This window comes from Lepisma saccharinum, chromosome 25 (genome assembly GCF_977018435.1).
Source record: "Lepisma saccharinum chromosome 25, izLepSacc3.1, whole genome shotgun sequence".
Classification (NCBI taxonomy): Eukaryota; Metazoa; Arthropoda; class Insecta; order Zygentoma; family Lepismatidae; genus Lepisma; species Lepisma saccharinum.
The window spans coordinates 50,186,747-50,415,724 of NC_139253.1; the positions used below are offsets into that span (position 1 = coordinate 50,186,747).

The 228,978-nt window shown below is 38.5% G+C and overlaps 3 protein-coding genes and 1 non-coding gene across 7 annotated transcripts; 2 read left to right on the top strand and 2 right to left on the bottom strand.

Annotated features, from left to right (window-relative positions):
- Positions 1-13,659: 13,659 nt before the first annotated feature.
- On the top strand, positions 13,660-30,798 carry LOC145978813 (uncharacterized). The gene is made up of 4 exons (XM_083111633.1): positions 13,660-13,722; positions 25,205-25,276; positions 27,413-27,549; positions 30,139-30,798. Exons 1-4 carry the CDS (start codon positions 13,693-13,695, stop codon positions 30,416-30,418), a joined length of 519 nt encoding a protein of 172 aa, XP_082967759.1. The 5' UTR covers positions 13,660-13,692; the 3' UTR covers positions 30,419-30,798.
- A 16,575-nt stretch (positions 30,799-47,373) lies between these two features.
- Positions 47,374-169,987, bottom strand: FucT6 (alpha-(1,6)-fucosyltransferase 8). Of its 4 annotated transcripts, none has more exons than XM_083111638.1 (10): positions 169,927-169,987; positions 106,271-106,506; positions 95,132-95,250; positions 84,410-84,593; positions 79,279-79,444; positions 78,138-78,324; positions 70,778-71,015; positions 65,920-66,096; positions 63,458-63,608; positions 47,374-54,950 (listed from the first exon to the last, which is right to left on the bottom strand). In XM_083111638.1, exons 2-10 carry the CDS (start codon positions 106,495-106,497, stop codon positions 54,618-54,620), a joined length of 1,782 nt encoding a protein of 593 aa, XP_082967764.1. In that variant the 5' UTR covers positions 106,498-106,506; positions 169,927-169,987; the 3' UTR covers positions 47,374-54,617. The 4 variants fall into 4 exon arrangements, with proteins under 4 accessions (XP_082967764.1, XP_082967763.1, XP_082967762.1 ...); XM_083111637.1 differs by having other exon boundaries at positions 169,782-169,987; XM_083111636.1 differs by lacking the exon at positions 169,927-169,987 and adding an exon at positions 142,523-142,993 and having other exon boundaries at positions 106,283-106,506.
- Positions 169,988-171,930: 1,943 nt separating this feature from the next.
- Positions 171,931-172,455, top strand: LOC145978779 (uncharacterized). The gene has a single exon (XM_083111595.1). The coding sequence runs from the start codon at positions 171,931-171,933 to the stop codon at positions 172,453-172,455; it is 525 nt and encodes a 174-aa protein (XP_082967721.1).
- Positions 172,456-194,460: 22,005 nt separating this feature from the next.
- Positions 194,461-194,531, bottom strand: TRNAG-GCC (transfer RNA glycine (anticodon GCC)). Its single transcript has one exon. It is a non-coding gene; the product is annotated as a tRNA-Gly (tRNA).
- Between the last annotated feature and the right edge of the window lie 34,447 nt (positions 194,532-228,978).

Consider the following 228,978-nt stretch of genomic DNA (forward strand, 5'->3'; position numbering starts at 1 on the left):
TTGAAAGAACCAGAAGTTGAAAATACAATTCAGAAAAAAATATTTTGTGGGACACTGCAATTGATCCGTATTGCCCTGATAGCAGGGGTAAAACGGATCACTAACGGGGCAATATGGATCAGTTTAATTTTATGTATATAACATAAGATTAAAAACATAAAAAACATAAAAACAAGTACCGTATACTGTATTACAGTTTTGGGATCTGACATATACCGCACGCAAATTGTTTTCTTCCGACAGCATTTACGCAACGCTCATGATACCATTTACGACAGGACTGACATTGAATCCAATCTCCCATCTGTGCACATCTTGGATCATCATATGAAATCTTACAAAAACTACACGAATTGCTAGCAATCATGTCTACATTCGACATGACATTTGTTCGTACGCCCTGACTAGTCCTTTTTCTTTATTAAAGGGATGCGGTATGTTCTCTTTCTCTGCAAACTTGAAAACGGATCTTCGCACAGCTTTGGGTGTTGGCCCGAATCCTCTTCGAGCTAAATCACACAATCTCGAAGAAAGAGCCTGCTCAAACTCATCACTAAGCACTTGCTTTACACCAGGACGACCAACGTCATCTGATCCACCAGATGTTCTTCGTTGCAATGAAGTATATGGCACACCACAAAGTTCCGCAGCTTGTCGAATAGTCTTTTCTCCGGATGTCACCAAACGCACAGCTTCACACATTCCTACTAAAAAAAGGTAAAGTGCTCCCCTGTGCATAGCACCACGCCATGAAGGCGTATAGGGGGTGTGGGGGTAACGCCCCACACTTTCTTGATCCGGTCGTGAGTGGGGGTGATGTGATCAGCATCACGCCCCTGACCGCCTTTACCCCCAGGGATTCCCCCAGGTACCCATGTTATTCGACGCTGGGTGGGCGCCGGGGCCGCTTCCATCGTTAGAAAAGTTCCCGGAATTGAACCGGCCGGGGATCGAACCCGGGACATTCCTACTACAGACCACGAATTTCTGGTGGACTTCTTTTGATAATCGCGAACTATCTGGAAATTGAAAGCGTCGTGTTAGAAGAGATACTGTTAAGTAAAAGTACGTAAAACGTACTGAAAGTGGGAGATCCGTTTTGCCCCGTTTTGGCCGATCCGTAATGCCCTGATTTGCATATTCTCGACATATGTCCATTTAAATAATAACAAATAGGGTTAGTCATATCAAATACTGGCACATCGCAAAAACACACCCTACCTTATCACATGTTAAATTGTAGAGCACTTAGACCCCAAAATTCTACAATGCAACCTTACCAAACGTCGAACAAAACTTACAATGGGTACTTTTTCTGCACCGTCTCCGCCAACTTGCTTACAACAATCACTTGTCACATACGCGCGCCAACTGCCACAGCGAACAAAGACAGACAGCTAGTAAGCGGACAGATGGCAGCATGATCCGCTATATTTTTCAAGTTCGTGCCTGCAACAGTTTTCTTTGCAAGTCACGTGAACCTTACATTGATCCATAATGCCCTGTGATCCGTAATGCCCTGGTCTACCCTAATTCTGCGTAGAGGTGATAGTGATCAACTGAAAGAAACTGCAAATATTATGGTGTTAGACAAGGGTGCCCTCCCTGAGATTTCTGGAAAGAGTTAATGTAATTTGAATGGTGACATTGTAGCGATATTTTATAACAAGAAAAATATTGTTTTCTGTAACTTACAGTCCGTACGTTACAGCAACTATTATTATTATTACTACTACTATTATTATTATTATCATCATTATTGTTATTATTATTATTTTACAGTACCCTTCGGCACGTAAAAACATGGATCAGAGGTACCATGAAGGACAGTAGATTATGTGGTCTCTGATTGATATATGTGCATTGTGAAAAAGTACAAAAAGACAAAGAACTTTTCATCAACAAAGTGATAGATGTTTATTTAAAGGAAGCAAGGCGAATCCAGTTTCTATCTAAATAGTAGATTGGGAACTTGTATACAACGCCAAAGCATTTTTAATTCAATTTAAATTTGATGATTTGTAAAGTAGTAGTAGTAGTAGTAGTAGTAACTAATAATAATATTAATAATTAAAAAAAATTCTATGACTGCTCCCCCCTGAGAAAAAATCCTGCGTCGCCCTTGGTGTTAGATTTTCTAGAATATGCGAATGTTTAAATCTGTTGGAAGACAGAAGAGACCAGGTCTAGTTTGCATCAGACGTTAGGCAATTGTTCGGTCAAAATGCACAATCACATTCTACTAAGAAAATTATCACCACTACCACATTAAGCGCACTTAAAATAAACCTGCTCGTTGGATCATATGCTGATCAAACAAAGTATTGTGTGTAAGTTTAAAGGTCGTTCAGGGACATTTCCGAAATATAAGAAGCATGAATTTCGAAAGATTAAGTGCCAAACTGTATCGTGTGACAGGGTCTATACCTCATGGCGTAGTGGCAACGTTGTCACCTTGTTATCAAGTTGTCCCAGGTTGAAGGCATATAGTGGTTCGAATCGCTATTAGCCTATCTGTGCAGAAAGTGGACTTAAGAACAAAAATTCAAATTCAATATCGTGCAACAATAATTCGATCCTGTGGGAGATGGGAATTTATCTTACGGCTGCATAGTTTACACAATCATTCTGGCTAAACCATAAGGCTGCAGTCCCTCCCGAATATTTTAGAAAATCTAAATTTACAAATGAAAGCAAACTCGAGAAAATCAAAGTGGTAAATCCAAGGTAATTAAGAAATATTTAATATCGTATCTCGCAGTTATTCCACAATTCCACCCCCTTCTGGAAAGAAATTGCGTACTCTTGTGGAGTAAAATAGAATCCGGGAGAATTTCCAGACAGTCCGTGCTGTAGGAAGTTTCGAAATTTCATATTTGGAAAGTACACTGTTCACAATACTTAATATCAGTGGCGGGTCGTAGTCTGACGTTATGGGTGTGCACTTCAGACTCGTGTCCAGAAGAAGTGTTATCAACCTCCTCAAATACTCGCACCCGTTTTTGCGTGCATAATGATGCTAAATGTATTGGCAACCCAAGTTATGACCAACTTTTACTGAAAATGAGGCTATGAGAGAGTTTTATTTCATGAAAAATATTAATTTATATAAATTGGAAATACCTCGGTGAATTTTCCGTCGATCACGAGAAGAGTGAGTGATGTTATTGTGTATAGATAATTCCACATTCGATAACCTGACAAAATCACTATAAACATAGAAATACCGATACAATATTCAATATTATTGTCGATCTTCAAAATATTTAGTAAAAATTTTCTCCGCTCCGCTGATAATAGTGAACAAGAATAATAACATTTGCATACATCAAACAAGCAGAGCCAGGCAATTATCCGGGGCGCCGATCTCGTAGGGCCGCCAAACCGAGGATCCTCCTTGATTAGAGGCAAATTCTAACCGTGGCTATTTCTTTCTTTCATTGAATTATTTTATGCACTTTATGAACAGAAAAGCAAACAGAGACAGATGATCTACAATTTAAAGAGGGGTCCGAACCACTATGTGCCTCTACCGGCTGCGTGGCTATTTGTTTTAAAAAGAGTTGAATTCATTGTTGACAAGAATTAATTGAAGTTACTGCTGAATAACTTAATAAGTATATTGCAAAATCATGAAACAATTTAAGCTAAGATATTTTTTTTGTTGTTGTTTTGATGTCATTATGTAGGTCAAGGGGTCCCGGGTTCGATACCCGGTGGAGGCACATAGTGGTTCGGATTCCTCTATAAACTGTAGGTCCAATCCCAATTAGCCTTACTGTGCATAAAGCGGACTTAAAACACCAAATCAATTCAATTCATTATGTAGGTATTAATTAAACACATACATACAATAAACGTGTTCTTCAACAGTATTAAAGTATTTTTAAAATATGGATATGATTTTTCGTCATTAAAACCGTATATATATATAACATGGTTATGATTAATATTGGAGGAAGGTGGAAAGCAGGGGGCGCCAAATTTCCACCTCGCTCGGGTGGACATTTTATCTCGAGCCACTCCTGCAAACAAAGTAGCAGATCCAACGACCACATGCAGAAAATCAGTTGTAATCTGTCTAGCAGTTGTTTACTTCTAATGACCGACAGAAGCAAGCGAAATCAAGAGAATAATAAATATTTAATAAAATAACAGAACTTACTCAGTCCACTCCACACTGCTCTCTTGGTACTTCAAACTTTTCCTTTCTCTTCCGCCGTATCCGTATTATTACTGCAGTCGCTGCACGCTTTGTTGCTAATTTCCTTCCAAAAATTCAACAACGTTAAATATTACGTCTCTGCTTTCGCTGTGTACAGTTTTTCCTTTCATTATGAAAGCAAACACTTTCCACTGAAAGAGGAACGAGCTTTTGATAGTGCAACAATTTTGCAACGCACGAGCAGGTACAGCTGACTGATCCATGGTTCCCCTGCGCGGGTTGATAATTCGACTACAGCGCCACAAGGTCAGTTTATTTTGACCAAGCTGCACTAAGCAAAGACAATGCAAGACATTGTTTAAAGCACGCGTTTCGCTTTGCCCCCCCACCCCTTCCGTCCTCCCTTCTTTCTTGGCCTGTCATGCTCGGAACCCTCGGAACAGTGTGGGCGAAGATACCATAGAATTTTCCTTTTTCAAAAAAAAATCCCTCGATTTACGACGATGTGTGGGTTGCCTTTACTCCACTACACGATCTCGAATGGAACGGGATTGCAACACGCTGCAAACAGCGGCCAACGAGCACCAGGCGATTTGTGTTCCGAGCTACGTATCTCAGCGGCTGGCACTGGTAATGCGAAGCCGACGGGGCGATGGGCTTCGGAACGTTTGATGTTTTGAAGGAGATAGTGTCCAGTGAATAAGTATAATAAAAATTAATTACATTGCAAATTTATTTTGGTGTGCACGTGCGAATAGGCAGAAGCCGCTACTGCTTAATATTGCCTAATTCCGTGACGGAGTGGTTAGCATAGCACGCTACGACGCCAGGGGGTCCTGGCTTCGAATCCCGGCCTGGGCATAGGTGTTCTTCGTGAGTGATCCTTCATCATTTTCATCATATTAGTACTCATCCTCATCGTCGCGATTAGCCAAAAGTGACATAAAAGCAACACTAAATAACAAAAACAAAATCTAATCAAATACTTAATATTAAGTGCGATATAAAATACAACTAAACGTAACAAATAAATGTTTCGCAAAACATATAAATATCACGTCAAGAAAGGCAAAGAAACAACAAGAATATTGCACAGGCTTCACCAGCTGCTTTATGCGTAGGAGATCATCACATTGAACTCCGTTAATGAAAGACTCGGAAGTTTCAATGTACAATGTTCTTTTAACTACTAGCAATTCATTCAAACGGTCGATGAACGGAATAGGGAATAAGGAACGGACTTCTTTTTGTTTTGTAGTGCCTGATCCAGCTAGAGAGATAGGTCATGAACCGATATCGACTATCAAAACTATATTTTTATATATGTAACATAAAAAAGTAGCAAGCGACTGCAAAAACAACTATGACTCATTAACGCATCCTACTGCCATTCGTTTTGAAACTACTCTAGAGATCAAAGGACCATGAAAGTGGAATATCCAAAAATTGGCTCTACATAGTTCATTTGCCTCTATCATGGATGAATACAGTTAAAGCATTCAGTAGTTTAAATCTCATGTGTATATAAAAGATGTAGATGTAAACATGGTTAAGTGGAGGAAAAGGCTCAACAGCCATAAGTTCGCAATGAAAAAACAAGACGAGATAAATAAATAGCTAAATAAAAAAGAAATAGACCAATGTACTCTTGCTCAATACTTGAAATCCCAGCTGTGATGTTGTCAAGAAACGAATCTTTGAATAATGTATTAAGGGTTAGACACAGATAGATCAACAAACTTTACAGTCTTTATACCACTTTCAACTGTAGGTCCACTTCAAATTAGCCTCTCTGTGCATAAAGTGGACTTAAAACAAAAACTCAAACTTATAGTAAATTAGTTTATTTCATACTGCAAACGTACTTGATAATGGAACCTATATTACTATAAATGTAGTAAGATATTGTAGTGTATTCACTGAAATAAATAAACACGACCGTTAAGCTAAACCCAAAATTTCTTCCACGTAAAATATTTTTATTTTATTTTGTGAATGCATAACCGTGGGAATTCTACATTACTTTTTATTCGAACTTCCTTCTCGATTAGTAATCATTGACAGACAATAGCGTAAAAAATACGATTTCAATAAAATATGGAAAGCTATCGATTTTAATTAATATTCTTCACTGCGAGACTCGTAAAATAACAATAGATACAAATGAATATTTCTAGAAAATCTGTAGTTAATTTAGGCATTCTAGTGGAAACCATGATCCTGCCATGTGTGGTTGCATATGCTCGTATATACAGGTTTAAAATGCAGCTTTCGAAGGCTCGTAGCATACAAACAAGGCTTCAATGAACAAAACGATATTAAGAAAAATTGTTCGTCTTGTTGTACGCTATGTGAAAGTTTATGATGTGTCTGTATGTATGAGAGGAGGAGGAGGGGAGTTTGCAGGAGTATGCGTATGTTTTCAGCAAATATCTGAGATTTTTCTTTTATTTGGTTTATTTTACTTCGCTTGTCTGCCACTTTTGGCTAATCGCAAAGATGAGAATGAAATTGATGAAGGAACACTCACTGGAACACCCATGAGCAGGGCGGGAGTAGAACCCGGGACCCGTGGCGTCGAAATATCTGAGCTGTCAGTATTATCTGCACACGAAGTGTTTAAATTCTGATGGACGGTAAGAGAGGTTTATTATAGGTCGGGAATTAACTTGTAGCACTTGCGAAGAAACCATAGAACCCCTACCATAGGCGTAGCTAAGGTGTGTGCCGAGTGTGCCTAGGCACACCCTAATGGACAGATAATTCAATAAGAGAGAAAATAAGCGGCAGTTTGTAAGAAGTTGAAAATGTCATTACTTGGTACCAACGGGTGCATTATCGCTGATGAAACGAGTGTCTGTAGTTTTTCGATTTTTTTATGTCATTGGAGAAAGAAGATATTTACTGCATTCTACTCTGTACTACAGCGCTTTACTTCTATACCTGTCACAAGCTGCACGTGTGAGAGAGAGCTTTCTCCAAGCTTAAACAAGTTACAACTAAATTAAGAGCAACTCAGAAGCAGGATAGATTGGAAGTCCTGCTCTTGCTATTTGTGGAACAGGAAAAAGCTTAGTCTATTGATGTAAATGAAGTTATTGATGAGTTTAAGAACATTGTACCTTTTGACAGACGTCTCTTGTTATAGATAACGTGTATTTTGATGTATTTGTTTCTAACATTTATGAACATTTTCTGTGTGTGTAATTTCTATGCAAGTTGATATTTTTCTACTACATATATTCAGAAATTTTCAACACGGTCATTTAGTGAATTTATATTCCTTTACAAACATCAGTTCAGTTAAAAATCCAAGTGATTGTGTTGCAAAATATGCTATTAAAAAGGTACAAGACATCATTTTTTTTTCCTTTGTGCACACCCAAATATAAAGTTCTAGCTACGCCTATGACCCCTACATTTTGTATTTTTCTTATTTAGCGTCGCTTTTCTGCAATCGTGGCTAATTGTGGCGATGACGATGAGATTGACGAAAAGACAGTGACAATGTCCACGCCAGAACTCGAACATCAGACCGTCGATGACGAGATCATGAGTCCGTCCTTCAATTTCATTCGAATGAAACCATCAACTGACAATAAAAGGCTGAGAAATTGGAAATGTAACTTCCAAAGAGTAATCAAAAGACAGGCAGAGTTTTTATGTGATTGTCCTTTAAGCAAAAGAGTTATGTGTCAACGACGATAACGCTGACCTATCACAGCCTTTGCTGATCGATGAAATAAGAAACTGGGAATATTCACACGGACCACATCGCTCTCGGCTCTCAGGCACAGCGGAAGAAAGGTCATTGACAATTCATTTCAAGGGGAGAATCCTTGTCTCACTCTTTGAGAATCCAGCATCCGTGTTTCTGTGAGCACGAGTCATTTTCCTGTTTAAAAGGGTCACTGGGACTAATTTTTCACAAGGTATCTTACTGTGATTTTTCAAAAGTGAATTCATGGTTAAAGTTATTAAGTTTCTTCATATGGGCTGTTATGAATGTCAGTACTTAGTCTTCTTGATTTTTTTATATTTTGTTTGTTTATAAAATCACGTTGCAAATACACTTGTCTCCAAAACTTTAGCAAGGACACGGGTTGTACATTACAATAGTTTTTTCACCGCTCATAATCGTAGCGATTAGCCAAACGTGGCAGAAAACGACATAAGATATTTCGAAATACATATTAGTGGCGAATATTTTTGTTCTTTTGTTAGCAATTTTTAAGCTTGTGTGTGTGCGTGTGTTTGTGTGACTACAATATTCTATTTACGAATATTCTTGGTCCACTTTATATTTTAACACTTTTACATTTTATAATTACTACTCGTATTTTTTCCGCATTGTAAAAATTGTTCAGTGGAAGAAAACGCATATACCTTAACTTATTAAATTATATAAGAAATAATACAACAAAACTATTAGTCGGACATTATACAGCGTGATTCAAAAGGATAGACTCAATTTCGTACAGGTATATTTCCTGAACTATACATCACATGTGAATGATCTACATAGCATTTAAAAGAGAAGGTTCTGAAGTTTCAAATACCACCGCTAGATCGCACAGATCGTCTAGTGCACAGTCGTGAAGTAGGTTCAGTTGGGAGCAGAAAGGCTACTATGCAGCACAAGATTTTTGCGTTCGTGGGTGAGTTCTTTAAAACTAAGTCTGTGACTGCGTTCGAATTTCATTTCCTCTTCGTTTCGACATTGAATCTCCAACGAGGAAAAGCCTTTGTCGTTGTAATCACCAATTTGAACAAACAGCCTGTCCTGGCGCTTCGTTTCTGGCCTCCAAGATCCCCCGATCTCACACCCTATGACTTTTTCTTGTGGGGAATCGTAAAAGAAGCAGTTTTCTAATCTTAACCAACAACTTTGGACGACCAACTAACCGTATCAACCGTATCAGTGAAAAAAGACGGAATTCATTCTTCTTTGGGTTTGGAATGAATTTAGCCAGCGTCTAGACATTACACCTATGGCCGGAGCCGGAGGGAGTACATTGAACATTCATAAACTTTATTGTGAGTATAATCGAATGTAATTTGAAACTTTAGAACCTTCTCTTTCAAATGTTACGTAATTCATTCACGTACGATGTAGAGGAAATGTAGCCGTATGGAATTGACTCCATTTTTTTTAATCACTCTGTACTTCGAGTCAATCAAGGTTTGTTAAAAATTCACAATCACGATCCTTAGCCTGAAATCCAACTAATTCTTATTTATTTCTACTTGGCAATATTCCCAGCTTGTCCTTGTTTTTTTCTGCGAACAACATAATCACACTCGTCTGTTTGTACACAAAACAAAAGTACTTAAGACGAGCACAATTTGTAGCGATTCTCATAACTTTGCAGTCCATCGAGAGGACTGATCGTTTTTCAATTTGCATAATTTTATTATGTCATCGCACTCGAGCGTGCAATTATATGTTAATCAAAACTCGCATGACGCGTAATGACATAAAAGTTAATTTCACACTCCTCTGCCGCCTTAAGATATCATTGGGTTTAAAAGGTCGAATTGGCAAAGGCATATCTCCTCGCTCGTATACAGAAAGAAAATGCTCGTAAACACACTTCCTTGATAAGAAAAAAATAATTTATAGTCATCAAAATTTCTCGAATTCATCTCCAGTGAAGACGATAACCTGTATTGAAAAAGATCTGACACTAAGGGGCTCTACATGAAACTCGCCATACTCAAATTAATACGTGAGTACATTATTTTATTTTTTATTCAAGTCGTGCGAGTTGTAGTATTGGTGCAATATTCGTACAAATTTGCGACCTGCCAATATTTTGCACGGTATAATAAAACAATATTATTAATGACAACACAAATTAACAATAACACTAATCTAATATTTCTACTACTAATCATAATAATAATAATAATTTTAACAAAAGCCACTTTCAGATCAAATATTGCCATTAAGTGGGCTTAGTTGAAGATATTACCAAACATAATTTCGAAGTAGGCCTACTGAAGGAAAAATTTGGGAACTTCGTGCAAACTTACAGGGACCTCAAAGCGCAACCCCCACAAACGAATTCAATTTGTTACCAGGTGATTTTTTTTTAAAAAAGTCATAATAGTGATAAAGGAATTACATCCATTGGCTGCATTACTACAAGTAATTAGCTTTTAGCACACCTTACAGTCCATAACTATCACCTTGCCAACACAAGGAAATTGTAATTTTCTTGTGAACAACGAATCATAAAAGAGTTATGTTGATTCTGAGTGAATGGAAAAGCGATTATTATCAATTCATAATTTCACAATTTAGAAAGTATTTTTTTTTTATTACGGGAATTATGAAACAACAAGTTTCTTTAAAGGTCAGAGTTCTTATGGTGCAGCGCATGCTATCATTCTTTTGTTCCGTAGTTTCCTTGAAAAACCCGCTATTTAATTTCTCAGTGTTACTGTAAGACACAAACATTAACATTGCAGACAATTTTAGAAGCCCTATTGGAAACTAACATACTGATGATTATAGATAAAAAGCAGTCCATGTGTGTTTGTGATTGTATTTTAATTAATCATCTTATCACTATTCAGCCTCATCTTTGCGTTTAGTCAAGTGACAGAAAAGCCAAGTACAATTAAGCAAATCAATGCAGGGCCGTATCAAGGCTTGGGGAGGCCACTGGGCAAAATGTTTTGTGGAGGCCCCCCATTTTTTTATTATTTTTTACTAGGAGCTTTATTAGCTCAATATGTTAACCACCAATTTTCAGCAGTTGAAATGGTAGACGTGATTTCAGATTCAGTAGTCATTCACAATCGAACATATCGCAGATAGGTTTGCAGGGAGAATAGCGCAGTAAAATAAAGTTACAGGACGAAAATTGTAGCGCTATAGAAGCAGTGAAATTCTGCGTCTAAATGTCTACAGTATATTATGAAAAGTGAACACTGTAACTACAATATATGGTAAATACTAAGGGGGTTCAGACGGAAACAGAGAACTGAGTAGTAGACTTTACTTACGTACATAATTTATTATAAATGATATTATTTACAATTAAGAGTAAATATGTCACTACATATGCACGGTCCATCTACTGGACAACTACCGACAGGTTCATTTTGGAAATTGTAGTAACCACTTTCTTCAAGAACATTCCCAAAGGCATAACACTTATAGTAGACCCAGTTTTCTTGCCTTTTTCGCCGAAAATTCATCTACTATATCATCGAAGTTCAATTCATTAAGAAGTTCATGTTAAATGCTTAATAAACAAAGATTGGATAGGCGAACCTGTCCCATGGCAGCACGAAGCCTGTTTTTCACTAATTTCATTTTTAAGAAAGATCTTTCTCCGTTGCAGTTTGTTACAATTCAGACCAAATACATTCTAAAGAGAATTTCGACATTGGGAAATGTACTGCGGAACGGGTCCTTACATACAATATTTTAGAGGTATGAATATATTTCGTTTTTGACGATAACACGAAATGTGAAATAACACATTCTAATGATAATTTTGCATGTTTCTGAAAGGTGTGAGGTGTATTTTCCTACCCTGTTTGTCACGAAATGATGCGAAATGAACTGCAAAATGCGAAATGGACTCTTAAACACGAAACTTGCCGTTTATATACCGACGCTCTGAAGTCTGAAGTATCCTGAGAGTTTAGCAATTCACGGAAAATTGATTAATTCTGCTGTAACTATTTGAGAAGCAAAAATGGACCCCTTTGTACAGGAATAAAATTAATATTCTGGTAATGATTTAATGTGCTATTAGAAGGGATATGTTTGTTTTGTGTAATAGTGCAGTTTTTAAATCAAATTTGGGATTATATTCACATTTTTTAAAACCAAAATGTCATTTTATATGGAGCTTTTTCACCGCTATAACAGCGAAATTTCATTTTATTTGCCGCTTTTGAACCCGAAATTGACTGTTTTTGTACCGATATTTTGCTTTTTTATTTACCAAAAATATGTGCCTCTAATATTATACATAGACAGTTCCATTGGGATGTCTTCCTGATGTTTCACATTGCTACTGCTTAGAACTCACAGTTAACGAAAGAAAGTTATGTACTTCGTTGGATTATTTATTAGCTTAATCGTATCTGAGAATTGATTGTTGGAAAAAGTGTGCCTTTTTTCCGCTCCATGGCCAAATCAATCCATAGTATAAACTATACTGAGCTTCAGATATCTACAAACAGATCGACTGAGAGCTGTGCTACAATTGGATCCAAAAGAGTGTAGGCATATGACAATATTGAAGGTTTTTGATTTTCAAAATACAACTTCTTATGTAATTTTTCACAAGCATAGCTGGTTAAAAGTTTTTTGGTGGGCCCTTCACAGCTTCCTTTTGGTGGAGGCCCCGGGGCAAATGCCCCAGTTGCCCATAGCTTAATCCGGCCCTGCCTATATACAATAAAAATAATTTAATAAGTGTATTACATGATAAAACATACTAGTGCACTTCCCGCCAAATTGTGCCCCACAATAGTCCAAACTTGAGTCAATTATCCAATATGCTTCAGTTATACATTGTTTACTATCTGATCGACACTTCTACAGGTATCATTGAAGTAAAGAACTTGGCAGGAAGGACCAAGTTGTGTCTATATTACGAGGATGATCCAAAAAGTAAGGTAAGAAGAGCTCTCTTGGACAAACTTTATTCCACAGGCATACACATTATTTTTCAACTTAGTCACCATGTTCATCCAAACATTTGTTCCAACGGTACACCAAGGCATCAATGCCGGTATAGAAGAAATCTGCGTCAAGTCCCTGAAACCACGTCATGACGGATTGCTGAACTTGTGAATAGCTTGTGAATCACCTACCACCCAAGTGGTTCTTCAATGATCCAAAGAGATAGAAGTCACTGGGTGCCAGGTCGGGGATGTAGGGAGGATGGCCCAGTACCTCGCACCGGAAGCGCCGTAACAGTTCACGCGTGCTGTTGGTTGATTGTGGTCGGGCGTTACATTGGCACCTCAACCAGTTGACGATGAATTTCTGCTGGTGAGGTGCTCTTTAGACGCAAAACCCTGATCGCACTACGCACTTCCACACTTGTTCCCGTGAGCGCAGCCATCTTCCAACTGATATTGCGAGGGTCTGACGGAACATATGCGCCATCTAACGGCTGTGTGATAAAGCTGTGCTCTTCTGCTGCGAGCCTGGAGGGGAATTCGAAGAACAGGATGGATATGATACCCGTGAGAGCTCTTGTTACCTTACTTTTTTAATCACCTACGTATTATTATTATGATTATTATGTTGTGATTAACAATAGTGTGTTTCTTCCCTAGCCGTAGCAGCGTTATTGTTGGTGTCGACGTCATTGGCGGATGGCAGACGCAGGCGAAGAGTGATTGTTGACCGAGTGGGGAAACATCCCTTCCTGCAGCAAATGGCAGAACCCTGCAAGTTTCCTCCAATTACCTTAGACGATTACGATGAAGACAACAGTCTGAGAATTGTGGCTAGAAATGGCTTTATTAGAACCATTCAAACGACCCTGATGGAACTGACTTCCTTCGTAGAAAATATTGTAAGTAACTAACGTGTTTATAACTACTTTTGCACTTTTGTCATCTCAGTAAATCTTCATATAAAGATATGAACTGTGATTTTCAGTTTACCATTAAGTAACGTGTAGGTTAGGGCGAAATTAGTAGAGCAGTATGAACCGTACAGTCACGGGCACTTCTGGGCTGTAGCTATCCGACTGATTTTCACTGCGGGTCATGACAACCCAAAATGTCCGTGACTGCACAAAAGTGCATTTTGTGCTAAAAGAGCATTTATTTATGTATATGTTCTGGTTTGGTTGGGAGGCGACTGGTCAACCCGGAGATATATGCCCCCACTCTCCCTCTCTGGTGTCGCCACTGGAGTATAGGGGACGGTGAACTGTGTATTACCATAGAATAGTTAGAGCTATTCTAAGGTATTACTCAAAATAATATTTGTTGAGTATCAAGACATTCTTAAAATGTCTGATCAGTCATATATTAGGTTCCTTAGGTTTGTACACTGTTATTATTATTATTTATTAGTTCAGCACAGTATACATCTTCCAATTATGTTGAACATAATATACTATGCATATAAAAAAGAAAAGAAAATATAAAATGAGAATGAAAATCTATATACACAATACGTATTTACACTAATTTATGCACTTGTTGGTGTGAGTATTTTTCTTCTTCAGTGCACTAAATGAATCTGTGAATATGTCAAATTCTACAGTTTTTAATAGTTCGTTCACTGTGTCCTGCATTCGCACTGCAGGTGAAAACCAATGTACGTTGACTCTTGATCTCTATTCGGATTCTTTTATACTTCTGAATTTACCTACTTAAAGAATTGTTGGAAATTGATTATTTACCGTAACTATAATTGTGGAGAATATATGTAGTTTAAGTAAAAGAAAATTTATTAAAACACCCTTACTTTCTATTCGCTTAAGAATGAATGCTTACTATTTCTATCAAAGTAGTTTTGAGATTAGTGACCTAAAAAACTTAATAAACAAACAGGTGATTACATTTGCAAGTTAGAACGGAGAATGAAAATCTTTTAAGGTCTAAATCACCATCCCTGAGACCTTCTGTAAACAAACGGTCTCACCGATTCGATGTATCACTCCGCGTCAGCTGATCCATGACCACAATCATCTGCTGTTACACTCATAGTTCGCCGCACCTATTCATTTTATATAACAGCCTCTGAATGTGAGAACCCGTTCTCAAAACATCAGACGAATATGCAGCCGCATACATTGTTACTCTCCCGGTCATTCTCTCTTTCATAACCCTTAAAACTGCAGACACTGACACACCACTGCATTGGGATACCAACTTAACCACTTCATTTACTGGTTTCTCAGGATACTACTGACAGAACGTTACATAAATATTGAGTAGAATCTGTTTCTCACCCCTTTTCAAAGGCTGTCCTTGCTGGTGTTTTGAAAACAAGCTCGGAGTAAACGGAGACTTTCCCTCACGCATGGAACTCGGCATGTTATTTTTCTAAGGCTAAGTCAGGCAATATTACTAAGTTGCACTACTTCCTTGCTGTTCACATGATTATTTTTAGAAAATAACCAATGTTATAAAATATCATTATGTACACAAATCTCTAAGCTCATTGAAAGTTATATTACTACAAAATGTTCACACTTATCTTGCCTTGCCATGTCACCAAGTTATTTTACGAAGTGCACTATATTTGGCGGAACAAAAATCGTTATTAGGATGCTTGTCAAAGTTTCCAACCGCAATAAATTTACGAACTTTTTGTCTTGTTTTGATCATCATCAATATATTTATTGGACTTACAGCAATGCATATGGCTGTTTATGCCCATTATATATTTTATTTACATAAGATACAATTTACATAAAATGTACAAACAAATTTCAAATACACTCCTATCTATACCAAACCTTAGAAATATACATTACCATGTTATATCATTTTGTCTAAAAAATGCAAGTAAAATATATTCAAAGAAAGAAGCCAAATTTATGGGAAATGATTACTGGTGCAAAGAGTTAACCATAAAGGTGAAGCAATAAGTAAAAAAAAAAGAGCATTGGGTTTAAAGTGAGACGTCATTTGCGGCAGCGTATCCCATACTACAAATTTGCCATTGTTTTACCTTGCGTAATGAATCCTGTAACAACGCTGGATTTTCGTGTGGATTATTTTACTTCTATGAGTTTGCAATGCTTTCTGCATGCAGGTGGTTTTGTTTACAGAAGGTGTCAGGGTTTGTGATTTGAACTATAGTCACATGTAATGATACGATTTGTATTACATGAAAAGACAGAGAATAGAGTGGCTTCCTGAAGTATGGCTAACTACGTATATCACATCCACACATTCGCTCCGAACAGGAACAATGAATTTATAGATGCCAAGCTACGAGCATAAGCTGTGATCGGCCCGATCTAAAGCTCATCTCGTGTAGAAGAGAGAATCCGCCGATCTAGGCAAAGCACTCTCTGGTCCGCGGGATGTCCCGAAGTTGATGGTCCTTACAAGGACCGATAGAACCATAAACCTTGAACGTCCTTTGGAGGCACCCACCGACAGCACAAGGATTAAGGATTGAAATCCGTGTGGATCAAATTTCAAAGAATCAGTTATGTTGTTATAATTGTTCTTACCTCCCAAAAATAAATGCTTAGGAGATACCGACCCCAGAGAAGCAAACGAGATGCTCTCACGGACTGGGCAAAGACTACAGACCACTCTTCTCACGGAGGCATATTTTCACATAAGTTCCGGGTGTTGTTTCAGGTTCAAAATTCGATAACTTACTCTTTCTGGTCGTCAGTCGGAGTGCGTAAGCCCAACTAAAACACAAGCTCTGTGATAGAACTTCAGGTGTAATCCATTTCCGCTTATCCCTGCCACTTATGGGTTCGTTAAGGTTAGGAACAGACAAGGTTTGTGCTTCTGCTCACCATTCATCGTGGGGGGGTTCACATTTTAGCATTCTAGTTAAGTCTATGCAATACATGACGCAGCTGAGGTTTACTAGCTTGCTTGGTTTATCCTCGGGATTTTCCTTTTGAATTTCTTGTTTTTTCTCTTCTATTAGATTTACGATACCTGTCCAAATACTCTGCCAAAACAGAATCTCATTATATCCGATCCCATGTAGCAGTGTGGGGTCTCCCTGAAGGCGTAGTGATAACGTCGTCGCGGGTTCGATACGCGTTGGAAGCACATATTGGTTCAGATCCCACTTTAAACTGTAAGTGTCTCTATTAGGACTTGATTTGTGCATAAAGCAGACTTCAAATAAGAAAAACCTTCAAACTTCCATGTAGAAGTGTGACTAGTGTCCTAAAGGTCGTAGCAACCTGAAGCTCCTTATGAAATTGAGGAATGGGGGGGCTGCGGAAATATAAACGAACCAAACTGCCTCTACATTGGGATGAATACAAACGGTTATGAAATTTTACTCCCTCCATCATGAGGCAGGAGAAAGAAAAGCTTACTATTCGTTTCTTGTAACAACTTGACAAAAATACAAAAAGTTTGTGCAACAACCTAAACACAGTCGGCATAAGTAGCAAACTAAATACTCGCGAACTTCTACCTCACCTCAGTAACCCTTCTAAAAAAAAATCACCATTTCGCGAATGTTTATGATAATGCTTCCCGTGACACCGGGAAAGGAGTGCAAATATTTCTCTGACAACATTTTGAACAACGACGCGGAAGAATTTCAATGTCATCCAGTGTCTGAGTCTGAAGTAAAAAGGCCGTGCATAGCATCCGTTCAAATATAGCCGGAATAGATAACATTTCGGGCAAAATGCTTAAACTACCCCTCCCTTTCGTACTCCCTGCGTCATAAATTATTCACTAAAATCAGACCAATTCCCTAGTTCTTGGAAGGAAGCGCAAGTCCTCCCGCTACCCAAAAAAACAAACGATAACATCTTTGAATGATTTAGGCCATTATCAATACTTTCGAAGCTTATAGAAAAAATAGTATCAATACAATTTAAAGATTATATTGCAAAATATAAAATTTTACCTGATACACAGTCGGGTTTCTGTGCATCTCACAGCACTACTACGGCTTTATTGTCTGTCACGGACAATTATTTATTATTTATTTTATTATATGTGTGTAGAGTTAGATTATTTCCGTACATCTTTGGCTGTTATGCATTTGAAGCTTCGGAACGAGTCACAACTCTCGAAGCAGCCAATTAACCAAACGAGCCGCTGACGTCATCTCAACCCAGAACCTATCGTTAAGCCCCTTGCTCCGGTTCTACACGGCCATTAGGCTCGCTAGACAGACTCGCGTAGTCCGCTGGAGATGTTCCAAAAGTAATTCGACTCTATGTGTGAACCGGTTTGTGTGCTTCTATTTCTTTTTCATGTATTTTTTGTATTCTAAACCATTTTGTTTAATGTATTTCACATGTAATCCTATTTTGTAATACCTTGTCCTGAGTTAGGTAGTAGAGCAGTCCTAGGGTGAACCTCGCTCAGTAGAAAATTAAGAAACTGTTCTATTCTTTTCTATTCTAGTGTGTGTTTGCATGATTTCAGGGAGCCCTCTCGAAGCTTTGTATCCTTCCAGATTTTTCCCTTTGAGTGAAGTATAGAGAATTCACCGCGATGCCGTAGACATGATATTGGACTTCACTATGTGGCAGGCTTTCTTCTTCTTCCTCTTCGTCCACTTCTTTGGTGATTATACCTATCCTGTTACTCTTTCAAATGCGGCAATTCTTGCGTTACATTTAAACACGAATTTGTCAAACTATCTACTAAAATGTGGGCAGAGCAAGGGGGCACACACAGTCCTTCCGATGTCTAAAATCAACAATAAAGAATTAACGTAAGAGTTAACATAAAGGATGATCGGGAATTCTTAATTCGTCACCGTCGTATTGGTACCGAAGAAAAAAGCCCCAAGCTTCAATTGTAAGTATGTCATAAATATTTGTAAAGTTTCTCCATCTCATTATACTACTTATAAGGTAACTTGTCCGGTGTTAAAAGCAGTGGTAACTAAGGAAATGATTTGGCATGGTTTAGCACTCCCATATAATCTGCTACCTGCAATGCAATGTGCCTGAAGCTGATGGTTCTAATGTCATGTCTTTTACATAGAAATGAGTAATCTGCATCGCGATCCTTCCAGGAAAAGTGCAGAGAGGAGGAACAAACTCCCAATGGACTGAAGAAGAAAAATGCAAGGGTCTTTGAAAAGTTCGTGATGAAACATCACAAGAAGGAAAGCAAGATAACTTGTGGGCACTCTTCCTTGATTTTTTATAAAACATAAATGGCAATAATGAGAATGTATTGCGTGTGGTGCTGCGATAAGTATTTCCGTTGCTTACAAAATGTCTTTCTCCCTCAATAAATCTATTTTGCCCAATTTAATTATATGAACTGCAAATGCACTCAGTCAACCGATCAGAACTTGTTGATTGTTGATTTAAGTCCACTTTATGCACAGTAAGGCTAATCGGGACTGGACCTACAGTTTAAAGTGGGATCCGAACCAATGTGCCTCCACCGGGTATCGAACCCTTGATTACAAGGCGACGACGCTACCACTGCGCCATCGGGGAGGCCCTCCGATCAGAAATATTTATCAATTCAGTTCATTTTATTCTTCTGCTAATAGTATTTGTAGGTTAGGGTTGCGATCTGCTAGATGGGAGCCTGATGCTGAAAGATAATTAAGGATCTATCTATCTTACATCCCATTATTCAGGATCTTCCTCCTTACAATCAGCACATTTTCTCTCTGAAGGAAATGCCGATAGAATGGGCCACCAATAGCAGCAGGAAGCCAGCCCTATTTCACCATACCATTCTCTCTCATCTGCCGTGTCATTCAATTTGACTCGCAGTGAGGAAATCGGAAGACGATCTGATTGGTGAAGAGTTTCACAACATCACGAGGCAAACTACTTTCATGATTCAAAGTCGATCACGGTTTGCAGATCCGCAAAGATTTCCTAGAAACGCATCAGAAGTCATCATCCTACTTTCCTGCATCGAATTGGTTCACACCTTTCCTCTTTCTTTCTTTCAATCATGAACAGTTAATTCTCGCAGACAGTCTGGAACGTGATCCTCTTCTGCGACTCGCAGAATGGAAGAGAAAAAAAGAAAACCGCTCCAAGGACAGAGCATGCGTACGTTACCGCCTGGGGGATTAGACTGTTCTCTGACGGGCAAGTTAGGCGTAATGAGAGGGTTACCAGCCGACTACTCCTTGAGGCAGGCATTCTCCAATTTCATTGATCAGTTCGTTGAATCATTGACGAGCAGCAGGAAGCCAAGAGGATTTTTCATTGTTAAGTCTCGATGGAATGAATTGTATGTCGTTCACCTTACGAAATCCGAAAGATGGTGTTCCACGAATTCACTTGCCCGTCGCCTATTTTTTTTATCTTTGGATGAAGCAGTCTGGGAATTCAGGAAATTGCCTGTCAGAGAAAAATTGCTGGCCCCTAAAGTCAAGTTAACAGTAACGAAATTTCACTTTTTTTTTTAAAGCAGAGGTCCATTTAGGTCCTTGACAGTTCGAGGAAAACTCTAATACTGCACATGGCTACGTATCGTGCACTTTTCTATCAGATTATCAACATTCACGCAAGGAACATCTGAAGACACACAGGAAACTATTTCCTCTAGCTTTGGTTAATGTATAATTAAATGCATGTCATAGCAGCACTTGAGGGTAGATCAGGGTCGGCGCTAGCCCCCCCCCCCCCGGCCTTATGCAGAAACAGGAATATATTGATTTTCAATTTCCTAAGTAAAACATCAAACTATAAAAAAAATATTGAGACTTGTTATGCTATTTGAATGCTATTAAGCACTAAAGGATATCTCGCTCGACCACACATAAACTCTAACTAACTAACCAACTCTCTAGCCTTCTTAAACCCGAAGGTTCATGGCTGCAGCAACACAGGCCTTCCATCTTTCCCTATCTTGAGCAAGATCTATATACTCTTTTCCATCCCTACCGATTTCCCTTAGATCCATCTCAACGTTGTCCCTCCATCTTCGACTTGGCCTTCCTACAGGTCTCTTACCATCAGGTTTCCCAACAAGAATCCTGTAAACTCCTCTTTCCTCTCCCATTCGTGCCACATGGCCTGCCCACCTAAGTCTTCTTGATTTAATGATTCTAATAATGTCTGGACATGAATACAAATTATGTAGTTCTAAATTATGTAACCTTCTCCACTCACCTGTCTCCTCATCCCTTTTAGGTCCAAAGATTTTCCTAAGGATCTTATTTTCAAATACTCTCAATTTATGTTCCTCTTTCAATGTAAGGGACCAAGTTTCACATCCATATAATACTACAGGCAAAATTTTAACTTTTAGTTTCTTAGATATTAAACGAGAAGACAAAAGTTTATGAAGAGAGAAGTAACATGCATTTCCTGAATTAAGCCTACTTTTTATTTCCTCTTTAATATAATTTTCATTTGTTAATATTACTCCTAAGTATTTGAATTTGGAAACTCGTTCAAACGAGTTGTTATCAATAATTAGATTTTGATTATTACGTAACACTTGGTTTCGGCCTGTAAGCATACATGTATATTTAGTTTTCTCTTTGTTAACTTCCAAACCTATCTTTTTAGCAGTTTTGAAAAATATTTTAGCATTATTCTTAATTGTATTCACATCATCCCCCAGTAAGTCTACATCATCTGCATATGCTAACAACTGAGTCACACCATTTAATTTTAGTCCTTCTTTAGTTTCTTTTACCTTCCTAACAGCATATTCTAAGGCAAAATTAAAGAGCAATGGAGATAATGCATCTCCTTCTTTTAACCCATCATGAATTGTAAATTTGTCAGACATATTAATACCCACACGAATTTTACTTTCTGTTTCACTGGTGCATATTTTTATCATACTAACAAGCTTCTTAGGTATTTGAAACTCTACTAATATATATATATATATATATATATATATATATATATATATATATATATATATATATATATAAAAGGTAAAGTGTTCCCCTGTGCTTAGCACCACGCCATGAAGGCGTATAGGGTGTGTGGGGGCAACACCCCACACTTTCTTGATCCGGTCGTGAGTGGGGGTAATGTGATCAGCATCATGCCCCTGACCGCCTTTACCCCCCAGGGTTTCCCCCAGGTACCCATGTTATTCGACGCTGGGTGGGCGCCGGGGCCGCTTCCATCGTTAGAAAAGTTCCCGGATTTGAACCAGCTGAGGATCGAACCCGGGACCTTTAGCATGGTAGCCAGACGCGTTACCGACTGAGCCACCGCGGCCACTAATATATTATATAATTTATCTCTTTTGACCGAATCATATGCTTTTTGAAATCAATGAATAGCTGATGGACATTTTGATTATATTCCCACTTTTTTCAAGTGTCTGTCTGATGTGAAAAATTTGATCTGTAGTTGATCATAAACTCTAAAAAATGCAAACATTTTGTATTATTATTGTATTTTATGAAAACTCTCTCTCTCTCTCTCTCTCTCTCTCTCTCTTAAACGTATCTTAAATCTAACAAGTATTAGGAAAGAAATTAAGGCTTTATTTCATATGGTTACCGTTGTAGGTCTGTGATATGTGATTGGATTTTAAAAATAATTACATGCAATATTCCCGGATCTCCTGCGTGGGTGATCTAAGGTCTGAATTATTTCCTGAGTTGTCCCCACATAAAGCGCCTCTGGGGTTCACCCAGCCTCAAATTAATGGGTACCTGGGTCAACCCTGGAGGTTAAGGCGGCCGGAGAGTGGTGCTGATCACACACCTCCAAAATGGCCTACATCGGGAATGTGTGTGGCCCTACCCACACATCCCCTAAATGTGCCTTCATGACATGGTGCTATATGCAAGTGGAACTTTACCTTTACCTTTACACGTAATATTCTTTTTCGTATAATGCTATTTTGCGTAAAATGGAAACAAGCGTGTTTCAGACATGATTGACCGAAGATAGTATTTTTTATTAGCCTTAAAAAAAAGTTTTCTACACTTTTCAGACAAAAGATCAGATGGCATGTCTTTATGCTTACTAATATCGTAACATAAATTGAAAAATTCACTATGATGTTTAAACTGATCAAATCTTTCTCTTAGAGCTAAAATAATCGTCTAGGACCTGGTAATAAAAATCAACTTTCTACCGTTTTTGTGGATCTTCAACAGTTTCATCATACTCTGAAACTGCTTCTTCTTTCGATATCGGACCTGTACAGTGTTGCCTATCTTTGGATCGTCTATATCTAAATTCGATGCCAAATCTTTCTCATCAACTGGAGCTCAAAGGCCCCCCCCCCCCCCCGACGCCTCCGCGAGTGGAGGGAGGGAGCTGCCAAGTGGCGTAAATGAAATTTTTCATCATTCCTGCTTTTTTCAAAGCGCTGATATGTTTGCAAGAAATCATCTAACAGCATTGTAGATTAATGTTTTGAAGACATTTGCTCATTACATTACGTGGATAACAAGTGAGCAAAAGAATGTAGAGCCACACAACTGGTTTGCAATGCATTGAGCCTCATGTGCGAGCATTTGGACAGTTTTATTGTCGCCAATTATTAGAAGGAGCGCTTCATAGACCTCTCCCACTTGATGTCTGAACGGAGTTAAGACATCAATTTGCTTTCCCAATTTGTGGCACTTGGTTTTAAAGTGAGACTACTGATATGTTCCTTCCAAAACTATGGGTTGGCATATACTATTAACTTCCAAGTTATAATATAATATTATAACTTTCAAGTTTTCCATAGGCTTATTTTTTTCTTCTCTTCAAATTTTGCCGCTCTGGGCGGTGGCACGGTTCGCCCCCCCCCCCTCCCTTTCCGCCGGCCCTGTGGTAGATATTATTGCGCATTGACGGACAAGGGAAATCTTGGAAATTTAATAGCCGCATTTAATTCAAGTTTTCACAGCCTCTGGTCAGATTGGCTGCATTGGGATTTCTCACATTTTGGAGTCCTTTAACCTAAATCACCAACTGTTCTAAAAATCTCACAGACTTTGGCATTTTTTGACTGTTCCACACTTTCTGGATTTTTTTGGTGTTCGGGTTTTCTTGTGATTAACTTTGTAAATTCCACGAAACAGAAAAGAAACCTTCAATGCAGACACATTATCTAGAGATATATTTCGGGAAAAGTTTACGCATATTAACAATCTGCTAATGTAGGAAATATGTGTATCACATACATCCTTCCTTCTTCCATTTTCATTGTTAATTCATTCCTATCTTCTTTCCTTCCTTCCTAATAGCAACAAACTAATATAATATTATTCCACTTCAATATAAATATGTGGTCCAGCCTTTGAATTAGGTAAAGATGAATAAAAAATGCTCTGAGTACTTTATTGTCTGTGTATTGTGTATGCCATCGTCAATGGTCAAACATAATTAACATTATTGCATCTCTGGTGTTGTGTTGGAGAAGATAAGGAAAGGGCTGGCCCTAGGTGAGTGCAGGGTCTTGGACACACACTGTACGCAGGGCCTTAACCAAAGTTTTTCAGAGGTCAGATTTCTGTTCCTCAGTCTGAACTGAAGTGTTCTATATGTATTTACAATATAAACATTACTACAATTAATGTATATAAGTCTTATTATTACCCAAGAGCAATAAGTAGAATGAAGGGAGGCTAATAAAAGTTGTTGGGCCTCCCCGAGCGCAGTGGTAGCGTCGTCGCCTTATAATCAAGGGGTCCCGGGTTCGATACCCGGTAGAGGCACATAGTGCTTCAGAACCCACTTTAAACTGTAGGTCCAGTCCCGATTAGCCTTACTGTACATAAAGTGGGATTAAAACACCAAATCAATCAATCAATCATTGAAAGTTGTTATTTTCATTTCTGATGTCTCACTGGTGTGACATACATTATATTTAATTACAAAACTGAATCTATCATTTCACCTATCAAAGTGGTAATGTGTAATCATATTAAATAACATTCTATAGCATAATCATCTTTTGTTTACTTTTCATTCAATTTTGTAGCTGTAGAGAATTTATATTGTTCCATATAAACTAATATTTTCACTTCATGCTTTTATTCTATAATTAAATTAATAGTGCACATTATCTATTTTTGATTGAAGTATTGGAATATGATTTTTATGTAATTCTTTCTTTAGAATATGATTTCAGTATTTTTTTGATAATTTTAAATTTGTCAAAACAATCCATGAAGTCAGGAACAGTACACAAATAATTATTTTTATCTGGCATGAGGCCTCGGGTGAGTGCCAAGTTGCCCCTCCCTAGGGCCAGCTGTGGATATTGTCACATTTCAATTGCGGAAGTGCATGATAAATACGGAGAATAATTAGTAGTTACATAGTTTTATGAATTGTATGGAGGAACTCATAATTAAATATACTGTTGGGCAGAAAATCATCAACGTCAAGTCTTAAAGTCAGTGCTATAGATTGAAAATAATTGTTCAATAGTAAACATAATTTTGTTCTTTAATTGCAGGAACTGCCTGACTGCAACGGACTTCAACTGATTACAAAGCTTCCTGAGGTACCAAACCCCAATGAATTAAGTGTAAGTATAACCTGAGAATTGTCTAGTATAGTTACTGGTTTCAAAGTTTGTATCATGTGTATAAATGTTCCACAAGTATTCCAATTAAATATAAAACAAATATCATCTCTCTTATGTATTAACAACAAAGATTAGACAATATTACATAAGATAAAACCAAAACTTATACCATGGATGCCTCTTACACTAAGTTTATTAGAAGTATAGAAGTCTAACACTTTGTACCTTCTTGGTCACTATGTTTTCTTTACATTCAGATATTACTTTTTTAGAGGTGTTATGAGAGGAAGGTATGCCCAATTGGTTGGGATCATTGGCGTATGCAGGGACAAGCTGATGGGGCCCTTTCAGAAATTTGATAAAATCAAAATTTTTAAATGGAAACAGCAAAGAACTCAGAGGGGGGGAGGGCAAAGTGTTAAAGGCAAACTCCCCTAAAAATGACCCCCAATTACCATTCTTGCTTGAACAACTTTTAAAATGAAGGTTAAAAATGATAATTACAAAATATTTTGAAGTGTATCCTGTTCCTACCTGGAACGCAGCTAAGTGATATCCACTTTCAGGATTTCAGCCTCCTCCAAAAATAAAAATAAAAAGGTTTTGTGTACACCTGTGGTTGGGATGCTTAGAAGTGTTAGACCTTAGTTGCTTTCCAGTTGCATGATTGTTTTTGGCGAATGTGGCTAACAGTGTGAAACATTTCATATTTTTACAAAATATATCACTTGAGAAACATATTTTATAATTAACTAGCTGATTGCCAGGCGTTGCCCAGGTATTTATTTATCCCAATCTTCTATTAGACAGGAATATAATGAATTCTAACTATAGTGTAAAATGAACTTGGAGTTGAACGGCATTGGGAGTGTCACTATTCATCTGAATGGCCCCGACAACTATGGATTCCACACTAATATCGGTCGTTTTCGATTATTTTTACATGTCACCCCCTCCTACCTTCATCCCTAGGGGTGCAAGGGGTCTCTTACCCCCACATCATTTCTTTCGACATTTTTATATATTAGATATAATCATTCTATTATATGTAAAATCACATAAAAATTATCCACCCAGATAGCCTGTACTTCATAATGTTACACAGCAACAAATTATACAAATATTAGGAGAGTGTTTCCTGAAAATCTTTAATTTTATACCTATTTTAGAAAAAATATAAATATGCTGACCAAGGCAGTAATTTATTTTATTAAAAACATAAACTAAACGTAACGTTTCAACCTTCTAGCAAGGTCTTCATCAGACTCTGTATAAGACTTTTGTACTTGATACAGAGTCTGATGAAGACCTTGCTAGAAGGTTGAAACGTTACGTTTAGTTTATGTTTTTAATAAAATAAATTACTGCCTTGGTCAGCATATTTATATTTTTTCATAATCATGGAAACAAGGCTTCATGGTGTTACCTATTTTAGTAATATCAATAAAATGTTTGCACATCACACATGAAAGCACCTTACACAGCCTCCAACAATGTCCGATGTATTTGAGTTTAGAAAAAGAGAATTTTGAGTGAGTGAGTGAACAAGTTAGTTTATGCATATGTGTTATACACACACACACACACATATATAAATATATATTAGGGCTGAGCCGATACCACTTTGAGCTGATACTAATGGCGATACTCTTACTGATAGAAATACTTGAAAATTGCAATAATTAAAATTTGTTCAAAATACTGATTAATATTGGTGTGTAAATATTCTTATCCATTTATATGAATCAATGCACTAACAAATTTCCTTTAGAATATTAAAAAAATACATCAGAATATTAAAATAGATGTTATGTAATCAAAAAATACAGTCTTTCATGCAAAATTTGTCTAAAATAAAGAGCAAGTTTGAATTTTGCGTAATTTTCAGTCCAGGTTAATTAGATTCCGTGAAAAAGTCAAGTGGCATTTTTGGGGAGCTCGTGAAATGCCAAAATACCAGAAAAGTCTCAGCTGGCATCAGATGATGAATTCCAACCAATACTTTTTGATCCGATACCAATGGTATCAGACAATACCTAGACATCCGCATCGGTATCAGCTCAGCCCTAATACACACACATATATTATGTGTGAATTTGTGATTTCTAATTTTTATCTTTTTAAAAACCCTTTTAGGATAGCCAATTTAATAAGGAATTATACAAAGCTTTACTTCTCTCTACTGCATACATGAACTACATGATTCTGGATCAACAAAATGCAACAAAGCCATGTCTTCCTGGAGCTCTTTTTTATGCAGAACAAGTAGAACGGTAAGTATTTAATGTTCAGGTTTATGTTTGGAAATATAAACTAGTTCTGTCATACATTTGTACTCTTAATTAGTTATTTCTAAAAGTGCTAAAAATGTTAAATTAAAGCTTGTGTTATAAGTCCACTTGATGCACAAATACAATCTCAACTGGATCTAGATCCAGACCAGTTAAATTTACTCCTATTTGAAACTGAATTAGAAACTTTGTTAGAAAGACCCATTTCATAGGTTTCAAATACAGTACTTATGCTCATGATAAATATATGATTAATAAATATGATCTGGAATTTTATGTAGCCAAAACATGTAAAATATGTACGTACATACAATGGCGTGTACATAAGAGGGCAAGTGGGGGCAATTGCCCCTTCTAATACTCTCACTTAGAAATTTAGTGTAGAGAAATCTTATTACCTTTATTAAACAATACATAGTCCTGGCCTTGTGGTCTAAGGTGCTGTGCTTTGGAGTTTGACTGCGAGATGGCATGGGTTCGAGTCCACCTGGGTTCAGTCTCTGGGTTCTCGGCCTGTGTATAGGACCGGTGGCAACCCACCGTCGTGAGGAAATTGGAGAGCTATGAGTGAGTAGCGTAACCCGGTCTCGGAAATGTCCTATAATGGCTGGGGTTCGACGTGCTGACCCCACATTACCCCATTACTGGTTGAAGATCTCTACACCTCTAGGTAGGATTATGGGAGGGAGACTGGCAGACAGAAGATCAGCCTAGCTCCTTCAAGGGCTGTCTAACCACAGGTTATTATTATTATTTTAAACAATACATATTATTCTCTTTAAAAAATAAAGTATTTTCAAGCCAACAAAAGTTCTAAGCAACTGCAGCAGGTTTATTTCCTATGTAATTAGGCTCACTTCATTCTCCACCAAATTACTTGTTATTAAGACTCATGTATTTTATTCGTTAGCCTAGTTCTGTTACACCTATGTGGTCACAGAATAAATTGGTCACACATTGGAAATGAATTAATTATGTGAAGTTGTTTCGAATCTTCTGTACGAAATCATGTTTGTATGTAAATTAGTCTGAACCACAGAGAAGGAAAATAAAGAGGGAGAGGAACTGAGAACTTTCGAAGCATGGAAGCTGGAATTCTTCTAATAGAGTGATTTTCGCTGGTCTAGATCTGGACACACACAATATGCGCCCCTGTTTAGCACCCATCAATACAATAAAACAGTGAGATGGAATAAGATGTTTCTTTCTCCAACTAAACTATCATAAAGGCTCTTGCCCCACGTAATCAGAGGGTCTGTGCAAGCCTATGCATACATACATAGAATAAATCACTGGTATATGTAAAAATATATACAAGTATATTTTTCATAGTCTTCAATCATTTCATTCTAGTGATATATTTAGGTTCAAGTTGATTTCTATGAACTGCTGACCTGCAGTCACTGTTATCAGAGTCAGCAGGAATTGTGTGCATAATAATAGAGTAGCGAAGAACAAAGATCTAAATCTTCCATAGATTTCAGTTAAGTAGAAAAGAAGTAAGAAAAATCAAATAAATATGAAGTAACTCAACATATTGGAACAAAACTTGAACAGTATGTATGCACATTTTCACCTATCCTGTTTTAGTTTCTTTACATGATGATCATTTTTAAAAAAAGTAATTACATGCTCATAAATTCCTACTTATATATTATAATATACGGTATATCCTTCGTAATAGTTTCCATCTGGGTATAGCACATATTGCCAAATTCTGCCAATTTCCTCACGCCATCACTGGAATTATTTTTCCATCTATCACTGAGGGACCGCACCAAGGCCTGCACTATGTCATTGAAGCGACGTCCTCATAGAGGATTTTGTATCTTCTGAAACAAGTTATAGTTGCAAGAACGCATGTCGAGACTATAGGGAGGTGATTTAGAACTCCCAACCACACTGTCCAAGCAGGTCCTCCACTGAATTTGGAAAATGACACCTTGAATTGTAGTGTAGCACAATTGGGTGTCTAGCTAGAAGTATTGGTGGTTTCCAATCAAAAGTTGCACAAAGGTGATTCTCCAGAAAGTTACTGTAATACTCACTTTTCACGGTAACTCCCTTTGATACTGTGTAACAAAGGAAAATGACTTCATAGTCGTAGGCAATAAGAAGCATCACTTTAATGTTGCTGGGTGCTTGTTGGAACTTTCGCGGTCTTGGCAAATCAGTATGCCTAATCACTTAACACTGTTGTATATTGAAATGCCTTATTGCCACAAGCTTGCACAAGTTCTCTGTGACACTTAACAACATTTCCTTCACATGCAACTTGCGTTTGGATGAACACAATTTGTTCTTTTCATCATAACATTGTTTTAGAGCGCACTACTCAATGGCTAGTCAGCACAGTGCTGCCTCCACATGCCAATCGGTGGAACTACATGTCACGTGTAGAAATAGAAATAGAACCATTATCTAAATCAATGATTAATTTTTGCTACCAATGACGAACAGTGGACATATTGTTGGGTAATTCTTTTGTTTGGGAATAATTCTTGTATATTTATTATATTTAACGTAGAGCACACACTTTTTTACAACGCTTTTGAATTTATTTTCTTTCAGATTAGGTAGTAAGATGGATTATGTCTTGTGTATGGCAGTACAAATGATGCCTAAAGAAAACATGAAACCAATCTTGAGAGAGGTGTCTCGAATGAAGCTCTATCATCACAATGACTGCTCAGGTCGTTTGATGAGGGACTGTGTAGTCTTACACCACACTGTGAGGTTTTTCTCAGAAATTGAAAACTACTTTCTACTCAACAGTGCAACTCACAACAATGGAATATCTCCAGTGACAGATGAAGAAAAACGACGAAGACGATCTATACTTTATAAATAAATAGGAATTAACAAATTAAATTAATAATTTAAATGCTGAGTTGAATGAACAAGTTAACTCTTTTAAATATTAGTAAATCTGTTACTATGAGTGTATTGGCCTCTGTGGTTATTGCACCTATAATTCTTAATGTTTTGCTCTGTAAGATATGTATTAAAACACATTTTATGCTCAAGTTTCTGGAACATGTAATTAATAGAAACAACTCATATATTGTAAGTTAACATAGCGCGTGACAGCAAATTTCAACTGTCAGTGAAAATAAGCAACAATATTTATTAAGTTATGTTAGTTTATTTATGTTACAAGAGTGTTCTATTTGCTATTAAGTTATGTCAAATTGTAGATGTAGCCATAGGTGTAACTTGGGACCTAACTTTAGGGGGGCAAAGTGGTACTTGGGGTTTAACTTTGGGAGGGGGGCATAGCCGAAGTTGGGGCTTAATTTTTTTTTGGGGGGGGGGCAGAATCGAAAATTATTCTATCCCATAAAAATAGCATCTAGACAGGACTATTTTGCTAACTGTCACATTTGTGAAATCATAATAATTACTCATTACTTTGCTCCTCGAGTTCCAGGAGGTAAACAAAAGTGCCATTAACGTCTGAATTAAATAGATCTGAAAATTTTGAGGGGGCAAGTGTCCCCCTTGCCCCCACCAAGTTACGCCTATGGATGTAGCAATGCTCTGAAAACGAAGTCTCTATTGTCTTCAGAGTTTACCATTACAGTTGTAACTAGGATTTTGAAAATATGTGTTGAGGGGATAATTTACAACTTTGTAATTTATTTTTACACAAATGTACAGTGGTACATTTACACACTGAAGCGAGTACAAGTGTGTCATAATGCACTATCCTAACCTCTACACATCTGGTTCTGACTACCATCATTTGTCAATCGTTTTTTATCTACGCCTCAGATCAAATAACTTCCTTGAAAAGTATGAAACATAAACTGAGACAGTTAACATGATGTATTTTTTAATAGAAATGAATACGACTGAATCTGTAATTCAAGTCTTGCATATATTTCACTTGTATTTCTTCTACTGTACATGCACAGTAGACCTACTGAAATTGTTCAGTAGGAAACCATTGAGTTTCAGTATATTTCTGAGAGACACAGTAGAATTCAGGTGATAACAGTAGATTCTGTCTACTGAAAACAGTAGAAATTTCCTGCAGTTTCCAGTATTATTATAATACGTGGAGAAGGAAGTATTGACCTCAATTCACACTATCTGTAGTTCTGAAATTTAAGTAGCTTTCAGGGAATGACCACTAGCAAAATTACAAAAAAAAAAAAAAAATCAGTGTGGTTTTACAAAATCAGATTAGTAGTGTACATTGCAATTCTGTACTTTTAGTTTCATGTTGAGAAAAAAAAAGTAGACAAAAAATATTTTCATATTCTCTTCAACATTCAAAGTAAAACTTATAATGAAATAAGTTATGTGATCTGTCAAGACATTGACATTTTAACAAAAGCTTTGGTTAAATTTATTTCAAAGTTGACTAATCATTACTGAAACAAAATGCAACAATTATTCACCCTGAATGAACTCGCAATACTGTGACTAAACAGTATGATTAGTACTTGGCTATGAACAATCTCCTTTCAAATTTTATAGAATGATGACAAGTAGCCTTTACTGCATCAATATGCACTCTTGCTATATATATATATATATATATATATATATATATATATATATATATATATATATATATATATATATATATTATATATATATATATATATATATCATAGTGATTTCCTCTCTATAAACATATGAATTCATACTGTGAAAAGGACTTTCATTTGAAGGAGATAAAAAATTAATGCAACCTCTTATTATTATCAGACTGCACAGTAGAAGCATTTATTTAGAGAATGTTGCTCCATATTTGTTCCTAACATGCACTGCTTTCATCATACCTATGTCTCATGTATTATTTATTGAATTATTTATTGTTTTGTACTTGAATGCTGTATTTGCATTTTGTTTACTGAAGCATATGACTTGTTGCCGCCCAGTATTTTTTTTTAGATAATTTGTAAATGTCAAAAGAAACTCAAAATGGTGTCATCTAGTTAGTTTTTAAAACATGGTTAATTTTCTTACTAGCAGAAAGCTTGGTAGAATACGTAAATAATATGCTGAGATCTGAAAGTGGAGGAGAGGGGAATAAAAACACTTATACCATATCATTGATAATATTAACATGAGGAGTTAAATATTGTCATGTTGTGATGATACTACATACATTTTGTGTGTGTGTGCCAATCATTTATTATTTATACATGTGAGTATCCTTTTATTTTTGAGAACTTTTTATTATACACAATGTGTATTGTATGACAAGTCTTTAATGTTTAGTTCATTTTTTATTATTGTGATGTTTAAAATGTAAATCAGAAAGATTCTACAAAAAAACGTTTCAATCAGTGTATAACAATGAAAAGATAAATAGAAGATTCGATTTGATATCTTATTTTGTATCATTCCTAATCAACCATTAATTGTATTTACTTGTTTTACAAAGTTTGAGTAATTTATTCCAATGTAAGGTGTTATTTTGTCCTGCAACGTGGCCAGGACGCATGCAGGTTCGAGTCTCCTGGGAGAAGCGTAACAACGTTTCTCCTGAGATTTCGGCCTGTGTATGGGACCGGTGGCCACCCACCATTGTGAGGAAATTGGGGAGCTACGAATGAGTAGCATAACCTGGTCATGGAAACCTACAATGACTGGGGGTTCTTCGTGCTGACCACACATCACCCTGTAACTGGTTGGATGGTCTCCAACCTCGGCATGTGGGTTGAGGCTGGCAGTCAGTAGGTAGGCCCTGCCCTCCCAGGCTGTTGTGCCATGGGATATAAGGTGTTATTTTAGACACTATGAAGTGGACAGTGACTTTTAATTGGCAATGGGTAGTAAAGTGGCTGTGCCGGTAGACAGTGGTTGCACTTGGATTCCATGGTTTGGTTGCAGCCTGATAGGCTTATGAGCTCTGCATGGAATGCCAACTGCCATTTACAGTGGTGTAAAGCATGTCGCCATTGGCCAGTTGAATAATACAAGTGTGTCCTGTAGAGGTATGGTGTGGTCTTGGTCCATTGGTTTATGTTACTGAATGTATGAATGTGAAACCATTTTGCACAATTCCATGCTATCCATGGCCATGAGGGGTAGTCGAATGGGTCCTTCAACCCTTCCTCAAAATCAGCATCATTCATTTCAAGTTACAAAAAATAATAACAGAAATGAAGTTCATTTAGTTAGTATTCCAACAGAATAATCTAAGTAAAAACTGCATTAGATCAAAGATATTGAATAAAAAATACAGGAACCAAGTTGTATTTCCATATTCTACCATTTAATAAAAAATAAATAAAAAGTAAATGGTTCCACAGTTTTCAAAAATTCCAAAAATTACAGTTTTACACAAATCTTACTGTAAAATCTTCCCCTAACTTTTACAGCATTTTCTTGAATGAGGTATGCAAAAGTTAATAACAAAGTACAATGACTGAATTTCAGTACACTAACTGTCTGAAATGTAAAAACAACAGTTGTGCTGTATATTCACTCATCTGTTGGATCAAGTACTATAGTCTCCCCGTTTGTATAATAATAATAATAATAATAATAATTTGGAATAAAATTGGTTAATTTTTATTAGCTTAAAATATTTTTTATTGTATAATGACAATTATATTTTTAATTCTTATCTATTTTTTATTATTATTGTTGTTATTTCTACTATTTAAGTTGCCAGCCCCCATGGTTGAGTGGTTAGCACATCACACTATGATGCCAGGGGCAGAGGTGTTCACCCTCCAGAGGGCAACCTTCGTGAGGGCAGACTTCACCCTCACCCTCCGGAAGACTTGTGAGGGTGAGGGCGGTGGAGGGCGAGGGCAACTGCGATCTCGAAGGGTGAGGGCGGTGGAGGGCGACTGCGATCTCAGAGGGTGAGGGTAGGTTGACTCAAAATGAACACCTCTGGCCAGGGGTCCCGAGTTCAAATCCCAGCCTGGGCATGGATGTTTGTGTATCCATTCATCAATTTCATCATATCGTAATTCATCCCCATCTTCGCAAATTAACCAAAAGTGGCCCCAAAAGCGAAGTAAAATAAAGCAAATTAATAACAACAACAATACTATTTAAGATTTATCATTGGCCTGACCCCCATCCCCCCACATCCTGCAAAAATATCTGGCGATGTCCATGCCCATGACCCATTTTTGCTTTCAGCCATGGACAGAGTCTTTTGCTTTGGGGGGGGGGCATACTCTGGGGGAAGCATATGATGTACCTGAGGGTTGTTGAATATCCCCTAGCTTATAAGGGGTCCGGAGACCTTCCCCCGGAAATTAAAAAACAACAACTTAAACACACTGAGTTCTAGGCCTTTTAGATTTGAAAATGTTAAATTTCCTCGCTTAAGTAAACAAATATTAATTAGTATATTGGTTGTCAGTTTTGAAAGAAGCAAAACAGTACGATTATTGCATTTTGCATTTCATTATTTTTTTATTGATACAATACTTGTATTACTTTAAAAAAGTTACGGTACAATAGTAAGCTTCAGAATTTTTAGAAAAAATAAATTGAAAAGTTCTTTTGATGCCTCGGCAGTAACTGTTGACTCAACACAAAGTCATTTTACATTTTTCTTTTTTCAAACTGTACACATCAATGAAATCATCTAAGTCCCGCTATTGCGGCGCAATTACCGCACATGCCATCATGCCAAATGTCAAGATTTGCGGTATGGCTTCATAACAAAAATGTAGCAACTGAACTTAATCATGCGTTATTTTTTTAAGTTGGGGGGGGGGGCAGGCCCCCATTGGACCCTCCAGAACTCCACCTATGCTTTAAGCATGACAATGTTGCAGTTCATAAAGCAAAGGTCATAGCTCCACAGTCTGCGGAAATGGAGGAAGAACTGGCCCAAACTCTGACCTGATTCAATCGAACACCTGTGGGAAAAGTTGGATCGATGGTTCAGAGGGCCACACTTGCCAAGACACATCAAAGAAAAAGTACATCAAATATCAATTGCCATAATGATGGAGGAATGTATACAATACCCACAGGGTAGAGACTAAGATAGCAGGATTCTGAATCCAGATAAGCACACTAACAGGTGTGTGATCATTAATGAGCATATACATAGTGTATGTTTATCTCAAAATGAATGCACAGACGCCTATGCAGAATCATGTAGAGGTATTCCACGAAAAGTAGTCCTACTCTGTATTAATAACAAAATGAATTAATATGGAAATTATTATTTTTAATTGCATTAAGGTTTAGATGTTTGTGAATGTATACAGGGTACTCGGAAACCCCTTACAAACTCCTAGAGCTAGTAGAGGCAGAGGGCTGCATATCGGTCAGAATCGCTTACTAGGCCCGCCTGGCTGGTCGGGCAGGCGAGTAAAACTATATACCTGAGTTTTGACCCCTCAAGCATCGAAAGCACACGGGTAACTGGAAGGCCTTGCAAGACGAAGCTCGCTTATCTTCAGCGAACGCTCATTCCGGTTTTGCACCGTCTCCAGATACATGAGTCACGCAGTCACCGTTGCCAACTTTTACATTCTAAACTGTTCTAGGAGCACTTAAAATGTTCATCACTTTTATCAATTTGAAATTGCAGACATTTATTCCTTGCTAGAAAACATTTGTATCACTCATACCCAGTGGCGGCGATTGGGTTCCAAAACTAAGGGGCCAAGGTGCAAAAGTGGGGGGGGGGGGGCAAGGACAGTTTAATTTCCCTTGATACATGAGGTTAGAGTGGTGCAAAAGTTTCAAAAAGTCGGGTGGGGGAGAGGCTACTGCACTTTCTCGGCCCCACCCCTAATTGCCACCACTGCTGACACCTGTAAAGGAGTACGAACCAAGTTTTGTAAAAAGTGCCATCGTAAATATTTTGGACTTTGTGTTACTGGTGGTTGTTCTACATTACTTTTGCGGGGGGGGGGGGGGTGCTCCCCTATAGCGCAGTGGTAGTGTCGTCGCCTTGTAATCAAGGGGTGCACATGGTGGCACATGGTGGTTCGGATCCCACTTTAAACTGTAGGTCCAGTCCCGATTAGCCTTATTGTGCATAAATTGACCAAATAAATGAATCAATCAATCAAACAGATTTTCTCTCTGGTGTAATTTTGCCAATTCTGATATCTACAAATTTCTTGTGTACATTATTCTGTAATTTTATTTAAAGTGATTTCAATAAGTGCTTTTTTTAAAAATAGAATTCCCCAATTTAAATTTTGATTTAAATCAAACCACCTTGTTTAACAGAAAGCTGGCTTTTGGGCAGCGAATGATACTTTTACATTAGATCTTGTCCTTTATCGTTCAAGAGTGAGATTACCGAGTCCGGTAAATTTGGGCTGAATCATGCCATTCGACGCTACCTTCCAGAAGTTTTTCCTAAGTTTCAATTTTGAGAAAGTTCCTTTTTCGTGGCTGTTACTTGAAGAGTAGGAAAAAAAAACAGAAGGCGGTACAGGATACAGAGAACACTGGAAGCCAGTGTAGAGCTATCAGGAGAAGAAACTTTGCCAAAGCACTTGATTTCAGATTTAAGCACATTCCTGAAACGTAAAACTTTATCAGGATATTCTGAAGATAAATCATCTTCGTGCCCGTTACATAGGGCAATAGTTGCATCTGTAGGAAGGAAGGAAGAACTACTAATATTATCCATACCCTTCCTCAGTTTAAAACACCGGGAGCATTTAAATGCCCCATACTTTGCTCCGTGGCAGTTTGAGGTGCTTTATCATTAACATATTAAAATCGTGTAGGCTATGCAAGGTCACGAACAGAAGAAAAGCCAAGACAAAGCGCTTTCTATTCAAAAAAATAATAATTGGATAAAATTGTCCAAGCAATTTTTGCGTTAATGTTTCACATGAGAAATGAGAATTGTTTTGACTTTTTTGGGACTCCTTAGACTTAGAGCTCCCGCCCGCCTCTGATTTGACGTATTCATTCAATATAAAGCCAGATAAAAAAATGTTTTAATTTTATTGCCCAAAAAAATTAGCCTTTTCTATTTTTTCTATCTTTCAAACTTCCATTTATTACGTTTTTCGTATCAACCTCATAGGACGCGAGGCCCCTATATGCGCGAGGCCCAGGGTGGTCGCCCACTTCGCTCACCCCTTGCTACGCCAATGGTTATACAACCTCAAGGCACCTGCGCCTAGCAGAAATTCAAATATTTCCATGCGTAGTGAAATATAATGGCCGTTGGCAACACTGACAGTAGTGCTCGCCGTCTACCTGCAAGAACTACATTGAGTCTAGAAAAACCTGGCAGGCATCGATGCCTGTGCACAACTGTGACGTGAAGCTCGCTTGCGCGATTTCGAACACCTGGGCTTGACGTGCGTGTTGCATATTATTGTAGGCGCGCCTCCTCGCAGACGGGTTTTTTCCGGGTCTTGTGCAGGTCTCTAAGTAGAGGGAACTGAGTAGACAATATTTGGAATAGGAACCCATGTCCGGAAACATATCGTTTCTGTGCTACAACCATGACAATGTGTCGGATGTGCCTGTGTTGGTATGCAACCGGGTGGGCAGTGTCAAAAGATCACCTGATGGCACGTGACGTCTACCCTGCCTAGAGCCCCATTCACGTGCCTGTTTGTGAATAAGCCGAGGTGGTCCAACCATTTGGCCCACACAATCGCTGGATTTAACGCCATTGGACTATTTCTTACAAGACTTTTGTAGAGACAGAGGGGTCGCTGCACAAGAGATTGACGGCACCAGGTGTGATGGAACGAGTGCACCGGAACATGATTCGTCGGTACAATGTGTGCAATGACGTTGGTGGTCTTCACATCGAGCCATTGCTGTAGTTGAGCAGTGCCATATGCGACACATCCAATGCAGAAGACAGAAACAAATTGTTGCATTGCACTGTTGACACAAGTGTTATTGTGATCAATCAATAGTACATTTCTTTTTTGTTCCCTTGACATTGTTACCAAATACATTTGTTTGTATTATGTACTGAGTCACACGTCATTCAATTCTGTACCTTACGTAACACCTCATTTGACATGGTTGTAATAAATGATTACACTTTATCTCATCAGGTGATCTGACGTCATGTATTGGCTACCTGGTTGCATACCGACACAGGTACATCCGACACATTGTCATGGGTTCCTATTCCAAATATTGTCTACTCAGTCCCCTCTACTAGCCCTAGGAGTTTGTAAGGGGAATTTCCGAGTACCCTGTATAATTTACACATATCACCAACAAAAGTTACTAATATCTGCAGCCTATATGCTTCACAGACAAATGAAGTCAAAATATGCTACATTTTTAAAACGTCACACACGTAACGCACTTTTGTTAATGCTTTTCATGCATTCAGCTTATGCCATCATACTATGAAATTAGTTATGAATATTCTAATTCAATCTCATGCCTAAAACCTCAAATTTTGGGTGTAAAATGTCACACACGTAATGCTGGAATGCTCCTATGTGGAATGTAGCAGCTATACAAAATTTCAGCTGAAAAGCTTTATTTTCACAGCAGTTGTAGTTTAGCATTTGTCACTAGACTAGGCCTTCACTACCCTCCTGTACAGTGGTGGCTGGTGGTTTGTGTCTATAGGTGTGCGCCTCAGCCTCACGTCCACAAGAAGTATTGTCACCCCCAGCCATTTCTGCTAATTGTCTTGGCAATCCAAATTATGATGCACCTTTCAAAATTCAAATTCATAACTTCTCAAATTAGTTTCATTATTATGTCAAAGCGACTACCACATATTTTCCAATTTGTTTTTGAAGGTCTTGAAATAGGTTTGTGTGTCTTGTTCATTTTATGTTACTTTTCTGGTATTGAAATCATAAATCTTCTCTCAGTTTCATTTTTACGTCATTTGTTTGTTGAAATGTGTAAATAGCATTGCCTGCCTATCAATGTGGTCTGTAGAACTAGATAACTACGCATAGCAAAAACATGAGCGAACGACGATTTGTTGAAAGAGATGACAATATGCAAAAAACTTTTATAATGCAAATTCTGATTTCACGTTCCATTTTATGGACCATCGTGCCTTAGTGTTGAGGGGTGATATCTTGAACAACTAATTCGGATATTGAATTGACAAAATTACACCAGAGAGAAAATCTGTTTAATTGATTGATTCATTTATTTGGTCACTTTATGCACAATAAGGCTAATCGGGACTGGAACTACAGTTTAAAGTGGGATCCGAAACACTATGTACCTCCACCGGGTATCAAACCTGGGACCCCTTAATCACAAGCTGACGACACTACCACTGGGCCATAGAGGAGCACCGCCAAAAAATGTTTAATGTAGAACAACCACCAGTCACACAAAGTTCCAAAATATTCACGATGGCACTTTATGCCATACTTGGTTCGTACTCCTTTACAAGTGTCAGCAGTGTCGGCGATTAGGGGCGGGGCCGAGGGGGGGGGGGGCAGTTGCCCACGCTAACCTTATGTACCAAGGGAAATTAAACTGTCCTTGCCCCCTCCCTACTTTTGCACCTTGGACCCTTAGTTTTGAAACCCAATCGCCGCCACTGGGTATGAGTGATAGAAATGTTTTCTACCAAGGACTTAAATGTCTGCAATTTCAAATTGATAAACCTGATGAACATTTTAAGTGCTCTTAGACCAGTTTAGAATCTAAAAGTTGGCAACGGTGACGACTGCGTGATGACTCATGTATCTGGAGATGGTGCAAAACCGGGATGAGCGTTCGCTGAAGATAAGCGAGCTTGGTCTTGCAAGGCCTACCAGTTACCTGTGGGCTTTCGATGCTTGACAGGTCAAAACTCAGGTCTACAATTTTACTCGCCTGCTTGCCAGCCAGGTGGGCCTAGTAAGCGAATTTGCCCGATATGCAGCTCTCTGGCCACGAATGGGCTCTATGTTATTTGCAACCTGTTGATCCCACTCTCAAAAAAACAGACTGAAACAATAATCTCTCTTCGCTCTTTCTCCACCGTTGACTGGAAAACATCAAACTTCTGTTTCTTGAGCAGAATTTCTTAGTTGTTCTTTTACATTCTTCCTCCCTCGCAATTCCACGCAAAACTTGTCAGCAACTACATTATTTCCTTCTTTATACTAAGCAAAGGCAGCTCAGTGTTGCAACTCTGGTTTCGCTGTAAGCTGTTTCCCCCTTCCCTTGTACAAGGCAAGACACCAAATGTTTGCAGATTTTTATGCCATGCTCAGAATAGCATGAGGTGAGAGAGATATTATCGAAATTTCCCTTTCTAAGAAAAAATCCCTCAATTTGCAATGATGTGTGGGTTGCTCTCAACTACGTCACATGGCAAGGAATGGAAAGGGATTGGAACGCTACATGGCGAAGAGAGATGTCTATATGTACTAAATCTCAATTTTTTTCTGCGAAGCGAGTACAAATGCCCACTAATCCAAGCCATAAGAGCCTTTCTGCTTGCTCTACTCACCGCTGAAAACAGTGTCATGAGGTGGTTCACTCTGAAAGTTGCGAATGTGAACCTCATTCAGAAATCCTGAAGTAAGGAAGTAAATGGAAGGTGATATGGCCCAGAAATATATGATGTTTTGAAGAAATGGTGTTCAATCAATAAATATAATAAAAATTAATTGCATTACACATTTATTTGGGTGTGCACATGCAAGTGTGTGAATAGGCAGCAGTCGCTACTGCTCCTGAACTATGAATTATATTTGAAAAATTTCATGGCAAAATTGTGGCTCAATAAACGTTTCATAACAACTGTGAATTTATTCCAAATTGTATTCTAGAGAGAATTTTGAAGAAAACTGTACAGATGGTATAGCGTGCATAACAGAGCAAAAATCAGTTTTCTAACAGCCAGCTCTAACTTTAGAGCAGTGATCATGTTCACAAAATTTATGACTTTCTCCCCTTTGCCTTCTACCCTTCATAAATTGGGTATTATATTTCAAAGATTTTATTGTCTGTTTGTAATACAAATCATATTGTAACACCATTGCAAGTTTTGTTTCATAAGCACAGACAATATAACCTGCACAGATTATAAAAATGTCAAAAATGACCAAAATCAGGCAAATACACTGAAAGCAACTCCCGAGTTTGAGTATGCGTTTTTAAGTCCACATTATGCACAGATAGGCTAATCGGGACTGGACCTATAGTTTAAATTGGGATCCGAACCAATATGTGCCTTCAACGAAAGCAACTTCTGAAACTAAGAAGCATTGAATAAAATACAGACGTGGGAAGACTAACATTAGATAGCACTATTTGCAGTCAGAAATGACTCTGTGGCTGCCATAACCACTGTTATATACGTATGCATGGTTTACAAAAAACATTGTATAGTAGAGATTGTGTGTTCAGTACACAGATGCATTAATAACAGTAAGAAAACCAAAGAATTGTGGTAATTATTTCATGTATTAACAATTTCTGTGCTTAAAACTATTACAACTGTGCAAGATGCAAATTTTCTTACGCTTCCTCCCAAATAATTGTAATGACAGGCAGGGGCGCCGACTTGTCAAAATTATTGGGGAAGCTCTGATCACTGAAATAAATGAATGAATGAATCACTCTCTCCCTTTTTTAAGTTTTGGCCTCAGTGTTCGGAATCTCATAAAAGCCCATGAATTCCTCAAAAATATCAAATTTTTTATTCACATTTCGAATACAGAATATTAATTGTCCATGGATGGATATGTCACAAGCAAAATATTCCCGACTTTTAATATCTGCTACCACGGAGCGCAAAACAGATCTCCCTAATATATAAATGATCTCGTTCTGAATGTCATGTGAGAGCCATTTGTAGCCCGAACGTCCCATCCACTACCCTAGTTCATGCACAGTGTCTTTTGAAACTCTTTTTAGTAAAAATTTTAACAATACTCATAATTACATACTTAGTATAGTAATAACTAATAAGTCATGTGTTTTGCTGTCTCTGGTCATATCCTCCCCCAAGCCCCATGGAGTCGGCGCCTATGGTGACAGGTGAACCACATGCATATTATTACACGAGTCAAATTAAAACCTTAAAAGTCCAATAAAAATTGCAGGGCAGACTGTATACCGCTCAAATTTACATGAGGTATCAACTCTTACCTACAAAACAACTTCAAGGCAGCAACACTAATCATGTGAGCTTCAAAACGCCATTTTTGTTATTTTAGAGATGGCGCCTCCTATACACACTTGCACCAGTGAAGAGGAGTGGTTTTCTTGACCTCTGTCAGAGTAAAACTTAAAGAAATTTCTCGGTAAATGATAATTCAATATCTCTGTGAGTAGTATAATCATCCCGTTTCTGCGTCACAAATTGGGCCGCAATGTTGCCAACTCACCCCACGAAAATTTTACCATATGATATTTCACAGGCGAAGCTAACCTGCAACTAGTGAGCTGGCAACACTGATACGACCTAGTTTGCTTACATTGGGTGCGTTCCGAAAGTCATAACGAAACGAACGAATCAAACGAAAGTAACTGGACTCGTGAACCTGGTGAAACCAGTTATTTTACAGACTTATGGGATGCTGTAGACGAAAGCGCAGGCGCAGCATTTTGTTTATAAAAATTTTCCGCATGGCGTCCAGCGGAAGGGCTTTCCTTCTGACAGAAATAAACTCTACTGCGGATACTGTTACTCATTTTAATCACATTGTAAGAACAGTTGAGGCACACTCACCTTGTGCATGTTGCTTCATATCACTCTCTGTTAAAATTATAATACAATTCCCGAACTAGTGCATCATGCACCCGCGGTGTCTGCAGGCAGCAGACGATTCTCACTGAACAAACCAGCTTCCTGGCCCGTGCGTTTGGTGAATCTCGTTCTTGCACGAGACGCACGGAATGCGACTTTTGGGACAGCATAATCAACCTCACGAAACGCACGGATGCACTTATGGAACGGCCAGTTGCCATAACTGTGCTTAAAAAAAGTTATATATGCGATTATACAACCGGTTGTGTGTGTTAAATTGCTAGCAGCTTTGTAGGCAAGTTTTTTTTCTTCTTATTTCTCTTGCATGTGTGTGTGTGTGTGTTAATAATAATAATTGCGAGTGGTGTTAGTGAACACCAAGTGTTTTGATTAAACATCGAAATTACGCTAAACAAAATATGAGCATACATAACTACATAACGTGCGCTCGAAAAACCTTTTGTGGATTTTATAGCGTTCAACGACATTTTAGTGCAATTCTCATGGCAACTAAATTTCACACTTAGCCAGAAAAAGGAAGACTCCTCTTTTTTTATGATTTAACCTCAGTGATAGCCTTTTATGATGATTTTTTTTGTGCAATTTTCGCACCGCGATCTTACGTGATATAACTTAACCTCTTCACTGATCATTTTTTGTTTCTCGGTCTAAATTAACCTAAGTGTCGTTTACGAGTTACCGAATCCCCCTGGGCCAAATCTCGAAAACGGTGCAAAAGAGAGGTACCCCCCAAACCCCCACCACCTGTTGACAAAGAGGCTGGACTTGGAAAATTTTCGATTGATGAAAAAAAAAAAAAAAAAAATTGGTTCTATGATGACCTATACTAATTTTGGTATGGGAGGACACCGAGACTCGACCAAAACACTAAACCCGACCACTCTACGACTACATGTTCGGAAGCTACGAGTGATCAAAGTTTTGGGGGGCACTCCTTGCCCTTGAACTCAGGACCACCAAACTTGGCATACATACTCTACATCCCCAAAATCGACAAGGGTGTCAACGGGGGAGATTTTTCGATTTATTTTCGCGCTATCTAGAAAATTTTCTACAGAGGGGTCAACCATGATAACCTATGTTCATTTTGTTAGTAGCCGATGCTCTAGGATGATCCTATCGAAGAAAAAATCGGCAATTGGCCCACCCTGGACCACCAAACTTGACATACCTACTCTACATCACCAAAATCGACAAACGGTTAAACGGGGGAGATTTTGTGATTTATTTTCGTGCTATCTCTCACCGTTTTCGAGATATTAATAATTTTAGCTCTGGACTTGGAAAACTTTCGACAGAGCGGTCAAATATGGAACCATGATGTTCATTTTGTTAGGAGCCAATGCTCTACGATGATCCTATCGAAAAAAAAATTCGGCACCCTTGAACTTTTAGGACCATCAAACTTGGTACACGTACTCTACATCACCAAAATCGACAAGGTGCTCAATGGGGGAGATTTTTCGATTTATTTTCGCGCTATCTCTCACCGTTTTCGAGATATTCGCATTTTTTAACGCTGGACTTGGAAAATTTCATAGACGACCCATATCAATTTTTTTGGTATGAAAGGACAGAAACAATGCTCTACGATCATTCCTTGGACGATGAAAAAAAATGTATTTTTGGCAATTGACCCACCCTTGACCTTCAAACTTGGTACACGTACTCTACATCACCAAAATCGACAAGAGTGTTAACGGGGGAGATTTTTCGATGTATTTTTTCGCTCTCTCTCACCGTTTGAGATATTCGCAATTTTTAACGCTGGACTTGGAAAATTTTCAGAGCCTACGTAATTTTTGAATTTCCAGTCAGGGAGGACACGAACATGCCAATGCAGCCTTCGAAGTTACGAACGATCGGAAATTGGCCCACCCTTGACCTCCAAATTTCATACCCATCACCAAAATCGACAAGCAGGTCGACAGGGGAGATTTTTTGATTTATTTTTGCTCTCTCTCTCACCGTTTTCGAGATATTCGCAATTTTAGCTCTGGGCTTGTAAAATTTTCAGAGGTTGTGCGTGTGTTATGTTACCCTCACAAATTTTGATGCGTTAGAACTGTTCCGTCACCCTTTCGTTCTTCACATCTTGGACAAAGGACTTCTCGGCAACCAGGATGACGCTGCACACGGTGTCGTCGGGCAGTGCATTGTGAAATTCGCACACGATCTTGATGTTGGTACGATCGTTGACCACCACCTGTTTCCTCTTTGCTGGACGTGTATGGGAAAAAATAGAACCGATCGAAAAACAGCATATTCTTGGTTAATTAACATGGATGAATGGAATGTGTGATAACTAAAGTTTTTTCTAGTCTGATAGGGGGGAAAAAAGTTGATTTCGGCATCTGAAAAAAGAAAAAGAAAATTAGTGCGATCGCTCAACAACATTGGAAATGACCATCATTATTTATCCTCGTCGTTGCGATGTAAAGAGGAGAAGATTTTTCCATGTGAGTTTTCGTTATATTATTAGTTGGTTATATTATTGTCTCGTCCTTTAGATCTGTTAGGAGACACAAACTTCCAACTTCTTAGGATTTTATGTATTTATAATATAAGAATTTTAGTTTCTGCGATATTATACATATATTCTCTTATTCATTCTTCCCTTTTACATTAACTCTCTCTCTCTCATCTAGTTTCATATTCTAGCATTCTGTTTAATTGATTTATGGTATTCTTCGATGGAACAAATTGGTTTTAGCAATATTAGAAAATGTGATATATTTCTAGACGAGATTGCCTTAGTGACAACATATGCCTGTGAAACATGGGTCCTGAAAGATAGCTTAATACAAAAATTACTAATATTTGAAAGGAGAATATTAAGAAAAATATTTGGCCCCTCCATATTGAGCGATGGCTCTTGGAGAATAAAAATAAATGACGCGTTAGACCAGTTGATTAAGCATAAGAATATAATTTGATTAAAAAAAGACGAAAGATTAAGCTGGTTAGGGCATATCGAAAGATTGTCCAATGAGAGAACAATCAAAAAGATATATAAATGGAAGCCATTTGTCAAGAGGCCAGTAGGTAGACCTAAAGTTAGATGGGAAGATGATGTTAGAAACGTTATTAGAATAATGAAGATCTCAAATTGGAAGAAGGATGCCCAGGATAGAATTAAATGGAAGAAAATTGTTGAGCAGTCCAAATAAGAAGAAAATAATTGGTAATTTTACCGATAAACCGATATGCCTATATCAACTAATACCTAGGGGCATGCATATTTCGTTTTTGATGAAGAAACTAAATTTGAAAAAACACATTGTAGTGTTAATTTTTCATGTTTTTGAAAGGTGTGAGATGCATTTTGTGACCATGTTTTGTCACGAAATAATGCGAAATGAACTTCAAAAAGCGAAATTAACTCTTAAACACTAAATTTACCATTTATATACCGACGCGACACTTTCTGAAGTCTGAAGTATCCTGTGAGTTATGCCATTCTCGGAAAATTGATTAATTCTGCTGTTAATATTGGAGAAGCAAAAATGGACTCCTTTACACAGAAATAAACTTAATACTCTTATAACTACATAAATGTGCTATTAGAAGTGAAATGTTAATTCTGTGGAATAAGTGTAGTTTTTAAATCAAATTTAGGATTATATTCACAATTTTAAAACCAAAATGTATTTTTATATACCACTTTTCATCCAATTTTTCACCGCTATAACACCGATATTTCATTTTATTTACCGCTTTTGAACCCGAAATTGACTCAGTTGTTGTACCGAAATTTTGCTTTTTTATTTACCAAAAATATGTGCCTCTACTAATACCGATAGAGTACCGATTAATTGGCCCCATCCCTAGGAAATATTGATAGAACTGTCAATGTTTTTTGTTACAATGTATGGATTTTTACATCTACTTGAAGTGCTTCATTCAAACTGTTATGAGGACATGGCTGCAAAAGTACTACATAAAAGTGTCACTCATCTAGTAACAATATCACTTTTCATTTTTCTGGTACTTACATTTTTATACTGCTGGTAATTATCACACGACAAATCTAACACCTATATCACCATTGCCTACAATATTGATAAACTACACAGTAGTAATTGGGAGTATAGGGGATCTGGGAAAGGAAATAATTTTCTCCTTACTTCTTAAAGTAATATAAGGCATAAGAGTATTTTTTCTGCTTGAGAATCAGATTTATTTCAAAATTCTTTTTTTTTTTTAAACCACATTTTCTTATCATTCTTGATTATAAAACTTTTTCAGGAAGTATGAAATTCATTTAAAAAGCAGATTAATATTGAAATGCTAACGAATATACACAGGAATATTGACATGAGTTGCTGCAACTGATAAAATAATAAGAAAGGTATGCAGTTAAAAATTCAAACAGTTGCTCACTTTCAAATAATGCATGAAAACATTGTAAAATATTTTGTAGGTGGGCACTTTGTAGGTGTTGCTCCTTTTTTCGACAGGCAGCACGTGCAGTGAGCTTAGAACATTTTTAACATAAATTATATACATGTTCATGTTGTTTCTCCACTTGGAAAGAATTAATGCATGTACATCACATGAATAAACACATTATGAACACGAACATCAAAAATATGAAAATTACTAGCAATGCATCAACTAATTCATTGTGTTTATCACAAGACACTGTAACTGTAATGCAATACCCTCTCGATCACTGTCAAAACTGCAATTACAGTTTCTTTCTGCATGTAACATAAATTAAGGCACAGATTAAATTAATACATAAATGAAAAAAAAAGTACTCAGTAGGCCACAAAAGCTTAAAAAATACCTGAAATTTTTTTTCTGTTGTGGTAAAATGTTGTTCCATGTATATATTCAAAACTGGTACACATAATAAAGTTAACATGAAAATAATACTCTTTATTGTCACCTTTTGCCCACATATGCTACAGGAATAATTCAAACTGTACACATGCCATGTTAAGAAAAAAACTCAGTAAATCTGGTTACTAGTACAACTTGTCATGTTTCCTGTGCTTGCCGGTCATTTCTAGTAGAAACCACATGGTGTTGCCACTGTGGACAGAGTGAACTCCATGTTGGGGAAGGGCAGGATGAGGTATAGCAAGATGACACCACAGTAACCAGCACCACGCTTACAAAACAAGCTTCTTCAACAAGACACCAACAAAACACGTGGAGTTAGATTACAATGTGGTGCGTAAGTGCCTTTCATCTGGCTTCCATTCGTTCCTTGTTGACTAGCAGATGACTTTTCCATAGTTTCTCATTTGCACCAACTGTCCATCCATCGCCAGTGCGGGAAATGTGACAGGCTGTACCAAACATGGTATAACTGATACAAGCCACACTTTTTTCCCATGTAAATTGTTGTTAATGCTCATGTTCTTTCTGTAAGAAAGCTTTCCACTGAAGTGAAGAGCTACAAATGACAAGCATCAAGCGACATGCAACATGAGGGTTTCATGCAGAAATGATATACGACAAGCAACATGAGGCCCTTCCAGTTATTAAAAAAAAAAGGTATCACTAAACACGCATCACAAACAGACCAAATTGATACAATGCACAGTTTTGAGAAAACACCCCAGTCTAAGTAACACAAGCTACAGACATCACTTCAGTCAGAATGGCTGCATTTTTTTTCCTGTACGTTGCTCCTGCTAATGTTTTTGGCTTCTGTCTTGTCATATGTTACTTCTGTCTGAAAGCTCCCTTAGTGTATTAATATACAGTGAACCCCGTTTTTACATTTCCCCACATTTTAAGTATTTCCAGCTGGGTCCCCTAAAAAACGAAAAATCGAGGTTTCACTGTATGTTTTAAAATTACTGTCTACACTGCTTGCAGTTACATACTAAAATCAGTAGGGGTGTGTGGGATTCCGAAAAGTCGGGATCGGGAAAAAAAAATTCCCATCCTGATCCCAACTTCGGGAAATGACTTCCTGACTTATCGGGATCCTGAGCAGTCAGGAAATACTGAATGGTCATTTTAAAAAGTATTTAATTCTTGATGTTTTCTGCATTGTAAATGCCTGGAACTTATCGGAAATTGTTAGTGTTTGTACCAGGAATGCAAAAACAATCACTTAAGGTGAAAATGACCTGTACAATTCAAGATTTCCAGTCCCGAAAATTTCCTGACTTTGTCGGGACATTGCGAATTTTTCCCATCCCGAATGTCGAGATTTAAAAAATTTCCAGTCCCGATACAAAAAGTTGTGTCCCACAAACACCTAAAAATCAGTATGGTTAGTTATAAATCTGATTTTTAATAACAATCACTTTTGCGTAAACAACAATTATCTTTATACTAAAAGTTAGCATAATGAAGGAACTGTTACAATTAAGAGAGTGAGTAATAATTACTATCCCATTTCAGTGGAGAAGCAAAAATAAAATATTATACAAATTTTCCGTTTCACATGTTTAACCCATATAAATGTTAACCATCTATTCTTTCTATTCTGAAGATGTCAATCAAACTCTGGGTGAAATAAGAAGGCCCTATTTCAACAATGATGAGCCAAGGTGACACTTGGTTTACATTCAGTTGTGTAAATACGGAGAAACTAGTACTCACTTTTATCCGCGAAGCTTGCAAGTTCCAACGAGGATGGTGGCAGTGGCCACTGAAATTACTCGAAAAAGAAAAAACAGCTTCACGGATAAAAGTGAGTACTAGTTTCTCCGTATTTATATACTACCGCGTCTCTCTTTTCCCAATTATGAATTCAGTTGTGTGTTGTAAAGTTTTGTACCGATTAATTAACTTCTTTAGTTATCAAAAACACATTGAAATTCCTACAAAAATTACTCCCTATTCTCAGAAACAACATTGTATTATAGCAATTTTAGGGCATGTTTGAATGATTCCATGACATGGACAATTTCTCTTGATTATACAACAGTGACAAAACAACCCTATGAATAATAGTTTTTCTTGTATGTACGCATTGCTTGCATTGTAGAATTATTTTCCAGTAGTTTACGTTTTTTTTCCTGTAACATTGCCAACATCCATTATATAAAGAATTCTTTTTATTTAAAAAATTACTAACCATTGTTATAACTGTATCTTTAGTCAAAATGAAAATAAATGTCTGATGAAAGGAGTGTGTGTTCTCCTGAAACATCACAAAGAAAAACTGTTTTCTTATGCTTGTAATAACCATAAGCTACAGGAAAATAACCCTATGAAACCTGTTTTGATGACCTGAGAAGCAGCTGATGATTGTTTTTAAAAATGCATTCTACCCTTACTCCATTTGTAGGCCACATACATGATAAAACAAAGTATATTTTACACAAAGATTGAACTGATAATTCAGTACTATCATCTATTAATTACTTGTCTTTAAGATTGTCGATAATTTTTTGATTTGATATTTGCATAAATAATCTATAACTGAGTAAATAAATCTGGCATTTTGTTTTTTGTGACAATAGAGCTATTATTTGTGAACCTACTATTTGTAAAAAGTAAAGGTCTAAATATGTAATTTCTTTTTCTGAGATAAAATCCATTGCAATCACGATAACATACATTAGTTAAGAAGTGACAATCATCATGATTCTAAAATCTGTACAATAATAATATTGTATATTATTCATCTTCACAGAAACAACATTTTCGTGTCTAGCAACCAGGAAACAACATTGAAGCCAATATTTTAAAATCAATGCATGGCATTTTGAGCACGTGGTGAAGGACTGAAACCAATATATATAACTTTTCATTAGGCATAAAAAAAATTCTTAAGCTATTCTGTATACAATTATACTTTTTAACAATGAAACGGTTTCAAATTATATAAAGATTTACACTGTCCTATTTACACTTCTGGCCTGTTTTAATACATATTAATAAATAAAATACCATACAGTTTTCTTTTAGTTCTGATACATTTCATTTGCTTACGCTGCAACTAGCTTGTCACCTGATCCTGCAGCTTTCTTCGTACTCAGCTGATGATGACTGTTTGCGACAATCAAAATATTGTTCACAATCACATATACAACAGAACCAATATAAAACACTGCAAGTATTCATAAAACTTTGATTGTACTAAGCAGAGATTTAAATCAGCTGATTATTTCGGACGTTTTAAACTACTAAAAAAATATGACAGGGGTGAATGTGAATAACACTGTATAAGTACTTAAGGTTTATATTGAATTAATTTGGCACATAATGTATGTTACACATTATCGAAATATAATTAATTATGGCTAATTTAAACCTGCTTCCATTCTTATACTTGCTCATCTTGAAGAGAACTGTGAAAAATTACTCTCATTATCTCCTGCATACAAGAATATCAAGAGGGTAGACACACTAAATAGAAAATCTGATAACTCAGAGGTTATTATTAAAAGTCATCTTTTTGACATTTCAGAAAATCAAATAATTCAGCAAAATGTTTTGATATCAGCTAAACTAAAATAATAGGCACATGGGACACTTCCAGAATACGAGACTTCTATGTTAAAAGTTTTCATTGCTTTCATTACACACCTTAGTTTCGATCTAATGCTCCTACTACTGTATTACTTGTAACTACGCTTGAACTACCAGTTTCAACCAATATTATTTCTGATTCTCATCAATTCCGAAACCGATGCTTCAAAATTGTAAGATTTAAAAGTTATTCAAAATATTAATTGCTATTAATATGTAAGTATTCCAGTGCAATTATATGTATATGTATCAATTGATCAGTTTCAGTTTTAAAATATTAAAAAAAATATTTTGAAATATTAATATAGCAATAATTTAATCTCAAAATACATTTGTTTCACACAATACTGGTGTAAAATAAATGAAAATTTAAGATTTTGAAAATATGACAACAGTGTGCAAATTTAACATTTCTTCTTGTTCCCAGTCAAAGATTATTTTAGACTTCATTTTTTTCATTACAGGTACATGTTCTGTAGTGTAATATTATTTTGTCCATATAACTGAGGCCAGGATTTTTATGTAGCCAAAATATGTAGATCATTATGTAGAAAAATCAAATAAATATGTAAAAATAGGAAAGTACATGAGCGGCTCGGAACTAAAATTTGATAAACCACACACTGTTAAAAATTGAGTTAACATTGGATTCAGTTGTTGTACAATAGTGAATGGAAGTTCCTTCAGTAGCCGCTGATGGCCAGAAATACATTGGAACATCTGGATAACCCCACAAGCCACAATGTAATAGACAAACTTTCACTTGCATTCTTCTCGGTTTCATAATTTCGTGGGTCAAGTTTTAGTCCTGAGCCGCTCATATATTCTGCAGACTTAGATCACCCCCTTCATTTCCATGCTATTTTTCAAGGATCGAATGAATTGTCGGAAATGCCTTGAGGGCCTCACTTGAACTGCTGACCTGCAGGCAATATTCACAGAATCAGCAGGAATTATTTGAGAAATATGATATGGGAAGAAAAAATATGCATGGAGCCTTGATTTTTGTAGTCTGGTTTTCATGGCTAAAAAAGATTAAGTGAAAGTAAGGCAGCGGGATTGTCATAATCAGATAATTACCAAATTTATTAAGAGAAATCATATTTTTAGTGTTAGTCCCACAATGAAAACTGGAGAGATGGCAAAGACACTGGATTTTATATAAAAAATATGTACAGTGGAACCCCTATTTTACATTCCCTGTTTTTACACTTTTCCGCATTATATGCAATCTTCATGGTCCCAATATAGCAAAATGCTATAAAATTGTTGTCGATTTTACATTTGCCCGCAGTTTAAGTTCTTTTACCTTGGTCCCCTGAAAAACATAAAATCGAGGTTCCACTGTACTTAAGTGGAAAATATGTAATATACCTCAAAATATGTAAAAAATATGTAACATAAAATTCACATATATCATTCACAACATTGTAATTCATTGATATTTGTAATTTTGGCTTGGCTACACACAAAGAAAGAAAATGTGAAATTACACAAAAATCCGGTTCCTACATATACATACCACATTGAATTGTTTTCTGAATAGACTTGTAGCATGATACTGATCAAATCTGACTTCAAAATTAAAAGAAACCACAGGTGCTCAAATATTCAATTTTGCATATGTAGGAGCTCTATTCAAAACCAAATAGCAAATTTTACTGACATATTTTAAGAAACATTCGTTTTCATGGAAAATAAAGCAAACCTAGACTATTTTTAGAGAAATGTGGCTAAAAGCTGATAATACAGGAAATGTAAGGCTAGGGTGGGTGAAATCTAGATTCAAGTGATTGTGGTTAAGTAGACAATTTTAGATCTGTGAAAAACATTAAGCAATCTTAGTTTTCTTACAGAAATAATGCACTCTTGAGCACTGCTATATGATTCATATATGGCACAAGTCTGGAATACTGTAATACATCTATGAAAATACATGCAAAACAAAGAGAAAAAGTAAATTAGGCCAGCAACTTCCTTTCATTCGTTAGTAAGTATCCTGGTCTATTACAATAATACATTTCTTTCAAAGGCAATTTATGTAACAAAATGGCATTTAGAAATTAGTTCGCCACTACCTCTATCATCACTCATTTAATAGCCTCAAATACTACTTTTATCAACTAATGCATTTTATGCATTAACTATTTTAAGTTCTTCCTTATATTAACTTAGAACATATATGTTACCTGTAATATGTAAGCTATGTAAGTAGAATCTCATTCGATTGGGCATTATTGAATGCAGTAACATTAAATGCAATAATAAGACACACCTGATGCTGAACATTGATGCATTGCTAGTAAACACTCTTATGTTGCGGACTTAATGAGTCTCAAAATTCTGATCTCATTTCGATGAATTTTACACTAGGAAGGGAAATTCCTAATCTCTATTACTGCCAATTTCTAGGGAAATCTACTGCACACTTCGCATAAACATTTCCTGGTGCCAAATCTGTTTTATTAGGTAGCTACATATATTTGTGGCCTTGAAACTTATTTTGTAAGTTTTACATTCGTCTTTACAGTAGGAAGAATTAGCATCACATTGTATATATATTTCCATTTAAAGGGAAATATAAAATAAAGGAATGTAATTCGTTCATAATAATTAGGCAGGATAGAAAACTGTATCATTAAGTACACATGCACATATACATAACAGCAAAAATAACACTGTCAGTTTTGTAATCCAGCAAATTGTTTAAAAAAAGACATCAACCAATCATTCTTCAGTCAAGTTGCAATATTTATTCGCAACAACATTAAAAGAATGAAACCCGACACACATCCTAACACATTCAAACACACACACAATATGCACACACCACTGTACGTCTATTATTTTTAAATAAAAACATATGTACAACTTAAAAATTTGGCATCGCAAGTGTATGTACCTCAAAAGAGCACCAGTCTTCATTAAAGCTGCACTTTTCTTCTAACAATCCTTTCTACCAGTTTCACGTTTCTCTCGGTCGTTGTTGCACTTCTTGGTACACAGGGAAGTCTACAGCCTCCACTTTGTCCACTGCTTTAAATGACGGGTACAACCCTTCCCTTCCAGTTCTACGGTTTCGTCCTTTGGAAAAGCCATCCCAATGATTCCCCGCTATCCCCACAAAGTCGCCCTTTTCTAAATTGATTTCGTCTGCCTGCTTCGCACGATGGGGGAAGATAACAATTTGGTTGTGAGGATTCTGGCCACCATAGTAATAGATGTCATCAAGGGATCGAAATCTATCAGCCGCATCGGGATAGAGCTGTTGCATAATTTCATATGCTATCCTACAAACCTATAACAGAAAGATAAATAGGAGTTTATTTCAGTACCATTTCATACTTCTCATGGGTGGACACAATACTGGTTACTGTACATCTAACCATTATGTTACATCAAATTCAAATTTCACAGAAGCAGTGTTGCCACGTGGTTACCACAATTAGTTACTTCCACACCACTTTTCTGCAAAACTCATTTCCGCACATCATATCACGGCTGTGTAGATGCTTGTTTGAAAGATATGCATAGAGATTACATTTGAATTATATCAACGTGACTTTTTAACTGCACCATCTTTAGCTTGTACAATTGCAAAACTGTACAAATTTTCATGTAGGCATTTCTGGCTCTTTTCTTTTCTTGCATTTCACTTTTTGCCCAGCCTTTTATGATCTTGAGAATGAACTGATAAATAGATTACTTACAAAACAACTAAATATCCATGCATTGTGAAGGTTTAAACTCCTAGATTCCTGGCTTAGCAGCATACGGTGGAACACCAATTTTATGTTCCCTGGTTAAACATTTTCTCACATACATTTAATATTCATGGTCCCAATAGAGCAAAATGGTACAAAATTTTCTCAGATTTTGAATTTTCCCACATTTTAAGTTTTTTCAACTAGGTCCCCTGAAAAACGTAAAATTGAGGTTCCATTGTATTAGACCACATAACCCACTATTAAGGCTAAGCTGGTACCATTTTGAACCTATATCAATGATGATACTCATATCAATTACTACCAATACAGATTCTTACAGAAAAGGTTTCTCACAATATTTATGAATATTAATATACAGGGCAAGTCTATAACTTCTTAACAGGTTAATAGTTACTGGATAATAAATTACATAAATCAATTGTAATTTACTAAAATGCATATGCAAAGTCATCGTATTTTGAATGTTAGTGGTACCCTACTAGGAGAGTAAAGGAGGTTAAGTGACAACTTGTTTGAAAGTTTTCATAATCTCACACAACTTTGGTAGGAAACATATTTTGATTGGTTGAATGGTTTTCAAACAGCTACCCAAAAACAGTTTCATGGCATCACTGAATCTCCAAGCATGTATCCGGTTAATATTTTCAAAATGGAGAGCAAATAATAAAAATATTACATGTCATCACATGAAAATCATGAGTCAAAGGTGGCATTTTGAAAATTTGTGGTGACCACTCCTGGAAGGGTCTCCACAGGACTTCATGAAAGTTTTAAATGGGAAAGGGGTGACCTTTTTCTTATTCAATAAGTCTCCCAATTCCTAGAAAATTTATCTGGTTTGGATATGGACCACCATATTCGAACGGGCAACCGAAAATTACCTTTCTTGAAGAGATCAGATTACAAAGTTACAGACTCATCTTGTACAAGAATTCCATTATATTTTCCCGAGTATTATTTTAATGTTCAAAGAATTACATATGAAATTATCAGAATATTATAATAACTGTCATTTAATTATGAAATCCACTTTTGTCACACAGTGTTGGTGCATTTAAATTAAGATACAGTTTGCATAATTTGGCTCCACAAAAGCATCAGGTTTCCAGATTCTGGAAAAGTATTGGTACATTGGAATCAGCACAGCTACTTTGAACTGTTACTAGGCACCCAATGTAAGCTTGGCTCCGTGTCTTTGGATTTTTGCTGTCTTTGGATTTTTGCTGATCTTACTTTGAAGCAAATCAGTGTGGAAGAAAACTTGCTTACAAGTATTTCTATTGCTCATCAAACAGAAAATACTAATTTGTTCAGTGTCTGAAGGATCAAAGCAATTCAAGTGCCGTAAACTTTGCACACAAGTCTCATTATATGATTGTAGATATGTAACTTGGAAAGCTGAATGGTGACTTATTATGCAGGTAATATGTAATACACGAGAACTGGAAGCATAGCCAGGGAGAAGAGGTAAACGAGTTAGTCATCCCTATACCTGCAAATTATCATGAAAGTGCATGACACAGCAATAACAGTTAACTCAGTTTGAGTGGGGGAAGGGGTTAGTTTGGTACGTCTGTCCACTGTTGATGTATAATTCACGTACGAAGAGGACAGGCACACCACACCTAGATCTCCCTTACTACAGCAGTTGACAACAAGGAACTGCATACAATACCATGGATGAACAGGCAATAGCAGTGCAACTAGTGGCATATTGCAAAACTAAAAACAACAGAAAGTCACCAAGCAATACTAGTTTCTAAGAGAATAGTGGCAGTGGCAATCAAAATTAATCGAACTTCTTAAAACCAGTGAGTACTTCATTTCAGTATAATAATTAAACATATTAGAAAGATGTAACTGTTTCCGTTCCTTGTTTCATGCCTATGAAATCTCAGGAAGAAAACACAATGAGCATTTAGATTTATTTGCTTCCCAAAGTTCCTGCTTCTCAACGAGAAGTTTACCATTGTAAAGAACATCATCTGCTGTACTCTTGAAAATAAACAGTAAGCTGCTAAAGAAACTTTAGAATGTCTACAAGAATTTGGTTTAATCCATTGCAAGTGATCTCTATCATGTTATTGCCGGTCCCTGTGGCCGAGTGGTTAGCACATCACGCTGAGACACCAAGGGTCCCGGGTTCGAATCCCACTCGGGCTTGGTTGTTTGTGAACGTCCATTCATCAATTTCATCATTTCATCACTCATCACCATTTTCGCAAATTAGCCAAGAGGCACAAAATGTGAAGTAAAATAAACTAAATCAATCAATCTATCATGTTATTGAGACAATTTCCCGTATTAAAGCAAATCCTGGAGGTCCACTATGCCCCCACTAAAAAATGCTGACCCATCTTCAGAAACTTATTTTCATGCACCAAATTAAAAGTTTGTGATTATGGAATGTGTGGTGCAGATAATTATGGAGTGTCGAACACAATGGAAGTCTCCCCGATGTGTGTGAACTACTTGATGTAAGTCCGTTATTGTAGGAATTGTGAGTCATCCCTGCATATTATAGACAACTATATTTTAATAAAACATTTAAATACTGACCAAAGCAGAATTTATAGTATAAAAAATATATACACTAAAAAGGTAACGTTTCCACCCTCTAACAGGATCTTCTTCAGACAAATATTCACAGTAGATTGATGAAAGATACAAAACATCATCTTATATATACACACTCCCAGACAGGGTCCAAATACAAAACAACAGGAAGGCACCAGTCCTTATCTCAGAATATTTCCTGTAAGGAATTCCTGAGAGTGGAATCTCCTGACAGGTACTTGACACCACCTGACAGGTGATTGACAGGTACCTGATGAGAGCCTGTGCCTTATCAATTCCTCCACTAATGGACCTACACAGATTCCTTATCTCCTGGACTCCTTCCCTCCTCTCTTCTTTCTTCCTTATTCTTTCCTCTCATCCTTTTCACTCTTTCTAGCACTCCTTTCCATTCTTTGTTAATTCTCAGCCCCATTCCAGTTCATTATTTCTTCTTCTCCTTTTTTCTCTATATCCTTGGCCTCTATCCACTTTCTCACTATTCCTCTCTTCTCCCTCCCTATCCTCCTAGCCTTCTCCCATTCTATGTCGTGTCCCGTTTCTTTTGTGTGCTTGAATATAGCATTTTCTCCCTCTTTAATCTTACGTCATTCTCATGTTGCTGTAACCTGTCTTTCAGCCTCTTTTTTGTTTCCCCTATGTACACACTCTCACATTCCTTGCACTGAACCTCATATATTATCCCTTCCTCTTCATCCTCTCTGCTTTCTTCCTATTTCTTGTTCGCTATCCTTAAAATGCCGCGGCCTCCCTTTCTGTATGTTTTTATGCCCGCTTTTCTAAGCACTTTGCTTATCATCTCCGTGGCTTTCCCCATACTCCTTATACCAAACCACCTCTCTTTTTTCTTCTCTTCCCCCTCTCCTGTTTCTTTATCTTCTTTCTTCTTATGTTTACGTCAAGTCTGTCTTCCTTTTTGTACCCATTCTGTTCTAGCTGCTCCCATAGGCTCTCTATTTCTTCTTCTTTCGTGCACATTTTCTTGATTCTGTCTTCCATATTCTTTATAAAATTTATTTTTGTCCCCTCACTCGCATCACTTCTTCTGTGACAGAAGACTCCTGCTGCACACTTTTCCTGATGCCAAGTGATCTCAATCTTCTTTCCTCTCCCCCGTCCATAATTATATCTAGGAAACTTATCTTCTCTTCTTCTTCTATTTCAAGCTCCAGTAATATCCCTCACGCTTCATCTTCTATTTCTTTCACAAAAATGTCCAGCTGCCACCTTGTTCCCATTCATCTGCCGAAACAATTGTCCACATATCTGCAGAACAGAATTATCTTGTCCCCTCTTTTTTCGATCACCTTTTCCCACTTGCTCATTACCAATTCTGCTAACACTGGGCTTAAACTTGAGCCTATATTTAGGCCTTCCCACATTTTCATAATTTTATCCCCCACTTTGCAGTAGCCATTATCCCAAACAGTTTGCAGAGCTTTCATTACGCGTTCACAGTCCGAATCTCCTATTATTTCTTGTCCCATCTTCTTCCTAACAATTTCCACTATGTATCCCCTCTTGATGCTCGGGAACATGCTTTTTACATCTAAGCTAAACATTGTCGTCTTGTCCCCACTCACTTCCAGTCCTTTTATAAGTTCCACCACCTGCTCACTGTTCCTCACTGCTCTGCTTTCTTGTTCTTCCACTAACACTCCAATTATCTTCTTTAACTTCTTCTCCAAGGGTTCCAAAACACTGTTCCTGCAATCCATTATTGGTCTCAATTTTGTCTCCTCTTTGTGTATCTTGGGAAAGCCTTTCAAACTGGGTACTCTTCCTGCCTCCTTTATGCACTTTCTAAATCCTCTCCTCCCACGGTCCTTTATAATCTTCTCTCTAATATTTTGTTCCTCTTCTGATCCACAAATCTCCTCTTTTACATCTTCATACTTCCACTCGTACCATTCATTTTCCATAACTACAATGGCTCCTCCCTTATCTGTCTGCTCCACAACAATATCATGTCTTGCCTTGATTTTCTTTATGCCTTCTCTTTCTTTCTGACATAAATTATTTAATATTCTCTGCTTTTCCATTTCTTTCTTCAATATAGCTGCCGTCTTCCTTCTAATCTTGTCCCTTTCTGCCTCTTCTTTCATCTGGAGCACTGTTTCCTCGATGTCATATATAACTTCTTCATAGACCACATTTCTTTCCTTTACTTTGAAACCTCGGCCTAGTTTCAAAAAGGCTTCATCTTCTTACGATATTTCCACCTTCCCAATTACAACCACTCTTCTTCTTCTTCTGTCCTTCTCCTCTTCCCAGTCTCTTCTTTCCTCACTCCGTCCTAGTCTCTTTCCTTTCTTCTTCATCTTCTCTCTAAACTTTTCTTGCCAACTTCTCATTTCTTGGAATGTATATTCCCTAGTAAATATGGAGAGTGCATCTTCTATGGTTTCCTCTCTCATTGTCAGGTCCTCCTTCAATCTTTGTATCTCCTTTCTTCTCGCTCTTATTTCATTCCATATCAGTTCTTTTTCCATTTTCTGCACTAGTCTATTCCATCTCCTGGTGTGGCAAATTACTCCCTTCTTACTTATCTTCAATTTTAGAATTATAGTGTAAATCTTTGTCTGAAGAAGACCCTGTTAGAGTGTATTTTTTACACAATAAATTTTGTCTTGATCAGCATTTTGAGTGTTTTATAAAAACATGGAAACAAGGCTTGACAGTGTTACCACTAACTTAAGGCTTTAAATTGCTTTACAACTTTTATTTGCATCTCACTTGATTTTATTGATGGTACTACATTTAACCCCTTTACCGCGGCAGCCTTGAAGAGAAGTTCGACAAAAAAAAGATCGTCTACATATAAACGCCACCGCAAAATAAATTCATCATAAATAATAACTATATTTAGACTCTCCGCAAAATGAAGTTAATCAAAACAATCTATATATAGACTCTGCCGCAATTTACCATTATATATTAATTTTTGGATTCATAAATTATTTTTATTTTTATATTTTTAAAATGCACATATTTTTAATTTGTACTTTTAATTATTTTCATAGGATAAAATGTGTAATAGTTTTTTTTTGTTTATTGAAATTTTTGTTTATTTCTTCAATAACAAACAAAATACACGTAATTACAAAATTAATATTAGTGAATTTTTTATATTTTGATTACAATAATGCCACAAAAATTTTGTTGCTACCTAACTTACAATAAGAAAAACTAATAATTGCAATTGTGATCTACATTCAATATATGTCACTTTCAATAGTCCTTTTTTCTCAGGCTCATATTTACTTTGGTAAGTTCTCCACTGTATGATACTCTTTAAAACATGGTATGATGCACAATGGCAACTCGCATACGTCACAGCAATAGATACTTCTTCTAACTTTGTTTTGTAGTGTGCAATACACGCATCTTCTTTGAAGCTTCTTCTTGGGACTAGGTGCATCAACTGTAAGAATTTCGACTGGGAAATGTCTTCCTGTAAGCCTTGTGGGACATGTTCCTAAGTTGAGGGGGCCTGTTGGTTTTCTAATCCAGTACACATCTTTTCCATAAGCACTGATGAGCTTCTCAACGAGATCCATTTTGAAATCAAGAAATTTCTTTCCACCTCTATTGCGTCTGTAAATGATGTGGCTGTTGAGAAGAGTTATCTCAAGCAATCTGAAAAATATCTTCTTGGAGTATTTCTTAACTTCTTTTCTTGTAGGCGAGCAAGCAGATGTAATTTGGTCCATTAGATCTATTCCTCCCGTGTGACACCTTTTATACTGTACACATACTGTGGGTTTGCTAATGGGTTTTCCTGCAACCTGGACTTCTTCTTTCGTGTCATCATAAATTGTGCTCAGCATATGTACATATTTCTTGTCTCTCCACTTCATATGCATGAGCTTACTCTTGAACCTAACAATAGTTTCACCTTTTTTCAACACTTTGTCATTTACTTCCTTGCAAAGGTTCTTCCACGTGAAACGCACTGTTCCTATAGCATCTGTTTTGTTAGTGACAAGAATTTCATAAAGCTCAGGAGAGGCATAGAAATTGTCTATTCCAAGAGTGTATCCTTTATTCAATAATGGTTCAATAAGACTCAAAACTATCTTCGTTGGCTTGGTGAATCCTTTGCTAATTTCTTCAGATATTCCTGGAATATTACAGGGATAAGTCATTTTTTTACCCGTGTAAACTAGAAGATTAAAAACATAGCCAGTTTCTGCTTCTGCTAATATGTAACATTCGATGCCAAACCTGGCTCTCTTGAGAGGGATGTATCTTTTCCACCTGAGTCTTCCTTTCCACAAGAGCAATGATTCATCAATACTTATATTTTTAGATGGAATGTAATGGGATTTGAACTTTCCGAGAAGAAAGTCTAGCACATCTCGAAATTTTATGGTTGGCACATCTTGTTCTACTTTATCAGACAAGTGCAAATATTTCATAAGTAAGCTGAACCTGTCCCTACTAATGCACTTGGAGAAGAAAGGAGTGGATATCAGAGGATTGGTAGAGTGGTAAGATTCGATTGTCGGCTTTCCGACAATCCCTTGCAGAATAATGATAGCTAGGAAGACGTACATCTCACCAACACTTGTGTCCTTCCATAAAAGGTCTCTGCTTTTCCGTCTCATTGTACCTGATCTTCTTTTGTCATCTCCTACTTCACTAGCATATTTATTTGTTTCGCTCACAATATATTCCATCAGAACTTTATCAAAAAAAGACTGAAATATATCCAATGGACTTTGTGGATTCGAAAGCACTAACTTCACACCACTGTCACCTGTGAATGGGAAAGGGTCTCTGCTTACCATTGAAGATTCAGTCCATGTATCAGATGCAGTTTCATCTTCCAACTCACTGCCGCTAGTTTCACCATCTTCTTCTTCAATTCCTGTCCTATCGTTTTGAGCATCTTCATCACTTGAAACAATATCTTCACTGCAAGTACCTTCACTTTCAACATCAGAGATTTCATCCAGAAAATCATCATCTAAGTCATGCTCCAGTAGATGCTGAATATCAGTACGTCTGAGGTTTCTCCCCGCCATTGCAAAAATTCTGTGTGCAATACACAAAATTAATATGTACCATTGCACAATGCACACCACTAGCTAACGAAACTTCCTCTTGGGAAGCAGCTCTCGAACTAAAAGAAAAGCCACCTAACACAAAGCAGTATACGATAATCAATAGAGTCCATATAGTAACAATGGTAAACACACAATGCAAAGTAGTTTTTTTTCGGGACCAACAATGCATAAAAATGGACTGTTTGCTTGCAAACTTCTTGCACAGACCTGTAAAAGCATTAAAAAGAGGGGCCGATAAATATGACTTGCCGCAATACAACAGCCGTTAATTTTCAAACACCGTCTATATATAGTCGCGCCGCAAAATAGTCCCGTTTTTCGAGAGTCTATATATAGTTCCGCCGCGGTTAAGGGGTTAAGTCACCTGTCTTGGACAAATTAAAATTGTGTTCTAAAATCTGTGAATAAGAAAAATTAAAACAACTTACCTGGGAGGAGAACGTGCACACTAAGTAGTCTGACAATGACAGAAAATTAATGTCTATAATGATTCCTCTTAGTGACCCTTCAGAATATCTTCTTCCAATCCCTGCGGTCAGGGCTATCTGGGTATCACCCAAAATTTCATAATTTGGATATCTGTAAATCACAAATTATACAAATATTATCCATTTCAGTTAAGACATAAAGAAATACTGAAAACAGGTAGTAAAATTCTCGTGATATACAATTTTTAATATAAATATATTCTGGCATCTTGAAAACTGAATACTAACATAGTAACATGTTGATCTATCCGCTAAGACCTCCCTGGGGTGAGCCATAAGTAAGTGAAAGGACAACTGGCATAAAGTTCTGTTGATGTTGTGCTTGTACTGTTTTAATCAATGCTGAATTTTGAATTAACTACAATTCCAGCTTAAGCATGACTTCAGTTTAACCTTTTGAGTCCCAAGGCCATTTTCACATGTAAGCCTCTCGGTCCCGAGCCGATTTTGAGCAAAATGCAGAGTTTCAATTAAAAGAGTGTAGATCGGAGACTAATTGCCCTAGAGAGATGAGTGATATACCGTTGTACGTGGAATGAACCAGAGATTCAGACGATATACAATTTATGCACATTCGGCGTACATATGGAGGGGGAAAGGGGGAAATCCCCTGAAAATACTTTTTTTTTAAAAAATGGGGTTTCGCAGGCGGGAGTGAAAAGCATTGCTTTAGAACAACAAAGCCGGTGTTCCTTTCGACCCCCCGAAAAAAAGGATATGAAAAGTTCAAAATGCACATAGAAATTATCGCTGGCATGTAATAAACAGAAAAATATTTGCATGATTGTCGTATGACCAATGTAACTTGAGTTGTACCCCCAAAAGGAATGGTGGGTACGCCATTGATTCAAGCTTCAAAATGCAGCGGTATACCTTGAAATGACTTTAGCTCAGAGACTATTTGCCCTGGAGATATGAACTATATACCGTTGTACGCAGAATGAATCACAGATTCAGACAAGATATAATTTATGCACATTCGGTGTATATATGGAGGGGGAAAGGGGGGAAATCCCCTGAAAATACTTTTTTTTAAAAAAATGGGGTTTCGCCCCCCCCACCTGTCCCCCGAAAAAAGGATATGAAAAGTTCAAAATGCACATAGAAATTATCGCTGGCATGTAATAAACAGAAAAATATTTGCATCATTGTCGTATGACCAATGTAACTTGAGTTGTACCCCAAAAAGGAATGGTGGGCACGCCACTGATTCAAGCTTCAAAATGCAGCGGTACCTTGAAATTACTATAGCTCAAACTAAATGCCCTAGAGATATGAAAGATATACCGTTGTACGCAGAATGAATCACAGATTCAGACGATATATAATTTATGCACATTCAGCGTACGTATGGAGGGGGAAAGGGGGGAAATTCCCTCAAAAATACTTTTCTTTAAAAAAATGTCAAAAATTTGTGCAAATTTGGCGTATATATGGAGGGGGAAGGGAGAAAACCCCCAAAAATTATTTTAAAAAATTGTTGAAATGTTTGAAACTTATCTTTTCCCTTGAAAAGAGACTCAACAGAGAAGTCCCTTTTCCCGCCTTTTCACCTCCATTTTCATGAAGAAAAAAAAGGTGCAAGAAACATTTCTGTTAAATACATGTGTTAGGAACAATATATATAAAAAAAAAAATCGAAATTCTAGCCAAAAATAGAAAAGTTATAACGTATAAACTACGACCTGACACAGGGTATCTCGATCGAGATACTTGTGACCGTGAGGCTTACATTTGGGTATCTCGATCGAGATACTTGGGACTCAAAAGGTTAATACCATACAAAGAACATTTTCTATTTTTATTAATTTTTATTCAACAATGTACATCGTTCTTTCAAATAATTATTATTTATTCTTCCTTTTGACATAAATCCTGCTCAAGCCCTGAAGATGCAAAAGTGAATTTGTTTGAGTTTTTACAAGTAAGGTAAAGTTCCCCGTGCATATAGCATTGTGCCATGAAGGTGCATTTAGGGAATGTGGGGATAGGGCCCCACATGTTCTAGATCTCAGCCATTTTGGAGGTGATGTGATCAGCACCATGCTCCAGCTGCCATTACCCCCCCACGGTTGGCCCCAGGTACTCATTGATTTGAGGCTGGGTGAGTGCCAGAGCCACTGTATGTGGGGACAAGGATGGAAAAATTCCAACCTGAGATCACCCACTCTGGGAATCGAACCCGTGTCTCCTGCATGGCAGTCAAATGCCCTACCTACTAGACCACCGTGGTAGTTTTACAAGTTATTCCTTTAATTAAAATGCCATTTATTGGCGAAGGTTCTTTGTAGATACAAAGAAAAACAAAATAACACCAACAGAATAAAAAACTACAACCAAAAGGCAATGTTAGTTATCAGAGGGGAATAAGAGAAATATAATTCACAGTCTAAAATACATACTTGTCCCTGGCCTCTTTGATAACTTTTGGATCATCTGAAGCAAGATAAATCCTTCTCTTCTCCACAGGTTGTTTCAACTCCAGCTGGACATAATATTCCTCCACATACTTCATGTATTCATCTAAAGGATGGAATGCAGCTTCAGATCCCACTTTGTCCGTGCGTCGGATGTGAACCCTGCAATGGAATTTCTAAGGTAATCATGTCCAAAGCAAACCAACGTTACTATTTTTAAGTTTCATTTCATGGCATTCATTGCACACATGTGAAATGTAAACGATTCCATTATACTTACAATATTACTACCAATGAAGGAAAGTAAAGTATAGCATCTAAGAAATGTTAAATAAAAATGTATCCTAATGTGTACAAGTAATGGCATAGAACCACAAAATTAATTTCAAATTTCAATATTTTAATTTGAAAATTCATAGATTCCTTTATCTTCCGATCCAAATATGACAATCTCCATGACAGAGTGGGTAGAACAGCATGTCACAATGTCAGTGCTCCGGGATTTGCATCCCAGCCGGACAGGGTGTTCTTTGTAAATGTCCCTTCATCAATTTAATCACATCACCACTCATCGTTATGATTAGCCAAAAGTGGCAGGAAAGCAACCTTAAATAAACTAATTTAATCAATCAATCAAATCCAACTATGTTTCTGTGGAAGTCTGTCAGGTATAAAGTAATTAGCATTTCATTTGTGAATATATTATAGATTACGTAAAGCATATTTTTGGCACACACAGTATTTTACCTCAAATTTTCACCTTATAATATGGTTCTGTATTGGCTGGCATTCACTGAATGGTGCACATCTTGAAAACACAATTACTGGTTTCCATGGAGGAGTAATCAGTGTAATGCATGAAAAGCAAGAGGTCCCAGGTTCAAACCTTGGGTAAAGCATGGCTGTATCATTATGTCTGTCCCACCACCCATTTCATCAGGTCATTATTACCCAAGAGGTAGAAAAAAAATTAAAGAAAGATATAAAATTACAATATTTCTTTACTGTCTACCTTCTATTTTGAAACTTGCTTTCCTTCTGTTTTCAATGGAGTTATTTCAGTGAATCTTGTCCAGTCATCCAAACCCACATGACATAGTGAAAATTTATGGTACAAACAATATACATGCCAAAATGTGGTAAAATATTGAATGGCCTTATCTTTAATATTCAATTTATCTTTATGGATCCATGGTGCCCTCAATTTTGTATTAAGTGAATGCACAAGACAATCCCCTGTGATATACAGTGGCGTAAATAACACTTGCGCACCTCCTGTGGTACACAGGTGGGGGTTGCACAAGCTTTGTGGGTGCAGTATGAATAATAAATTAATAAAGAACGATAGTTCACGAAAGTTTTCCTTTCGGCGTTAAATAAAATACATTTTCAACCAAGCATATTGTATTTTTATACCTCTGCAACTAAAAACAGAAAATGTTAATCATAAGGAAATTAAAAAGTGAATAACCAGATTAGAAGAAAACCTTCACTAGCTGAATAGTTCAATTCATAGATTACATTCATCATTCATAGATGACGACAAGAAAATGTGCTGGCAACGTTTTCACCCATCCCCGCCCCTACATACTGCTAACGTTTCATCAAGGTTTGGTGAAACTGTGCTGCTGTTAAGTTTCCTATGTAGTTGTTGTAGTGGAATCCGCTACAAATTTCTGTGAGAAATATGAAGAAGATCTTGCACTACAGCTACACAAATTGTTTCATTTCAGAATGTAGTGTGAATTGAAATCAAAAGAAGAAACATGTTGAACACCAGCGAAGATGCAGAATTCCTCTTCATAAAAAACAAAATTCTGGCTAGCAACATTCCTGACGTGTGCACGGCTTAAATACTGAGTTTGACCCTACGTGTGACGTTTTCATCAGCTGAGAAGTAGTTTTCCAAATCAAACTTGATCAAACATTACTTGAGAAGCACAATGACAAGAGTGAGATTGAGTGGACTGATGCTGAGAACTGGCAATGGACATTAAACAATATCGTAATTTTTGTAGTAACAGTGCATTTTCATATAATTATAATACATCATTTTTTACAGTTTGTCTGTTGTCTTAACTTTTCGAACAAGTTTTCCCATTGAATCAAATTACATGTATGTATGTTCATATTTGTATGTACTACCTAATAATATAAATACAGGAGTGATTTTCCAGGTATTTGCACTAAAGCCAAGCGTGTTTTCTGTGGGAAATTTGAAACTCTGCATGTTTCTAAATGAAATTTTATATTTTCAGAACTAAAAACATTAGAAGTACAAATGATACCTCATTTTTTGTTCAGTATACTTTGGGCTATAATCCTGATGGGGGAAAAAAATTCCGTAATCAGTTAGAAGAAGAAGTAGTAAAAAAGGGAAAGTAACTATATTCTTACACGAAATTTGAAATTCATCGAACCCCCACAAAGGTTACGCCAGGACGTGAATCTCCAAAAGGTACCTGCATAATGCCTGGTATATTTGCCATTAATGTGGAAAAATTTAGGCACTTATTCCTAATACTTTCGGAGAAAAAAAATGCCACAGCTCGGTGCTGGTCACATGCCACAAGCTGGGGAACTGAACGAAAGTTCAAACTTAAATAATTTCAATTCGTACAACTCGCTTTTTTAGTGTTGTTTCTGTCTGTCATGCTATTTTTAGCCCCTTGCATCACGTACTTACTTAGCTTTTTTAGTATGTCATACCCTCCGCAGCAACTTATCTATGTAAATACGTGATGCAAGGGGCTAAATATAGCATGACCGACAGAAACAAAGCAAATCATTCGACAATACTTCCTTTGTAATCCTACAACTCACTTTTTTAGTCTGTCATACCCTCCGCAGCAACTTACCTAAGTAAATACGTCATGCAAGGGGCTAAAAATAGCATGACCGACAGAAACAAGGCAAATCATTCGACAATACTTCCTTTGTAATCCTACAGCGCAGTTTTGTGAAACAGTAAAGAGCAGCCTGCTGTTTACCAAACCCTTTGTTGGCAGCTGAAGGCTTCTGACTTTCCTTCCCTGCCCCCACCCGTGTTTTTGGCACCAGGAATGTTGGAAGGTCGTACTGTGTTTTGAAACACAAAAATTGAAAAAGAAGCTATGTTTCCAAAACAAATTAAAATAAATCACAATTTTTCGGATATCGCCTCCCCCCTCCCCCCAATAGTAACAATGAAATTAAAATTTACTAATTGTTAATTACATACCTCTAGACTCAAGCAGAACTCAAAACATGTATCTCCGATTATTATCCAAGTTAGAGTATGTTAAAAAAAAGTAACATACTATGAGGAAAAGCTGCTTGTGACACTGGTGTCACAAGTCGTCCTTAAGGGAAATACCTGCTGTGACACCCGTGTCACAGCCCATCCTTTAAGGGTTAATATTTTAGTAAAGAAAGCTTTCTTTTTTAAAAAAAATGAGTAGGGGCACACGACTGAAAGTTGCAGAGGGGGGGGGGGGGAGGCAGAGCATGTTTGTTACGCTACTGGTGATATAGCAGGGGTCCCAGGTCCCTTCATCACATCATCACTCATCCTCATCTTCACAATTAGCCAAAAGTGGCAGAAAAGCAAAGTCAAATAAACAAAATCAATCCTCTGTGATGTGCATTGCATTACAATAAGTAATTATAGTACAAATCACCAACCCTGAGACCTTCTGTAAACAAAACCACCTGCATGCAGAAAGCATTGCAAACTCATAGAAGTAAAATAATCCACACGAGAATCTAGCGTTGTTACAGGATTCATTACGTAAGGTAAAACAACGGCCAATTTGTAGTATGGGATACGCAGCCGCAAATGACATCTCACTTTAAACCCGATGCTCTTTCTTTTGGACTTATTGCTTCACCTTTATGGTTAACTCCTTGCACCAGTAATCACTTCCCATAAATTTGGCTTCTTTCTTGCATGCGAATTGAATATATTTTACTTGCATTTTCTTAGACAAAATGATATAACATGGTAATGTATATTTCTAAGGTTTGATATAGATAGGAGTGTATTTGAAATTTGTTTGTAATTTTATGTAAATTGTATCTTATGTAAATAAAATATATAATGGGCATAAACAGCCATATGCAATGCTGTAAGTCCAATAAATATATCGATGATGATGATCAAAACAAGACAAAGAAAGTTCGTAAATTTATTGAGGTTGGAAACTTTGACAAGCATCCTAATAACGATTTTTGTTCCGCCAAATTAGTGCACTTCGTAAAATAACTTGGTGACATGGCAAGGCAAGATAAGTGTGAACATTTTGTAGGAATATGCATTGTAACTTTCAATGAGCTTAGAGATTTGTGTACATAATGATATTTTATAACATTGGTTATTTTCTAAAAATAATCATGTGAACAGCAAGGAAATAGTGCCACTTTCAACATGGTGCGGGAAGGTCTCTGTGTTCAGTGATACATCGAATCGGTGAGACGGTTTGTTTACAGAAGGTCTCAGGGTTGGTGATTTACACTTTAATAAGATGAACTTGATGAAAGGACACTCTCAGAGTGCCCAAACTAGAACTCGGACCTGATGCTATCAGTGAAAAGATTGAGTGCATACCTCATAATTGTTATACCTGATAAAATACCACTGTAATGTTTAAATTTCATTTGTATCAGTGATGAAGGTGGTAATGTGGATAATTGCAAATATTTAACAGAAAAAAAAGGACATGCGTCATGTTCTACACCTTAAATCTTTCAACTTACATCTTCTAAACCTTACAACTGCTCTCCACAATGACAGAGTCTGCGTGTGATCCACTTTGATCACGAGACCAAACCAGGTTAAACAAAAGTGAACAATTAGAATGCTTACCCCACAATAGGCCTTTGGAAACCTAATTTTTCTGCTGTTGTTGCCAGCAGTTTTTGAAGTTCAGCTTGTGGCCTCAGGAGGTACTTGAGAAACTGCCCAACCCACCAAGCAGAAGGATTCCCATGTAGGCGCACAAGCTGCTCCGCAAGGTCTCGAGGAACTGCTAAAGGAAGGAATGGAGGCCTTGGAGACAGTGAATCGATTATTGGCAGCTTCACTACTTGGGTGCTGGGCTTTCCTGAAAGTAGATAAACTCTATGTTACTTTCAAGTTTACAATTTAACAAAATTTATCATTAAATTTTAAGCAAAGGAATTGACTGCTACGTTAAATTTTAACTATATGATTTTAATGCAATGGAAGTAGTAAATCAAATAAACACAAGACAGCTGTACTAGAAAATGTTTAGAATGGAAAAAATATTTTCTATAGTAGCTTAAATTAATGTTCACATTTCAACAGTTGTTTTTTTAACAAAATGCATGGAGAAATGTATTCAATAATCAAATTTCAAATTAAAATAGTAAGGAAATCCATAAACAATTTACATAGAATAAATTGGCAGTTGCATTAATGGATTAAAATCTACATAAAAAACTTCTACATGTTTTACTCACAAAATTGGAATAAGCAAAGAGTTTTGCATGAAATATGTGGACAACGATCTAAAGAATTTAAATGTTTGCAGATTTTCCATGTAGTCATATTTTTAGCAGCATTATTTAAATTGTACTTCTTTCCTTTCAGTGACTGAATCTTTTTAGGAAATGCAAAGCCCTGTGTGAACTGTATGGGAGATTTCAGACTGAAGCAACAAGCGACAGGCAACATATGTCGCTTAGGACACATGCTGCCAAACAAGATTAATGTTTCACTCCATAGCAGTACGGCAGGGTGCACATGCCTGAGTTCGATTGGCAGGGCCACCATTAGAGAACGTGAGGCCCTGTGCGAGGCATGAGGCCTTTGTGTTATATAATGTTAAAATATCGATAACATCAGTTTCTCGTAAAATTCTTCTCTAGCGCCAAGCTGGTTATTAGAATTGTGTTATTAAGCACGAGCACGCGTTCGCAATATCGCCGTTTAGCACTAATAAAATTTAAAATTTGTCAACCAGATTTTCTTAATGACTGCTGATTGAGACCTTGTTTTAGCGATACAAGCCCTACAAAAAAAAAAATATGTTATCCTGTGTGTTCGCAGCCATGTATTGTAAATTTACCCTTGTTGTTGATATGTATTTTTTCTGCCAGAAAACGCATCGGGTGCATATACTTAAACATATCCAAAATTACTGAAATCGTAAACAAAGTAGCTACTGTATAGTGTTCCAAATACAGTGGAACCTTGGTAACTCAACATCTCGAATTCCTTGATAAGTCGATTTTTTTGTAATCCCCTTGAATTGTCCATAACACTCAATACTAATTTTACCTCAACAACTCGAATAAAACCTTGATAAGACGAATTTTTGTACAGTTAATGGGATGCCGTTCGAGCTCAATAAGGTAGACTATGAAAAACTCTATGAGTCGAAGTTAAATTCTAATCACCTCTATAACTCGAAGTTTCAGTCGCACAGACTTCAACAAGTCGAAGTGTACGGTGCATACGTACAATGTCAGGTTATCAACAATCGTGTCGGGACTTGAACTCCCCCACCCTGCAGTGTATGTAACCATCACTGTTAATGTTCTTAGTGTGCATGCAGAGGTTCAGAAGAGTCAGTAAACTATAACCTCTATAACCCGAAGTCGGCGACTTTGGCCCTCAATAACTCGACCCTTGGTAAGTCGAAATCCTTGATACCTCGATTTTTTTTCTTTTCCCCTCAAGTTCAAGTTATCAAGGTTCCACTGTATTTGTATCAAAAATACTTAACATATACTGTTTGTTTACTTATAGAATGAAATATATGAAAATAATATTTTATGAAAACAATGCAAATTCACTACAGTGTTAAAATTCAATGAATAGTAAAGAAAACAATTATGTTATTGGATATGATTAAATATTGCTGCCTTTTTAGTTAAAGTAACAATATGATATTGAACATTCCCGGTTTTGCAATTAAATATGTACTAGGGGTACATGAGATTGATTGAGTGGATTTGTTGTTTTAAGTTCACTGTATGCCCAGATAGAGTAATCAGGACTGGACCTACAGTTTAAAGTGGGTTCCGAACCACTGTGCCATTTGCCTTCACCTGGTATCAAACCCGGGACCCCTTGATTATAAGGCAACACCATAGATCAGAACGAAAACAAATGAACATGTAATAGTGTTCACATTAAAATTTTGTAGGACACCTGTACTTTAGACTAAGAAACAAAACTTGAAAAAAATAAATTAATTATACTTCCCGCAAATATTTTATGCCCCAGGCCCCGTAATGCAAGATTATGCTCTGCCAAATACTTAAGAACATACAGTATTCGTTTGAAGACCTCACGCTAGTGCTGGTTTTCCTGTGAAATCAACAGTCCCTGTTGCTCATCAATAGTTATGTTTTTCTGCAGTCTAAATTCACATTCAGTCCAGTTTTTAAGGAATTGAATTTGACTTTCTGATATTTCATGGTTACGTAGTTGATACCTTAAATGCCTCAATCATCGCAGCCTTCATTTGCCAGCATGCCCCAACCCCTCTTCCCAAACAGCTTACAAAAAAAACAGAAAATCTTATCTTTCCTCTTAGAGTACACCAACCACTTTCTGTCGACCGTTTCCCCATTTTGCATAACACGCTTATAATATCCAGGTGCAAAGTATTGATTATTATTAATTGGGTAATCATAATCTTGAATGATTGAATCAAATTCGGAACTGTTTAAAACTGATGTCCACTCACCTGGATCTAAAAGCAGAGGCAGAAGATGAACATGAAACATACTCCTCCTTGCAATTAGTTCCTACATTTGGCACCTGGTCCACAGACGAGCTACATTTAAGGTCACCGCCGCCACTGGTACTATATTGCAAACACACTCCCTAACACCACCATCAACACTAAAACTAAAACACTTGACATCAAGTGTATCTACATTATTTCCTTCTATTGTGGCGAAATTTGAAATGGAAACTGTATTTATAGGCAGCAGGATATTCTCGAAGGCACTCTTCTGACTTTTTAAAAACACGTCCTTTTTCCTTTTTTCTTCTTCTTCTTCTTTTGGAATCCAGATTCAAATTTACGAAATTTGTCCCATTCCCTAAACATTCCCATAATGGCGATTCTACACACCTGACGCACTAATGTGTCGAACAAGAATGACTTGAAATTTGTTGACACATCGGCATGGTTGTAAAATCGGGCAAAATCTGGAAATGTTCCTTCTCTGGAAGGGTTTGAGAGGCAATAAAAATAAAGTACTCATATCTCCAGATATTTACTTCTATTTCATCTGTGGGGACCCAAGGTTCTTTGACCAGCACACCGCTTGCCTTGAGATGCCTATTTCTGAAGCCCCTTTTTTAAAATGGACGAAGTTCTAAAGTTTGACGTAAGAGGGAGGGAAGGCCGTGGAAGAAAACACAGTAGCTACACCCCTGACTAAAAAGTGAAATAACCTTGTGTAATTTTTTTTTGTATTCCTGTGTTCCTATGATTTATTTTTGTAGGATTCTAATTTCATATCTAAGTTTGAGACATAAATAAAGTCATCAAGTACAGTAAAATGCAATATTAAAAAACTGATATTGTTCTCCATGTTTCCTTCCGACAAGTAGTTTCGAAGAATTATTGGGAAGACAAATTTGACGTGACAAATTCTAAATTTGCCATTCATTTTTTTGCAAGTGTTATTTACAATCTGAAGTGCTTGGAATATCACCAAATAAAGGACAAAATATTGGCGCCAATCCTGTGTTGCAAATTGCTTGCCTAAAAAAATTGGGAAATTATTATACATGCAGAAAAACTAAAATGAAAACACAATGAAAATTAATTCTTGTAAATTGATGTTTGCTTAAATACTGCAGTCTCATTTCAGTGCATAAAAGTGACAGGTAAATTATTGATTGTGCCAGCAAAGGGACTGTTCTTAAACTATATTTATGTCTACTTTTCTTATTTTACATCACTTTTGTGCCTCTTTAGTAAAGTCTTAACGATGAGCATAAATGACGCTTATATAGAATTGAAGAAGGGACACTCTCAAAGGAACATCCAAGCCCACGTCAGGATTCGAGCGAGTGCATTTTTTGAGAATTAGATATTTGAATAGTTGAAATTTAAAAAAATGGGATGATATGAGTGAAGCAAAAGAACTGAACTTATCTTTAATCTCGAAATTCTTCACAGTAATGCTGCTACAAACAACTCCGTGGTGCAAGAGCCATCTTAGGGGCACAGCTGCCAATCAGCTTTTCTTTGGGTGACCTGTGGTGAGCACATTCCATCGCCGCCATTTTCTGTCTTTCGAGACTGGAGCCGGCTACTGCTTCAAGTAGCTCCTTAATTCTTCTCACGATGCTGGGTTAACACCGAAATTTTGAGAGTTTGTACTGGGAATCGAATCCGAGACTACTCACACCAAAATCTAGAGCGCTAACCAGTAGACTTCACAGGAGCCCTCTTCACAGTAATAGGTATGCTTAAATTTATTTCTTTAATATAAAATAACATTCTTCTAATTTCATCTAATCACCATTCATCATCATCACCACGATCCCGCCAGAAAACAGAGAAATGCATTTTTTATCCTTTGGGTGCCTATTTGTCTATTTGATTCAGAGGTTTTTGCTGACTACAAATTACTACCCATTATTCTCGAAAACAAAATCGTTACATGCTTTGCACTAATGGAGTATTTATTAGACACTCTGTAGATTGTTTCATCTTGCCGCTGCAATTGTAAACACGAGAGGTTGTAGTAAAGAGCCCAACGGACCTTCAAGGCTTTGCAGACTCTTGTTTTCGTCTTTTTGCAGATTGGCACACCCACAAATTTATTGGGTCTCAAGTTTCCAGACAAATAACCATTTTATGATGCCTGTCCTACGTCGAACATTAGGCAGGAAATCAGGTCAAGTTGGAGTCACAAATGGGTCGTTGATCCTTGCTGGCGAATTTTCACTGGTGGCTTGCCAAGGGGGACATAGTTGTCCGTTACCAGAAATACAACTTTGTTATGATGCAATTTTTCTTTTCACAACAATTATGTTTTTCTTCCTTCTATTCGAGTGCAATCGCGTTTGCACAAAATATGAGCAAATAACTGATTTGGAAGTGTGATGCCCTGTGCGGTGGCACACGTCGCACATCCCTAACGGCAGCCCTGTCGCTTGGTGAAATCCTCAAGTGACACATGTTGCCTGTCACTTGTCGCTTTTCTGTGAAATCTCCTTATCTATATTTTGAAATGTGCAAATATACACAACATTCATCTCTTGTAAAAATTCTACACTTAAAGTAATATGGTTATTAGTATTTTATCGTATATGCAAAGAAAGGGTTTCATCTTGAACCCTTCATTTCATGTGTATATTAATATCTTACAGAAACTTCTTAAGTCCCCTAATATGAATTGAAATCTTTGTTTATAAATTTAACATTGTGTAGAGAACACCAAGGCAAACAATTTCTCTTCAATTTCTTAATGATTTTTGAGTTTGTTTCCACACTAACAGCTCTCAAATAACATATCACATTTGTATGCACCCATGCCCTACATATTCATTGTTGACACAGCATGATGATGCCTTTTATGAGAATTGGATGATGCTAGCAAAGAAGGTGCCAGAATGAAGAACCCTCTTGCTTAATTTACACACTGTTGAACTGTATTTGAGGGCAGTAAAAAAAAATGAAAGCATTTCCATAATTTTTTTTTTCAAAATGCTTAATTTTTTTTGTCTTCTTTTTACCCTTTTAGAATCTTGATTCAAGATTCAAATTTACATACAACATATCGGAAACGTGAGTCCCTATACAGCGGCGTGCATCGCACACCCCTAATTACAGCCCAGACATAAAACAATTAAAATAGATTGTGACCCATTACATTTGCTTGGAGTTTATGAGATTGAATGTTGACGATGTGTAAAGCAGTACATAGAAGTGACCAAAATGTTTATTAGGAAGCAATTTAAGGATCATCTGGATGGTATTTAACAAGGTAGACCCCCAACATTAGTGAATACACTTAGACTGATGGGCACACAAAAATTTAAAATATTTAAATTTGAAAAGAGATAGCAGGAAAAAATCAACCTTGACACAGTTACTTTTAAGGAATTTAAATGCCAAACTGAAATGATGGTAGGGTAGTATTAAAGGTGTTGAATGTTTACATTATTAAAGTTAATATTTACACAACCATTCCTGGCTTTCATCCTACAAAAGAAGTGAAATATATGTATTTACTTCTTTACTCATTTGTTGTAAATGACATTGCATTTCATTCTCTATATAACTCTTGAAAGAGACACATGTGAAAATGTCTCGAACAGATTGAATAGCAAAAGATTTAGTCACCAAAAGGGGAAATAATAGTTTTAATTTGTTGAAACAACAAATAAACTGTGAGATCAAACGTGCTTTGGCAGAAAAATTGCACATTGAAACACGTGATAATTTTATTAAGGAAGTATATTTGATTACAGAATATTTAAAATATAAAAAATTTTAAAAGACAAAGAATGTTGCATAAACAGAGAAATTGAGAAAATCTAATACAGTATATGAACAACTGAGAAGTAAAACGTTGGGACTCAGAAAGTCAAAAAGCAGCATAGATTGCAAGATTTTGGTTGAACAGTGGAAGTGCAAAGATTCAAACATATTCATATCTTCACGAAACCCCTCTGCGCTATGTGTAATACATGGTAAGTGACATTTTGGTTATTTTTGAGTTACAAAGTAAAATGTGCCATTCTTCAATTTTACAGTGAAATTGCAAAGTCATTCAATTTGCATTGAACTCAGTGAAGCCCGCTGAAATCGGTAAACACAACACGAAAACAACTTATCTATATTATAGCTTCTAATAACCTTTTTTCTTAATGAACTCAGAAAGGACCAAAATGCCACTTACCATGTTTTACACCCGAGCCCTTCTATTGACAAACATATAACCTCTATTCCGCATTTTTTTTACAATAAATGTGTATATATGCAGCTTCTTTGCATTGCAATCATCTGATAACATACATTTATTATAAGGAGGTCAATGAATCATTTGGAATTTTATATTGAATTGGTATAATATCGGTTATCGGTATCGGCCAAAATTTTATATTGTCCCATCCGTATTTTATCTCACTAGCTGTAAATTCAGACAAAAATATCATGTACCACATGTAGAAGTTATGTTGTAAAACATGATTCACTAGAAAATGGAGACATGACACTTACCTGGCCACTGTCCACGTGAAATACCTGAGGGATCAGTACAACTGTTGCTCACTGGAAGGAACACTTCCTCCCACCCAGCTGCATGGTAACGCCAACCTTTGGACTGAAGAATTAATGTGCGTTCTGTCGCGTATGCAACAATGAAGCAATACACCGCATGATGAATTTGACAACCATAACCACAACCCTGTGAAAAGAATAATGCACCATTAACATTCCAGTCAATACCCGTACGTACTAGATATTTTTCAATACTTTGCTCACTTAAAGTACAGCAGAACCTTTGAGATTTACGATTTTACAATGCAGAAAACATGTTTCATTCCGAGGAACTGTGAAATCCAGGAATGTAAAACTGAAGATCCACTGTATTAATACAAAGTGGTAATGATGCACATCTTAGATATAAGTATAAATTTACATGTATAAATTCCCCTTCACATCTTCCATATCTATGGCTAAGTCGATACCGATGCTGATGTATCGGTAGGAAAGTATTGGCAAAAATTTATTTACCAATACCAGCCGATACTTTTCCGACATTTTGGTCTTTTATTGGCTTCACAAAAATAACGTGCGACACTTTCACAAAGTCTAATTATCTTGGAAATTATGCAAAATTTATTTTTATTTTGCATCAGTTTTGTGTGAAAAACTGAATTTTCTTATTCACTGATTGATTTGGTTTATTTTACTTCGCTTTTCTGCTACTTTGGCTAATTGCAAAGATGAGGATGAGTAATGAGATAATGAAATTGATGAAAGGACGCTCAAAAAACATCCACACTCATGTCAAGATTCGAATCTGGGACCTCTGGTGTCGTAGCATGCTGTACTAACAAGTCTGCCATGAACGTCAGCCTGGATTTTGTGATAACATAACATGAAATTTAATATTCTGATGTAATTATTAAATATTTTAAAGGAAAAACCTTGGTAAACTGATGCATATAATTAGGGTTGAATACTTACACATTAATAATAATTAATATTTTGAACAAAATATTAATTATTACAATTTTTAACGAACTATTAATTATTACAATTTTTAAGTGTTTGAAATCTGATGACGAGAGTTTTGGACAGTTATCCCTTAGAGTTTACTTATTTTCTGACAATGAAAAGTACGACAGGATCTTACCTTATTTAAATCACATACTAGTTTTCGAGCTGAGCCACAGTCTGGAGGGTTTTGCAAATAATGTAGCCTCCTTTGGACCAAATCACTTAATTCCCTGGATTCCCTTTCTCTCCATTCAGCATAGCCATCTACTTCAGCAAGCCTATCGGCATTGAGCAATAAAGACCTACAAAATAACATTTTAACATAAATTTTTGTAATTGCCCATGGTACCAAAGTGCTCACTTTATGAACTTTGATTTTGTCAAAATATAAAGAAAATGTATATTCAAGTATAACACAAAAGAAAACTGTTAAAGAAATCAAAGTTCATACCATTTTCAATAACTATTGTTTACAAGAACAAGAATTGCTTTAAATTGAAAATTCTAAATTTAGTTTTGAAACAAATGTCTAACAAAGATAGTATTATCTGATAGGTAATGAAAAAAAGTGATTCATGTGCTTCTAAAACTACTTACAAACAAACAAAAATTTATGCAATGGAATCAAAATGTTTCACACTTTTCAATATTTTTGGTAAATTTCAACATTTTACAACAATGAATAAATAAGAATAAACAATCTAAGAATGATATTTCGCTATTCTTGAAAACAGCTAATTTCTTTCTTCTCCACACTTTATTTTGTGATTACACATCAAAATCAAACATTACTGAAAATAAAAAATACTAACAAAAATGTCGGAATTGTGAATTCAATTACAGGATTTATACATAGAAATAAGAGTCCAGTAAAATTGATGGAAATTTTATCTTTCAACCATTACACTGATGCCTAAATCAGCTGATACCAATATACAGGGTAATTCAAAATGAATGGTACAACTTTACACAGTTATTATGAAATTACTGTTTATGATAGAAAATCAGACAAGGCATCGATATGAAGAAAAATTCTGGAAGTTTTATTCCCACTTATAGCCCAGTAAATAAAGGGTTTTGAGCTCAAATAATTTATATAAAGCTAAAAATTTCAGGATTTGTTTTTCCAGTTATTTGGAATAACTTATCGAAAGTCGCGGAGAATCGCATGTGTGCGTCATCCTCAAAATGGCGGACAAAGATGGCGGCCAGTCGATATGAGTACAGTTCGGAATTTTGGTCATAGTTCGGAAATGATAAGTCGTAGTTCACTTGTGTAAAATTATTTGAACTCTAAAATCACCTAATTTTAACTATAAGTGTAACAGTTTTGGATCCAATCACTTTTAAAGGATGCGTTTTTAAAAAGTCAGAAGAGTGACTTCGAAAAAATGTTACTATCTCTAAATACAGTTTGCTTCATATTCTGCAGCAACGGATAAACTGAAATAATGGCAAAATCCTGGGGTTTAGTGCTAGCGTTGTTGTTGGTGATTAGTAAATAACAGCCGTGAGTGCCAGTGGCATTGGTGATCTTAAATTTAACTCTTCTGTGAGCCAGGTGGCAATGTAGGAACAAATTGCGAGGAAGAGTGTATTTCATCTTCTGCACCACATGATAGATTAGTTCTGCTTTTGCTTCTAGACTCAGGTGAGTGAACGTCGGTTTTAAATACTAAATTTGCAGTACATGGCTACAAACACAAAGGATAGCGCAGGAACGAGGTCTCAATCAGCAAAAGTCATTAAGAAAAGTTGTTTACCTTGATGACACCTTCCTCTACAGGGTGTCAAATTTTAGATTTTGTTGGTTGTAAAAGGGGATACGACCAACATGTACGTGGGTATAATAGATAATAATTACATAATACTAATAACCATGTTTGTTTCTTACGAAAAACGGACGATGTCGATATTTTCAATTTTCATAATACAGGGGCCTTGCGGATATAGTTCGCACAGGGCCTCGTGTTCCCTAACGGCAGCCCTGTTCGCCCTATACCAGCAGTTGCAGACACATTTACAACCCATTGACGATATCACAAAATCTGAGATCCGCGATCTCATTCAACAATGTCTGAATGGAGAAAACAATATCCAAGATTTGCAGAAAAATGAAACTATTCGACATGTGACAAACAATATCGAGGAAAAATCAAAGGGGGTGACTTTTCTCGAACAGGGAAACTCTGGATACAGTACATTGAGCAGGTCAGAATCGTACTGCTGTTCATCCATGCAGATTGGACAGGAGACTGGAAACTTCACTTGCATGTTATTAAATCAATGCTTCCATATTATCACACAGCTGGCCATCATTTCTATGCAAAATGTGCCCATCACTATATTCAGCAGATGGAAGCTTTAGAGGCAACTATGAAACCAGAGGATTACAATAAATTAACAACCCAAGGATACTTCACAATTCGCAGAAAAGAGTCTTTCTGGAGCGGAGTTCCAACTGATCTGGTTATTAAACAATCTTTAATGAAATCCATAAAAATTTCTGGGGGGGGGGGGTTAACTCAAGGCTGTGGATTAACAGACTCTATGTTAGCGAGATGGATTGTGTCATTCCCAATCATTGTTAAGGTAACAGAAGTTCTAGAGGACTTTTGTGGGAAACAGTTCGTGTCATCTGAACAGCATGTCGAGCTAAGACCCTCCCGTTCATCTTGAGACGATAAGAGACTTGAAGAAATTCTCAGAATGGTTGTCTAGTTGCAGACAATAAAACAAATTGTGATCAAGCGAGGAGTGTTGGGGAAACATTAGGGGAAACATTAGTTCAGAGAATGATTGGAGGCTTCTATGGTTCAGTAAAATTTGAAAGAAAGAAGATAGTCATCCCTATCTCGGTCACCTACAGCACCATCAAAATCAAAGAAAAACAGATTGTTATAAACCCGTTGCAGCTCTTCGGCAGAATTGCAGCTGTAACTAAGCAAGATGAAAATCTTTGTATCTGAAGTATGAATTAGCTCCAATGCCACCTTCCCTGTATGACAACATCTCCATGCGCAAGAACGCCAAATCAATTATGGTAACTATTGTTGAGTGTCTCCTGCCTTGTGTTCAAACACCAGAAGATATTACGTATGTTGTGGATGGAGGATTCCTTCTTAACGCAATGGTGTGGACTAAAAATGACACTTACCAACAAATCTGCGTTAAGTATGTGAGTTATGTCAAGCAACATTTTTCACCTTGTAGTGCCGTTGTATTTGATGGATACAAATTACAATCAGACACAAAGAATGCTAAAAGACAGAGAAAAGCTTTTGGGAAAATGTCTGCAACGATCGCATTTGACTCTGCCATGGAAGCAACGACAGATCAAGCACAGTTCTTCAGAAACTCAGAGAACAAATCTAGACTTACTCTAATGATGAAAACATACTTCGAAGCAGCCAGGATAACCGTATACCAAGCAGAAGGAGATGCCGATACATTAATCTGTTCAACAGCAATAGAAGAAAGAACGAACGTCAAATTTGTAGCTGTTGTTGGATCAGATTCTGACCTTTTCACAATCTTAATTGCTAGAAGACTTCCTGAGCAGTCGCTCTTTCTGTTAAGGCCCCAGACAAGCAAAACTGACGGAAAATGCTACGATATCGCTAAAATTCAAGAAACTCTTGGGTCACTCAAAGACTGCTTCCTCTTCTTTCATGCTGCTACAAGCTGTGACACCACCTCGGCTATATTCAGAAGAGGAAAGTCGACAGCGTTCAAGATACTCCAAAAAGATAAAAAAGCTGTTTTCACATTTCAAATTCACCACTTTTTTCCCTACCAGCGCGGCAGCCGCTCAGCACTCACTTCGAGTGTATATCCAAGTCCAGGAGTGGAAACTGACGAAGCATGAAGCCAATCGAATGGGGTTGGTGTGTCAAAGAGGGTATGCTGAATCCAGTACCCACAGAGCTACCACCAGCTCCAGCCGATATACTAAACTTACTTGCCCGTAAGTGCAAAGTGACTGCAAGAAAGGATTGTGAACGAGCAACATGTGAGTGTAAGAGAGCTGATCTCAAGTGTTCAAAGTTCTGTGCATTCTGCCAAGGAAGTTCCTGTACAAACGGCCAACTGGAAGACAAATCTGATTTAGATTATCACAAACACCAGCCCTAGAAAACCCATATGTCAATCACAATGCCAGCATTCCATAAGGTAACTGGTGTACCCTTACAATTTCATCTAATCTGTTTCAAAATTAAATATCTGAGATAATTTTTATCCGATCTGAACGAGCTTTTCTTCAAATTGTAGGTAATGATTAGCCCATTAAAAACATTACAACCTTTATCGTTACTCTGCATAAATTGCCAGAGTAAGAGCCAAAATTCCTACATTTTTCAGATTTAAATGGATGTAAATTCTTTAAAAGTGATTGGATCCAATACTGTTACACTTAGAGTTAAAGTTAGGTGTTTTTAGAGTTCAATAAATTTTACACAAGTGAACTACCGCTTATCATTTCCGAACTATGACCAAAATTCCGAACTGTACCCATATCAACTGGCTGCCATCTTTGTCCGCCATTTTGAGGATGATGCACACATGCGATTCTCCGCGACTTTCAGTAAGTTATTCCAAACAACTTGAAAAACAAATCCTGAAATTTTTAGCTTTATATAAATTATTTGAGCTCGACCTTATTTATAGCCCTTTATTTACTGGATTATTAGCGGGCTTATTCTGCTTAGCCGATGCTCCACCAGGATCGCCAGTGTCGCAAAATGGCTAATAACCAGTAGAAGACATTTCCGCATGCGTTTTGGTAGTAATGCATATGTTTCACCCTACCGAAAGATTTGCCAAAGTTACAACTGTGAATTGTTAGTGCCTTTGAAACCATTGACAATGACTTGCTGTCTCATGCATAGCAAGTACTTGATTATCGTTTGGGCCTTTTCCATGTTACACGTGATTCCAATGTTGAATCTTTATAATATGAGTCACGTGAGTAAAACTTCCACAGTTCTTCTTTATATTGATGCCTTGTCTGATTTTCTATCATAAATAGTAACGTCATAATAACTGTGTAAAGTTGTACCATTCATTTTGAATTACCCTGTATTACAAATCAAAGTGTCCTATCCCTAATGCAAACAAAACATAAACATGCACATAGAAATGTAAATGTCCATATTCTCTTATCAGTAATCTACAGGAAACAGAATACATTTTTAAAAGATAGATTTCTAGTTGATATTTTATATCTTCTCTCGAAACGTTCATTAAAAAACAGAGAAGTATTTTACCTCTTGTGTTCCAGTCCCTCCTCTAAAAGGCGAGATATCTTGTTCGCTATGTTTGGTGAATGTGATTTTGTTTGTTCATGTAATTTTTTTAGTTCCGTGCTGAGGAAATACCACATTTCTTTTACACCACTTATTATTCTCCTGCGAGTTAATTCATACTCTTTACTAGGCTCCCCTTTTGGTTCTGAAATTAGAAAAATGCACAAAGCCTACATTAAATTCTGATAAAAGAACACCTACTTTTATAATGGACCTTTACCAATGCACAATATGCAATCCACAATAAATGCTAAACTAAAGATAAAAAAAAATGTTTTGTAATTCTATTATTATATTCTTACATGGTATGCACTTAGCCAATTCACTGCTGTTTTGATTTAAACGCCCGTAAGGGTTGGGTGGAATTTATAAATTTATCTTTCAAATGGTCTTGCATCTAAATTTCAACCCAGTATTCCCTTCTCGCCTTTAAATCGTAACAGGTTCCCCTGATTAGAGAAAAGCAACAAGCCAAAAGCAATAACCTCCTTCGTCGGCCGTTACTCTCTGAAGCATTCAAAGAATGCTAAGTCAGTATCAAATCTATCTTCCTGGTTGATTGAAAGTAAGTTGCTGATCAACGGGTATTGGGGAGCAATAACCAGGTGGTGGAAGAAAGGATAAGTTAGAGTGTAACGGGCGACTTGGGGTCTTTTGCTTTGGAACGAGGAACGAGAAAGATCGGGGAGCTTGAGCGAGTCTGCATAGAGCACTTCTAGGAGGTAATAGACAGGTAATATCCTTCTCTAACCATGTTGATCTAAACTGGAAGACATAAAATCCAAGTTCTTAGTGTTGTGCCATTTCAAGTGTGAAAGTAACCTCTCGCCTATTACCATCAAGTTATCTGCCAAAGGGCGAGTGCTCACCAGTGAGGATGAATGATTAAGCGAGCTACATCACCCCCAAGCATAATGGTTAGGATTCTGGTAAGATCCCAACGAGCAACAGTTCGTTACGTGGATGGAGGTGCTGGAATTTTCATTAATTTCAATTTGAAATAAATGAAAATTAAGAATCTAGTACCAGGATTTCAGCCTTACATTTTTTTATTTACGCTTAATCAGGATAAGAAAGGATGAAACTCATGATGAAAATGTTAAAATCATTAACTGTTTACGTACGCATTTTAAATAGAGAATTCATAAGGCAGCACGCGTTTTTTTTTTTTAATGCTAAAGGTCAGGGTAAATTATTTTTGTTATGATAAATGTTAGAGTTCCAATTGGAGGATGAATTAGCCACCCGCAAAATGTAAAGATGCGGAGGAAAAGAAGGTAGGATGTTGTCCTCGGTAGCCACGGGCGAGCAGGGAATAGCCCTGCGCCCCAGTTCCATCGCGGTTATCCACGTCGGGCTGGCGAAGTGGGTTCAGGGGCGTCCGTCATTCCGCGTGGTGGAAGGTTTGATGGCGGATTTTAGGGAAGCCCATTCCATCAAAAATGTGGCCGGTCCAGGGACGTCCGTAGACGTTTTTTTTTATTATTATCATCAATTCGCTCCTGGTAGCGCGGTTTTGCTCGCGAACCCGGTACCCTGGCTATGAAAGATCAATTTTCACCCTTTCCAGGATTTAACTTAATTTTGAACAATGACATTAGAAATTAGACAGTGATTCTGTTATACTTTTATGTATTTGATTAATTAAAATTTTAATTAAAAGAGGGATAATAAGATTATTCCTAAAGAGGAAAATAATTTTAGTCTTGAATCCGACTCATTTCCACTATGTATTCACTGAGTACAGCAACGAGTATGCTAAGTCAAATTTTGTTGTTGTTGTTTATTAATTAAAGTTCTTAAAAGTTTCAATTTAAATTTTGTTTAAAACTGACTGTAACTTGTAAATGATTTAGAATGCATGAGCTATAGCTGTTAAGATTATAGCAACGAGGATATTAAATTTTAATAAATATTGTTTTGGGAACGAACAAGGTCCTATGGTCGACTCATTTGCACTCAAAATGACTGAAGTCTCCTAGCACCTCAAGAAGGGAGCTTAGATTAAGGAGACAGTCGAGGAATTCACGAGTCAATCACATTGCCTTATATTACCCTAATTAAGCAATAAATTATTTATTATCAAATACATGTTAACATGTGAAGAGATGAAACGCCAATTATGTTTCTAGGAAAGTGTAGCAATTATGTCCGCTACTGCGCTAAGCAAATGTAGTAAGAGTGGCGCTACCAATCGTATAGAATATAAACCGCTTGATTAATTAAAAGTTCTAGTTTAGGAATAACAGGTGTTTTAGTGGCATTCATGCAGGTGTAAACAATACGAATTTTTGATTTTGGGTGACGACCCAAAAATCGAAAAGTTAACATTTTGCTATTGGCAAAACGATGAAGTTTAAACCACTATTGGTTTTAGTTATAATTTTATATTTATGCTTAAAACACCTCAGTTAGGCAAAGCCAACTTAATAGGATAGCTAGAAAAATTAAGAGAGCAGTATACACGGCGCGGACGTTTCTCACATGTTAACAGAAATTATTTTTTTGTAGATTATTTATATTTTTTTTCTCCTCAGCTATTGTATTCATAGCTTAATATCCCTGTTTAGTTTTTTTATAGCTTTAAATTTTAAATATTTAAACTTCATGTGTTACATTTTAAACCTTAAAATATAAACATCGCAATTATATTTCAAGTTACGGCATTCACTAATATTAAACAGGTCCTACACGACTCAAATGTGCATAAAAAAAAGTTTTTTTTAAAGGCATTAGTTTATTAATTTATTTAAATGTTATAATATGTGATAATATTTTTTAAGTGGTATAATTTATACTAGTTTAGTCATCACATCACTAAAATTATAGTTTTTTTTAATAGAAGAAGGCAAACCTTCATACTAGCAAAGTTTTGTATTTAGCGCAAAGTTATTGAGAATATTTATTTTTATGTGAATATGTATACATAGATAAGATTTTATTGCACCCAAATAAGTATTTTCCTTTGGATATTGGATCCGGACCAATTCTTGGAAATCCATTTTGCTATCCCAGAATGTTTATGGTTAAACCAGTAAAGGTTTTAGTTTTAAGCTTTGCTACAATAATATGCTAAGCATATTTAAGAATGAATAGAGAGAATGATTACGTTCTCCAATTTTAGTGATGTTAGTATTCAAATGCATTTAAATATCGCATAAGTAATAATTATTATTTTAGTTTAGGTAGTCAAGAGTGAATTAGAGTTATTGTTCATCACCTTGTACTTAAGTACAGTTTGACTGATCTTTTAAGCAATTATAAATAAAGATAACATTTGAGATTAAATTAGATAATTTTGTAGTAATTTTAAAATATGATAAGTCCATAAATAGTGCTTAAAAATAAGGGATAAATAAATTATATTAGTTAAATAAATTCAGCAGATAAATTGTGCCTTGTAAAAATTTATTACTGAACCCCGATTGTATTTCCATGGAAAGTTTATTAGCTTGTATTTTCGCTTGCATTTTTCCGAGTTGTTGTTTTGCGCAAGCACGGGGAAGCATTCAAGAATTGCAACCGCTCTTTGTATGCCTGTTACCCCCCCCCCACCACACACACACACACACACCTTTTGCCACGCTTGCATTTCAAGGTCCTTGCCATTCAATCAGCCCAGCCTAGCTTACTAAATCTTGTCCGCAGTAATTTATAGTAATGTCAACATGTACGCGACGCTTCAGCAAATCCTAGCGCTCCATTTTCTTCTTCCTTTCCCTCCTCAAGTAGTATTTTTTTTTTTTTTTTTTTTTTTTTCGCTGCCAGCTTCGAAGCGGCAGAAAGTTTCTGCTCGTAATACGAAACGCAACCTTGCAAGAATTTCGAATACATGTAGTCAACACATTCCTTCTCCGCGCTGAAGCTCTTCCGAGTACTTTCAGTACTTAGCATTGGGAAAGTCAACGAAAACTTTAGACTATGCATATTTTTCTGAGCCAGTGACGTTCATTCATTAAATTTTCAAGGGACAAGTTTTATTTAAGGATATAGCCGTTAGATATTTTATTTAACGATAGAATTTATTATTAACAACGTTAGGGATATTTTAGCCTAAATAGATAAAATTTTGCCATAAACGTTGCATTTATGCACTTAGGTTAATTACAATAATTAGATTTATTTTAAGTATTTTTTTAAAACAACTTGCAAGACAGAGTAATCAATACGTATTATCACATGTATTTTGGACCAGCAGTGATACCCGTCACAAATAGGCACCGTGACTAATTGTTACGATGTTTTAAAGATCACAAATTAGCACCTTTAGGCATGTCACTAAATACTTTCACCTTTAAGGTATACTCATTTCTCTATTGACAACAAGATATTTCTCACAGCACAAGGGAAAACAATGTAATAGTTTCGATAAATTTTAACAAATATTTAATTGGTTTCTTTATGAATTCTCACATAAATGTGACAAAACTGATTTATTATAAGTTATCCATATATTTTATTATTCTAATACTTCTTAGTCCATTTTTTAATTTGCATTTTCATAGTAATTTATAAATGTTCACACAAGGTATGGCACAGCATTGGAAATTTGTTATTTGTGTTAATAAGTCTAGATCAACTCCCCTTTCCCGTTTACGAAATTATATTTTATCCTTTACCTAAGTCTGTCTATTCATCACACCAGTCAAAAGCTATCAACAGGAGAAGGATTTTCCCAGCGAATCTATTGGGGAATCAACATGCAGCAGTTTGGTCAATCACCAGCGAGGAGAATGGGATTCGAACCCGAATCCGCACGCATCCCGATGGTTTATCTCCCCAGGAAAACAGCATGCAACAACCATGTGAGCCAGCACTTTAACTCCAGTTCCCTTTCCCCAACTTCATCAACGGAAGATTCCCGCAATTCCTTCCCTTTTGTACACGATGAAAGTCGCCGGAGTTACCAAGTTCCAGCAACAAAATTCTCCACAATTCTCCACACGAAGAAAATCCCCACAACGGACTAAGTTTTACAGTCCCTTTCCCCAATCACTGTTCCAGTATAAGACGAAAAGAAGAATAAGAAGAAAAGAAGAATAAGAAAATGAAAACAGAAGAAAGAAGAAAGCAGAAGAGTGTGTTCCAGAAAGTGCGTTGACCTGTCGCAATTAAGGTCACATTACGCCATCAAACAGTGCAATTTACACGTCTCAGATTACCTTACGTGTAATGTATTAAATATTTACAAGCCTATGTAGATATTCAATTCAAAAGCCACAGAAGAGGAAACTAATCGGCGATGAACCTTAGTTCCACAAACTTCATACCCATTGTTCCAGAATTTCAATACATGACCCCTCCTAAAATGGTCATGTCGCAACGCTTCTAGAAGTGCATCGATGTGATATAGTCACCAAATCACATCCAATTATACACGTTTTCATGCAAGACAGTTTTGAAAGGTAAATTTCCAGTATGTGAAACCTTCCTTCAATGATTAGTGCATAGGAGTGTACTAAGTGAGAAAACATCAGGAATTGTTCACTTCTCAACAATGTATATTAACAGTGCATTTGATCCAGTTTAAGTGAACGTGCAGCACGACAACATTTATATTTTGAAAGTGCTTACCAGTTTCATTGACCATTTTCTCTTCTTCTTCCTTAGTTTTAGAAAGAAAATGTTGCAACGGAAATCAGTGTGTGCAAAATGTTCTAACATAGATTGTGTTTCACTGGAATTATCATCCACAAGAGTATGTGTGTGAGTTTATAAAGGAATACTGGAAAAGAAAACATCGCAGTACAGTGTATCAATTTCCTAAGGGAAATCCCAAACTGAACCAACGGCAATTTTTCACCCACAAGAGTACGTGTGTGTTTCCTGGATACAATTAAAATCATACTTACTTCTGTACTTCCAGTTAGTGCCTCAGCGATCCTAGGAACCTTTGTGATCAACGAACTATAGTGACACAACACTTTCTGCGAACACGTGTGTTTTATAAAACTACTGTGTGAGCTCCAGTGTGGATTGCATTCATAACATTGTGTCAATGTTATGAAATACAGTTCCATCACAACACGTAATTGTGTAAACAGGCCGCTCGCCTCCGGCGTGCCATCCCCAAACACATGCGACATCGAAATTCTTGGGGACAGTCACGTGACTAGTGGCCATCTTTGTGTACCTAGCCACGCCCTCGAACTATGTCCATCCTTGTGTCATCAAGTGATAGCCACGGCCGCGATTACAAAATAGACGTTGGGCTCCGCCCTCCAGTGATTATGACACAGACAGACTGATTACGTGCGGAAAGCATTGCTTACGCTAACCAAAACATTTTTTTTTCTCTCTTCGGAAAACACGTGTGTTTGTTTTGCTTACCTTGTTTTCACGGCCAAGTACATAAACAGTTAAGACTTATCACATTACTTATGGCCTGTTACCGCATCTGCACTTGATATAATCATACAATTTTAATTTCGTTAATTTTTGGGTTTTGGCAGGGAAAATATGGTTTATTTTATTTTGTTTTATTTCCTTCTCTACGTTTTAATAAAAAAACTCCAACTTCTAAGGATAGATCAACATGGGTATTTCGAATATAAATTTCAATTTGGGAAATTTATTCCCAAGGGAGGTACCGTAACAGGTTCCCCTGATTAGAGAAAAGCAGCAAGCCAAAAGCAATAACCACCTTCGTCGGCCGTTACTCTCTGAAGCATTCAAAGAATGCTAAGTCAGTATCAAATCTATCTTCCTGGTTGATTGAAAGTAAGTTGCTGATCAACGGGTATTGGGGAGCAATAACCAGGTGGTGGAAGAAAGGATAAGTTAGAGTGTAACGGGCGACTTGGGGTCTTTTGCTTTGGAACGAGGAACGAGAAAGATCGGGGAGCTTGAGCGAGTCTGCATAGAGCACTTCTAGGAGGTAATAAACAGGTAATATCCTTCTCTAACCATGTTGATCTAAACTGGAAGACATAAAATCCAAGTTCTTAGTGTTGTGCCATTTCAAGTGTGAAAGTAACCTCTCGCCTATTACCATCAAGTTATCTGCCAAAGGGCGAGTGTTCACCAGTGAGGATGAATGATTAAGCGAGCTACATCACCCCTAAGTATAATGGTTAGGATTCTGGTAAGATCCCAACGAGCAACAGTTTGTTACGAAATAATAGAATCACACAAAATAATGTGTTCCTTTGTGAGAATCTTCACATTCCTATGTTCACGAATTTTTAAATCAAATGTGAGTCATTGTGCTCAAAGTGAGTGAAAATTCAGAAGAAAATGTGCCTCTTTCCTCTCAGCTCTCTCCAGAATGTAAATTCTATCGAAAATGGAAACTGTACCTGCTCTATATATGCTGACCAAGGCAGCCTATATTTAAAATAAAATTTTAAAAACTTAACAACGTGATGTTTCAACCCTCTACTAGGGGCCTTAATCTTCTGATATATCTATAATTATCTTACAATTTAGTGCTATACTGAACCATTTTGTTATAATTTTTATGGACATAGGCAAATAATCTCCATTCCATACTTTTTTAAAAGTAAATGTCTAAATACACAGCTTCTTTGCATTGCAAAAACTTGGTTCAACTCGTTACATGCAGTTTTTAAGGAGGCCAACAAACCATTTGGAATTTTATATCAGATCTGTAGGATATCGTTTATTGATATCTGTAAATTTTATTTTGGTGCTTTATCGGTATCGGCCAAAAATTTATATGAAATATGATATCAGTACAATATAAAATTTACAGATATCGATAGACAATATTCTACTGATCTGATATAAAATTCCAAATGGTCCATTAACTTCCTTAAAAACTGCATGTTACGAGATGACCCAAGTTTCTGCAATGCGTATTTAGATATTTACTTTTAAAAAAGTACGGAATGGAGATTATTTGTTTATGTCCTTATAAATTATAACAAAATGGTGAAATATTGCACTAAATTGTAAGATAGATATATCGGATCGGTAAAATTATCCGTAATTGGACCGAAGAAGCGATATCCCTACATCGAGCAATATCAATAGAGTATCAATTACTCTGTCCGATCCCTTTTCTTTTTTTACTGAAATATACATTGCCTTGGCCAGCATATGCAGTGTTTTTTTCTGTCATTAAAATGAGGATTAATAATGTAACAACTGCACCTGCTTCACGAGTGATTACATTTAATTTGTTTACCTCAGTTCTCTTTATGCATTTAAGTTAATCAAGTAATATACTTTCTGTACGTTTGGCAGACAATCAATTACCTACATATACACTTGCAGGATTCACCCAATATTACATCTCTGATGGTTCAGCAATGCAATATATAGGGGCCTCCACGATGGCGCAGTGGTAGCGTCGTCGCCTTGTAGTCAAGGGGTCCCGGGTTCGATACCCGGTGGAGGCACAAGTGGTTCGGATCCCACTTTAAACTGTAGGTCCAGTCCCGATTAGCCTTACTGTGCATAAAGTGGACTTAAAACAGCAACTCTAACTCTAACTCTAAGCAATGCAATATAAGAACAGCAAAATCTTTGCAAATTTGTGCAACCATCATAGATATTTCGATGGCATTGTGGCTGAGTGGCATTTTTATGCAACAGCACATGGTAAGGGAGTGTGTGATCGTGTTGGAGGGACAGTAAAGAGGCTGGCAGCCAAAGCTAGTCTCCAGAATCCTCTTTCAAACCAAATCATGACACCACTCCAGCTATTTGAGTGGGGAACGGAGAACATTCCATCAATAACTTTCTTTTATGTGACAAATTAGAAATATTTGGAAGAAGAGAGACTTTTACAGACACGGTTTGCTGAAGCTGTAGCTGTAACAGGGACTCAGATGTTTCATAAATCCATACAGAAAAGTGGAGACTAAAGTGTTTTCTGCATCTGAAGAAACTTTGGTACATTTTGTTACAAGTTAATGCAGATGTTGAAAATGCACCCTTTGAACACATTACAGGTTTTGTAGTGTGTGCATATGATGCCAGTTGGTGGGTCGAATGTGTACTTTCGAAAGATGATGTAGAATATGAAGTTCAGTTGTCTTTCTTGCATCCTTGTGGTCCAGCACAGTCATTTAGTTATCCAAGGTGACCAGATGTTCTTAAAATTCAAGACACACAGTCCTTTGCAAAGCACAGCCTGTGACAGCCACAGGTAGAACATACCAGCTGAAGTAAGTATTTAAAGTTTCAGCAGTGAGAGGTTTTTGGGCAAAATTGTCAATTTTCAAAATTCTATAACTCAAAAACCAACAACATGAAAAATAAAAAAAAATATTTTCTATATTTCAGATGATAAGAAACGTGTATACCAAAAATTAGTCACATCCATGACACCAAATTCCAAAATTTATTTTTTCTTGGTTGATTTGACATGGAATTACCATTTATCCAACACCCCAATAGTAGCAAAAAACATGGACGATAGTTGAGATTTGATAGCAAGAATACCTGTATATCAATAATTAATGCACCTTTATATACAATATTTACGACAGCATTTGGATTTCTGTTATTTAGCACCACTTCTCTGCCACTTTTGGCTAATCACGACAATGAGGATGAATGAGAATCTGATGAAATTGATGAATGGACATCCATAAAGGTGTCTGCCCAGGCTGAGATTCGAACCTGGGACACCTGGCATCATCATAGCATGCTGTGCTAACCACTCTGCCACAGAGGTCGACATTTACTCACAATAGTGTAAACAACTATGATGAAGATGAGCTTGTGAATTATTAATTTAAACTGTTTCAAGATGGATTTATCTGAAAAATGCATTTTTAATACTTAATATCCAGTGACAATAAATTCTGTATCATTCCCAGAATTCAACGAATTCCCAGTTAGTAGAAACACTGGTTTACTGAAGCATATTTTTCCCACATAAAAAGTAAAATTAAGCATATTCTGTAATGCTAGTTGAAGGGGAAAAATTAAACCATGTTTGATCTAACCTGTTGACCTTTAAGTGCTAGTTAGCGTCGTCACCTTGTAATCAAGGGATCTCGGGTTTGATGCATGGTGGAGGCACATAGTGGTTCGGATCCCACTTTAAACTGTAGGTCCAGTCCCAATTAGCCTTATTGTGCATAAAGTGGACTTAAAATACACAAACTCAATGAATCTAACTCAATCTTTAAGTGCTAGCAATGACTTGCTGTTCCTGTACCTATCAGACAAGAGGAAGAAGTCATGACAGTAAAGAGCCAATGGAAATTAAAGTAGTAGGGTTTATGCACATGATGTTACCACATTGAACTTTAATCCTTTTGTTTTGGGTCTTTTTTTGAAAAAGCTACATTTACAAAAGTTAGTGTGGTGTGGTGGTTGTAGGTAGTGTGCAGTACATTCAAGCATTACAATGTATTTGGTAGCCTGGTTTTCAGCACAACATGGTGCTGGGTTGCTCTGTGGCACCAACACCCCACAGTTTTGGAAGGCCAGTGTGCAGCAAGTGTGAGAAGGACAACACTTTGATTTGCAGTTAAAACATCAAAAATTCCTTCAAAACTATCAACCTGAAGAGAAAGAACCAGGTGTGTAGCATCACCTGCCACATTTAATGAAATACTACACAGCACAGAAAGCTACAAGTGGAACACAGGATTTTAGGCTCTTATAATTATCATCTAGAAAATTGGATTGGCCAATTTATTATACTGAAGTTAACAGTGCTGTTAATATTGCAATTCATAGAAGATAAAAAAACATACAAACCTATTACTGGTTCTCCATTATCTATATTTACTGTCTGTAACAATTTTTCTGCCTTAGTCAACTTATCTTGAAGATCCTGAAGTATGGAGTCCTTGTCGCCTTCATTAAGATCCGGATTTCTGCAATGAAAATTATAAAATCATGGTTTAATTACACTCAATTATTTTAATTTTAAATATACATTATAAATTACTTACATTTCAAAAGTGAAAAGGTTATGAAAATTAGAGATACTATTCATTCCATTCAAGTTTAACAGGTATAGTCCGGCTGATATACGCAGATATTTGCTGAATTGTGCATTTTTGTGATAAAAGCATGAAAATTGGTCGATAAGTTAGTTATATCATATCAAACATTTTGAAGATTGGAGGCACTGAAAGTACCCCATAAGAGGGGGCATTTTCAAAATGGCTGTCATAGGAATCCTCAATAGATCTTATGGGTTATATTTTGATACTATTAGGGATGTGCCGAAGCCGATTACAGATGTATGAAAATCGGAAGAATTGACACATCAGCATCGGCAAAAATCCGATATTTAAACCGGTACAGATTATACTAGAGTTTTACCTTCTAATAAGTTTTATATTTTAGTTTTGTAAGATTTATTGTAAATTAGTTTAAGGTTCATCATTATTGTAGAGTTTTTGTAATAATATTATTGCAAACTCCCATTCAGAGGATCAACCTAACTCAAAATCGGAAAAAAAAACAGTACATTGCTGAACCAGGATCTGCTGTTGTATTGGAAATTCAAAAGTGAGTATTCAAACCTGAAGCAAGTGCTGAGAAAATACTTGGGCATACCTGCTGCATCAGTAATCAGTGATTGAGTGTTCAGTGTTGCTGAACAGATTTGCGATAAGAGAAGAAGTAGGTTACTTCCTGAAGTGCTTCCAAAACTCGTGTTTCTGAAGTTGAATCTGGCAGCAGTAAATTGCCAACATTAAGAACAGGAATTAATTTTGCATTTCAAAGAACTGCTTGTGTACTAATGTTAAATCTCTTGAGAATCCATGTTCTTAAAGGTTCACATAACCACCATTTTAGATGCAAATGTACATTTGCATCTCTTGAGAATATATATGTATATACAGCGGCGGCTCAAAGGTGAGAGCCGCCGTGCCATGGCACTACCCTCGGAAGAAAAGCATACCCTGGCAAAGTATTGTTAAAATAATACATTTATAATTTACAGACAAGGAGATTCAAATCTCGCAATCAGTCAAGCTGACAACCGCCTCAACCTCTTCACCGCATCGCCAGCTGTTTCTACCCTCGCGAGTCGCGAGGCAACGAACGGTCCGTGCGCTCCAAGAGCTGGCCTACAAGGCGCTGTAGGTGGTCTAACGAAGTTGACACATGTGCGGAGGGTTGAAGCTGAAAACAAGGTGGTGGGGGGAAAGGGGGGGTAGCCTTTCTGGTCATAACACCCAGCCTTTGGGCCCGATTTTGCGTGGCACGAAGGAGGGAACTTTCGCAGTGTTGCTCTTCAGAGAGATGTCGCTAAATCTGACTGATTTGTAGGACCCGCTGGGGAAGTAATTCGTGAGGAAAGTAATATCTACTTTTCTGCCTATTTTGGAAAAAAATCCAACTGGACGTCGAAAATATACTACATATCTGTTGTAAAGAAAAAATAAGTCGAAATATCAAACGAAATTCGCATCACCATAGAATCTTTCACTTTTATATTTTTAATAAAAACACGCAGGAAACTTAGTATATGAACTTTACTTGGTGATAGAATTCAATTTTTTACATTGGATTTTGCAATTTTTAGATCCACATTTTATTCAGCAGATGCTACTGGAGTTTTAGCGCTAAATATATTGTAGTTGTTAGTAACACTGGTTGTTGATGTGCCTTGCTGGAGTGGAGGAATTGGAAACAAAGCAAAGCGTTATTTCCGTGTTCGACTTTGCAGCTCTAATTGTTGTTCTTTTAGTGGAGTGGAAGGTGTCCGATAGTGTACAAACGGTAGGGTAGTGAGTGAAGATGAATCGGATTAGTGCGTTATTACATACCTCATTTTCCACGTTACCATATGAGGATAAATTAAAAGTTAAGCATCTTGGTCGGCCCACGCCCGATTTAAACATCACTTGTACACAAAAGAGTGGTAAAGGCGAGAGGCGTCGAAAGTTCAATAGTGGCATATATTTTCAGAACAAGTGGTTATGTGGTTGTGAAGATAAAATGGCCTTGTTCTGTTTTCCGTGTGTACTCTTCGGCAGGGAATTCCACTGGACGAAAGGGGGTCTTACAGATATTGTGCATGTGTGGGAGAAAATGAAAGCTCATGAAAAATCAACAGAACACATGAACAATGTAGTGAGTTTATCCATGTTGGGGAAAGTTAATATTGAAGCTCAACTGAGTTCGTATTACAGAAAATCCATTGCGAAGCACAATGAACATGTGGACAGAAACAGGTATGTGTTGAATTTGATAATAAATTGTATTCGTTTCTGTGGGGCTCTTGAATTGGCTTTGAGGGGTCATGATGAGAGAGAGCAATCAGAAAATAAAGGCATTTTTCGGGAGTTAATTCACTTCAGTTCCGAATTAGATAAAGATTTCAAAGATCACCTTGATAGAGCTCAGTATAGTTCCTAGGCTGCTAAATACACTTCGAAAACAATACAGAACGAACTGCTTCAGTGCATGCTGGAAGTGTATCATAAAGAAGTTCGTGAAGAGATTAATGGTGCAGATTACATAGCGATTATTGCTGACGAAACCACCGATGTGTCTAACCAATATCAATTTGTTATTGTACTGCGTTACATAGTTGGAGGAAAGCCTGTCGAAAGATTTTGGAAATTCATGAATCCAGGTGGACACGATGCAAATGCTATTTCGAAATGCATCCTTCAAGAACTTGAGTCAATTATAAGAAATAATTCACCTTTATTGATCGTACAAAGTTACGACGAAGCATCGGTAATGAGTGGGCGCATCAATGGAGTGCAAAAGCAAATAAAAGATAAGTATCCCTTTGCAAATTACATCCATTGCTATGCACACCAAATGAATTTAGTGATGTCAAAGGCAGCTTCCATCAATAGGGACATGCAAATCTTTTTCGCTAATCTGTCTTCGATTTGTTCCTTTTTCTCCAGTTCTTCGCAGAGAACGGAATTCTGGACGAGATCGTTCACAGGAGGTTGCCTCGGGCATCTCAGACGCGATGGAACTTTCATTCTCGCAGAGTGAACACGGTGCACGAGTACAGAGAAGACCTCATTACCGTCATGGACACAATTCAGAACCGCAATGACATAACTCTGCAAGCCACCCTCGCCCAAGTCTCATCCTACAAGCTTCTGCTGCGTGAAGCGAACTTCGTGTTTTGGTTGACTTTCTTCCATCGCATAATGCCGCACGTAGAAATAGTCTTCAGCCAACTGCAAAGGAGGAACGTCGATTCATAAAAGCTCGCCAGTGTTTACAAAACTCGAAACATGCATACAGGCAGTGCGGCAGCAGATTGATAATGTAATTGATTCTGTTAAACTGGAAACTGGCAGTGAAGAAAGTGAACCCAAAAGACAGAGGACAGTACATTCTAACAACAAGAGAAGAGAAGCACTGGAAGTATGCGATACCATTTTGTCCGAAATGAAAATAAGATTTCAGTTCATGACACACCTTGCGGCGGCAAATTTGTTCGATTTGAACACCATTTAAAACACTTCCCCGATGGGCACCTAAAAGAATTGACCAAAGCGTACCCGTTCTTAGAAGACAAAAGACTAAAAAGTGAACTCCAAGTATGCTACTCCGGACCAGAATTGACAGCGGTGTCTGGCGCTGTTCCGTTCCTTTCTCTCATCATGAACGAAGAATTATGTGATACATTTCAAGAAACCACTAAAGTGCTCAAATTACTAATAGCAATGCCAATGTCATCGTCAGAAGCAGAAAGGTGCTTTTCAATGATGAAGAGAATAAAAACATTTCTACGCAACACAATGAAAGAAGAAAGACTCACGTCGTTGGGCATGCTCTCTTGCGAGAAAAGTTTTGTGAACAATGTAGACAATTTTAACAAGAAAGTGATAGATTTATTCGCAAACAAAAAGGAACGCAGGATGGACTTCATCTATCGCTCTTGCTGACTGTCTCGCGAGGAATGCAGGCCTTTTCCTCTCTGGATCTCGGTGAGTAAAGCATTTCAGATTGTGACTATTGTTTAGAAAATTGATATTTTGTCTGCATGTAAATTCTATTAAACAAAATTCCATTTAAAATTACTATTTCACTAGATTCCTGTCATTGATATGCTAACGGAGATTCTTTCGATTTCTCAATCACGTTGGCACTACCCATCATAGTAGGCACGGGCCGCCACTGGATACATATGATATGCAATAGAAATGTACATACCAAATTTATTTTTGTCATGCTGAAAATAACATCCCATTTCTGTTTAATAATCTTATGTATTGGAATCGGTTAAATATCGGCATCGGTATCGGTTCCAAAAATTATCGGTGAGTACATAGGCATCGGTAAATTTTCAGCTTCGTCACATCCCTATTCTGTTTCCAGCTTTAAAACGAAGTAGGTGTGGCCAATAACTTACCGAAATTTGTATTAATGCGCACGGTGACCACTTTCTATTCGCCAGCACTTGCCCCTCCCTCCCAGCGCACGTGTTAGCTTCAGTGTCAGTATTTTCCACAACGTTTCGAAACTAGAGTGACTTATAAAATGTGTAAATATTAGTTTTTAAAATGAACACTATTGTAAATACGAGAGATGAAGAAAATATAATAAAAGAGAGGTAAACACTTACGATGTCAGTTCTTGTCAGTGGTAATATACCATGTAAGAAGAATTCACACAGCTGGCCGTTGTACCGGAGTGGTTATCACTGCACGCTACGACGGCAGGAGTCCTGAGTTTGAATCTTGGCCTGGGCATGGATGTTCTTTGTGAGTGTTATTTCATCAATTTTACCATATCATCACTCATCCTCATCCTCGCGATAAGCCAAGTGTGGCAGAAATGTGAAGTAAAATAAACCAAATGAACCATGCAATAATTTAACCAGCGTAGACAAACTCATATCCATGAAAAAAAGAAACATCCACTTTCCTGCTGACGGCAGCAAGTACTAAATCGGCTAAAATGTGCCATCCGCGTTTTTGTTCGGCTGATTTTCCTTGCGGACCGCATAAATGCTTGTTTTTAAGACACCTGTTCAGAAGTTAATGATTCAACACAATACTCTGGATTCACCGCAATTTTGGTATCGCCACTTGTTGAAGGTTTCAAATGTAGATGTTTTGTAACACTTGCTGTTGAAGCCACATCAACATTCCATGATACTTACAACCTATAAACACTATGCAAAATCTCGAGATAGAGAACCACCACACGGCAACGGAGAGGAGGGCAGGTTTTGCAGGGTCGAGGGGAGGAAAGCTATAAATAGCCGTGTGCTTGAGGGTTTCGGAAGATTCTTGACCACGAGAAGTAGTGTCTCCAACTATGTTATTTTTTCCCTTATGAATTAGATACAAGAAATGTAAAGGTCTTATTACGTACACGGGTATTGGAACATTAATAGAACTTTGTAGTTGCGAAGTTGGCTATATAGCAATTAGATACGATAACACCTTTGGAATATTACTGAATTGTAACGATGTTTCTATAAAGGTCGGGTAGCAACACTGAATGACACAGTTTGCCCATCTGTAACTCGTGTCCCCGCCCTCTACGAATTCCTTCTTGGAAGCACTTGCCAGTGTATGCATCTGGCATTTCTCTTTTACAAGCTGGGGGAATTCAGGTTCCTGAAATCTGAGCATGTTTTACGTGGGAAGTAAAGGAAAGGAAGCGTAGGTGGATCATTTAATAAATGCTAAAGTAACATTCTGTACGATTTTAAGCATCACTGGTTGTATTTGCACCAAGCACTTCGGCTTTTCTCAAAGATTTCCCTACAATCTTTTGCAGTGTGTTGATTTTACCATTCTAGATAAAACGCATGAAGTTCAAAGTAGTGTGTGCGTGTTTGTGGTATATACATCAACACGTGTGTAATCTAGAGATTCCCATGTCAGTCACTGTCAGTCTAAATCATGTTTTCTGATTCTGTCTAGTCCGGTGTTTCAAGATTATAGACTTGACTTAATATTGCGAATTTGCAACACTGCACAACACAGAGTGACGGACAAGTAGCGGGAATTTCGTTAATTTGAATGAGTGAATGTCACCGTAGGTGCTTTACTAAAGAATGGTTATGAATTCATAAGCAAGGATAAGGCTAGTATATGCTTTGAACAGCATACAATGCTGTATTACTCTAGTTTCAAGACGGCATTGAATGAACTATCTATCAGGGTGCAAAAGGTCTGCGGAGGGACTACTGCCAGAATCCACCAATAGGGCTGCACTGGCTTTCTCTAGAACACGTGCTTTTGTTTACATCCACTTCGTAGTGGAAAAAAATGGACTTTAGATACTATCATCATTTTTTTATATTGTCATCACAGAAAATAGTGCAGGAGTCTATAAAAGTAATTATTATATTATACAAAGATGCCTGATAACAGGTAAATACTGATTGCCTAAATTACAGGGGCGATTCTTGAACTTTGATACCCTATGATTTTCCTGCATCATATGACAGTTATATCTGCATGGTTGAAAGTTTAACAATAAATAATAGGTTCTTTTATGCTACTTCCATTCAGATTACTTCAGCGAAAAACCCTACAGACAAATTATGTTATAATCAAGCAGCAGTATGAAACCTGCAGATTCTTGTCTTGATGCAAGACAGCACCAAATCTAGCACCTGGTGAGCTCCATAGCAATAGCATTATTTAGGCTACATCTGTTATGAATCATGTTGAAATCGAAGTCATTATCTTTGTTTAAAATTTTGTTATTGTGCCCATCCAGGGGAAAATGGTTGGTTGATTTGGTGTTTTAAGTCCACTTTATGCACAGTAAGGCTAATTGAGACTGGACCTACAGTTTAAAGTGGAATCCAAACCACTATGTGACTCCACAGGGTATCGAACCTGGGACCCCTTGATTACAATGTGACGATGCTACCACTGCGCCATCGGGGAGGCCCAGGGGAAAATGACTATAAACATTGACAGAACCCACACTTTGTGTACAACTTACACTTTACAGATTTCTAATGTGTATATTTTCCATTTTCCTGGTTCTCTGTCGAAGGAGGAGACAAATCCACCCACAGACTTGGTAGTCCGACAAACGAATAAGTGCAATTTAAGACAGCATCTTGCAGAAAAGCGGTGCGACACTCTCGGAAGCAAAATATTAAATAAAAGTGAAGTAGAGTGCAAACCATAATGGAGTGAATCTACTGTGGCTGCATACATGGCAGATTGTTCAAAGTGGATTTGGTCATTTGTTTAACTCTAGCTCAAGTGGCTAGCAGTGGAACATCGTACTCATTCATTAAACATGTGAAGAAAAAACTTCATACACATCAAGTCACAGCTTCCCCAGGCAACTTCAGCTCGAAGCCTATGACCTTCATAGGCAAGATCAACCATTGTTGATCTTGCCTATGGTTACTGGACCAGAAATAGCGCATGTCGTTGAAGAATTCCACACTGCAAACAAGGTACCTGAACTGCAGAAACTGAGAAGAATCTACACCACAAAGGTTAATCCAACAAAGAAGCATGTATTGTGAAGCATGTTAAATCTAATGTGTCGAATACAAGAGAACTTGGAAAGCAGTTTTCCGATAATGGCACCACTATCTTGTTTTAGATACACAAATATTAGTTGCAGCTGCAGCAGTTGCTCAGTCTGTAAGAGACATCCAGGAACTTGGACGGAAGCAATGCAGTAATTTCTTCCAAGGGTATCTAATACATCGAACAGTGCTGTTCAATAATTTACTTAAGGAAACAATCTTCTCCTCTTCAGTCGTCCTCATGTGAGAACAAAATCAGGCAAAAAGGAACAGCTCATCTCCGTAAAACATGATATAAACTTGATCTGGGTTATGAATATTGCTTGTTAAGTGACGAATGGCCTCCTTTGTCAGTAAATGGATGCAGGTTGGGAGGCAAGTCCGATTTGTTGCCATGTATAAAGGAATTGCAAGACGAAATTTACCTACCACCCTGAAATACTAGTAGATATGCTTGTCATAGATGATGCAGCAATAATTAACTTTCTTTGCATCTGACATATATCACAGTTCAAGTCAGTTTGACGAGTAGACATGGTTTCTTGACATATATCGCACCACGACACTCAAAATACTAGCAAAAGAGGGAAAAAAAGAAATTTTCTCTAAACTTCCCCATAAAACATCAGCCTCCTTCAATCGTTGAATCTACCTGAGTAGATTAAAGGAAGGCCACTGTGGACAAAAATACAGATTGCTTTCACTATGCTCTCAGAAACAGCAGACACTATAGTGTTCTTGCATGCACTAGATGTTGTTGCCTACAAATTCTAGAAAGGTGCACTCTGAACGATGGACACAGTCGTGATCGTCATTGCCATCAGTTTTGCTTAGAAGCTCGTATACGAACATTACACGGTGGCAAACGGAACTAGCAAAAATGTTGGATATCTGGATGCCACGAAAATAGATGGACTAAGGGGTGAGGCAAAGTGCCCCCTGATGTTCTGGATTAGTAGTAATTAAGGCTGCACTGATACCGATGGCGATACTCTCACCAAATCCTACCAATACTGACACCGATGCTTGAAAATTGTAATAATTACAAGCTAGTCAAAATATTGATCAGTATTACTTGATTAATTGATTGGTTTATTAAACATCACATTTCTACTACTAATTGTGATGATGGGGCTGGACGGCCATAACGACCCTGCGTAGCCACATTTAACAACCCTGCGCGGTCGCAATATTATATTTTGTTAAGAAGGTTTGGATAAAGAGTGGATGCTAAAAGTCCCTGTGAAGCGTACACTTTTAGTTTAAATGTGTTAACGGATCCACCTCTACGTTTATTAGCTTCGACCCTGCGTGGCCGCTCTATTCTGAAAATGTTAACGGATCCACCTCTACGTTTAATAGCTTCGACCCTGCATGGTCGCTATATTCGGTGAATGTTATCATTTATTGTCATTTATACTGTTCAATTTGTTGAAGAGTCCTGCGAGGCTCAATATCAATTGTATTGTCTGAATGCACACAGTTTTAGTTTATATTGACACGTGCATCTACTGATTTTCCCACTAGTGATTTCTCAATGTCAAAACCTTGATAATTCTCAGTACGAAGTTTGCAATATTTAAAAAAAATGAGTTAGCAACGCGTACTTGTAGTTAAAATTTTCACCACCCATGCGCCACCGCGAGTATAAAGCCAGCGCAGCGAGGCCCGGAGCTTAGTTGGCTCCCTGAAGTCATTCCAGAAGGAAGGAAGGAGGAAGCGGAAAGAAGAAGAAGAGCCTAGCTGCAACCTACCTACCTGGTCCGATCGCTTCAGCTGATAGGTGCTCAGGTCCTACCTGCCCGGCTAGTCTGGGAGCACCCCGGACCATTCCTTTTTAACCTGCTGTCCCTGCATAGGAGACACCGGTTGGCTCGCCAATTCCCCGCTAACGCAGGGGGGTGTCATGGCAATCCTTTGATCCTTTTACCCAGCGCCCGCTATTCGGGGTACCGATTGGTTTCGGCCAATTCCCGGCTGTGGTTGGGGATACTACGCACAACCTACTCTCTCTTTCAGGGGAACCCGTGACGACTGCGGCGACCAGGCCCTAAATAAAATTAGGTCCCCATACTCCTCATTGGCGCCTCACTGCGAGGAATAAATTGGATGTTCCCTGTTCCCCCCTTTTTTTTCTTCGAGTCTAAAGGTGGTACAGGTATATGCACATAAGGGATACAGGTAAAGACTCGTGTGCTAACGGACATCATTGTGTTCTGATTATAATAAACTTTATATATATATATATATATATATATATATATATATATAAACCTGGTTTAATCTTTCTTTACACCCAGCAAGCCCTGAGATATTTCTGAGTCTTTGTACTACGACTGAATCAGTTAGCACATATGGGTAAACTTTTGCCGACCACCCAACTGCAGTGTTTAGTGTGTTGAACGCAGCCAGTACCTATACTCCTGCGCTGTGGTGCTCAGCTCTGCGTGGGTGGACGTTGCAACGGTGATAAGATGGTTGAAGGGAAAAGCCCAAAAATAAATGGGAGATACAACACAAGCCCCACTGAGGTTTTGATTTAATGATTTGGTGTTTTAAGTCCACTTTATGCATAGTAAGGTTAATCGGGACTGGACCTACAGTTTAAAGTGCGATCCGAACCACTATGTGCCTCCACTGGGTATCGAACACGGGATACCTTGATTACAATCAACAATGCTACCTACTTCTGCGCCATCAGGGAAGCCCGACTCACTGAGGATTAAACAAAGTAACAACGAGTCCAGAGTCTCTTTGCTCTGATATGCAGTCGGGGGTGTAATATGTGGAAGTGAGGTTGACACTTTGGTCCCTTCTTAAAAAGATCAGTCCTTACACCCCTGATCAATATTTGTGCGTAAATATTCCACTCCAATTATATGCATCAATTTACCAAGAGTTATTCCTTAAAACATTGCAGAATAACATCAGAATATTAAAATATATGTTACATAAACAGAAAATCCAGTTTTCAAACAAAACTTGTGAAAAATAAGTACTTCAAATTTTGCAAAACTTCCAAGACAATTAGACTTCACGAAAGTGTCACACGATCTTTTTGCAGACTCAGTGAAAGACCAAAATGCCAGAAGAGTATCGGCAGGTATTGGTAAATAAATTCCAACCGATACTTTCCGATACTGAAACATCACATCGGTATCAGCTCAGCACTAGTAGTAATTCATCGGTTTGATCCCCACCATCAGAAAAATCAATAAAAAGTTCATCTCAAGAGGGAAGAGGAAAGATCATGTTAGAATAGGTAAAAGTTACGTTAGACGTAGGATAATAATCAATGTAAGTAAATAATATAGTGTCATTTTTGCTTTCTGTTGAATGTACAAGTATCAGACACAGTGTGCATAAGGCACAAAACACATGCAAAATGTGCAATTAAAAATATCAACAAGCAATATAAATATTAATTGAATACTTACACAAGAACATACCTAAGATTAATATCTCCAAACAAATTCTTTAGCTCAACATTCTGCTTCTTCAAGATTTCAAGATCGTTCAAAGCACGAGCCAGCCTCTTCATCAAATTCTCATCTGTTTCAGGAGTATGGAAAAATGGTGCTGCCACCATAATTAGCACCACTAGCCATACACCAAGCAGAATCAGAACTCCTCGTCCCCATCTCACCGGTTTCCAAATCCTCATGGCTACATACTAGAAAAAAAGACATAGACATATAAACTCTTAAAATATCGAAGGTATTCAATTGCTTCAAATAGCACATGTGTTACAAAGATCATTTCATGTTCAATTTTGCACATATAGCCTAATCGAGACTAGATACACTGTTAGAGTCAGATTCAATTCTACCACATTCATCCTCACTCCCTCCCTGCCACCAAATTCTGTCCCAAGTAATTCAAAATCACATCATTTAACTTGCCCCATGTAGTTCCATGCATTGATGTTGAAAGTTTGTGAACATTGTTTCCAGTTTTAAAAATATCATTCCCCAGCAAAGTTACAGACTCACCTCATTGGTGGAATGCCAAGGATTCACAAGGGAAGTGTGACTTCTCTTCTTCTGTACTCTGTGATATATCTTACTGCTTTTAGTATTGAATTGAATATGAAACTGTGGGTGCATCAGCCCTTAAGCTACTTTGCACCCATCACATTATACGGGGTCCAGCCTTTACCATAACTAAAATATAATGAATATAACATGACACATAACTGTAATGTCAGAGGTCTAAAATTACTTGGGTTAAAAGCTGAGGCTGTAAAGGGGCACTCAGCACAAAACACAGGATGACACACACACAAAGTCCTAGGAGGATTATACTGGTCCAGATGCCAGTGCCTCGTAAGTCTGCAAAACGCTATTTGTATATAGGTATCTGATGTCATTCTTCTGGTTTAGGAAAGCTACAAAGATTTTCTTAAATAAAATCTGTACTTCTTGTCCCAGATTGGTACTATGGATTAGCAGAGGGGTCATGTATTTTAGGGGAGGGAGGGGGCTCGTTAAGTCAAATTCATCCTATTTGTTTAGTAAAAAAAAGTCCATGATACATAACAAAAATCGATCAAAGATTCAGTTGTTGCACTCGAAACAACCATACTGTTGTCACGAGCTATAGACATCATGACAGGAGAGATTGGACATGAAATTTTACCTCTTGAACCTCTGGAAAAAATCAACTCTTTGTTACACCTATGTGGCTGCATGTTCTATTTTCCGATATTTATCTAATATTTCTAATAACATGATAAAATATGTACATCAGAATTAACTGCAGGCTTCCCATTACAAATAAAGGCTGACATGTTTTGATAAAAAAACATTATCATTTTGAAATAAAAGTATACGCGGAATTTTTAAAAGTACAAACATTGGCATGATTTATTGTAAACACATATACACATGAAACCAGTATATAGAAATATAATATTGGTAATCTCGTTAATAACAATAAGCAACTATTAAAAGTGTATTAAAACTATTAAAATTGTATATCTTTCCATTTTTTAGCTCTATATACGGCCATGGGTTTACCTATGTTCGAACATAATCTACGTTCTATTACTTCGTCACAAGCCTGCTTTCAGGCAGGTATTTGTCTCCATCGATAAGAGCCTCATTAAGACATTGTGTCGTACGTGTCTCGCACACTTTTACGGGTTTTGTTCTATTTGACGGCCCAGAAACCAAAACAAATAACGGAGTACATGTTGAATGAAAGCTTGAAAGCTAAACAATGTGCTTGCCAATAACTGAACAAGTGGAAAGCCTGAGAACAAACGAGAAATAAGCCCTACACAACCTGCCACGATTCGCAAGCATCATTTGCTAACACTAACAACTGTTAAAATCGAATACTTTTTCCCTTTGTTAGATTACCTTCTTCCATTCCTTCCTTTCTCTCACAAATATATAATATCTGATACAGTAACGGAAGTTTATATGCAGTGAAATTGTCGTCCCGCCAGGGGTCGAAATGGACTGGAGCAGACCGGAACGGCGTTCCGGTTTGTATATACCTAGAACCTTCCCGTTCCGTCTCGTCACTGTCGTAATCGAACAAAAAACGAATAAATAAATAAAACCGTCCACAGCGTGTTAACGAAAATTTCATGAAAATTCCCATTTCGAGCCCTGCTTCCCGCCCCCGAATGAGAGGTCACACTACACGCATTCCTTTAAGAGTGAAGTTTCGCACCAGGCGTGTATTTATTTCAATATCGACGTAAATGGGCACTGCTACTAAAAATAAACCCGACTATACAAGAGACTATGAATTTCTCCCCACGTTGCAAGTGGTAGCGATTTTTCAAGTTGATTATTAAGCTGGACACGATGTTTGAAAAATATAATAAATACGAATTTTCAGTTTCCTTATGGAGAAAAAAAAAACACGCAACAATTTCCACTTACGGCTAATCAAATGGGATTTTCGACAAATCAAATCTTCAATCTGTCCTCTATCCATTCATGTGTTTTTCTACGCCATCGGAAGTTTGGTATTCCCAAGAGAACAAGTAAAATAATACTCCTATTAGCGCAACGCTTAGTTTTCTCCTCCTCCTAAGACCATCCAGCATACAAACCTCTCTTCTTTCCCCGGCTCACCGCGGGGAAAGGTAGGTGGGGGAGGAGAAATCAGGATCCTCGCGTAGGCGCTAGTGGCAATTGAATACCTTCATTTCGATAACTGCGTGCGGGGATAATTTATTTGAACAGCAACAACAATAAGAAGTATTTAGTCATTTAAACAGCAACAACATTAAGAAGTATTTAGTCATTTGAATAGCAACAACTTTAAGAAGTATTTAGTCATTTGAATAGCAACAACATTAAGAAGTATTTAGTCAGTCAATGAGTTTATCATCATTTCATGGCAACTTGCCACCTATGGTGAGGGTGTTTTGTCAGCAACTGTTTGCTCGAAACGGACACAGCATATCATGACATTTTGTAACACTAATGATAACAGCAGCAGCTGGATGCTAAGAAAATTCAAATAATAAGAGTAACATTTGTTTTTGTGACAAGGAAAACAATCATGAACTAAAATATAAACAATACACACCAGATCCGTAGTTAGAGCCAGATACTTTTAGCCATCACTCAGTGCTTTGCATGACACAACATTATGAATAGAGCCCGGAAGTTTGGCAAAATGCCTCTTTTTATCTACTGCATATATTGATAAATTTTTCCGGATATACGTTTCTTATGTTGTTTCGAATGTTTTAGAAGCCTTTTCATTTTGCCTATTTTGCCTATTTGGGACCCCACTGCCTATTTTTAATTATAATGCCCATTTTTGCCTTTTTCAGTGAAATTTGGCCATTTTTTTTAAAAAAATGTGTATATAAATTATTTTTCTCTCAAAAAACGTTGTTGGCATTTATTTTTCTTCCGTTTATTATGTGAATAATTTTCGCCTTATTTAAGTAATATTGAACTCATGCATGTTTCAACATTGCTGAAGGAGAAAAGTGTGAGAAAAAAGTATTTCATGCTGAGTCAGGATATTGCATTTCGGTTAACATTTCTTGTGCAAGATTGACTGCTGAAGTGGACAGGTTGATTTCGAACACAAAGAAAATATTTCTGAAATCTCCCTCTCGAACCCGAAAATTTCAGGAAGTTGCGATTGAGCTTAGTTTACCTCAGCAACCAGTCTTGACGAGATAGGGAACCTGGATATCAGCAGCTATATATTATGCTAACAACCTTCAAAAAATCAGTGAGGTGATCGATGCTCTTCCAGAAAATGAAGCGGCTTCAATTCGTGAAGTGAAAAACTCCTGTGCTATTCAAGTTTATTTTTGCACATTATGGTGCATTTCCAGAGACAATTACAATTATAGCATCCATGAAAATCTACAAGGAATCTATGCAGCAGATGATGGAAGTGGTCAGCTGTTGCGGAAAAGTGCTAACGGATAGTGAGTGCAAATGAGGACTTGAAACAATTGAAAACAATTTGTGATATTCTAAAAGGTGAAAAAGCTGTTACCCAAAATGAGTCCAGCTACATTAGCTTGTTTTATGTATGCTCCAATAACTTCTGTCGAAGTTGAAAAATCATTTTCTATTATGAAAAACATTCTCTCTGACAAGACGACTATCAATGAATGTTGAGAACTTAAAAAAACACCTTGTAGTTATGTGCAATCAAGACGGAGAAAATTGAAATGCTCTTCCCAATGTAGATTTTAACATTTTGCCAGCAATTATAGATAAAAGTAAGCGCTTTCCAAATGTGCCTTTTTCGGTTTATTTTGCCTTTTTTTTTCATTTTTTGTGCCTATTTCCCACATTATAAATGCCTTTTTGCCTGCCTATTTTAACGAAAATAAACTTCCGGGCTCTAATTATGAACAAATCATATGCAAAATCTGTATTTAAGCAATAAGTATAAACTTGATGTGACTCTTAGAGCTGCCTTGCGTACTAAACAAGCACAACATAAGTAGATTAACTACTTCTTTGTAAATTAACATGGTGACAATATTTTCACAGGGTGACGCGACGTTATCCTGTTCCAACTTTCCCCGTTTTGCTCGTTTGGCGCCAGGTCACGTAGCCAGGTTTGATTCAACGACCAACCCCCCCCCCCCCTTCCTAGGGTGACCAGACGTCCCCTTTTATCCGGACACGTCCTCCTTTTTAGGTGTCTGTCCGGCGTCCGGGCGGATTTTTTAGAAATCTGTAAATGTCCTCCTTTTTTGGAAAGAGTACAGCCTTGACCATAGCAAATGTGCTGCATACAGAATGCTTCATTTGGGGCGCGTTAAATATTCGAGCAATGCTCACCTAGCATCTGGGAGCTCAATACGATCACTTTCCCGACTGAGTCTCTAGAAGGGCGCGTATTTAAGGCACTAAAAACCTCTGAAATAGGCAGTCAAATAGGCATCAAAATGATGAAAATAGGCACTTAAAAAGCCCCATAAACTAAGAAAGGTACGAAAATAGGCACTTAAAAGGCACCCTAAAATTAAAAAGACATTAAAACAGGCAATGGATGTGAACTTATTTAAATTTTCTTCTTACAGTGTACAGTTATACTGTATTAGAACTTCAGTTTATACATAAAAGTGCGCTAGCGATTAACATACTATAATACACTTTTGATCGAAATTCATATTTGCGGGGAATCGTCTGTTAAAGTAATTCTCACAAAAAGAGCTTGTGCTAACGATTTGCACCATTCTAACAAAAAAATATTTAAAACAATGTTCCAATTCAGACCATCAAATCTGGCGAATTCCACATATCAATCAGTACACCATCAACAAAGCCTTACATCTTTCAGTATAGGGAAAGCGAAATGCACGGAAGAAAAACTGAAGTATGCAAAAATTGCAGAATATCCATTTTTTTGGCACGATTAAGCAAAATAGTCACTAACCATCAAAATAGAAATTTATAGGCACTATAAAATATGTGTTTTCGGAATAGAAACTCCATGAAACGAACTTTAAAGTTTAAACATGAAAGCCTTCTCTTTCTCTGCCACTTTTGGCTAATCGCGAAGATGAGTATGAGCGATGATATGGTGATTTTGATGAAGGAGACCCATTCCCAGGCTGGGATTCGAAACCGAGGTCTCTGGTGTTGTGGCGCGGTGTGCTAACCACTCCACCACAGAGGTCAGCCAGTTCCTTTTCGAGTTATACATACGCGATACAGAAATGCGTAGTGAGAATTTTTATTATTAAGTAATATTTACTTTCATGAAATAACGAAGCGAAAGTGTAAATTCAACAATGATCTTGCAAGAAAATATCCAGTTTTAAAGGATAGAAGAAACGAATATGGGGTAAAGTGTAAGGTGGTTGTCACTTTCCTCTGCTGTTGAAAGAGTGCTAGAAATGTTCGTGGCATTGAAATCATATTTCTCTACCCAATCTAAACTACCTAAAATTTTAATTTGGCTTTTCGAAATAAGTTAAGCGAATCTTTCTTGTTACATTTACATTCACTTGTGGAGAGATTTCAGTCTAATATCCAAGAATTAGAAAAGGAGTAAAATTCTGTGCTTCAAATTATAGACATTCTTTGTAATTTGTTAAAAGAACAGATTAGGAGATTGCTTTCTTTGCTTAAAGGTAAGATGAAGTTCTTGAAAGAGATCTTCTGAAAAGCATCAACACAGTGTCGCCAACTCTGTGCCCCCAACAGTGTTGGCAGACATAAAAAATACATGGGCCCCTCAGGCCCCTTTGAAAATTTACAGTGAACCCAGGTTGACAACACTGTCAGAAAATCCACGGCAGTGTTGTCAGACATAAACAGGGGGCCATAGACCCCCCTCATAAAAAACTACGACAACACAGAGTTTGCAACACTGGGCCCCCAACAGTGTTGGCAGACATAAAAAGCTACAGTAAAAGCCCACAGTGTTGCCAACTCTGTCAGAAAATCCACGGCAGTGTTGCCAGACATAAACAGAAAACCATAAACCCCCCTCATAAAAAACTACAGTAACACAGAGTTGGCAACTCTGTGCCCCCAAAAGTGTTGCCAGACATAAAAAATACATGGGCCCCTCAGGTCCTTTGATGAAAATTTACAGTAAAAAAACCCAGTAGGTTAACAACACTGTCAAAAAATCTACGGCAGTGTTGCCAGACATAAACAGGAGGGCAATAGGTCCCCCTCATAAAAAGCTACAGTGGGCCCACAGTGTTGCCAACTCTGCCCCCAACAGTGTTGCCAGACATAAAAAGTACATGGGCCCCTCAGGCCCTTTAATAAAAGTTTACAGTAAAAAACCTAGTAGGTTAACAACACTGTCAAAAAATCTACGGCAGTGTTGCCAGGCATAAAGAGTACATGGGCCCCTCAGGCCCTTTAATAAAAATTTACAGTAAAAAATCATCCTATCGTGTTTGATGCGATAGATGTTCTTGCCGGAGGAAATTTTGGCCTCTCCTTTATTCTCGGGATTCATGTCAAACTGCAGTTTGCCGGAGATGGGGAATTGGTAATAATTCAAGTTGTTGTTGAATATGTAGAAAATCTTGCCCACATCCTCGTCGTACTGGGTCAGGATGCTATTCAAGTGTATAATCAACAAACCGTTGAGTTTAGATAGGGAGGGTAACAGGTCCCAGCTCGCAGGTGGCGATGGTGCGCTTTGGGCGGATACCTCCATAGCCTGCTTCCTGAAGCCAAACAGGTTCATAGGCATTGTTATTTTATTTTATATTTAGCGATTCGATTTCGAGCCTCAAATAATAATTCGAGCCTCGTCAGTGCTGCCACTATTTGTAGGTTAGCTTAGCCTGTGAAAAATCATATAGTAGAATTTTTGTAGAGTAGGTAGGCAAATGTAAAAAAAAGCCATAGACCCCCCTCATAAAAAGCTACAATAACACAGTGTTGCCAACTCTGTCCTCAAATACATAAGGCTACAGTGGGCCCACAGGCCAACTCTGTCTACGGCAGTTGCCAGACAGGTGCATGGGCCCCTCAGGTCCTTTGATTACAGTGAACCCAACTCTGTCATACGGCAGTGTTGCCAGACATAAAAAGCTACAGTGGGCCCACAGGCCAACTCCTACGGCAGTGTTGCCAGATGTAAACAGGGCCGGACCCCTCAGGTCCTTTGATTACAGTGAACCCAACACTGTCTACGGCAGTGTTGCCAGATGTAAACAGGGCAATAAACCCCCCTTATAAAAGGCTACAGTGGGCCCACAGTGTTGCCAACTCTGTCTACGGCAGTGTTGCCAGACATAAAAAGCTACAGTGGGACCACAGTGTTGCCAACTCTGCCCTCAAATACATCATAAAAAACTTCAAAATATCAGTTGGTGAAATTTTCGTGGGGTGAGTTGGCAACACTGAGCCCCACATGATGATTCGAGCCCCAAATGAGGGCGTAGAACCCGGGCACTATACTACTAGCATCTGTGAGCAAAATGTTGGTAAGAGTTTTGTATATTGATTAAATTATGAGTAATGGCAAATGTATAGCCATTTTTTTCGGTATCCTCTTTTTTATGACTTTGTCCTCCTTTCTCGCCATGCTCTGTCCTCTTTTTTTTTTGAATGTATGTGTCTGGTCACCCTACCCCTTCCTGAAGCTTCGGCTCTGACACACACTCCTAAAAATATATTCGTGTACTGCCATTATCAAAACGAAAACGCTGTGAAACACACGTGTTCCTCACACGTATGCACACAAGCATGCTTTAAAATGAAAACAAATGAGTGTGAAATTATCGGCATTCATTGCAAACAGACCGTTAACTTCATGCTCGAGTGTGTTACGATGCATGCTCTCACCACTAACAAACCATCACAACTCTCGTGCTGACCATTTGCATGTAAGTCCCTGAAACGGCGGCGATTTCCAGAAGTTACTGAATATGCATATCCCATGTGTTTATGTTCTTACAACATTTGCATCTAACATTTAAGGAAATGGTGGCTTACATTGTAAGCAATGTGTGTGTGACATTCCTCGAACTGAAGCCGAGGCTACACACTCCCTTTCAACGTCATACAACCATGAGGCACATAAACGAGTAACTTATATTTTTCAACCACAATATCGTGTATAAAAAATACGTTTTTGTGCTATCACTCTCACTTCCCGTGTGTGTATATATGCCATTGTGCGTGGGAAACGTTAGTGAAACATCAATCATTATTTTAATGCTCAATATTGGAGACTCGTTGGCAAAAGGTCGACATTTTTCCGTCTTGTCCGTGCATAAAGCGACTCTGGGGTTCACCTAGCCTCAACTAAATGAGTTACCGGGAGCAACCCTGAACGATAAAGCCGACCGGAGCGTGGCGCTGATCTCATCACATCCAAAATGACAGAGCTCGTGCATGTGTGAGGTCCTTACCTGCATCATTATATCTAATAGGCTCAATACATTTTTATTTCTTTACAATATTGACGGAGCTAGTTTTCGTCGACTCTAATACATGTATGTTTATTTACTTCTGTAATCTATTTGTAATGCGGAATGTTCTGTCTCGAATATATGTTTGGAACTGTATATTCCGTGCATTATTTTATAATGTCTTCATGATTATTACATGTCTAAATTTGAAATAACAACATTCTTTACTTTTCTTCCCTTCTTTGTCTTGTATATTTATTGTAATATTCCTTCAAAAAAAGTATTAGTTCAATTGTTTGCGCACATTTATTGTAATTGGTGAGAGAAAATAAGTAACTAACCGTCACGTAGTGGTCAACGGCACTGACCTTCCATGACAGACGATATATTCTGGTACGAAGTAACCCCCTCCCGGCGTCACCAGAGAACCGTCCCAGGGACTGAAAAACATTAGTCCGTAACTCTTTAATAAGTCATTTCAAGATACATAATGGAAAGATAGAAATAGGGTTTCAGATTTCTTCTTATGATACAAGTTTCTCCAAAATCAGACATCTTTCTGGATTTTTGGCCGAAATTCGTCCTTGTCTTGTTTGTTTTTCCGTTTGGAAGCTTCTTGAAGGTAACTTCAACGCAAAACTGACTCGTCAGCAGGTTCGCGACACCGGCATTTTCTACAACTGGGATTATTCGAATCCGACTTCATTTCCCTAAGTTGTAGTTACAGAGGACGGAACGAAGCTCGAGTATATGTACCAATCTTACTGTTTGTTTATATACTATAGTTATGTAACGTCTCGTTGGGCTAACCTCAGCAATGGAGACAAATGACTGTTAGCCACGAGAGACAAACATTCAACCCTGTTTCGCAGATAGTTACGCTGACTGCCACATATTTCAGAATCCGATCGCTTGTTACATCAAACCTGTAAAACAGACGTTGCGCTCATAACAAAAGTCTGTACACAAAACACTTATTGTTCATATTATCAAACTGGAGTTCAAGTGATGTTCTTATACAGGGTGATTCAGAATTCCTATTACACACTTCTAGGGGTTGTAGAGGAGACTTAGTAGATAAAGTTTTGATACGGAACCCATGTCCGGAAACATACCGTTTTGGTACTACACAGATGACAAGACCACGTAATTTCACATCTCCCGCTTCATGGTAGGCAACCCACATTGACGGAGGGCGACGTCTTCAGTCACCTGATGTCATGTGTGCTGCTTCCAACGTCCTCTGTTTACAATCTGTTTACACAGCACATGTGGTTCCAACATGATGGCGCACCAGCACACTTATCCCATGGCGTCCGACAACATCTCAATGAAACATACGGGGACAGGTGGATAGGTCGCGGTGGACCAACTCCTTGGCCACCACGATCGCCGAATCTAACTCCTCTTTGACTTTTTCATATGGGGCCACATGAAGAGTCTTGTTGAGTTCTGGCTGCAGCAGACACGATCAGCACACACCAGGTATTTTTGACCGTGTGTATGCAAACATCCTTCGGAGGTACACTGTTTGCAACGAACTTCGGGGTTGCCACATCATGCAGCTCTTGCAGTGACGCAGGTAAAGCGGGAGAGTGAAATTATGTGATCATGTCATCTGTGTAGTACCAAAACGGTATGTTTCCGGACACGAGTTCCTTATCAAAACTTGATCTACCAAGTCCCCTCTACAACCCCTACAAGTGTGTAATAGGGATCCTGTATCACCCTGTATTTCTGCGGGTTTGAATTTGAATTTGAATTTAAAATTTTGGGAGCGTCAGCACTTAGGCTAATTTGCTCCCGTCACATTATACGGGGTCCAGCCCCTTACCATTACAAATAACAACTCTAACGTTGCATAACTAAAATTTTAAAACCTTAAAATGTTCTGACTTCTGTTAAAAGCTGAGGCTGTAAACGCGCACTCAGCACACAAGGACATAAAACAGGACAACACACACAAAATTATACTAGCCATAATGCCAGTCGCCAGAGCCTCGTTAGTCTCTTGTCCAGGGTGCACTACGTGGAAGTGAGGTTGACATTTGGGTGTACTACGTGGAAGGTCACCCCTTACACCCCTTCTGCGGGTTTCGTTACTAAATATGCTAAAATACAATGTTCAGGGTAGACCGGAGGAAATCGGGCTACTTAAAAAAATCGTAACATTATATCTCGTGAAAATTTTATTTTATTGTACAAACTTTAAAGTCAATACAAAAACAACAACAACAAAAAAAAACAAGATTTGAAGCATCTAGACAACATGTAACACACAACTTTCATTAATTTATAACCTATTATAACACATGTTGAACAAAAGTCTGTTATGATCCGATTTTTTCCAGTGATACTTGGTAAACCGTATCAGTGCTGGGGTAAATCGGGCCACACAGCTATTTTAGTGTTTGCACATACACTTTCCACATGCACGCTGTTTCTGTTCAAAGGCCTTAACGCAGCATTCGTGTTACCATAATCTATATTTCTGGTAATATCATGCCTAATATTTTTAAGACTTAAATGTTCTGTCTTTTATCACCAAGTTTAACATGCTTCAGAATATTTTTTTAAAGTTTGATTAAAGTCCACTCTATGACCATGAAAGGCTGATCGGAATTGGATTTACAGATTAAATTTTATCCGAAACCACTTTACAATATGTCTCAAAAGTGGATCGAACCAGAGACCCCTTGAGAGATCACTTTACTCCTCTTGTATGATACGTCAGTTTATCGTGGCAATGGGAGGAATTATAAAAACGACATACGATAAGAACCATCTATTCCAGCCATGAAACCCTGTTTTTGCAAAACAATACTCCAATCTCTAAAACATGGAAATCAGCTTGGTTCCTGTTTACAGTACAATTTATTATTTGTATCTGATCAGTGGTGATTCATTCCTTTTGAGTTCTTTGGACTTTTAACCACTGTGTTAAATCTTTAAATTACCTACGTTTCGGAGGCTGATTCTGCCTCCGTCTTCAGGGTAGTGGATTAATCTACTAAATCATAGTTCAGTCCCTGGACACATGATGTGCTTGGGGACGGAGTCGATTATGGAGAATAAAAAGTTGTTGCCTTGGATGATTATTCTCATTGGCCAAGGCTCCACATCGTCGGATGGTCACGTCAAGACCTGTTTTTATATGTAAACTGCCAGGGAGGATTATATCGCGGTGGTCCAGGCTCCACCTTGTCAGAAGGTTGATACTGCTGATACACAACCAAAAGAAATGTAACATTCCCCTTCAATGCTGCTTAGGTGCAACTGTCAGAATGTGAATGGATGTGGGCATACAGTTCTTCCAGTGCGTGTGTATGCTGACTGGCCAAAGCAGGGTTGGAGCTGTATCTGTAAAGGTACAGATGGCAATTGTATATAAACAGGTCTTGTGACCATCGGACGAGGTGGAACCTGGGCCACTGATAATCCTCACCGGCACCTTCATTTACAACAGGTCTTTACGACCAGCAGACGAGGTGGAGCCTTCACCATTGAGAATAACACATCATGTGTCCAGGAACTGAACTATGATATATTAGATAACACACTACTCTGAAGATGGAGGCAAGTCTCCGAAACGTAGGTAATTAAAGATTTAACACACCGGTTAAAAGTCAAAAAAAATAAAATAGTACGATTTATTGTTTATATAAAACAGTGCAAGTATATGTTAGAAATGATTCTCGGTGAGGTAAATGTACCCGAATGAAATTCGTCCCTCCCAACTGCACCTTCTGGATACGCCACTGCTGGAACTGGACGTACAATTTAAAGTGGGATCGAAACTCGGGAATCCAACCCGGGACCTCTTGATTACAAGAACGTTACCACTATGACATCGGGGAGACTCAGCTTTCACTTTGGAGGGTGGGAATAATGACCTCGGTTTACTTACGAGAGAATTCACTTTTCATAATAAGCTTAATTTGCACGTTTCTGCTTCGTTACTCGCCATGATTTTTCCAGGAAAAATAAAGATGGATTATAAATATTCTCAAAGTAGACATCATCAAGTTTAACAAAAGGAGGGGGAAAATGAAAAGATAGCCAAGTCAAAGCTACTTTGAAGTACCCGTGCTGGGTTCGTGCTTTACAATCCTACCTCCCCACGCAATTGTTAGTTCCGGAAGTAATTGCGAAATTGCTCGCATGGCAGAGGAACATCTGATACTATCTTACGGTGTACGTGAACTTTCAGAACCAGAGGAAGGACAGCGTGAATTCCACGTCATGTAAAAGTACAACACGCCCGTACACGAGCACAATAAACCATTACATGGCAGTTTCGATCCATCGCTGACGAGTTGACAAGTTCTCTCGTGTCTTTCGTCACATTCAATGTAATATAATGCTCGCATATTGATTTACAAAGATATGCACATTGCTGGTGCAGACAAAATGGTGAATGTTTTATAATTCTTTCGCGTTTCTTGGTCAACATTCGTTACGTCGATGCGGTTAGTCCACAAAATTAAAGCAAGCTCGCCTTATTCACAGATAGGCTAATCGGGACTGGCTCTACAGTCTAACTCCGGATCCACACCCAGGATCCCTTGAAGCACGTTACACGAAAAAGTGCCCAGGGCTGAAATATTTGTTCATTCGCCTCTCACATTAACACCAGAGAGAAAGAATCGCAAAGCATGATGATAAATTATACAAATTATAACTATTTTACGAAAAATGTTTCCTTTCTAAAGAAGTGCTTCATTCATAATCTCGATAATTACTATCCGCGACAAAAATATTGAGCCTCTGTTTACGTGCTTGTAAAATTGTACTCCGTGGGAGGAAAAAAGTCAAATATACCTCATTGGAAAGCTACAAGTGTCTACTTTTAGGAAAAAGCAAGACAAATTGATTTTAGCTCTGTCTGTTTTCTATTCAAACAAAAATATTCGTAAAATTGTAGTTTTTTCGTGTGTGTTTTATGTAAGTCGAATTCAATCGTTTGTAGCTTCTTGGAAACCAGTCGTAAAAATATGAAATTTCTTGTGATTGAAGCGTGTTTATGTGAAAATATCTCGGCCATATATAATGTTGCTATCATTTGTGGAACGGCCAATATTAATGTTTAATAACAGTGTTGCAATCTCGGAAATGGTGAGCCCAATGGCGATGCAAAGCATATCTAAATAATGAGCATGGAATAAAAATTAAACTTTTATGGTTTATCTTTTCATATTGTGCGAATTGAAAACGACAGACAGAATTGTCTCTCTTGGCAACCGGCACGCTCGTTTTTAGTCTCGTTGATACCACGAAGTGAGCTTTGTTGTCACACGCCGCCGGCAGCCCTTTAAACGTTGCGTTCAGCCAGCAGCTTTGACACGGAAAGTAAGCCGAAAGTTTTGGTTACAAAGCAAAAATGACGTTCGTATAAAGATTGGATAAAAGCTAGAAAATATAACAATAACTAAAGTATACAAAGAAAATGTATTTCATTCATGATATGATAAATTATTTATTCATTATTTTACACTGCCACAATGTTTTGGATCGGACCAACGGAACGCACTTCCAGTATTCCCGCAGCGTAGACCGTGTAGCTGCAGCGAAGCGGAAACACTGTGCAAGTCACCTGCAGCCCGCGGAGTCTGAGATTGGCCGCATTCGCACGTTTACCATATTAGGAGTGGTCAATAATAATTTATATCTGTGGTCATACTTGAGATACAAGTTTAAAACTTCTAGATTTGGATAAAATGTGTCATATAAACAGCTTTTTACAATTTAATTGAATTTGCAATTACGCATTTCAAAATTCCACGTTTGCCTAAAATTTCAATTTTTGAAGCATCTAGTGAAGATCTTCATTTGACTTCTTCCACAGAGATGAAAAACAATCCGTCTTCACATACAAAAAATCTCAATATTATATCAATTGTGGATTATGAACTGTATGATGTTAAGTTCCCCGTTTTAGCAAACTGGAAGAAAAAACTACACTTTTTAGTAGTGTTGCTCACGGGACGGGACATGTCCCGTCTCGTCTCGTGTCTCGTCTCGAAAACGAGACGAGACACGAGACGGGACAAGCCTTTTCAAATTCGAGACGGGACGAGACGGAATGCCTTTCTCGTCTCGTTTTCGAGACGAGACACGAGACGGGACGGGACGGCTTTTGAAAAGTCTCGTCTCGTCTCGAATGTCTCGAAAAAATAAAAGCAAAATTTTTAATCAGTTGCAAATACTTGTTTGCTTGGAATAAAGTATTTCAATTACAAACGTTGATAAGCGTGTATTACGTCAAAATAAGAAGACTATTCTAGAGAGAGGCATGAATGAATACCTAAACTTATTTCCTATACTCTTTCGAAACACAGCGTTACTCCCCATTTTTTTAAAAAAAATATTCCAGGTTAATAACTTTATGTTACGATAGTACTCCAGATACTAATACAATTCTGAATAACATCAAGTAAAAGGGCAGGTAGAGAACGTGGAAGGAGAGGCCAACAGATCGTGGAATGTCTGCGTCCGAGATTTATCTTGTAAAAATAGTCTCAGCTCTATAGGTTGGAAAGATAAACGGACCGACGGATATGGTTTATTTTTATTATTTAATTTTTACATCAAAGGGTGTACAGAAGTGATTGTTATTAGGAAGTAGGAAAAGCGTTGTAGGAAACATGGCAGTACAAATTGACAAGGAGTTGTTGGGAAAGTTATTAAGGAGTCCAGTTATAAGCAATACTAAGAGAAGGAGATAGTTAGGGACAAATAATCTTGCATTATCCCACTCCGAACAGCTGAGAGCTAAAGAGGAGGAGAAAATACGGGAAATATGGAAAGAAGTAATTTGGTGATTTTAGTGTTTACAGGGAACCACGACAAGATTTTACCACATGATTATTTGTACGGGTTGCGAAATTATTAGAATGTTATGGAAATTTCGGATATGTCTTTGTTGAGAAAATTCTTGTTCTTTCCCTCGGGCATTCTGCAAGTGGTTGGATTCGATTTTTTTACGTCCGTTTGAAGATTATTTCCAATGTTTTTTTTTTATTTCTTTATTTCTTATTTAAGGAGAATACTATTCCTTGGATTGTAATAACGAAATACTGAGACTGATATAGAATAGATTTCAAATGAAGGAAGTGCACTAAGTTCTGTATAATCGTCGTAGAAGGAAACTTTGTTCTATTAGGGGACTCCCCGATCTTACAGTGGTAGCATCGTCGCCTTGTAATCAAGGGGTCCCGGGTTCGATACCCGGTGAAGGCACATTGTGATTTGAACCCCACTTTAAACTGTGGGTCCAGTCCCGATTAGCCTTTCTGTAAATCAGATGAAGGAATGTTGTAGCTGTTCTTTTTATTCTGTAAATTTAGCCTTCAAGTTTATGAGCTAAATACATGTTGTATCTACTGTCTACATTTTCACTCGTTATTAAACACATTTCACAAAGTAGTTTTATCGAACTTCAGAGGGAAGCTGACAGCAATGTCAGGGTGGCGGGAGCTTGTTTACGACCAGGCTGTATTCCGAGACTATTTTTCGCCGTTCCCCACTGACAAAGGTTTCGCTTTGAACAATGGAGACCGTTGCTTCAGGGGGCAAACACCAAACATAGGGCGAGGTTGACCTGCAGTAGCGGGTACGTGCCATAAATCCAGGCCTAAAGTAGGAATGAAAGTTGATGCAAGGGAGGGGCAATAAAAATTCTGTAATTTGGTTTGCTTGCTTACAGGAAGTTTTGCAGGAAAAGCTGAAAAGGAAAACGGCAGACTTTGAATGAAAGAGGGACAGTGAACACAAGTTCTTTGTATTATTCGCCGACACACAAGCTTCCATTTCGAAGGTGAGGCTATCAGCAGCGAAGTTATTAGAGGGTTGGAAGCAGTGACGACGCCAGAGGGAGCAGGGGGACGCCCCATGTCAGACACTTCGCCCCCCCACCCGGGCCCCCCAACTGAAGTTAATTAAATATTGAATAATAAGAGAGTTCATTTATAAGAGTATGACGATTTTCACCTTTTCAAAGTGGTGTATTCTGCATGATATCACTTTCCTGCTTATAATACCAACTTGCTTAACAAATATTAATTTGTTTCGTCCAAGATTCGAGCGCCGACCTGGGCATAGGTGATTTCTCATTCATTTATGTCCTGTAATAGCCGAGATTAATCTAAGTTTTAACCAGTCTTAAGAACTGGGAAAAAGTGTTGAATGTGGATGGTTTTAAAACATCACGAATATTTTGAGGACCACAAGACATCATCTGTAGTACGGGCAAATTAATCTAATCGTGGTAGTTAGTGACAACGCTAATTATTAAAAGACATTCAACGTTGATTCAAGATTTGGTTGGTTGGTTGATTTGGCGTTTGAAGTCCACTTTATGCACAGAAAAGCCAATCGGGATTGGACTAATAGTTTAAAGTGCCTCCACTGGGTATCGAACGCAGGACCAAAGGTGGTCGAAGAAAACCCGACACTACACGTCAGTTGTTGTGGATTCATCGCGGTTTCTTACTATTCAGGGACTTGAATTTCGAGATGATGAGCCTGAGGCAAACCTTAACAAAGGGAATTTCTTCGATCCTCTTGAAGCTAATGAGGGGATATTATTTGGAAATGTATTGAACGTGAACCTTAAAATGCAAATTAAACTTAAAATTCGATTCAAAACATATCGCGGGCAGGTAAAAGAACGCTTATTAGGATTTGCCACTCTTCAATCATTAGATGCAGGTTCGCTCTTTCTCGTACATATCAAAATCGAAGAACTTCTTCCCACGAACTCCATAGGTGCCTGTAATTGGGTAACACAGACATACGTTGGAGTGGTAGAGTAAGAGTAAGTAATGCCACGGTCAGAATATTTCTTGAATTATGAGATAACTGTAACCTTTGTCTGATTTTTTATCCTGTGATAACTAAAACTAAAACTAAACCCACAGCGCTACAGCCCTTGAAGGGCCTTGGCTTACCTACCGACTGCTGGTCTCCCTCCCACACTGTTCCTCCGTCACCTGTTATAGCGTGGAGGTCTTAGACCAGTATTGGGGTGACGGGTGATCAACCCGACGAACCCCCAGCCGTTGTTGTAGGTCTTCTTGACCGGGTTCGCTCACTCACTCGGTGAAACACAAATTTTGCCCAAAACTCTTCAGCGTTACGAAGATGGTTGTCCTTAAAATCTTTGAATAGGCCTGTTCGAAACAGGATGCCGGATGCAAACTGCCTCATTTGACTGCCCTTGCTATTGAGAAGAAATGCCAAGTCCTGGACGTAATAAAGGTAGGCAATGTGTTCTCCAAAGCACATAGAGCAGAATTCTCCTACAGGAGAATTGCACTTCACTAAGTGCTTCACATTGTTTCTAATACTTAAGAAGATTCATTTCTTCCAACGTCACGTTTATTTTGCAAGAAAATTAAACTCTTAGAAGCATTATTTTCATCATTTATATTATTATCTTATAACTTAAATATTTATATCAGTAGTTTCATCTCAAGAAAGACGATGAATTATAAAATTATGAATGTCTTCCAATACTGAAATAGGCCACTAGAGACAACGCAACTTACCAATAAAAAAGAATTAATGTCTTTATTAAAACGAATCATGTGGAGATAAACTCGTAATCAAGAAGTAAATTTAGGCAGTAAACGTCCACTCTAAATAAAAGACACACACAAAACACCATACATGAATATAATAATAATAATTATTATAATTATTATTATAATTATTATTATATAACTATATATATGTGTAGTGTTTTCGGGCGTTTTAATGTGACTGCCCCCTTACAATATTTTGTTGCCAGCCTTCCCCTCCCCCCAGTCAAATTTCCCTGGCGCCGTCACTGGTTGGAAGTAAATTTATTAGGACGAGGAAAGTAACATTAGCTGTTGACAGTGTTGCACCAAAGGACGTGATATGTGCTACTGTTTGTATAAATGATAGGAAATTTAAGCAAAAATTTATAATTGTTGAGACTTGAGAGTTGTTTCCTTCATTTGATCGTAGGAAGAGGTTTTCTGAGACAGAGTGGGATTATTTTACACATACATGGGAAAGGGTGGTTGTTTAAAGATAGAGACGTATTTTGCACATTTTTTAAAAGTTCAGATAAAACGAGAATTTAGCCTTACTGTTATGAAAAGAAATAACGCAGTACGGGGAAATAATAACTTCACATTTTTCGCACCTGGTGGGATGCAACACAAGAGTATTGCAGGTAGTCTATGAACGAGGATGAAGAAGGATATGTGAAATTTGACTTACCTGCGGGTTAATTAGTTTTTTCTAATATTCTTAAGGTTGATATTGTTTCTTTTTGTTTTTTTTAAGTTCACTTGATTCGCAAATAGGCTAAATCGCCAACCTACCTACAGTTTAAAGTGCGATCCGATCCACTTTGTGCCTCCATTGAGTATCGACGCGAGGACCCTTCATTACAAGACATCGACGTTATTACTACGCCATCGGGGAGGCACCCAATTTACACAAATATGTTGATTCCAATAACACGTTATATGCATAATCTGATAATGATGCACTTTGGGTGCATCTAAACATACTTTTTTCAACTATAGCATTTCTAAAAGAATCATTGAAGTTGGGATTTTTATAACTTCAGGAGGCACGGCTCTGTAAACGTGCAATATAAAATTAATGCAGGTTTGCCTTCCATACGTGGTGGTTTTGTCACGTTTCTTCGCTTCGTAAAACATACACTTTTGCAGGAAAGGCTTCTTGCATCCTCCTGGGGCCTTGCTCTAGCTAAACAAAAAATACATTTGTTTAGCATAATCGAGGGTTACATATTCCTGCCGAACTTACTAGAAAATAAGGATTCTATTGGGATCATACTGCTTTGAATGACAGTATCAATGAAGTTTTATGTACGCTACTACTTATGATAATGAGCATAAAATATTAATCAGGAACTTTATTTTTCGTCAACTGGATGTAACGTCTTTTTTTGTTATTCAGCAAATATTCAATTCATTACCTTTTTTTACATTAATTTTCTTGCCAGGACAGCTGTTTTTATGCAGATTTTGACGATCTTAACTACACGTAAGCTAGATATTAGCTAATATTTGTGCTGTTATATTACTATTCTTCTACGATCTTTGTAACATGTCATGCAATAACAATAATAGAATTGATTAATTTACATATTCAAGTGAATAGACCTATGAAGTATATTAATGCATTAATTTAAACATTTGCTTAATTGTTGTCGTTAATGTTATTATTATCATTTTTTCTGAAACACTTGGCTCAGACACCCTCCCCCGACATATATTTCTAGATGCGTGCTTGCCGAAGGATAAATTAGATCAAGCGGTGGTGGTACCGGACTTAGAGGCTATAGGGAAAACAAAGTATGTGCGTCATAAGCTGAGCATAAGAAACAGCACAATATCACAAGGAAACACTTTTTGAAACTTATGTCATAGAAGATGTTTAACAATATTAAGAACAATAAATGCTTTCTATTTGTAATATACTAAATATTGAAATTTTAAATAGTCTTTTGTGTTCGTACTACACATTTAAAAACTTTGTTGTTGCTCCCCAGCGCCAAGCTTAGAATTTAAAGAAAAAATGTACATTTTCATAGTGCACGGAAGTTCAACATTCAGAAAGAAAGAAGGTCTATTGGAAAACATTTCAAGACTTCCAAAAGGTATAGCAGTAATGAAAAAGAGCACTCACTTATACCGTGTTTGTTACAACCTGTCCGGCTTCCCGCGGTAGCTGATCGCTGGCTTTTCTAGCATAAACCAAGCGGTGTTGCTGCTGAAGACCGCCTGAACTCCGTGCTGGGGAAAGCCAAATCCAGGCAGCAAATTAAAATACGCAACGTGGCAACAGCGTCTACGTAAGCTCCTCTCATCTGGCTTCCATTCGCTCCTCCCTGCCCAGCAGACGACTTTTTTCTCGTTTCTCATTGGCACCAAAACTGTCGAGCGATCGCTAGCGCGGGAAACGGGACAGGTTCTAACAAACTTGGTATAAATGTACGATGGATAGACAGTTGTATGAAGCGAGAAAAACCACAAGGTAGATTTCATAAGATACCTAGCAATCATTAACCAACAAACTGCATTTTTAATATTAATGTCCTCATGATTAACGAACCTTATTTATTCTCACCACGCAATGGGTAAAATATTTAGAGCTTTATCCCACTTTCCGGAAAAATATTTCGTGTTTCTGCTACTTTTGACTTTTGTTGGCATGATATCCCGGATCACTTTTACGAGACGAGACGGGACAAAACGAGACGGGACGAGACGAGACGAGACAGAACCCTTCGAGACGGGACACGAGACGGGACAAACTAATATTTTCGAGACGAGACACGAGACGAGACAGCATTTTCACGAGACGGGACGGGACAGACCAAAGTCTCGTCTCGTCTCGTCTCGTGGGCAACACTACTTTTTAGTGAATTTTTCATTATAATACGAAAATGCAACGAAGATTAATTTTTAGATGAAGCTTATTAAAAATGGATACTTGAAGCTTTCCAATGAGGTATATTTGACTTTTTTTCACCCACGGAGTACAATTTTACAAGCACGCAAACAGAGGGCTCAATATTTTTGTCACGGTTAGTTCAGAACATTTGCTTCAGTTCATCAAACCTACAGAAAATATTGACATAACACTGTTCATAAACACGCTTAGTAATATTCTAACGGCTACTACGATTACAGCTTAAAAATCAGAGGCGTCCGGTCATCGGCAGATTCGGCGATGACTTAGCAAAATTATAAAAATACTGCATTTTAAATATTTTAGAGAAGATGTAAAAAAATATGTCAGAATATTCTCATATTTGTGCGAAATAAGCCAAGCGACACCATGAAACGGCTAGAAATACGGAAGGGATTCGCGAAGTTTAGCGCATCGGAATGAGAGCCCAGTACTATTCCCCGTGGACAACACTCGCGCTAAGGCAATGGCGTTCGCTGGCCCAGGTCATCGCGGAAAATGTGCGAATCTCTCTACCTGCTCGGAAGACACCCGACGACCGCCTGAAGGTCTGGTCATAAAAGGCCCTTTTTTTTTGCTCCCATGTTTACGGCAGGGTTTCTCTGACGTCATCAGGATTAAAATGCATGCAATGCAATGATCTAATACATGCAATTAGTGATGTGAGTGAAAAAATTAAATAAACTGAAAAATCAGACATTCTTTCAATTATGTTAACAGTAGGTCTCAATTGTCAACTGTCTTGACATCTGTGCATAAGGAGGAGGGTTTATTGGTTTTATTGATGTGAGTACCGATTGCATACGGGTTATTTGTTCATGCAAAAATTGTCAATAAGTAGAAACTGGAGGAAAAATTTAATATTGCTCAAGCTTATGACGGGTCGGCAGTTATGTCGGGGCATTTAACGGATTTGCATTGCTACACTCAAGTATAAATTTAGTGCTGTCCCAGGGAATGAATGAAATACCATGTATTCTTATCGACTTTGCCACACAAGAAAGTTAAAAGAAAACCATCCCATCGTTTTCACAACCCAGATGATGTTATAAATCACGCTTAGTTACAGGGAGCCAATAATTGACTTTTTTTCTAATATATGATGACAACTGAAATGGACCGGGCAGGTGTGCACAGCGTATGGATTTGTGCACTTTTTGAAATGCTTTCAAACAATATTTTTACTGAAGACATTTTCTTCTTTGATGAAAAATTTCTCTCGGAGTATCGACCAGGTGAGTTGTGGAGAAGATTACAAGCTTTCGAGAGCTCTCATCTTCAGGGTAGAAGCTATCGAAAGCTTGTAATATTTTTGGCGTTTACTGAAGAGAAATATTGTGCCCCCCCCCCCTTCCAGGTTGAAAAGATCGACCCTGACGTTTGACAAGTCTTGCGATGACTACGTAAAAATGTCACGCCTCGCCACTGAGCTTAATGTTATCCATAAACCGAAAATTGTGGATTGATATTAGTTTTGTAGGAATGAGGCCAACGCGTTTCTTTAAGAGATGATCTCACAAATCAAGAAAAGTTGGTTCCTTATATTCCTTACTTTAATTCTGCCACTTCAGCTTAACGCGACAATAAGAATAACTAACAATTTGGGATTAAGTGGGATTAAGTGTACAAAGTCTGCCCGTACAATTTCCGTAGTACCGAATAATCTTGAAGCACGAGTGAAGGAAATCCTGCTTATTGGTTAAAAGTTTTGAAAGAACTGGAAGCTCATCAGAAGAATCTCGTTAATAATAAAAAGTGTGCAAATGTAACTTGAACTTCTTCTGATAATCAATTTGATTCAAGTTGCTTCAGTTCTACAACACTTTTGTATAAATTGGTGTATTACCATAAATTATATGCATTGGTCTTTCTGATTGATTGATTTGGCTAATTTTCTTCGCTTTTCTGCCACTTTTGTGTAATAGTGAAGATGAGGATGAGTATGATGAAATTGATGAAGATATACAACACCACCTATGCCCAGACCGAGATCCGAACCCGGGACTCTTGGCGTCGTAGCTGTGTTAACCACTCCGCCACGGAGGTTGACGCATTGCCCTTTCTACTCAGAAGGATCCTTTCACAAAAATGTGGATTCTTGCAAAAACACATATTATAATTACTTGGCGAAAATGCGTACGCTTTATGAATCCAGTGAGACAAAATTCTCCTCCCTCCAAGTGACAAACATTAGCAATTATTAACACCACAGTCACAAATGGCAAAAATGCCGATTGTGCAATAGCAAACGATCCAGGTTTAGTTCGGGTTCTGAACGGTAATGCTACCCTTTCAATGCGGAAATGGGGATAAAATACCTAGAAATATATCACCTTGCATTTTACCTGACATCTGTCGGCACAAAAAAAACAGCAAATCGCATTGTACCTGATACACCTGGTACCTGTAAACATCAATGATAACTCGTACGAACAGTAAAATATGTATATATTGGAATCAAAATATTTACATAACAAACACCTTATATGTCCCCCGGACTCATTCTTTCATTCTCTCACTCATTCATTCTCATGGGGTATTTCAACATGAAAGTACACATACTAAAAGGCTCGTGTTTAATCAACGTACTCTTCCTTTTTGTTTAACCTGAACTTGAATTAGGTCGTTGATCTTTCTGCTCCTGTGCCCATTACTATCAATATGCGCCAGAATATTATCAGAATGATAGTTAAATCTTTCGTTTTTACGCATCTATACCACAAGTATGACATTTACCAAATTTCTCGGACGGATGTATTACAACAAGCCTCTCTCGTCCTTTGAAAACAATTACACCTCTACAGAGTGATGCAATACTTAATTTGGCTCCAGCTGCCGGAATACTTCAAATAACCATCGGCGCGAGCGAAAATTACAATATCACTATACAATAGAGACTACCACATTTGCACGACCTGGTGAGCTTAGCATACATATTCAACAAATAAAAGACTAAACAGTCGAATTCGGTAAGTTCTTGAAACGACTGGGCGGCTGATTACATTACAATGAAGCACACATTCACAAGTTACAATGGAATTTAACGCAATAAAGTAGCTTTATCATAAAATACTGACATTTAAAAGATTAAAAAATATAAACATGAAACGACCTATTATATAACAATTACTCAAAATACAAGGCACGAAAGTTAGGTTTGAAATTCCTGAATCAGTCGAGAATCGCGAATCAATGTGGTTTCGGCTTTAGTGGTAGGGCGTTGACAGAAAATACATTCGTACGTGGATGCGAATCGACAGAAGAATACTCTACCAGACTCTGCTACATCGTCGGGTGGTCCATCTTTCCTAGGTAAGGGAATTCACACCAGGTTCCATTGTGACGAAAAAATGTTCCTTCGGATGTCAACCGCGACGAAGGGCAGTGGTGATGCTATTTGGCACTTTCACTTCCTCTCGACGTCGCGCATCTCTCTCGACGTCGGCTGGACATTCTCATCTCGGGCGTCGGCTGGACATTCGCTGGTTGGGCGATCGCAACGGATGGTGTTGGCGGCGTCGTTGGCCGGTTTCCACGGCATGGTATTTCAATGATGTTGGTTTATAACGTGTTGTCCAAATTTCATATATTATAGGTCCGCCGACGGGAAAAGGAGATATTTCATGAGGTCGATATTCGTACAGGTGCAACGTAAGGAATGAACCTTGTTCACGATCGTTGTCGTGACTCAGAGAACCTGCCTTGTCTTGCTCGAATTTGATTTTCACAACAGATACTTATGAACTATTCGAATGACAAAAACAAATCTCACGCCTTACATAAGTCATATTATGGTTAACGATACATAATGAAAAATATTGAACTGTGATTTATATGTCACTGAATACCGTGACATCATCATAAGGGGAAATTTCCTCTTATATTTCCCCTCGCTTTCATATACCACCATATAAATTGAATTGAATTGTTGTTTTAAGTCCACTTTATGCACAGAAAGGCTAATCGGGACTGGACCTACCGTTTAAAGTGGGATCCGAACCACTATGTGCCTCCACCGGGTATCGAACCCGGGACCCCTTGATTACCAGGCGATGACGGTACCACTGCGCCATCTGGGAGCCACCATGTACAAGTCCATTACAATGTAGAAGTAGATGAATCAATTTAACTAGTGGAAAATGTTAGCTGGGGAGTGTTTGATCGAGCCTTGGGGTTAGCTGGGGGAGGGGGAATGCTCCTATATGGTTTAACATGGTAACAATGAGACAACCGGTGGAGATGCTTTGCGGAAATCTTCTTAGCTATAGGCGTTGACTTCGAGAACTGAATTTAACACATTTGTATAGGAACCGAGAAATTAATCGAACATGTCCTTCATGACTGAGTATATTATTATTACAGAATTAGCCAGTGGTCGAATTGCCGTAGCTAATTTGTACCACAGGGTAAGCCGGAAGACTTTTTAGTATGAAAGAGAGAAGAAGTGTTGCAAGTGTTAAAGGTTCTGTATCAGTATTTCGTAGAAAAACTAAAAGAAACTACGGAGAAACGTCAGTTTTAGTCGTGGAATATCTCCAAAAATAGAAAGAAGAAGAAAAAAACACGGGTGATTCTGATTCTACTGGCACGACATGTAGCTAACAATTATTAAAGGAAAAACCGTAACCGAAAAATGGGTTTGAAAACAGGAACGAAATAACTGGTCTGCACATGAAGTAGCGTCAAACTCACCAGTACAACTATGCACGAACATAGCATGAAGCGAAAATAATATCTTGTCATGTCAAATTCGTTCGCGAGTAGGACCCTGGTCCTGTCCACCAACTCTACACATTCAAGATTTAAGCTTCACAATTCATCACTTTGGCTGGTCTACCACGCTACTAGTTTAATTAGTGTCATGCTAGTTCCAGGATTTTTTTAACAGGACCATTACTGCAGACAATCCCGTCCACTATCCATGAAGAATTGGTTATATTGGATTTGCAACTCAGGTGTGGTTTTCGCTTCCGCCAGTTTCTCTCATGTTGTATGAGGATCTTAAAAAGGACAATAACGCGTAACACATTTGCATTAATAAGCTCGGGTGTAAAACACCGTAAGTGACATTTTGGTTATTTTTAGTTACAAAGCAAAATGTGCCTGCCTTCAATTTTCGAGGGAAATTGCCATGTCATACAATTTGCATTGGACTCAGTGAAGCCTTGTGAAATTGGTAAGCACAACAAGAAAACAATTTATCTACAGTATAGCTTATAACAACCTATCTTCTTAATGAACTCAGAAATGACCAAAATGTCATTTACCATGTTTTACACCCGAGCCATTCAATTATGTTAATACACTGCACAGGAAACCCTATTATGCATTTGTCGCTTTACTGCAACTCATGGCTAATTGCGACGATAAGGATGAAAAAAGAGACACAAAGCAACATCCATCCCTAGGTCAAAACTCGAACCCGGAATCGTAAAGCGAACACTGAACTCCTTCGGCTGTAGAGGTGGCCACGGGAAGATAAATTCTGGTAATAATAATTAAGACATTCGTATCCACGTGGAAGATTTAACCGCATGGATACTCCCTGATAGGGACAGTAATAACCATGCGAAAAATGTAATATTCTTCTAAACACTGAGCTCTCTTGACAACTGTGAGAACGACTCGATCAAAGGAAGCGGCAGAAATCAACAACATTTACATAGATAAGTATGTACGTAAACATCGCAGTCAGTCAGAACGTGGGTGTTTTGAACGACGAAAAAGTCACCGGAAGCAATGACCTAAGGAAATTCACGTAACTTTCTTCTTCAAATTTGCTTTATGGTAACGAAGAGAACTGTTTACTGAAGGATAGGTAGCCAGGCCTTTTACTGCCACAAGTCTTGCACCTTTCATGTGTAAATTTAAGTACCGTATCTGAAAGCAATATAAAACGTCAAGTGGATACTCATGTAAACTTATCACCGATAGCAGATTTTCTAGGAAAAGAGAATTCTGAGCACCCTTCTTTATTCCAAGTAACGTGTCTTCTTTTTAGAAGACCGCTTGTTATATAATAAATACGGAATGTTTAGTCAGCAATTGTTTGAACGGTCTACTTTTCAGTTTTCACTTATGACATAGTAAATCTAATATTAGGCCAACCAGGGACCGAATGTTCATACGAAGCACTTTTATCCAGGTAAGCTATAGGAAAGAAATATTCAATACTCATCAATTTGTATGCATGTGGGGTGTTCATAAAGTCTGTCATAAAATTATGTCAGGCACAGGTTTGCGTAATTCTACACTAACGATCACCAAGTATCTTGTTGTAGGTTTGCGTTGACGTGGTGACCAAGGTGCTTCATCCAAGGAACATAAATGCTGTCAAATCCAGAAAAGGATTCGGCGTGTTCTATCACGAAACTCAGTCTCCAAAAATAGCTCAACGAAAGTCTCATACTGAGTTCGGGAGAGTACCAATAATATGGCCGTCACTGTCACCTGACGTAACTCAACTATACTTCTATTTTGGGGGTCGGGGTCGTCAAAGAGGCAGTGTATGATTTCAAAGAAGGGTGGATAAAAATACTGTACATACGAGGTACAAACGTACTATGGAAATGTTTGTTGAGTATGGTAATGAAACTATAATAATTTCATTAACATTTCTTCCAGTGAAAATAAAACATTATGGATGAACTACACTATATAATTGTAACTTAAAATATTTCTGTAGTGTCCGAGCTTAATTTCGGCATATATGTTTTAATGATAGTTTGCAAAATATCAGCTGCCATGTTTATTTACAGTTTAATCATGGTGACACTATTTACGGTTATACATGATTCGTATTTTGTTTGTTATTCTACAAAAAAAAGTTTGCTAATTTTGCCCATAAAAATTATTGAATTTTAATCAAGAGAAATTTAAGTGTGTTTACATGTTACATTTCCTTTCGTATGAAGTTCACCCCATCAGTACATATATTTTTGTTTCCTTTATTTTTCTTTCTTAGAGCATAATAAACACCATTAAATGATTTCTAGATTAATGTACTTTCACTAAAAGTGATTCTGATATTTACAAAATCGTTATATACATTATTCTACGATTTATTCATTCAGAGTGATTTACATTGGATTTTAAAAAATCACCCGATTTAAATTTTGACTTAAATCGCGAATTAAATCAACCTGATTTAAATCAATCTACCTTGATTCGAAGGCTAGATATTGAATTATTAAGGGCAAGGTTATCGATGGATGTATGTGACGACTTTGGTAGATTTTCTTATCCCCTACATGTGATAAGTCTAAAAAGTGACAATATATTGGCCTACTGATAGTGTCACAGACACTTAGCTGCAGAATGTCGCTGATGACATCTCTCTTCTAAAATTAGTGTGTGAAACATTAATGTTTTGCAATTAGCGTAAGATATTTATCTGGAGTATTCCATTGCCACGGGTGGGACACGCGGACTACATTTTTTTTATGAAAGTAACTATTCTACTGAAAGTTGGGACACTTTTCTTTTCTGGGAAATGAAATATGAAACTTGACGCGGTTGATTAAACATAACTACCCTTCCAATACTTTCCCAGATTTATAGCTACAAGTGAAAGGGGAAATACTGCCTCTTTAGTCAATAAGAAATTTATTTTAATTTCTGTGAATTGTCAAATAATGAAATATATTTTTTAAGACAAAGAGAGAAGTGGAGTTGAGGGGGGAATGCAACAGTTAAAGGAGAAAATAAGTTTTATTGGTGTCACGGGTGGGGCGCAATAGAATACAAAAGTAAATAAAAAAGTTAAACAAATAATATGTAAAACACCTTCTACTTTCTAACTTAATTATGTATAACACTTTAATTTTTATCCAAAAAACAATTTTAGGTTTTAACTCACAAGATAGGATAAAGTTAGAGCGTTGCATTTAATTTTAAAAATTGAGATTCAGGAGCACTTTGATATGGAATGCCTCATCTCTATTTGTGTTCCTTTACGTCCTTATTCCAAACGACGATGGTGATTAGATGAAATTGATGAAAGGTTACAATGAACGTTCGTGCCCAGGTGGGGACACAAACCCGGGAAATTCGATTGAAAGTTAATACTTAACGCTCTCAGCCCTCGCAAAATCAGCGAGACTACATGAACACCCTGAAAACAAAAACCGTTGTATTTGTGCACAATGTGTCTGTTCATTGCCAAACTTTTCCGGTGGTTGCGCCACCCCTGTTGTATACCTAAAAAGTTTCGTTCGTCATTTGGATGTCCTAAGCTTTACATTGGAGTGCGATGGGATGGCTATTGAAACGTTATTTTCAACGAAGGTAAGATTTTCTCGTGTAAACAGACAATAAAAATGGGTTTAGTAAAGATTTAAGATTATGTAGCAACTCATAAGTTTCCGAAAATTACAGTCTCCTGTATCTAAGAATTAATATATTAAAGCGCAACGGCAGGGTAGCGCAAACTGGCTAAATGTAGTATGTTTATGCACAAAGAGCACTAAACATGACTTCATTTGGGTCGTCTCTAGCTGCCATGGGTCGATAATACAAAATTTAATTTTTACACTACTTTTTTTTTTGCGAGTATGTGTAATTTAATTGCGGGAGTAGGAATAGGAAGAACTACCAAAATTATAAAGAAAAATGTATTAATTGCGTAAGTGCACGACATTTACTATTATACACTTGCCTATCCTATAAATTACTATTAACGTATGTTTTCATTATATTAAGCAGACATTTTCCCCTCGTATTTTCGTCCTTTTTTTTGTAACAATAATTTTAAAAATATAATTCCTGTAAATAAGAAAGCCCTAGAAGCTGCGAAACAGAAGATAAAATACTTTTTGCAATAACTATTATTCTCGATACATGTATACATATAAAACAGCTGTGTGGAAAAGTATATCATCACGTAAAAAAAGACTCGGTTATTAATAACTATAAAAATAAAAGTACAGTTGCGCGGAATTATTATGTATTATTCTTTACCGGATTCACAACAATAAAGCACTTATATTGTGATAATTTCAAGTGACGTTAACAAGTGCTGTGCAAATTTTAAGGCTTTTTTGAATTCCGATATCTTTTCTCTTGTTGACCATCGTATTTTCAAAACTCTTACTTTTACAGCAATGATTATTCAACTATCATGTTCACACATAATTTCTGAGGTTAATATGAAATTAAACTTGCAATTTAATGTAATAGCGCGTTCAGCATCAAATTTGACATGTATTTAAATGGGAGAACAATTGCCCATCAAAAGCGTGGGGACACAACAGGGGTGCTGCCACCTACAATAGTTTGCTTTGACCAGGCCCATTCTTCAGACAGGACATACACACGATTTACTCTTTTCATTCACGGTCCCATTATTATATAATTTCCTGTCACTAGAACACTTGGTGAACCTTACTTCCTTCCATTCATTTACACATTCATAGAAATATTGCCTCACCTAATAAACATTCGGAGCACGCGCTGTGGGTGAATTCGCAATCGCTTTGCATTGCAATGCTTTATACGCTAGCAGAGCTACTCGTTCGTCACAGCCATTCTTTTGTGAAAGGGATGCAAATATTGTTCTTCCGTATTGCTTGCTAATAAATCTAATCGAGAAGCTTCTCAGACTAAACCTAAACTCACGGCCATGAAAATAGGCGGCTGGGCAGAATTGCGCTGGTGCCACGTATGGGAAAAGCAAAGCGAGAGCGGGACAAAAGTCGCTGGTTCCCGCGCACTGTGTGGCAACGTCAACCGGGCTGCGTTGCCAAGTTCGAGGGTCAGACCGACTTCACTTTTGGTCATCCCTGCCGTTTCGAGCAAATACTGTCCGTTTGTATCACATGGATTACAAAGGCCAACTCTACGACATCTTTCATTCTCTTAAACCTCTGAACACAACGAGTTGTGCTCCGACGTGGTAACAGCGCCAACTTCTGCCACCCGCCTAATTTGTTTTAATTCAATTTCGGATGGAAATCAATATATGGGACACTTGTGATATCTCACGAAGAACAGTCAACTACTGAGGTCTCTTATCACAAGCAAAGGACTTTCAATTTAAGGAAGTGACGACCTCCAAGGCGGAATGGTTAGCACAGCGCGAACCCAGGTTCGAATGTCGTCCTGGGTATGGATGTTCTTTGTGAGTGTCGCTTCATCAAATTCATCAAATCATCACTCATCCTCATATTCGTGATTAGCCAAAAGTGGCAGAAAAGCGAAGTAAAATAAGCCAAGTCAATCAATTTAAGAAAATGCACAATATTGTTCACTCGCAAGAGGAATTTATGGTTATTAAGTAATGTAATCTCAGTAAACTACTTATTTCTCAAGGCATTTGCTCAATTAATATTCTGAATACATTATCACTTTGGTTATCATCATTAAGCAGTAAAAAATATAATGGAACAATGCATTATTATTACAACACAATAAAAAATTGTTGTCGTCGTGGTCGTCTGATCTGCATTCAGTCCTTTTTCATCATTAACAACAACTATGCCGTCTACAGGTACAACAATACAAAGTAGCTTAAAGCTTATTAGTTTTTTTCTCTCTTTTTAGTTTATTGGAACGAGGCAAGTATTGGCCGACTGTGACTACACAGTGACAAAGTTACGTCTCGACAATACATATGATTATATAGTTCCACTAGGAGAGTAAAAACATTCTGTAAGGATACCTCAATTTTTTTTCTAACAGTTCCATTTTTTTGTGCCAGTTCCGGGAATGATTCGTAGGTATTTCCACGGTCAGACATAGACTTGTTAACCGAGAAGTGGGCCTGAATCAATGAATGGATTTTTCTTTTTAAATAATCATTAAACAATCATACATTTGTTCGCATCACGAGGCACACCCGATGGTGTTCACACAGCGTTAATCTGCACAGAAGTGCTGATTTCAGTTTGAGTTTTGAGTTTTTGTTTAAAGTCCACTTTATGCACAGATTGGCTAATCGAGACTGGACCTACTGTTTAAGGTGGAATCCGAACACCATGTGCCTCCACTGGATATCGAACCCAGGACCAGATGTGCAGATTCGAAGTAAAAAGTGGTTATAGTTTATCCAAAGCAGAAAAGTAAAATTACACTAAATATAGAATAACATTTAAGGATTCCTATTAAGCAACCTATGGAGAAGGGGTCGATATTTATTATTTTTATTGATAAAATGCTACTGTCTACTGCTATTTAGCAAGATGCGTAATGAAAATTCCTTCACAATATTGAATTTGCGACATAAAGAAATACATCAAAGACGAAAATAAAATGCTGTCCGACATTTAATGTTTTGAATGAATTTGTACTCGAAACACCACGAGGTTCGCTACCCTCGAACTAGCAAAGCCATGAAGTTAATATTTTGTATATTGTTAATGCAGTGACGTGTCCCACAGCACACCATTGAAAGAAATCGGGAGATACGACAAGCATGTTTCTACAATCAGAGGTAGGCTCAGTGTGAATTGTGCAAGTTTCAAGTATACGAGATGTCTTTTAAAAGTTAAATGTGCAAAGGTTAAAATATATCCCCATCTTAATGACGGGTCTGTGGTCCGCCTGCGTTAGTTGGAGCCATCGACGCAAGTGCGCATGCGCTAATTGGACGAGTTCATTGGCAAAATAGGGGTGACGGTTGCATGCAGAACGAAGATGGAAAGCAGATTTCATGAAAATTGCCTCTTCCTCTCAGAAAAGTGAAATTTCATATCAGTAAAGAACCTTTGTAAAATGCGAGTGACAATAAACAACATAGAAACGAAATACTGATCTGAAATCTACTTCCCCTCTCGTTTAAATTCGCCCACTTGAGCTAGGCTCATCTTCCATGGCCGGACTCTATCTCGTATCATACTGTTATAAAATGAAAATATAATTTCACAGTATAAAAGTTTCAATGTCAGCGCATTCTAGCTTGGTTATTTAACGTCGCTTTTCTGTGTCTTTAAGATAATCGTGACGGTTAGGATAAAAGATAATTAAGTGATATAGAAGAATGAACAAAAACTATGGTGGGCCCAGAATCGTCGGGAGACAAAATAGCGAGTGGAGTCAATCGAACAACACGAATTCTGACGACGACGGTTCCCACAGTCACTTACATTGATTGTTTGACTTGGAGTTTTAAGTCCACTTTATGCACAGTAAGGCTAATCTGGACTGGACCTACAGTATAAAGTGGGATCCGAACCACTATGTGCCTCGGCATACATCATTTTCTGAAACGTCCTATTTCCAGGATTTCCACACCCGGTTAGGATATTGCCCCGTGATGAGAGGAACCACTAGGTTCAAATTAGGGATGGCCAGATCCGGATCCTGTTCGTTCCGGATCCTAAAATTTTTCGGATCCGGATCCAAAACTTTCGGATCCGGATCTTGTACTTTTGGATCCGGATCCGGAATTTTCGGATCCGGATCCGTTTTTCCATCCCACATGCTCTTCTTTGGAAAGTAAGAATGTGCTTATAACATATTGTTACCTGCTAATATACATATATATATAGTGTGTGTGCGCGCGTGCGCGATTTGTAATTAATTAATACACTTACAAGGGAGTTCTAAGTCTCCCCCTCCGATTTCCATGAAACTTGGCAGGTGTATAGAGGCCCCACCTCAAATGTCAAGATGAGGAGAAATTGAAGTGGGGATCTGACCCCGAAACCACGTAAATATGGCATAGGAAGAAACAGGGAGCATAAGGCCTCTCTATACACGTGTCAAATTTCATGGGAATCGGAGGGGGACACATGGGTCAGATGATCCCCACGTCAATTTGTCCTCATCTTGACATTTGAGGCGGGTTTTGCCCCCTAAAAAAGTTTTTTAGCCGAAACAAAAAAAAAACACGTATTTCTTCCTTTGGTCCCCTCCATACACCTGCCAAGTTTCATGAAAATCGGAGGGGGACACAGGGGTCAGATCCTTACTTCAATTTGTCCTCATCTTGACATTTGAGGGGATTTTGCCCCCTAAAACAGTTTTTAGCTGAAACAAAAAAACACGTATTTCTTCCTTTGGGTCCCTCTATACACCTGCCACGTTTCATGGAAATCGGAGGGGAACACAGGGGTCAGATCCCCACCTCAATTTGTCCTCATCTTGACATTTGAGAGGAGGTTGCCCCCCTAGAACAGATTTTTAGCCGAAACAAAAAAAAAACACGTATTTCTTCATTTGGGCCCGTTTATACACACACCTGCCAAGTTTCATGGACATCGGAGGGGGACACAGGGGTCAGATCCCCACTTCAATTTGTCCTCACCTTGACAATTGAGTGGGTTTCGCCCTGTAAAACCGTTTCTTACCTGAAACAAAAAAAACACGTATTTCTTCCTTTGGGCCCCACTATACACCTGCCAAGTTTCATGGAAATCGGAGGGGGACACATAAGTCAAATGCCCACTTAAATTTGTCCTCATATTGACATTTGAGGGGGGGGGTGTTGTCCCCTAAAACAGTTTTTTAGCCGAAACAAAAAAAACGCATTTCTTCATTTGGGCCCGTTTATACACACACCTGCCAAGTATCATGGAAATCGGAGGGGGACACAGTGGTCAGATCCTCACTTCAATTTGTCCTCATCTTGACATTTGAGGGGGTTTTGCCCCCTAAAACCGTTTTTTAGCTGAAACAAAAAAACACATAATTCTTCCTTTGGGCCCCACTATACTGCCAAGTTTCATGGAAATCGGAGGGGGACACTTAGATAACCTCCCTTGTTAGTCTTACACTTTGTAATTATATAACACTGCATATATTATAATGTTTTATTTTAATTTGTAAAACTGTAACTATAGAACAATTGTATAATTTTTGTATAACATTTCTATCTTGTTATACGTATGTGTTAAAGGATCATCCTGGAATGGAATGTCTCACATTTATGTGTGTTTTCATTTCCAATACATTCGAATTCGAATACATTCGAATACATATTCGTTTCAATGGCATTTACAAAATCACCTCTGACATTTTGTTAAACAAGTAAGATTATTTTTGTGCACGAGTGTGTTAGCCGATGCGTAGCAAAGTATTTTAGGAACAACACTTGAAAAACAAATGAAAAATGTCTTTGTAATCGAAGATCATAATACCTTTTAAGGTGTGGTAATATTATAATCTGATTGAGATCCGAAACTCTCGGGCCCGGATCCGGATCCAGATCCGAAACTTTCAGACCCGGATCCGGATCCAGATCCGTAACTTTTGGATCCGGATCCGTTTGGCCATCCCTAGTTCAAATCCCAGGAAAGCGTGGGTGTTTCCGGCAAGCCCGACGTAAAAATAGCTTAATTTATAATTTATTTTAAAAAACATCTTGCCGAGCGTAGCGAGTATTTGACCAGCGATCTCAGAAGAGTTCTTGGTTTAGATCCGGAAGATAGATAGTTCGTTCTTAACCATGTTTTATCCGTATCGTTTCTATTAGCCTAAAAAGGAAGGAAATTGACAACGGTAAACAAACAAAACTATTGCATCTAACATTCTACTGTGAGATCTTGTAGTTACGTGAAAGTTTGTGCTCTAGGTTCTAGGTTCGAATCCCTTACTTGGCTGCTCAATATGTTTGGGAAGAATAAATGGAGCTACACAACAGCAAAACCTTACATTCAGAATGTCAATCTTCGCGTGGGTCAACAATTTACGATGTATGCACCTAAGGAAGTAATTTGTTACCTAACCTGTGCTGACAAGGCAGTGGGATAGCCTTGCACTAACACAAAACATACTTCATGTGTTGAAACCGAACCACAGAGACAGCTGAGGGCGTTTCAGTACCCGTACACCATTCCCAAAGCAGATTATAATGGTATATGCTACGTTCAGGAGTGATATCACCGGGTAACACAAAATGGAACGTTACACTACGATACAGGAGTTATCTTACCTTCAACTCTTCCTCCATATTTGCACTGGGATCTGCTCTTGATCAACGGTCCCGGAAGAGAAACACTTATCGCAGCAGAAGCTGCCACGATTACATGTTGGTGATAAAAATCTCTCGCTTAGTGACGTAGAAAACTTTTTTTAATTAGTAGAGCCCGCATGTATTCTCGCAAACATCAACAGCTCGTCCTTCCCTCGATATCGGGCACGAACTGAGTCTTCTGGCAAATCACATGTCTCCAGCAGTTAACTCCAGCCAGGAAAAAAAAAACTGGCTGGACACGAGCGACAATAACGCACCCACTCGCATCTTCACTGCACTCGTTCCGTTTGCAGAATAAACCAACACTGCGAAGTGGAGGGGCGGGTGACAGTTATCTCCCCGCCTTTGTGGGACTCCTGCCGCAACTCCCACCAGCGATATTTCACAAACCTTTAAACAGCAATTAGCAGGAAAGCCTTATTAACTGCAACGTTCTTGCTCGTTGCCAACCACTTCTCAAGGATGTTTGTGGCATTGCACGTCCCTTCTCATTGTTCACTCAGTCGCCTCTGCATTCGCGCATGGCGCCTCGCGATATTTGTTCCAATTAAAACTCTCATTCAACAAACTGGTCGCGTGCTGTACTGTTCGTTGCTTGTTCAGCCGAGAGATTTAGTGCTCTAAAGTTGCAAATGTTTGGCAACCTTGAGATCTTAAAGAATGCGCGGAGCGTTTAAATAGATGATATTCCCTTGCATCTAAATTTTGCGACCATCTACAACTATTCCAATTTCTTATTTTGGTTATTTTAGGTCGCTTTTCTACTTCTTGGGTTAATCGAGACGATGAGTATGAATGACGAATTATTGATTTTGGTTTACTTCACTTTTCTGCCACTTTTGGCTAATCGCGAAGTTGAGGATGGATGAAAGGACAAACACATATGAACGTCACAAGTCCTCAAAGGATTATTCTGGCTGCAGGTCCAGGCGCCAGAGCCTCGTTAGTCTGCAAAATGCAGTCCAGGGTGTACTACGTGAGATGTCAGTTGCGGTACAGGTTTACATGACTTGTACGCTGTGAAAAACATAGTTTGCAACAATGAGAGAAAGTACATAATGTGACTTTGTCATTTAACACGCCACGTTATGTCACCGACGAGTAGCGTTTCGAGCTTAGAAGAAAGTGCCGTTTGTAAAGTCTTTTCCCGCACCTTGCACTACGAACTAAATTTCTCTCGCTTTGAAAGGAGATCAAACGATTCCTTCTGTTCCAACAGCTACTGACCTTTAAAAAACAAAGGAGAACTATAAGTGGTAAACGTTGTAAGTGCCAAAAGCAAAAGTGTTAGGAAATCGCATCGTTCCGCACATCAGCCCGTAAGAACGTGCACACTAGTGACCTCTTTACACGCCCTTTGAACTACTTAGAGGGCTACCAGCCACATTTCACGTTTACCACATTATAAAGCATGGCACATTTCACAGTTTAACGTGGAAAACGGTGTTTGAATTCTTGTGGCACTTACAGCGCTTACCAATTTTAGTCTTCAATGGTAATGTAAATAAAACTGAGCACCTGATAATTTTTCAAGTTCTGGAAGCATGTACTCCATTGGTATGAATAAAACAAACTGAGAACCTACGTAATCCATCAGCAAACACTTGCTCCAATGGCGAGCATGCATTCATGTTCTCGGAAATTGAGTCGATACACACGCGCGCATACGGTATTGTCAGGTCACAAAAATGTTGATATATCCATAAGGAGGTGTGGATTCATGGAAAGGGCGATCGGATCGACCCTTCCAACTGCATGGAACAGCTTCTGGATATATTACTACTCCTACTATTATTATTCAAGACTAAATGTTATCTTTTATCACCGAGTTTAACAATTCAATATTATTTTTTTTTTAAAGTTTGATTTAAGTGCACTTTATGCTCATGATCAGTAAAAATGTGCTAAATATGGACTTTTCTTTTTAAAAAAAATATTTAATAACATAAGACACTACACGAGCTACATAAAATACAGTCTCGGCATTGTAACTATTGCCGTGACTGTCTTGAAGAGAAACTGGAATCGACTCCCGTACGTGTGCCACAAAATCCTTGCTTCTGGCTCTGCTGTCAGGCGAGCAACTAGTAGCGAGGGTGGGGTTAACAATGTGCTGCTCGACTTGGGATTCTCTTCCAACGTTGCCAAAATAACGTTTGTAGCAAGCAGAAGCCGATGCATGAGCCCTCATTCTCCATTGTTGACAACAATTGTAAATAAACAGGAATTTCAACTGTTTTACAATAGCAAAAGCAAACAGCTGGGAAGTGTAAAATTGAAAAATAACATATATTGTTAGGATGACAGAAAACATGTAATTAACGCAATTGGAGGGTTTAATAAAGTCGTACGCTTTCGCAAGAAAATCACCCAACTCTTTCGGTTAGTCGGGGACATGTAGTTATTGTGCGAATATGGAGTATATGTTAATAAATATCCTGAAATATGGAAATAATATGTAAACATAACTAAAATATGTAAAATATGAGCCAAAACCTAATATATGTATACATATGGAAAATAAAAACTGGATTTTTCGAGTCTACGTACCATGATGTGCAATGATAATACAAAAATTAACTGATTTCAGCTTCATACATAATATGTATTTACATATAAATCCGTTCCCTGCTCATGATAGACTAATTGGATTGGATCCGAACCACTGTACAGTCACGGACAGTTCTGGGTTGTAATGAACGCATTGACTTTCAATGGAATCATTACAACCAGCACTGTCCGTGACTGTACAAGGTGCATCAAAAGGGAACAGAAAACCCGAGACCCATGCAGAGAATGGGTTTTTGTTTCTTTGCTTATTCACTTTAGTCCTAATTGATCGTTCTCTCTGCCGTGACAATGGGAGGAATTATGATAACGATCTACAATAAGTCCAGCCTTGGGCCTCTGTTATTGCAGAAAATACACTAATCTCTAGAATACTGCTGATTCCTGTTAAGAGAACCTTATATTGTTTACCTAAAACAGAGCAAGTGCAGTATAGAATTGGTTTTCGGGGGGGGGGGGGGAGGTGAGGCGCCCGATTGAAATTCAACCCTCCCAACTGTAACTTCTGGATCCGCCACTGTCCATAAGCTGCCGCTAGGCTTGAAATACGAGAAAGAACTTTTATTCACATGATAAACGAAGCACCTACTCACGTTTATTAATCTTCGCTACATGCATTAAAAATTTAAATAAATACGTCATGATTTTAAGCTAAATAAATCGTTTCCTTCCAACACGCAAAATGTCCACTAGAAGAGAAAGTCATTCCTATAGTCGGAACCGTTATCAGTTGGCGCAAATAAATTATTTTGGTCAAGGGGTTCCCAGTCAAAATTAGGAGCAAAATTTATACTTTTCCTAGACAGTGAAATTCATCCACATTTCCCTTCAAGCAGGAAGTCAAAGCAAGGCGCGGACAAAGAATGTCACAAATATTTCAACATCGGATATCCGCTTCGAGACCCTACACAATTCCTACCGCTATGCACTGTTATTTGCGAAACGGTCAGCGGAATTTGTGTCTTTCTGACATCAACTTCAAATGTAGGAAGACAGTAATTTTCACACCACATTCCCAACAGTGGCAAAGTGAACATGCGCAACTACACTCCATTACCAGTAGAGACACAAAGCAACCACAAATAGACTCGGCAATAACGTGACCAGTAAACGAGCAGTAGAGAAAAGGGGTACGTAATATACACTGAATAAGTAAGTTCTTTACTGCGCAATCCCTAGTGCCGAGAAAAAGAAAGTCAGTTGATTTAATTAACGTCGCTTATTTGTACCGATAATTAGATTAACAGCGGCAAAAATACTATACAAATTCCCTCCGCTATTTTCATTATATTTTAAGATGACTGATTTATTATACGCTGCTTTTCTGCCACTTTTGGCCAATCGCAAAGATCAGGATGAGTGATGATATGATGAAGTGACACGCACAAAGAACACCCATGGCAAGGCCGGGAATCGAACCCGGGACCCCTGACGTTTTCATTTAAATTCATTTTTGTTTCACATCGTGGGAAATAGACCGAATCAAAATGGTGACGGACAACTAGCCTAGTCTTACTTTTGCCATTGGGTATACAGTTCTGTACAATTCATTCTATTGGAAATTCAAGAAACATCTCACATGACTTCATTTCACCCATAATACTACTGGGATGAAACAGAGGAAAATGACGAATTATTAATATTGATATTGCCGATTACGTGGCTGAATGGTTAAAACAGCGCTCTACGACACCAAGGATCCTGGGTCTAGGCATGAATATTTTTTTGTGAGTGTCCCGTGATCAATTTCATCAGCACTCAACCTCATCGTCAGGATTAGCCAAAAGTGACAAAAAACGAAGCGTCGCTAAACGACAAAAAAAAATCATATTTGATATTGATGTATACAATACATTACGTCCCACCCTCGCAAAAATAAAGTCAACTATTAATATAAACAAGCTTCTCAGTAGCAGACATTTAATCTTGTTGTAAAACTATCAATATATATGAAACCAACTTGACTGTACCATAACAATATAGTGTGTTTCAAAAAAATTGATATCATTACAGATGTAAATATCTCGGTAATTACATAGTGAAGGTAAAGGAAAGTACACAGATGTAATCCTCAACTCAATTAGATCTATGCACAAAAATTTGAATAAGAAATTCAAAGGTATGTGGATGTCACAAATGATTGTTCACAAGTGTTCAAAATGTGCACTGCTTGTGACACGGCACACGTCAAGTCGGTAGTCCAGCTCCTGTCAAACACGCTGCTGCGTGTCTGTGGTAAAATAACAGTCTCCAGCGTGTCTGTGATAAAATAAGTCTTCAGTGCGGCGTTGATTCTCTGCTGGAGTTCCTCTGGGCTTGTAGGAAGAGAAGGGACAAAGAAGAGGCGCTTCACATAGCCCCAGAGAAAAATTAGAAGACAGCCACATTTGGTGAATCTCTCAGTTACTCGAGTGTGGCATGGGGATTTTCTTCGCCCCAAATGCGAACATTATGCTTGTTGACTTTGCAATTTGTGTGGAATGTGGCTTCATCATTAATCAAAGTTGTCTTCATACCACATTACACATTGGCTTTTGAGGTGTTTCTACACATACTGTTAAATTTTCAGATTATTTGCACGAGAATTAGTAACGTCATCAGATTACGAAATTTTATCATTTTTTTTTAAACACCCGGTATTTGAGAAAGAGTAATATTCCCAAATATCGATGATAGTTATGTGAGCTCTGCTTGCTACGCAAGCACATTCAACTTTCATGCGATTCTGGCTCGTCGTTTTGTTGTAGAAGACTTTCTACTTTGGAGGCAGAAGTTCACAAAACCGTTGCGCAATGTACTGATAAACAATTCAGTACAGTACGATCGATATATGAAAACTCAAATAGCACGACTAGAAGTTGCTTCACCATTTAGATATTCATTGTGAATTTTGTTATCATCTCTTGCAAGAAGTGTTCACTTTAAACAGTTATGTTACTTAGTACACTAGCGAGAAACTTGTGTTGAATACAAGTATAATTAAACGCTACACGCCATGTTTTACGTCAGATATTCAGCTTGGGTGGTGCAAAGCTAAAGTGCATACACTAACCAGAATTTGAACTGAAGATCCTGAATTGGCAGCTAGGTGTGGGAAAATATACTTCACTTCGTTAATTTTTATTTTGTTCTTTAATGTTACTTTTCTGCCTCTTTAAGGTAATCGGGACGATGAGGATGATGAAAAATTGGCGATATAGATGGAGCAACAAACAGCATGAAAATTCCATGTCGAACATAGGATTCGAACTTAGGCCTTTTGACATCGTAGTCACAAGACGGTACTTGGAAGCCTGTCGTGTGTGACGTGGCCTATCTCGTTCTCGGTCTCGTTTTGATTTATGAACATCCGTCTCGTTCTTGTCTCCAAGAACAAGTCTCAGTCTCCTGTCAAATTGTAATCAGAGCCGTAGCTAACGGGAGGAGGGGGCTGTCACCACGGGCGCAGAAATAATAGCAAAGAGTAAATAAGTTTAAAAAAACGACGTGGGGGCCTCGGGAAGTATTGGCGTCATATTCAATTAATATACTTGACAGTTTGTAAATAATAATAATAATAATCTAAAAGATGTATCTTACTTATTGCTCAAAAACTGTTGCTGCGCACAATTTGATCACGATGATGTCATATGTCAAAGTACCGAGAGATGCATGGACGTTCAAAAGGAGGAGCAAAATGTTCCACATCCGAAAACAGTGCTCGAAGTGATAATTCTTAGCTGGAAGGATGCTTTATGAGAATTTTCTTAACTGGGTAATAGCAACCCTCCCGTTCAGACTTCGAGCACTGATCTAAAAGTATATATTTCACACAATTTAATTTCAGTGAAAATAATTTATGCTAATTATTTTAAGGGTGTTGCGGTGCCATAACAACTTCAAATTGAAGGAGTGTTTTTTAGGGGGCAACATATTATGTGCGAAACATGACGCTCTCTATCAAGAAAGAAAGAACGAGAGATAGAGAGAGTGTTTGCCCCTCTGGAAAAAGAAACCTCCGGATGTGTATGAAGTGACTAATACAGTGTGTCCGAAAAGTCACGCAACCCGGTGTTTACGACCGTATAACGGAATAGCGAAACGGAATGAGAAGAAACGCCTTCTGCCAAGAGAATGCCTTGTATATTGGGAAAATTTAGAGAGACAAACATATGTAAGAACATGCTTGTTTTAATAACAAATAAGCAAAGTGTTGCCAAAGGCGGAAAAAGGTTTTTTTGCAAATCGTGTGTATTGATGCACAGAACTCACTGAGGTAAAGTATTGCAACATTTCACAGTACCAACGAACAATTTCGATGGCCATCTATTGAATTTGACAGAAAAAGAACTTTGACGAAGTTTCAAAAACATTGCACAAGGAAATAAATGGGCTGTTCCAAAAATCGATGTTTTCACAATACTACGAGGGACACTGGCAACACTGTTGCTGTCACGTGTCACTAACAGACGTGTTTCACCTCAGGCTATCACATTAAGGCACTTTTAACGACTGGCCGCGGTGGCTCAGTCGGTATCGCGTCTGACTACCATGCTCAAGGTCCCGGGTTCGATCCCCGGCCGGTTCAAATCCGGGAACTTTTCTAACGATGGAAGCGGCCCCGGCGCCCACCCAGCGTCGAATAACATGTGTACCTGGGGGAAACCCTGGGGGGTAAAGGCGGTCAGGGGCGTGATGCTGATCACATCACCCCCACTCACGACCGGATCAAGAAAGTGTGGGGCGTTACTCCCACACCCCCTATACGCCTTCATGGTGTGGTGCTATGCACAGGGGAGCACTTTACCTTTTTAACGACAAAGGAGAAAGTTGGTTATTCTCGAACATATGCAATAAATTACACACACCTTGCAACCCTGAAATGTGGGTATCCCTACAAATTAAAGCAAATGTTCGAAGTGTCCACCATTTTCTTGAATACATAAATTGGTTCGGTTGATCATGTTCTGAGATAACTTCCTGAGGGCTGCAGCACCGATATTATCAATTTCCTGTGTAATGTTTCGTTTCAGCTCCTCCAATGTTCTGGGACTCGTTCGATATACTTTCCCCTTTAAGTAACCCCACAGAAAAAAAATCTGCAGATGTTAAATCGGGCGAGCGACTGGGCCATAAATCCTTGGATATTAGACGATCGCCAATAAATTATCTCAGCATACGAAGAGATTCATTAGATGTATGGCAAGTTGCTCCATCTTGTTGTAGCCAAGCATCACGTTCGTCTTCTTCCAGGAGAGCAACGAATTGCATTGTGAAATCCCCGTACACAGTGGTATCCACTGTTGTCTCAAAGAATAACGGTCCCACAATACGACGTCGCGATATTCCACACTATACACCGATTTTCGGAGAGCACAAGGGTAGTTCATGCAACTGATGTGGGTTTTCTGTCGCCCAATGCCTGGAATTTTGGCTATTGTCATACCCATCCAATTGAAACCAGGCTTCGTCGCTAAATATATATATATATATTCAGTACATTGACACCATTTTGTCGAACGAATGATTGAAACCAATAACAGTAACGCAACCGTGCCGGGACATCCACCGCTTTCAATTCATGAACAACACGAACTCTATACGGGTAAAATTTCAATTTCCGTACAGCCTTGTGAGAAGTTGACTTGCGTAAGTCCAATTCTGAGGCGAGCTTCCGAGCAGACTTTCACGTCGCCATTCTTTGTTCAACACGTTGCAGAACATCAGCTCCTAACACAGAAGGGCGCCCTGAACGTTGCCTGTCATGTACTGACCCAGTTTGGCGAAACCTTTGCACAAGACGAAAAATTGACGACTTATCTGGAGAGGGAGTAGTCGGAAACTTGGCACTAAATGCTTCTCTTACGCCAGAATATGACGATGTTCGGATATATTCTTCAACAATAAACACTCTTTCCTGTGTAGAATATGGCATTTTGAAAACACGCACACGACGTCAGCATAAGTAGACACAATCTGGAATGCCGTTCGCGGCAAACAGCAACCACCTAAGGCACAGAAAACGTAACAATTGATACACGTTCTTCTGTACCCACATTTCAGGGTTGCAAGGTGTGTGTAATTTATTGCATATGTTCGAGAATAACAAATTTTCTCCTATGTTGTTAAAAGTGCCTTAGTGTGATAGCCTGAGGTGAAACACGTCTGTTAGTGACACGTGACAGCAACAGTGTTGCCAGTGTCCCTCGTAATATTGTGAAAACATCGATTTTTGGAACAGCCCATTTATTCCCTTGTGCAATGTTTTTGAAACTTCGTCAAAGTTCTTTTTCTGTCAAATTCAATAGATGGCCATCCAAATTGTTCGTTGGTATTGTGAAATGTTGCAATAATTTACCTCAGTGAGTTCTGTGCATCAATACACACGATTTGCAAAAAACATTTTTCCGCCTTTGGCAACACTTTGATTATTTGTTATTAAAACATGCATGTTCTTACATAGGTTTGTCTCTCTAAATTTTCCCAATATACAAGGCATTCTCTTGGCAGAAGGCGTTTCTTCTCATTCCGTTATACGGTTGTAAACACCGGGTTGCGTGACTTTTCGGACACACTGTATTACGTGCGAGAAAGAGGGGTTGAATCCGTTATGAAGGTATATAGGGTAAAGGGCGGACAGATGGCGCATCACGTGACTAGCAGAGAAGGATTATGCTGTTGGCGCCAGTTTTGAAGAAGAGACAACAGGACAAATGGGTGAGGATTGTGTTCCCGATAAATGAGATAGCATAGATAGTATAAGTTTTTTACGTCGTAAGTGAAAAAAAAAATATTACCACTATTTTGTAAGCATCATAGATGTCACATAGGAAGGAATTAAGAAATTTTCAAACGTATTTTCGGGAAGCTTGTCTGTTGCACTTCCATGGTTGTTCTGGGTATTTAGGTCAGTGTTGCCATCTGATGAGTTTTTGTAATAACATTCATCTCGACGTTGTGGGGTAAGATGGCGCAATGTTGAGTGAGGCAGATGGCGGCGGTTTTTTTTACATTTACGTGAAAGTTTACAAGATCAGTAATCTGCTACGAAATCTGGTACTATCGTTTCATTGCCTCAGCCTTTACCTGTAGTAGTTAGTAATGCATTATTTCCACTTCTATACAGAAATATGCCCACAAGCGCCAGAGAACAACGGAACGAGCATCTTCGACAGAGGAAGAACTTCAGAATGGCGCACACCGTGCGATTAACGAGAAGATGGAAGTGCGGGAAGCAAGTCGAGAAATCCATATACCAGGGTCTCTACCTACAAAGGAGACTTCTTTCCAAGAACTTATGGGATTGTTGGATTTAAGGTTACCGGCTCATGTTCACCTTCGTATATTGAGTTTGAGTTTTAGTTTTACGTCAATGTTATGCACAGGAAGGCTAATTGGAACTGGATCTACAGTTTAAAGTGGGAACCGAACCACTTGTGCCTGCACCCGGTATTGAACTCATTTTCGCTTCTGTGATCGCAACGAATCTACGTATTACCGACAATGAAAATGAATGAGTGCCTACAACTGTACCAAGAGTTAACGCCCACAGTAGACTGGATACAATGCATCAAATACACAAGCTGATTCCATAAAACTTGTTCAGTTTATTCTTAAGTGTTTTGCGTTTGGAAGAGTGAAAACATTGAACCACGGGCTGCTAAGAAGAAGGTGTGAGGCGCTAAACTGTTCACACTGCGCCATCTGAAAAATGAAGTAAAATACATTGAAAATAAATAAAAAGCAGTTTTGCGTTGCCTGAAAATGTGGCCCACCTGTTTCCCTTTACCCTACCAATTGCATTACGAGACATAAAAGGAGTATCAGTATTGATTAATATCAGTCAAAAAAATCCTCGCAGTGGTATTCTTTACTGCATAAGTTGCATAATTTTGAAACCGTTAAAAATAATGTAAGCTGTACTCAATATACAGTAGTCTATGGCTTGACAAGTTTAAAAACAAGACGCTGCAAATAGCTGTTGCGCATCTCACACCACATTTGCCCACTCCATTCTCTCCATTCTCCGCAGCGGCGTTGGTTCGCAATGTTGCAATTTGGAGGGAGCGGAATGGTCTGAGGATTTTCAACGAAATTTGTATTCGCTTTTTCCTGGGCTGTTTTCTACCTGTCGGAGTACAGAAATTCGGCTTCACCTTTCGCCAATGACTCTTTTCCTTCTTTTAAAACTTGGCCTCCCCGATGGCGCAGTGGTAGCATCGTCGCCTTGTAATAAAGGGGTCTCGGGTTCGATTCCCGGTGGAGGCACATAGTGGTTCGGATCCTGACATTCTCAACATGACCCGAAATGTTTTTTTCTGTGATCCCTTTCAGAAAAATAAAATCCTGGGGGTGGAAATTAGCATTAACGATATTTATGCATGTCCCTCTTGAGGAATTTTGATCGCCGACTATTGAAAATTCTCACGTAAAATAACTCTCAAGTGTTGCTACTCCATGGGAACAAAAAACATGATGCTTATGCCATATATGGATTATTTGTGACAATCAGCAAGCAAAGAAGGAAAAAAACCTGTATTTTATCAAATATTAAACATCTGATGGTTTGATTGAACACAGTACCTCAGTATGTGATTGATAATGCAATGATTACATAACATGATTACCAGCGATATTTTGCCTCATGAAAAACAGCAGTTGTTCGGAATCATTTATCTTTGGTTAGCATGTGGCCACTCACTCAGCACATGAGCATCTGTTTGATAATTTGTTTCGTATGAAAAATAAATATTTCTAAAGTTCCGTTACTCTCGTTTATTTCTTTTTCACATCAATATGAGACAAGGTCTCATATTTCAGGGCCAGGAAGGCATTACTTTACCTCCTCAATGCCCTTTGGATCTTCCATCACTGTCTGTTTTATTTTGTGCCTTATCATTCCCAGAGTACTGAGTGAGTGATAATGCACACATTAGAGAAGGGGCAGATTACACAGTACTCTATCGGCTGATATAGGCAGGCTTATTGGTGGATTGGTAAATTTGTTAATCTAATATTGTGTCACTTATTATTGTTTTTATGCACATAAATGTAAAATACATGCATTCTGGTACTTGCCCCCTCCCTCCCCGAGATATCAGAAAGACTTCATATACTTCAAATTTTGATTGTTGATTAATTTGGTGTTTTAAGTCCACTTTATGCACTTTAAGGCTAATCGGGACTGGACCTACAGTTTTAAAGTGGAATCCGAACCACTGTGTGCCTCCACCGGATATCGAACCCGGGACCCCTTCATTACAAGGCGACGACGCTACCACTGCGCCATCGATCGGGGAAGCCCTTCAAATTTTGAAATTGTAGCATGAAAACATGAACGAGAGGTGCCGTGAAAGACAGCAGATTAAGTGCCTATGCAAATTATAGTAGTGCTGGGGATTCTTTATGAGAATTCTCTTAACTGGGCATGTGTGTTCTTTGCACAGTGGCGCAGGAACAGGGGGGGGGGTACAGGGGTACATTGTACCCCCCTAAATTTTTGAAGGGGGGTACTGTACCCCCCTAAATCCGTAAATCGAGTTCTACCCCCTGTACCCCCCTTAGTTAGACAGCAGACGCAAGGTGCTACTGTTAAAAGAACCTATTTTTAGTTCGCCCAATAAAAAAGTGTATATTGTTTATAACTTATAAACATTATCTTCCTTACCACAGAAATTCAATCCATTCTACTACATTGTGGTTGATACTAGTTAGTTCATTGACCTAAGTTCTTGGAAACTTCTTTAGGGATATGAAAATTGTTTAAAATGTGTGTGGAACGATTGAATCAGATTTGCTCTCAGAAAATCAGGCTGCAGACGAATGCTCCTTTGCGTAAAGGGTGGGGGGTACAATTTTCTAAAAAATGTTCACGTCGATTTGAAGATAAGATACAAATCTTCATCAGAAGAGTATATGATTGTTCCCATTTTCTTTGGAATATTTAAAATGGAATTTTTCAAAACGAAATAATTACACGAACGAGAGGAAAGACGACAAACCAACTCGGGGGCAGTGGTAGCGTCGTCGCCTTGTAATCAAGGGGTCCCGAGTTCGACACCCGAGGGAGGTACAAGTGCTTCGGATCCCACTTTAAACTGTAGGTCCAGTCCCGATTAGCCTTAATGTGCATAAAGTGGACTTTAAACACCAACTCAACTCAACAACAACCCAACTCTGGGGTACAATCTACTCCTGTACCTCACCCATATTTTTCATAACTTTGTAAGAGGATGTTCGGAAACATATACTTAAATATTAAGATATTTCTTTTTGAAAATAGAGTCCCGATTATCCTATCTGAGCATGAAGTAAATCTAGAACAAGTTTTAACAACTTCAGAGTGGAAACCGAAACAATAATAAAGACAAACAAGAACGAGAAGGACCTCACCACACAGGAAACTAGTTGAGGCTGTGACAATTCTCGACTCATCGCAAAACCATATCATTCCTAGGTGAAATGACACTTTCCCTAAACATTTAAATAGAGTGCAATTTGCGATTTTATCAGAGATAGAGGGGGGGTAATTTTGCCTATGTATTAAGTATACTTATAATTGGACATTAATTGCTTAGAATCTAATTTTGATATCGAATGCAACACAAACACAATGTAATTTTAAGTTAAACCCTAAAGTCAAACTGTAAGGAAATTAAATTAGTCAGATGAATGAACGAGATAGGTGAGACTCACTGCAGGTTCTATTGTTAGATTTTGGATTGGATTCACAAGGCCTTTGAGTGATGTTTGATTAATTTATTTGGTTTATTTTACTTCACTTTTCTGCCACTTTTGGCTAATCGCGAAGATGAGGATGAGTGAGGATATTATGAAATTGATGGACACTCACAAATAACACCCATGCCCGGGCAGGCCGGGATTCGAACCTGGGACCTCTGGCGTCATAGCGAACGATGCTAACCCCTCCGCCACGGAGGCCGGCGAGGTGGGAATTTGTTTTGGATTTTCTTTGTAGATGCGAAAATCCTTAACTGTGACGCACACGTGCTTTTGCTTATATTAAAGTTTACCTTTTCACATAAACGAGAAATTGACATGTCATCCAAAAACACACACATGCACCTGCATTTAATACCATTACATACGAAAAGAAACCTTGGCCGTCTCTTCATATTGTCCACCAACGATTGAAAAGGAAAAAAAACTTGAACGTATGGCTTTCCTTGCTTCCTCTGAGAGCTGAAGGATTTCGGTTTTGTATATGTATTGATAATACTTTCATTGCTTGAAGAGTGTCATTAGCTACAGCTAATAATATAACAAATAAATGCTTTATCAAGTGTTTCACAAATATTTCAAAGTTAGACTTCTTACGAGTTGATCGGGAACCATCTCAACTCAGTTTTTCTTTTCTTTTTTAATACAACGCCCTAGAAGTCTGAGAAAATACCAAATACATGGCTTCTAAAAGGCATTGGATGTGGTACACATCTGCCATAAATTGTTTAAAGATATTTTTATGTGTAGCTATGGGACATTAAAATTAGAATGAACTGAAGTGGAACTCTATAAGTATGATATATTCAATAATGTGGTTTCTATATTCAGTGGGTGGAAGATGATTATTCCTGGTAGGGGTGGCTCAAGATCCTCCTCACCCCCTTTAATCTCAACCTGCATTAAAATGAATAGATGTGTCTAGGTTCGCAATTTTCACATTTCGAAGTCCTCCCCGTTGGCGGCTTGTAATCAAGGGGTCCCGAGGTCGATACCCGGTGGAGGCACATAGTGGTTCGGATCCCACTTTAAATTGTAGGCCAGTCCAGATTAGCCTTACTGTGCATAAAAGTGGACTTATAACACCAAATCAATCAATCAATCAATTTCACATTTCGAACTCCTGATTTTCCGTTCCGTTAAATTCCAATAAGTTCGGAACGAGGTCCACAGTTTTATATGTTTCAGAATTGTTATCTGGTTTTAAAATTTGTTCTTTAAAAAAAAACATGAATTCTAAAAACAAAGAAAAATATTTATGCAAATTTTGCATTAAACAACAGGGCATTCGTGTATGCTGTTCTAAAATAAAATATTTATCATGGCTTCACATTATATCTAGGTACCAAGGTCGTATTTAGGGAGGTCCAGGGAGTCCGACCCCCCCCCCCCCCCGAAAGACTTACCAAGTGTAATGGTAAATAATCAAAATATAATTGTTTAGCATTTGTTATATAATTGATGGTTATTTCCGCTGAACTTATTTGGCTCATACGGCTTTGAGGGTTCTAAAGATTTATGCACGCTACTAATGATAATATCAGTAAATTACGAGGGTGGATTGAAAAGTTCGTGGCCTGAGTAGGAAGGAAGCTTTTAATTTTAAGTTTCATACATTAGTTGCATAGTTATATCCTTTGGTAGTCACTGTGTAAAATTTCATTTCATTTCATTGCTCTATTGTTTCAGGTGAGGACTTTTAGTGGGTAGAAGTGACGGAAATTTGTGACATGGAGAAAATAGAGCATCGCGCTGTCATTAAGTACTTGCATAAAAAGGGCTTAACACCACAGCAAATTCATACGGACATGGTAGAGACGCTTGGAGCCTGCGCGCCCTCGTATTCCATGGTGAAAAAGTGGGTGGCTGAATTTAAGCGTGGAAGAAACAGCATTGAAGGTGACCCCCGCAGTGGAGGCCTGCAACGTCGACCACAACAGAAAATGTCAATAACATTTGTGACCTGATTTTGAGTGACCGCAGAATCAAAATCCTTGAGATAGCTGAGACTGTGGGTATTTCCTATGAGCAAGCACAAAACATTATCGTGAACGATTTAGGGTTTTTTAAGGTGTCTGCGAGATGGGTACCCAAGTTGCTTTCAGTTGAACACAAACGCACTTGACTCACCCTTTCCCGTGATTGTTTGGAACTGTTTGAAAGTGATCCGGAGGAGTTTATTGGCAGATTTGTGACTATTGACGAGACATGGGTGCACCATCATACACCGGAATCAAAACAACAATCAAAGCAATGGAAACGACAAGGATCTCCTACCCCAAAGAAAGCCAAACAGGTTTTGTCGGCAAACAAGGTTATGGCATCAATATTCTGGGATGCTAGGGGCGTTATCTTAATCGATTTCTTGGAAAAAGGAAAGACTATCAATTCTGAATACTACTGCACTCTGCTGCGACGTTTACGCGAGGAAATTAAAATTAAGAGGCCAGGAATGCTGCGAAGAAAGGTGTTGTTTCACCAGGATAATGCGCGCGTTCACACGTCCCTTGCATCCATGGCAGAAATTAACTCCTGTGGGTTACAACTATTGCCACATCCATCCTATTCGCCTGATCTGGCCCCCTCGGACTTTCACCTGTTTGGAAACCTGAAAAAGTTTTTGGGGGGTCAGCGATTTTCTTCGGATGAAGAGGTGAAAAGTGCTGTACTGGGGTATTTTGCAGACCTTGAGGAATCATTTTTTAAAACTGGTATAGCAGCGTTACCGGAGAGGTGGCGTAAATGTATTTCCCTCGAGGGGGATTACGTGGAAAAATAAAACATAACTTATCCAAATATCTTCTCATTTTCTAGGTCAGGCCACGAACTTTTCAATCCACCCTCGTATTAATAAGGAACTTCACTTTTCGCTAATTTGATCTAACTCCTATTTTGTTATTCAATAAATATTCAATTCCTTTTCTATTTGACATTAAATTCGTTGCCAGGGCAGTTGTTTTTATGCAAATCTTGGCGATCTTAACTACACGTAAGCTAGATAATGAATACGTGCTGTTATATCTCTTTTCTTACTATCTTTTACCTGTTTATGTAATAATAACAATACAATATTAATTAATTTACATATTTAATTAATATTTTAATTTAATTAAATATAATAATTTTAATTCTTATTATAATTATTATTGCGCGACACTTGGTTGGACCCCCAAAATGAAATAAATGAAATGTATGTTTAGATACGTGCCTGCTAGTGTGTGTGTGTGTGTGTGTGTGTGTGTGTGTATATATATATATATATGGGAGGCTGAATTTTGTACCCCCCCAAATGAAAAACGTTCCTGCGCCACTGTCTTTGCAGACTTGGCCTGGGTGGACATAGGATGGGTTCTATCAGGCTATTTTTCAGAAATTATGCTAGATGTTGAATTTTAACAGAAATGCAAGGCATGTACTGAAAGTAATGAGCCAGGTGATATTACTCAAAGTCAGAGACCACAATTTCTTTTCTACCTATGGTAATAAATAATTTGGACCTTGTTGTTGCACATAACACCCTCATCGGTCACACATTTGAGCCACCCTTGTAGAAGTCCGTTTCGGCTCGACGCAACCACCCGCGAACCTCACCCTTCACCTTGTCAAACTTGGTACCCCGAATGATGTTCTTCAATGGAACAAACAAGTGAAAGTCGGACGGGACTAGGTTTGGAGTGTAAGGAGGGTGGGTCATTAGTTTCCAGTTTATCTTTTCAATGTCCTGTACTGTGCGCTTATCTGTATGGGGACGGGCATTGTCTTGTTGCAAAATGGCATTGTGCTTGTGATAAACAAGAGTTTTTATGATGTCCTGCATAGCAATGTATCCAGTGTTCAGATAATGTGCAATTTCTCGTACAGTTATCCATCCTCCTGTCACTTTGGATAAGCTTGTCAATCCGGTCCGTGTATTTGTGCGTGGAAGCTGAGTTCAGTCTGCCAACGAGGCTTATAAACAATGTCTGTGTTATCATCTCTAAAATGTTTCAACCACCTATTCACTGTACTGTAACCCATGCAGGCATCTCCACAGAAATTCTGTAAATGCTGACAAATTTCCGCAGCTCCAACGTTTTCACACTAACAAGAAATTCCATTACAGCACGTTGACAAAACGAACTGTCTGTGGACGCAATTTCATGTCGATAGCACTGACAGCGAAAGTGCGCATGCGCCAGCATATGGTTCATGCAATGGACAACAGATGGTTGTACCTGCGATATGTGGGGTTTCAACCGAAATTGACAAGGCCTGAGAATAACTGAACAAGGGTCACGACTTCAGTACGTACCTTGCAATAAGAGCATACTTCTAGAATATAGTTCAACAGAGGTTATAATTTTGAAATGTGGTAGCACTTCGGTTATCAGTCTCTTCCTCATGTGGAGGAAACATAGTGGAACACAGTTTCACCAGTAATGCTCAAATTATATGTTTCTCTTGTTTATATGTTTGTTTTTACATGTATAAAATAATTATACAAAGTATAATTGAGTACACTTTATTGAAATGCTTTGAAAGCACAATAACGTTAATTCACTACTGTGGCATAATTAAATCAGAACATTTTTTAAAAAAATATTTTACATTTCTCACAATAAATAGGTACATAGAGATGCAAGCCCATTTTGTGTGTATAAAAGTAAGAATAGAATGGCGAAGGAAGCCTTCAATAGAAAGAAAAATGTGGATACGAAGACGAATGGAACGGGTGAAATGGACATAAAAAGTGAGAAATGAAACAGTGCTAGAAAGACTCTGGAAAAGATATCAATGCTGGAGATAATCATGAAGTTAAAATAAATTGTTTGGGCCACTGGATGAGAAGAAACTTTACAGTAAAATAAGCAGAGTTGCAAAAAAAGCCTGTTTATTTGGGGGGGGGAACTGAAATTTTGGCTTTTTACCAATTGCAGCTAACCAATTTCACTTGCAGTGTTAGTTAAGAGTTCAGAGGTTCGTAATGACATATTTTAGAATTAGATAAATAATTTTATGTAGTGTAGCAGCCAAAAGACACATATTTTCCATTTCTTCTACAGGGTATCCAAAAGTCATGCAACTGACACTTTGAACATACATACTTTTGTACAAAAAGTGATAGACATTGAATCTTCCACTGGGTATTAACTTTGTTCATGTGGATATTTTTTTTCAACATTAAACTAGAAAATTGTGCTGTACATGAACAGTCAGTATGGGGAATAAGTTACTAAGATGTAAAAAAGTTTTTGTACAAATTGAAAACAAACATGGAAAAAAAACGGCTGTGGAGTTGCTTGCAAAAATGTTCAACATGCACTGAAGGTCTCTGTGGACATTTACTGAATTGATAAAAGAAGGATAAATGTTTCGGCATTTTATGCATTACAGACGATTTATGAGGTTAATTTGCATATTCATAAAAAGTAGGGCTGAGCCGATACCAATGCTGATGTAACGGTTGGAATTCATCTACCCATACCAGCCGATACTTTTCAGACATGTTGGTCTTCAACGGAGTCCGCAAAAATGCCAAGCGACAATTTTCTGGAGTGTAATCACCCTGGAAATTATGCAAAATTCAAACTTTCTATTATTTTCCAAAACTTTTGCAGGAAAAATTGTATTTTATAATTACATATCATCTATCTTAATATTCTGATGTAATTCTTAAATATTTTAAAGCAAATTTATTGGTAAATTCATACATATAATTGGAGAAGAATCTTTACAAACCCATACTGATCAATATTTTGAACAAATTTTAATTATTGCAATTTTTAAGTATCGGTAGTGGTGGGAATCGGTAAGAGCATCAGCATCGGTACAAAGTGTTATCGGCTAGTTGAATGTTTAAAAAATATCCACATGGACAAAATTAATACCCAATGTAATATTCATGTCTCTTATCCCTTTCTGTACCAAAGGTACGTACGGTCAAAATGTCGGTTGCTTTACTTTCTGAATGCCCTGTAGTTGTAGTTGCCTACCGAACAACATAGTGATCACATTGTTGTCTTATAATCAATGGGTACCAAGTTTGATCATCAGTGGAGACATATTGCCTAAAGATTCGGATTCAACTTTAAAACCGGAGACTCAATTCTGATTAGACTATCTGAGCATAAAATGAACTTAAAACAAACTTTCACATGTTTGTGTCATTGATGCCACAAAAATTTAAGCAAATGCTATTATGTGTTTCAGGACAATTAAAAACTTTACTACTCATATGTATGCTGAACTACATGCGTAGATGCCCTATTTAATACTTACAATTGCGAGTACTGTTGTTGGAAAATGGCCGTTTATATATAAAAGAGTGAGCCTCCCTGATGGCATAAAATAATAATGCCACCTTGTAATCAAGGGGGTTCCAGGTCCCAATGAAGGCAAAGTGGTTTAGGTCCCATATTAACCTGTAGGTACAATCCCAATTAGCATATCTGAGCATAAGTGAGCTTAAACAAAGAAAATTTTACTGAGAGAAAGCCACATTTTTTAAATGTACTTTTTGTCTTTTTAAATTCCCTGGCAGAAATTCATGGGGTTTAATGGCAATATTAATTCTCAATAACGGACGCAGACACTGAAAACTACCTCCCAACGCAAGTAAAACTTCTTAATAACGGACATCATGAAAGACGAAATTCCTGGGATTCAACACAACAATGGTCAGTATTTCGAACTAACATTGTTTCATGTTACACCGAACGTATTTCTTTTCAAAAGTGCAGACAGTATATTCTTTGTGGTTATCTTGAGAAGTGTGTGTCACTTCTGCTACGATGTCACAGAAACGCAAACAACTGAATTTATAAGGGAAAAGTTGAAATCATCAACATCTATAAGAAAGAGAAACTTGGTGTCTCGAGACATGGCTGTGCGGTTTGCTGTTGGAAACACGATCAGTGACATTTTAAAAACAAAAGTAACATCCTTAAATTGTGGACTGGAAATGAATTTTTTTCTGGTAAATGCTCATTTCCCAATGCAGTAAAGTAACAAAGGATTACACTACATGTACTGTATTTTCTATTTTAAAATTTGTAATGTATGTAGGGATACTTTAGAAAATTAAAATTCACCGTATGTAGTACAGTATTTTGTTCCTTGAATGTAGAAGAAAAAAACATTGTGTTCGTATTAAACATCCTACACTTTTTTCTTAATAGCGGAACATTTATTTTCCAATTTTACGGTATTTCAGTTTCTGCCTCACTTTTAGGGCCGCCGTGCACTAGGACAGTGCCTACTACCACTACCAGGTCGCAACAGTTCATTAGATCCTGTGATTGCCAACTACTTGAAACCAGATTTTATATTTGTCAACAAGAACAAGCCTAGACATATACCATATGCCAGGGCTCAAAAATTCCCGATCGCCAGGACGAATAAAAATTCAAGCCTGGCGACTGTGATCTCTTGCTGTAATATTGCTGTTTTTTAAGTTTGCATGTACAAAATTTTGAAGATTATAAGTTCAAATTGCAGTACAGCGTAAGTTAGCATATGATTTTTTTTATCAACGTTGTGAACATTCCATAGAATCAGTAATAATTTCTTACTTCTTGTCCCCCAACCCCACATTTCCCATTTTTCTCACATGATTTAGCGATGTTTTGAATACTGCGATGCTCAGCTTTATATAGATTAATTGATTTGCTTAATTTTACTTCGCTTTTAGTGCCACTTTTGGCTAATTTGCAAAGATGGCGATGAGTTATATATGATACGATGAAATTAATGAATGAACACTCACAAACCTCCATGCCCAGGCCAGGAATAGAACCCATGTCCCCCGGTGTCGTAGTGTGATGTGCTCCACCACGGGGGCCGGCTCAGCTTGTGATAGTATGCACAATTGTTAGTACATGGTTTCCTAGTGGTTGATTTTCAGAGCTGGCGCCTAGCTCTGAACAAATTTTTTTGAGCACTGCCATAATTTATTTATTAATATTTAAATTCATGGGTGCATATTTAAGTGTAAAGTTTAAAAAAATTAGAAAGGGATAAAATTTTTCAGCAGAGCATCAACTTTTATAAAATCGTCTTCTGGTCTCACAACGGTTGAGAACCACTAGACAAGGGTTGCTCCGTGACCAGGTTTAGCAGCTATTACATAGATATATGATACACTTGAAAGCCAGAATACAAATATTTTATGCTAAATACAAATGTAAAGGGGTTTGATACTAGATTTTTCATTTTAGATAGAGTTGAAAAAAAATTATCGCTGAAGGTATATTTGATAATTGTGTTAAAAAACTTTATTCCTTTCTTTTTATTTCATATGCATGTTCCTATGCCAAATTCAAACATTAAAAACTACACAAAACTAGTAATGTGGGTGTGTATATACTAGAGTACTGCATCGGACCACTTTCGCTTGCTCAAACTCGTTCGAATCTCCAACGCTCGAGCGGGATACACTCGTTCGTACCGCAATCGTAGTGGAATTATTGGCAACGTTACATATTTTAGAGCCTAATAAGCAGCACTGTCAACCTAAAACCCATACATGGAAGGAAACCACTCTACGCAATTACAATTCTAAATCATAATTCCGCATATTATTATGTAAGACTCAAATACAGCACATATGAAAGTATGCAATATCTACAGACCAAAACGTAAAATGGATACACATGCTGACAGACCTGCCTAAGCAATTACAAATATCGTATGTCAGTGCAAGAAGTACCTGTCCATCATTGTTCACTTACCGAAAAGGATAATCATATTCTGAGAAATAATAAAAAGCAGTTATAACATTCAATCGAACATAATTTCAATGTGACATTAATCGTAGAACCATAAAATGTCAGCCTAAGCAGTTTCAGTCCATAATCATCTATTTCATTTTCACATATCTCGGTAAGATATACAAAACTGCACTTTAACATGGAGATGTTAATTATGTTAACTTATTTTTTTAATTTCACTTCATATTTTACTTCACGATCCATATTTGAGAACTCACTACCATAGACAAATTACAGAAAATCGTCTACTAATAGGGTTCGAGAGTTCGAATGTATTTCACTCGAGCGGAAGAACTATCAATTCTGTGTGCCATCTAGTGTTGCCCGTCCAAACTATTTGCTGCTCGAGCGAAAAACGCTCATTGCAGAACTATAGTATATACGTACTATGTAGATATATTTAATAAGCATACTGAAAAATGAAAGTAGCATTTGGATAAAACCATCCATTCACAAAAGCCAACATTTTTGCAACTACTGCTTACGTCTAGCTATGAATTCCATATAAGTGCCTTTTTACAGTAAAGAGATAAATGAAAACTGTGGAACAAGAAAAATGCAACAAAGTAATGTATATTCATCGATTTTAAACACTTTGGGGGAAAAAAGTTTTTTCCGACCACATCCAACACTATAAAATACACAATGGAATATTCACTAATATGTACTAAAAATGTGCTACGTCTTGGAAAAACATTATAATTTATCATAGGCAGGGGTAGAAAAATACAGGGCACATGGCCAGCATAGTGCTTGAATTTTTAAATTCAGTGCTAAAAATAATATTATTCTTTAATATTTTTCAGTTCAGTTATGAAAATTCCAATTACCTTTTTGGACCAAGTTCCTTTGGTTTTATTGCCATTTCATCATGCTACGAATACAATTTTTACATGGTATGACTTCGATTTACGTCTGCTAACACATACTTCGGAGTTTTAGAGATATTGAGATGATATTGTTCAATATATGCTTTCGTCGTTAGGTTAGGCAGGTCAGGTTCAATTCTCTTAGCATTAAAATAAAGTCCCTAAATGCATTCTACTAACGTTCCGGTTTATTTCTACATGAATTCCCACTAGTCTATGATACTTACAGTCACTTGTCAACGAAGAATACCTTGTCCATGGGAAGCATGCATGCTTGTGTAAGGTACAAGGGTCGTTCAAGGTTGACCGGGATTTTCGTACGTAAAAAATCGATGAATAGCCGGATCATGATGAAACGTGCGGGTAACATAATGTATTCCTTTACAAGTAACTAGCGCCCGGCATGACGTATTTCGCGCATGCACAGCAGTTGCAGCGAACATGGCGGCAAGCAGTGTGTCTGTGGAGCAGCGGTGTGTAATCAAATTTCTCGTGAAGGAGAAAGTGAAACCAGCTGAGATTTTCAGACGATTGCAAGCACAGTATGGTGAATAAACGATGTCGCGGACAAGAGTGTACGAATGGTGTGAGCAGTTTCGCGAAGGATGGGAGCTGATGACAAATGAAGCGCATGGACACATTCGCCCGACTGCAGTCACACCAGTGAATATCGCACGTGTTGAGCAAATGGTTCTTGAGAACCGGCGAGTAACAGTGCCGGTTAATTGATGCCAAGGTGAATATCAGTGTCGGGAGTGTTGAGACAATCATTCACGACCACTTACACTTCCGCAAAATCTGTGCAAGGTGGGTTCCCCGCCAGCTGAAATTCGATCAGAAGTGGACACGCAGGACGGTCTGTGAACAGCTTCTGAATCGGTTTCGAGCAGAAGGTGATGATTGTTGCAATCCATCATCACGTGTGATGAAACATGGTTGCACAATTCAACCCCAGAGACCAAAAGATGCAGCATAGGGTGGTGGCATAAAGGTTCCCCGCCCCCCCCCCCCCCGCCCCCAAGAAAAGAAAAACGCAGCCGTCCTCTGGAAAGATCATGGCAAATGTCTTCTGGGACATGAAGGGCGTTATCCATGTGGATTTTCTGGACAAAGGGAGCACGATTAATGCCCAGTATTACTCCACATTGTTGAGTGGTGATGTACGAAAGTCCATTCACAAGAAAAGACCTGGGATGTTGTCTGGAAATGTCATTCTTCTCCATGACAATGCCTGCCCTCACACGGCCAATGTGACAACAACAACTGTGCCGACATGCGCTGGGAAGTTCTGCCCCATCCCCCCTACAGTCTGGATTTAGCCCCCAGTGATTATCATTTGTTTGCACCCCTTAAAGACCATCTGGGAGGGAAGAAATTCACGACAGACGAAGCACTGCGGAGCGATGTCCTCCAGTGGCTACAACAACAACCAAGTTCTTTCTACGCCAAAGGAATTCGGGAGCAGCCAGAACGATGGCAACGGTGCCTCTGCGCGCACGGAGAATACTTTGAAAAACTGACATAGTTTGGTGTTTCTTCTGCTACCTATTTCCTCTGCAGAAATAAACGTCCGGTCAACCTTGAACGACCCTTGTAATTCTTAAGTTCTCTTTTTCAACATAAATAACTTTTTTTTCCCCGATTCCAAAAAGTGCTCATTACTTTAAGGATGGTTCAAATTTCGTGTGACAATGATTTTCAAAATACTACGATAATTAGTTTTTCTGCTAGGAGAATTTTAAAAAAATCATAAAACAATCGGAACCGTTACCATCATTTTTCAAGGTTTTTTTTTTTTATTTGTGTGCTTTCTGTATGAAGTGTATCATTAAATCAGAATAATAAACATGCCATTATATATTTTTTCTGTTGCTAGTGGAATTTTTAAAATCTGCAGCAATATGATAGAGTCCGCCATATTATATAGAATGTATTGTATAGTTATTCATGTTGTTACCAGATGAACCTTCTTTAGGATGGCCAGCCACTCTTACCATTCGTTCTTTTATTATTTCTGGACACAGGCAGGGCCCTCAAAAATGCTGTCCCTCATCCTAGGCCACCATAATGAAATGAATTTGAAATTTTGGGTGCGTCACCACTTAAAGGCCTTTTTGCACCCGTCACTTTATACGGGGTCCAGCCCCCTACCACAACTAAAATAACATAACTGTAACATCGTGTTGTAACTAAAACATTAAAATATTCTGACTCGTTAAAAGCTGAGACTGTAAAGGGGCACTTAGCACACAGGACAAAAAACAGGACAACACACACAAAATTATACTGTCCATACTGCCAGAGATTCATTCGTCTGCAAAATACAGTCCAGGGTGTACTTCGTGGAAGGTTACCCCTTACACCCCCTGCTTTGAAATGAAACTAAATATAATAGACCTCACTGTCTACAGTAGCATATCTCCCTTTCCCAGGAATTTCACTGGTCATGTTGCATGACTGTTGAAGAACAGATGGCTACGTGGTCATCTAACCCACCCTCGATTTCGCAAGGATCTTTTTTTTTTTTTTTTTTTATGAAGATTACGTGTTGCTACGTGTGAAGAAATAACTTCTGGAGCACGGAAAGTAATTTTTGGAGTTCTACCTGCTACAAAACTTACATTTTTTTAAATATTTAAATTCCTTACTAACATATCTATAGAGACAGGCGTTGCCGTGATAGCTGTTGCAGGCGGCAGGTTAATTACCCAAGGGGCAGAGCCCGGAATCTGCGGGAAATTTTGACAGCAATTTTCATGACATTTCTTGGGGGTACAGACCGACTTTCACATACATCGATCGGTACGGGTGCTTCGAAGGTAACATGGCCGCAAGTACAGTACGAGTGCTATGAAACTAACATGGCCGCAAGTAGACTTCCACCTCGCAACTTCAAACGGCTATATCTCAACTATAAACGGCTGTACAGTACTAAATACTTCTTTTTGCGCTCCAGAATTTCTTTCTTGACACTTAGCAACACATAATCTTCATATAAAAAAAAAAAAATCTTGCAAAATCGAGGGTGGGTTAGATGACCACGAACCCGAACAGATGCCCGCTGGGAAACAAGATGTGGTAACAGTATGGTATAGTGAAAACACATTTCTTCACATTTACAGGAAAAACTACTTACGGAACTGAGTTTCTGTAGACTTTTGGAAGCTCGTGGAAGTGTTTTCTCCCTTCGTTTAACTTATTCGGCCTGTAAATCATGTATTTCTCGACATTAATGTATCTCCAATGCACAATGGCTCTTGCCACCATTATCGTCGGCTACGTGAATCAAATGTTCCGTGCATTCGATTATGTAACCCTCTGTTAGTGTAGCAACCACGCGGTAGTTTTACAAGATGACATGTGAGCGTTTTTTTTTGTTTTGTTTTCTTTCAAATTTAATTTTCTGTTTGCCTAACCTAATTGAACCTAACCTAACCTTCTGTGAATGGTTTGTGCAGCATTTTTCGGTTAATAAGTGTTACTGTAGCAATCACGCGGTAGTTTTACAAGATAATGTGTGAGCGTTTTTTTTTTCTTTCGAATTTCATTTTCTATGTTTGCCTAACCTAACCTTCTGTGAATGGTTTGTGGATCAATTTTCGCTTAAAAACCTTCTGTGAATAGTTTGTATGGCATTTTTCGGTTAACAAGTTTTGAAACACTGCATATCAGCTGACGATAGACAACGTGAGTCAAGATTTGCCCGCGAATTAGCAACGAAGAATAAATATTTGTAATGTGAAAAACTACGCTCAAAAATCCCACGTTCAAAAATGTTCCGCTATGCTTAACAGGTAAGTACAAATGTAAATAATTAGGAAATAAACGAGTGAAATGTGTTTTCACTATACCATACGGTTACCCAAATGTTTGCTAGCAAAGAAATATGCATACTGGAGAATATATGGCAGGGGAAATACTTCACCACTAAACACGCAGTAAACAATCACTACATCAATGACGTATGAGTGTGAAGACGAATGTTGGTAGTGCATATGTACAATGATTAGCTACGAAATAAACAATTGGAGTTTGGTCCTTTTATTTAGTGCATTTTTTGTACTGCGTGATAATATAACATATTTAATTTAATTTCGTTTTAAGTTGCTTTCCCATTACATAATGCAGACGAGCCTTGTACTTGGCACTCGGTGAAAAATGCATACCAAATATTTGTAACGTAAGTTCCCTGTTCTTTGTAGTAAACTTCAATGCAACAGAATCACATAGTATAATTGTATACACAATTATTATTATTCTAAAAGAAAATACACCATAAAATAAGGAATTCAAAACTTTCTGCTATCAACTTACCCCAACTTCAACTTTCAGATTCCTATTAAAAATTTCACTCTGCTATATTCTCTACGCAGCTTTGCGCTTTCCCTGTATAAACACATTTCTAACGTACATAATCTAAGTTCAATGGATAACAATTCCTGCACATTTTGTAACTTACTTCAGTCACTACAATTATTCAGCAAGCACAGTTCACCACAACATCACAATGTCATCCACCATGTTTGTTCAATGTTGCCATTCCATTTCGTTTTTGGCCCTCTCCGTATTATTCCTCCTTCTCCAGCCAGTTTGCATTTGCCGGGTGCTACTTGCATTTAACACATACACGTCTATCACGTGCAGTGACGGATTAAGGTGGGTGCTATTGATGCTGCAGCACTAGGCCCATTCCTGAAATAGGCCCAGATGAACAGTTTTCTTTTGCTATATCATGGCTATATTAACCTGAAAATAAATCTTAGAATGAAATTTGGAGCCCCAATTTCGGACGCCTAGACACAGCGTTACTTATTATACAGTTACTATTATTCTTTGCGCTCTGACGTAACTATAACGTCGTTGTGTTTATTTTTCACCGAAGATTTCAAGTTGAACAGTTTACTTAGTAATTTAGCTGCGTTTTTTGCAATACCTTAGCGATTGTTGCCACTTTATTATCGTTCGGTAAGTGCGACGTAGTAAATTTTTCACCTTGAAAGTTAGTTGTACAGAAAAAATCGACGCTATTTCATTGTTAGGTTTTGACGTGACCTCACATTGCGATATTGTTCGTACTGTTTCGCGCACGCTTACTATGGTGTCTCAACTAAGTGGGTGGGATAAAGCGAAAAAGAAAAGGAAACAAGCAGCAGAACAAGGAATGCTTTTGGCGAAAATTCCAAAATTGAGTTCATACTTCGGAGTACGAACATCTTCGTCTCAATCGTCTGCGTCAGATGCGATTGCGAGTTCGAGTGCTCCTGAAGGCCAGGCCAAGCAATATGAACTTGTCGAGGCAAGAGAGAATAAAGAGCGGGAAAGTTAAGGGGAGAGAGAAGAGGTGAAAGGAGACGATATCGCTGAAGCACTAGCGCCGACGCTGGAGGATTTCACCAATGATTTGGGACAGTGGGGTGAAATCAACGATGACACTCGAGAATATTGAGCCAAGAAAGATCGAAATGACTGCCAACACATTGAATCGAAGTTTGAAGAAAGTGCCAGGCGAGTCGTTCCAACGTCGATGCACAAAGACTTTCTTCGTCCGTACGCATCCTCTCAATGGCGAAAAATCCTATAGACAATGGTTGTGCTACTCGCCTTTGAAAGGGAAGATGTTCTGCTGAACGGTTGAACGGTTCCTGACATTCATGCCTATGATGAGACACACAGTGGAGCAGATGGCTACTATACTTCTGAATTTTCTGAAGGAAGAAAGCTTAGATATTACGAACTGCAGAGGCCAGTCGTATGATAATACGTCAAACATGTCAGGACGGTACAATGGTGTACAGGAAATTTTGTGAAGCGAGAATGTAAATACGCCGCTTTTATTCCATGCTTTAACCACAGCCTAAACCTGGTAGGAGATCCGGCTGTTGAAAGCTGCAGTGGCTGTACCCGGTATTTTAATTTTGTCAATGGACTGTATGTTTCCTGTCTGGCTCAACATATCCCTAGCAGCAAGTAAAGGATCGCTGCAGGCTGACGCTCAAGGGTTTGCCTGGAACACGATGGCGTGAACGGGCAGATGCTGTCAAAGCGCTGGTAGAAGGGTGGAGGAGCATTCAGGAAGTCCTGGATGAGCTTTCGGCAGATAAGGAGCAGAAGGCAGATACGAGAAACCAAAGCGAGGGAGTTTCACGCAGGATGAACGAACTTGAGACGGCAGTTATGGCGACTGCCTGGAACGATATCCTTGACCGTCTCAACAGTACGAGCATTAGCCTCCAAGATCCTACAGTCAGCCTGAATACACCAACTGGCTTGATGGCATCACTGGTCGACACGGTTCAGTTTGCACGGGATAAATTTGACGTGTATGATCAGTTGGCGACTGAAAATGTTCAACACGGCGAATGCAAAGATGAGCAGCGTCGAGGCCGTAAGCGAAAGTGAAGGAGCTGCAAACGAACAAGATCTCAGCCAAAGGGAAACGTTGAAAACACAGACGTATCTGGTCATGATCGACAGTATGTTAGCTGAACTGGAAAAGCGGATGAAGGCATATGACGATATTTGTAAAACATTCGGATTTCTCTTGGAGCTAACGTCATTGAGCATTGAGCAGATCGAGGACAAAGCAAATAATCTGGTTTCCTCGTATCTAGATGACTTGGAAGACACACTGGCGGCTGAGCTGGTACAGTTTGCTGCATTTATGAGCACTCAGAAACCGGTGACTGTGAATGAATCAGCAGAGCTTACAATGTACAGGTTTCTGTCATCGTTGAATCTTTCTCAGACATTTCCAAACGTGGAGATTGCGTTGCGCATCTATTTGTGCATGATGGTGTCCAATGCCTCCGGCGAACGGAGCTTCTCAATGTTGGGAATAGTCAAAGGAGAGCTGCGGTCTTCAAACGGGCAGGAAAGGCTAAGAATGCTGGCGCTTATGAGCATTGAGCATGAGCTTCTGCGCAGCCTTGACTTCACTGACACGATCGAAGAATTCGCGCTTGCCAAGGCTCGAAAAACAGCAATATAAGCAGCACTAGCGCACCTCTCATAATCATTTCATGGTACATTATCATAATCACAAAAATAATATTAAAAAAAACAACATAAGAAACAAGAAAACATTAAAATAGAAAAACAAAAAATACATATGTTAATCATAGTATGTAAGTGCATCAGGCCCAATTTGCACTGCAGAATCAGCCCAATTTCGGCTTAAGACGGTCCTCACGTGTATTATGTGGCGTTCAAGTTCAATGGCTCTGTAAACAGGTGTCACCGTCGAATGCTTGAAGTTCAACCAGTAAAAGGCAAGCATATGTAACGTGCCACATCGCTATGACTTGAAATCAATCAGTCACTTTGGTCTTCGCTTTGGTGTAAAAAAAAATCCGGTTTCGGCCGAATTTTTTACACTGTTGTGCACAGCAGAAAACGGAAGAGCAAAGAACACCATGCAAATAAACATGGACGGTTATACAGCAGGAACTTCGAGATACTTACGAAGACCCCGCCAAGGTCCCGGGTTCGAATCTCGGGCTGCGCATGGGTGTTTGTGAGTTTTGATTCATCAATTTCATCATATCATCACTCATACCCATCTTCGCAATTAGCCAAAAGTGGCAGACAAGCTAAGTAAAATAAACCAAATCAATAAACGAAAACCCTGCACGCTGGTGCCGAGCTACTACGACATGAATAGTTCGTATTTCGTATGAATGTGCACCGGAAGTCAGCTTCACTAAATTTAGCGTAGAGGAATCTTTGATTGATTGATTTGGATTATTTTACTTCTCTTTTCTACCACTTTTGGCTAATCGCTAAGATAGAATGAGTGATGATATGATGAAATTGATGAAGGAACTCACAAAGAACATCCATGCGGCCGGGATTCGAACACTTGACCCCTGTGCAGAGGAATCTTATCGCCGTTATTAAACACTATTATACGTACTCTTGAAGAAAATTAAGTACGTATTTTCAAGCCAATGAAAATACGACAGGGTGCTTTATTTCCTATGTCATTGGACTATTCCACCTTGTTCTCTTGCAAACAAATTTCTTGTTATTACCTATACTTTATTCGTTAGCTGTGTTGCCTCTCATTTGGGGGTGTAAAAAATCAGCCTCCCATATTATATATATTATATATTACTTCACAGGTAATATAATTGTGAAGGCATGGGAAATATTCCATTTTAGAACAGCACACACGAATTTCTTATTATTTAATTCACTTACTTACTTACTTACTTCCTCTAATCCCTTTCTGCCATCATAGCGTAGGGTTGGTTGCCTCGATCCATCTCCTCCATTCCTGTCTGTTTCCCATCATTCTCTTCATCATACTTATTGTCTTATTCCTTTCTCTTCCAATCTTTTCCATTCTGTCTTCAAACATTATCCTTGGTCTTCCTTTACCTCTCCTACCTTGCACCTTTACTTCTAGAATTTGCTTTACCTTTTTGTCTTCATTCATTCTGAATACATGTCCCCACCACTTTAGCTGTCTTTTTTCAATTGTTTTCTCTAGCGACTCCTGTTCCACCTCTCTTCTTATTCTTTCATTCCTCACTTTATCTCTCCTAGTCTTATTAACAGCTCTTCTCAGGTATTTCATTTCACTAGCCTGAATTTTACTCAGATGTTTATCTTGAAGTGGTAAACTTTCCATTCCATATGTTAATGTAGGGACCAATACTGATTTGTATAGCTGCATTTTTGTCTTTACTGCCACTTCTTTCTTTCCCATTATTGTTTTACTGAACTGATAATATACTGTATTTGCTTTTCTTTTCCTATTTAGGATTTCTTCATCACACCTACCATCACTTGTTATGATGGTTCCTAAATATTCATATTCATCAACTTCTTCCAAGTTCTCGTTTCCATATCTAATTGCTATTTCATGATCTTTTTCTCCTTTTGCCACCTGCATAACTTTACTTTTCTTGATATTAATTTTCATCCCTTTTCTCGCAAGTTCTTCTCCCCATTCTATTACGCTCCTCTGTAGATTCTCTTCACTACTAGCAATTAAGACTATATCATCAGCATATAGCAGTACTTGCAGTTGTACTACTCTCATATTCCAATATCCTATTTGTACTCTTGGGGTTCTTCTTTTGCAAATTTTAGTTATTTCATCCATTACATTAATGAAAAGTAAAGGACTGAGACTATCTCCCTGTTTAATTCCTTTTCATATTTGAAATTCCTTAGACTCGTTTCCTTCTATTCTTACTATTCCTTTTACATCCTTATATACACTTCTTATTGCTTTAATAAGTTCCTTAGGTACTTCCTTACTTTCTAATGCCTCCCACAGATATTTTCTAGGTACAGAGTCAAATGCCGCTTTCAAATCTAGAAATGCTAGGTATATTCTTTTATTTTTGTCCAGCATTTTCCCCATCATTGTTCTTAATATAAAAATGTGATCTTGAGTCTGTCTCCCAGGTCTAAATCCAGCTTGTTCCTCTTTAAGTTTTCCCTCTATGATTTTTCTCAGCCTCCTTTCCAATATATTCGTATACATCTTATATACCACTGATGATAGACATATTGCTCTATAATTATCACATTCCTTATTACTCCCTTTCTTGTGTACTGGCACAATTATGTTCCTTTTCCACTCTTCTGGTATAGTCTTAGTTCTCCATACTTCCCTTAATATATTCAGTAGTATTTCAGCCATTCTTGGTCCTCCATATTTTATAAGTTCTGGTGCTATTCCATCCCATCCTGCTGCTTTCCCAATTCGTATCCGTTTAATTACTTCTCTCACTTCATTCTCTGTTATCATCATATCTTCTTCTACATGCTCCTCCTCTTCTCTGTTTCTTATTCTCTCATCCTCCTCCTGTTCCTGTTCCTGCTCCTCATCTTGTTCTTGCTCATTTGTCCTATCCTTGAACTTTTCTTCATAGTATTTTCTCCATTCCTCCATCACATTCTCCCTTCCTATGACTAATACATTTTCCTTATTTCTTATAGCTCTTGCTGCTTTTCCCCATTTTCCTTTCAGACTTTTGACCATATTCCAGAACTGCTTTCTATGCTCTACAAAACTTTCTTCAATATCATTTCCAAACTTCTCCCATGATTTTCGCTTTGCCTCCTCTACAGCCAATTTACTCTCATTTCTTTTTTGCACATATATTAACCTATGTTCCTCTGATCTTAATTCTAGGTAATTCTTCCATGCTTTCTTTTTCTCTTTCACTTTCCTCTTTACTTCATCCGTCCACCAATTAGTTCTTTTCCTTTTTGTATTCACCCTAACTTTGCCACATACTTCAATTGCTGCATACAGTATCACTTCCTTAAATTTTTCCCACATACTGTCAATTTCCATTTCTCTTATTTCCAATTCATTCAACCTTTCTTCTACTAATTCCTTATACTGTTTTCTCTTCTCTTCCTTAGCCAGCTGCTTTACTTGTATCTTTTCAAACTTCCTATCTCTTTCTCTATTATTCCTCTTAAATCTTGTTATAGCTATTAGCAGTCTGTGGTCAGTACTTAATTCAGCACCTCGAATTACCTTTACATCCATAAAGGCATATCGAAGTGCTCTTGCGTAAATTATGTAGTCTATTATACTCTTTGCCTCCCTTCCCTCAGCTTCATAAGTGATTTTATGAATTTTCTTATGCTGGAAAAAGGAGTTTCCTTGTAGCAATTGGTTCTCTACACAGAATTCTATTAATCTTTGTCCATTTTCATTTGTCATACTTTCCCCTCCATATGGTCCCATACAACCATGTGACCTTATCCTATTGTTTCCAGTTCTACCATTAAGATCTCCCATCAATATTACCTTCCTATTCTCTTCATTCTCTTTATTCACTACTCTTTGTAATTGAGTATAGAAAACTTCTTTCTCCAATATGTCCTGATCATTTGTCGGGGCATAAACTTGTATTATTGTTATTCTTTCTTCCATTTCCAGTCTAACTACTATTATCCTTGAATTCACTGGTTCCCATGATTCCACCCTTTCTTCCATTTGCTCATTAACTATTATTCCAACTCCCTCCTTAGCTCTTCTTCCTCTACCTACTCCAACATATCTCAGCACATATCCTCTTTCAAGGCACATTATACCACTGCCTTTCTTCCTTACTTCACTTAGTCCTAGTACTGCTAGTTTATACTTTTCCATTTCTCCTACAATCTCCACTTCTTTTCCATTAATTGTTTTAATATTCCAAGTTCCAATTCGGATATTCCATTTCCTTGCTTGTCGTCTTCTACTAAATCCATCCTTTCCGAGGCTACCTTTATTTCTCTGAATCCGCTAGTTTTAGTCTGGTGTGGGGGATTAGCCCAACGACCAGGCTGATTTTTATTTTCAGGGTTTTCTCCCATATCCTTTGGTGTTCCCACACCCCTGCAAGGCAGCAGTTGGTTTTGGATATTTGACGGAGATATCCAATCCGCTTCTTAGTGGCTCATATTGGCCACTAAGGTCGTAACTCTTCCGCTTCCATTGCCGTTGGGATTTTCTCTATGATCCTCTTCCGCCTCTGGAACCGTTGGTCTTCGCCCTCCGGGCTGGCTCTCTATATTTTAACCCCTAGAGAGAGGGTGGCCCAGTATTAAGCCCCCAGGCACTGGGCTCCCTGTTGGTCCACGGGTCCTTATTCTATATTCGGACCACCCCACCATATCTGGTGGGATCCCTCATCCGCCACCCGAGGGACGCGCCTGGTAGAGGTCAGGGTCCCCATGCCAGGTATTTAATTCACATTTTCCACAAATAATTTTTATTTCTTTGTTTTTCTTTAGAATGTATGATTATTTTAAGAAGGGCCAGATAATAATTCCGAAACATATAAAGCTCTGAACCTTGTTCTGGGCAAATTTTGAATTTAATAGAACGGAAAATCAGGAGTTCGAAATGTGAAAATTTGTGGACAAAGATACGTCTATTCATTTTAATGCAGGTTCCGATTTAAAGGGTGTGAGAAGGATTCCCACCCCCTCTATCTTGAGCCATCCTAACCAGGAATAATCATCTCCCAGCTACTGGAAATAGAAACCATATTATTGAATATATCATATTTATAGGAGTTCCACTTCAGTTTAGTTCATTTTAATTTTAAAGTCCCACGCATACATATAAAAAATATCTTTAACAAATTCATGGCAAAGCATTTCTTTGTAATATAATTAATTATCTGTACCTAATGACCAGAGTTAGGATTTTTAGGGGAAAAATTAATTGGGAAAAAGGAAGGGAAAAGGTGCTAAAATAAGACCCAAAAAGGGGCAAAAAAAGGTGCTGATTGGGGCAAAAAAAAAGGTGCTGATAATTATACTACTTATTAAAACTTTCCCTACTATTTTATTAGTGTAAGCTATTCACTCGAAGCTGTGTACACATTACACACACAGGTTGTGTTACAGTTATTCACCAGAGTCTGGGAAAAACACAAAGTTGTTGTACCTTACAACATTAAGCATTTCGAAATTTTTGAAAGTGAGTTTGTTTCTTTTCGGAGATAAAATATCTTTATGTAAGCTGAAGCTTCTCTCTAGATCCACAGAAACAAGTGGGGCAAACTTAGTATTCACTCGGAATGGCAACACTGTGGAAGTGTCAAATTCCACAACATCCGGATTCTTGTCAAGACTAGCCTCAAGTTTGTCTCTGGCAAAACCATCTAACTGCCCCCTCACAGTAGTAAAGATATCCCATTGTTTTTCCTTTTCGACGCCTTGTTCTTCTAAGCTTTTGATGGCTGTCGACAGGTACTTGTAGGAATGTACACAAAATAGTTATTTTTGCAAATCATCTATCTTGTCTGGGAGGAGAAGTTGCTGTGTCTTGGAAATTGCACCTGCGTCGGTTGAATCCAGGGAAAGCACAAACTCCTTAATTTTTTCAAAATTTTCACACAGAAATGCAGCACACTCAATCCATGATCCCCAGGGAGTAATGATGGGGAAATGTGGCAGGGGCAGGCAGGTAGTTTCTCTGTAGGCAAGATTTGATTTGATTTGATTTGATTTAGTTTATTTTACTTCGCGTTTTGTGCCTCTTGGCTAATTTGCGAAGATGGGGATGAGTGATGAAAATGATGAAATTGATGAATGGACATTCACAAACAACCAAACCCGACCGGGATTCGAACCCGGGACCCTTGACGTATGTAGGCAAGAATGCGACTAGGGGCCTTTAGGAGTATTTTCTTCAGATCAGATGTGAACTCATTTACAATGTTGTATTCGTTCCTAATAGATTCAGAAACCCTGTGAAGGGCATGAGCCAAACAGGTTACATGCTTTAACTTAGGGAACAATGGCTTCAATTGGTTAACTGCCGAAAGCATGTAGGGAGCCTGGTCAGTAACTACAACAACAACTTTTTCGAACTGAATTCCACCGGGCTACAGTTTTTGACAGAAATCCATAAATGACTGCATCACTGTACTGGCATTGGTTTTCTGCAACTCATACTGTTTAGTAACATGGGCTTAACTTCCTCACCTGTCAGAGGAAAAACCAAAATGTTCAAAACATATCTTTGCATTGAGTCTGTCGTCTCATCCAGAATGACACCTATATCGCAATCAGACCTTTCACCTTAATTTTACGAACAGTTTCTTCATACACAGGTTCAATATAGTTTTTCCTTAACGTACTCTCATTGGCCACTGACAACCGTGTGTACTTTTCAAGGAACCCTTTCAAGGCCAGATGGTTCACCTTGTTGAGTGGAATCCCCGCCTGTATAAAAGATGCACACAAGTCAACATTAAATTCCTTTAAATTTTGGTTTTTGGAAGAACAATGCTCAAATGCATTGCGTAAGAGAGGCTGCCGAGATTTACTTCCTTGCAGATTCTTGTTCTTTTGATGCTTAGAGCTGGAAATATGTTGCTGGATGCGATCTCTCTGGTGTTTTTCATGTAATGTGATTCCCGTATCACAAACCGTGCATCGAATAACAGTTCCATCACTTTCTATGAACTCCTGCTTAAATTCTTGAGCCAGACTGATAAATCGGGATCTGGGCACTTTCGGCATGGTAAAGTATATGCACTAACAGGATATAACAAAATGAAAAAGAAGGTAAGGAACTTACATCCACAAACAATATCTGTCCACTGCCCACACATGAAATGTGAAACCCACCACTTCAGAAACACATTGTTGCTTCACTGCTTCCAAGACCAAACAGCGTTTCCTTCTTCTTTCTATCTTAAAAAAAAATAACGGCAATCTGGTGCATATCAGTAGCTGCCTTTGCATTGTTGATTTCAAATAGGCAACAATCAAGCATAGTTTAAATACATTCAATTTCAGTTAAAATGTGAAAACATCTTAAAAGAGAAAAGTGTCGCGAAGAAAGAAAATAAAAATTCAATGATTTGCTGAGGAAATATATTTAACAACACCAGTAAAAGGACACAAAAAGGGGAGGAAAAGCGATTAAGAACACGAAAAAGGGGGAAAATAGATAAATGTCCCAGAAAAGGGAGGGAAGGGGAAAGGTTATCAAAAAAGGGGAAAAAAGGTGCTGGAAAATTATCTCCATTCTCACGTTGAGGCAACATTTCACACACTGAGTCCTCCCAGAGAGGTCCCACTTTCACTACAAAAAAAAGGTGCGCACCTAAAAATCCTAACTCTGCTAATGACGCTCTTCAAGCACTGAAAGTACTATTATTATACATACCAAAACCGAAATCCTTCATATCTCAGAGCAAGCAAGGAAAACCATACGATCGAAAGTTTATTTCTTTTCAATTTTTGGTGGATAATATGAAGAGCCAGCCAAGGTTTCATACATGCGTGTGTTTTAGGGTGACAAGTCTCGTCCTCCGTGGCGGAGTGGTTAGCATAGCGCACTACGATGGCAGAGGTTCCGGGTTTGAATCCCGGCCTGGGCATGTGTGTTTGTGAGTTCCCTTAATCATTTCATCATATCATCACTCATCCTCATCTTCTCGATTAACCAAAAGTGGCGGAAATGCGAAGTAAAATGAACCAAATCAATTAATCAAACATTATCATCTCATTCAAAGACCTTGTGAATCCAATCCAAAATCTACCAATATCTACAATTGAATGTGAAAGCGGGTTCAATGCAATAAACCTAACCTTAACTGATTACAGAAATCATTTAGAAGTTTTAAACCTACTTTTCCTTTCATTAAATAGACCCGCAGTGCATTGTTTCCATGCAGAAAAAATTGCAAGAAATTGGATTAAGTCTAAGCATCACGGTGCCCTTAAAAAGCCAACTGGCAATCCATAGAACCTGCACTGAATCTCATTTATCTCGTGCATTCATCTGATTTTCTTACAGTTTGACTTTAGGGTTTAACTTAAAATGGCATTGGCGTTGTGTTTTTGTTTCATTCGATATCAAATTAGATTTTAAGCAATTAGTGTCTTAATTCTAAGTATACCTAACACATAGGTAAAAATAAGTTCTCCTCCCTCTGATAAAATCAGAAATCGCACTCTGGTATAATGACTAGGAAACATTTCATTTCACTTAGGAATGATATTGCGATGAGACGAGTCGAGAATTGTCACAGTCTCATATCGTCTCCTGTGTGGTGAGGTCCTTCTCGTTCTTGTTTGTGCTTATTCTTGTCTCGGTTTCGGATCAGAAGTTATTAAAACTTTTTCTAGATTCACTTCATGCTCAGATAGGCTAATCGGGACTGGATCTACAGTTTAAAGTGAAATTCAAAGCACTGTGCATGTGGGACCCCTCAATTTCAAGGCGAGATATCTCGTCCTGATTGATTGATTGATTTGCTTTATTTTACTTCGATTTTTGTGCCATTTTTGGCTAATTTTGCAAAGATGGGGATGAGTGATGACATGATGAAATTGATAAATGGACACTCACAAACATCCATGCCCAGGCCGGGATTCGAACCCGGGAACCTGGCGTCGTAGCGCAATGTGCTAACCACTCCTCCACGGGGGCGGCATATCTCGCCCTGACCGATGAAATATGTACATTGTGTCTCCACTCTCACAACGTAAAATATGTAATTAAAGCAAAAACTTTTCTTAATGACGTTTGTCTGCTTTACATCTTGTTTCGACACTGCGATCCGTCGAAATACGGAATTTTATCCTGAATAGATGAAATCGGGCAGCACAGGCTCGTAATTGTCACTACTGGATTTACTTTGCAATTACAATAAATAAAATATGCGTCTAATTTGAAAAATCAATGAGATATACACTTGATATGTCTGAATAAGACATAGTATTCTAAATTTATTTTAACCAATATCTTCAAATATGATAACCAGAGTTTCCAACGAGATCATCTCGGACATCAAGTATCGTCTCGCTTTGATTTTGCAGAGATTTATTTCATTCTCGTCTTGAAATTTTGAGAGGAGAGATTTTTCTTGTCTTAGTAACATGTAACATCTCTATTTAAGGTTTAAGTATAGTACCCCCCCCCCCTCAAGTTGGTCTGTCGTATCTAGTCCCGTTTGTGTAAGTATTTCGTTTCGGAAAATTCCATTTGTAAAATTGAAAATAAAAGTTCAGTCATATACTCTTCTGATGAAGATTTGTGTCTTACCTTCGAATCGACGCGACCGTTTCTTAAGAAATATGTACCCCCTTACGCAAAAGAGCATTCGCATGGAGAGTGATTTTCTGAGAGTATACTAAACTTTACCTTATTCCACTGTTCCACACACATTTTGAAAAATTTTCATCTCCTTAAAAAAGTTTCCAAGAACACGTGTCAATGAACTAAATCGTAGCAAGCAAAATACAGTAGAACAAGTTTACAATGGTTTGAATTTCTGTGGTACGGAAGATAATGCTTATAAGTTATAAACAATTTAAACTTTTTTTGTTGAGCTAATTGAAAATAGATTATTATAACAGTAGCATCTTGCGTCTGTCAAATTATCTAATGGGGCTGCAGGGGGTACAATTAGATCTACGGATTTAGGCGGGTACAGTCGCCCCTTAAAAAATTTGGGGGGTACAATGTAGCCCTGTACCCTCCGTTCCTGCGCCACTGATTGCAGAATAAATTGCTCATACATTAAAAATGAAAATATAATAAAATATGTGTAGTTGTTTTGAACCAGAGAGACAAATTTAAACAATGTTACGTTTTACTTTCTTTACCGGCCTCCGTGGCGGAGTGGTTAGCATAGCGTGCTACGACGACAGGGATACTGGGTTCGAATCCCGGCCTAGGTAGGCATGGATGTTCTTTGTGAGTGTTCTTCATCAATTTCATCATATCATCACACATCCTCATCTTCGCGATTAGCCAAAAAGGCAGAAAAGCGAAGAAAAATAAACCAAATCAATAATTTCTCTCTTTTTTATTTTTTATTTATTTATTTCTTTATTTATTTTAATCTCATACACATATAGCTTCATCGAAGGTACGTAGCCCAACTAGGCATGATATCTTCGACTGACTGATTGATTTTTCTATATTATGGGCACATCTGCACATAGGCTATTTTTAACCGTCACGCAATAGGGGATTAGCTCCTTAACTAGAACAAAAGTGAGATCATGTTCCGAACAATAATAAAATATGTCTTAAAAACTTGCTCAATTTTTAAAACTAATACATTCCTTTGTTACTTAGCAAGAACTGAAACTATAGATACTGTCTTACTTTTGGCTAATCTTGTTGACGGGGTTGAATAGTGATTAGATGAAGCAGATGAAGATACATTCACACACACACAAAAAAGAAAACATGTTAATTCCAAGATTCGTAATGGAACCGTATACGTGGTGGGCCCTATAACCAGAATTTTATAATTTTCAGAGGTCTGGTTTGTTCCTTAGTTTGCAGTGGTATCATCATCGCCTCGTAATCAAGGGGTCCCGGGTTCGATACCCGGTTGAGGCACATAGTGGTTCGGATACCAGGTCCAGTCCCAATTAGCCTTACTGTGCATAAAGTGGACTTAAAACACCAACTCAATCAATCAATCAATGTTCCTTAGTACGAGTGGGGCTGATAAGTTCTCGGCCCGACCCAGAAGGCTACAGGCACGAAAATTTCAGGCTATTCAACGTACTCTCCCCGAAGGTCAACACACTTGGCTCTTCGTTGCTCCAACTTCTCTAACTCCTCCAAAAATTATTTCCCTGGTCTGCAAAAACTGTTCGGCAGCTGCTATAACCATCCTTATCCCAGAATATTGAGGCAAGCACCTTGCCTGCAGACCTCTGTGCTTCGAATTTCTTTGGCCTGGGAGATCCTGAGTGGCACAACTCGCATGACTGCTGTTTCTTTGGTCTCAGGATCAAAGTAGTGGAACCAACTTTCATCCTGGGTAACAAGCCGATTAAACAAATTCATCTTAGAGTTCGCACCTGAGAAGATGTCACACGTTTGCGCTTCTCATCGGCGTTCAAACGTTTAAGCACCCATTTCGCGGAAAGCTTGTGCATGTCCAACTGATCATGGATTTTTGACCAGACACGTTCTTTGGATATGTGCAAGGTCTCAGCTATCGCTTGAAGTGAAATTCGTCTGTTACTCAAAATCAGGTCATGAACCTGATCCACTTTCTCCAGAGTTGACACTGACACTGGCCTCCCACACCTTTCACCATCTTCTGTGGAAAAATCACCACGCTTAAAGTTTGAGCACCATTTCTTCACAGTGGAGTATCAAGGGCAATGTACACCCAATGTGTCTAGCATGCAACAATGGATTTCCTTCTTCGACTTCTGTTGCAGGAAGAAGAACTTCATGACACCTCGTAACTCCTTCTTGGTAAATTCCACATTTGGCTGCGCCATGCTTCAATCAATGGTCTGTAAGGAACAAACGTTAGTGATACGATCATCCCAGCTGGCACTTAAACTTCCAAAAGATCAATGTTTCAAATGCAATGCATGATTTCAGGATGACATGTGCGGAAAGGGACCAGGCTGAGAACTTATCAGTCCCCCTCGTATAATAATCATGTGCGCAACACCCCATGAAGGACCTTGGCTTACCTACCGACTGCCGGTCTCCCTCCCACGCTTTCCTTCGTCAAGTTTGAAGTATAGGTGTTCTAAATAATCAAAATATAAACATAATTTCAATTAATTAGTTTATTATTGTTATGTAAGAGCAATGGAACATGTTGAAGGATAGAAACAAGATTTATGGGAGGTTTATAAAAGGTTCTAAATTAACTTTTATTTTCATTTCAAATGTGCCAAAGGATCTTATGTTCATTATATTTAATAACAAAATTAGGTGTATTCAATATCGAACTTTTATTTTATCTATGATTTATCTAGTAGCAATGTTTTAATCCCATTTAAGATGGTTCCTCCAGGATTTATTTCAATCTTTCTAATTACATATTCCAAACTTATGTTAAATAGCAGTGTGGAGAAGCTATCCCCTTGTCGCAGTCCTTTTCCAATTTGAATTTTTTCTGATAGTTGGTTTTGGATTCTAATTTTGCATTTCGAATTTCTTAAGGTCATTTCTGTCAATTTTACTATTTTTTCTGGGATATCCATATCTCTCATTATCTTATCGAGTTTGTCTCTTTGTATACAGTCAAATGCTTGTTGAAAGTCAACATATAATTGATGTATGTTAATATTGTGTTCAAAACATTTCTCTAATATCATTCTTAATACAAAGATTTGGTCTATTGTTGATCTATTACTTCTGAATCCAGACTGGTAGTCCCCTGTCAGTGTTTCTACGTATGATTCTAGTCTTCTTGCCAGAATTTTTGTAAATATTTTGTATGTCACGTTAAGGAGAGGCATGGCCCTATAATTCTTACAACATGTCTTGTCATTCTTTTTTGTGTATCGGACATATTATTGCTACTGTCCACTCCTTTGGCATTTCAGCTTTTTTCCAGATCTGTTTAATAAGCTCAAAGATTTGTTTCTTTAGTTCTACTCCTCCATATTTGAGCATTTCAGCAGTAATTTGATCTTTTCCTGGTGATTGTTATTATTAAAGCTTTGTATGGCTCTTGTGACATCCTTTAGTTCAGGCAAGTCTTGTTCTTCATCCTATTGTTGGTCATTTCTTACTTCTGATATCCTATTTCCATTTTAATCGAAGCCTAATAATTCTTTAACATATTCTGCCCATCTACTTATTATTTTATTATTATCTCCAATAAGATTTTATTCTTTATCTTGTAAGGTTGCCGTCGTGATCACCACTCTCCCTTCATTTCCTTTCCTCCAATTCTAGGGGGAGTTCTTTCAGGGCTGCCAATATTCCTATCAGCACATATCAACAGGTGAATGACTATGAAGAGTTACGCAAAATTGGGAAGGAAAACATAACAACTGATGAGGGAAAACGCTCAAAATCAAAATAAAACAAATACCATCCTTTTGAAATCATCATGACTTAGCTGCATGGCTGGGGAGAGACCTGCGCTCTATCGCCAGCTCTAAACTTCGAAGGAGACGAAGAAAGTGAGCGGAAACATCCATCGCGACACTTTAGGCTGCTCTCATACTGAACTAGGCTTCGTGGCGGTTCCTCTCTCGAACCTTTAGGCCACCCTCTGTCGTCAGCGTCCTCGAGCATAAATCGCCTTCGAAAAACTATACAATCGCAGCTATTACATTAAAAAAAAATCACGAAGACAAAGCGTCCATCCTCATATTTACCTTCCTATTTCTTCAATCACCTTTCAATATCCTATGTCATCTGTTTCTTCACCTCGGCTAAAACTCAGTGGGCTAATGGGATACTCTGACCCCTCTCAGGTACGGGTATAGTAGTACAAATACATGGGATATGAAGCTTCAAGTGTTATGTACTAAATCATTTGATAGGCTATGGAAAAGGGAGATTTTATAAATGAATAACATCTGTTTCCGAAGAAAGGTCTGCGTCTTCAGTAGGCTTCTTTATGGGCAATTATTTTCCTGAAGATGGTTTATTTTCAAGATACTTTTATAAATTTACATCTTAGTTACAGATCTCCATAAATAAAGGACAGAGCAGATTTCTTTCTTATAATTAAATCTACGCCACTTTTGCAGTTTATTTACATAATATGGATCAAGCTGTCATATCAGTTATATAAAGACGACCAGGCGCTTGCTTGGAACTTTATGAACGCTCCTTGACATAATGAAGCATAACTTTGACGTGACTGGCGGAGGTTTTAAGTATTGACTCCGATTTTAATATGAATTGGACATTATGGTCTGGCTTCAAGATATATGCAGAAATACAAACTGCTATAATTCGTAAAATATTAGAGACATCGACTTGATATCGGGTATGGCAACATGTTAGCATGTTCACAGGGCGAAACCTAACCATGCCAGATATCAATAATGAATAACCTGATCAATAAATAATAATCATGGAGACGAAATAATCTGAACTTATTCTTCCGTATGATGGAATGTTAGCATGCCCACAGGGCGAACCTACTCATACGGCAGAATAACATTAAGTCCGGTTGCATTATGCAACAATTGAAAATATAGGCTATTACGTATAAGTTTCGAAGAGATGAAACTGAATTATTACAAAGGTTGAAAGAAATCGTAAATTAACTTATTCTCACGCATGGTGACATGTTAGCATGTCCACAGGGCGAACCTAACCATGCGTCAGAATTACAGTAAGTTCTGAGTCGAAATTTAACATTATTTTGCTAAGATTATATTTAAAATTTCAGAAAACTTCAAAATAAAGTTTAAACTAACTTATTCTTTCGTATGGTGACATGTTAGCATGTCCACAGGGCGAACCTACCCATACGACAGAATAACTACAGGTAATGGACAAAATAATATGAACACCAATGCAATTGCAGAAAACCTGTATTAGTAGGGGGTTGGGCCCCCCCTTTGCCTGAATGACAGCTTGTATCCTACGTGGGATAGACAAATAAAGGTCCTGTGCAATGTGAACTGGAATACGTAGCCACTCCTCGCACAAAACAGTCTCAAGTTCCGAAAGTGTCATTGGAGGTGGAAACCGATTACGCACTTTGGCCTCCAAAATACCCCACAAAGGCTCAATGATGTTAAGATCGGGGGACTGTGGACACCAGATGAGATGTTCTACCTCATCACTGTGCTCATCAAACCATGCATCAACGCACCTAGCAGTGTGAATAGGGGCGTTATCATCTTGGAAGATGGGGCATGCATCGGGAAACAAAGTCTGAACCATGGGATAGAGGTGGTCACCCAGGATGGTGCAGTACTTCTCTGAGTTGATTCTCCCACGCAGGACGACAAGTGGGCCAACACCATTCCAAGATATAGCCCCCCAAACCATCACAGACCCCCCACCATGTTTCACGGTAGGCACTAAGCAGTCAATATCAAATGCTTCAGCAGGAGTTCTCCACACATAAACACGTCCTGTGGTCTGAAATAATGTGAAAGACGATTCGTCTTACCATATCAAATGTTCCCATTGCTGCTGTGTCCAATTCTTGTGCTATTGGCACCACCTTCTTCGTGTCACTGCATTACGTGGAGTCACCAACGGTTTGGGGATGGCAACTCTGCCATGAATGTTCACAGAATGCAGCTCCCTTTGAATGGTTTTCGTTGATACAGGGTCCTGGAGGTGATTGTTCATCTCTGCTGTTATCTGGGACAGTGTTGTCTTGTGCTTTCGAGTCACTATTCGCTTCAACACACGTCGATCCCTGTTGGATAACTTTGTTTTTCGCCCACTATTCTCCTTTGCAGACGTTGTCTTTCCATGTTGTCTGTAGGCTGTCAGAACAGTTGACACTGTGCTCCGTGCTACACCAACAAGTGTAGCTGTTTTTGTCACAGATGCTCCAGCCAGGCGGGCTCCTATGATCATGTCTCTTTTGATGTCTGAAAGGTCGGACATACCTGCATTTGACGGATAGCTGACTGCTCGCATGCAACTCTCACACCAGCTTCTGATAGACTGATATGTTTGCTTTCATCGCCACTAGATGGTTGAAATCTCTGCTGAGTGTTGTTCCTTTTCCACGACGGCGTATATAGGCCTTTGCAAAACAAGGTGTTCATATTATTTTGTCCATTACTTGTATGTCTCTAAGCTAATTTGGGAACGAAGACTGAGTTCTTGAACCCTCCCATAAAGAGAGCTGAGTATTTAAGATGTTAATCCATCGGAGTCGGTGATGAAAATGCCGCCGAATTACGTTCCGAAGCTGTATTTATACCCCCGCATGTCAAGCAGAGCGCCTCCCGTGACACAAAAGATAAACATAGCTACAGCTGTGATATGCAGAACTAATTTGTGTATAATGGCAATATTCTAAAGATTAAACAGTATGTTCCATAAGGTTCATTTTTCTATGTCTAAAACAACAGTTATGATCCTTAAAGTGTCTATAATATTCTCTACTATAAAGTTGTCACATTCTTAAAAACTTCTTTCAAATGTCCATAAGGTTTATATTACTAATAACTCCAACTGAAATTTAGCTCTTATGACTTTCATAATAGTTTGATTCTAAAATTGAGAACACATATTTTTGACTAATTGTCAACAATGAAAGATTTTGCTTTCAAGAAGCTTGCAAATAACAAATTCTAAACTTCTCGAATGACAGAATTAGGTCATTAGTTCAACTATTAAATATCTCATCTTTCATAACGTTTCTATAGTGAATATAAAAAGTAAAATAATTAAGAATAATATTAAATATGACCGAATCTTTGATATGGTTCGGGAGGATCATATCAATCTCTGCACAAATTTGTTCGCGGTTGAAATCCTTTCGTACAGTTTGCTATTTTTTGATACATATTCCTTATTTCTTTCTTATTATGTAGTTCATTTAGTTATATTAGGATTTCTTTCTCACACTGCCGTTTCTTTCTTCTACATTCTCTTTTGGCTTCTCTTCTTTTCACTACCCAAATCTCTACACTTGCTCTGGTCTTTCTTTGGAGAACTTTATTTCTAGCTATGTATCTTTCATCTAATGCTTTCTGGCAACTATCGTCAAACCATTCCTTTCTTTTAGTTTTCTCTTCCCATCCTATTGTCTCTTCTGCTGTTTTCTGAATGTTTTCCTTTATTCTTTTCCATTTTTCTTCTATCGTTACGGGATTTTGTATATATTCAAAATTTTGTTTCAATCTGGTTCAATATTCTCTTCTTTTTTCTGTTTTTTTTTTTATCAACAGTTTCACATTATATTTAGTATGTCTAATCCCTTGTTCTTTCTTTGTGTTTGAGATCCGCTGTCTATATCTGATGGTTACTAGGTAATGATCAGAGTCCACATCTACTCCTCTGTAGCTTCGTACGTCTAATATATCACTGCCATGTCTTCTGTCTATTAATATATGTTCTATCTGATTGTTTGTCATGCCATCTGGAGACTGCCAGGTAGTTTTATGTATGTTTTGGTGTGAGAATGTCGTGCTACTCACAATCATATTTTTACTGGTAGTAAAATCTACTAGTTTTTCTCCATTTTCATTACAGTTTACGTGTAAGCTATGCTTCCCAATAGTTGGCTTACATACATCCTCACTTCCTATCTTGGAGTTGAAGTCTCCAAGAATTATTATAACATCATGTTTTGGCTGTTTATTGTATATGCTTTCTAGCTGCTCATAAAAGTGGTCTTTGTCCTTTTCTTCTGCTAATCCCACGCCCAACCTGGTAAGGGATTGCCCCTCACAGCTATCAGGATCGCTGCTCTTCTGTCAGGGTTTTGTCCCTTAGCCTATAAAGATCCCTCTTCTTACTACAAGGCAGTAGTTTGCTAGTTTTGGTCCGCCCCGGATCTCTCCGGTACCTTTCATATCAGGAAGGCCTTCCCTTATCAGCCACCTATGGGGGCGCCCGATGAGGGACTATCAATCCCATCTTAAATAGAACAATACAATACGTTGCATTTGCTGATGACGTTGCCTTACTAAGCAGAACATCAAAAGCACTAGAAGCTGCCCTGAAACAATTACAACAAGATGGGCATGAGATTGGATTGGAAATAAACCAGGATAAGACAAAATACATGATAACAACAAGAAACAAGATCAGGTATCAAACTATAAATGAGTTCGAAACACACAGTCAAAAGTTTGAGCGAGTTGCAAATTTCAAATATGTAGGTTCAACAATAACAGAAGATAATAACATTGCCCAAGAGGTAAAAACAAGAATAACAGCAGGCAACAGATGCTATCATAAATTTGGAAATGTTTTAAAATCCTCACAAGTGAACCGAAAGCTGAAAGTAAGACTGTATAGAACCATAATGAGACCAATAGTGATGTAATGGGTCGGAAACTTGGTGTCTGACAAGAAAGGAAGAAGAAAGGCTAGATATATGAGAGAGAAAGGTTTTACGTAAGATATATGGACCAATCAATGAACATGGCATCTGGGGAATTAGGACAAACCAAGAACTAGCAACACCTTACCAGAACCCAAGTATAACAAGTGAAATAAGATCCAAACGCCTTAGCTGGCTGGGGCACGTAGAAAGGATGCAACCAGACAGAGCGGTATGTAAGATCTACCAAGGGAAACAGGAAGGCAAGAGGAGTGTTGGCAGACCCAGGAAGAGATGACTCGACCAGGCAGAAGAAGACCTCAAACGAATGGGCATAAGAGGATGGAGAACGAGAGAGAAGAACCGAGATGAGAGGGCAGCTATCACCAATGAGGCCAAGGCCCTGCATGGGCTGTAGAGCCGTGGAGTAAGTAATGTTTTAATCATAGAGAATAACATTATCATAATTTTCTTGTTTACTTTTCATTGAAATTTGACGTTGTAGGTCATTCACATTGTTTCATTTTAAGTAACTTCACATTATGCTTTCATTCTATAATTCTACCCCTCGGTGCAAGATAATGGTAACCCACTGTTTGATCGAAATAGAGTTACAGTTCTTTCACGAGCCTACATATGCTTATCTCCCCTCCTGTTTTGTCAGAGTTCGCATGTAATACTTTCATGTATGTTTTCTGACGTGAACGAAATTATACTTACGTACCATCACCACATATTCGTAGCAATATAATGGTAACCCACAAGGCAAGATGGCCACCTTACTGGGGAAGCATGAACGTCCATCGGAGCAATTGAAAACTGATTTTGTCAGACATATGTGATTTTGAAGATAGTGATTCATCGTATGTACAACCCATCAAGCAGTGGAAGTTCCTCAGGCTCAGATAGTTATGAAAGCATAAGTATTTGTTTCTCTCGTTTTTATTCATTGTGTTGCGTACCATTATGTTGCACCAGAAAAAAGAAGTTTTATGTTGAATACATTTATCTTGCACCTAAATTCTCTGAAAAAGGTTTCGGTGTTGCCCTTAGAGACTGCTCCCATGACCTCGGATGATAGGTTTCTACTACTTCAGATCTCAAGTTTACTTTTCAAGGGAAATCATCTAGGAAAAGGAAAAGGAAATACAACCAGTGGGCTCAGAACAAACAGAAGAATTTGCATGGGCATGAATACATATCAACTGCAAAGAAGAAGGTGAAAGCAGCTGCTTCCGGTGAAGATTGTATGTGTCCTAAGCAGTGTTTCAAAGAACTGCATGCTAATCAAAGAGAAAAGCTGTTTACGCGGTTCTGGAAACTTTGTAACTTGACCTCCAAAATTCATATCCTTGCTCCTATATGAGACTGATTTACATTAATTCCTGAAATTGTAACATCAAGCATTTGTTATATCCAGATTGTTTTTAAAGAAAACCCGGGTCTCCCTGATTGAGCAGTGGTAGAGTCGTCACCTTGTAATCAAGGGGTCCTGGGTTCGATACCCGGTGGAGGCACATAGTGGTTCGGATCCCACTTTAAACTGTAGGTCCAGTCCCAATTAGCCTTACTGTGCATAAAGTGGACTTTAAACAAACAAATCAAATCATTGAAAGAAAAACCTACATTTTTCATTTGTGTGTACTGAATTTCACCTTATAATGCATAATTATTCTATTAAAATTTGCAAGAAACAATGATAAACAACAGTTGGGTGCAATTACAATGGTGAGCCACATCATTTTTCTTCCAGAGCTTGCCTCCTAAAATATTCTATTGTGAACATATTTTGTTAGCGCAATACACAGATTATGTTTTATGTGAATATTCAAAGTCTCTTTTATATCTAAATAGTAGTTTCAAGACATTTAAAACATATCTGTGGAATTAATGAGTTTCCCAAATATTGAATCGCCTTTTTCTCAGAAGTACCTTTCTGTGGGTTACCATTTTCTTGCCCCGAGGGGCAGAATCAGTGATGTGCGTCTACGCGTAAACAACGATAGTCTACATTCTACACGTATACTATTTTATACACGTAGATTACGTAATCTATGTAAACAACATGGCGAAAGGTGATAACTTAGCAAAGGGCGCCGTGGAATTAAAAGAAAATTTACTGGGTATCAGTTGCTGATGTGTGAAGAGAGCTTTTCATACTCTTTCTTCCCAATTTGAACAATTTCTCACCTAGGAAGAAACCTAATATAAGAAATATTCTAGTGTTTTATGGTAAAAAGACCACTTTTGCCTCACGACTGCCATCTGTTGTTGTTTTTGCATACTATTTATCTTCTTCCATAGTTGATAATAGAGGAGAAGAGAAATTTTGTTGTAAATAGGATTCTTTTCATTTCGTTAGGAACCAATATAGTTGAAAATGTCACTTTCCCTTCATGAAACCCTTGAAAATTAATTTTAATGCACTTTGGAATCTCTACGTAGTCTATGTAAACTACAACCCAATGTAATCTACGCGTAGATTACGTGTAGACAACGCATGTAGACGTAAACTTATAGTCTACTGAACATCACTGGGCAGAATTAAACGAACAGTGCATTTTTGATTGAAATACCATATATGAAGACGATTTTTATGTAGGTAAGAGATCTACTTTCTTTAGGATATATCAATAATTTTGGAAACTTTTGTTTTCAAATATTTACACTGGTACATTAAATTATTGAATTTTCTCTTGTAACAAGATATATGTTTGGTGGGGAGAAGTGTGTGTAGTGTGTGTGTGTGTGTGTGTAAAATTTAATATGGTACATAAATGAAATATTGTTTTCTATATATTAATAATGTTCATTACCTAAAATATAAACACACACAATCAATGATTCTTCCTTACAGTGGCGTTCCCAGGATTTTCGAAATGAGGGGTTTAGGTTTACATTTCTTAGTAGTCAGCCCTCATTTTGCCATCTTTTCTTGCATTTGATGTTCTTTTTTTCAGGAAACCCTGAAAAAAGGGCCAAAAGGGGGAGGGGGGTCATAACCCCCAATAACCCCCTTGGGCACGCCACTGCTTCCTTACCTTACACATTTTTTTAAAAAACGCTCAACTGTTCCACGACTCTACCACGAGGCTTTCTTGCCCCAGGTCTACAACAAACTACCTGCAAGCTCTTCTCTTCCTCCACGTTACAAATTTTGAAGCTAAAAGTCTAATCGAAAGTGTTGTAAAGTAACTGTAGATGGACTCCGACCGCGGGACGGCATGGGTTCGAGTCCACCTGGGTTCAGTCTCTGGATTTTCGGCCTCTGTATAGGACCGGTGGCAACCCACCATCATGAGAAAATTGGGGAGCTACGAGTGAGTAGCGTAATCCGGTCTGGGAAATATCTGGTTCGACGTACTGACCTCACGTTACCCCATCACTGGTTGAAAATCTCCACATCTCTAGGTAAGGAGACTGGCAGTCGGGAGATAGGTCAAGGCCCTTCAACGGCTGTAGAACCATGGGTTATGTAATAATAATAATCAATAATAATCCGTTGCACAACAGCCCATGAAGGGCCTAGGCGTACCTACCGACTGCCGGTCTCCCTCCCACGTCTTCCTTCGTCACCTCTAAGCGTGGAGATCTTCAACCAGTATTGGAATAGAATATATTATTAATGTTACTTCTGGAGCAAGCAAATAACCCAGTTACAGTTACTGTCAAAAGCAACTAGTTACAATTAGGACTATTGAAAAAAGTTAAATAGTTACTTCCAAAAATTCGTAACAACCGTAATTAAATATGCTCCTGGTATTACTATTGAAATAGCACTGAAGTAAAAGTAACGTTGCATCGGCCGGGAATCGAACCCGGGCCGCCCGCGTGGCAGGCGAGCATTCTACCACTGAACCACCGATGCTTACTGTTAGAACTTTCATATACTGACAAAGACGACCACTAGAGCGAGATAGAGCGAAAGGAAAGAGAAAGCAAGCTTTATATTTTTTTTTGCAACTTCGATTGTGTGCAGTTAACAGAAGTTCCACGGAGTTCGACTGCTTCGCAATAGATGGCGAGAGCGTAGTGTCTCTCCTCGTGCCTGGCTCGGCATGCCTTTGAAAAAAAAAAAAAAAAAAAAGGTGGAGAGTTAAACGTTACAAAGGGGAAATTATACAATTTGGTCTACTAGGCTTAGGGTTACCAGACATCAAGGGCGGCGCCAGAATATTTTGACCGGGTGGGCAGGATCCATATGTTCATAAATTAGGGTGGGCAGACTCATGGACGTCCGCAGGAATTTTTCCAGGGAGGGGGGTAAAGGAGGCATATTTTTTCCCATAATAGTGATGTCCCCTAAAAAAACACAATTTCAGTCTAAAATTATCACGTTGCTTCAATGTATTTATAATAATTAACATATATTAATGTGACTGAAATGAAATTATGTGTGAAATATATAATTTCTAGGTGTAAATTCATTTCCCCCCCTTTCGGACGCCCATGGGAGTAGATAGTAAATGTGACTCCCACTGCAACTTTGATTTCTTGACCAAACGACCTCAAAAACCTCAAAAACCCACTTTCTCTCCCCGTTTCGCGCCTCATTTATTACGCCGATGATGTTTCACGGCGCAGAAAAGCAGTGATGAGTGAAAGATGAGCTCTCATCCTCTCATCCTCTCATCTTCTCATCCTCTCATCCTCTCATCCTCTCATCCTCTCATCTTATGCACCTTATCGTAATCTTCCAAGTCTCGGGGACACCAATGTTTGTATATCGTGACCTTTGTAAACCTCTCTCGGGAACGATGTGCCACACACACGCGCGCGCGCCTCATTTATTACGCTGACGATGTTTCGCAACGAAGAAAACGGCACCAAAACATCAAAAATTCATTTTACTCATTTGGCGTTCGCCAAAACCTCAAAAGTCCCGGTCAAATGTTTGTATATCGTGACCTTTGTAAACCTCTCTCGGGAACGATGTGCCACACACACGCGCGCGCGCCTCATTTATTACGCTGACGATGTTTCACGGCGCAGAAAAGCAGTGATGAGTGAAAGATGCACTCTCATCCTCTCATCCTCTCATCCTCTCATCCTCTCATCCTCTCATCTTCTCATCTTCTCATTCTTGAAGTATGAATGCACCTTATCGTAATCTTCCAAGTCTCGGGGACACCAATGTTTGTATATCGTGATTTTTGTAAACCTCTCTCGGGAACGATGTGCCACACATACGCGCGCGCGCTGGCGCTTCTTATTATTTTCGTATTGTGACCCAAGCAAAAACAAATAATAATTGTTGTTTTTAGAATGCCTGGCCCCTAACCCCGCCAGGGTGCGTGGTGCCCAACCCAAAAAGGTTCTAATGGCTGCGGTTCTAGATAGCCGCACCTCTGTAGAGTTTCACGTGTTTTTTTTTTTCCCCAAACTTCCATGAAACCCTACAGAGGACCTCCGTAATGCATGCAACGTGTACTAACGACTCTAGTGTTATTTTGATGTTGTAATATTTTTGGATATAGAGTTTTATTGTGAGATATAGATAAAAATAATTATGTTTATTATAATATTTTCTTGATGAAGATGGAGAATGTATGTGTGTGTTACAAATAAAGTTGCATGCTTATTTTTTAGTGTGTGTGTATGTGTATGTGTATGTGTTTTTGATGTTCGACAGCATCTGAAACGATAAAAAAATTTTATTGTTAATTTTCTCATGTAAAAACACCAACAACAAAATTTTTGTGCAAATTTTCTGATTGTTTTGTGCTATAGTGCAAAAAGATATTGTAACTGATAAGTGATGAAATTGATATTGTAATTGATCTTGAACTAGTGAAATTTTCGTATTGTGCCATTGAAACTGATTGTGCTAGCACAAAATTCTTATTGTAACTGATTGTGCAAGAAAAAGATGTTAAAAACCTGTTAAAACTGCTCTGTGACCCTCTCGTTCTTCACGTCGTGGACGAAGGACTTCTCGGCGACCAGGATCACACTGCATACGGTGTCCTCGGGCAACGGACTGTTGAACTCGCAGACGACCTTGATGTTGGTTCGATCGTTGACCACCACCTGCTTCCTCTTCGTGGTATTGATGACGAACATGGGTCTGCGGGTTTTGAATTCGCTGGGCGTGTAGTACATGTCCATGCTTCCCTCGGTCACGCGTTTGAAAGAGGTGTAAGCTTCGTAAAGTTTGAGGTAATCGTCTTTGGTCATGTCGAGGTTGTAATTCTCGCGCGGGAAGACTTCGTTGCGTCCATTCTTGAGATAAATGTTTTTGATCTTGCAGTCGTCGAATTTGCTGGAATTTTTTTCCTGGTTGTTATCGCGAACGGTTTGAAAGAGCACTACGACGAAATCTGGCATGTCGAACTGTATGTTGTTGAACTGTGTCGTCACGTCGAATTCCATGTGACTCCCCGACGCCATCTTCTGCACGCACTGGTAACCGTGAAAGTGAATCAGTACCTGCGGACTCTTCAAGATCTCCGCTTTGTACTTGAGGGCGTAGTTTGTTTCGTATTCCACGATCGGCATTCTCAATTCCATGCTCCGGATGACGCACTTGGCTGCTTCAGGTAATGTGTTGGTTATCGGCGTGCTGTCGGCGTTCAAGTTGGTGTATCGCATCAGTGCGTTGTTGTCGTTGGCCGCTCTTCGAAACGTGACGCGCAATCCTCCCTTCCACATGATCTCCTTGTAGTCCGAGAAGAATCCCGGCAGCAGACGCATGGGAAAAAGCACCGTGTGACTTCTAGTCGATATTTTGGTCCCCGCTTCGAATCCTCCCGCCTGGTAGTATGCTGCGTCCGTTTTGGATAATTTCAATGTTCCCACTGCCGTCGACGTGATGCCTGGATAGTCTATTCTGTCTATGACGGTGTTGTGTTTCCTCACCTCCACCTGCGAGAATAGGTGAGGCACGAAGTTGTCCACGAGTATCAAATTTGCATTGGGTGGAAATGCGTCTCCGCTTTCTTTCTTCACCACGTCGAATTGAAGGTAGAGGTCCGCTCTGTGAGGATGAACGAACCCGTCGCCTACGTCCACGTCGTATTCGATCTCCCTGTTCGCTTCGTTGAGATTGGCGAACGTGCGACGGTTGGGAGGGAAAGATTGCAATTCGTAACTTTCGATTTGCTCCATTTTTCTCTATGCGTGTTATTTATTATATGTTGATCTCCACGATGGCAGTGGTTGTTGCACCTGCGAAATCCACCACGTCTCCTTTCTCGTTCGTCACCACCAACTCTATGTCGTCTATGCGGTTGCGACATACTGGAAAATAGATCGGCGAAGAGGGCGTGTAGATGATCGGTTCCATGAATTCGGAACTGGGTTTGAACGTGGCTATGATTCCCGTCTGCTTGTGACTTCCTAACAATCCGTCCGAAGATTTCGTGATCATGCCTTCTGCTACGTTGCAGTGAACGTTTAGAGTTTCTATGGCTAGAAATTTAGGAATATTGACTGCCGTGTGCTTGATGCCGGCTTCGAGTTTGGTGTCGTTCTCGAAACCTAAAAGTTCTCCCATGGTGCCCAGGTCTACGGTCTCCATCGCCGACACGATTTCCACTCTGTGCGTGACCGAATTTTGAGAAAGGTACGTGCCTTTGGGTAACTGAGCTTGCAAAGTGGAAAGATTGTATTGGCCTGGCGTGACGACGATGTGTTCGCTTCCGACGCTAATTTTGTTGTTGTGCTGCGTGACGTTAGGTATGAGGTACATGCTGTAGAATGCACGCAGAGCTACGGATTTAGGATAGACGATGTCGTCGTGCAGCGTGAGTTTCAGGATCGAAGATTCGCTCGTGAGATGGAACACGCCCATCGTGTTTTAGGTTCCACAATGCTTTCTGGAAATCTTCCACCGACGGGTTATTTATTTTAGACATGTATGCGAGAACGGAAAGGCATAGGTGCCCGCAGTTAACATCGGTGAAACCCTGGATGCGTTTGTCATTGTAGTAGAGGTTGGCAACACTGAGATACTTCACCAACCTGGCAGGTGGTGTGCCACCGAACGAATCGAAAACAAATGCATTGTTATCGTCAATTTTGAGGTAGCATATCCAATGTGTACCAGGATTTTTGTAACTGTCCAGGTTGACCACGCCATACTCCTTTTTCTTCACAGCAGAGGGTAGAGAATCGGACATGAAAACACCCCTGAAGTTTTTTATCCCCAACAGTTCGATTAGAGATTCAATATCGAAGTTGGACAGGGCTTCTTCTTTTTTTTATATTTCTTCAAAGCATCGAGGTTGCTTTTTTGTTTTTTGGTTATACCTTTCCCCTTTTTCTCCATAGCCAGGTTGTGACGTTTTTGTTCTTCCAATTCTGCCTTGTTCTTCTTCGAGTCGATGACGGTTTTCGCGATGGCGGCGCTACCGCCGGCCAAACTTCCAACGGCCCCCAATGCTGCCAGGATGGCTGGGATGCTGAATATGAAACCTCCGATTTTTTGCTGTTTCCGCGAACGCTGCAAGCGTCTCAATTGAGGTGTGCTGAGAAGTAATTTCATTCCGTGTCCTTTCGTCAAGCAAGAACGTTTCTTCTCGCGTTGTTTCTTGGTGAGTAACCCATCGAGGGCACCTAGATTTTTCAGATTGGAGTATGATATCTGGTACACGACACCCTTGGGCTTCATGTTGATGCTCTATATGTTATTTTCACGATATGTTATTTATATATATGTTCTGAGATTTTTTTTGTTTTGTGTAATTTTTTTCGGTATGTTATTTATATATAAATGTTCTGAGATTTTTTTGTTCCGTGTAATTTTTTTTCAAGGATATACTTCACGCAGAGCCGTTACACAAATTCTATTACGTGCTTTGTTTTTTTACCAAGAAGTTCCTTTGTACCCTTGTACATGATTTGAGTTTTGTTCTCGATTAAAATAGCTAGCTTCTCGTCGGATAACATGTTAGCGTATCGATCTGGTAAAAATAGACTGTATTGTGCGTTGAGCAACAGACGCGCCTTGGGACCATACTGGGTAGAAACAATTGAACCGGAAGTTATCGTGTAAGGTTTGTCCACTTCCAATTCCTGAATTTTTACATATTCGACTGATGAATTTAGCATTTGTTTTAATGCTTGGGCGTCTAGTGATTGTTTACTCATTTTTTATAAGATGGCAAACACAACTGGGTTTTTTTTTTTTTTACGTAGTGTTATTTATATACCGAAGAAATTTTCTTCACGGTTCGAGAAATTTTTTTATTTCTACACACCCCATCCAAATTTTTGTTTCGTGTTCATGGCGATGGTGGTGCCCAGTGCTGCAACTCTTTCTCCCAGCGAAGCGTCTCTGCTAACGAATCTTTCGAAAGCTGCGTGCTCTAACTTTCTGTCTGCTTCGTGACGTGCATTCAGATCGGTGCGAGTGGTGTTGTAGGCGATGTCGTGATCTTTGCATGCGGCGTCCAACGGATTCACACCCTTGTCTCCTCTCTCCAATCTTTTCTCGAGTTTGGTACCCGGTCCGCAGAACTGGTAGCCGGGTAAATGCATCTCGAAAGGTAACTTGTTGATGATGTCGTTCACGAGTCCCTTTCCTTCGGCCACGTTCCAGAATCTCGGAGGCAGCGTGTTGATAATTTTAATGAGGTAACCTATGCCCTTGTCGTTGTTCACGATGAAGTTGGAAAGTTTTGTGCTGATCATGTCCACAATTCCTACCTTCTCGTTGTAGAAATTACGATTGCCTGCATTCTCCTCTCCTGCAATAACCAACAATCGGTCTATGAGCTTGCGCACGTCGTCCACCCACACAAACTCTTTGGGCCGGGTGTTGTAGAGTTTGACGCCGCTGCCTGTTTTCACCTGGTTCCAAATCGGTTTGATGAGATTTCTGTACTTCTCGCCGCTGCTCGATTTCACCCTATTCTGCGAGGCGTCGTTGTTCTGGTACAAGGCATCCGTCATGATCAAAATTTCCTTGTAACTCTGGTAATCTTCGTCAGTGTAATCTTTCGGCTGCTTTTTGGCAACGAGTTCCCACAGTCCCACCGTACCCGGATACCTGTTCCAACTATCCTTCTCGCCTAATTTAACTTTAATGTCGTTGCCTTCGAAGCTCACCTTCGATTTTCCAATCTTCCAAACCACACCGCCGCCTTCGTTGCTCTCCATGCTCGGATACAATCCGAACACTTCATCTTTGTCGAATTTTCCCGTGCTCAGGTAGTCTCGTGCCAAAGGTCCTAACTCAATCTTATCCAAAGACGACGGCGTGCTACCTATGGCTCGACGTCGTGCCGGTACGTCCTTCAGTTCGAACGGCGTCGAAGGAATGCTCGAAATGGGCGTGGGTACGGTGTAACTTTTAGCTGCAAGTGGTACGAGTTCGTTGATCAAATTTTTATTTTGTTCCGTGACGCCTTTAATTTCTTTACCTAGATCGCTGATGGCGTCGATCACAGGTTGATCTTGACGTTTCTTCTCTTCGTAGAATCCGCGATTTTCGGATTTCCAACCTTTGAAGCGTTTCGCGAGGTAATCGCGAAGCTTGAGATTTTCGTCTTCGATTTTTCGTTTCGTCATAGCGTTATTTATACAGGTCGTTTCTCACAACGTTGCAACGTTTAGAAAGTCGTTGATTTTGTTTCTGTATTTTCCGTCGTTGGGTTTTCTCGTCATGTCGATCGTCGCGAATCCGAAATCGTCACTGTTCCAACAGTGGGAGCAGCAGCGTTCCGAAAATTGATTGTAGTTCATGTCTCCGCCTACGTAGTCATCGTACGCGTGCTTGAGGTTGGTGTGATCTTGACGAAACAAACATATGAAATTAGCGTTGTCGCGTACTAACTGTTTTGGAATTTTGGAAAACGTTTGAGCTAGGAAGAAGCAATCTATTCCTTTGTGACGACCTTGCGTGAAAAAATTGCGAATTTCATTTTGATTTTCCAGGATAACATCGTCGAACACAACAACTGAATTTTCACGACAATCGTCGAGTGGTTTTATTTCCGAAGAGAACGTTGCAATGTCCAGACCATCGTACAGTTTCATCAGTTGCTGGTATTTCGCTTGCTCCAAACTTTTCGAAAATACGTAGAGGTGCCTGTTCTTCCAATCTAACCAATTCGGTGCGAGGAGAAAATTGTCCACGAGCAGTGTTGTTTTTCCACACCCCGAAGGACCTACGATCAGACAGCGGATGCTGTCGGGAAGCAACTCGCCGTTCCTTTTGTTCTTTCGATTTTCCGAATCAGGTAGACGTTTCACGACATTCCACGCACTCATAGAATCACTTCGTTTGAATCGATCCAACTCGTGTCCGGAAGTCCCAGCCATTTCACCAAAAGTTTGTCGCCTCTCTTACGCAAAACTTTTTCGATAAGGTATGTGTCGGGGTATTTCGTTTTAGAGAGTTCCTCCTCGTAGAAGCGCCCCAATAAAATTTCACCGCCACTGTCCTTTATTATATACGTGTGACGGTTTCCGGGTAGAACTCGAACCACAGTAAAAAGTTCCGTGCTCCAGTTTCGTGTGAAACCCCTGTCGAACGTTCGCTTCAATTTACTGACCCTCACCTGGTCTCCAATTTTATATTTAGGTTTTTTTGTCGTGGGCGTGTACTTTGGACAGTAAACGCTGGAAATTAATCGCTGCTCGTCGGACTTGGTAACGTCAGCTGGCTTCATGCCTATTGTTCTGTGTACCGTGTGATTATAGTCGTTAACGAGTTTCGGAAGAATGGTGACCCACTTGTAGCTTCCCTGAAGCGTGAAGCGTGACCACATGCGCGATTTCAGAGTGCGATTAAATCTTTCCACGATGCTGGCTTTGATGTGACTGAAAGTTGAATAATGTCGAATGTCATGTTTTTGAATAAATTTTTGGAATACGGCATTGTAAAATTCCTTCCCGTTGTCTGTTTGCAAAAACCGAGGTCGTCTGTCGCTTTCGCGAAAAATTGTCTTGAATGCTTCCGTGACGCACGTTCCTGTTTTGGCTTTCAAAGGTAGAGCCCATGCGAATTTCGAAAACGTGTCTATGACGGTGAGGAGGTACTTGTTGCCCTTGTTCAATTTATGTACATTTTTTAGATTGCCGCTACTCATCTCCACGAGGTCACTTTGCCAGAGGTCATCGATTCTCTTGGTTACCACAGCTAAACGCTCGTAGTTGCGGCGTGCAGGTTTATGCAATTCTTCGCTAGACATTTTTTTTTTTAGAGATTACGTTTGAAGAGAAGCACCAGCGTGATGGGATTCAAAGAGGGTGGCACTTCGCTCGTGTTTTGAATGATCAGCTTATCGCCGGCACTCACGTCAAAAACGGTAAGATCTTCGTCTTCGTGTATTTCATATATGTTGCGCGTTTCGTTCCAACGTGCCAGAGGAATGTTTCCTGCTTTCTGGACACCACGATTCGATATCAAGGTCATGGTGGGAACGCTAGCTTTTCTACCGTGAGACCAGTACGAAAATTCATTTATCTGAATCGTGCCATCGAGGAGAAACTTGTAGTACGGATGATAAGGATGTAACATGTACAGTTTGTTACCTTCGACGAACGTGGAGATTCTCTGTTGATTGGGTACGCTGTTAATTTCGATGGCTTGCAGAGAATGCAGTTTAGCGAATTTAGTATCGACACTAACGAGGTTGCTGTGAAGCTGTCCCAGTGTATTTTGTACGGGCAACAAATATTCGACTATGGTATCCGTTACTGTAGAAAATGACGGTTTGATTTTCACTTCCACGTTCAACTGCTTGTAGCTTTCGTTTAGTTCTTGCAACTTGGCACCGAAAGAGGCCAGCGTCGATTCCTGCGTGGATTCCAGCACTCCAACTTGATCTCTGATGTTGACGACGATGTTCTGAAGGTTCTCGACTTGATTCAATTTCGAGCTCTTCTCGGTAAGATCGTTCACGATGCTTCGCATTTCGGTAAACTGCGTGTGAAGGTCGGCGACGCTCTGCGAAGTGGGCAGCGTCGACACCAGCGAAGTAAGTTCGTCTCGAATCTGTTCCACGTTCGCCGTTTCCGTTTCCAGTCGTTTCAGCATACGTGATATGTTCCTTTTCAAAGCGTGCAATTCTTTTGAGGTGGGGAGATTGGCCACCCTACTCTCGAGATCGTTTAATGAACTTTTGATGTCGCTCGAATCGGATAGTGCCGTCACCGCAGATTTCAATTTTTCCAAATCTTCGCTCGAAGGTACGCTCGTCCGTAACGATTCCAAGTCACTCTGTATGTTGTCCAGTACGTGATGAAAATGAGCAAGATTCGTTTCGACGTTCAAAGTTTCTAAATATTCGATCTTCTGCTGAACCGTGCTCAACGTGTCTTGTATGCTCGTCAACGCACTGGCTTCAGCGTGAATATTTTTAATTTCTTCGTTGATCAACTCCAGAGACGCCTGAAGCGTAGCGATGGTGGTTTGAATGTGTTCGAAATCTTTATAAGCCTCCAATTGAATTTTTATGTTCGCGACGCTTTTGCTGATGACCTGCAGTTCGTCTGACGATGGTAGGTTCGTCATGGTATCTTCCAAAGTCTGTAACTTGGATTTAATTTCTTCCAACGTGCCGGCGAATTCTTCTTGTAATTTGGAAACAACAACATGCAAGCGTTCTACATCAATATCCTTCACGACGGTTTGAAGTTCAGAGAAATTCTTTTCGATTGCCGAAGTTCGTTCTTCGATTTCGAGTTTCAATTTTTCCAAATCTTCATTTTTCGATTGAAATTGTTGTAATTTGGCCAAATCATTTTGAAGCTTATCCACGCTCAACTGTATATTTTGAACGTTGTCGTAAGAAGGTACGTCGACATAATTTTTTATGAGCGTTTTCAGTTCGGAATCGATTTTCAGAATGGGGTCGAGACATTGCGTTTGGAGCGTAGCGATCTCCGACTCTAAACTTTTGTTTAAGGTCTCCTGCAAAGCGATCAAATCGCTCCTCAACTTTTTAATTCGGACGTCGAGCATGAGAATCTCTTCTGCGTGGTCTACACGCTTGGTGTTGCCGAAAATGTCGTTAGGCATTTTGGTTAACGGTTATTTATAATAGGATGGACGATTCGTAATTCTACGAAGAGAGGAATGAGTTTGTCGTAATCTCCTAGGAGTTGAACGTAAAGATAATCTCCTGCAGAAACATCGTACGTAATGTTAGAAAGCATCTTGTCGTGCTTGATTCGAAAAATGTTCTTGCCGGTAGATATTTTGATTTCGCCTACGTTTTCCGGATTCACGGTGATTTGAAGTTTTCCATCGATCGGAATTTTGTAAAAATGTAAATTGTTGTTGAAGACGTAAAACATCTTGCCCACATCGTCATCCAGTTTTGTCCAAATGCTGTTAAGGTGAACGATGAGTAGACCATTGAGTTTAGTTAACACGGAAGGTAAGAGGTTATTGGAATTTATTGGTGCAGTTTCCATAATGGTCTGTTTGCGAAAACCGAAAAGATTCATTGTTCCTGTTATTTAAATTAAATTTCTACATGCTGTGCCCCTTCATAGATCGAATAAAGAGAAGAGAAGAGAAGATTTTATCTGCGGCGATGCAATTCAAAAGGCTCGAGAACATGTAATTATGAAGAAGAAAAAAGTAAGAGTTGAATTTAATGAGCCTCGTGTTTAGAGCGAGCCTTAACGACATAATTACAACTTGCAACTTTTCATCGCCCGAGGGCCCCTCTTTTCCTCCGTCTGTTTTTGAAGAATGGCAAAAGACACACAGCGGACTTCATGGCCATGGGGTTACAGTTAACACACGTCACATTTATCGCTTCCATTGCAGTGGCCCCACTCTCTCGTGTGGATTTGACAATCGAGAACACGTAACTTGCTGTCTCTGCCATCCAATGCGACCTTGGTTACACGCGTCGTGTACAATTCGTGTAATTTATTCGCAATGCGATGATCGGTGCTGAGTTTTCTTTTATCTTGAAACAGACATTCTTTGTAGTCTTTCATGGTAAATTTACTGGTACTAATTTTTCCCACCCCCTTCGCTTTCTTGATCTCTTTCTTATCTGCAATCTTGACGCAGTACATTTTGGCACGAAGCCCCGCAAATTCGCTGATGTAATTACCACCCGCTTCGTCTTTGAACTTTCCTATGGTCATTTTATTTTCCGTCGAATGCAAGTGATGGCCTGATGGTAAGTTGCTAAAATCAAAAAGATGCTTCATCTTAGTCAGATCATGTTCGAGGCTTGGTGTGTTTTGGATTAGAAAAATGAAGCTATCCGTGTCAATGTAACATATTTGGATGTTATCTCCATAAAAAGGTTGAAACTGATCGTAGTACGATTGGTACATGTGCAATTTTGATAGTTCAAGAACTGTGGCACCTATGGCAATCGGCTTGTTGAGCATCACTTGCTTCTTGTTCTTCTCGACGAATACCAGATTCTCGTCGAAAATGGTGAAGTTTTTGAAGTAGGGTGACGCGACAATCTTTTCGAATTTCTTTTCGTCCGTGACCAACGTTGCGTCGATGTAATTACGCACGTTCTCCATCGTCTTGCCGTAGATGGCGTTATTGAACAGTTTGTACAGATCCTTGTCCGCAGGCGATGTCGATTGCGCTCTGCGTCGCGTGTTCTCGGCTATGTACGGTTCCAGCCACCTGCTCTGCCTAAATTTCAATCCTCTGTGTACTTTCTTCAGCTGCAAGCCGTGACGCACGTAGAATTGGAGGAGCCGGTAGTGCAGAACGTAATTCCTCTTGTTCTCCATGCTTAGTATGAGTTTTGGCTCCGATGATCCTCCAGGTGGCTTCTCTTTGGTGGGGGCCAGGGCCAATCCGTGATGTTTCTCGTGCAGCGTTTCGGGATAATCGAGATCCACTTCCAAGAAACAGCCCCATTCGCTATCTTCGCTCCAGTTGAGAAAATCATCCTCGCAGGAGAGTTCCTCTTCGGTCATCCACGCGTAGTCGCCGATGGGAAGACACTGGGACATGGAGTGGCCATACAGGTTGTTGACATCCCAGTAGACGATGTAGGTGTTGGACTTCGATGCATCGTAACCAGGCGTATGAGGATTGTTTGCCTGCGCATGCCTTCGGGGACATTGGACGATGCCACCGCGTATCGCACTCTCCATGAAGGCATACTGTTTCTTCTCTGCGATGAGTCCCAGTTCCACGTTGGTGTATTTCATCATGGATTCCCAAGTCAATCCCGGCGTCGTGAAGAAATACGCAGGATCCAACTTGTAGATCGAGATGCATCTCTTGCGAAACGACTCGAAAATATCCATGAGGAGAGTCACGTCCAATTTCAAATACAGGTCGTGATAATCACGAAAAGTTTGGCAATTGAAGGCCGTCCACACACTACGAGCGTGTTCGTAGTCCTCTTCGGAACAGACGTCCTCCGTGAGATGGGAATAAAATGCCTCCCGGGGTGGAAGTTCCGTCTCGTCAAATTTGTCAAAATCATTGACGTACTCGTAGGGGTAGACGCCCTTGCGACGCAACAGATTCAAATTCTCATCTCTCCCCGAAGAACACTTTTGCTTGGTGGCCACAAGATCTTCGTCGCCAAGTTGAGCTGCAAGAGAGGCCAGGCTGGAGGACAGGAAATTATAAGAATCCAGGATTCTAACTTCCACACTTCCTCCTTCTTCGAGAGGGATCCACACTCTCACGGCGATGTACTTCTCGCTCGTTCTCGGGATGATGCTGATTCGAGAAGTTATGTTGTAGAGCTCTTTGACGAAGAGATGCGTATCGTACTTCTCGGTGTAGTGCAGAAACACGACAACGAAATGCGACTCCTTAATCCTAAGATTGCACGAATTACAGATTGTGCTCAGGAATAATCCATTCTGGTGGTCATGGTGTATGACCTTGTGATTTTTGGGGGTGAAAGCCTGCTCACACTCCGCGCATCTTGTCGCCGTGTCATGTCTCCGCTGTTGTTCCGTCGTGAGAGCAGGTGGAGAAACATAAGAACCTTTCAGGCTGGGTGCAAGTTCTCTCGCACATTCCGCTATCTTCTTAACAAAATGTTTTGCCACATCAGGTCCGCAATACAAGATGACATCATTCAATTTTTCTCCGTAGATGGAGAAACTGCAAGGCTCGTGGTGAAAAATTTGGATCGTGCTTGAGGTAGAGGGATCAGGGTTGCAAGACGTCATGGGAACTTGGAAGCTTTCAAAGTCGGCATAAAGGACAGCGGGATGGTGGAGAAGAGCCTGGTGTTTCTGAAATTTCATCTTGGTTCCGGGTTCCGGCATGACATCTTCGGGTTCTGCATTCACGGAGCCAAAACACTTGTGCTGTTCTTTCGTCTTCTTTCCCACGCGAAAAACTCTCAAGCATCGATCGCAAATGTCGATCTTATCGCGATTCTTGCTCATCTGTCTTCCTACTAATCGAGAAAAATTCCGTATCAAACTGTAACAGCCATCTACGAGCAAGAGTCGAATTACATTTTTCTGGCTTCTCGCAGGTCTTAACACACGAATGTTGTCGCAATCGTCAACCCCAAACACGGAAATATCGATATCTTCTCCTTTTTCCTCTCTATAGTTTTTTTCAAATTGATTGATCTCATTCAGGGGCACAGGATAGGAAATTCCTCGCATGACATTCTTGTATCCCCCCTCATATCCTCTGTAATTGGACAGGCGTTCGGGGTTAACATTATTAGCTGGGTGTAATGCGGCGATGACAGACCATAGGAAACTCTTCGCATCATTACTTTTTATGTTCAACACTGCATTTTGCTTTTTTTTGTTTTTTTGTTTTTTTGAGCGCTGCGTAACGGTTTGAAATTGCAGACTCGAAGCTGTAACATGTGGCTGCGACCGCAAAGACTCCATCCACTTCCACGACCTTCAAACTCTTCTTGTTTTTGTCCCAAGTGCTCGAATAGCCGTGTCACAATTTCCTCCAGATCGTCGTGATTGCTCTCATGTAAACCTTCGCACCCTACATAAAAGCTGAAAGTGCTTGACTCGGACGAGACAACTTTCTCATACAGCAGGGTCAAGACGAGATGAATTTTAATTGCAACATTAACGAGGCAATCCCGTAATTGATCGACTATCGGAGATTTCACATTGTCGAGGAAGGTGCTCGAGTCACATTTTTCGTCAGCTCCAGATTTATACGTCATAATGCGTGCACTTTTATTCAAAGCACCGCCGCATTCATGCCCATCAGTGCGAGATTTCTTTGCCGGAGGGACTACGACATCATGTTCCGGTAGACGACATTTTTTCAAATGCCTAGCAATATTAGGTTTAGAAATTAATTTTCCACAGTTGCGACATGCCACTTTCCCGCAAAGACCGGAGGGACCTGGTTGCGGTTCCATTTTTCCTCTGTTATTTATATATACAGATAAATTTTTTGGGGGGGGGTTGGTAGGGGAAAGCACACTGAAACAGAAGGAAAAAAGTTGAAAAAATGCTAGACATTTTTTTTCCTTCCACATATATATATTATTGGCGAGCCCAACTTAAGAGTTCAGTATGGGGCTTATGGCAACAGCGTTGCCGCATGGTGTGCAGTAGAAGAAAGCTCCAGCGCACATCGAGCGTCTGCTGTGGTACACGCAACAACAAAAGTTAGTGGTCAACGGGGCTGTTCACTGCCAAACTTTTCCTCTAGAGGCGCCAGCCCTGTTTGTCCCTAAATAATTTCGTTCGTCATCTGGTTGCTCTAAGCTTTACATTGGAGTGCGATAGGATGGCTATTCAAACGTTATTTTCAACGAAGGTAAGAACTTCTTGTGTAAATCGATAACAAAAATTGTTTACCAAAGCTTTAGGATTATGTAGCAAGTCATAAATTTCTGAAAATTACGTTGTCCTGAACCTAAGAATTAATATATTAAAGCGCAACGACAGGGTAGCTCAGACGGGCTAAATATAGTATATTTATGCACAAAGAGCACTAAACTAGACGTTATTTTGGTCGTCCCTAGCTGCTATGGGTCTATAATTTTAAAAAAAATAGATTTCTGCACTACGGTTTTATGTTTCCTCTTGTTGCAACTTGCGAGTATGTGCAATTCAACGGCGGGAGTAGGAATCGGGAAAACTACCTAAATTACAAAAATAAAATGTATTAAGTGGATAAGCGCATAATATTTATTATTATACACTATGCCCTATCCTATAACTTAATATTAACATATGTTTTCTTTGTATGAAGTAGACATTTCCTTCTCGTATTTTCGTTCTTTTAAGATTATAATTCCTGTAAATAAGAAAATCCTAGAGGTTGCGAGATATGAAACAGAATGTAACATATTTCTTGTAATAACTATTCTTCTCAATAAATATGTATGTATAAAATAGAGAACTATATTTACTAGCTATGAGGAAAAGTATGATATCACGATAAAAAATAAGTCGGGTATTAATAACAACTAGCTATAAAAAAAGTGCAGTCGCGTGGAATTATTATGTATTATTCTTTACCAGATTCACAAGAATAAAACACTTAAATTGTGAAAATTCAAAGTGACGTAAACAAGTGCTGTGCAAATTTAATGCTATTTTTAGATCCGATATCTTTTCTGTTATTAACGATCGTCTTATTAAAATTCTTAGTTTCACAACACTGATGTTCCGATATAATTTCCGATGTTAAGATGAAATTAAACTTGCAATTTAATGTAATAGCAGCACGTTCAGCATCAAATTCCCCTTATATTTAAATATGGGAGAACAATTGCCTATCAAAAGCGTGGGGTCACAACATGGGTGCTGGCACCTACAATAGTTTGCTTTGACTGGAACATACAAGAATGCATGACTTGGTGGGAAGCTGGTCATTCTTGCAGCTGTTGGTCCACAATAATGACGGTCCGTGGAGGAAGATTTGAAAATAACTGTTTCCGAATATACTTTTTATACGTCTTGCTCTCTATTTTATCACAGTGTTTTTCTTTCCTTTATGCACATAAAGGCGACAACGTTACCACTGCTCTATCGGGGAGGCCTCTTTCACATTTTTCGGTGCACTGTCTCATTTGAAACGGAACAGTGTTCATTATAATACCGGCATACACCAAAGCACCCCGGTCGTCGCATTTTAATTAAGGGATTAGGGCTCTATACCCTGTGGAGGCATTTAAAGGTTCGTATCTCACATAAAACCGTAAGTCCGTCCAGTCCCAATTAACATATCTGTGCAGAAAAGTGAATTTAAAACTCAATTAATCAAAAACTAGAGGTGTGAAATAGATAAAGTTCTGTTGTATTTGTGTAATAGAAAAAAAAGACAGACATTGGAAATATTCAATCTAAAATGCTCTCGCTTTGTGTCCATCAGTTAACGTTATTGCCTTTCAAACAACAAGTTCCGGATTAAATTTACTTAGGTATCTCATAAATCTATTCCCTATTTATGCATTTGCGTCAAACTTTACTATCTGGAAAAGAACTGCTCGATCATTTTATGTTCTTTTAATATAATGCTATCTAACTTTTTATAATAGTTAGTCATCCTTTGGGAAGAGCGAGTGAACCGGGGGTATTCCCGCTAGATCCACCAATGCATACAATATGCCTGTTTTCAGAGAAAAATTCCCCAAAACAAGAAAGCCCACACACAAATAATAAATTTCTTGACCTGGCCCCAAGACGGAAGCCTGTTCACGAACTTTTGCCTGGCCATTCCCCACCCCCTTCCCTCTTCCCAACACGTGTTTGCAGCAAGTGGCAACAGGCGAATGGCTGTTATTTTTGACTCCCCAAATCGCGCTTAACATAAGAAAGGAAAGCACATTTTTTGAATGTTCTGAATTGTAATAGAAGGTATAGAGCATCAAAACCTTACATTTCCTCTCCTTTTTGCATATTTATTATTTTCTCTTCGCATGTTAATAACTTTTGTTTCTGGCAGAATGGGGATGGGGATCTCAAAAGTAAAAGCCCATAACGGCCCATACTGAACTCTTAACTTGGGCTCCTCTATAGACGCGAACAGTATGTGTGTGTGTGTGTGTGTGTGCACTGTTGTAGGAGGTAAAAAATATGCGACATGTAAGTGTGTGTGTCAATTTTTTTATGACTCCTCTTGAATATGTGTGTGTCAGACGCAAAACAAAATATAAATATATCATGAAAAAAATAAAAACTTACCTTTCAAGAGAGATAGAGAGACTTCAAAAAACTTGTAGCTCACTAAAAAAAACTTCCACGATGATATGTATGTATGTATACTGCCAGACAAACAAATTAAAAAATACTGAACTGCCACGATTGACGTTCATCTTTCAAGAGAGATAGAGAGACTTGAAAATAAACTTGTAGCTCACTAAAAAAACTTCCACGATGATATGTATGTATGTATACTGCCAGACAAACAAATTAAAGAATACTGAACTGCCACGATTGACGTTCACTATGATAGGAAGAAAACTGCTACGTTATATAGGAATCCCCACCCCACAGGACTACCCCTCCTTTGGTGGGGTGATGACCTGCAGTCGCTTCGAGGCACGAAGCACGCAGCAGGCCGGCCGGATGATGATATCTCGCTTCTCGCAAGCGGTCACCTTCCGGAGCAGAGCGGGGGGAATTTCCACGCAGGCCGGCGGCTGATGACCTGCAGTCGCTTCGAGGCACGAAGCACGCAGCAGGCCGGCCGGATGATGATATCTCGCTTCTCGCAAGCGATCACCTTCCGGAGCAGAGCGGGGGGAATTTCCACGCAGGCCGGCGGCTGATGACCTGCAGTCGCTTCGAGGCTCGAAGCACGCAGTAAACTAAAACACAATAAGCGCTATAGTCAATGTCCTAGCAATAACCCCCCCCCCTTCCCCGTTTGTGGTACAAACAAACAATACTATACTTTTTTCAACAAAAAACTTTTCAATGCGCACAATATTTTGTGGGGGACAAATAGCAAATAAACAGGCGTTGACAGTTCCACCCATACTTTCGTCGTCCCAAGGCCGACGTATACAGCAGGTTGTTAACATCAGCTCTGGCAATTGTTGAGAAATAGTGACGTCAGTTTGACTGGGACTTTTGAGGTTTTGGTGAACGCCAAATGAGTAAAATAAATTTTGATGTTTTGGCGTTGTTTTCTTTGCTGCGAAACATCGTCAGCGCAATAAATAAGCACGCGCGCGTGTGTGCCACATCGTTCCCGAGAGAGGTTTACAAAAATCACGATATACAAACATTGGTGTCCCCGAGACTTGGAAGATTACGATAAGGTGCATTCATACTTCAAGAATGAGAAGATGAGAAGATGAGAGGATGAGAGGATGAGAGAATGAGAGGATGAGAAGATGAGAGGATGAGAGGATGAGAGGATGAGAGGATGAGAGTGCATCTTTCACTCATCACTGCTTTTCTGCGCCGTGAAACATCGTCAGCGTAATAAATGAGGCGCGCGCGCGTGTGTGTGGCACATCGTTCCCGAGAGAGGTTTACAAAGGTCACGATATACAAACATTTGACCGGGACTTTTGAGGTTTTGGCGAACGCCAAATGAGTAAAATGAATTTTTGATGTTTTGGTGCCGTTTTCTTCGTTGCGAAACATCGTCAGCGTAATAAATGAGGCGCGCGCGCGTGTGTGTGGCACATCGTTCCCGAGAGAGGTTTACAAAGGTCACGATATACAAACATTGGTGTCCCCGAGACTTGGAAGATTACGATAAGGTGCATAAGATGAGAGGATGAGAGGATGAGAGGATGAGAGGATGAGAGGATGAGAAGATGAGAAGATGAGAGGATGAGAGGATGAGAGCTCATCTTTCACTCATCACTGCTTTTCTGCGCCGTGAAACATCATCGGCGTAATAAATGAGGCGCGAAACGGGGAGAGAAAGTGGGTTTTTGAGGTTTTTGAGGTCGTTTGGTCAAGAAATCAAAGTTGCAGTGGGAGTCACATTTACTATCTACTCATGGGCAGACGTAAAGTATATGTATATGAGTTTCACAAACATGCATTCTCTCTCCCTCCCCCTCTTACCCTTCCCCAATTTCGTTTGTATTTCTTTTTACTGGTGTAAGTTTTACGCACCTTTCTCCTCCGTTGTGTTCCCATTTCTTTCTATCTCTCCCACACTCACACGGCCGCTCGTAATGCTTTCGTAAATTCTTCTAATCAAATTTCTCATCTGCATTCTCTCTATCCACTCCGCTCTAGAAAAAAGGTGGCGAAGGAACTCGATGCCGTCACCTATGGAAAAAAAAATAATGGCAGGTCCTGACCCTTAAAGATCTGTTGCTGCTCAAGTCTTTCCCTTGTCTATCATTTCTTCTGTCTGTCCTGTGTCAGTCTTTATGTAATTCCCTATTTCTCTCTCATTTAAGTCCTCTGTCCTTTCATTGCATCTCCCTGTCCATGCTTTCAACTGCTCACTGTGTACTTCGCTTTGTATGGTGGATGTATATTGTCTTATCCCTTCAAGTTAAGAAGGAATTTTCCATATATTACTTTATTAGGTGAACGTAGCAGTAGGGCTGCACTGTTTAATTCATGTGAAAATTATGAAACGTATGGAAGAAATTCTTTACCAGTGCACGAGGCAGCGAAAGTTATTTGTAGGACTCGAAAGTTAATAAATTACAAGAGAGTATTGAATAGTTCGAGGGGTGTAAGGGGTGAACCTTCCACATAGTACACCCTAGACTGCATTTTGCAGACAAACGAGGCTCTGGCGACTGGCCCTATGGCTAGTATAATTCTCTGTGTTGTCCTGTGTTTTGTCCTTACGTGTTCTGAGTGCCCGTTTACAGCCTCAGCTTTTTAAGATTTTAGTTATGCAACGTTAGAGTTGTTATTTGTAATGGTAAGGGGCTGGACCCCGTATAATGTGACGGGTGCAAAATAGCCTAAGTGCTGACGCACCCAAAATTTTAAAATCAAATTGAATAGTTATAAAACCCGTTGCTTAGTTTTTTAAACTATGAAGCAAAAGGGGGTGGTAATTAAGCACTAATGTCGTTTTCTTTATTTTTATTTCAAATATACCTCAAGATTTTTCTGTATAAGTCATTCATCTCCTTTGAGCGCGCCTTGCATGATGCAGTTGAACATGGAAAAATATTTGTGTTTTGTGTACTTGAGATTATATCTTCTATGTAATGACTACCGACAAGTTTGAATTATTCACCTTTATACGAACCTCTTGTTTGCAGGGGGTGACCGTTTCTCAGGGACGGCGACGGGTGGGCACGGGTGGGCAAGCGCCCACCCAAAAATTCCTGTGCACACCCGATTGCCCACCCAATCAAATTCACTAAGTACATATACTTAGAGATATGTGAAGTGAATGTTGCAATAAATAAGTGCATTGTGGTGTTCATTACATGTATATTTTACTAATGAATATCATATTGCTAGAGATCTTGAAACAAGAAAACTGTGGCCAATTTAATACTTCTATGACTAGAAGCAGCTAGTGAGCTTAGGAGGCGCAAAATTATGCAGGGTATGGTCAAAATGAGATCAGGATTCAGGGTGAGCTTGAGGGCTGCAGCTCCGGGCCTTCACTGGGGAAGAATCTGCTTTGAAAAATACCACATACAGAAAAAATTAGGTAGTTTGGATGTGATGTAAAAATGTAGAAATACGTATAACTAACCACCTCATGTAGCTTGGCCTAAAGTTATAACTGAAACTGTGGAGGGGATTGGGGTGGGGTCTTGGTGTTGTAAGCATTTATAAATCCCGGCCTGCTTATTATTAAAATTAGATCTACATTGAAATTCCAGAAGTATCTCTTTCTTTCTTTCATTACAATTTTTTATATTTATATTTTACATACCTGTCATTTTCAAATATCTACATGGTATACAAAATAATAACTTTGTATTCGTTCTACTAATAAATACTACCGAGGTATATTAATTTTGATGTAACAGTTATGTGGGTTTGGAAAAAGCAACAGAATTATTGAATTGTAAATGGGTGGCTAATTCTATTTAGAAATCCTAGTCCAACACATAAATTTTGCCCATCAGCTATGTAATCATACAATTTTTATTGTGATTAACTTACTTAGAATTAAAAGAAGAAGGGATTGGAAGGAAAGCTTTGTTTTGAGGGCATCAGAAAACTAATCAATCACGATGAGAATGGTTTAAACTTTAGAAGCATCAGAGGTTTAGCCGAAAAGGTCAACAGAATCTGTAGATGCAAATGAAGTAAAGAAGAAAAGGGATGTCACGAAGTATCCATAAGAAAATTTTGTTTATTTGTTTTTAAGTCGAATTATGTTTTAGATAGGCAAATCGGGACTAAAACTACAGTTTAAAGTGGAGTCCGAATCAGTGTGCATTGTGCTTCCACAAGGGGAGGGGTCAGTAGAAACCAGAACCTCTTCATTATAAGGCGACAACGTTATGCCATTCGACAAAAAAATGTATAGAAAGAACTCACAGAGAACGTGTTATATTATCACCATAGAAGAAGGGGTCGGAATTGTTTTGGTCGCCATTTTGAAACCGGTCAGTGGATTACAAAATCATGTTCGCATCCTTTTCACGTTTTCTGTGACCTTTAAAACGAGGTATTAGTCGACCCCCTTGCCATTTAAAATTTTCGAGTTCTTCCTTAACTTTAGACCCCTTTGTTTGGGTCACGCTGTTTCATCCTTTTTAGTCCCGCAGTCATCATGTGGCATATCGTTGGAAAGCTTGTGTCCTGCACTTTCCGAAACTGTTATGGTGCTGCACTTATCTTAATTGTTAAGCTCGGTATACTCGATTTGGCTCACCTTCCTTTTTTTGCAAAACCATTTTCTACACGGAAAACGGTAGGTGGTACAGACAAATGTTTCATATGACAATCGGATATTTTCCCCGCCTTTCCGAATCTGCATTCCAAACATACCCTTCCCATTTGAAAATTGCACAAACGGGGTATGTGCCCCCACTAAAACCACCAAGGGTGCCTTTCGGGCTGTTGAAATACTTTCTACGGATTCTTTGGGTCCAACTTAGTGGTGCATTTTTTTGTTTCAACTTGATACGATCTCCCGTTCTCGAGAAAAAGGTACTGTCTGGGTCGCTCTGAAGCCCTGTATAGTGTTGCCCACGAGACGAGACGAGACGAGACTTTGGTCTGTCTCGTCCCGTCTCTTGAAAATACTATCTCGTCTCGTGTCTCGTCTCGAAAATATTCGTTTGTCCCGTCTCGTGTCCCGTCTCGAAGGTTCTGTCCCGTCTCGTCTCGTCCCGTCTCGTTTTGTCTCGTCTCGTCTCGTAAAAGTGATTCGGGATATCATGCCAACAAAAGTCAAAAGTAGCAGAAACACAATATTTTTCCGGAAAGTGGGATAAAGCTCCAAATATTTTACCCATTGCGTGGTGAGAATAAATAAGGTTCGTTAATCATGAGGACATTAATGTTAAAAATGCAGTTTCTTGGTTACTGATTGCTAGGTATCTTATGAAATCTACCTTGTGTTTTTTTCGCTTCCATACAACTGTCTATCCTTTTGAAATATTTTCCCCTGGACCATCTTTCTATCTGAATGTCGAACTTTCGTGCACTATGAAAATTTACCTTTTTTCTTTAAATTCTAAATTATTATTATTATTACATGAAATGTTACAAAGAAGGTACAAGAATAGTAATATAACAGCACGAATATTAGCTAATATCTAGCTTACGTGTAGTTAAGATCGCCAAAATTTGCATAAAAACAGCTGTCCTGGCAAGGAAATTAATGTAAAAAAAGGTGATGAATTGAATATTTGCTGAATAACAAAAAAGGATGTTAAATCCAGTTGACGAAAAAAAAAAGTTCCTAATTAATATTTCTGTACATAAATCTTAATTGATACTGTCATGCAAAGCCGTATGGTCGCAATAGAATCCTTGTTCGGCAGGAATAAGTAACCCTCGATTATGCTAAACAAATATATTTTTTGTTAAGCTAGAGCAAGACCCCAGGCGGATGCAAGAAGCCGTTCCTGCAAAAGTGTTTGTTTCACGAAGCGAAGAAACGTGACAAATCCACCACGTATGGAAGGCAAACCTGCATTTATTTTATATCACACATTTTCAGATCCGTGTCTCCTGAAGTTATAAAAATCCAAACTTCAATGATTTTTTTAGACATGCTATAGTTGAAAAAAATATGTTTAGATGCACCAAAAGTGCATAATTATCAGATTATGCATATAACGTGTTATTGGAATCAACCTATTTGTGTAAATTGGATGCCTCCCCGAGGGCGTAGTAATAACGCCGAGGTCTTGTAATTAAGGGTCCTCGCGTTCGATACCCAATGGAGGCACAAAGTGGACCGGATCGCACTTTAAACTGAAGGTCGGTTCGCAATTTAGCCTATTTGTAAATCAAGTGGACTTAAAAAAATACAATATCAACGTTAAGAATATTAGAATCCACTAATTCACCCGCAGGTAAGTCAAATTTCACATATCCCTGTTCATCCTTGTTCATAGACTTCCTGCAATACTCTTGTGTTGCATCCCACCAGGTGCGAGAAATGTGAAGAGTTAATCTTCCCCTGTACTGCGTTATTTCTTTTCATAAGAGTAAGGCTAAATTCTCGTTTTATCTGAACTTTTAAAAAACGTGCAAAATACTTCTCTATCTTTAAACAACCACCCTTTCTCATGTATGTGTAAAATAATCCCACTCTGTCTCAGAAAACCTCTTCCTATGATCAAATGGCGGAAACAACTCTCAAGTCTCAACAATTATAAATTTATGCTTAAATCATTTAAACAAACAGTAGCACATATCATGTCCTTTGGTGCAACACTGTCAACAGCTAATGTTACTTTACTCGTCCTAATAAATTTACTTCCAACCAGTGACGGTGCCAGGGAAATGTGACGGGGGGGGGGGGGGAAGGGGGGCAACAAAATATTGTTGGGGTGCAGTCACATTAAAACGCCCGAAAACACTACATATATAACATATATATACATATATAATAATAGTTATAATAATAATAATTATTATTATTATATGCATGTATGATGTTTTGTGTTTGTCCCTTGTTTAGAGTGGACGTTTGCTGCCTAAATTTTCTTGATTACGAGTTTATCTCCATATGATTCTATTTAATAAAGGCATTAATTATTTTTTATTCGTAAGTTGCGTTGTCTCGAGTGGCCTATTTCAGTATTGGAAGACATTCATCATTTTATAATTCATCGTCTTTCATGAGATAAAACTACTGATATAAATATTCAAGTTATAAGATAATAATATAAATGACGAAAAAATGTGCTTCGAAGAGTTTAATTTTCTTGCAAAATGAACGTGACGTTGTAAGAAATTAATCTTCTTAAGTATTAGAAACAATGAAAGTCACTTAGTGAAGTGCAATTCTCCTGTAGGAGAATTCTGCTGAATGTGCTTTGGAGAACACATTGCCCACCTTTGGTTTGTCCAGGACTTGACATTTCTTCTCAATGCCAAGGACAGCCATATGAGGCAGTTTGCATCTAGCATCCTGTTTCGAGCAAGCCTTTTCAAAGATTTTAAGGACGAAACGGTTCTTTCACATTCACACGCTGCATTGGAATCTGGAATTGTTATAGAAAATACAACTAGAGTGTGAACCTTGTGAAATGCCAATTTATATTTTCCTAGGATTTCAAAGAAATCCATTAAGTGGAGTACTTCAGTACCATCTTTGTAAAGCAGAAGAGTTTTGGGCAAAATTTGTGTTTCACATTTCAGGGAAATGTTATCACAGGATAAAAAATCTGAAAAAGAAATATTCTGACCCTGGCATTACTTACTCTTGCTCCACCACTCCAACGTATGTCTGTGCTATACAATTACAGGCACCTATGGAGTTCGTGGGAAGAAGTTCTTCGACTTTGATATGTACGAGAAAGAGCGAACCTGCCCGCGATGTGTTTTGAATCGAATTTTAAGTGTAATTTGCATTTTAAGGTTCCAGTTCAATACATTTCCGAATAATATCCCCTCATTTTGAAATTAACTTCAAGAGTATCGGAGAAATTCCCTTTGTGAAGGTTTGCCTCAGGCTCATCATCTCGAAATTCAAGTCCCTGAATAGTAACAAACCGCGATGAATCCACAACAACTGACATGTAGTGTCGGTTTTTCTCCGATCACCTTTGGTCCCGGGTTCGATACCCAGAGGAGGCATTTTAAACTGTAGGTCCAGTCCCGATTAGCCATACTGTGCATAAAGTGGACTTAAAACACCAAATCAACCAACCAGCCAAATCTTGAATCAACTTTGAATGTATTTTACTAATTACCGTTGTCACTAACGACCCACGATTAGAATAATCTGCCCGTACTACAGATGATGTTTTGTGATCCTCAAAATATCCGTGATGTTTTAAAACCATCCACATTCAACGCTTTCTCCCAGTTCTTAAAACTGGTTAAAACTTAGGTTAATCGCGACGATTACAGGACATAAATGAATGAGAAATCACCTATGCCCAGGTCAGCGCTGGAATCTTGAACGAAAGTCGCACACACGCATTCGAATATATACTAAAACAAATTTAGTCAAGTTGATATTATAAGCAGGAAAGTGATATCATGCAGAATACATCACTTTGAAAAGGTGAAAATTGTCATATTCTTATAAATGAACTCTCTTATTATTCGATATTTAATTATCTTCAGTTGGGGGAACGGGGAGGCGAAGTGTCTGACTTGGGGCGTCCCCCTACTTCCCCCCCTTTGGCTTCGTCACTGCTTCCAACCCTCTAATAACTTCACTGCTGATGCTGATAGCCTCAGCTTCGAAATGGAAGCTTGCGTGTCGGCGAATAATACAAAGAACTTGTTTATCTCACAAGGGGTTCACTGTCCTTCTTTCATTCAAAGTCTGCCGTTTTCCATTTCTCTCAGCTTTTCCTAGCAGCTGAAAAGAATCCTAAGTGTCCCTCGTATTATTGTTCCTGCAAAACTTCCTGTCCACAAGCAAAGGAAATTACAGAATTTTTATTGCCCCTCCCTTGCGTCAACGTTCATTCCTAGGTCTGGATTTATGGCACTTACCCGCTACTGCAGGTCAACCTCGCCCCTGAAGCAACGGTGTCCATTGTTCAAAGCAAAACCTCTGTCAGTGGTGAGCGGCGAAAAATAGTCTCGGAATACACCCTGGCCGTAAACAGGCAGGGGGTGCGCTGAGCTCCCCCCCTTTCCTGGCATTGCTGTCAGCTTCCTTCTGAAGTTTGATAAAAAACTACTTTGTGAAATTTGTTAGGTAAGGAGTGAAAATGTAGACAGTAGATACTTCATGTATTTTGCTCAAAAACTTGGCTAAATTCACAGAATACAAAGAACAGATACAACATTCGTTCATCTGATTTACAGAAAGGCTAATCGGGACTAGACCTACAGTTTAAAGTGGGATCCAAATCACTATGTGCCTTCACCAGGTATCATACCTGGGACCCCTTGATTACAAGGCGACGACGCTATCACTGTACCATCGGGGAGTCCCCTCATAGAACAAAGTTTCCTCCTATGACAATTATACAGAACTTAGTTATCTTCCTTCACTTGAAATCTATTCTATTGTATTTCAGCCTCAGTATTTCGTTATTACAATCCAAGGAATAGTATTCTCCTTAAATAAAAATAAAAGCATTGGAAATAATCTTCAAACGGACGTAAAATAATGGAATCCAACCACCTATGGAATGCCTGAGGGAAAGAACAAGAATTTTCTCAACAAAGACATTTCCGTATTTTCCATAACATTCTAATAATTTTGCAACCCGTGCAAATAATGTGTTAAAATCTTGTCATGGTTCCCTGTAAACACTAAAATCACCAAATTATTTCTTTCCAAATTTCCCGCATTTTCTCCTTCTCTTTAGCTCTCAGCTGATCGGAATGGGATAATGCAAGATTATTTGTCCCTAATTATCTCCTTCTCTTAGTCTTGCTAATATCTTGGACTCCCTAATAACTTTCCCAACAACTCCTCATCAATTTGTACTGCCATGTTTCCTACAATACTCGAAGGTAGAATTCTGTGTACGGTGTCAAATGGATACCGTGACAGAGAAACCAAAATCGGAAGCGGAGGTAAAGCAAGGATGTGTTCTGTCACCCCTGCTCTTCACTCTCTCTATATATTATATAGTGGCGTATATAAAGAGTGAACAAGCCGACATCCTCAAGGTGGGGACGACAAGGGTACCGGCGCTCCTATTCGCAGATGACATGGTTCTGATCTCGGAGACAAATGCCGGCCTACAAAGGGCTCTGGACGGGTTGGAAAAATACAGCAGAGAATCCAAACTGCAAGTAAATCTCACAAAAACAAAAATTGTGGTGTTCAAAAACGGATATGTATACGGAAAAGACGAAAGGTGGACTTTCAGAAAGCAAGAATTGGAAAGAATAAAAAGAATAAAATACTTGGGACTAGTTTTCACTATGGCAGGGACATGGACAAGACATATGCAAACGGTACAAGGAAAGACTGGGGCAATAACAAATGAAATATTGCGGACAGTATGGAAATTGGAGAAATACGATATACATTTTGTGGAAAAACTGTATCGTACATAGGGTCAGTAGGATACGGGAGGGAGATATGGGGAGCAAAGGGAGCGATCTACTAAACCGAATACAATGCACATTTTACAAGAGGGCTTAGCATATCAGCATGGGCACTGCAAACTGCGGCGTACTACGGGGACTTGGACTGGTCAGGGAGCATACGTGGGATAGGTTGAGAAGGGTTAAATACTGGGCAACATTAATATCGAGAAGGGAGAACTCGGTAAAAGGGCAAGCGCTGATGCAACGGGTACAAGGGGAGGAAATGGGAACATGGGCGAAAGAGATCAGAGGCAAACTATACGAAATTGGACTGGGATGGATCTGGGAGGGGGGACACGTCGACCAAGGGACATTGCAATTAGTGAAACAAAGATTAGAGGATATAGATAGGCAGGAAATAATAGCGGAATGTGAAACTAAGAGATCGCTCGAACTCCAAAGAAGGGGAGAACCGGGAATGGGGACAAGTAGCGTACATCAAGAAGGTGAGCATGGTGGCAAGAAAGTGGTTGACATGGATGAGGCTGGGGGATGGAGACACGATACAGTAAAAAACGAGGAAGGGAGATATAAATGCGTATTATACAATGATGATGATGGGCCAGAACATTTATTCTTATGTCAGGACACGCGCGTTCTGCAGGAGGAGAAGCTACACAACATAAGCTTGGAGAGAGTATTCGAATCAATTGTAGTGCAAAGGAGCATGGAATTATTGGAAAAAGGGGGGGTGTATTTACAAACATTTAGGGGGAAAAGAAGTGCTGTAAAGAGAAGGGATAAGGAAGAGGAATAAGTGTTAATTTACCACAACTGCTATGTTAACATCTATACGGAATGTAACGGATAGTGTAGTCTGTAGGGAATCATAGTTATGTAATAAGAATAGATGTAGTGCGCACAGCCTATGGCTCGCACACGAGATGAGCAATAAATACTTATACAATGTTTTTCCTACTTCCTAATAACATTCATTTCTGTACAACCTTTGATGTAAAAATTAAATAATACTCCCTCTGTCCCATAATTATAGTCCGGTATGCCAAAATGATAGTACAGAAATGACAGACGAAGAGGCAGATGGAAAGCATAATTTGTACTGATCCTGGAGTAATAAAGTTGTATGGCTCACTCCCGTGTTTCATGTTCTTCTTCTGTATACAAGAATGTCACAGTCTGAATATCGGGCAATTATTATGAGACAACAAACTTTGAGCCTTAGCAACACTGATTGAAGTTAGGCGCGATTTGACGTTTGCACGGAATCGTCTGGCATTATTGACCATAACGTACTTCAAATGTTTTGTCAATAGCTTCATTTGTGTTGTTTATGTTGCCTTGGAGATTGCGCGACAACAATAAAATGGAATTAACTCGTGAACATTTTCGTGCGATGATTTTTTACGATATTCGACGTGGATTATCAAGACAAGAGTGCATCGATCAACTTACTTCCACATTTGACGATGAAGCCCCATCCTTTGCCACTGTGAAACGCTGGTATAACGAATTTAATCGTGGCCGCCATTCGCTCAACGACGAGATTCGCGAAGGTCGTTCAAAATCAGTTGTTGTTCAAGAAAACTTTGATGCTGTGCAAAACCTAATACTGCAAGATCGTCATGTGACATACTGTGAGATTGAGGCAACCATAGGCATTAGTTCCACCAGCATATATAAAATATTACATGATCATTTAGCTGTGACAAAGGTATGTTCTCGTTGGATACCACACAATTTGACAAAAACTCAAAAAGACGCTCGCGTCAATTGGTGCAAACAAATGCTCAATAAATACAATCGTGGTGCTTCAAAAGACGTATATAAAATTGTAACAGGTGACGAATCATGGATATATGCATATGAGCCGGAACGTAAACAGCAGTCGACTGTATGGGTGTTTCAAGATGAACTCAATCCAACAAAAGTTGTTCGCGCACGAAGCACATCGAAACAAATGGTCGCCTGTTTTTTCGGGAAAACTGGTCATGTGGCAACTGTGCCTTCAGAGGAACGTAGAACGGTCAACTCTGAATGGTACACAACAATTTGTTTGCCAGAGGTCTTCGGTCAAATACGGAAAACAAACAAACGCCGTCGGATCATTCTTCATCAAGACAATGCCAGCTGTCACACATCTCGTCTAACAACAGACTTTATGAACAGTCAAAAAATCGAATTGATGGGTCATCCGCCGTACAGTCCTGATTTGGCACCCAATGACTTCTTCTTGTTCCCGAATGTCAAGAATAAATTGCGTGGACAACGATTTTCGTAGGCGGAAGACGCCGTTGATGCGTTCAAAAACCATATTATGGAGGTGTCTCAAGAAGATTGGAAAAACTGCTTTGACAAATGGTTCGAACGAATGCAAAAGTGTATTGACCATAAAGGAGAATACTTCGATAAACAATAAAGCAGTTTTCAATGCCAAATTCCTGTTTTTTCATTGTTAGGCTCAAGATATAAATAGTGACCCTCGTAGTCCGGTATGCCAAAATGATAGTACAGAAATGACAGACGAAGAGGCAGATGGAAAGCACAATTTGTACTGATCCTGGAGTAATAAAGTTGTATGGCTCACTCCCGTGTTTCATGTTCTTCTGTATACACCAATGTCACAGTCTGAATATCGGGCAATTATTATGAGACAACAAACAAACGTGTACCGGACAATAATTATGGGACAGAGGGAGTAATAATAATAAACCCTATCCGTCGGTCCGTTTATCTTTCCAACCAATAGAGCTGAGACTATGTTTACAAGATAATCTTGGACTCAGATACTCCACGATGTTTTGGCCCCTCCTTCCACCTTCTCTACCTGCCCTTTTACTTGATGTTATTCAGAATTGTTTCAGTATCTGGAGTGCCATCATTAATCTGGAATAATTTTTTTTAAACAATGGGTAGAATTGCTGTGTTTCGAAAGTGTATTGAAAATAAGTTTAGGTATTCAATTCATTCATTACTCTCTCTAGAATAGTTTTATTTTGACTTAATACACGCTTATTAACGTTTCTAATTTAAATACTTTATTCCAAGCAAACAAGTATTTGCAACTGATTAAATATTTTGCTTTTAATTTTTCGAGACATTCGAGACGAGACGAGACTTTTCAAAAGCCGTCCCGTGCCGTCTCGTGTCTCGTCTCGAAAACGAGACGAGACAGGCATTCCGTCTCGTCCCGTCTCGAATTTAAAAAGCGAGACGAGACACGAGACGAGACGGGACATGTCCCGTCCCGTGAGCAACACTAACCCTGTATAAAGTGGAGTAGGTATGTGCCTTGTATTTTTGCACTTGAAGGACAAAATGTGATGCAACCAATTCACATTTATTTCACTACATTGACATGAAGGAAATAATGATTAGAATGTATGGCTGCACACACACAAACACTTCCTTGAAATAAATGTGTCCATCTGCAAGGGCGTATCCAGGGGTTCTGGACCTACCCCCCCCCCCCCCAATTCCCTTCTTCTTTTTGAAAATGCTATGGTAAATTCAGCATACTTTCCGACGAGACACTTGATGTGGTATAGAAAATTATCGGTGTATGCACGGTTTGTGGATTCCGAAAATAACATCCACTCATTTTTAAATTCTTTTTTTAGTTTTACACTGGGTAGTGATATATCAGCTGAAACTGTTTTGTTACAGTAAGTGAAGTTTGTGTTTTTTTATAAATAATAAATGCAGACGTGAAATACTAGAAACAAATATATTGATTGCATTATGTACGGGACAGTAAAAACAAACTATTGTTAGTGTGTGAAACTCGATTTCTAGAAAAAACATGATTCACTTCATGTTTTGGTTAAATGTCTTCAACCTTGTCAGTTAAGTGGAGCTGTCTGAGTGAACCATCCCAAGCAAGTAATCTAGCCGCAATTGAAAAGTGGACTTCCTTAATTGTGAAAAGGTTTTCAGTTTTACTGTACAGTTGTCAAAGTATTTAAAATCCTCATCACAATTTAGCCTCTGCTCTTTCTTAATTCAAGAGACGTCACAGAACTGCTTCGGAAACTACAAATGAAGAGTTCAGTGAAATATTTCAAACTGCTTCTGAAAAGTGTTAACAGATTCAATTCTGATTGCTATCATCGTAACTGTAGATAACTATCATCGTATTATTATAGAGGGGGACACGCCAATGGTTTTGGAGGATGGACACCCCTTGCTGGAAACCCTCCAAATTCTATTTCTGGATACGCCCCTGTCCATCGGAGACAAAGAAGTGGAACAAGATGCGAGAATACATTAGAAAGAAAAGAGGAAAGACACCAAACACACACACACACATATGTGATGTGTGTGTGCATGTAAGTTAAGAGAAACGTTTGAAGAATGGAACGAGAGAAAGTGAAAGGGAGAAGGAGGTAACAAGCTGAGAAAGAAAGATATAAGAAGGCATTAGGGAGTAAAACAGAAAAGATGAAAAGGAAAAGGAAAAGAAGTGAAGGGAAATCGGGAGTAAGAGAAAAGGTGATACATATACATATGTCGTACATATATTATGTGTCTTACATGCATATATATATATATATATATATATATATATATATATATATATATGATCTTACATTTATACCTGCCCACCCTAATCTATCAATATACAGCTTCTGCCCACCTGGTCGAAAATTTCTGGCGCCGCCCCTGCGTCAACCCTCTTTCACGTAGTACACACATTTTGACTGACTGACAAAGCTCTGGGGTCTGGACTCCCAGCCAGTATAATTCTCTGTGGAGCCTGTGTTGTGTGCTGCCCATTTGTGTTTGTGTTTCTTGTCCTTTCACCAATTTCATCCTGTCATCTTTCATTCTCATCTTTACAATTAGCCAAAAGTGTCAATAAAGCGAAGTACACTCTGTAAAAAAAAATTAGCATCACTGTATTCTTGTTACGGATGTTGAAAATTTTGAGTTTCGCATGCATATATCTTTCCTGCACAACTTGAAATCAATTGATTGAAGCATTGGTCTGGTATCACTGCGTAGTGTGGTGTTATTCTTTTGTTGATTTAGTGTTTGGAGTGTCCGCTAGAGGGTGTTGCAATCAGTTACTGCTGCAAGGCTTTGTAATCAATTGTCAGGAATCTGTAAAACGATTGTTAGTAGTGCAACTTTTGATGTGTTTTATGTTGCAAACTACATGTTCACTATTGACAGTTTGGATACATTATCATATTTGTGAAGTGTTCTGGTGGTGTGTAGTGTATTTGAGCATGTTTTCTCAAAAAAAAAGTGCAGAAAATGTGACATTTCACCACGTAAGCAAGGAATGGTTCTTGCTTTGCGTATGGATGGTCATTCTCAGAGAGAAATTGGTCGACAACTTCAAATGCATCAATCCACAGTTATCCGATGCCTGCAAAAGCAACAAGAACATGGAAGTCACTGTGGCAGAAAGAAAAAGACATCACCTCGACTGGATCGTGTGATAAAGGGCATGGCACTGAAGAACAGAGGAATGAGTTCACGCCAAATTGCACATAAACTTCGAAATGAGGTAGGAATCAATCTTACTCATGCTACTGTAGTATCCCAACTAAAGAAACAGGGTGTTTCTAAACATGTCCCACGTAAAAAACCCACACTAACTGACGCACATGCAAAAGCTAGATGTCAGTTTGTCACACGTTATGGCTCATGGAATGATACAGATTGGTAACATGTGATATTTTCTGATGAAAACAATTTAAATTGCTGGGGAATGACAGCTCAGTTAAACTGTGGATGCGGAAGGGAGAAGAACTTGCAAAATCTTGTATTTTAGAAACTCAAAAGTTTTGTGGCAGCGTTATGATTTGGGCATGTTTCTCTGCAAAAGGGATTGTCAGGATGCATATTTGCACAGGGGCCATTAAGGCTGATCAATATCTGGAAATCCTGAATCGGAAAGTTCTACAAACTGAAGGAGATCATTTTTCTGGACAGAACTTGGACTACTATACGATAATGCAACCTCTCACCGTGCTCAGGTGGTGAATAACTGGTTTCATGATATGAATATTGAAAGACACTGGTGGCCACCCAACTCTCCAGACATGAATCCTATAGAAAACCTGTGGGCTATGATGTGCAAAAAACTTGGTAATCAGACGTACATGTCAAAAGAGGAACTTATGGCAGCAATTGTACATGTTTGGAATGAAATTGAGGTCAAATATTGTCAAAATCTCATTCATAGCATGCCTCGAAGGTTGGAAGCACTTAGGAAGGCCAGGGGTGGCCACACTAAGTACTAGTCAATGTATTTACTTACTATCATTACAAATTGACATATCATGATGCATTTAAAACCTTTGTTCCATCTTTTTACTTGTAAAAATTGTCTTTGTGCGAAAACGTTCCACATGCTATATTTGCAATAATTTTGTTATTAGTTCTGTCAGGTGCATTATGTACGTAACTATGACTTAAATAATAAAAATATATTGTACAGATATAGTGTTTTATATAATTGTTAGGAAAACAAATCGACAAGTCGAATTAAATCAATAAAACTACTGATAATTCACGAGCGAAATGCTGACGACCAAAAATAATGAAGTGATGCTAATTTTTTTTTACAGAGTGTAAAATATACAAATTAATTCACTCTGTTTTCTACCTATTCATATTTAATTCACTTCACTTTTTTCTCCAGGAGGACAAACACAGACATTCACAACGAATTATACTAATTAAGACAACTTCAGGCAAGAGTGGTGTTTTACACTGCCCAAAATACGAGTTATGAACAACGGGAAAAAATTTAAAATTATAATATCGTTAAATAAATAGTAAAAAGTGTTTGCATGAAGAACTTTTATTTTCTTAGGTTTTGTTGGATGTAATCCTTATCTTTTTCAGTCACTGGGTATGATCATTTCGTAAATGATGAGTTA

What these genes read in the sequence shown, in the direction of transcription:
- LOC145978813 (XM_083111633.1), top strand. Translation starts at nt 13,693, where the DNA reads ATGGAACTGACTTCCTTCGTAGAAAATATT. An exon ending in CTTCCTTCGTAGAAAATATT is followed by an intron (nt 13,723 to 25,204) that starts GTAAGTAACTAA and finishes CTTTAATTGCAG; the next exon opens with GAACTGCCTGACTGCAACGG. An exon ending in TATGCAGAACAAGTAGAACG is followed by an intron (nt 27,550 to 30,138) that starts GTAAGTATTTAA and finishes ATTTTCTTTCAG; the next exon opens with ATTAGGTAGTAAGATGGATT.
- FucT6 (XM_083111635.1), bottom strand. An exon ending in AATCTTAGGTATGTTCTTGT is followed by an intron (nt 95,251 to 106,270) that starts GTAAGTATTCAA and finishes TTTTCATTGCAG; the next exon opens with AAATCCGGATCTTAATGAAG. An exon ending in TAATGGAGAACCAGTAATAG is followed by an intron (nt 84,594 to 95,131) that starts GTTTGTATGTTT and finishes TTCTAATTTCAG; the next exon opens with AACCAAAAGGGGAGCCTAGT.
- LOC145978779 (XM_083111595.1), top strand. Translation starts at nt 171,931, where the DNA reads ATGATCGACAGTATGTTAGCTGAACTGGAAAAGCGGATGAAGGCATAT.